General features: G+C 42.1%; 2 protein-coding genes and 2 long non-coding RNA genes across 11 annotated transcripts; 2 read left to right on the plus strand and 2 right to left on the minus strand.

The window, feature by feature from the left end:
- Positions 1 to 35,158: 35,158 nt before the first annotated feature.
- LOC131492156 (uncharacterized) lies at positions 35,159 to 36,373 on the minus strand. Its single transcript, XR_009251900.1, has 2 exons — positions 36,294 to 36,373; positions 35,159 to 35,434 (listed from the first exon to the last, which is right to left on the minus strand). It is a non-coding gene; the product is annotated as an uncharacterized LOC131492156 (long non-coding RNA).
- Positions 36,374 to 36,729: 356 nt separating this feature from the next.
- RIC1 (RIC1 homolog, RAB6A GEF complex partner 1) lies at positions 36,730 to 184,143 on the plus strand. 4 transcript variants are annotated; one of them, XR_009251896.1, is made up of 27 exons: positions 36,730 to 37,126; positions 78,580 to 78,687; positions 108,301 to 108,380; positions 127,215 to 127,322; positions 133,237 to 133,379; positions 133,678 to 133,814; positions 138,149 to 138,240; positions 143,374 to 143,462; positions 150,197 to 150,341; positions 151,003 to 151,051; positions 152,620 to 152,772; positions 154,431 to 154,634; positions 159,758 to 159,796; positions 160,136 to 160,246; positions 161,254 to 161,343; positions 162,605 to 162,765; positions 163,735 to 163,873; positions 170,088 to 170,204; positions 170,929 to 171,657; positions 173,665 to 173,823; positions 173,912 to 174,048; positions 175,672 to 175,958; positions 177,157 to 177,345; positions 179,580 to 179,757; positions 179,903 to 180,091; positions 181,521 to 181,919; positions 182,577 to 184,143. XR_009251896.1 is itself a non-coding variant. In XM_058695853.1 (26 exons), the coding sequence occupies exons 1-26, from the start codon at positions 36,983 to 36,985 to the stop codon at positions 181,807 to 181,809; spliced, it is 4,266 nt and encodes a 1,421-aa protein (XP_058551836.1). In that variant the 5' UTR covers positions 36,730 to 36,982; the 3' UTR covers positions 181,810 to 184,143. The 4 variants fall into 4 exon arrangements, 3 of the variants coding, with proteins under 3 accessions (XP_058551836.1, XP_058551838.1, XP_058551839.1); XM_058695853.1 differs by having other exon boundaries at positions 181,521 to 184,143; XM_058695855.1 differs by having other exon boundaries at positions 133,681 to 133,814; positions 181,521 to 184,143.
- A 2,312-nt stretch (positions 184,144 to 186,455) lies between these two features.
- ERMP1 (endoplasmic reticulum metallopeptidase 1) lies at positions 186,456 to 233,021 on the minus strand. 3 transcript variants are annotated; one of them, XM_058695859.1, is made up of 15 exons: positions 232,833 to 233,021; positions 229,722 to 230,023; positions 225,110 to 225,237; positions 224,403 to 224,508; positions 212,474 to 212,620; positions 211,668 to 211,760; positions 209,714 to 209,926; positions 208,660 to 208,880; positions 205,570 to 205,744; positions 205,010 to 205,200; positions 200,929 to 201,081; positions 198,558 to 198,760; positions 197,718 to 197,833; positions 189,303 to 189,466; positions 186,456 to 189,187 (listed from the first exon to the last, which is right to left on the minus strand). In XM_058695859.1, the coding sequence occupies exons 1-15, from the start codon at positions 232,850 to 232,852 to the stop codon at positions 189,023 to 189,025; spliced, it is 2,397 nt and encodes a 798-aa protein (XP_058551842.1). In that variant the 5' UTR covers positions 232,853 to 233,021; the 3' UTR covers positions 186,456 to 189,022. The 3 variants fall into 3 exon arrangements, with proteins under 3 accessions (XP_058551842.1, XP_058551840.1, XP_058551841.1); XM_058695857.1 differs by lacking the exon at positions 232,833 to 233,021 and adding an exon at positions 231,383 to 231,795; XM_058695858.1 differs by lacking the exons at positions 224,403 to 224,508; positions 225,110 to 225,237; positions 232,833 to 233,021 and adding an exon at positions 231,383 to 231,796.
- On the plus strand, positions 194,134 to 205,141 carry LOC131492155 (uncharacterized). 3 transcript variants are annotated; one of them, XR_009251897.1, is made up of 3 exons: positions 194,134 to 195,752; positions 199,648 to 202,716; positions 202,833 to 205,141. It is a non-coding gene; the product is annotated as an uncharacterized LOC131492155 (long non-coding RNA). The 3 variants fall into 3 exon arrangements; XR_009251899.1 differs by having other exon boundaries at positions 199,648 to 199,797; positions 202,464 to 205,141; XR_009251898.1 differs by having other exon boundaries at positions 202,464 to 205,141.
- Positions 233,022 to 288,358: the final 55,337 nt, after the last annotated feature.

Raw genomic sequence — 288,358 nt, forward strand, 5'->3', positions numbered from 1 at the left:
CTACTCAGACTTTAACGTGCACATGCACCACTGGGGGGGCTTTTTTATATCATTAGTGAAGTATACTTGACATACAATATTATATTACTTTCAGGGGTACCACACGGTGGTTTGACATTTGTATAAGTTGCAAATGGTCTCCTTCCGTAGTGTAGTTACCATCTGTCACCATCCAAAGTTGATACAGTGTTATTAACTCTATGCCCCAGGCTATACATTATATCCCCAAGACTTATGAATTTCATAACTGGAAGTTTGTACTGTTTGATACATTTCACCCATTTTGCCCCACCAAAACCCCCCTCCTTCCGACACCATGCAACCTGTTCTCTGTGTCTGTGAGTCTGAGTTTGGTTTGGTTTGGCTTATCATGTTTTCAAAGTTACATATAAAAGTGAAATCATGTGGTATTTGTCTTTCTATGTCTGACTTATGACTACATCTATCCATGTTGTCCTAAATGACAAGATTTCATTCTTTTTATGGCTGAGTAATATTCGTGTGGGGGGGGTGTACATATGCACCTTCTTTATCCATTCATCTATCTATGGACCCTTACATTGTTTCTGTATCTTGGCCATTGTAAATAATGCTGCAATGAACATAAGGGGGCACATATCTTTTTGAATTAGTGTTTCTGCTTTCTTCTGATAGATACCCAGAAGTGGAATTGCTGGGTCATATGGTAGTTCTATTTTTAATTTTTTTGAGGAAATTCAATATTGCTTTCCATAGGGGCTGCACCGATTTACCCACCAACAGTGTAGGAGGGTTCCTTTTTCTCCACATCCTCACCAACCCTTGTTATTTCTTGTATTTTTTATTTTAGCCATTCTGATAGATGTAAAATGATATCTCATTGTGGTTTTGATTTGCATTTCCCTGATGTTGAGCATCTTTTCATGTGCCTGCTGGCCATCTGTATGTCTGCTTTAGAAAAATGCCTATTCAGATGCTCTGCCCCCCCCCTTTTTTTTAATCAGGTTGTGTGGGTTTTTGCTATTGATTTGTATGAGTTCTTTATATACTTTAGATATCAACCTCTTATTGGATATACGTTGAGCGAATATTTTCTCCCATTCAGTAGGTTGCCTTTTTGTTTTATTGATGGTTTCCCTCAACGTACAGGAGCTTTTTAGATTGATGCAGTCACATTTGTTTATTTTTGCTTTTTTTGTCTTTCCATTGGAGTCAGATCCAAAAAAAAAAAAAATCAGTAAGATCAATGTCATGGAGCTTACAGTCTAAGTTTTCCAGTTTCATTCTTTTGAACGTAGCTGTTTAGTTTTCCCAACACTATTTATTGAAGAGACTCTACTTTTCCTAGTGTATATTCTTGCCTCCTTTGTCATAAATTAATTGCCATACATGCATGGGCTTACTTCTGGGTTCTCTATTCTGTTCCATTGATCTATGTGTCTGTTCTCATGCCAGTACCACATTGTGTTGATTATTATAGCTTTGTAGTATAGTTTGAAATCCAGGAGTGTGATACCTCTGACTGTGTTGTTCTTTCTCAATATTGATTTGGCTATTCAGGGGTTTTTTGTGGTTCCACACATATTTTGGAATCATTCCTTCTAGTTCTGGGAAAAATGATATCAGAATTTTGATAGGGATTGCATTCAATCTCTCGGTTGCTTTGGGTAGTATGCACGTTTTCACAGTATTAATTCTTCCAGTCTATGACCGTGGAATATCTTTCCGTTAGTGTCTTCCTCAACTTCGTTCATGACCGTCTTCTAGTTTTCAGTGTACAAGTCTTTCACGTCCTTGGTTAAATTGAGTGCTAGATATTTTAATCTTTTTGATGCAATTTTGAGATTGTTTTCTTGATTTCTCTTTTATTTTGTTATTAGTGTATAGAGACACAATAATTTTTATTATTAATTTTGTATTCTGCAACTTTACTGAACTCGTCTTACTAGTTCTGACATTTTTGTTGTTGTTGTTAGAGTCTCTAGGCTTTTGTATATATAGCATCATGTCGTCTGCAAATAGCAACAGTTTTACTTCTTCCTTTCCAATTTGGATGCCTTTTATTTCTTTTTTTTGCCTAACTGATGTATCTAGGACTTCCAATACTATGCTGAATAAAAGTGAGGATGGCAGGCATCCTTGTCTTGTTCCTGATCTTAGGGGAAAAGCTTTCTTTCAGCCTTTCACTATTGAGTATGATGCTACCTGTGGGTTTGTCATATAAAGCCTTCGTTATGTTGAGCTACCAACGAAAAACATTTGTTGAATGTTTTTAATCCCAAGTGGATGTTGAATTTTGCCAAGGACACTTTCTGCATCTACTAAGATTACCATAGGATTTTTATATTTGATTTTGTTAATGTGGTGTATCATGTCCATTGGTTTGCAAATGCTGAAACATCTCTGCATCCCTGGAGTAAATCCCACTTGATCATGGTGTAGAATCCTTTTAATGTATTGTTGAATTCTATTTTGTTGAGGATTTTGCACCTATGTTCATCAGCTGTCTTGTAATTTTCTTTCTTTTTTATTTTTTGTGGTGTCCTTGTCTGTTTTTGATGTCAGGGCAATGCTGGCCTCATAAAATGAGTTTAAGAGCATTCCCTCCCCTGCAGTTTTTTGGATGATCTTGAGAAGGGTAGGTATTAAATGTTCTTTGAATATTTGGTAGAATTCACCAGTGAAGCTGTCTTGTCCTGGACTTTTGTGTGATCACTGATTCAATCTCCTTTCTAGTAATCAGTCTCTTCAAATTTTCTACTTCTTCCTAATTCAGTCTTGAAAGATTGTATGTTTCTAGAAATTTATCCCTTCTAGGCTGTCCAATGTGTTGATGTATAATTGTTCATAGAAGTCTATTGTAATCCTTTATATTTCTGTGGTATCAGTTGTAACTCCTTTTTCATTTCTGATTTTACTTGAGCCCTCTCTCTCTCTTCTCTTGGTTAGTCTAGCTAAAGACTTTTGTCAAGTTTATCTTTTCAAAGCACCAGCTCTTAATTTGCTGATCTATTATCTTTTTAGTCTCTATTGCATTGATTTCCACTCTGATCTTTACTATTCCCTTCCTTCTACTAACTTTGGATTTCATTTGTTCTTCTTTTTCTAGTTCCTTTAAGTATAAAGTTAGATTGTTTGTTTGAGATTTTTCTTGTTTCTTGAGATAAGTCTGTATTGCAGTGAACTTCCCTCTTAGAAACTATTTTGCTGTATCCCATAGATTTTAGTATGTCATTTTTCTGTTTTCATTTATCTCTGGGTATTTTTTAATTTCTCCTTTGATTTCTTTGATTTCTCCAATGCTTGTTCATTAGCGTGTTGTTTAATCTCCTTGTATTTGTGACTTTTCCAGTTTTCTTCTTGTAATTGATTTCTACTTTCAAATCATTGTGGTCAGAAAAGATGCTTGATATGATTTCGATCGTCTGGAATCTATTGAGATTTGTTTTGTTTTGCTGAACAGGTCATCGATCCTGGAGATGGTATTGTGTGTACTTAAGAATGTGAATTCTGCTGCTTTTGGATGGAATGTTCTTGATCCCTCCCTGTTGTATGTCCCCACACCGGGGATGGTATTTTTTCGCCAAGACCATATTCTGTCCCTCCATCCATTTTGATGTTGTCCTTTTATCCTTTGTTGTGCGGAGAAGTCACCTAGTTTTCACACCATTTTCAGAGGGAAAAGAGGGGAGCACAGGATCTTCCTATGCAGCCATCTTGAAACCCTCCTTCTCTAAGAGCTTGTTAAAATGCAGTTCCTGATTCAGTAGGTCTTGGGTGGGACCCAGGATTCCACACTTCTAACAATTTGTCTGGTGATGCCAAAGCTACCCTAAGGGGAACCAGGCTTTGAGTAGCAAGGACCTAGAGTTTAGGTCCTAGATCATTGCTCTAAGTGTCTTCCAGCTTCAATACTTATCAAGCCATCTCCACACCCATGCACCTGCTGGACACTCTGGACATCATCAATGACTTGCGGAGCCCCAGATACAGCATGCTCTTCAAACCTGTTTGGCTTTGTACATCTCTCTGCCCTTCACCCCCCTTCACTGGATGAGCTCCTTCATGTCTCAGCTCACATGTAACATCTTCCATGGAACCCTCCCAATTCCCCAACCTCCCAGGCATTCAGGTCCTCTCTCCTCTGTGCTCATCACACATAATATGCTATTTACATTTCCTGATCTGTACCCTAAGGTTTCTCAGGTTATGCCCTACACAAGGGTCCTTAACCAAGGAGGCAAGAGGAGGCTGAAGTCCATTCTGTTCTCCACTTATTATTCCTGAGCACTGGCACAGAGCTGCTCCCGCCAGGAGGAAAGGGTGACTTTTTCCAAATCACATAAAGGGGCCATAGGGGCTGATTGTCTTTTCTACCAGGCGCAGGATCTCATTCATGTTTCCATTTCTATCTCCTAGCCCAGTGCCTGTCACTGCACTGTATTGAGTGAAATGTTTGTTGAGAGATGAGAGCAAGAAATGAAGGGCTACCACAGAGAGGAATGTGCAGACGGTAATTTCATTTGGTTCTAATGGTAAATCAACTAAACTATGAGCAACAGATCTGGGATTTGTGGGCACCTGGGTGGCTCAGTCCATTAAGCATCTAATTTTGGCTCAGGTCATGATCTCACAATTCGTGAGTTCGGGTCCCACATCGGGTGAGCTTGAGGCCCGCATTGGGTGAGCTCAAGGCCCGTATCAGGTAAAACACAAACCCTGCTTTGGGTGAGCCCCGCTTCTCTCTCTCTCTCTCTCTCCCTCTCTCTCTCTCTCTCTCTCTCCCTCTCCCTCTCTCCCCCACCTCTCTCTCTGTCTGCCCCTCATAAGATTCCCTCTCTCTCTCTCTGCCCCTCACTCACTTGCTCCCTCCCTCCCTCCCCCCCCTTTTGAGAGAGAGAGAGAGAGAGAGAGAGAGAGAGAGAGAGAGAGAGATCTGGGATTTGCTCACATGCTGCTAGAAAGGCCAGGTCCTCAAAGCCCCCATTTTACTATAAGGATTATAATAAGTATTAGTGAAAAGAGATGTAAAGGCCACTGTAGAAAGCTTATCAGAATGAGCAAAGAAATAGGCTGCCCACAGTCAGTGCCCAATTGCCATGTCTTTTCAGATCTAGGGGAAGATGAGGGGGACTCTGAAGATATCATTTGGTCATGAGCTTTAGAGGTTATTGAAAGCAGCGGTTTCTACAGCAGAAAGAACATCCTGGGAACAAGAAGAGTTGATGGCAAAACTATGAATTCACCTAGGGGGCTCAACTCAGAAACCAAGCAGAATGTGCTAGATTGTGAATGTGAGGCTCCCCTGATAGCTAAGGGCCTGGTTTTTGTGGACAAAGGCCTGGCCCAGACGAAGGGGCCTCTCCGTGCAGTCTTGTAGGTGGGGCTCGTGTGATATGGTGTGTGAGAGCTCCTCAGTTGTTTCCCTGTGAGTGTGGCTTTGACAAGACTGTAAGCTTCCTGGAGTTGGGGCTCAGCCTCAGACACCCTCTCTCTTCCTGGGATTGTGAGACGCCCTGGGAAATGAGATAGGTGCTGGATTTGCAGGGAGTTTACAGCTGCCATTGATGATAAAATAAACAACCGAGGTTCTAACAATCCTCAGCCAGCATATCCAGAATTTCACCCTGCAACTCTAAAAGAGATTCCTCTGAGCAACATACCAATACCCTGCAGAAACCCAACCTGGACTCTGCCTTCTTACAGCATCTTCTTCTCGTTAAAGGCGGTTTCTGAACATGTAAGCGTGGTTTTGCAGTAAGGGGAACTGAGAGTCTTGAGAGCTGCATGTTATCATGTGACTTCAGGACAAAATGTTATTCAAAATAAAACCTAAATAAATTACACACACACACACACACACACGCACACACACACACAGAAGGGAAAGTAGGGTAAGATATCTAAATCCCCATTTATCTCTTACCAGAATTTAATCCTGGATCTCCTTGCCTCCAGCTAGTGTGGCAAACAATCAGAAAGTGCATGGGCAGCATTTTGGGCCATAATTTTTCACCTAAGGGACTTTCTGGTCTTGTTATCTAGGATGAACTTAATGATCAGATGATGTGTAATCACGCCCAAAATAAAAGAGATATGGTCTTTCTGATATATCACCATCATGAGACTTAACACTGATAACTGCCTAAGAATCTACTGGCTGTACTTGAGGCAAGAATTGAATAAAAACAAAGTTTCCTCGTTTTAAGGCAATAAAAAATGCTGACTTCATGTACTTATTCCCTGTGTCATTTCTAGAAGGAACGCAGACTAGTTAATGTCTCTTTTTTTCCCTAAAAAAGTCAGCCAGGTTGCATATGTTGTTATTTAAAAAATTACATGTCATTTTGCAAAAATTTGGAAATCATAAAAGAGTTCAAAAAGGAAAGGTCCCTCCAAATGCCACCAACCAGCACAATCTTCCTAGTATCCTACTATAGCTTTTCAAAAGCCATAGAGAAAATCAGTGTATGAAAAGCTATGTTCATATATTCATTAAGTGAATCAGATGCAGGCTATGTTCTTAACTCTGAGGACGGGGGGAATTGTGTAAGTGCAATAATCCGGAAGTGTTAAATGTGAAATTCAAACATTAAGACAGCATGTGACCGTTGATCGTTACACTGTCACTGAATGACAGTGCAAATTTCCTGATCTGTAACGTGACTTTTTGTTCTAAAACAGATTAGAAAGGTTTGGACACATTTGTGTACTGTCTCTACATTTTGGATGAAAGCAGAAAGCACCTTCTTAGATACTAAGATATCTTTTAAGGTTGACACAGGTGCGTGCACACACACACACACACACACACATAGAAGGAAGGAAGAAAGGAAGGAAGGAAGGAAGGAAGGAAGGAAGGAAGGAAGGAAGGAAGGAAGGAAGGAAGGAAGGAAAAGAAAGAAGAAAAGGGGGAAAAAAAGAAAAAGAAAAGAGAAAAAAGAAAAATCCATTCAGGAAAATAGAGAAACCATACACATTATTTATCAGGCAATTCACATGTATCCTTTTGAAAAAAAGATTAACTCTGGATATTTTGTTACTTCTAAGACATTTCTTCTAGCATCCATAGCATTTTTCCTTCTTACTTACCTCTTCTTTCTCAGCTTCTTTACCTGGTTCTCAAAAGAAATCTGAAGTGATCTATCTCCTTTGGATGCCTCATAGTAGGCTGCTAAATTTCTTGCTCTGTGATTTGCAATTGCCTTGAAGCTGAGTACTGAAACTGCAAACTTCAAACTTTGATTTAAGCACCAGATATGTTTGAGTAGGTGTGTGTGGATGAGACAACACAAAACCTTGAGATAGCAGAGCTGGGATGGAGGTTCAACATCATCCCCCACATTTTACAGATATGGAGACTGAGCCCCATGGGGGCTCGAGGCACATTCATGAGAACACAACTCATTTGTGACTTTAAAAATACGTATTTCCTGAAGGCATCTGGGTGGCTCCGTCGGTTAAGCGTCTGACTTCGGCTCAGGTCACGATCTCACAGTTTGTGGGTTCAAGCCCCACATCGTGCTCTTTGCTGTTAGCATAGAGCCTGCTTCAGATTCTGTGTCCCCCCGCCCCTGTCTCTTTGCCCCTCCCCCACTCACACTCTCTGTCTCAAAATAAATAAGTATAGTGTATATATATATATATATATATATATATATATATATACATACATACACACATAAATGTAAACATATATATTATATAAATATTTATATATAATTTGTATAACTATATATATAATTTGTATAATATATATATATGTATATATACACACACAGCCTTTTGGGCTTATTTTATTTTACAAAAGAAAAGAACAGAAATTATTTTGCCTCTCTGGCCTTCTAGAAACGGCGCATGGAATAAGGCTCGTGACGTGAAGTCGTCACTTGATTGTCTTGCACAGAGGAAATCTCAGTTACCACCTCAACCCCAAAATGGCTCATTCTAGGGCCCTAGGGTCTATCCAGTGCAGTGAAAATGGAGGAGAGGCCAGACGTTGGTCTCTTAGCTGTGGTGCCACTTACTCCCCATCGCTGGCTGGTCCTTGGGCATCTGTTGGGCTCTATTACCCTTGGCAGGGTGCAGGTAGGCCCCCACACAGGTTCTCTCTTGATCCCAGGTCTGCCACAAGGGATTCTTGCCACTGCTTTTGGGGTCCCAGTGCTCAGGGCAGGCCAGCACAGACATCCCCTTGCACTGGAGCCCTGTGTGAAAGTGCAGGCAGATCCCCAACTCTTACAGAGCCTGCCACAGGCCTGTTGCCCCCAGCTCCCTATTCATGCCAGTCTCGTCCATTCTCCCTCCTCCTTAGGGCCAGGCCACCTCTTTTCCTCTTCACCTCCCATCTCCAGTTCTTATCATCCCAGAGACTTTCTAAAGCAAGGGCAAAAATATGACCCTGAGGCTAGGAAGCCCTGAGCCCCAAGACAGAAAGCCTAGGTTTCTGCTCTTCCTTTCATGGGAGGCTAGAGCAGAAAACAACATCCCCGTTATCCTCAACCAGTTATCTGTGTTATTTTAGATAACCAGTGATTGGAAGTAAACTTTGAAACCCCTTTCTCTTTTAGGATCCATTTCAGGTCCCCAGTTCCCTAATATTTTGCCCATCTTTCTTCATCCACATCTGCTTTTTTTTTTTTTTTTGTAATGTTTATTTATTTTTGAGAGAGAGAGAGACAGAGTACAAGCGGGGGAGGGGCAGAGAGAGAGACACACACATAGAATCCGAAGCAGGCTCAAGGCTCTGAGCTGTCAGCACAGAGCCTGATGTGGGGCTCGAATTCACAAACCATGAGTTCATGACCTGAGCTGAAGTTGGAAGTTCAACCGACTGAGCCACCCAGGCACTCCCACACCAGCTCTTAAGAAGTGATCTGGTCATCTCAGGTAATCTCATATCCTCATGTGCTTAATGTCTGACTTTCTCCAGATTATAACTTTCATGAATTAAGGATTAGAACTAGGTTAGGGTTAGGGTTAGTGGCGCATAGAAATAATAACAGTCTAATTTAAGGTTGGTCTCAGAGGAGATAGAGAGAGAGACGGCTGGGAATGAAGTTGAAATATTAAGAAAAAATTTAGAGGGCTTGCTAACAAATTTGCCATGAAGGATGCGAAAGGCAGTAGTCAAGATGAATCTGAGATTTTTTTTTTAATTGACTCATTCAAATGTGCTGTGGGACATCAAGAGGAAGACGGGGGCTGGTTTATTGGTAAAGGGTGGTGGACAGTGGAGGGCTCGTGAACAGTGAGTCTGGTTTGGAAACTGTAAGATACTCGGGGAGGTTGTCCAGAAGGCAGATAGACTTGTTTTAAGTCAATGTGAGCAGGAAAATCAAAACGAAATTGCGAAGTGGGCAAAGTTATCTTTAGAAACCCCTTTCTCTTTTAGGATCCATTTCAGGTCCCCAGTTCCCTAATATTTATTTATCCACAATCTTTCTTTATCCACATCTGCTCTTAAGAAGCAATCTGAGCAGCACCTGGGTGGCTCAATCGATTAAGTATCCGACTTTGGCTCAGGTATTGATCTCATGGTTCGTGGGTTCAAGCCCCTCGTCAGGCTCTGTGCTAACAGCTCAGAGCCGGGAGCCTGCTTAGGATTCTGTGTCTCCCTCTCTCTCTGACCCTCCTCCACTCGTGCTCTGTCTCACTCTGTCTCTGAAAAATAAATAAATGTAAAAAAAAAAAAAGCAGCAATCTGATCATCTCGGGTGATCTCAGTTTTGAAGGTGACCTATTGATGAGACACAATGAGTTAGCTCTCTCATGTTGTACTTGAACGCTAATAACACCACTCATAGAACCAGTGCTCACATAGCTCTTTCTGTGTGCCAGGCGCTGCTCCAAATACTGAATGTTTTTCCCAGCACCATGAGGCAGGAAGTATTTTATAAGTGAGAAAACAGACATTGGGAGGCTGAGTTGTTCAAGGTCACGCAGCCAGTTAGCAATGTAGCAGGAAACATCCCCTGGATGGGGGCTCTAGAATCCGTTCTTGTAACCACTCTCCTGGGAATGAAAGCATAAGGGTTGAAATATGTAGTAAATTGGGGGGTGAGGTGAGGGGACACTAAGCAAAGTTCCGATTCCATTGTGCAAATTCACTGCGGTCTCATCCTGCTAACTAGTGAGTGTGATGATATGGACTCTGCCCAGAATTAACCTTGGGCAATTCACTTAATCTCTTTCTGTTTCATTTTCCTCATACATAAAAGAAGGAGAAATGACCCATATACAAGTTTATTCCTTATAGCAATGCTTGTAATAGCAAATAGCTGGAAACAACCTAAATATCTCTTGATAGGAAACTGGATAAAAAAAAATGATTGTACACCCATAAAATTGAATATAAAGCAGTCATAAAAAAGGAGGTGAGGTAGATCTCTATGTACTGCTATAGAGTGATTTCTAGAATAGATTGTTTTACACACACACAGACCATAGTACACAGCTGGGTATATAAAATGCCACAATTTGAACAAATAGGGGTGATAGGAATATATATATATATATATATATATATATATATATATATATATATATATATCTTTATATTTGTATAGGCAAATATACAGGAAACCTATAGAATTAGCTGCTTCAGGAGCACTGGATAGATAGCCAAGAGAGACATCAGGAGGGAACCTTTACCAGTTAGGAAAGCCAGCAGGAAATACACAGCGTACTCAACAGGTGTAATCAAAAGGGGTTTAACAAAGAATGATCTACAAAGGTGTGACAGGGCTAAGGCACCCAACAGAGAATGTGATGTGCCCACCCTTGGGCCAGCTACAGAGGGGAACAATTACCATGCCTAGGCCCCAAGGGACAACAGGAGTAAGTGGTCACCTGAACCCAGAGAGAGAAAAATAAAACATGAAGCGAGATGTGGCGCCTGGGTGGCTCAGTCGTTTAAGCTTCTGGCTTAAGCTCAGGTCATGATCTCACGGTTGGTGGTTTCCAGCCCTGCGCTGGGCTCTGTGCTGATGGCTCAGAGCCTGGAGCCTGCTTCGGATTCCGTGTCTCCCTCTCTCTCTGCCCCTCCCCTACTCATGCTCTGTCTCCCTCTCTCTCTCTTTCTCTCTCTCTCTCTAAAATAAAGAAACATTAAAAAAAAAAAAAAAGAAAAAACATGAAGCGAGGATTAGAGAAGGTTTCTAAGCCTCTCCCTTTCAAACGCTACTTAGTTCTTTGAAATCACAACCTATAGCCCCATCTAGTGGCAAAGCGATGCCTCACTGTCCTCAGCACAGTCTCATTTTAGGGGAATTCTATCGTGAGCCAGGCTCTGGGCTCCAACAACACTGGCGTGCGTGAGCCGTTTTCACTGTGAATTATACCCACTTGGTGAATGATCTTATCCCCTAAAGGTGGAGAATAATCATTTTGAGACACAGAATAGTTGTTGTGTTTCCCTCTAAAGAGATAGTGGGAATTCACTTAAATTCAGTTTTGCACTAAGTAGTTATGATATTGTCCTGCATTTCAAATCATTACATAAACTTAGAGGTAAGCAGCACACGATCTAAGACTGTCAATCTTCTATAAGCCCACGTTTCAGCTTTGCCACCATCCTGCTCATATGTCCTTACTGCAGTGAATCTCCTAGTCTTAGCAAGCTCCTACTGGAGATTCTAACTTAATTGGGCGGAGATGAGACTCAGGCATTGATTTTTGGGTTTAGTTTTGGTTTTAAGATCCACAGCGGTTGGGGTGCCTGGGTGGCGCAGTCGGTTAAGCATCCGACTTCAGCCAGGTCACGATCTCGCGGTCCGTGAGTTCGAGCCCCGCGTCGGGCTCTGGGCTGATGGCTCGGAGCCTGGAGCCTGTTTCCGATTCTGTGTCTCCCTCTCTCTCTGCCCCTCCCCCGTTCATGCTCTGTCTCTCTCTGTCCCAAAAATAAATAAAAAACGTTGAGAAAAAAAAAAAAGATCCACAGCGGTTTTGGGGCGCCTGGGTGGCTCAGTTGGTTGAGTGCCCTACCCTTGGTTTCGGCTCAGGTCATGCATGATCTCCAAGCTTCATGGGTTCGAGTCCCACATCGGACTATGCACTGGCAGCACGAAGGCTGCTTGGGATTTTCTCTCTTTGTCCCTCTTGCTCTCTGCCCCTCCCCCACTTGCTCTGTCTCTCTCAAAATAAATAAACTTAAAAAAAACAAAGATCCCCAGTGGTTGTAATGGGCACACAGGGCTGGAAGTCCCTGCTTCCTCCTCTGAACTCCCAAAGATTTTTAAAACAACTTTTGTGATCTTTTTTCCTTAATAGAAAAATTAATGCGATGACAGTATTCTTTTTGCTCATCAGATTGACAATAAGCAAACCGTCTGGTGTTTCTGCGAGGAAAATGAGCACTCAATTATATGATGAGAATATAAATTGGTGCACCGGCTTTAGGAACAATGTGGCAACATGTGTCAAAATGCATTCTGTTTGAGCCAGTGATTCGATTCCTAGGGATTCATCCTATGCACCTAATCATACATAGGGATAAAAATGCCTGTGAAGGAACCCTCAGTGCAACATTGTACACACAGCAGAAGATGGAAAGTAACTGCAATGTGTCCTGAGAGAGGACTGGTAAAGCAGTTACAGAACACCTATGCAGTGTTATCTTGAGCAGTCAGAAAAAAAGAGGTATATCTATAGAGACGCAGAAGAACCGTTCTAAGGTGTACCATTAAATAGGAAAAAAGATCCAATCCAACGTTATAGAATGCTCACATTGTGCCTCTTTACAAAACAAGACATATGTCTTGATCTATGCTTGCAAATGCATTGAGTATCTTTACAAGGACACACAAGCACCTGTTAAGAATGACTGCCTGCCTGTAGGAAAGCATACTACACCCGATGGGTGTGGGTCAGCCACATAACAAAAGATAATTTTGTAAAATTCCCCACATGTTTGAAAATAATTGGAACACACTTATAAATAACTCATGTGTCAAAGAACAAAGGATCATAGAAATGTAAAAACACTAAAAACTGAATGATAATGAAAATACTACCTACCGTGTCCTGTAGGATATAGCTAAAGTTGTCCTTGGAAGGAAGTTTATTAATTTAAATGCTAATTGTAGAAAAGAAGAAAGTTGAGAGTTAGTTAGCTATGTGTTCAACTTAAGAAATTACGAAAAGACCAATAGGGGAAAAAAAAAGTAGAAGGAAGTACATAGTAAAGACAAAAATAGAAGTTCATGCAAAAAGTTGACAAAGATGCGGGGCACCTGGGTGGCTCGGTCAGTTGAGCGTCTGACTTTGGCTGAGATCATGATCTCATGGTTTGTGGGTTCGAACCCCACATCACGCTCTGCGCTGACAGCTCAGAGCCTAGAGCCTGCTCTGGATTCTGAGTCTCCGTCTCTGCCCCTCCCCCTTGTGCTCTGTCTCTGTCTTCTCAAAAATAAATAAATGTTTAAAAAAGTAAACAAAGATGCAAAAGAGAGACTTAATATGGGGCGCCTGGGTGGCGCAGTCGGTTAAGCGTCCGACTTCAGCCAGGTCACGATCTCGCGGTCCGTGAGTTCGAGCCCCGCGTCAGGCTCTGGGCTGATGGCTCGGAGCCTGGAGCCTGTTTCCGATTCTGTGTCTCCCTCTCTCTCTGCCCCTCCCCCGTTCATGCTCTGTCTCTCTCTGTCCCAAAAATAAATAAAAAAAAAAAAAAAAAAAAAACAAAACAAAAAAAAAAAAACAAAAGAGAGACTTAATAAAGTACAAATTCTGTCTTATAGGGAAATCTCTGCTGAGATGGAACAAGAAAAAAAAGAGAGAAAGAACAAGCAACACTGGGGTGGAAGGCACATAACCGAAAATAAGGCAGACATTTTTTTAATTGTGTGCATTGAGGTCAAACATTTGAAAATTTAAGTGAAATGGACAAATTCCTAAAAATATATAACATCAAAACTTACTCAAAAATAGAGAACCCAGGGGCGCCTGGGTGGCGCAGTCGGTTGAGCGTCCGACTTCAGCCAGGTCACGATCTCGCGGTCCGTGAGTTCGAGCCCCGCGTCCGGCCCTGGGCTGATGGCTCAGAGCCTGGAGCCTGTTTCCGATTCTGTGTCTCCCTCTCTCTCTGCCCCTCCCCCGTTCATGCTCTGTCTCTCTCTGTCCAAAAATAAATAAAAAAAAAAACGTTGAAGAAAAAAAAAAAAAATAGAGAACCCAAATTGCCTTTTAGCTATTGAAGAAGCATAATCAATATTTTAAGGTCTTCCCAAAAAGGAAATATTAAGTTCACATGTTTTCACGGATGACGTACAACAGGTTTTTAAGGAAGATATCACTCCAATCGTTAAAACTGTCTCAACAGAAAAAGAGGGAATACGACACAGCTAATTTTCTGAGATTAATGTAACCTTGGTGTCAAGATTAAGCAAGGACAGTACAATAAAGAAACATCAGGGACCAATCCCAACCAAAAGCATAGCTATAAAATTCAAATAAAATGCCAATAAAACAAACCAAGGAGTTTATTTTAAAAGCACAATACATCATAAACACGCTGGGTTTTTTTTTTCAGAAATGAAAGGGTAGTTAAACACTAGAGAATATACAGTTATAATTCAGTAATTAACAAATTAAAGGGGAAAAACACACAGTCATCTCAAAAGATGCAACAAACGATACTAATGTTGAAAAAAAGAGAAGCAGCCCCTAAAAAATCAGGAAGAAGATAAAGAAGCCCATTTGCTTCTGTTCAGGATTATACTGGATTTCCTAACAAGTGCAGTCAGACAGGAAAGAGAAGTAACAAAACTCAAAGATGGGAGAAGGCATGGGGTGCCTGGGTGGCTCAGCCAGCTGGGTGTCCGACTTCTGCTCAGGCCATGATCTCACAGTTCATGGGTTTGAGCCCCGCATCAGGCCATGTGCCAACAGCGTGGAACCTGCTTTACATTCTCTGTCTCCCTTTCTCTCTGCCCCTCCCCGCCCACGTTCTCTCTCTCTCTCTCTCTCTCTCTCTCTCTCTGTCTCTCTCAAAAATAAACATTAAAAATAATTAATGGGAAAAGGCAGTAAAAGGTAGATGTATTGGAGTAATCTTTATTTATAAAGATATAATTGTCTACATAGGAAGTCCCAAAGGATCTAAAGGCAAATGATTGGAAATAACAGAGCTCAGTACATGGTTGAAGAGAAGACCAATACACTCAATCATATATAATTTCTTTTTTTATTTAATTTATTTTTTAAAAGTAAACTCTAGGGGCGCCTGGGTGGCGCAGTCGGTTAAGCGTCCGACTTCAGCCAGGTCACGATCTCGCCGTCCGTGAGCTCGAGCCCCGCGTCGCGCTCTGGGCTGATGGCTCGGAGCCTGGAGCCTGTTTCCGATTCTGTGTCTCCGTCTCTCTCTGCCCCTCCCCCGTTCATGCTCTGTCTCTCTCTGTCCCAAAAATAAATAAAAAATGTTGAAAAAAAAAAATTAAAAAAAAAAAAAAAAAAAGTAAACTCTACTCCCAACGTGGGGATTGAACTCATGACCCCAAGATCAAGAGCCTCATGCTTTACCGATGGAGCCAGCCAGGCACCCCTCAGATATTATTTCTAAACATTGGCAACAAACAGAGATATAATTTTGGGGAAAAACACAGTTTGCAATAAGAATAAAAAAAATTAGCTACATCTAACGAGTCAGTGGTATAAGACCTGCATGGAATAAATTCTAAAACCCTATTCAAATAACATCAGAGAAGACCTTTTACAGAAATAAATGGTGGGGCACCTGGGTGGCTCAGTTGGTTAAGCATCTGACCCTTGATTTTGGCTCAAGTCATGACCCCAGGGGTGTGGGATCGAGCCCACATTGGGCTCTGTGCTGAGTGAGTGTGGAACCTACTTAAGATTCTCTCTCTGCCTCTCCCTCTCTCTCTCTGCACCTCCCCTGCTTGCACGCATGGTCTCTCTCTCTCTCTCTCAAATAAATAAATAAATGGTAAAGGGTCTTCAATAGGAAGAACTCTGTCAGTCCTCCCCATTCTGATCTATAGATTCAATGTAATTTAATTCCAAATCCTAATGGTTTCCTCCTCAAACTGATAAGCTGATTCTAAAACTCGTATAGATGAACAAAGATCAAAATATAAAATAACAACGACTCTTAGAGAAGAATAAGGTAGAAAGACTCACCCTATCAGATTTTAAGACATCCAAAATTAAGGATTTCATTTCTTCAAAAGACCCCACAAAAGAATCTGTAGACAAGCCACAAACCAATAGCCGATATTTGCAACATGTATAATAGTGGTGTGCCAATCAATGTTTAAAAGCTAGCTGTCCATGATTTGTAGGGTTGGATGATGTCCGTGGAGCAGATAATCCCATCAAGGCCACTTTCAAGCTGCCAATGTGATGTCACGAAATACAGAGTGAGGAAGAGATGGAAATGCACAAAATTGCTCTTGGCCAAACCAGCTCCAGCACACCGGTGCATCTGACCCTAAAGCACTTGTTCCCATCATATATAAAGAACTCCCTCTGTATATCAATAATTAAACATCCCACAATGCACAGAACATGGGTAAAACTCATGGGTCGTCATTTTGCCGAAGAGGAAATATAGGGAATAGAAACATAAAATTATATTCTCCCCCCTCACTAACAATTCTATAAATGTTAATTAAGATGACAGTCAGAAACCATATTATACTCTCCAGATGGGCTAAAATTAAGAAATACTACTCCACAAAGTCATTGCGAAGACTTGTATCAAGGGCAGCTCCTAAGCAATGCCGGTGTGAGTATATAAATTGGCACAAATGCTCTAAAATGGAACTTGGCATTATCTCATAAAGTCGAACATTCGAATACCCAACAATCCAGCGATATGCACTCTTAGGTACCTACCGTAGGGGAATTCTTGCCCAAGTGCACCAGGAGGCACAGACCTGAGTGTCGACAGTGGCACTTTTTGTAACAGTAAAAAATAAGAACAAAAACATTCTAACCCAAATGTATCAGTCCAGGTTTGTTCAAACCAGCTGAGCCACTATAGAAAGAAACACTGTAATGGGTTTATTAGAGGGATTTGATTGTATGCAGTATAAAAGCTGGTTGCACGGTCTATGCGAGGCTGTCATTCTGTGTTTCTTGCTGGAGCTAAAATCCCCGGAATGGGTAGTGGGGATGTGAGCGGGGGAAGCCAGGACAAACTGGAAGCCCCAAGGACACACCGGAATCTGCATTCGTCTGTCACCACTTCCACACCTTTAGTGTGTTCATCACGGAGTTAAACACGCACCTGACCCAAGAGTTGGAGAACCTGAAGCAGGTCCTAAAGGAGTGGGAGAGGCTATGGGTCTGCACAGACCTCCTCAGTGTAGAAATATGGCTGCTTCTTCACCTGCACCTTTTGTTTTGGGCGCGCGATGTCTCTTGTCTTTTCATGTGACACGTCTAAGAGGCTTAGAGAAGTGAAGTAACTTGTAACTGAGAAACCCATATATACATACACATACATTTATTTAATTCCAGTATATTCATACGTTATATTAGTTTTAGGTGCACAATATACTGATTCAGCAATTCTATACATTACTCAGTGCTCATCACGATAATTGTACTCCTTTTTTAAAAAGTTTATTTAGGGGCGCCTGGGTGGCTCAGTCGGTTAAGCATCCGACTTCAGCTCAGGTCATGATCTCATAGTCAGTGAGTTCCAGCCCCGCGTCGGGCTCTGTGCTGACAGATCGGAGCCTGGAGCCTGTTTCCGATTCTGTGTCTCCCTCTCTCTCTGCCCCTCCCCTGCTCATGCTCTGTCTCTCTCTGTCTCAAAAATAAATTAAAAAAAAAAAAAGTTAAAAAATAATAAAAAGTTTATTTATTTTGAGGTGGGGGGAAGGACAGAGAGAGAGGAAGAAAGAGAAAGAATCCCAAGCACACTCCATGCTATCAGCACAGAGCCCCACACGGGGCTCAAACTCCTGAACTGCAAGATCATGACCTAAAGTAAAATCAAGAGTTGGACACTTAACCAACTGAGCCACCCAGACACCCCATGATAATTCTTTTAATCCCCATCACCTATTTCACCCATCCCCTTACCCACCTCCCCACTGGCAACCATCAGTTCTCTACAGTTAAGAATCTGTTTTTTGGTTTGTCTCTTTTGTTTGTTTGTTTGTTGTTTGTTTCACAAATTCCACGAGTGAAATCATGTGATATTTGTCTTTCTCTGACTGACTTCACTTAGTTTCATACCCTGTAGCTCCATCCATGTTGTTGTAAATGGCAAGATTTCATTCTTTTTATGGCTGAGTAATATTCCACTCTATACATATGCCACATCTTCTTTATCCATTCATCAGTCCATGGATACTTGGGTTGCTTCCATAATTTGGTTGTAAATAATACTTCAGTAAACATAGGGGTGCATATATCTTTCTGAATTAGTGTTTTGTATTCTTTGGATAAATACCCAAGAGTTGAATTACTGGATCAGATGGGAATTCTATTTGTAATTTTTTAAGGTTTGTGTTAATGTTTCTTCATTTACTTTTTTAAAAGAGAGAGAGAGAGAGAGAGCAAGCAGGGGAGGGGCAGAGAGAGAGAGGGAGAGAGAGAATCCCAAGCAGGCTCTGCAACTGATGTGGGGCTTGAGCTCACGAACTGTGAGATCATGACCTGAGCTGAAATCAAGAGTCGTATGCTTAATCGGCTGAGCCACCCAGGTCCCCCTATTTGTAATTTTTAAAAGAAACCTCCATATTATTTTCTACAGTGGCTACACCAGTTAGCATTCCCATTAACAGGGCAAGAGGGTTCCCCTTTCACCACCTCCTCGCCGACACCTGTTTCTTGTGTTGTTGATTTTAGCCATCCTGACAGTTGTAAAGTGATACATCATTATGGTTTTGATTTGCATTTCCCTGATGCTAAGTGATGTTGAACATCTTTTCATGTGTCTCTTGGCCATCTGGATGTCTTCTTTGGAGAAATGTCTGTTCATGTCTTCTGCCCCTTTATCTATTTTGTATTCTGCCTCCTTATCAGATATGTCATTTGTAAATATCTTCTCCCATTCCATAGGCTGCCTTTTATTGTGTTGATGGTTTCCTTTGCTGTGCAGAAGCTTTTTATTTTGGTGTAGCCCCAATGGTTTATTTTTGCTTTTATTTCCCCTGCCTCAGGAGACGTATCTAGAAAAATGTTGATTTTGTCAATGTCAGAGAAATTACTGCCCATGCTGTCTTCTAGGATTTTTATGATTTCAGGTCTCTCACTTAGATCTTTAATTTATTTTGAGTTAATTTTTGTGTATGGTGTATAAAAGAGGCCAGTTTCATTCTTCTGCAAGTAGCTGTCCAGTTTGCCCAACACCATTTGTAGAAGAGGCTTTTTCCCATTGCATATTCTTGACTCTTTTGTTGAAAATCAATTGAACATATAATTGTGGGTTTGATTCTGGGTTCTCTATCCTGTTCCATTGATCTATGTGTCTATTTTTGTGCCAGTACCATACTGTTTTGATTACTACAGCTTTGTAGTATGTCTTGAAATCTGGGATTGTGATACCTCCAGTTTTGTTTTTCTTTTTCAAGATTGCTTTGCCTATTTGAGATTCTCTTGTGGTTCCATAGAAACTTTAGAATTGTCCATTTTGTTACAGTTCTGTGAAAAATGCTGTTGATATTTTAATAGGAATTGCATTAAATCTGTAGGTTGCTTTGGGGAGCACGGACGTTTTAATATTTCTTCTCCCCATCCATGAGCACGGAATATCTTTCCATTTGTTTGTGTCATCTTTGATTTCTTTCATCAATGTTTTATAGTTTTCAGAGTGCAGTCCTTGGTTTATTCCTAGCTATTTTCTTCTTTTTGGTGCAATTATGGATGGGACTGTTTTCTTAATTTTTTTTTCTGCTACTTCATGATTAGCATATAGAAATGCAACAGATTTCTGTATTTTGATTTTGTATCCTGCAACCTTACTGAATTTGTTTATCAGTTCTAGTAATTTTCTGGAAGCCTATTTTTAAGAAATATCCTTATGCATCTGAAACTCTTTTCTAAAAATTTTTAAATGTTTATTTATTTTTAAGAGAGAGAGAGAGACACAGAGTGTGAGCAGGGGAGGGGCAGAGAGAGAGGGAGGCACAGAATCTGAAGCAGGCTCCAGGCTCTGAGCTGTCAGCATAGAGCCTGACGCAGGGCTCAAACCCATGAACTGATCATGACCTGAGCTGAAGTTGGATGCTTAATTGACTGAGCCACCCAGGCATCCCCTGAAACTCCAAAAGAGTACATGTCAGTGTTTTGGATTGGGGTACATACTGTTCCTCCTCTCCAAGGGACATTCCTGACCCATGGACTTGTGCCTCTTGCCTCTGATGATACCATTATGCAGGCTTAGGTCGATTTGCAATAACAGATCTACTTACATAATTATTCACCAAAGGAAATTACTCATTCTACTGCAAATAGATGTGATCTCAGGACTGATTTCCTCCTGGATCTTTATAATATAATCTTAACTAAATCTGAGCGCTGCATCTAAATGTTCATTTTATTTAAATATGAATTACTGGCTTTGAGCTGTGGCCAAGTTCTCAATGCTCTATCCAAATCTGGCATCATATTATCCATGGGTTCTCTGTGACTACTAATCTAAGGGGAACAAAAACACTCTTTGGTGGAAGAGGATAGTAAATTCCTAACCTTCATTTCTCTCTTCTTAACTACTCATCTAGGAGGCAGTTTAAATCCACTGCTAAAACACAGCATTACAATTCAAATTATTTTGGGGCTCCTGGCTGGCTCAGCCACTGCAGCATGTGACTCTTGATCTTGGGGTCGCGAGTTCAAGCCCCACATTGGGTGTGGAGCCTACATTAAGAAAAACAAAAGAATTAAAAGTATTTAAGAGAATAAGTCCTTGTCAATGCATTTATTGTGGGCAATAGTAATAAAACAGAGTTCCAGTACTGGGGGAGTGTTTGGATAATCTCCTCAAGAATATTACAGCAACGTATAATTTGATGCAAATTTTTCTTCCTCTGTCTTTAAAATCATTGGGCTGAGAGTAATTAATTAGAGTTGAATGCAACTTTATATTAGGTGTTTTCCCATAGTTTTATATTTTGAATAACAGATACTTTATTTTATAATTAATGTAGTTTTAAACAGGGCCATTCCCATATGCGTCTACACATGTTTACAAACACACACACACACACACACACACACATATATATATATATATATATATATATATATATATATATATTTATTTTTGCAAGAGACAGACAGAGCGCAAGTGGGGGATGGGCAGACAGAGAGAGAGAGAGAGAGAGAGAGAGAGAGAGACACAGAATCCGAAGCAGGCTCCAGGCTCTGAGCTGTCAGCACAGAGTCCGACGCGGGGCTCTAACTCACAAACTGTGAGATTGTGACCTGAGCTGAAGCTGGACACTTAACACTTAACAGACTGAGCCACCCAGGTGCTCCCATTCATATATATATATATATATATATATATATATATATATATATTCTTTTTAATACATTTTATGTTCAGGTTTTTGTGTGTGTGTGAAAGAGAGAGAGAGAGAATGCGCACGAGCGGGCAAGAAGGGAAGGGGTAGAGAGAGAGGGTGAGAGAGAATCCCAAGCAAGTTCAATGCTGTCAGTGCAGAGCCCAATATGGGGCTCGATCGCATGACCTTAAGATCATGACCTGAGTTGAAATCAAGAATCAGACGATTAACCAATTGAGCTGCCCAGGTGCCCCTATAAACACTTATATTTTAATGAAAGGAGACATGAATAACAAATACTTTAGTTTAAATCATTTCAGTGACTGAAAATCTAGTTTCCTAAAGTGGATTGGAAGGTAATGATTCAAAGTTGCAATTTTTTCTCTGCCAAACGATTTGTCAGTTGAGTTCTCCTGCTGACATTAAAATATAATTTAATTCACCAAAACGTAATTCATAGTCTGCTTTTCTAGGAATGTGTTTTTTACGAAGTGAGATATATTGATATTTCTTTCATTTCTTTTAAGTCACCTCTATTCTTTTTTGGTATTTTATTTTGACTACTAATAAGATAGTTTACAACAGGGATGCCTGCATGGCTCAGTGGGTTAAGTGTCTGACCTTGGCTCAGGTCACGATCTCACGGTTCATGAGTTCGAGCCCTGCTTCCAGCTCACTGCTGTCAGCACAGAGCCGCCTTCAGATCCTCTGTCCCCCTCTATCTCTGCCTCTCCCCCGCTCACGTTCCCTCTCTCTCAAAAATAAATACACTTTTAAAAAAAGACAGTTTACAATAAAATGCCCCCACAACCTACATATTTATAAATCTACCTATTGGGTTATATTCTAATACGGTTATTATTCAGAGACCTCGAAAGAGAGACAGGCAAACTTCCTTTTGCAAAGAGGAAAACACTACCAATCAACTGAGCTGAGATAATTTCACATACAGACAATAATAGGCTGCTATGACCTTTTCCTTCTTTTACTCCTTTTTTTTTTAAGTTTATTTATTTATTTTGAGAAAGACAGACAGAGGCGGTGCGAGTGGGAGGGGCAGAGGGATAGAGAGAGAATCCCAAGCAGGCTCGTACTGCCAGCGCAGAGCCCGATGGGGGGCTTGAACCCACAAAGCACTGAGATCAAGACCTGAGCTGAAGCAAAGAGTCAGATGCTTCGCAGACTGAGCCACCCAAGTGCCCCTCCTTTCACTCTTTTGGGTCTAGACCTGAGGGGTTAAGGTGTCTGGATATGTGCCCCTGGCCTGTGGGTACCTGCCACAAACTGGGTTTTCGGGGAAGCAGACTCTGAGACAGACATTAGGGTACAGGAAGTTTATTGGGAAGTGCTCTTGGAATCAAACCAGCTGACTGCTCTGGCTTAGGCCCGTATTAGGGGAGAGAACAATGCCTCCCCCCCCCCCCAGGCTAAGGGGAAGATGAATCTAGAGGGTTTACAGCCCAGCTGTTCTCCACATCAACATTCTCCTTCCAGTGCCAACTTTGGAAGAAATGTTTATTCTAATTCAGGCAGGCAATACTTTTTTAAATCAAGGATCTGTAAATACTCATTGCGGAACACTTTCTGAGATTTGTAATTTCAATTATAATCTTCATGATCAATGAGCGATTTAGAATAATACAGCATTGTACTGAAAGGAGCTTGCTAGATATTTATTTCAGTGTCTTAAGAATTAAAAAATTAGTGTTTTCTGCCTTTTAGAAAATGTAAGGTTTTTTTCCTCAAAATTTGCTTTTCTCTTGTCTTTACGTGGCCTCCTAGGGCTCTCCTTGGCCTTCTACACCTGTTCTTGCTGTCAGTTAGGTAGAGATGTTTAGCAAGAAAGAAAAATCTGAGCGGGACCCACCCAGCTTTTATATCCTGCATGGCTGAACTTTAATGAAAGTTTGAGCTTTTCCAAAAGTCTGGTCTCCACTGACTGGGGAGGAAAAACAGTTGGAAAAAAAAAATGCTTTGAGCATGTGAACCATGTAATTTCATTTGAGCTAAGGAATTCCAAAAATACTTGCTTATTGAAAGGGCAGTTATGTTTTTGTGTTGGAACTTGTTTTGGAGAATAAGAAATACCAGCTCTTCCCTCCCTTACTTTTTCTCATAAACATAAAAAAAAAATTACAGACTGGGTGTCTGGGTAGGAAAATAGTGCAGAGAGTGTAAGGTGGACCACAAAAGAGACCTTGCTTGGGACATCTATCCACTCTTCTGTGACCTATTGAGCCCCCTCAGCTTGAAACCACCCTCTCCCCACTCTGATGGTAATTCAGGGCTCCATCTGGCCACATCTCCAAGATTACAGTAGTTGGAGTGATACCCAGACATTTTGTCAGTTCTTCTCACTGATGCCAATGTAAAGGCTGTGCCAGCAGAGAGACAGAAACTTCTGGGTCCCTGCTGGGCAACCTGGTCAAACAGAACATTTTTAAAAGATTTTTTTAATGTTTACTTTTATACTATTAAAAACTATTGTTAATGTTTATTTATTTTTGAGAGAGAGAGAGAGGGAGAGAGAGGGAGAGAAAATGAACAGGGGAGGGGCAGAGAGAGAGGGAGACAGAAGATCCAAAGCAGGTTCCACGCTGTCAGTGTAGAGCCCCGTGTGGGGCTCAAACTCACGAACTATGAGACCCTGACCTGAGCCTAAGTCAGACCCTTAACCGGGTGAGTCACGCAGGTGCCCAAAGCAGAACATTTTTAGGTCGTGTCTGACAATTGATCTCCGTGAGGCGATCAGGTGTTAATAAAAATATTCACAACTAGCATTTGGGGGAATATGTACTAATTGTCAATCACAATATTGGGGACTTTTACACGAGTGACACAATTCAATCCCTACAACACTCTTTTGTGGAGTTTGGAAGTTTAGAGAGGTTAAGAACCCAGATTTTGGGGGCACCTGGGTGGCTCAGTCGGTTAAGTCTCTGACTGCAGTTCAGGTCACGATCTCGCGATTCGTGGGTTCGAGCCCTGCATTGGACTCTGTGCTGACAGCTCAAAGCCTGAGCCTGCTTTATATTCTGTGTCTACCTGTCTCTCTGCCCCTCCCATGCTCACATTTTCTCTCTCTCTCTCACTCTCTCTCAAAAATAAACATTCAAAAAATTAAAAACAAAAACAAAAAAAGAACCCAGATTTTGAAAACAATCAGTCTGTCTCCAGAGCCTTTGTTCCTTTTCCCTCGTCTGTGCGCCCCGGCTTTTGACAATGGGTTTCACTGTGCTTGATTAGAATCTTAGGCACCAGTGTAGCAGATGCTGTTGGTGCTCTGACCATGTCTCCTTGGGGCTTCAGCAACCGCCAGCAGGTGCACCACCTTGCAATGGCTTTTTCTAGTGGCCAGAGATCCAACCATGAGCGTGGAAGCCCAGTGTGTGGAGATTTAACACCTCCCAGGAGCAGCCCCTCTCTGATGACGGATAAGAGTTGGTGTATAACTCTCTCGCTCCCTCACTTCCCAGGTAGAATACCTCAGAGGCACGGGTCCCACACTGGTTCCCAGAATTCCTCAGAGGGACTGAGCACCTGTTACCCACGGTGCTGCCAACAAGCTTGGAAACACTCCTTTTGTTGGCCGTCTTCCCTACCATGTCTTACTTTCCCTGCTGGAATTTCCCGACATCACCACCCAAAAAACTATTTGTGTGTGTATTTATGTCTCAGAGTCAGCTTCTGGGGGAACCAGCACGAAGACAAAGAATAAAGGTGAGTCTATGAAGGAACAGAACCCAGGTAGAAAAGGTGCTGCATGGTTGGAAAGAGAAAGGTGACAGTGTCTTTGCGAGACAGAGAGGAAGACTTTGGAGGATTACTGGACGTTGACACACTGGATGGTTGCTTGACTGCTCAGTTGGGTGGACCTCCTTTCAGAAGTTCTCTTTTGCTCCATTCTTTCTTACCTTATATTTGTCCAAAGTGTAATGAAAAGTCAGAGAACCCAAGAAATGCTATTGTTGATAACTGGAATAATAAAACAAGATAGAAATGCCCACATGTTCGAAAAGAACGCTGAGAATGTAATCATAGGAAACGAATAAGGAAATTGTTAGTATGCTTTCATGATGAAAAAGCTTAGAAATGTCCATTTTTTAAAAATTTATGTATTTATTTTGAGGGGGGGAGGGGCATGGAGAGAGGGGAAAGAGAATCCCAAGTAACCTCTGCGCTGTCAGCGCAGAGCCCAACGAGGGCTCGAACCCATGAACCGTGAGATCATGACCTGAGCTGAAATCAAAAGTCCAACAACTCAGCCCCAAGACTGAGCCACCCCGGTAACCCAGAAATGTCCACTATTTTTATCAAGTCTATAGATTAGGAGAATGACGATGATAGTCAACATTGTAATAACGTTGTTTGGTGACAGATGGGGAGTATACTCATCATGGTGAGTGTAGTATAATGTACAGAACTGTTGAATCACTGCATTGTACACCTGAAACTAATATAACATTGTATGTCAACTATACCTCAGTTATACAATGTTTTTAATAGAGGATGATTAAGCCTTAAGTAAATGTTTCTTCTAGTGAATACTTTAGCCACAAGAGGGAACTATGTGAGCAAAAATTGGATATTTTGAGATAATCTCTAGAGGACCTCAACACCCATGCCCATCCCTGGAGTCTTGAAGCATCCCAATGTCTGCCACATTTTAGCCAAATAGTGTTTTGCCCATAGACCTGGGCTACAGAGCTGAATAACTCCTCTGTGCCTTTTAAGAGACATTAACAGGTAAACTGGTTTTTATCCACCACATCATGGGAAGAGGTGGCCTTTGCAGCAAAGTGTGCACAGGCAATGGCCAACTTCCTTTCCTAATCCATACACTAGGCTCATCTACTGATCTACACCCCTGTACTTCCCCCACCTGTTAGGGCAAAAACATGGAAGGAGCTCTCGCCATCCTTGTCCATTTTCTTCTTTGCTATTGAAGAATCCTGAGATGACCAACAAGGAGGTTGCTTGGGGCCTTGGAAGTGTAGGTGGAGAGGAGTCGCTTATACCCTGTTTTCCCTTCTCAGAGTCCTGCAGAAGGAGATCCTCACATGCTGGGAAGCAGCAGGAAGTGCCACACAAGGCAAGAGCACAGCTACCTTTGGAGGAGAGTAAGACCCCGCGGTGCATTATGCTGGGCATTTTTAGGGAGTGACTTGGGAAGGGAGAGAGACTTCCGTTGGTGAATCAAATGTGGAACTGAGGTGGGTGGGTTAATGTTGTTAAAATTCTATCCAGTTATTAAACGGTTAATTCCTGGTTCATGTATTGCCTCTGACATCATACCTGGACGATGTGATTCCTTCCTCTCTCTCTTCCCTCCACTGCTGATTTTCAAGAGTCCCCACGACCCTTTGGATAAATTCTTGTCTTCATTATTGCTTAAGCTACAAAGGATGCTGTCCTCCAGGTGAACGTGAAAATGCTAATTTCACTCAGTTTCTTAGCAATTTTTCTTTCTTTTCTTTTTTTTAAGTTTATTTATTTATTTTGAGTGGGGGGGGGCAGGGGGAGAGAAAATCCCAAGCAGGCTCCACACTGGCAGCATGGAGCCTGATGTGGGGCTCAAATCCACAAACCGTGAGATCATGACCTGAGCCAAAACCAAGAGTCGAGTGCTCAATTGACTGAGCCACCCAGGTGCCTCAGCAGAATAATTTTTCTGCATGAAGCGTTGAGCCAGAAAAAAAAATATTCTTAGGAATTAAAAAAAAATTTAATTAGCAAGTCAGCCGAACATAAATTACTACGTATATTTAGTTAGTGAGAAAATAAGTCTGTGGAAAGAGACAATATAGTGAAATTGATAAGCTCAAGTTTGGCCTCCACTGCTTCCCAAGTCTGTGAACCTTGAGTCTCTCTAGAAGCCTCAGTTTTTTCGTCTGTGAAACAGGGATACTATCTATCTCATACGATTGTTAAGAGGATAAAAATTAATTAACGCAGAGTGCTTCGAGCAGTCTCTAGCACACAATAAGGGCTGAATAAATAATGGTTACTGTTATTTGTGAGACAGAAGCCATCATTAGGAAGGTCTCCTTTGTTCTAAGGCATGGAGTACTCTGAACTCTCGGTTTCTAGCATTAAAAAAAGTGAAAATCTGAGTAGATAGGTACTAGAACTGTCTTCATTCTATGGATGGGGCACAGTTACGGGGGGCTCAGTGGGCCAGCAATGCAGCACGAAAGTGAGCGGGATGAGCCACACAGTCCATCAGCACGGTGGGCTCGACTCACTCCTGATGGTTGCTACTGAATGACCTCCGGTCACGCCAACCACAGCCTTCATTTGCTTTCACTGGCAGGGTTGCTACGTCCTTCAGACAGCTCTTTCCATCAGGAAATCAAGAAAACTCCAGCTTGCCGGAGGAGGGATTGGAGGAGGGATCGTGCTTCCATCAACCAGGAATCCAGTGTACCTTCTGACTTATTTCCGTGCGGGGAGGACAACGGGCAGGTGCGGTTCGGAAACTCTAGCACATGTATAAAGAGAGTATAAAAGGGGGGCACTTTAGCTATTTTACTCCTGATCAACTCTTTGTCAGCCTTATTAAAATGCATGAGAATCACCAGGGTATTTGTTAAAAATGCTAACTCTTGGCCTGGGATTTGGCCAAGGAATCCACATTTAAATTCTCCAGGTGATTTTGATGCAGTCAATGAGCAGACCACACTTTGTGAAAACTGATCTCAATAACAAATGAACATTCTTTAAAAAAACCCCACTTATTATTCTTCTGGTTATGAGAGAAAAAAAATTAGAAAATGCTTATAATACAAAAGAAAATAGAACCCAGTCATAATGATACTTTCTACAGATGACTATCACAAATATTTGACAGCTGTCCCTCTAAGTTCTCCTTTTAAAAACATGCAGCTGCTCCTCCTCTTTCAAATACTTATAATCAAGTGTATTGAATATTCAGTTTCATAGATGTGTTCCTTTTATATTAATTCTTCAATCATTTTATAAATGACTTCTGTGTTTGAAATATGTATAAAATTACTCTATGAAATCCACTTATATTCCTGTTGGGTCTAGAAACTGGACTGGATGCTATTTAAAGCCTACTCTATGATGCCATACTTGTAAGAGTCGTGCCATTCTTCGAGCGTAAGGATTAACCACGTTCAAACTTGATGGAGAATCCAAAACTACATCCTCCAAAATTTCAAAGCTCAAGAGCAAATCTTCGAGTTTAAGTGCAGACATTCTAATGTGATATAGTATCAAAGGTAATGATAGCATTTCTTTGGAGATGATGTACAAACGGCCAACAATTACGTGAAAGGATGTTCGATATCCCTCATCATCAGAGAAGTGCAAGTCAAAACCACAATGAGATGTTACCTCACACCCATGAAAATGGATGGCTTTCCACCTGTGTGAGGCATTTGAAGTAGTCAAATTCACAGAAACAGAAAGTAGAATGGTGCTCATAAGGGGAAGGGGAAAAAGAGAAGTTACAGTTTAATGAATACATTTCACTTTTGCAAGATGAAAACGTTCTGGTGACGTGTTTTGCAATTATGAATGTATTTAAGCTAGTAAACTTCATGCTTCAAAATGGTTAACATGGTGGATTTTATGTTATGTGTTTACCACGATAAAATAACATAAACCATACAGAAAGATAATAAAAATGACAGTGTTGCCCTTTTATAACATTTTGGACTGTTACAAAACAATGATATCTTATAGTCAATGGTAAGGTTCAGTTCGATAAAACATCGTCATGGAACCTGCTAATTTCTAGAATCATACTCACTTGGCGTTTATAATTCTTTTTTTTTTTAATAGAAAGGAACTTAAAAAAATTTTTTTAAATGCTTATCCAAGAGAGAGAAAGAAAGAGAAACAGGGAGAAAGAACAGGGGAGGGGCAGAGAGAGTGAGGGACAGAAGATCTGAAGCAGGCTCTGTGCTGACAGCAGAGAGCCCGATGTGGGGCCTGAACTCATGAACCGTGAGATCATGACCTGAGCTGAAGCCAGACAGATAACTGACTAGCCATCCAGGTGCTCCGGGGGTTATAATTCTTGAAACTGTCAGATTAAACCTAATGGAAAATATAAGAATAATGGATGAGAATAGGCCAGGAGTCAAAATTATTAGATACTAGAATGGTGTGTTACAATTGGGCATTACATTTGACTCGAATCTCCCTGATAAACATGAAAGATAAAGGGCTAACACAATGAATGTGAATTTTTGCCCAAATTAATGAAGACGTATTTGTCTAAATAGAGAGGGAGAAGGAGAAGGAGAAGGAGAAGGAGAAGGAGAAGGAGAAGGAGAGAGAGAGAGAGGAGAGAGAGGTCTAATTAGAATGATGGTAAACTCTATTTTCTCATGTTAAACAATGTCTGTTTCCAACTCCTCTTGCTATTTTAATAGAGAATGCACACAGAAAATTCAGCTATGGCATTTTTTATACTGGAAAACTCTTTGAGACATAGTCAAACAGAACAATTGTTATTGTTGGCTAATTTAAGTGAAATTAGGTCTGTCTCCAACAATTTTTTTTTAATTTATATATAAAGAAAACACATTTCCCTGAGATCAGGAACATGACAGGGATGTCCACTCTCACCGCTGTTGTTTAACATAGTGTTGGAAGTTCTAGCATCAGCCATCAGACAACAAAAGGAAATCAAAGGCATCAAAATTGGCAAAGATGAATTCAAGCTTTCACTTTTTGCAGATGACATGATATTATACATGGAAAATCCAATAGACTCCACCAAAAGTCTGCTAGAATGGATATATGAATTCAGCAAAGTTGCAGGATACAAAATCAATGTACAGAAATCAGTTGCATTCTTATGCACTAATAATGAAGCAACAGAAAGACAAATAAAGAAACTGATCCCATTCACAATTGCACCAAGAGGCATAAAATACCTAGGGATAAATCTAGCCAAAGATGTAAAAGATCTGTATGCTGAAAACTATAGAAAGCTTATGAAGGAAATTGAAGAAGATATAAAGAAATGGAAAAACATTCTGTGCTCATGGATTGGAAGAATAAATATTGTCAAAATGTCAATACTACCCAAAGCTATCTACACATTCAATGCAATCCCAATCAAAATTGCACCAGCATTCTTCTCAAAACTAGGACAAGCAATCCTAAAATTCATATGGAACCACAAAAGGCCCCGAATAGCCAAAGTAATTTTGAAGAAGAAGACCAAAGCAGGAAGTATCACAATCCCAGACTTTAACCTCTACTACAAAGCTGTAATCATCAAGACAGCATGGTATTGGCATAAAAACAGACACATAGACCAATGGAATAGAATAGAAACCCCAGAACTAGACCCACAAACGTATGGCCAACTCATCTTTGACAAAGCAGGAAAGAACATCCAATGGAAAAAAGACAGTCTCTAACAAATGGTGCTGGGAGAACTGGACAGAAACATGCAGAAGATTGAAACTAGACCACTCTCTCACACCATTCACAAAAATAAACTCAAAATGGATAAAGGACCTGAATGTGAGACAGGAAACCATCAAAACCCTAGAGGAGAAAGCAGAAAAACACCTCTCTGACCTCAGCCATAGCAATTTCTTACTTGACACATCCCCAAAGGCAAGGGAATTGAAAGCAAAAATGAACTATTGGGACCTCATGAAGATAAAAAGCTTATGCACAGCAAAGGAAACAATCAACAAAACTAAAAGGCAACCAACGGAATGGGAAAAGATATTTGCAAAAGACATATCGGACAAAGGGCTAGTATCCAAAATCTATAAAGAGCTCACCAAACTCCACACCTGAAAAACAAATAACCCAGTGAAGAAATGGGCAGAAAACATGAATAGACACTTCTCTAAAGAAGACATCCGGATGGCCAACCGGCACATGAAAAGATGCTCAACGTCGCTCCTCATCAGAGAAATACAAATCAAAACCACACTCAGATATCACCTCACGCCAGAGTGGGCAAAATGAACAAATCAGGAGACTATAGATGCTGGAGAGGATGTGGAGAAATGGGAACCCTCTTGCACTGTTGGTGGGAATGCAAACTGGTGCAGCCACTCTGGAAAACAGTGTGGAGGTTCCTCAAAAAATTAAAAACAGACCTACCCTATGACCCAGCAATAGCACTGCTAGGAATTTACCCAAGGGATACAGGAGTACTGATGCATAGGGGCACTTGTACCCCAATGTTTATAGCAGCACTCTCAACAATAGCCAAATTATGGAAAGAGCCTAAATGTCCATCAACTGATGAATGGATAAAGAAATTGTGGTTTATATACACAATGGAGTACTACGTGGCAATGAGAAAGAATGAAATATGGCCCTCCGTAGCAACGTGGATGGAAATGGAGAGTGTCATGCTAAGTGAAACAAGCCATACAGAGAAAGACAGATACCATATGGTTTCACTCTTATGTGGATTCTGAGAAACTTAACAGAAACCCATGGGGGAGGGGAAGGAAAAAAAAAGAGGTTAGAGTGGGAGAGAGCCAAAGCATAAGAGACTCTTAAAAACTGAGAACAAACTGAGGGTTGATGGGGGGTGGGAGGATGGGGAGGGTGGGTGATGGGTATTGAGGAGGGCACCTTTTGGGATGAGCACTGGGTGTTGTATGGAAACCAATTTGACAATAAATTTCATATATTGAAAAAAAAAAAGAAAACACAAAGCTAAGGACAAGAATAGTGACTCTCTTCCCATTTTGCTGGATTAGGAAACATAGGCTCTCTCTCTTTATTTTCTAGTTTGCGTTCATGCTTCAGCCCAGACTTGTTTACAACCACGAAGGCCTTTTAATAATAAGCCATCCTGCCTTTATGGTTAATGAAATGATTCCAAGTAATAGTCACCACTGTTGGGAGGATAGGGGACAAAGTAGACTGGTTAGTCACATGTGACCAAAGTTACTGAGATGCTCTTTTTAATTTAAATGTTTATACTTTTTATGACTGCAAATTTCATCTGTATGGAGAAGGAGAGCAAACACCTCAATGAGTTCCCAGTTACCCATCACTTAGTTTCAAAGATGATTGGCTCACGGCCAACCTTGTTTCATGTATATTTGCACCTTCTCCACTCACCCCCAGGCTACTGAGAAGCCAACTCCTGACACCATTATCATTTCTGCTCAGATACTCATTACCAATCTTCCGAACAGGGTAAGTGATAATCAAGAGTCCGGCCCAGAAGCAAATACATCAGCTGTCCATAATGAAAGCGTAATAAAGGATGAATGTTAAAAGCATATGCACGAGTCAGCAACTAAAGCAGCATCCTCTTCAGGGAACATTTGCGTAGGCTCTCACAGAGGTCACCAAACATGGGGAGCGGTGCATTCACAATCACAATCCAGTCCTGGTGCTGTGCCATCGTCACAAAGTCTGTGAATGTGAGCAGTACACAGGGCCTTTCATCCTGACCCTCCTCTTGCTAGTCTCAGGACTGCACCTGAGGAGCCACTACATTGCTCCCTTTGATCTGCCAAGCATTTCAGGCCCTAGTGAAAGCTGGACATTGAGGGCCATCGTCCATCATTAGCAATGTAAACTGTTTCACACAACTTTTTTTTCTCGCTACAAAAGTAACATGTTCACGATAGACAATGTAGAAAATACCAAAAAAGCCCAAAAGAGAACATAAGCAGCACCTGTAATCAGGGGGTAAACACCAATGTTTTAGTGCAGGTCTTCATTTTTTTTTTTTTTTCCTTTGGCCCACATACGCTCCCTCCCACCCCCACCCCAATGAACATGGGATATTTTACATTCTGTCTTAATCTGCTTTCAGTACTGGATAATATATACTAAACATACTTCTATATGATTAAATATTCTTACCACACTTTTTTTTATTTTTACAAAATATTCCATTCTAAGAGAGAACTGTGATTAATGTCTTTTTGGGGACACTTAGTGACACCTTTGTGGGGACACTTAGTGACACCTTTGTGGGGTACGTTCTTAAAACTAAACTGTATACATACCAGTGTTTATTTCCTTGGAAAGTAACCATTGGATAGAAATAGTTGGGGGCAAGAGTATGCATAATTTAAGGATCTTTCCATTTTTTTAATTAAAAATTTTTTTTGTTTTATTAACTTATTTTGAGACAGAAAGAGAGCAGGGGAGGGGCAGAGAGAGAGAGGGAGAGAGAAAATCCCAAGCAGGCTCTGCGCTGTCAGCACAGAGCCCGATGCAGGGCTCGAATCCATGAATCGCTAGATTGTGACCTGAGTTGAAATCAAGAGTCAGATGATTTACCGACTGAGTCACGCAGGTGCCCCAAGATCTCTCCATTTTTAAATGTAATTCCAACTACACTTAATTTTTTTTAAGTTTATTTATTTTGAGAAAGATACAGAAAGCAAGCAGGGGAGGGGCAGAGAGAAAGGGAGACAGAATCCCAGGCAGGCTCCACACTGTCCGTGCAGAGCCTGGTGCAGGGCTTGAACCCACAAGCCATGAGAGCATGCCTTGAGCCAACATCGAGAGTTGGACACTTACCAACTAAGCCACCCAAGTGCCCACCAAATATACTTTAGAAAAACTGCACCACATTATAGTCCCAACAGTTTATAAATGTACTTCTGTTTCTGTGCACCCTTACCCACGTTATTTCTTGCAATAAAAACAAATCTGTTTGAAAAGATGCACCTGTTAATTTTCATTTATCAGCTTAGTCTTCGCTCAGAATACAGTTCAGTAAGTTTGACTGGAGAGTGATGTTGGGAGGCTACAAGAAGGAAGATCCATGGCATGGAACTGCTTGTGTATTTTACAAAGTAAACTTAGAATATGATATTTGAAAGTTGGAAAATCCAGCCCATAAGGTTTCTATCACGATGTGGAACTCTCATGTAAGGGACTGTGGGGAGTCAGACATATCATCCCACCCTCCAGCTCCTCACTGCCTTCAACCACCACCACGATTCAATTCAATCCGGTCTCAAGATTGAGTGGGTCTACAGAAGGAAGGGTTCTTTTCAGGCCATGTGACTTTGGGATCCTCCACCAGTCTGGTCCTGTTTCCTCACTAAGAAAGTAAGAATAAACATCACACCAGTATTACCCACCTTGAAGATTTGCTGTGGAACTAAATCAAGTCATATATTTGAAAATGTTTTGTAAACCTTAAATATACAGAAGAGTGTAGCCAGGGAATTAGATTCTAAAGTTAGCAAGTAAAGTTAAAACCGAGTGCACGCTCTGCCTGTGTCAAAAATAGACATTAAAAAGTTAAAAAAGAAAAGGGGGGGGCGCTGTGTGGGTGCCTCAGTCCGTTAAGTGTCCGACTTCAGCTCAGGTCATGATCTCATGGTTGGTGGGTTTGAGCCCCATGTCGGACTCTGTGCTGATAGCTCAGAGCCTGGGGCCTGCTTCAGATTCTGTGTGTGTGTGTGTGTGTGTGTGTGTGTGTGTGTGTGTGTGTCTGCCCCTCCCCCACTCACGCTCTGTCTCTCTGAAAAATAAATAAACATTAAAAACTTTAAAAAAACAGAGTGCAAGAAAATTACTTGGAAGTTGGTGCTCTCACTTAGAAGGCACAGAACAAAGACCTCTGAAGGGGAGCTAGGACGAATACATTCTCAGTAAAATTGCCCGTGTAACTGCTGCACTGTAACCTATTTTCATTTTCTCTCTTTCTCTGCCAAGTGCATAACCGAATACAAGTCAGATGAAAGTATGATGCAACTGTATTATTCTTCTACAGTTTTATTTTGGTAAGTCAAGAAACTTCTCTGGGTCCCTTTGTCCAATGGTGTAGTTCAGCGGGATCAGGGTTTCATCCAATTTTCATTTGACACATATTTTCAGAGTTTACTATTCCTGGTGTGTGCCAGGCTGCTGTGCTGGACGTGGGGGTGGGGGTGGGGGGACGCCAGGAAGGAGACACAGTCTGACCACAAGAGGCCAGTGAGTGGTGCGGCAGTTTCAACTGTGATTTGAGGAATCCTGGGTTCTTTGATCACCTTCTGGGGAATGCAGTGAATGTTTAAAAAAATTATGTAAAAGTTACATATTTTGTTACGAATACCAGCTACAATGCTACATCTGATACGCATTAAGTTACTTTGTTTCCTCCTTTGCTGTTTGTTACTTTTTCATGCAACATTTGTTTTAAACCTGGGTTAACGTATTTTTTTAATTTAAAAAATGTGGAAAAATGAAAAGTGAACAAAAGGGGCAGACAATGAGAAGAAGTCTTTCATTTTGGAACCCCCCCACCCTTCGCCTTCTCTACACACACTCCATCCCCATTGACGCCGTCCTCCTATTCAGAGGTAACCACTGGGTCAGTACTCAAAAAGAAACAGTTGTTAAGGTGATCCCTGGGGTCCAAAAGTTAAACATCCAACTAGAGAGACTCTAAGGCCCGTCCCAGATCTAAAATTATGTCCAATTCTTTTGTGGCATATACTCTACCGAAGGGTGCAAAAAAAGAGACAGCCTTGCCTTGTCTAACATTGTGGTTGGTAAAGGGATAGATGAATACAAATTGAATTCTTAATTACACGCTAGATTTGGAAACCCGAAGGAAAGAGGACGCGGCTCAGGCACTTTCAAGGCGGGTGGTTTATTCACGGATCGAATAAAGGCCCCCTCTAGGCTGTAAACCCCATGAGGGCAGGAACTCCACCGCCAGCTTTCACTGCAGAGCCTGGCACGCAACAGCGGCTCACTAGGCCAAGGACCCCACGGCCCAGCACGGGGAACGGTTGGGGTGGGTGGGCTGGCCAGCAGGGAAGGTCACGTGACTATCGCGGCCCTGCAAATCTCCCCCCCCCACCTTTTCCCCGAGTTGCAGCGCCAGGCCCGGCCCACAAGCCTCACCAATCCGCGAAGGGAGTCAAATTTGGCTTAAGGCCGGGCGAGAGGCGTGTTCCGCGATTCGAGTCACCCCGCAACTGGGTTCTCGCCCCGTTCGGCCCACTTTTCCCTGAGTCTCAGGCGGTAGTCCCGCCCACCCGGCCCCAACAACGTGGTGCACATTGCAAGTGGGAGGTGCAGAGGGGGCCAGAAGGGGGCAGAGGCGCATGCGTGTTGACGCAGCGCGGCGGCCGCTCGTGAAGATAGGGGCGGAGCTTCAGAAAGAAGAGCGACGGCGGGGCGGGGGAAGTAGGGAGAAGTCTCCAAGGCGCGTGCGCGCGGCAAGCCTTCCCCGGCCCGACCCACGCGGCGCGGCGTGGTGACGCCCGTGCGGCCCGAGGAAGGGGTGGGGCCGGGCCGGGGCGGGCCTCCGCGCTCCTCCCGCCCCCTCTCCATCCCGACTCTCCCTCCCCCTACCTCCCCCACACTGGGCCCCGTCAGCCCAAGGGTTCCTTCGTCGCTTAGCTTCGCGTCGGCCCGGCCCGGCCCGGCCCGGCCCGGCCAGCGGGCAGATGCTCCGAGCTGCCGCTGCCGACGCCGCCGACTCGGCCGGTGGCGGTGTGGGAGGCGGGCGTCCGGCCCCGGGCCGCTGAGTGTGACGGACGGGGCCGGGGGCCGCCGGGCGCCGCGGCGTCGGCGGCTCCGCGCGGACCATGTATTTCCTGAGCGGCTGGCCCAAGAGGCTGCTGTGCCCTCTGGGGAGCCCGGCCGAGGCGCCTATCCACGTTCAGTCCGACCCCCAGAGGACTTTCTTCGCCGTGCTGGCCCCGGTCCGCCTCAGCATCTGGTACAGCCGCGTAAGTAGAGCCGCCCGCCGCCTCTCGCCGCCCCCTCCCCGGCGTCCCGGCGCGGTCCCGCCCTCAACTTCCACCCGGCGTCCCGCGCCCCTGCCCCTCGGCGCCGGGCCCGTTCGGCCGGGGCTCGGGGGGCAGAGGCGGCGGCGGCGGCGGCCGCCGAAAATCCGTGCGCCTCCCCGCGTCGGACCGGCGGCCGCGCGCCGCGCAGACCCCGCGCGCTCCCTTGGCCGAGCCCGGACTTGCCCTCCGCTCCCTTCCCCCATTCCCCGAGGAGCAAATCTGTTTAAACTTTCCGCAAATAGCAGTCTGGGCGCCGTGCGCTCCCGGCCCGCCCCTGCTTTCAAGGCCGTGGTTCTGGAGTCAGGGAGAGCCTGTTGGGCTTCACCCAGTGCCAGACTTGGCAGGCCTGTGAGAACTTTCTTCTAGCAGCCACAGCCAGGATTCCTTCGTTTTTGACCGAAGGTCTGCTCGTCCCACGCGTCGCTTCACCCCAGCATCTCCTCCCCGCCTCGCTGCTGCCCGGGACTCTCGGTAGAGAATTGCAGGGGGAGGTTGGCAGGAGCGGAAGTTGAACTCCGCTGTGCCCGCGCTGCGCCCGGGCATTTAACACCTGGAAGTCATGAGGTTTGGGAAAAGCATGAAACTGAGTTCTGTGTGTGCTTTCTGCGAGCCCTGTTTTTTTTTTTTTTTTTTTTTTCCTCCTCGTTCTCGTGTCACTACTGAGTAGGTAAGAGAAAAGAACTTCACCGAACTTAAGTGGTGGGTGGGCTGCTCCCTTTTTTCCGCGAACGCTGCTCTTAGGTCAGGCTCTAAAAGCTACAGAAGGGGGGGAAAAAAAAGTTTGTTGGTGGTGGTTTGTCCCCCAAAGAGGGCAGTACTTACCGACGTCAGAGTGCAGTTTGTGTCTTTTGATAGCTGACTTGACCGCGTGGAAATAGGTTATGACCTTGGTTGTATTAGATCCGTGTGGCGTTACTGGCTTTAGTTTACTTAAAACCCTCAGATGTCTGGCTGGCCGTGTGAATACTTGAAAAGTCCTGTCTACTCTCACGGCCCTGGTGAAAGTGATGATGGGACTTAGGTGTTTCCGGTAGCTTCTTTATAGGACTGTCATAGTTAGGCTGTAAGGCGAAACTGTTCGCCGTTGAGTTGGGGCCCATGTACGTTGTAAGTAAATATCAAAACCAAAGAGGTGGTTATGTAACCGGCAGCGTGACTCTTGTGTCTGGTGCTTGATGTCCTTTTTGAATATGGGCATTGTATATCATTTGGTGTTTAAATGAGATGCTACCTCACTTACAGTGTGTATGCCAGTGGAGTAATTTTTATTTGCTTGTGTGTATATAATCCTCTTGAAAGTTCATGCAGAAGAAATAATTAGAACTTGAATTTTAACTCGTCTTCCGAATTTGGAATGAATTTCACCTTGATGGAACAGCCTCAACTTTAACTGTCCCTGAAAGGGTAGACTTAAGTTTAGACAGTACCCAACTTACTACGAGGGATGAATGGACCCGAAGCCTGCAGGTTACTTCATTGCTCTGTGAAAGAAACAAAAATGTGCGTCAGTTTTCTTAGGAATATTAAGAACATCTGTTAGGGCGCCTGAGTGGCTCGTCAGTTGAGCGTCGGACTTCGGCTGGGGTCATGATCTCGCCGTTCGTGAGCCCCACGTCTTGCTCTCTTCTGTCAGCACAGAGACCCCTTCAGATCCTCTGCCCCCCACTCTTTGCCTCTCCCCCGCTTGTGCTCTCTCAAAAATAAATAAAAAAAGAAAACTAATACCTGCTTTTTTTGCCTTTCGAGTTAGCCACTATGTAAAATAGGCAGTCATGGAATTTAAAGCTGCTGGTGACTCCTACCTTTAACCTTCCATCCTACGCATAGCTGCTTTCTTACGGAAGTCCTGGGGTCACTACCAATAAGATCCCGTGTGTGGGGTTAGGGCATATGAGGTGAAATGAGATGCCTGAGTGGAGGCTGCGTGTTACTGTAGGTCCAGGAATGGTTAGTCTCCATCTCTGGCACCAGCTTCATCCCTTGAAGAGTCACGTATTGGATCAGATGCTCTGAAGGTCTGTGACTAGATGGCTGGGTTAATGGGGAGCTGGTGCCAGACTCCTGCTTTCAGTCTCCTCCTCTTGGAATATGCCTTTTTTCACTGTCTGAAAGCTTTTTTTTTTTCGCTTTGTTTTTTTAATTTCTAGACTTACTGAAACTGTGTAAGTTAAAATCAATTTAGGTTAACAAATTTCTTTTAAAAGTGAAAACACCTCTAGCTAAATTGAGGAACTGTCAGTACTCAATTTAGAATGAATTGGTTTAAAATGTTTGCATGAGGGGCGCCAGAGTGGCTCAATCGGTTAGGCTTCCGACTTCGGCCCAGGTCATGATCTCATCACAGTTGTGAGTTCGAGCCCCGTGTCGGGCTCTGTGCTGACAGCTCAGAGCCTGGAGCTTGCTTCTTATTCTCTGTCTCTCCACAACGCCCCCCCCCCCCCCCCCCCCCCCGTCTATCTCTCTGCTCACGCTCTCTCTTTCTCTCAAGAGTAAATAAACATTAAAAAAATTTTAAAAAAGTAAAACGTGTGCTTGAAAACATGAGAGCTTTGATATTGGAAAGCTCCTGTACATACATGTAACTTTAGAGAATAAAGTGAACACTGAAGATGGAAATGTGGGGTTGAGGTCTTAAAAGCTGCTTGAGGGCATTTGAGATAGGGAGACATGCACAGAGAGATCAGGATATATAACATGATTTGCTTATTTGAAATTTTGTTAGGCCTCTCTTAGTCACTTAGGAGGGATGCATTTTTGAAAAGAGAAGACTAGCCTGTGGAAAGTATCCGTGCATTTAAAAGCCTAAGCTCTGTGTGTGTGTTTAATGTCCAAAAAGAGTTGCTATGTTTAAAATATTGTTTAGTCATGAGACTATGGAAACATTAAATAAAATTCCTAAGAATAACTTGTGTACATTTTATGGGTCTTCTAGTGAACTTTTTTGTACCTGCTGTAGTTACTATTATGTACTCTAAGCGTCTGTTTGTAATATCAGTGTCAGCCAGACCTCTTTAAAATTCTTTCCTAACTCCAAATTTGAGAAATAAGTGCTGTTTGGTTGTTTATGAACAAAAGACTTTCTTCAAATACTCGCTTTGCTTTTTTATTTCATTTTTAGTGTGAAGGTATAACTTGTTTCATTGTAACATGTTGATACAAATTTGTTTTCTCTACTTTGTGATTCTACTTAGGAGTTCTAAAAACTGCTCAAGAGTTTGCAACAGGGGTCATCCATAGATTTTGCAACCCAAAAAAGGGTGCTCACAAAAACAGTTTAGTACGTGTGTGTTAGGTTGGGGTGGCAGAGGTATGATCGATGGAGCAGTTGATGATGTATTTCTGCTAAGGGCATTGAAAAAGGACTAGTTTCGGGGCGCCTGGATGGCTCAGTCGGTCATGATCTCACGGTTTGTGAGTTCGAGCCCCGCGTCGGGCTCTGTGCTGACGGCTCGGAGCCTGGAGCCTGTTTCAGATTCTGTGTCTCTCTCTCTCTCTGCTCCTCCCCTGTTCATGCTCTGTCTCTCTCTGTCTCAAAAATAAATAAACGTTAAAAAAAATTAAAAAAAGAAAAAGGACTGGTTCAGCTTTGGGATTGAAGCTGCTGTTTAAACCGTGTTATGATTTATGACTGACAGGGTGTTTTGTGAGATTGTGTTTTGAACTGTGCTAGAGGGCCTCGAATGATTCCTCTAATGCACTGCTTAACTCTGAATACGAAAGTCTACATACATGAACCACAGAATGATACCTTAGAATGCTGTAATTTTAAGTTAGTTTTATGTCAATTTTGGGGTCATTATTTTATATATGTAAATTACCTTTGGAAGTATTTTTGAGCACCTTGTGTGAAAGATAGCATTAATAGGCAGTATAGGAAACGGATGAAGGGGTATGTTATACGTAACAAAACACTCCATGCAAAGGCGTTAATATGTTAAATGTGTTAATAAAAATGAAAATTTTGTGATTTATTGCTGTGAAGTTTGCTAAAAAAAAAAAAACTGAAATAGATACTTACTTGGCTTATGAAATAAAATGTGTGTCTTTGAGTAACCCTGACTACAACCTTATGTTCTTGTTGGTGTATGCTAATAAGAGAGAACAAGGAGATGTTTAAAGAAGCCAAGTTGTAGGATTAGGTATATGGTTAACTGTGGACCTCAGGAGGGCCATTTAGTTTGTACCTATATTTTCCCACTCTCCCATTTCATACCTTGTCAACTCTGTTCTATCACTGATTGCCTCCAGAGAGCTTTTTTTTTTTTTAATTGAAAAAAAATTTTTTTAATTCATTTTTGAGAGAGCTTGTGAGTGGTGGAGAGGCAGAGAGAGGGGGAGAGAGAATCCCAAGCAGGCTCCTCACTGTCAGCGCAGAGCCCGATGCCTGGGTTTGATCTCACAAGTGGGATCCTGACCTGAGCCGAAACCAAGAGTCAGATGCTTAACAGACTGAGCCACCCGGGCGCCCCTGGAGAGCCTTTCTCACAAACTCACTGCTTGGAAGTCTTTTAGGGTTCACTGTTGGTTACAGAATGAAGTTCAAACTCTTAGTTTGTTATCAGAGACACTCCCCTCTTAGAATGATCACTTGCCCCATCTCTGCCTATCAGAATATTATCCATCCTTTAGCTTCTGTTGAAATTCTGCTTTCTCTGAGTCATTCTTTATTTACCATAACAAGATGTGTTCATTTTTTTGATGAACTAATGTTTGCAAGTTTTTGCACATGTTTTATTTATCCATTTAGATAATAAGTTTCTGGAGGGCAGAAATGATCTTTTGTACTATACATAATGCCTGTACAAAACATATGCTTAATAAGTATTTTTATTTTTTAAATGTTTACTTATTTGAGAGAGAACTAGTCGGGGAGGAGCAGAGGAAGAGGGAGAGACAATCCCAAGCAGCGTCTTGTCTGTCAGGGCAGAAGCCTGACGCAGGGCTCGAACTCACAAACCATAAGATCATGACCTGAGCTGAAATCAAGAGTTGGACACTTAACCAACTGAGCCACCCAGGTGCCCCTAATAAGTATTTTGAAACTAAGTTGATGAATGTAGGGTATCCTATGCATAGCACAGAATGTTTTAAAGGTTTAATAAGTGGAAGATTTAAAAATGTTGACATGTAGTTTAAAAAAAAATGGTAGTATTAAATTACAAGTTAAATTTAGAAAAAGTTATTTTAGATAGGGTTATTTAGGTGAAAGTGAATTAAATACTTTATTATACACAGTTTGGTTATATTAGAAAAGTAGTACTTGTTATTCACAGTAGCCAAGATATGAAAACAACCTAAGTCAACCTAAGTGTCTGTCAGTGGATGAATGGATAAAGAAGATGTGATATATATACACAATGGAATGTTACTCAGCCACCAGAAAGAAAGATAATCTTGCCATTTGCAACAACATGGATGGACCTTGAAGGCATTGTCCTAAGTAAGTTAACCAAAGGCAGATACTGTATGATGGCACTTACGTATGGAATCTGAAAAAGCTGAATGCATAGAAAGAAACAGACTAGAATGGTGGTTACCAGAGGTTAGGAGGTGTGGAAAAAGGGGAGTTGTTCAAAGAGTGCAAACTTCCAGATGTCAGGTGAATACGTTCTGGGGATTTAATGTAATGACAATAGTTCGTAATACTGCATTATATACCTGAAAGTTGCTGAGATAGTGGATCTTCAGTGTTCTCACTATGAGAAAAGTGCTAACTATGTGATGCAGGTGTTGGCTAACACTACGGTGGTAATCATTTTGTGAGATATAAGTGTATCAAACAGCCTGTACATCTTAAACTTATGCAGTGTTGTATGTCAGTTATATCTCAGTAAAGCTAGGGGAAAAAGGAAGAAGTGGTATGTGGTAAAGGGTCCTCTGTAATTTACCAAAACGTAAACTATTGTGCGGTCTCTTAACCAATTGAACTGGTTCCCAGTCTGTGTTTATATTGGAAGTGACCTGTGGAAAGGAAAGTCCCATAAAACAGTAGTATAAACATTTAAATAAGGACATTTCACCCATCTTCGGATGCTTGTTAAGCATTGATTTGATGCATATGACAGGGAAACATTCATTCTGAGTTTGTGGACTAGGTGCTTTACATCATAGGAAGCAGCGTTTCTTGAATTTAGGTCCTTCACATGCCTAATTCATGATTTTTGCCCTGTCCTTATAGTACTTCTCCAATCTAACTTTTAATTCTCTTTTAAAGTAATTTGTATCTTTACTATAAATGGAAAGCCAGCACCACTTGGATAAATACAGTGTTACTGTATGAGGGAATAGAATGAAAACGATGTTATGAAAATTTAGGTTCCTGCCAAAGGCTCTTGCCCTTTTCTTAAAAGGAGGAGTTAGCAGCTACGCGAGAGGTGTTTAGAAGTAAACCAGCACAGGACAGGGGCACCTGGGTGGCTCAGTCCTTTAAGCATCTGAGTTGGGCTTAGGTCATGATCTCACTGTCAGAACCTGGAGTCTGCTTCAGTTTCTGTGTCTCCCCCTCTCTCTGCCCCTCGCCTGCTCACACTCTGTCTCTTTCTCAAAAATAAACAAACACACAAAAAAAGATCAGTAGCACCTGTCACAGATATCCTCTTTAAATCAAAAGGATTGAAGAAAAGTTGGAAAAATTATTTTCTTACACTGTGATTAAAAAAGTGTCACCTATATGGGAAATACTGCATTAAAGCATTCTGTTTACTGCTAAATATGCAATTTATCAAATTAGATATCATATATAGATATCATATTAGAGTGAATAAACTTAAAATTTAAAAGTATTTAAGACCAGTCTAGAATTCACACTTGCCACAAAGTGACAGTTACTTAATTAAAAATATTTTATTTGCTAGCAAGCGTCGGTTGGAATCAAGGTATCTTAGGTTTCTTTTAAGTTCATTCTAATTGTTTCATTTTGAGTTGCTATCCCAAACCCGTCTCCCCAAGTGATTTGCCTTAGATCCATAATAAAGCATACATAAGTTTACATGTGAAAATTTGAATATTATTGTAGGTGTACAGTAGAATTTGCTGTGGTTTAATTTTCTAACAGCTTTATTGAGATGTATGAAAGCATTGTAAAGGTACAGTGACTTTTAGTAAATTTATAGACTTGTGAAACGTCATCACAATCTAGTTTTAGGACATTTACAGCAACCCCAAGAAGTATTATGCCCATTTGCATTTAACTTGTGTTCATATTCCAGCCCCAGGGAACCATTGGCCTTTTTGGCCCTGTAGATTTGACTTTTGAAAGTTTCATGTGAAGGAAACCATACAACATGCAGTCTCTTGTGTCTGGCTGTTACTTAGCATAATGTTTTTGTGGTACTCCTTTTTATAGCCAAATATTATTCCATTGTGTGGCTTATACCACATTTTATTTTATTTTTTTTCAACGTTTTTTAATTTATTTTTGGGACAGAGAGAGACAGAGCATGAACGGGGGAGGGGCAGAGAGAGAGAGGGAGACACAGAATCGGAAACAGGCTCCAGGCTCCGAGCCATCAGCCCAGAGCCTGACGCGGGGCTCGAACTCACGGACTGCGAGATCGTGACCTGGCTGAAGTCGGACGCTTAACCGACTGCGCCACCCAGGCGCCCCTTATACCACATTTTAAAAATCCATTTACAGCTAATGGATATTTGGTTGTTTCTGTTTCATTATGGATAATGCTGCTATAAACAACTGTATGCATATCTTTGCAAGGATGCGTATTATCATTTCTTATAGGGAGATAGGAATGGAACTGCTAGGTCATCTGGTACGTTGATGTTTAGCTTTTTAGGAAACTGCCAAACTGTTCCACAGTAGCGTTAAGTAGCATTTTACATCATCCCCACTAGCAAAGCATGAAGGTTTCTGTTTCTTCACATCCTTCTCAACACTTGGTTATTGTAATTCCTTTTTATTACCGCTATTTTAGTGGGTTTGTAGTGGTATCTCATTGTGACTTTAATTTGTACTTTCCTAATGACTGACAGTGTTTAGCATCTTTTCATGTGCTTATTAGCCATTTGTATACCATGTTTGGTGAAATATCTATTCAAACCCTTTGCCCTCCTTTTTTTAAATTAAGAAAAAAATTTTTTTAATGTTCATTTATTATTGAGACACAGAGTGTGAGCAGGGGAGGGGCAGAGAGAGAGGGAGACACAGAATCTGAAGCAGCCTCCAGGCTCTGAGCTGTCAGCACAGAGCCTGATGCAGGGGCTGGAGCATACAAACAGGGAGATCATGACCTGAGCCGAAGTCAGATGCTTAACCCACTGAGCCACCCAGGCACCCTGCCCTCCTTTTTTTTTTTTTTTAATTGGAATGTTTTACCTAACAACCTTGAGTTGTAAGGGTTCCTTATATAATTTGGATTTTCAGTTTCTTAGTGGTGTCTTTTGGAGAATAAAAGCTTAATTTTGATGAAGTCTAGTTTGTTTTTCTTTTTTTTCTTCTGTGAATCATGCTTTTTGTATCTTGAAAAACCTTTGGCCAATCCAAGGTCACAGCATCTTATGTTTCCTTTTTTTTTTTTTTTTTTTTAAATTTTTTTTTCAACGTTTTTAATTTATTTTTGGGACAGAGAGAGACAGAGCATGAACGGGGGAGGGGCAGAGAGAGAGGGAGACACAGAATCGGAAACAGGCTCCAGGCTCCGAGCCATCAGCCCAGAGCCTGACGCGGGGCTCGAACTCACGGACCGCGAGATCGTGACCTGGCTGAAGTCGGACGCTTAACCGACTGCGCCACCCAGGTGCCCCTTATGTTTCCTTTTATAAGTTTTATAATTTGACCTCTTATATGTAAGTCTGTTACCAATTTTGAGTTGATTTTTTGTAAAGACCAAAGTGTTTTTTTGTTTTGTTTTGTTTTTTTAAACATACATATCCGGTTGTCTTAGCACAATTTGTTCGAAAAACTCTTCACTGTTGAATTGCATTGGCACCTTTGTCAAACATCAGTTGACTATAACAGTAAGGGGTGACTTCTGTATTTTCTGTTGTTTTCATTCATTGATATGTCTATTATGCAAGCATCACACTGAAGCTTTATAGCAAATTTAGAAATTGGGTGGTAAAAGCCCTACTTTGTTTTCAAAATTATTTTGCCTATTCTAGATCCTTTGCATTTCTGTATAAATTTTAGGATTATCTTGTCAATTTCTAAAAAAAAAAAAAAAAAAAGAAAAAGAAAAAGAAAAAAACCCATAAAAACGAAACACAAAAAACAAACCAAAACAAAGACCAGGATTTTCAGGGGATTGCACTAAGTTTGTAGATCAACAGAGAGAATTGCCATCTCATTGGTATAGTATATTCCAGTCTATGAACATGCAGTGTCTTTCTATTTATTTAGGTTTTAAAAATGTTCTCTTAGCAGCGTTTTGTAGTTTTCAGTGTACAGGTGTTTCACTTTTGTTAAATTTATTCCTACGTATTTTTATTTATGTTTTAAGATGCTCTCATAAATGTAATTGTTAATTTCATTTTCAGATTATTACAAGTATATAGATGTAAAATTGATTTTTGTATATTGCTGTTTTGCAACCTTGCCAAAACTTGTTTTATTCTCATAGTTTTTTATAGTTAGAAACAATAAATTCAGCAAAATTGAAAGACACAAAATCAACATGCAAAAATCAGTTGCATTTCTATGCTATAACAATGAATATCCAAAAGTGAAATTGAGAAAACCATTTTATTTACAATGGTATCAAAAAAATTAAATAATTAGAATTAAACTTAACTGAGGAGGCAAAAGTCTTATATGCTGAAAACTACAAAACCATTGCTGAAAAAAATTAGAGATGCAAATAATGAAAAGACATCCCATGTTCACGGATTAAGATACCAGTACTACCCACAGCAATCTACAGCTTTAGTGCAAACCCAATGGTATTTTTTTTTTTTTCAGAAATAGAAAAATCCATCCTAAAATTAAGATGGAATCTTAAGTGATTCTCCTCATTGGTCTAGGTAAAATTTTAGCAATTTCGTAGATCTTTTCAGTGAGCCAACTTCTGGTTTTACCGATCTTTTATTGGTCTGTTAATTTTGTGTTTCCTGTTTTTTTATTTGTGCACTGATTTTTAAATTATTTTCTTTGGGTTTGGTGTTGTAGGTTCTCTGGGTTTGGACAAATGTATATTTGCAAATATCTGTGATTGTAATGTCATGCAGAATGTTTTCCTTGTCCTAAAAATCCCTGTACTCTACCTATTCATCTCCCCTCCACCCCATAGCATTTGATGTGCATCAAATTTTGTTCTCAATTCAGTTCTTAAAATTTAATCATTTCTAAAATTAAATAATTTCTTTGGATCATGGATTATTTAGAAGTTTGTGGTTTAATTTCCAAATATTTAAGGATTTCGCATACTCTTTGTTATTGGTTCTAAATTCCATTGTGGTTGAGGACTCTACTTTGAATAATTTTACTCCTTTAAGATTATTATGGGTTACTATATGCTTTGTGTTAGAACATGTTTGATGTGTACTTGTAAAGAATATGTATTCTGTTACTGGCAGAGAGTTCTGTAAATGGTAGGTTAAATTGGTTGACATGGTTCAAGTCTTCTGTATCCTTGTTAATGTTCAGTCTAGCAGTATCAGTTATTGAGAGTAGAGATTGAAATCTCCAACTCTGGTTGAATTGTTTTCTCTTTCAATGCTTTTGATTTTTGCTCATGTATTTTTGGGCTGTGTTGCTTAGGTTTGTATACATTTATAATGGTCATATTTGTCTTTTGCATTGATGTGCACGCACGTGTGTGTGTTTGTTTAAATCATGAGTTCTCTCCCCACTAATGTTTGTTTTCATAGAGTGTATTTTACTGTATATTAATATTGCCACTACAGTTCTCTTATGGTTTACCACTTGTGTGACATACTGTTTGCTACCCTTTTACGTGCACAAAATAATTACATCTTTGAATCTGAAGTATGTCTTGTATGGACAACATATATTTAGATTTTGCTTTTTTGTTGTTATTTCCCAAATCTAATCTGATAATCCCTGCCATTTGATTGGAGTGTTTAGTCCAGCTACATATAATTATTGATATGGTTGGATTTATATCATTTTGGTGTTCTGTTTAATATGTCCTTTGTTACTCCTTTTTTTTTTTTTTTTTTTAAGTTTATTTATTTATTTTGAGAGAGAGGGAGGATCCCAAGCAGGGTCTCGATCTCACGAACCATATGAACTGAGCCAATGTCAAGAGTCAGATGATTACCTGAGCCACCCTTGGCCTCTGATTTCTTAACTATACATTTTTGAATTATTTTACTAACAGTTTCTCTAGTGATTACAATGTGTATCTTCTTATAGTATATTTGGGGTTACTACTGATATAATTCTGATAAAATACAGCAGTTTTTTCAGCCTCTTTTTTTATTCTCATGCCTTTAAAATTTTTTATTTTATTTTTTTTTATGAAGTTTATTGTCAAATTGGTTTCCATACAGCACCCAGTGCTCATCCCAAAAGGTGCCCTCCTCAATACCCATCACCCACCCTCCCTTCCCTCCCACCCCCCATCAACCCTCAGTTTGTTCTCAGTTATTAAGAGTCTCTTATGCTTTGGCTCTCTTCCACTCTAACCTCTTTTTTTTTTTTTTTTCCTTCCCTTCCCCCATGGGTTTCTGTTAAGTTTCTCAGAATCCACATAAGAGTGAAACCATATGGTATCTGTCTTTCTCTGTATGGCTTATTTCACTTAGCCTAACACTCTCCATTTCCATCCACGTTGCTACAAAAGGCCATATTTCATTCTTTCTCATTGCCATGTAGTACTCCATTGTGTATATAAACCACAGTTTCTTTATCCATTCATCAGTTGATGGACATTTGGGCTCTTTCCATAATTTGGCTATTGTTGAGAGTGCTGCTATAAACATTGAGGTACAAGTGCCCCTATGCATCAGCACTCCTGTATCCCTTGGGTAAATTCCTAGCAGGGCTACCGTGGGCCATAGGGTAGGTCTATTTTTAATTTTTTTGAGGAACCTCCACACTGTTTTTCCAGAGCGGCTGCACCAGTTTGCATTCCCACCAACAGTGCAAGAGGGTTCCCGTTTCTCCACATCCTCTCCAGCATCTATAGTCTCCTGATTTGTTCATTTTGGCCACTCTGACTGGCGTGAGGTGATATCTGAGTGTGGTTTTGATTTGTATTTCCCTGATAAGGAGCAACGTTGAGCATCTTTTCATGTGCCTGTTGGCCATCCTAAAAATTTTTTTGAGTATAGTTGACGTTACATTAGTTTCCGGTGTACAACACAGAGATTCAACATTTCTATACAGTATCCTTTGCTCACCCCAGGTGTAGCTACCATAAAACCCTATTATAATATCATCGATTCTATTCCCTATGCTGTACCTTTTATCCTTGTGACTTACCTATAACTGGATTGACTTTCATTTTTTTAATGTAGAATGTGCATAACAAATTTACCTTTTTAATAATTTTTAAATGTATAGCTCTTTGGCTTTTTAAAATTTATTTTGAGAGAGAGTGTGCACACAGGCATGCACTGGACAGGGGCAGACAGAATCCCAAGCAGGCTCTGCACTGTCAGTGCAGAGCCCGATGCAGGGCTCGAACTCACCAACCATGAGATCATGCTGTGAGCTGAAGTTGGATGCTTAACCAGCTGAGCCACCCAGGTACCCCTAGTTCTGTGGCTTTAAGTGCATTCACATTGTTATGCAACCATCACCATCCATTTCCAGAACATTTTTCATCTTCCCAAATTGAAACTCCATACCCAGTAAACAATAATCCCCAATTCTGCCTTGTTGCCTTGCTTGGCAGCCTCCATTCTATTTCCCGTCTCTGTGAATACTACTCTCGTGGAAACAAAATATTTGTCCTTTAGTGATAAACTTATTTCACTTGGCATGTTCTCAGGATTCTCTTATGTTATAGTATGTACCAAAATTTGCTGCTTTTTTTAGGCTGATAAGTACTCCAGTGTGTGTATATATAATATTTTGTTTATTCATTCATTGGTGGACACTTGGGTTGCTTCCATTTTTTGGCTGTTTTGAGTAATGCTGCTGGAACATTGGTGTTCAGGCCCCAGTTTTTGGATCTTTTGTGTATATACCCCAAAGTGGAATATGTGGATCATATGGTAATTCTGTGTTTAATTTTTTGAGAGGTTGCCATACCATTTTTTCACAATGGCTGCATCATTTCACAGTCCCACCAGCAATGCACAAGGGTTTCAGTTTCTCCACATTTTCACCAACACTTGTTCTTTTCTGTTCTTTTGTTTATAGCCATCCTGATAGGTGCAAAATGATACCTTATTGTGGTTTTGATTTCCATTTATGTAATAGCAAGGGATGTTGAGTATATTGTCAAATTCAGTGTCTTAAAGTTTTTATTTTGGGTTTTCTTCAAAGAGTTTTATAGTTTTGCCTCTTATTTTTAGGTCTGTACTCCATTTTGAGTTTGTGTATATGATGTAAGATAGGGGTATTTTACTTTTTCATGTGGATATCCAGTTTTCCCAGTGCTTTTGGTTGGAAAAGGCTATTTTCCTCTACTGAGTGTTTTTGGCATCCTTATAAAAAAAATCTTTTAACAATGCATACATACAAGAGTTTATTCCTGGGCTCTTTTGTATTCTCTTGTTGTATATGTCAGTCTTTACGCCAGTATGGTACTATGTTTTGGTTTCCATAGTTTTGTAGTAAGTTTTGAATCAGAAAGCATGAGACCTCCAACTTTGCTCTTTTTCAAGATTGTTTTGACTATTTGGGTTCCTTGAGATTCCGTATTAATTTTAAGAAGAATTTTCATATTTCTGCCCCCAGAGTGGTATTGAGATTTTGATAGGGTTCGTGTTGAATCTGTAGATTGTCTTCAATAATATGGACTTCTTAATATCATTTTGTAATCCAGGAACACAGGTCTTTTTCATTTTATCTGCATCTTCTTTAATTTATTTCAGCAACATGGTTTTCAATGTATGTGTTTCACTTCATTGGTTAAGCTTAATCCTAAGTACGCTATATTCTTTTTGATGCTACTGTAGTTGGAATTGTTTTCTTAATTTTATTTTTGGGAGTTCATTATTACATAGAGATGCAACTGATTTTTGTGTATTGATGTTGTACCTTCAAATTTTCTGAGTTTATTCCTGCAAACAGTTTTGTGTGAATTCTGTAGGGTTTTCCACATATAAAATCATGTTATTTGAGAACAGAGATAATTTTTTTATTCTTTAGCAATTTGAATCCCTTTTATTCTTTTGCTATCTGCTCTGATTAGGACTTCCAATACTGTTTTGAACGGAAGTGGTAAAAGTGAGCATCTTTATCTTGTTCCTGACCTTAGAAGAAAAGATTTTTGGTTTCTCGCTGTGAGTATGATACTGGCTGTAGATTTTTCATACGTGGCTTTTGTTAGGTTGAGGTAATTTTCTTCTGTTTGTAGTTTTTTTGAGTGTTCTGATAATGAAAATCTGTTGAGTTTTGTCAAGTGCTTTTTCTGAGTCCATGGAAATGGTCTTGTGTTTTTCTTAATGTGGTATATTACTTTGATTTTCATGTGTTGATCCATCTTTGCATTCCAGGACTAAATCCCATTGGTTATAGTTTATAATTCCTGTAATATGCTATTGGATTTGGTTTGCTAGTGTTTTGTTGAGGATTTTTACGTCTGTATTCTTTAGGAATATTGCCTTGTATGTAATTTTCTTGTAGTGTTTTTGTCTTTAGCATCAGGGTAGTATTGTCTCATAGAATAAGTTAGTAAATGTTGCCTTGCCAATTGATTTGGAAGAGTTTAATAAGAAAGTTGGTGTTAACTTTCCTTTAAATGTTGGTAGAATCCACTAGCCATATGGTCTTGAGCTTTTCTTTGTTAGGCTTTCAATTGCTGATTCAGGCTTCTTATAAATTTATTCAGATTTCTATTTTTTTTTATGATTCAGTCTTGGTTCGTTGTGCATTTTTAAGAATATGTTCATTTCACCTAGGTTATCCAACTTGTCAGCATACCTTTGTTGATAGTGTCTTTTCTTTCATTTCTGAGTTTAGTTATTTGAGTCTTTTTTTTTCTTAGCCTAGGTAAGGTTTCACAATTTTGTCGATCATTTTGAAGACCCAACTCTTGGTTTCTTTGATTTTCTGTTTTTCTATTCTTCATTTTATTTCTCTCCAATCTTTATTATTTACTTCCTCCTTCCAGCTTTGGATTAAATTGTTTTCTGTTTTTGTTTTTTGTATTTCCATAAGATGTAAAGTAAGATTGATTTGAGACCTTTTTCTTTCTTCATATAACCATTTACAGTAGTACATTTCCCACATTGCATTGCTTTTGTTGCATCCCATACATTTTGGTTATGTTTTCATTTATTTCAAGGTATTTTCTGATTTCCCTTGTGATGTTTTTTTTCCTTTCCCATTGGTGGTTTAAGAATGTGTTGCTTTATTTCCACATATTTGTGAGTTTCCAGTTTTCTTTTGGCTGGTGATCTTTAGTTTCCTTCCATTGTGATCAGAAAAAATACTTTTGATTGTTTCCATCTTTATAAGTTTAGTAAGACTTGTTTTGTGGCCTGATCTGTAGTCTGTCTTGGAGAACAGTCCATGTGCATGCGACAAAAATGCATATTTTTCTGTTGTGTGGAGTGATCTGTATGTCTTTTAGGTCCTGTTAGTTTATAGTGTTGTTCAAGTTCTCAACTTCTCTCAAGTTGTTACCTTATTAATTTTCTGTCTGGTTGTTCTCTTCTCCATCCCATTCTTTGAGGTATTGTTGTGTAGTATGTTTTTATAAACTTGACCCTTGAACAGAACAGGAACCGGGGACACTGACTCCCTGTGCAGTCACAAATCCATGTATACTTTTGATCCCTCTCCCTCCCCTTAACCCTAGTAGCTTACTATTGATGGGAAGTCTTACTGATAACAGTTAACACGTATTTTATAGGTTATGTGTATTATATATTGTATTCTTACAATAAGATAAGCTAGAGGAAAAATGTGTAGAAAATTACAAGGAAGAAAAGATGCATTACTGTATTTACTGAAAAAAGTCTTCATATAAGTAGACCTACACAGTTCAAACCTGTATTATTTAAGGTTCAGTTGTATTTTTTAACACTATTGCTTTATAAAGCCTAATTTTTATTTATTTAAAAAATTTTTTTTTTTTAACATTTATTTATTTTTGAGACAGAGACAGAACATGAACAGGGGAGGGTCAGAGAGAGGGAGACACAGAATCTGAAACAGGCTTCAGGTTCTGAGCTGTCAGCACAGAACCCTACGCGGGGCTCGAACTCACAGACCATGAGATCATGACCCGAGCCGAAGTTGGCCGCTTAACCGACTGAGCCACCCAGGCGCCCCTATAAAGCGTAATTTTTAAAAATTTATTTAATTTTGAGAGCAAGAGTGCAAGCAGGAGAGGGCCAGAGAGAGGGAGACACAGAAACTGAAGCAGGCTGCAGGCTCCAGGCTCCAGGCTCCGAGCTGTCAGCACAGAGCCTGACGCAGGGCTCGAACTCATGAACTGTGAGATCATGACCTGAGCTGAAGTCGGATGCTTAACCGACTGAGCCACCCAGGCATCCCAAAGCCTGGTATTTTTTAGAGAAATTAAAAAGAAAAAAAGATAAAAATGTATATTTCTATTTACTTAATGTATTTAGCATGTCTTTTGATCTGTTATCTGTGTTGGCTCTTTTGGATTTGAGTTACCATCTGTGTCAGTAGTTCCCCCCCACCCCGCCCCAAACCACCACCTGGTTCAGTGATGCTGGAAGGCTCACAGTATTCACCATGTAGTCCTACATGCCTATAATTTGTTACAGCAAAAGGATACAGAGCAAATTTGCCAAAGGTGAAAGTCCTATCGGGGATAATCTCCAGGAACGAGGTGCAAGCTTTCAATAGTCCTTTTTCAGTGTAGTCCTATAAGATGTGCTTATTACTTCCGGCATCAAATTGTGACAACATACGTGCAGTGTGTTCTTTCTACCTTTCTACCTACTCTAGCACATACCCTGAAGGAAAACAGGTGTTTCAGCATAAGACAAGTGTTTTGTACAGTGTAGGCACATTTAGCCAGAATCAGTTAAGCGGTGGTAGGAGCCCTCCCCAAATCCAAATTTTCAGATGCCAGCCAAGGATCAGCTTTAGAGACAGGGCTTTTTTGTATAGCAGTCTTAGGCTTGTTAACTTTATTCCGCATGCCATTTGATATCCCCCCCCCCCCCCCCCCAGGGATATCTTTTAGTATTTTTGTAAGGCAGGTTTGCTAGCAGCACATTTTTCAATCTCTGTTTATCTAGAAATGTCTTTGCTTTGCCTGCAGTTTTGAAGAATAATTTTGCTGTATATGGAATTCATGGCTTACAGGTTTTTTTCTGTTTGTTTCAGCATTTAAGTATTTCATTTCATTGCCTTCTGGCCTCCATTGTTCCTGATGAGAAGTGAGCGATTAGTCCTATTTCTGTCTTCTTGTTTGTGATCATTTTACTTTTGTTTTTTCAACATTTTCTTACTGGCTTTCAGTAGTTTGTGGTGTATGTACATAGGTACACGTGTAGTCATTTATCCCCGTTAGGTTTTGTCGAGCATTGTGAATCTGGGGCTTAGTGTCTTTCATCAGACTTGGGGCATTTGCAGCCATTATTTCTTCAATTTTTTTTTTTATCATTTGTATCATTTCCTGGAATTTTCCATTATATATACATTGCTGCACTAGATGTCCCACAGCTCTCTGATGCTCTTTTCAAGCAAAAAACTTTTTTCTGTTTTTTTAGACTTGATAATTTTATTGAACTATTTTTATGTTTTCTTAAAATTTTTCTGACATCTCGAATCTGAGTATGTATATATGTATATATAATTAAGTTTTCATTTCGGTTATTGTACTTTTAAATTCTAGAATTTCTGGAATTGGTTCTTTTTATTGCATTTATTTCTTTATTGAGAATCCACACATATTGAGGTGTTACATCTTCCTTTATTTTTTTAAAATATATTTATCATTACTGTTTTGAATTTTTTTGTGTGCTACTCTAGACCCACTCAGGAGTAGTTTCTCTTTCCATCAGACTGGGTCAGACTTTTCAAGTCTTTGTATTTTGTGTGTTTTCTAATTTTTTGCTTATAATTGGCTATTTCAATTTTTTTTTTAATGTTTACTTATTTTTGAGAGAGAGAGACAGAGAGCGAGTTGGAGGTGGGGAGCAGAGAGAGAGGGAGACAGAATCTGAAGCAGGCTTCAGGCTCAGAGCTGTCAGCCCAGAGCCTGGATGTGGGGCTCAAACTCAAGAACTGTGAGATCATGACCTGAGCTGAAGTCGGACGCTTAACCAACTGAGTCACCCAGGCGCCCCTATAATTGCCTATTTTAGAGAATTTATGTTTCCTCAGGGTCTTTGTTGCTAATTTTTTGTTTTAGTGTTGTTTTTTAGTAACTTGCCCCACTTAAATCTGCAGAATTTATCTCCCCTGCACTCTGCAGCGACTAACCTCTCTGCTTTATTTTTTTATTTTTATTTTTATCATGGCTTTTTAGGGGTTGTCCCTTTTTGCATAAAACATCTTGAGCCAGTAAGACAACTCTGTTCTCTGTTGATTGATCTGTATGTGTGTTGGGAAGTGCCTGCAAAGTTCAGGATGTTTTTGTGTCTGTCCTAGCTTTGACTTCCTGCTGGACCTTTCTGTGACTTCCTGGGGAACAGCCTCCCAGTGAGCCAGTGATATGTGGGGAGCTCTGCCTTTCTTTGCTCTTATCTGTGCATATATACACAGACTTTCTGTTAGGCATGAGTGTAGAGCTTGGGTCCTTCAGGGTTGTTCCTCTTCATAAGGAAGGAAAACTGTTTCACAACCAAAGATGTGTGGTGGACTTTCTTCCCCCTCTCTGGGGATTCCCCTGTTAAATTTCAGGCTGGCTGAAGGATGTGCGGCATCCTGTGAGCTAGCAGCGCCGTGAGCTCTCCAAGGAATTTGCTACATATACCGACTGCGCTGCAGGGGGTGTTGCCCTCTGCTCCATATCAAGGCAGTCAGCCTCCTGCGGCCTGGGGGCACTACCGCCTACCAGGAAGGCTTTGGGGAGAGAATGGAACAGTCCTGGAAAGACATCACCTGTTTCCATTGTTCTTACCTGACGTTCAGTGGTTTTTCATGAATAAATGTTCCTTAAATTTGTGTTTGCCTTTCCCAAATATTTGAAGCGGTTGTTTCGACAGTTGTATGGTTGTTTTGGGGGGAGAAGATTTGTCAGTCTCTTAACTCTGCCCTTGTTGCAAGTCCTTGTGTTTTCACTTTGGCTAGACATTTTTTTTTTTTTTTTTTTGTCTTAATGGGGTAAAACTGATCAGAGGCTATTTGTGTCATAGTTTTCAGACATACATTTAGAAAAAATAAGTCTTTAGTTTTCCTTTGCAGATGTAATTGCTGATGTGATTGTGCGGTCTTCTTGCCATTTGGGAGACTGAGCTGTTTGGTTCCTGTGTGTGTGTGTGTGTGTGTGTGTGTGTCTGTCTGTCTGTCTGTCTGTCTGTCTCCCTCCACAGGGACGATGGTAAGGAGAGAATATATTTCAGTCTGGTTACTTGCAGTACAGTACTGAGTAGTTTTTAGGTCCCACTTGTTTGCCATTGCCATGACTGTAGTACCTCACTCACCATCCAGATCCACTGCTGTCACTTCTGCTGCCATCGTCATCAGTAGAACAGGTTTTTGAAGCACAGAGGTGATAACATTTTTGTTCATTTTTGCTCAGTCTCAGTCACATGAAATATAAGTCACATTGACCTTAAACTAAAAGAGAAGAAACTAAAAAGTATTGAGTATATATTGTATGTCAGTCTTTAAATTTTCTGTATGTACTTGTAACCCTTAACAGTAACTTCAGGAGATTGGTCTTAATTAATTCTCTTTTCCAAATAGGAAGAGTGAGCCTCAAATAAAGTAATTTTGTGATCTAAGGAAAATTACTTAATAAGTGGCAGAGCGGATTCAAACCCACACTTGATGGCAAAGCTTATTGTTTGGAGATTGTTTCATACGGCTTCTTCTAAAACTTGAAACAGTCTGTAGGAAAGATATCTTAGCAGAAGCTGACTTAAAGATTCAGACAATTCTGTTAAGATTGAAAGATTGTTTAGTAAGTGCCTACTAGGCGATATGATATATAAAGCTTTGAGCCTTCATTATTGATATCATGGTGTGTTGTTGAGGTTGGTTTGTCTTCTGACTTGGAGTTGACACTTAAATATATGCTAGGAAATAGAGATAAATTATAGAGATTACTTTCAGCTCTGTATCAAATTTGTGTATAGAAATTTCCACTTCTATTTATGTCCAGTTGGGTACATACATTGTACTTAATTGAAATGCTTCTCTAGAGTGACCGATACTGGTTTCTTTATTTAATTCATGAAATTTAAATGTTGTTAGCTTCTTTAAAATAATCAGACACTCTTATTTTCTTTATAAAGTCTTATACAAATCTTTTTTTAATGTTTATTTTTGAGAGAGAGGGGTGGGCAGGGAGAGAGAGGGAGACACAGTATCCAAAACAAGCTCCAAGTTCTGAACTGTCATTATGGAACCCAACGTGGGGCTCAGACTCGGGAATGGCAAGATCATGACCTGAGCTGAAGTTGGACTCTTAACCAACCGAGCCACCCAGATGCCGCAAGTTTTATAAAAATCTTAAAGCATGCAGAATACCTGGGCACTTCCCACATGGAGTTAACAATTGTCAACATTTTGCATTATTTATTTGCGTGTGTGTGTGTATGTTTGTGGGAACTATTTGAAAGTTTCAGACATCAAGACATGTCACTGGTACTTAAATACTAAAGTGTTCACTTTCTAAAAATGACATTCACATATGTAGCCATGCTATGAAAATTAATAATTCTTCCTATTTTCTAGTATGGAGTTTGATATGAAATTTCCCCTAATATTCATTCCTCAAATTACTTGCATACCTCATTCATTCATTCATTCATTCATTCATTTTTAATGTTTATTTTTAGAGAGAGAGGGCACATGTAAGCAGGGAAAGGGCAGAGAGAGAAGGAGAGAGAGAATCCAAAGCAGGCTCCACACTGTCAGTGTAGTGTGTGACACGAGGCTTGAACTCAGGAAACTGAGATCATGACCTGAGCTGAAATCAAGAGTAGGTCGCTTAACCGACTGAGCCACCCAGGCACCCACCCCCTTTTCTTATTTTAAAAGAAGGAATTACAGTTGACCCTTGATCAACACAGATTTGAACTGCGTGGGTCTGCTTATCTGCAGATTTTTTTTGATAAATACACTACAGTGCTGTAAATGTGTTTTCTTTGCAGTTTTCTTGATAGCGTTTTATGTTCCTTAGCTTACTTTATTGTAAGAATACAGTATATAATATATACGATATACAGGTTGTGTGCTAATCAACTGTTTATGTTAATCAGTAAGACTTCTAGTCAACAGTAGTTTGTTAGTGAGTACGTGTTTGGAGAGTCAAAAGTTCTGTGTGGATTTTCAACTGCTGTGGATTTTCAACCCAGCCCTGCTGTGTCCAGGGGTCAGCTGTATGCAAGGTTCGTGCATCCCATTGGATTGTTATATCTCTTTAGTCACTTAGCCTAGAACAGTCTTCCCTCTCTGTCTCATTTTCAGATACATAGATTTATTTTTAGTAGGTTAGACCACTTTCCTTGCAGATAACCTCTGCACTCTGGATTTGTCTAATTGTTAATGTTTTCCTGAATCCTCTACATTTCTTGTAAACTAGAAGTTATGTTTAAAGGCTTGATTCAAGTTTCACATACCTAGTGTGAATACTTTATGGATGATGTATTCATGAAATTAACTTTAAAGGTGTTTTCATTCAAGAGCACTTGTTAATTGAGGTAATTTTCCACAGGATAAAAGAATAGTAACAGGGTGGGAGAGACAGCAGCCTAAATTCAGGAGCTTGGAAATGGGAATCATATGTTTCTCAAATATTATTTATTTTATATAGGAGAGAAAGAAGACAGCCAGTTTATCATCTTTTACTTGTATGTGAGGTCGATCATCTCAGTTTAATGGCAAGAGCATTGGTGTTGAAGTTGAGACACAGGCTGCAGTTATTAGCTGTTACCCTGAAGGAAGATCACATTCTGAAAATGGAGGTATTTGGAAGCTTGAAATTAATTACTCATCATTACTGACATAGTATCAGTAGAAGACACTGCAGGTTACTGCCAGAAGTGCCCTGTACTTACTTTGAACAGTATCTAGTGGATTGTCAACAATTAAACAGAAAATCTTTTGTGAAAATCGTCTTAAGATCTATTAGTAATTTTTCCTGCCTTTGTAAACAGCTCTCCGTATACTTTAATGATGGCTTATTTATTTCTTTTGGACTTCTGTTTTTTAGGTAAAATTTATGTATAGTGAAACTGACAGGTGTATTTCCTTATATAACCACTATTCCAGTCAAGATTGAGAACATGTTCATTACTGCACAAAGTCCCCTGTGCACATTAGTATGTCTGCTACCCTTCTCTCCTCACAGGTGTTTGGTGGTTTGCCTTGGTCTAAGCTGTATACTGCCACAGGGTTGGGCAGATCTTGTTGTCATTGCCTGAGCTATAGCAGGGACATACTGGTGTCTTCAGTAGGAATTTTGCATAAATTATCTCAAGGAAGTAGTTGGGAGTTTTGTGCAGCAGTGTTTTTAATATTCCGAGATATTAAAATAAGGAAACAGCAACAAATAATATTTATAGTGCTTATTGAGTGCCAGGCACTCTGCCAAATGCTGTGCTATTAATCTTTGCAGTGGTGAGATTCAAGGAGATAGGTACTATTACATTTATTTTAAAGATGCAGAAACTGAAGCACAGGAGAAATTAAATAGTTTGTCCAAGCTTATAAAACTAGTAAGTGGCTGAGCCAGTTTTTGAACCTTGCATTTAGACATGAGAGCCTATATCGTTAGCCACCATGTTGTATTCCTTGTTAGGATATGTGGGCTGAATAGACTTTTTTTGAGCTGGCCGGCGAACCTAATCACCACGTATAATGAGTTTTCCTGTAGAAACACAAGAACTCCAGTAAACAACTTAACATTTCAGCTACTGAAACAGAATCTTTTTATGTTTATTTATTTTGAGAAGGAGAGTGAGTGAGTGAGCGAGCATGATCAGGGAAGGGGCAGAGAGAGAGAATCCCAGGCAGGCTCCACGCTGTTAGTGCAGAGCCTGACTCAGGGCTCCGTCCCATGAACTGTGAGATCATGACCTGAGCTGAAATCAAGAGCCAGACGCTTAACCAACTGAGCCACCCAGGTGCCTCTTTAAAAGTTGGTGACCCCAGTTTAAAAAAAAAAAAGGGGGCGGGCAATGGATTTGAATAGGTATTTCTCTAAAGACGATTTACAGATGGCCAATAAACTCATGAAAGGATACTCAACAGGATTTAGTCATTAGGGAAAAATGTTAATCAAAAGCACAAGGTACCACTTCACACCCACTAAAATGGCTACAATAAAAAAGACAGTAACAATTGTTGGTAAGGATGTAGAGAAATTAGAACCTTCATCATGAACTGCTGGTAAGAAGACAAAATGGTGGTGCTCCTGGGCGAAATTTTGATAGTTCCTCAAAAAGTTAAACATGGAGTTACCATATGACCAAACATTTCCAAGTAATTGTGTTCAAACAGAAAATTATTCCAACACAAATGAACCTCATCTCATCACCACGCTTATCACAAGACCTGAAAGGTGGAAACAACCCAAGTGTCTATCAGCAGATGAATGGATAAACACAAGTGGTATGTCCACACAAGGGAAGATCATTCAGTCATAAAAGGGATGCAGTACCAGTACATGCTACAGTGTGGATTAACCCCAGCATACTGTGTGAAGTGAAATAAGCCAGACATGAAAAGCCACATACTGATGGATTTTGCTTCTATGAAATCTCCAGAATAGGCAAATACATAGAGTTAGAAAGTAGATTATTGGTTGCTTAGAGCTGGGAGAAGGAGAAAATGAAGAATGACTGCTAATAGGCAGAATTTCTTACTGGAATGATTTTTTAAAATGCTCTGGAATAGTGATGATGATTGAACAATTCTGTATATGTACTCGAAACCAGTAAAGTATACACTGTGAAAAGTAAACAGACTTAAATAATGGTGATGACATGTAGCTTATCACACATACTGTATATCTAAAACTACTTGAGGGGCACCTGCGTGGCTCCGTTGGTTAAGCCTCCGACTCCGGCCCAGGTCATGATCTCACAGTTTGTGAGTTTGAGCCCCACGTCGGGCTCTGTGCTGACAGCCCAGAGCCTGGAGCCTGCTTCGGAATCTGTGTCGCCTTCTCTGTCTGCCCCTCCCCTGCTCATGTTTTGTCTCTCCCTTTCTCTCTCTTTCTTTCTTTCTTTCTTTCTTTCTTTCTTTCTTTCTTTCTTTCTTTCTTTCTTTCTTTCTCTCCCCCCCCCCCAAAAGTAAGTACAGATTAAAAATAAATAAATAAATAAACAAACAAACAAATAAATAAATAAATAAAACTACTTGAAAAGCATGGAATAGAATTACCTGAAGGCTGGTATAAGGAATTCTTGGTACTGTGTGATAACCTAGGGCAAAGATGAATTGCTTAATCAAATAAGCTTGGGAGGCATTACATACTGAATGCTATTAAAGATGTACAGGGTACATCAGCCATTAAAAATTTGCTAAAACTCTATAGTGAAGAAACTTGTTGAACTTTAATACAGCATTTTTCAAACAATTGGTCTCCAGCCCTTTAAATAATCACCAGTTCTGCAGACCCTATGTCAGTATATCCAGTATGGAAACCAGTAGCCACAGGTTATTACGGTTTTTAACTTATTAAGAATTAAGTAAAATAGGGGTGCCTATTTGGAATGTTGGACTCTTGATTTTGGCTCAGGTAATGATTCCATGGTCGTGGGATTGAGCCCCATGTTGGGCCCTCTCCCTCTCTCCCCCTTTGCCCCCTCCCTCCTCCTCCCCCTCCCTCCTCCTCCCCCTCCATCTTCCTCCCCCTCCCTCCTCCTCCCCCTCCCTCCTCCTCCCCCCTCTCCTCCCCCCTCACGCCCCTCCTCCCCCCTCCCTTCTTCTCTCCCCTCCCTCTCCCCCTCCTTCTCCTCACCCTTCCTCCTCACCTCTCCTCCCCCTCCTTCTCCCCCCTCCTCCCCCTCTCCTCCTCCCCCCTCTCCTCCTCCCCCCTCTCCTCCTCACCCTCCCTCCTCCCCCCTCCTCCCCCCTCCTCCCCCCTCCTCCTCCCCCCCCTCCTCCCCCCTCTCCTCCTCCCCCTCCCTCCTCGCCCTCCCTCCTCCCCCTCCTCTCCCCCTCTCCTCCTCCCCCCTCCTCCTCCCCCCTCCTCCTCCCCCCCTCCTCCTCCCCCCTCCTCCTCCCCCCCTCCTCCTCCCCCCTCTCCTCCTCCCCCCTCTCTTCCCCCCTCTCCTTCTCCCCCCTCTCCTTCTCCCCCCCTCCTCCTCCCCCCTCTCCTTCTCCCCCCTCTCCTCCTCCCCCCTCTCCTCCTCCCCCCTCTCTTCCCCCCTCTCCTTCTCCCCCCTCTCCTTCTCCCCCCCTCCTCCTCCCCCCTCTCCTCCCCCTCTCCTCCCCCCTCTCCTCCTCCCCCCTCTCCTCCTCCCCCCCTCCTCCTCCCCCCTCTCCTCCTCCCCTCCTCTCCTCCTCCCCTCCTCTCCTCCTCCCCTCCTCTCCTCCTCCCCTCCTCTCCTCCTCCCCTCCTCTCCTCCTCCCCCCCTCTCCTCCCCCCCTCCTTCTCCCCCCTCTCCTTCTCCCCCCTCTCCTTCTCCCCTCCTCCTCCCCCCCTCCTCCCCCCTCCTCCTCCTCTCCTCCTCCCCCCCTTCTCCCCCTCTCCTTCCCCCCCTCCTTCCCCCCTCTCCTTTCCCCCCTCCTTCTCCCCCCTCCTTCTCCCCCCTCCTTCTCCCCCCTCCTTCTTCCCCCTCCTTCTCCCCCCTCCTTCTCCCCCCTCCTTCTCCCCCCTCTCCTTCCCCCCCTCCTCCCCCCTCTCTTCCCCCCCTCCTCCCCCTCTCCTCCCTCCCTCCTTCTCCCCCCCTCCCCTCCCCCCTCCTCCCCCCTCCCCTCCCCCCTCCTCCTCCCCCCTCTCCTCCTCCCCCCCTCCTCCCCCCCTCCTCCCCTCCCCTGCTCCTCTATCCTGCTTGTGCTTTCTCTCTCTCAAGAAAAAAAGAAGTAAAATAAAATGTTACACTAATCGTATTTCAAGTGCTGAGTGGTTATGTGTGAGTAGTGTGTACTATATTGGATAGGGTAGATAAAAACATTTCTTTCAGGGTGCCTGGGTGGCTTAGCCAGCCTAGCTTCCGACTCTTGGTTTCTGCACAGGTCATGATCTCACAGTTTGTGAATTCAAGCCCTGTGTTGGGCTCTGTGCTGACAGTGTGGAGCCTGCTTAGGATTTCTCTGCCCCTCCGCAGCTTGCTTTCTCTCAAAAAATAAATAAGCATAAAAAAATTAAAACCACGTTTCTCTCATTGCAGATACTGTACTAATGCTGTGAGATCATACAGTATGACCTACAGTCATAGGTTGTTTTTATTTGCTTTTAGTACCCCACTTCTCAATTATTATGGAACATTTACAAAGAATGTTATGGGTTGAATCATGTTCCCCCAAAACGATGTGTTGAAATCCTATCCCTCAGTACCAGAATGTGACTTTATTTGGAAATCGGTCTTTTTAAATTTTTTAAATTAAAAAAAAATTTTTTAAGTTAGTTTATTTTGAGAGAGAAAGACAGCAGGGGAGGGCAGAGAGAGAGGGAGAGAGAAAATCCCAAGCAGGTTCTGTGCTGTCAGCACAGAGCCTGACGCAGGGCTCAATCTCACGAACTGAGATCCTGACCTGAGCGGAAAGCAAGAGTCGGACACTTAACCCAGAAATCAGGTCTTTATAGAGTGATCATGTTAAAATGAGGTTGTTAGGGTAGGCCCTAATCTGATATGACACCATCCTTATAAAAGGGGGATATTTGAACACGAAATAGACCTGCACACAGGGAAGGCTGTGTGAAGACACACAGGGAGATTGGCCATGTGCCTGGAGTGATGGACCTACAAGCCAAGTCGCAAACATGGGTAGGAGAGGTGAGGAAGGACTTTCCTCTCTAGCTGTCAAAGCCCTGCTGACACCTTGATTCAAGTTTCTGTTGTTTTAAGCCACCCGGTTTTTGGTATTTGTAACAGCAACCCTAGGAAACTAACACAGAGAACTTCCTAAATAGTTACATAATCTCTAATGAACTAATTTTGAAAACAGTGTCCTATAAAATTTAAAAGATAAGTCTGGAGTCTTTTACAGATATGTATTCGCTGGTACAGCTATGATCATTAATCTTTAAAAATTAACCAAAAGTTCTGGAAAGCCTGTGAACATCACAGATTTGCAATTCTGTCAAGAACATAAATGTACCATACTTCTCTTAGTTTAATAGCAACAGTGCTGGTTGTATTTGTCAAGTTTTAAATTTACACTGTGCATTGAATTGGACTTTGTATGGACAGAGATCCCCCTCCCCTCAACGTTTCTGATTTTGGAATTAATTTTCTTTTTAATCAGAAAAAATTCATAAATTATTTTTCTAATTTCAGCGGTTTTTATTAACAGGAAGATAAATCAGTTGTGGTATATTCAGTACAAAAGTGAATGAATTACAGAGGAGCAGGGATATAATCACAAAATTGAAGATAGTGATTAGATCTTGGAGAGTTACAGGTGCATGTAATTAGGCAAGGAAACTCAGGGCCTTCAAATTACGGATAGTGAATCATTTAGCTGGATGATGGGTTTGTCAGTGTTCATTTTATCCTTTATACATTATATATGCTTTATATTAGGTATTAAAATCAGTTTGAAATCAGCAGTCTGTGGAAAGAACTATTTGAAGTAGTGGATTACTGAGAATTTATACATTTATTCTTCATGGATACTCAAGGAATATAAAACAGACTATTAGTTGTTATAACACAATTATTAAGAATCTGTTTTAATAGCATGAAATTTTACACAAAAAAATTCATGCATAAAATTGGGACCCCTGGGTGCCTGGGTGGCTTAGTCTGTTAAGTGTCCGACTCTTGATCTCAGCCCAGGTCTTGTTCTCTGGGTGGTGAGTTCAAGTCCTGTGCTGGGCATGAAGCCTACTTAAAAAAAACACACACACACACACACACACACACACAAAACCTCTGGACCCTGTTTTCTGTATTGTCATGGGTTATAAGGAAGTACCTAGTAGACTTCTTTATGAATACATGTATTTAGAAACAAGCAGTGCCATTAGGACTAAAATTGCTGCCTAGATTTTCTTTTTTTTAATAAAGCAAATAGTTAGGGGACCTTTAAACCTGTTGGTTTCTGCTGTTTACAGAGTTAAAGTAGTACTTACTAACATACTCTGTGCAAAATGTCAGTCACCAGAGGAGAGGGGAGACTTAAGACCAATTTGTTATCTGCTTCATACAGAAACTTAGTTTGGGGCGCCTGGGTGGCTCAGTCGGTGAAGAATCGACTTTGACTCATGATCTCATGGTTTGTGGGTTTGAGCCCCAAGTCAGGCTCTGTGCTGGCAGCTCAGAGCCTGGAGCCTGCTTCAGGTTCTGTGTCTCCTCTCTCTGCCCCTCCCTGACTCGCACTCTCTCAAAAATAAACAAACATTAAAAACAATTTAAAAAACAAAAAAAAAGTAGTTTGATAAGCCATTTTAATATAGGTGCAAGCAGAGTAAAAACCTCAGGTTTAGTATGTGATCTGACTCCCAAATTAGAGAAGTACTCATTTTTAGAAATTTGAACAGCTTATAAAATCTATATTGAAATACTAAGAAATAAAAAATTAGTAAATGCTAAAACATACTATGATTTTAAGTTAGTGATTAAATATTATCTCTGTTCAACTCTAACTTTTACATTTATTAAATCCGTTGGCAATTATCATTGCTGATTATAACAATCAAAACCTTCTTTAAAATCTCATTTTCTGATTGAGTTGGTTAATGTCTCCTTTGTCGCCAGCATTAAAAAAAAATCTTTCACATAAACAGGTCAAAGATACCAAAATCATTAAAAATAAATACAGGGAAACCGTTCATTCTAACTTGTATCTTTTTTTTTTTTTTTTTTTTAACGTTTATTTATTTTTGAGACAGAGAGAGACAGAACATGAACGGGGGAGGGCAGAGAGAGAGTGAGACACAGAATCTGAAACAGGCTCCAGGCTCTGAGCTGTCAGCACAGAGCCTGATGCGGGGCTTGAACTCACGGACCGCAAGATGATGACCTGAGCCGAAGTTGGACGCTCAACCGACTGAGCCACCCAGGCGCCCCTCTAACTTGTATCTTAATGTGTATGTATTTTAGATGCTAAACAAACTACAACCAGTTTTTCTTTTTTTCTTTTCTGCATAGTTTAGGCTTCTTTTCTAGGCTTTTGCAATCGATTGTAAATAGGTATCCCTAATTATGTTTTTTTCCCCTTAATCCGTTTTTAAAAAGACCATCCAAGATAACTTGTTTCCAACTTTTTAAAAAACTCTTTGAGATATAATTGACGTGATATAAATTGCACATTTACAGTGTAAATTTGATCAGACTTGACCTGTATACGTTACCATAGGCAAACATTCTCCAGAGTCATGATAATGAACATACCCTTCACCCTCAGCTGTTTCCTCTTACCTCTTTGTAATAGCTTCCCACCGCCCTTCATCTCCAGGCATTCACTCATCTGCTTGCTTTCTCTTGCTATAGATTGGGTCACCTTTTCTAAAGTTTGATATAAATGGAATCGTACAGTAAGTACGTACTTGTTTTTGCTGTTCTTGTGTGGCTTTCATTTAGCATAATTATAAGGAAGAATTTAACGTTGGTACAGTATTAACTAAAATACAGATGTCATTGAAATTTTCCTTCATTTTTCTGCTGGTGTTCTCTTTCTGTTCTAGACTTCTGTATGTCACGTTGCACGTGATTGTTATTCTCAGTCTCTTCATTCGGTAATATTTCCTAAGTTTTTTCTTGTCCTTTATGACCTCTTGATCTTTTTGAAGAGTACTGATCAGTTATTTAATAGAATCTAACCATTTGGGTTTATTTTCTCATGAATAGGATGAACTTACGTATTTTTGGAAAAAATGCCAGAAAAAATGGGTCCTCAGTGTATCATATCGGAGTTCATAATGTTCACATATGTTATTATTGGTGATATTTTACCTTGATCACTTGGTTAGTTGGTGTCTGCCAGATTTCTCCACTGTGAAAAGTTACTGTCTTTTGTAGTTAAAAAGCAACTTGGGGGACATCTGTGTATATCCTGTTTTTTCCTGATACTTGCTTACTGATTTTAGCATCCATCACTGGATCTTGCCTGCAACTGTTATTATGCAGTGTTTACCTAAGGGTATTTCTCAGTGTCCTTTTAACTTGTACATTTAATAATTGGAATTCTAATGTAGGGAAGAACAATCCCTTTGCTTTCATTTAGTTATTTATCTCTATATGGTTTCATAGATACTTGTGTGTTAAAATCCGGTACTGTAATTACTTTGTTTGAATTTTTTGCCGCCTTTAAAAAGTTCGTGGTTTACTTAATTTTAAAACTTATTTGTATGTCCCGGGAACAAGTCATTGATACAGAAATGTGATTTGCAAATTTTTTTCTAGTCTGTGGTAATTTTTTAAATTATATTTTTAGCAATATCTTTTGAAGAGAAACATTTTTTGTAAGGACCAATTTATCAATTTTATTATTTTTATTTTGTGAATCATAATTTTTAAATTTTATTTAAGTAGTTACTTACTTCAAGGCCACAGAAGATTTTCTCCTGTATTCCTCAACTTTTATTGATCAAGTTTTATGTAAGTTTCTAATGCCTCATGAGTTAATCTTTTTATATGGCACAAAGTATGGATTGGCATTCTTTTCTTCATGTGGCTTTTTCGGCACCATTTGTTGAACTGATCCTCCCCTCAGTGAATTGACTTTGCATCTTCTATTTCCCTTCTCTGTTTCTGGACTCTGTTTCAATGATTCTCTTTCGCTGATCTGTTTGTTTTGATGCTAATACCACAGTCTTGATTACTGTGACTTTATAATAGATCTTCAATTCAGGTAGCATAAGTTCTCTGTGTTATTTTTAAAAGTTGATTTGCTATTCTAATTTCTTTTTCAGACTCAGGCATCACTTCTAGATTGTTAAATTTCTAGTGGTTTCCCCAATGACATTTCTTCTCTTCATCCATTGTAAATACTATCCAAGGTACTTTTGGTTTTGATTTTGAAACAGTTTAAAAACTTTATTGATAAGGGTTCAGATTCCACACTACAACTTATTTTTAAGAAACTATGCATTGTAGGGGTGCCTGGGTGGCTCAGTCATTTAAGTGTCTGACTCTTGATTTTGGCTCAGGTCATGATCTTGCAGTTTGATTGAGTCCCACATTGGGCTCTACACTGACAGCGTGGAGCCTGCTTGGGATCCTCTCTTTTCCTCTCTCCGCCTCTCTCCTGCTCGTGCTCACTCGTGTGTGTACGCGTGCTCTTTCTTTAAATAAATAAACAAACTTAAAATATTTTTTTAAATGTATAAAAAATAATAATAATAAAAGAAACTACCCCTTGTCAAGTTTTGGTGTAATATCAAAGAATATTTACGATTATTTAAAAAGTGCAACTATAAATGTGTAAGATTGCATTTTTTTGCATACTCGAATTAAAACAACATGTCACGACAGACAGAAGTAGCTGGGAGAATGAATCCAGCTGGATGTAGTCTATTATACTAGACTTTAAAGAGCTTGGTAAAATAGTACCAGTGTTTATCTTTTTGATTTAGAAATAAAATTATTCAAAAATATGATTATGTTAATATGCAAATGTTATCTTACTGTGATGCAAGCACTTGAGATCTTCCCTTTATAAATTTTAAGTGCATAATGCAGTGTTGTTAGCTATGGGTACGGTGTTGTACAGCAGATCTCTATAACTTACTCAGCTTGCTTAACTGAAACTTTATGTCCTTGATTGGCAACTCCCCATTTTCCTCTCCTCAGCTTCCTGCAGCCACCATTTCTGTTTGGCACTATGAATTTAACTAGTTTAGATACCCCATATAACTGGAATCATGTATTCTTTGTCCTTCTGTGACTATCTTCTTCCACTTAGTAAATGTCCTCAAGAGTCATACATGTTGTTGCATGTTGTAGAATTCCCTTCTTTTTAAAAAAAAGCTGAATAATATTTGTTACATGGATATGCCACATTTTCTTTATTCATTCATCAGACAATGACATTTGGGTTGTTTCCATATCTTAGTTCTTTTGATAAATACTGAGGAGCAGGATTGCTGGAGCAGATGATAGTTGTATTTTTAATTTTTTGAGGAACCTCTGTTTGCCATATTGGCTGCACCATGTTACATTTCCCTCATCAGTGTGCCAGGGGTTCCATTTTCCCCACATCCTTGCCAACACTTGGTGTTTTGCTTTTGTTTTGATAATGGCCTTCCTGATAGGTGTGAAGATATATCTTACACAATGGTTTTGATTTCCATTTCCCTGATGGTGATTAGTGACATTGAACATCATTTTATACCTGTCACTCATTTGTATGTCTTCCTTGGATAAACGCCTATTATTCAAGTCTTTAAATCAGGTATTGCTTTTTTTTGCTATTGAGTTATAGGAGTTCCTTCCATATTTTGGAAATTAACCCATTGTCAGATATATGGTTTGCAGATACTTTCTCCCCATTCTGTAGGTTGCCTTTCTACTTTGTCGATGCTTCCTTTGTAGAAGATTTTTAGTTTGATGTAGCCCCACTTGGCTATTTTGCCTTTTTGTTGCATATTCTTTTATTTCTATATCCATGAAATCATTGCCAAGGCCAGTGTCATTAAGCTTTTCTCTGATTCTAGGAGTTTTATAGTTTCAGGAGGGAACTTTAAGTCTTTAATCTATTTTGAATTGATTTTTGTGTATGGTATTAGATAAAGGTCCAATTTTGTGCATGTGGCTATTTAGTTTTTCCAGCACCAGTTGTTAATGAGACTGTACTTTTTCCATTGTGTATACCTAGAGCCCCCCAACGCTCCCCCACTTTTTTTTTTTTTTTTTTTTTAAAGGGGCACCTGGATAGCTCAGTGGTTAAATGTCCAACTTCGGCTCAGGTCATGATCTCGCAGTTTGTGGGTTTGAGCCCTGAGTAGGGTCTATGCTGACAGCTCTGGTGGAGCCTGGAGCCTGCTTCGGATTCTTTGTGTCTCCATCTCTATGCTTCTCCCCCACTCTTGCACTGTCAGCACAGAGCCTGATTCTGGGCTCCATTTCACAAACCCTGAGATCATGACCTGAGTCAAAATCAAGAGTCAGATGCTTAATGGACTGAGCCACCCAGGGGCCCCTCTACTTAGACCCCTTGTGAAAGACCCCTTGACCTGTTCGTGGGGATTTATTTCTAGCCTGTCTACTCTGTTTCAGTGGCCTATGTTTGTCTTTTTTTTAAACGTTTATTCTTGAGAGACAGAGTGTGAGCGGGGGAGGGGCAGAGAGAGAGGGAGACACAGAATCCAAAGCAGGCTCCAGACTCTGAGCTGTCAGCACAGAGACCTACCTTTGGCTTGACTTCATGAACTGCAAGATCATGACCTTAGCTGAAGTTGGATGCCCAAACGACTGAGCTGCCCAGGCGCCCCCATTGCCCTGTATTTGTCTTTATGCCAGTACCTTACTGTTTGATTAATGTAGTTTTGTAGTATATTTAGAAATCAAGAAGTGTGATGCCACTGGCTTGGTTCTTTCTCATGATTGATTTGGCTATTTGGTTCCATGTGAATTTTAGAGTTTTTTGTGATTCCATATGAAGTTTAGAATTTTTTTCTAGTTCAGTAAAAAGTACTATTCTGACTTTGATAGGGATTGCATTGATTTGGAGATTGCTTTAGGTATCAGAGACATTTTAACATTTAACAATAAATAAGATTGTTTTCCTAATTTCTGTTTTCAGATAGCTCATAGAAATTGATTCTTGTATGTTGATATTGTATCCTAAAACTTGACTGAATTCTTTTATTAGCTATTAGTTTATTTTTTTTAAGTTTATTTAATTTTTTTGAGAGAGAGAGAGAGGGAGAGGGAACATGTGCATGCACACACGCATAAGCAGGGGGTGAGTGCTGAGCCCAACATGGGGCTCAGTCCTACAAAGCATGAGATCATGACCCCAGCTGAAACCAAGAGTAGGATGCTTAACTGACTGAGCCACCCAGGCGTCCTGCTATTAGTTTCTTTTTAAGGGAATCTTTAGTGTTTTCTATATATAAGATGATATTGTTTGCATAGAGAGTTTTACTTCTTCCCTTCTGATGTGGATGTTTTTTATTTATCTTGCCTAATTCCTCTGGCTACGACTTCTAGTACTATGTTGAATAGAGGTGGTAAGAGTAGGCATCCTGGACGTGTTCCTGATCTCAGAGGAGAATCTTCCAATTTTTCACTGTTCAGTATGATTTAGTTATAGATCTTAAATGGCCTTATTAATGTTTGAGGCACTTTGCATTTTTATTTGTAGTTTACAAGTTTTTCTTCTGGAAGAGTGTTGGATTTTGTCACATACTTATTCACTTATTGAGATGATTTTGTGGGTTTTTTATCCTTTATTCTTACAATGCAGTGTATCACATTAATTGATTTTTATATGTTGACCCATCCTTGCATCCCAAGAATAAGTCAAACTTGCTTGTGGTGTATAATTTTTTTTTTTTTTTACTATGCTGTTGAATTCACTTTTCAAGTATTTCACTGAGTATTTTTGCATCTGTATTCAGAGATAGTGACTTAGGATTTTTTTTTTTTTTTCCCCAGTAGTGCCTTCATCTGGTATTTTGTATCAGTTTGAAAGTGTTCTTGCTGATTCAGTAGTTTGAGAAGAATTGGATTTAATTTTTCGTTAAATGTTTGGCAGAATTTGACCGTGAAGCCATCTGGTCCTGGACTTTTCTTTGTTGGGAGGTTGCATACTAGTTGCAGGTCTGTTCAGCTTTTCTGGTTCTTCATGATTCAGTCGTGATAGGTTGTATCTTTCTAGGAATTTTCCCACTTTGTCTATATTGTCCACAGCTGGCATACAGTTTGTAGTTATCTTTGTGATCTTTTGTATGTTTGTGTTATCAGTTGTAATGTCTCCTTTTTTATTTCTTTGAGTTGATTTCGAGCTTTTTTTTTTTTTTTTTACCTTAGTCTAGCTGAAGATTTGTCAATTTTATCTTCAGAAAACTTACTTTCTCCTCTTTTCACTGTTCTCTATTTCACTTATTTCTGCTCTAATCTTTATTATTTTCTTTCTTCTGTAGATTTTGGACTTAGTTTGTTCTTCTAGATCCTTGAGGTATTTAAAATTAGGTTGATTTTAGATCTTCTGTTTTAAGGTAGACATTTATTGCTTATAAACTTCTTAGTACTGCTTTTGCTGTATCCCATAAGTTTTGTTATGTTGTGTTTTAGGTTTTGTTTCTATATATATACACTTTTTAAATTTTTTAATGTTCGTTTATTTTTGAGAGAGAAACAGAGCATGAGCAGGGGAGGGGCAGAGAGAAAGGGAGACAGAATCTGAAGCAGGCTCCAGGCACTGAGCTGTCAACACAGAGCCCGACATGCAGCTCAAATGCACAAACCATGAGATCATGACCTGAACTGAAGTTGGACGCTTATCCAACTAAGCCACCCAGGTGATGCCCCTCAAAATATTTTCTAATTTCCTTTTTGATTTCTTCTTTGACCCATTTGTTGTTTAAGAGTGTGTTTATCCCCCTCCCCCCCCCCTTTTTTTTTTTGCTATTTAGTTTCATTCCATTGTGGTCAGAGAAGATAGTTGGTATGATTTCAAGACCTAACGGGATCTGTTCTGGTGAATGTTCTGTGTACACTTAAGAAGAATGTGTATTCTGCTATTTGCAGAAAGCTCTGTATGTATGTCTTAGCTTCATTTGATCTGTAGTGTTGTTCAAGTCTTCAGTTTCTTCATAGATTTTGTCTCAGTGTTCTATTACTGAAAGTGAGATATTGAAGTACCCTACTATTTTATTGCTGTTTACTTCCTTATTCACTTTTGCAAATATTTGCTTTATTTAGATGCTCTGGTGTTACACCTAATATACTACTCTGTGTGTGTGTTTATGTGTGTGTGTGTGTGTGTGTGTATGTGTTTATTTATAATTATTAGGTATTTCTGGTGAATTTATTCTTTTATCATTGTACAGTGTCTTTTTCCCCTTTTGACACTGACTTAAAGTCAGTTTTGTCTGATGTAAGCTATAGTCTCCTGTGCTCTCTTTAAGCTTACCATTTGCATGGAGTATCTTTTTCTATCCTGTCACTTTCAGCTTATGTATGTGCTTAAATCTAAAGTGATTTCTGGTAAGGAGGTCTAGTGGTGTTGAACTACCTCAGCTTTTGTTTGTTTAGGAAAAATATTGTCTTCATTTTTTTTTTTTAATGTTTGAGAGAGAGAGTGTGCACATGGGGGGGGGGGAAGAGAGAGAGAGAGAGAGAGAGAGAGAGAGAGAGAAAGAGAAAGAGAAAGAATATCCCAAGAAGACTCCATGCTGTCAGCACAAAACCTGACGTGCGTCTCAATCCCATGAACTGTGAGATCATGACCCAAGCCGAAACCAAGAGTTGGACACTTAACCATTTGAGATATTGAAGCAGGCTCCTGTGTCCTTGATTTTTGAAGGACACTATTGCTGGATATAGTATTCTTACTTGGCAGCTTTTTTCTCTCAGCTTTTTGAGTATATCATCCCACATTCTTCTGGCCTGCAAGATTTCTGCTGAGAAACCCACTGATAGTCTAATGGGGATTCTTATACATGACAGGTTGCCTTTTTATTGTGCTTTCAAAATTCTCACTGCTTTTACTTTTGACAGTTTGATTGTAATTTTTCTCCTTGTGTATTTCTTTGAGTTCCTCTTCTTTGGGTTTCTTTGGGCTTCCTGGATCTGTGTGTCCATTTCCTTCCTCAGATTTGGGAATTTTTCAGACATTGTTTTCTTGAATAAACTTTCAGGTAATTTTTCTTTCTTTTCTCCTGCTGTGCATATATTGGTCTGTTTTTAGTGTCCCATAAGTTCCTGAAGCTTTCTGCATTCTTTTTCATTTTTTTCCTTATTGGTCTTGTGATTGAATGATTTCCAGTGACCTTTATTAGAATTTGCTGATCCTTTCTTCTGCTTGATTGAGTTTTACGTTGAGCCCCTCTCATGAATTTTTATTTCAGTTATTTTCTTCAACTTCATGATTTCTGTTTGATACTTTTGTATATTTTCTGTCTCTTGTTGCAGTCCTCAGTTGGCTCATTTGTTGTTGTTCCAGTCTCAGTGAGCATCTTTATGATGGTTATTTTTAATTATTTTTCTGGTAAATCATAGAGCTGTGTTTCATTAGGGTCTCTGTCTGGAGGTTTATCTTCTTTCCTTTGTTTGGAACACATTAACTTGTTTCTTCATCTTCCTTGACTCTCTGTGTTGGTGTGTGTGCATTAGACAAAACAGTCACCTCTCCCAGTCTTCGTGGAATGGTCTCATATATTCAAAGACTGCCGTCCCCCCCAGTCCACCCTGGCCAGAGATTCTGGTGGCCTCTCAAACCTTCATGCTAGTCCAACATGCTTCTTTTGTTTTCTGTGCTTCCCAAGTGTCTAGGGTATGCTGAATCCCCTCAGTGCACTGTAACAAATGGACTGAAGCCATTCCCCAGTCATTCTTCAGAAAAGTTGGATTGCTGTAAGCTCCATCCAGCTGTTTCTGTCCATAGGGAGAAGGTGGAAGTTGTTTTTTTGGTTGTTGTTGTTTGTTTCTTTCGTTTTGTTTTTTCATCCACTTGCTCCTTGCTGAGTCAGGGGAAGGGCTGTGGCAACTCCCGGACCAAACTCTCTGTTCTCCTGACCTCCCTGGTGGCTAGATTATGCCAGGTTTCATCACGGCCTCAAGACAGACCCTCTTCCCTCCCTTTGGACAGCCCCCAGAAAAGTTGGGGCACTGGACTTGAGGACTCTTTCCCTTCCCAAGAAGAAGCTGGAGGTGGAGGGTTTATCCTGTGTTGCGGGTTGGTGTTCTGGTGGGTGTAGGGGTTTGGGCATCCCAAATCTCCCTACCAGTTTTGATGAGTCTGATTCTGTATTTATCTAGCCTTCAGGTGCCTTTCAGTTACTTTCTAGATTTCTTGCCATAGGGAATTTTTGTTTGAATTTTTTGCTGAATTTATGTGTTTGTGGGGTGAAGGAGAGTCCAGGGTTTCCTACTCTCTCATCTTGCTGATGTCACTTCTCCCAAGGTACTGATTTTTAACTTTTATTTGATACTTGAAGTACAAACAACTGATGTCTAACAGTTTTAATGTATTTGGAATATTGCTAGCTTCTTGGAAACATTTGTATTTTGCTTTTAGGGATGAAAAAAGGGTTTTAAGGGAATGGCACATGTACCACTATGTTCCAAAGGCTAAAGTAAAAGAAGCTAGCTATAAAAACTGTATTCTAGTTAGTAAATTTATTTACTGTAGGAAAATACTTAGCAGTTCCAAACTACTCTAGTATACAGTAGAATTTAACAAAGAACTAAATTAATTGAATGAGATGATGACTAGAAAAAAGTTAAAAGTAAGGGAGAAGGGTAGAACTAACCACATTGTGCTTCATTGCACTCCTATGTTTCTGTCTACAAATATATACATATGTGTATACAGAAAAAAATAGACATAACATGTTTATTCATATATAGGTTAGTATAGGTATGTATGTTACCTACTGTGTTTGCTGTGAGGACGTAGAAGCAATGATATGCCACTAACAACAAGCATCTTGTTTCCAGATCTTGCTTTTTAAATATTATTCTCTAATAAAAATGGAACAGGTGTCCCTGGAAAGATGGCTGCTTCTAGGACAACAGCAGGAAAAGTATAAGATGACCCTCTGAGGCTTCTTATACTACTGGAAAGTGATATCCTGTTTTCTAGCACCATTTGATGAAAAGACCATGTGTTCTCCTTTGTATTTCCTTTGCCCCTTCGTTGAATGTCACTTGACTGTATTTATGTGAATGTATATCTGGTGCTTTCTATTCTGTTCTATTGAACAGAATATTTTCCATTCTTTGTTTAGTACCGCATTGTCTTATTATTGTATCTTTATAGTAAGTCTTGGGGTAGCATCAAGTCCTTCAGCTTAGTTCTTCTCCTTCAGTATTGAGTTGACCATTCTGGTCTTTTGCTTGTCCATGTAAACTTTAGAGTCAGCCTGTTGATGTCTTTAAAATAACTTGCTGTGATTTTGATTTTGATTTTGATTTTGATTGTATTGAATCTGTAGTTCAAGTTGTGAAGGACTAACATCTTGACAATATTGGATCTTCCCAACCATGAACTTGGAATATCCCTCCATTTATTTAGTTCTTTTAAAAATCTGTTCATCAGAATTTCGTAGTTTTCCTCACATAGGTTGTATACGTATTCTATTAGATTTGTGCCTAAATAAATTTTTTTGGTTGCTAATACAAATGCTATTTTGTTTCTAATTTTGAATTCCACTTGTTCATTGCTGTTGTATGAAAAAGCAATTGATGTGTATATGACTATTGTATTCTTTAACCGTACTAATAATTATTATTTCTGTGTTATTTGTTGTTGGTTCTTTTGGATTTCTATATAGGCAGTCATGTCATATATAAAGAAAGTTGTACTTTCCCCCCCCCCCCCCACCCCAACCTGTGTATCTTTTATTTCCTTTTATTGTCTTACTACATTAGTAAGGACTTCCATTGTGACTTTGAGAAAGAGTGTGAGAGGAAGGTGCCTTTACTTTGTTCTGGATTTTAGTAGGAAAGCTTGTAGTTTCTTACCAGTGAGTATGACATTAGTTATAGGTTCTTTGTAGGTATTCTTTGTCAGATTGAAGAAGTTCCCCTAGTCTTAGTTTACTGAGAGTTTTTATCATGAGCGGGTCCTGGATTTTCTCAAGTTCTTTTCCTGAATTTATTGGTACATTCATGTGTTTTTTCTTCTTTAGCCTGTAGATAGGCAATAGATTACATTAAAAAAAAATAGATTACATTAATTGGTTTTTGCATTTGTTTTGAAAAATATTTAATGTTTATTTCTGAGACACACACACACACACACACACACACACACACACAGAATCTGTAGCAGGCTCCAGGCTCTGAGCTGTCAGCACAGAGCCTGACGTGGGGCTCGAACTCACAGACTGCAAGATCATGACCTGAGCCGAAGTTGGACACTTAACTGACTGAGCCACCCAGGCGCCCAGTTTTTGCATTTTTTAAAATGTTTATTTATTTTGAGGGAGGGAGGGAAAGAGAGCACTCATGAACAGGGGAGAGGCAGAAAGAGAGGGAGAGAGAGAATCCCAAGCAGGCTCTGTGATGTCAGCATGGAGCCCAACAAGGGGCTTAATCTCATGACTGTGAGATAATGATCTGAGCTGAAATCCAGAGGTGGGTGCTTACCCGACTGAGCCACCTAGTTGCCCTGATTTTTGCATATTGATCCAGTCTCGCATACCTGGAATAAATCTCACTTGGTTATAGTGTGTAATTCTCATTTAAAAAAAATGTTTTTCAATATTTATTTATGTTTGAGAGAGACAGAGCGTGAGTGGGGGAGGGGAAGAGAGAGAGGGAGACACAGAATCTGAGGCAGGCTCCAGGCTCTGAGCTGTCAGCACAGACTCCGACATGGGCCTCCACCTCAGGAACCATGAGATCATGACCTGAGCCAAAGTCGAATGCTTAACCGGCTGAGCCACCCAGATGCACCATTGTGTATAATTCTTTTTAAACACTGTTAGATTAGATTTGCGAATGTTTTGCTGATAATTTTTCAGCTGTGTTCATGAGAGATATTGGTCTGCTGTTTTGCATTATTGTAATATTTTTGTTTGGTTTAGTTATTCGGCCAATTCTGACCTTATAGAGTTAGGAAGTATTCTCTGTGCTTCTGTCTTCTGGAATAGATTGTAGAGAATTTGTGTAATTTCCTAAATGTTTGATAGAATTAACCAGTGAACCCATCTGGGCCTGTTTCTTTTTGTTTTTGAAGGTGATTAGTAATCAACTCAATAACTTAAATGTGTGTAGTCCTTTTCAGATTGTCTTTCTTTTGGTTCTTTTTAGTTGATTTATTTGGGCTAATTAGGGCTGATGACTTAATGTTATCTTTTATACACATTTAGAGTTACTAAAGTATTTTCACAGTGCTCCATGATAAATTATCTTAAATTTGTTTTGTATGTATTTTTATGGGATAATAATAAAATAAATCTCTTTCCTTCCAGCCTAGTGTGTTAATTGTAACCTACAAGGAACCTGAAAAATCATCTTCTCAGTTTGGATTCTACAAACAAGCTGAATGGAGGCCAGATAGTACCATGATAGCTGTGTCAGTAAGTAGAATTTTCAACTTCAATAGTGTTTTTTATGAAATCATTACATTGCATTTAAATTTGATTCTTTTAGATGACTTCCATTTCAGTCTTTCCCACCCATTAGCATTTATCTTCTGTGATAGGAATTGCTATCCCGATTCTTCTATTCAGGGTACTCTTACATATCTTTTTGTGATTCTTCTGCTTCCTCCCTTCCCTAAATTAAGCCTCCCTATTGGCCTCCCTATTTCCTGAGACACAACTATGTGGAAATTAGGACAGCTTGTTACCCTAAGTAGTCTCTAAGTGTTCAGCTGAAAGTAAGGCCTGCACACCTTATTCTTTTGTCTTTAGTCTTCTTACTTTCCTGTTTTGTCCTGGAAGTTTAATCCAAAATTTTAAAACTTTCATCTCTATTCACACAGTACTCCCAAATTTATGTTTTAAAGGCCTGTCCTCCATCTTTAAGGATGCCTCACAAAGATGATAACCTTTATGTTTTTATGTCAAACTAAATTTTCATATCCATTTCGATCTATTTTTGCATTTCTCCTCTGTTCGATTAGTGTGCTTTGATCTGGTTGATTTTACCCTTTCAATCTATGTTTTGTCATTGTCATCTCTTGGACTGTCATTATGACCTAATCTGAATTAGCCATCATATATATATATATGGTTAATCTTTATTGAGCATCTCCTATGTAAATACTGTGATAACCATTATATGTGGATCATCTCATTTAATTTTAAATCAACAGTTTGAAGTAGATACTGTTATTCTTCATAGTAAATGAAGTTATATTGAAGATGTGATTTTTTTTTTTTTTTTTTTTTTTACTTTTTATTTATTTATTTTGAAAGGGAGCACTTGCACGCAAGCAGGGGAAGGGCACAGAGATAGAGGGAGAGAGTGAATCCAGCACAGAGCCCAATATAGGATTCTGTCTCATGAACCATGAGATCATGACCTGAGTCAAAATCAAGAGTTAGATGCTTAACCGACTAAGCCACTGAGTCACCACTTAGGAATTAAGTGTTATATAGATGGTGTATATCAGAAAGAAGGGATTAAATTAGGTATTTAGATTCTATTTACAGGCATAACTTCTGGTGTACTTTGCTTTATTGTGCTTTGCAGATACTGCATTTTTACAAATTGATTATTTGGCAATTTTGGTAATTATCACGATATTTCAAACTTTTTCATTATTATGTTTGTTATAGTGATTTGTGATCAGTGATCTTTTTGTTACTATTGAGGGTCGTTTTGGGTGCCATAAACAGTGTGCATATGAGATGGCAGACTTAATAAGTGTTGGGTGTGTGCTCACTGCTCTGGTGGCCTGTTCTTTCCCTGTCTGATCCGTCTCCGTGGGCCTCCCTATATGAGAGACACAACTATATGGAAATTAGGACCGCTTGTTACCCTACAGTAGTCTCTAAGTATTCAGCTGAAAGTAAGGGCTGCACACCTTTCACTTTCAGTTGAAAGCTAGAAACGATTAAAACTTAGTGAGGGAAGCATGTTGAAAGCTGAGACTTCTTACACTAAACAGCCAAGTTGTGGAAGCGAAGGAAAAGCTCCCGAAGGAAATTGAAAGCGCTACTCCGGTGAACACACAACGGATAAGAAGACCAAGGAGCTTTCTTGCTGACGCGGAGAACGTTTTAGTGGGCTGGACAGAAGATGAAACCGGCTGCAGCCTTCCCTCCGGAGGAGCCTAAGCCAGAGCGAGGCCCTGACTCTTCAGTCCCGTGAAGGCTGACAGAGGTGAGGAGTCTGCAGAGGACGAGTCCGAAGCGAGCGGAGGTGGTTTCGGGAGGTCTGAGGAAGGAGGCCGTCGCCCCGACGTGGAAGTGCGGGGAGGGGCACATCGGCTTACTGCTTGGCGCGCTGAGTGTTTTCGGCCCGCGGTTGAGGCCTGCTCAGAGATAGAAACGACTCCTTTCAAAATATTGTCACTTATTGACTGCGTGTCTGATTGCACAAGAGTTCTGATGCAGTTGGACAGTGAGATTAATGTTGTCTCGTGTCTGTTGACAAAACATCCATTCTGCAGATCAGAGAGTCATTCTGACTTTCAAATCTTACTGTTAAAGAAAAACGTTTCTTAAGGCTCTAGCTGCCATAGATAGTGGTTCCTCTGATGGATCTGGGAAAAGTAAATTGAAAACCTTCCGGGAAGGAGTCACTGTCCTAGATGCCACGGGGAACATTCATGATTCATGGGGAAAGCTCCAAATACCAGCATTATTAAGAATTTGGAAGAGGTCGATTCCAGTCTTTCCGGATGACGTGGAGGGGTTCGAGACTTGAGGGAAGGAAATAGATGCAGCAGGGGAACTAGGATCGGAAGTGGGGCCTGATGATGGGACAGAACTGCTGTCATGTCATAAAATGTGAGCAGGTGAGGAGTTGCTGTTCATGGATGAGCAAAGAAGGTGGTTTTCTGAGATGGAATCTACTCCTGGTGAGGATGCCGTGAAGACCGTTGAAATGACCATGAAGGATCTAGAATATCTCATCAGCCAGGTTGATGGAGCAGCAGCAGCAGAGTTTGGGAGGATTGACTCCGATTTTGAAAGAAGTTCTGTGGGCAAAATGCTATCAAACAGCACTGTATGCTGCAGAGAGAGTTTCGTGAAAGGAAGAGTCAGTTGATGCAGCAAATTCTGTTGTTTTATTTTAAGAACTTGCCACAGCCATCCTGACTTTCCGCAGCCACCACCCTGTCCAGTCAGCAGCCATCCCCAGCAAAAAGATTTCTAGCTGCTGAAAGCTCAGATGATAGTTGGCATTGTTTTTAACAGTCAAGTATTTTTAAATGAAGATATGTACACTGTATTTTTAAACATAATGCTATTGCAGGCCTAAATAACCACAGTGTGGAGTAAATGTAACTTTTATATGCTCTGGAATACCAAAAAATTCTTCTGAGTTGGCTTTATTGTGAAATTCACTTTACTGAGGTGTTCTGGAACTGTAGCTGCACTGTCTCAGAGGTATGCCTCTATTCTTCTGCATTAACTTCTGTCTCTGCTTTCTGTCCTTTTTTTTTTTTTTTTTTAAATTTATTTATTTTTGGGACAGAGAGAGACAGAGCATGAACAGGGGAGGGGCAGAGAGAGAGGGAGACACAGACTCGGAAACAGGCTCCAGGCTCCGAGCCGTCAGCCCAGAGCCTGACGCGGGGCTCGAACTCACGGACCGCGAGATCGTGACCTGGCTGAAGTCAGACGCTTAACCGACTGCGCCACCCAGGCGCCCCCTGTCCTTTTTTTAGTCTGCTATATAATGCTGACCAGGTTAATCATTGGAAAATGGTCCACATGATCAAAATATTAAATAGTTCCTTCTACAGACTACCAGCTACCTACCAAATCTACCTCCTGCCTATGTTTGTAAGAACAGTGAATTAAGAGTAGTTCAGGGGCGCCTGGGTGGCGCAGTCGGTTAAGCGGCCGACTTCAGCCAGGTCACGATCTCGCGTCTGTGAGTTCGAGCCCCGCGTCGGGCTCTGTGCTGACAGCTCGGAGCCTGGAGCCTGTTTCCAATTCTGTGTCTCCCTCTCTCTCTGCCCCTCCCCCGTTCATGCTCTGTGTCTCTCTGTCCCAAAAATAAATAAAAAACATTGAAAAAAAAAAAAATTAAAAAAAAAAAAAAAAAAAAAAGAGTAGTTCAACATATTTCAATTATTTTAAAAAGTCAGAAAAAACATATATATATGTTTTTTAATTATTTTTTATAATTTGTTTTTTATTTTTTACTTTTTTAATAAAAATTAAAAATGAATTAATAGATAAGGATTATTTATTTATTTATTTTTAATATGAAATTTATTGTCAAATTGGTTTCCATACAACACCCAGTGTTCATCCCAACAGGTGCCCTCCTCAATGCCCATCACCCACCTTCCCCACCCTCCCACCCCCCATCAACCCTCAGTTTGTTCTCAGTCTTTAAGAGTCTTATAGTTTGGCTCCCTCCCTCTTTTTTTTTTTTCCCCTTCCCCTCCCCCATGGTCTTATAATTTATTGTTAAGTTAGCTAACATACAGCGTATACACGGTGCTCTTGGCTTTGGGAGTAGATTTGCATGATTCATCACTTACATATAATACCCAGTGCTCGTCCTAACAAGTGCCCTCCTCAGTATTTCCCCCTCTCCCCCACCCCCCATCAACCCTCAGTTTGTTCTCTATATTTAAGAGTCTCTTATGGTTTGCCTCCCTCTCTGTAACTATTTTTTTTTCCCTCTGCTTCCCCCATGCTTCTCTGTTAAGTTTCTCAAATTCCACATAGGAGTGAAAACATAGGATACCTTCTTTCTCTGATTTCGCTTAGCATAATACCCTGCAGTTCCATCCATGTTGTTGCAAATGGCCAGATTTCATTCTTTTTCATTGCCAAGTAGTATTCCATTGTGTATATAAACCACAATTTCTTTATCCATTCATCAGTTGATGGACATTTAGGCTCTTTCCATAATTTGGCTATTGTGGATAGGGCTGTTGTAAACATTGGGGTACATGCGCCTCTATGAATCAGCACTTCTGTATCCTTTGCATAAGTACCTAGTAGTGCAATTGCTGGGTCATAGGGTAATTTTATTTTTAATTTTTTGAGGAACCTCCACACTGTTTTCCAGAGTAGCTGCATCAGTTTGCATTCCTGCCAACGTGCAAGAGGGTTACCCTCAGAAGTAATATTTTTGACAACTGAAAATTGTATGAATTTTATTTTTTATTTTTTAAATTGAGGTTTAATTAGCATACAATGTTATATTTTCTGGTGCACAGAGTAATTCGATTCCACACATATATTCTCAGTGCTCACCAGGATACATGTACTTTTCATCCTCTTTATCTATTTCACCCATCCTCCCTGCACACCTTCTCTGTGGCAGCCACTAGTTCTCTGTATATGAGTCTGTTTTTGGGGTGCCTGGGTGGCCCAGTCAATTAAGTGACCGACTTTGGCTCAGGTCATGATCTCATGGTTCGTGGGTTCGAGCCCTGTGCCAGACTCTGTGCTGACACTTGCTCCGAGCCTGGAACTTGCTTTGAATTCTGTGTCTTTCTCTTCCTGCTCCTCCTCTGCTTGTGCTGTCACTCCCTCACTCTGTCTTTCAAAAATAAATAAATGTAAAAAAAAAAAAAAGTCTTTTTTTGTCTCTTTTTTTTTTATTCATTTGTTTTGCTTCTTAAATTGTCCATATTAGTGAAGTCATAGGGTATTTATCTTTCTCTGACTTACTTAGCATAATTCATTCTAATTCCATCCATATTATGTATGGCAAATGGTAAGATTTCAGTCATTTTTATGGCTAATATTCCTTTGCACTTATATATGTATATACATAAATATGTGTATGTACACAGACACACCATATTTTCTTTAGACTTTCGTCTTGGGATGGATACTTGGGTTGCTTCCATAATTTGGCTATTATAAATAATGATTCAGTAAGCATAGGGGTGCATGTATCTTTTCAAATGAGTGTTTCCGTAATCTTCGGGTAAATACACAAAAGTGGAATTACTGGATTAGATGGGAATTCTGTTTTTAATTTTTAAAGGAATGTCACACTGTTTTCCACAGTGGCTGCGTCAGTTTGCATTCCCACCAACAGTGCATGATGGTTCCTTTTTCTCTACATCCTCACTAACAGTTACTTCTTGTGTTTTTGTTTGTTTTGCCTATTTTTGTTTTTACTGGAGGCTCAGGTGGCACATGACAGTTCACAAAATGGCTTCAGGGTAGGGGCTTTTTGTTTTTGATTCTAGCCATTCTCACAGGTATAAAGTGTCTCCTTATGGTTTTGATTAGCTTTTCCCTGATGATTACTCATGTTGAGTATCTTTTCATGTGTCTGTTTCATCTGTATGTCTTCTTTGGAAAATGTCTGTGCAAGTCCTCTACCCAGTTTTGATTGGATTACTTAGAGTTTTGAATTGGGTTGTAGAAGTTGAGGGGTTTTTTCTTTTTTAACGTTAGAGTTGTAGGAGTTCTTACGTATTTTGGATAATAACTCCTTATCAGATCGATCATTTGTAGAAATCTTCTCCCATTCAGTAGGTTTCCTTTTTGTTTTGCTGATGATTTGCTTCCCTTTGCCAAAAACTTTTTGTTTTGGTTTAGTCTCTATAGTTTAATTTTAACTTTTATTTCCCTTGTCAGAGGAGATAATCTGGAAAAATGGTTATTTGGCCAAAGTCAGAGAAATTACTGCCTATGTTTTTTTCCTAGACATTTTATGATCTCAGGTCTCATGTTTAGTCTTTAATCCATTTTGAGTTTGTTTTTTATGTTTTAAAAGTAGTATTCTTCTCTGTGTAGCTCTCCATCATCATTTGTCTTTTTCTCCATTGTGTATTTTCACCTCCTTTTTTACTAAATTGACCATATCATTATTGGTTTATTTCTGGCCTCTTTATACTGTTCTGTTGATCTATGTGTCTGTGGGCCAGTACTGTACTATTTTGATTATTGCAGCTTCATTGTATATCTTGAAGTCTGGGATTGTGACCTCTCCATCTTTATTCCTCACTTTCAAGTTTGCTTTGGCTATTCATGGTCCTTTGCAGTTTCATACAAATTGTAGGATTATTTTTCCTAGCTTGGTAAAAACAGCTTGTTGATATTTTGATAGGTATTGCGTTAAATCTGTAGATTGCTTTGGGCAGTATGGGCATTTTAACAGCATTGTTTCTTCCAACCCATGAGCATGGAATATCTTTCCGTTTGTGTCATCTTCAATTTCTTTCATCAGTGTTTCATAGTTTTCATAGTCCAGGCCTTTCACCTCCTTGGTTAAGTTTAATCTTAGGTATTTTATTCTTTTTAGTGCAATTGTAAATGGGTTGTTTTCTTCTTTTTCTGCTACTATATTGTTAATGTAGAGATATGATACAAATTTCTGAATATTAATTTAGCATCATGTGACTTTACTGAATTCATTTATCTGTTGTTTTGTAGTATTTTGGTAGTCTTGAGGGTTTTCTGTATATGGTATGTCATCTGCAAAAAGTCAAAGTTTTACTTTACTATTTTGGGTTTTCTTTTTCTTTCTTTCTTTTTTTTTTTTTTTTTGTCTGATTGGTATGGCTAGGTCTTTGACCACTATGTTGAATAAAAGTGGTGAGAGCGGACATTTTTGTCTAGTTCCTAATCTTAAAAGAAAAGTTCCATTTTTCCCAATTGCAAATGATGTTAACTGTGGATTTTTCATTTAAGGTCTTTATTATGTTGAGGTATGTTTGCTCTAAAATTTTTTTGTTGAGAGTTTTTATTATGAATGTATGTGGTACGTTGTCATATGCTTTTTCTCTGTCTTTTGAAATGATCATATGATTTTTATCTTTTTTCTTGTTAATGTGATGTATCACATTAATTGATTTGGGCATATTGAACCACCTTTGCTTCCCTGGAGTAAATCCCACTTGATGGTGATGATTTTTTTTTTTTTTTTAATTTAAAGAAATTCCCTCTATCATTTCTTGTTGTATTCAGTTGACCAGTATTTTGTTGAAGATTTTTGCATCTATGTTTATCAGAGATAGTGGCCTGTAATTTTCTTTCTTTGTAATGTCTTTATGTAGTTTTAGTATCAGGGTAATGCTGCTGTTAAAGAGTAAGTTTGGAGGCTTTCTTTCCCCTTCTGTTTTTTTGGACTAGTTTGAAAAGAATATTAACTCTTGTGTAACTGCTTGGTAGAGTTTACCTGTGAAGCTTTCTGGTCCTGGACTTTTGTTTTTGGGAGGTTTTTTTTTTTTTTTTTTTTTTTTTTACTGGTTCATTTTCTTTGCTAGTAATTGATAATGTTCAGATTTTCAGTGTTGTCCTCATTTAGTTTGTAAGGGTTTTATGTTTCTAGGAATGTATCCATTTCCTTTAGGTTGTCCAAGTTGTTAGCATGTAATTTCTTTTATATTCTCTTGTATCAGTCTTTTGTATTTCTATGGTATCAGTTATTTCTCCTTCTTCATCTGATTTTAGTTATTTGAGTTCTCTCTCTTGTTTTGATGAGTCTGGCTAAAGGTTTATCAATTTGTTTATTTTTCTAGAGAACCAGGAAACCAGCTTCTGGTTTCATTGACCTGTCTATTGGATTTTTTTAGTCTCTCTCATTTATTTCTGCTCTAGTTTTTATTATTTCCTTCTAATGGCTTTGGGTTTTATTTGTTCTTTCCCTGTCTCCTATACATAAAGTTAGTTTGAGATTTTTGTCTCTTGAGGTAGTCTGGTATTGCTATAATCTTCCCTCTTAAAACAGCTTTTGCTGCATCCCAGAGATTTTGGACTATTTATCTTAAATTTCATTTGTTTCCATGTATGTTTTGATTTTCTGTTTGATTTCTTCATTGACCCATTCAGTGTATAGTACGTTGGTATTTAGCGTCCATGTATTTGTGTGCTTTCTAGGTTTTTTCTTGTGATTGATTTCTAGTTTCGTTCCCTTGTGGTCAGAAAGGTGCATGATATGATTTCAGCCTTTTTTTAATTTACTGAAATTTGTGGCTTAATGGGTGATCTGTTCTGGGGAATGTGCCTCATGTGCATGAAAAGAATGTGTAATCTGTTGTTTTTGGATGGGACATTTTGAATATATTTGTTAGGTTCCTATGGTCCAATGTGTTATTCAAAGCCATTATTTTTTTGTTGGTTTTTCTATTGGGGTGTTCTATCTGCTGATGTAAGTGGGGTGTTAGAGTCCCTTGCTATTATATTACTATCAATTTCTTCTTTTATGTCTATTCGTAGTTGCTTTATGTATTTAGGTGCCTCCCACATTGGATGCATAAACAGTTACAATTGTTATATACTATTGTTGGATTCTTCCCTTTATCATTGTGTAGTGCCTTTTGTCTCCTGTTAGAGTCTTTGTTTTAATGTCTGTTTTCTCGGATATATAATTATTGGTACCCTACCTTTCTTTTCACTTCTGTTTGCATGTAACTGTTTTTCCATCCTTCCCTTCGAATATGCATGTGTCTTTAGGTCTGAAGGGAGTTGTCTTTAGGCAGCATAGAGATGGGTCTTGTTTTTTTTTATCCATCTAATCAATCAGTAGCTTAAAAAAAATTCTTTTTTGAGTGTGACTCCTAGTTCATTTATTGTATGTTTAATTATTTTTGAGAGAGAGAGAGAGAGAGCAAGTAGAGGAAGGGCAGAGAAAAAGGGGGACTGAGGATCCAAAGCAGGTTCCATGCTGACAGGAGAGAGAGCCTGATGCAGGACTGGAACGCCTGAACCATGAAATCATGACTGAGCCAAAGTCGGTGCTTAACTGACTGAGCCACCCTGGCGCCCCTCAACCAGTATCCTTTGATGAGAGCATTATTCCATTTACATTTAAAATCATTATCAGGGAGCCAGAGTGGCTCAGTGGGTTAAGCGTCAGACTCTTGATTTTGTTTCACGTTGTGATCTCACAGTATGTGAGTTTGAGCCCCACATTGGGCTCTGTGCTGACAGTGCAGAACCTGCTTGGGATTCTCTTTCCCTCTCTCTCTGCCCGTCCTCTGCGCGCTCGTGCGCGCGCTCTCTCTCTCAATAAATAAATAAGTAGATAGATAAATAGATAAATAAATAGGTAAATAGATAAATAAAATAAATTATCAATAGATATGTACTTACTGCCATTTGTTACTTGTTTTATGGTTGTTTTATTGTTCTTTTCTGTTTTTCTCTTGCTCTCTTGTGGTTTGATGTCTTTCTTTAATGATATGCTTTGCTTCCTTTCTCTTTATTTTTGTGTGTGCCTGTTACAGGTTTTTGATTTGTAGTTACCATTAGATTCAGATGTAGCATCTTGTCCATATGATAGTCTGTATTAAGTTGATAGTCACTTAAGTTTGAACCCATTCTTTTTTTTTAAGCTTATTTTTATTTTTTGCAAGAGAGAGAGCAAGCAGGTTAGGGGCAGAGAGAGAGGGAGACAGAATCCCAAGCACTAACAGCGCAGAGCCCAGTGCGGGGCTCGAACTCTTGAACCGTGAGATCATGATCTGAGCTGAAGTTGGATGCTCAACCGACTGAGCCACGCAGGTGCCCCTCCATCTCCTTCTCTTGAAGTAGTGGCCTGCAGAAGAAAAGACCTCGTGGCGCCCTGTAGCACAGCGTCCCCTGTTGATCAGAACCAGGCATTTCATAGGTGTTTCCTCTGTGGGGTGGCATGCTGTCATGGCCGGGCCGTGTGTGCCTGCAGTCCAGTCTCCCGCGGTGGCCCACGCTGCCCGTTGTAGGTGCCCTGGACGGTTTGGTCCCTGTGCTGTTAAAGGGCTGTTCTGGGGCTGCCGTGGGCTTGTTGGGTGGTGCCAGCAGTCAGACCAGATACCTGTCCTCAGCCCGTCTGCTGGATCTTCAGTTGCACCAAACTTCGGGGTGCTCTCCCTGCCTTGCCCCGCAGAGGCTTTCCTTTGTGGGCAAGGCCTGAAGTCAAACAGATGTCTGCCCCAACGCGTCTGCTGGGGCTGTAGTCCCACCGGTGTGTGTGGTTATTTCCCCCTCTCTCTTGAGCAGGCATCACTTCAGAGTGGTGCTGATCCCTGCTGGACCGTGTGCGGGCATGTCTGGGCAGGAGCTGTAGTGGGTTGGTTGGGCCTGGGTGAGTAGGTAGGTAGAGAGGTAGAGTGTGTTCAGGCTGATTACTCCAAGTGGCAGGTTATCTGAGCTGGGGGGGGGGGGGGGGGGCGGAATAGAGAAGTGGTGTCCACCAGCTCTTTTGTTCTTGGACGCGTCTCCTAAAGATCCCTGACCCTTCAGCACAGGTTCTGAGATTAGTAAATACATGTGCCTCTGTCCATTTCAAGCTCTTTTCAAACTGTTGTTTCTGTGCTGTATATCCTTGAACTTGTTTGTTAGGCTGGCTCTTTAAGGCCAGGGTCTCAGTCTCCTGTTGCCCTCCGCTTTTTCCAGAGCTAAGTCAGCCACTTTTTAAAGTACCTGGAGTTAAGCCCTGCTGGTTTCCAAACCAGGTGTTATAGGCACTCCTCTTCCTCGAGCAGGTCTTCTTTGCCTAAGGTTCATGGTGTGAGGTCTGCTTCTCTTCCTTCTCCATACTTGTGGGGTGTCTCCCATTTGTGGTTACTCTCCCCAGGAGTTTGGTTCCCAATGTAGTCTCTGCCCCTCCTACACTTTTTGATGTGTCCTGTCTATGATTAGCTGTGGAAAATCTGTTTTCCCAGTATTCAGGTGGTTTTCTGAGTTACTTGCACTAATGTGGCTGTTATCTAGGTGTATCTTCCATTATTGATAATGAATTTTAAATTTCATTGTCCATAAGTATTGCTGGAATATGAAAATGCTAATTTATTCACATAATTTCTATGGCTGCTTTCAGGCTGCAATAGCTGAGTCAAGTAGTCCTGACAGCTACCATATGTGACACTTCATCTCTTTTTTGCTCAGTGCACACTGTAAATGACAGTAACACTTATAAATCACGTGTTTCAAGTGCCACATGTTGCCATACAGTGACATTTTGTGTAATTTTTATTACTAGTGCATACCTATCATGTCAAAAGAAGAAAAGATGAGAATAGGTTTTGAATATCATGCTTTTAAAATACATTGGAGTGGGAGTGCCTGGATGGCTCATTGGGTTAAGCGTCCGATTTTGACTCAGGTCATGATCTCATGGTTTGTGGGTTTGAGTACCGCGTTGGGCTCCGTGCTGACAGCTCAGAGCCTGGGGCCTGCTTCAGATTCTATGTCTCCCTCTCTCTCTGTAACCTTGCCTGCTCACGCTCTGTCTCTCTCTCTCTCTCTCTCTCTCTCTCAAAAATAAATAAATATTTAAAAAAATTAAAATACATTGGAGTGTGGATTAATTTACTGGATTAGATGGAAAATTATTGTCTTAATTATGCAGTGACCCTATAGCAAAGCCAAAAAAATACAATCAAAGTTGACATTATCCAACTTAGTATTTATCATAGCATTCCCAACTCATTGAAATTAATAGAAAAATTAGAAAATTTAAGACCATATCTTCACAAAAATAAAAAATGAAAATGAAGGTACAGCCAAAGTAAGTTTAGCTCTTTTTTTTTTTAATTTTTATTTTTTTTAATGTTTTTTATTTTTGAGAGAGACAGCGCGTAAGCAGGGGAGGGGCAGAGAGAGAGGGAGACACAGAATCTGAGGCAGGCTCCAGGCTCTGAGCTGTCAGCACAAAACCTGATATGTAGCTTTTTTTTTGGTTTGATTTTTAATTTTTTTTTAATGTTTTTACTTATTTTTGAAGGAGAGAGAGAGCATGAGTGGGGGAGGAGCAGAGAGAGAGGGAGACACAGAATCTGAAACAGGCTCCAGGCTCTAAGCTATCAGCACAGAGCCTGTGTAGCTGTTTTTTGATGAACTGAGAAATGTAACAGTCCGGCTCAGTGTATTTGAGCAGTCAGTGTAGAGTGTGAAATGATTAAGAATTAATCCCTGTGAATAACATGTATGGGAGAACTTTAGGTGAAAAAGTTTTTATGAAGTTGCAAAAACACCAATCAGTACAACATGAAGTGGAGTCCACTAAGGTGTGTTTTAATTGATAGCGACAAAAATACACCTGAAGCGGTAAAAGGCTTAGTTGGGCAGTTTATAAAACTAGCACACATGGAAGTGTTTAATGCCTGTAACCATTTTAAGTTTTTAGAAATAGAAGCTGGAATTCGTCACTTGCCAAACTCCATGGGTCTTTGATGTCTGAGCAGTCAGTGGTAAAGGTTTATTGTGAATTTTTTTTACATTGGGCTGAGATTGAAAAATTTTGAACTTGAAGAACCACCTTAACCACTGAATGAAGAACCACTTAGACCCTGAATGATTTGGTAGATAATTTTTGCTGTAGACTTAGTAATGTTTCCACATGAATTCAGTCACATCTACAAAACAATGCTTGTATGTGAAATTTACCTATGGTCAAGTCATTTTGGTGACAACTAATGTTATTTGAATCACAATGGCAGGCTGCTTTTTTGTGTTTCCACTGCTGTCAAAAGTTACAAAGTAAGACCTGTTTTTCCAACAAAAATTAGCAGTAGGTATGTTTTCTGAGCTCATCCTGAGTTCTAATAGCATATTGCAGAACTTGATGCAGTTGTAAAGGAGATGTCCACATTTCATAATCCATTTAATTGTGCAAATGAAGAATGCTTTCGCCCTACCTTCAATTGAAAATGACTAGTCTACCATGTATTGACATGTTCAATGGCAAACATCAGAGGAGTCTGGCAGACTTGTGTACTTACCTCCTAGTTGATGACTGACTGTATTCATTAAAATCATGTGCTCATGGATTGATATCACTACTTGTATGAAAAGACATTTCAAATATGAACATGTAAGATCTCATTACAGGACAGCATTAATAGAAGAAACTTTACAATCGATTTTGATGATAGGGAACACTAACTTTAAGCCCCAGTTAAGCAAAAATGTTATCCTCCTAAGAAAAATTCCATTCTCTTTAGTGGAAAATTGGTGCTCACTCTTCATTACTGTTATATTTAGAATTTTTAAATAGTAAAATTTATGATCATTTTTCTCTCTGCATTAATTACCCTTTTTATATTTGTGTACGTATGATACTTTAACATCTTGAGGCCTTGCTGACCCTGGGAGGATTCTCCCTCCCAAGGCCAGGCAATTTCTAGAGAATCTTAAGGATTCACCTGTTTAGTATGCTTTTGACTTGCAGACCAACCAGTCCATAGCCAGTACCCCCTGACATCTTTATGGAGCTCTTATACTCTGGGCCACTATTCCCCTGCCCTACTTATGCTGGACCCAGGAAGAGATAACTAGAGACAGCCCCTACATCCAAGTAAAGAGAAAATAGTCTATTAGCTTTATTTTTAGAGCAGAAATAATTTCATGTTAGTTTATTAACTTTTTGCATTTTACCAAGTACTAAGAAAACAGAGAAGTTAGAAGAAATTATTCCTGTCTTCAGTTTGGAGAATAAAATGCATATATAGAAGAGAAGGTAAAACAATTATTTTTTTGGCTATTGAGAATCCAGTTTTTATTTCATGTATTTATTGTAGTCTTTTATTTTTTTTAAAGACTTTATTTTTAATTACTCTCTGCACCCAACACAGGGCTTGAACTCAGAATTGCAAGGTCAAGAGTCCCATGCTCCACCAGCTGAGCTAGCCACGCACCCCAGCTTACCGTCTTTATCTGCAACTTCGTGGAGATACCATGATGAATGTAATTTTAGCTGTGATAGTATGGTTTGCATTAATTTTATTTATTTATTTATTTATTTTTTGAGAGAGCAAGCAAGCAGGGTGAGGGGAGAGGGAGAGAATCTCAAGCAGGCTCCACGCCCGGCACAGAGCCTGACAAGGGGCTCAATCCCATGGCCATGAGATCATGACCTGAGCCGAAATCAAGAGTGTGACGCTTAACCTGCTGAGCCCCCGAGGTGCCCCTGGCTTGTATTAAGTATACTGAGTAAACACTGACCTGATCCAAGTGATTTAAGTTATCATCTCCATTTTTATAATTTAGAACATAAATTAATGTTTTAGCTTAGGAATTTTAAAATACATATAGGATCGTAAGTGGAGTTTATGAAAAATAAATGTTCTGTTTCAGAGTATTTTTAGGTTCATAGCAAAAGTGAGGGGAAGGTAGAGAGATTTCCTTTATACTTCCTTCCCCAGCACATGCACAACTCTCCCCATTATCGACATCCCCCACCAGGGTGGTACATTTTTTTTTTTCCAACGTTTTTTTGTTTTTTTTTTTTGTTTTGTTTTTTTTGTTTTTTTTTTGGGACAGAGCGAGACAGAGCATGAACGGGGGAGGGGCAGAGAGAGAGGGAGACACAGAATCGGAAACAGGCTCCAGGCTCCGAGCCATCAGCCCGGAGCCTGACGTGGGGCTCGAACTCACGGACCGCGAGATCGTGACCTGGCTGAAGTCGGATGCTTAACCGACTGTGCCACCCAGGCGCCCCAGGGTGGTACATTTCTTATGATTGGTGAACTTACATTCATACATCATCATCACCTAGAGTCCATAGTGTACATTTATGGTACATTCTTGGTATTGTATGTTCTGTGAGTTTGGACAAACACATAATGATGTATATCTGCCAGTGTATCTACAGGGTAGTTTCAGTGCTTCAGAAATCTCTCCTCCACCTATGATCCCTTTTCCTGTAACCCTTTGCAAGTAGTGATCTCTTTGATTGTCTTCCCAATTTTGCCTTTTGCAGAATGTCCTGTAATTGGAATCCTATGGTATATTGTTTTTTTCAGATTGGTTTCTTTCACTTAGTAATATGCATTTAAGGTTTCTTCATGTCTTTTCCTGGCTTGATAACTTATCTCTGTAGCACTGAGTAATATGTCCTTGTTTGGATATATCACAGTTTTTGTATCCATTCACTTACTGAAGAACATCTTAGTTGCATCCAGGTTTTGGCAGTTATGAATAAAACTGCTATAAACATCTGTCTGCAGGTTTCTATATGGATTTATGTTTTCAGCTCCTTTGGGTAAATACCAAAAAGTGTGATTGCTGGACTGCATGGTAGAAGTATGTGTAGTTTTGAAAGAAACTGACAGACTGCCTTACATGGTGAGTGTTCTCTTTTGTGTTCCTGTCTACAGTGAATGAGAGTTCCTGTTGGTCCGTATCTTCATTGGGTGGTGGTAATGTTTTGGATTTTGGCTATTCTAATAGGCGTATGGTGGTACCTCATTGTTTTAATTTGCATTTTCCTGATGACATACGATGCGGGGCATCTTTTCGAATGCTTATTTGTCATCTGTATGTTTTTTTTTGTTGTTTTTTGTTTTTCAACGTTTTTTATTTATTTTTGGGACAGAGAGAGACAGAGCATGAACGGGGGAGGGGCAGAGAGAGAGGGAGACACAGAATCGGAAACAGGCTCCAGGCTCCGAGCCATCAGCCCAGAGCCCGACGCGGGGCTCGAACTCACGGACCGCGAGATCGTGACCTGGCTGAAGTCGGACGCTTAACCGACTGCGCCACCCAGGCGCCCCTCATCTGTATGTTTTTGATGATGTGTCTGTTAAGGTGTTTGGCCCATTTTTGTTTTTTTAAGTGGGCTTCATGCCCAGTGTGGAACCCAGTGTGGAGCTTGAACTCATGACTCTTAAAGACCTGAGCTGAGACCAGGAGTCACTGGATGCTTAACTGACTGAGCCACCCAGGCACCCCGTGAACTTTTTGAGTAGTTTGTTTACTTTGAATAACAGTCCTTTCTGACAAATGTCTTGTGCAAATACTTTGTCCCAGTTTGCAGCTTGTGTTTTAATTCTTCTGACAGGTCTTCTGGTAGAGCATACATTTTTAACGTTAATGAAATCCATCTTATCTCTTCTTTTGTATCATGCCTTTGGTGTTGTATCTAAACATTATTGCCAAACCCAAGTTCATCTAGATTTTCTCTTATGTTATCTTTTAGGAGTTTTGTGGCTTTAAGAATTAGATTTTTTTTAAGTTTTAACTTTTAAGTTGTAAGGGTGATACATGCTTGATGAAAAAAGCCTAAGAAACACAAAATAATAATTCTACCATTCAGAGATAATTACTACATTTTACTTACGTCTTTGTATCTTTTTTATGGATATTTGCAAATAGTCTTACATTTAATAGCATTTAGAATTTGAAAGTTAATTGAAGTTTATTTATTTTTAAATACAAAGTGATATCACTATAAGTGACTGCTAATGTCATTTGTTGATGGGGGGCATATTTGATAAATCTGTGAGTTTAATAAATAGAGGATTATCTAAAACATTATACAAAGCTATCATACAGTTTTGTAATCTGCTTTTTTGATATATCATTATATCATGAACTCTGTCTCACTTCAGCATGCCTCTGTAACTTGATTATAACTTCAGATGAGTGGATTTTTAAGTTGATCAATAAGTTTAAGACTTTTCATATTTTTCTCCAAAATTTTGACCTTAATTTACACATTACTTTGCAGTTTTTTTTTTTTTTTTCCACTTAGAATATTACAACTGTCCTTCCAGAGGAATATATATACTTCTGGCTTACTAAGTTTGGTATTTGTGTAATACTTCATAGTGTGGAAGTTTCTTATTTACTTTGTTAAACTCTTTTTGATGGATTTTTGGCAAGTACAGACAGTGCTACAGTAATTTTATACATATATCCTTTTTGTATTGGTACATTTATTTCTTTAGGGCAGTTTCCCCTAAGTAGTATTATTGCCGGGTCAAAGAATATAGCTTTATTCTTTTTAATAAATGTTGCCAAATTATTTTTCACCAAAATTGTATCAGTTCCAGAGTTCCTCGTAAGTGTTCATAAGATTTCTTTTTTCCTGCATTTATGTCTAAATTAGATTGATGAAAAATGGTCTTGTTGGTTTCACTTGTTTCCTTGATAGTGAGGTTCAGCATCTTTTCATGTATGAATTGGCCCTTTGCAGTTCTGTTTCTGCAGGTTGCCTGTGTTTGTCCAGTTTTCAAACCTAGAATATTCCATGTCTGTTTGCTTGTTCTCTTCACTCTAGCTCCAGTGCCGAAAGCATTTTCGGGACATGGTAGGTATTCACATATTAAACGAAGTAAATAATATCTGAACATTCTATTCTGAGCCATAGTAAAGGATCTCCTATCTAGGTGTAGGATTCTTAGATTTGGGATTCTTTTTTTCTAGCCATGTAATACTGTTCCAGGGCCTTCTGGTTTCTAGTGTCACTGGTGAGAAGTCTAGTGCTAATCTATTCTCTCTCCTTTGTAGGCAACTGATCTTTTTCTCTGTATGATTTTTCTCTTTATGATTGAAATTCAGTTGTTTCTGCTTGTTACCTGTAGATATAGATCCTTTTTCATTAAACCATCTCCCTCTCTCCCCCCTGCTCAGTTGTTTCTGCTTTGTTACCTGTAGATATAGATCCTTTTTCATTAAACCATCTCCCTCTCTCCCCCCTGCTCACCCCCATATTAAACCCGAATCTTAGCTCTAGTATTTCTACAGCTAGGGAAGTTTTCTTTGTTCTTCAAGTCTCTTATCTTCCAATAATGATTTTTATCTCTTTATGTTTTGTGTCGTGGAATTGTTTCCATTTGATCTTCTGGAATAAAAGGTTTAGCTTCCATAAAGGTTATTTTTTATTATTTGTTCTTTACGTTCTAATGGTATCTCCTGAAAGTCCTTAATTTTTTCTTATTATAATTTGCTTGCATTCTTGTCTCTCATCTGTGTGGCGCATCAGTAGGATCCATATATTTTAGCTGTTTCATTTGTTACTGAGCCTCCAGTAGAAATGGTACTTTTGTTGTCTTTCATTAGTTACCCACAGAGGTGAGGCTTTCATGTGGGTCTCTAAGAATGCAGACCAGCAGATAGATGGTCGCTAAAATGGCAGTTGGCAGAGGCAGACAAGCTTATAAGCTCTTGTGCTCTGTTGAGGCTTAGGATGAGTCTCCTCTACTCTCAGGAGGTTTCTCTGAGTGGAAGGGCCCTAAGCTAAAAGCTTCTCCAGACCAGGAGGTGTGGGACCAGTTCGATTCACCACTGCAGCCACTACTGTAAGTCTACTGAAGTCAGAGTTGCATGGACAGCCCTGTCAATGTCTATTTCCAGGAGCAGTCACATTCATTCAGCCTTTTTCAGAGGGGGTTCTGCTTTTTAAGTTACTTAGAGAACTTTGAAATCCTGGATCTTGGCCCAGTGCCTCGAGGAGTGGCAAAGCAAAACTTTCCCTTTGTTTGGTCCCTTACCACATATTCTATCCCATGAGAATTCAAGAGATCTTGATGACTCAGATAGTCTCCACACTCATCCAGCACACGTTTTGGCAATTGTCTTCTGAGAAGAGGAGGAGAGATTAGGAATGTGGGCCCAGTTTTTCCATTTTAACAGAATCCGAAAGCTACCTTTTTAAAGTTCTTATTTATTTATTTTGAGAGAGAGCACGAGTAGGGAGGGGTGGGAGCTTGGAGAGGATCCCAAGCAGGCTCCTTGCCATCAACACGGAGCCTGATGTGGGGCTCAAACTCATGAACTCGGAGATAATGACATGAGCTGAAACCAAGAGTTGGACGCTTAACTACCTGAGCCACTCAGGCGCCCCTGGAAGCTAACTTAAACCATATCTACCTGGTGTCCAATTTTTTGATTGCCTCTGCCTGCAAAAGAGGTTATTTTTAATTTTCATTTCTGACATTGTAGTGTAGACTGAAATACATGGAAAGAACCATTAGTCATATGGTACTAGTTGAGAAAGGCCACGGATACTTTTGTGATCTGTTCAGTAAGGCATTCACTCTTTGCAAATAACCATATGTACTAAAAGATAATCTATCAAGGTGCATTTAAAAGTAATATTAAGAGGTGCCTGGGTGGTTCAGTTGGTTGAGTATCCAACTCTTGATTTTAGCTCAGGTCATGATATCACAGTTCGTGGAATCAAGTTCTGCTTTGGGCTCCTTGCTGACATCATGGAGCCTGCTTGGGATTTTCTCTTTCTCTCTCTCTCTCTCTCTCTGCCCCTCCCCCACTTATACACGCGTGTTCTCTCTCTCTCTCAAAATAAACTTAAAAATAATGTTAAGGAATTGTATACTGTCATACAATGGGTATTGAGTAAGTGAACTTTCTAGGTAACCAGACTTTGGATTCTGAAGCTTTAGTAATTTTGATGGTCCTTTTCCTTGAATGCATTATACATTTTATTAGCTTCTTACATGAAATGCATTGATTATAAATTAACTATTGAAGATTCAGAGTTATGGTAGCAAATTTTGGGGATATCTAGTGTGGGCTATGCACTGTTGTGTCTTATGTCTCTTAAAATCAATTCTTCATCACAGTGCACTAAAGGTAGATAATATTTTTTCCCATCATAAATCTGAACAAACTAGGAGAGATGAAGTAACCTGCCCAAGATTACAGAGATACATCCTATATCTAAGATCATATTTCTGGTAATGGAATTCTAAGCCATGAGGCCTGGTTCTAGAGTTCTAGAGTCTTAATAATTTTGCTTTACTGCCTTTCACTATTAGCATGATTGTTTAATCCTACTAGCTATTGTGGAATGAAGCTGAATCTAGGAGATACTTTGAAACTTACTTTTATAAAATGTCATTGATAGAATGTGTAGGGAAGGATATGCAACTGTATGGTCTAGAGCAATACAACATAATTCTCTCTCTGCAAATTAAGTCAGGGCCAAAGCAGCCACCCTGTGTATTTTTCTTACTGCCTGACCTTCCCTACTCAAGTTTTGTCATCGTGTGCTCTCACTCATCAGTTACTACAACATTCTATTTCTGTATCATCATCTCTACCATAGTCACCTCCTTATCAACTGGTACCTTGAAAAGAAATCTCACTGGCTTTTTCAATGGGCTGTGGGAAAGAAAATCCTTTACCATTTTAAGAATTGCTCTATAGTGATTTTTGGGAGAGTATTTTCTCTCTCAAAAGTAGAATACCATTTTTGTTGACATGGTACCTGGCCATAATTATCCCTCAGATTTTCCTCAGTTTTAGGCTATTAATAGATGGCCAGGTGTAGGGAGCATTGAAATCAATTTTAAGTACTGTCTCATCTTTGGGACTCTGACAGATAGGAGCACCAGTGTATTTAAGCATATGTGTAAATATTTCTATTGCAACTTAAAATAAGAAAAAACACTGGAGTCCTTTGAGTCTGCATTCCCATCCAGTCACCAAGATGGTGCTGAGTCCTGTCTTTAGTTTGCTGCCATGATTTTCTCTTTATTCTCATTGCCATGACCTTAGTACAGGTCTTTTTGTATCTTGTCTAGATTGCCTAGAGCTTAAAACTTCTAGCTATTCTTTTTTCTCCACTTAAAGTGCATCCTGATTATGTATAGCTACTTCCAAATCAAGGCTTTTATATTATTTTCAAACTGTTCAGTGGCTTCCCGTTGCATTCAAAATGTGTTCCAAACTGTTTAGCCTAGTACTCAGGATCTACTGTGATCTGGCCCCAGCCTGCCGTTCCAAACTGTTTTCCACTGCTACTTGCAGTGTTATTCCCCTTCATACCCAGCTCAATGGATGTATAGCGTGTATGTTAGGATGTATGTTAGTATGTAGTATGTATTATGTTAGTGTAACATGAGTTAGAATCTACTTATTTGTGAATAAGAGAAAAATAACTTAACTTAGAATTCCTTGTTTTATTTTGATTTCTTTTTCCCTTCCACCATGTTAATACATTGAGTACCCAAATAACAGCTGAAAACACAGTATTCTGAGATAGAGCATATTGCCGAGGAGCACAGGCCTGCACGTAGTACCTACTTGCCTCATTTTTTCCTTTCATGCTGGTGTGACCAGACTCTGGTTTGGAAGCGATTGTGGTGCAGCTCTGCTGGATATCTTTGAAATTTGCTCTCAACTCCATAACTTGATATTCTTAGCCTTTCCTTAAACCACACTATTTTTGTTCGGATTATTATTCTTATGTAATATTTTTTGAATCATTATCTCAGACCTTAATGCTTTAAAACAACCATTTATTTACTTGTGTTCTGTGACTTGCTCTTTATTTAGTCAAGAAGTTCTCCTGGTTTCCCCTGGGGTCACTGATAGGCTACCACAGCACTTACCTGGCCGCTCTGTGGTGCCTAATGGTCCAAATGTTTCTGTCCCTATCTGGACTGGAAATGTCCACCTCGATTTCCTTTGTGATCTCTTATTCTCCAGGAGGCTACATGAAGCTTTTTATGTGATGGTGGAAGCTTTTCCAGAGAGCAAAAGTTTCTGCTACAAATCCAACCATCACTTTCTTTTTCCTAGATAGCTTTATTGAGGTACAGTTTACCTACAGTAAATGCGCGTTTGAAGTGTACAATTTGATAAATTTTGAAACCATCACTAAATTAAGATAGTGAACAGATCATCATTCCTACAAGTTTCCTTGTACCTTTTTGTAATTCCCTCCTAATGCTGTGATCCACCTTCCTTCAACTCCTGATTTGCTCTGTAGAAAAGCCACATTGGTTTGACTGACCATTCATCTCTTGATGGGCATTTGAGTTGTTTTCAGTTTTTGACTATTACAGGCAACGCTCTTAGGAACATTCATGTATGTACAAATACCTTTATGGGCATGTATTTCCTTTTATCTTGGGTCAGTACTGAGTGGAACGGCTAAATAATGAAGTAGGTGAATGTTTAACTTTCTAAGGAAATGTCACACTTTTTTTGAAGTTGTATCGTTTTATGTTCTTACCAGCAGCGTGTATGAGAGTTCTCATTCCCCTTTGCCAGCCTATGGTATGGTATGATTTTTTAGTAGTAGCCATTCTCACGGACGTGCATTATAAGTTTAATTTGTATCTCTCTAACGAAAAATGATATTGAACATCTCTTTATTGGCCTTGTATGTCTTCTTTGGTAAAGTGTGTATTCAGATCAATTGCTCATTTTATTGATTTGGTTCTTTGCTTTTTTTATTGTCAGAGTCCTAGAGTTCTTAATGCATTTTGGGTACACATCCTGTAGTACATATATACTGTATAAAGAATTTCTCTCTTAACAGTGTTTTTTGAATGAAGTACTTAATTTTGATGAAGTCCAGCTTATCAGTTTTGTATTTTATGCTTCATATCTTGTTTTTATATCTTCTTCTAGAGGTTTTATTATTTAGGTTTTAGATTTAATAACTGTGATGTATTTTGAGTTAATTTTTGTACGTGGTGCAACATATGAATCCAAGTTGAATTTTTGCAGTTTGTTGAAAAGGTTCTTGCTTCTATACTACCTTTCTTTGCATCTTTTTCAAAAATAAGTTGCCCACATATATCTGTGTTTTTGTCTGTATTTGCTCCTATCCTGTGATATGTTTATTTGCCTGCCCTTATATTAATTCAGCATCATTTTGATTACTTCAGGTTTGTAGTAATTTTTGAAGTCAGTGTTAATTTTCCAACTTTGTTCTTTGTTTTCAAAGTTGCTTTCACCATTGTAGGACCTTCTGTTTCCATATGAATTTTAGAATAACCTTGTCAGTTTTGATGAAAGTGCCTGCTGAGATTTTGATTGAGATTGCATTGAATCTGTGGACCCATTTGGACAGAGTTCTCGTCATAGCACTAGTGAATCTTTTGACCTACAAACAAGATAAATCTCTTCATTTATTTAGATATTTTTAACTTCAGTGTTTTGTTAGTGTACAGCTGTTTCACATCTTTGGTAGATTTTTTTCTTGAGTATTTCATACTTTTGATCCTATTGAGAAAACATGTTAATTTTCTGGTTCTTTACATATATAGAAATGCAGTTGATTTTTGTATATTGATCTTGTGTATTCCAGTCATGTTCAACTTACTCTGGTTCATTTTTGGTACATTCCATCAGATTTTTCTACCTAGATGATGATGTCAAAGGACAGTTTTCCCTTTTCCTTTCTAATTTAGATACCTTTTATTTCTTTTGCTTGCCTGATTTTACTGATTAGATTGTACATTACAGTGTTGAACAGAAGAAAAACATTCAGTCTTTCACTATTAAGAATGATATTATAGGTATTTTGCAGATCTCCTTTATCAAGTTGTGGAAGTTTTCCCTTTCTTGCTAATTTTCTGACAGTTTTTAATCAGGATGCTTTGTAGGATGTTTAATGCTTTTTCTGCATTTGAGACTCTTATTTTTCTTTTTTGGTTTATTAATATGGTAAAATACATTTGATGATTTTTTTCAATGTTAGATCAACCTTGCATTTCTGAATAAACCTCATTTACTTACGATGTATTTTCCTGATAATATATTGCTAGATTTAATGTGCTAAAATTTTGTTTAGAAGTTTTACATCTATGTTAATAAGAGGTGCTGGTCACTAGATTATTTTCTTATAATGTCTTTAGTTTTGGGATGAGGGTGATGCTGGCCTCATAAAATGAGATGAGAAGTGTCCCTCTTTGGTTTCCTAGAAGATTTTGTGTTGAATTGTTATTTCTTAAATATTTGAGTGATACCATCTGAGCCTAGAAAGGATTTTAGTTAAAATTTAAGTTTCTTGAATACACAGTAGGCTTATGCAAGGTGCTTGTGTTGGCAGTTTGTGTCTTTCTAGGAAGTTGTCTATTCGGTAAAATAGACATACAGTTGTAAATTTTTTGTTACAGTTTTTCATTGTGCTCCATCATTATTTTAATACCTCTAGAATCTGTAGTGATGTCACCTCTCTCATTTCTGATAGTGGTTATCTTTTTTTTGCCCCATGACCAATATGACTAGAGGTGTATAAGTGTTAATGATCTTATTTTTTCTTAATGTTTATTTCTTTTGAAAGAGAGCAAGTCGGGGTCGGGTGGAGAGAATGTTTAAGCAGGTTCTGCGCTGTCAGCAGAGAGCCCAAAGTGGGGCTCAGTCCCATGACTGTGAGATCATGACCTGAGACAAAATCAAGAGTCAGACGCTTAACTGACTGAGCCACCCAGGCACCCCTAATGATCTTATTTTTAAAAAACACCAAATTTGGTTTCATTGAGTTTATTTTTGTTTTCTATTTCATTGATTTCCACTCTGATCTCTATTATTTGCTTTTTTTTTTTTTAAGTTGAATTTCATTTGCTCATCTGTTTCTAGTTTAGGCAAAGGCTGATGTCACTGATTTGTGATTTTTCTTTTTTTCTAATACAGCTTTTCAAAGCTCTAAAATTTCCCCTTAAGTACTGTTATGGCAACATCCCATAAATTTTAGTATACTGTATTTTTTAAGTTTCCTTTTTTATGTGTTTGATCTATGAATTATTTAGTTTCAAAATGTTAGAGAGTTTTCCAGAAATCTGTTAGAAATTTCTAATTTAATTCTACTGAGGTCAAGGAACATCTGTTGTGCATATTTGGTTTTTGCATATGGTAAAACCACAACATAGATTGGTCTTGTTCTTGTTGAAAATGGAGTTACTTTTTGAAGAAGTGTAACTGAAACAAATAAAATTTGGATTAAATAAATGCAGCTGCTTTTTCTGACTTCTACCCGTACCCTTGGGGACTCTGTTTACTTGTAGATTAGGCCACTTGAAGTTGTCCCACAGTTCACCAGTGCTCTTTCAGTTTTATTTTGGGTTTGTTTGTGTTTCATTTGGATAATCTTTACTGCTCTGCTTTTATGATCAGTGAATTTTTCTTGCGAGTTAGTCATATCCAGTATATTTTTAGCCTCATATTTTAGTTTTTATCTCACATATGGTTCCTGTATTCATATCCAGTATATTTTTAGTCTCATGTTTTATTTTTTATCTCTCAAATATGGTTTCTATATTCCCTAGCCATTTGAACGTGTGGAATATAGTTATAACTGTTTTGATGCCCTTCTACTAATTCTCACATTTAATTGAATTCTGGATCATTCTTGATTGGTTGTTTTTTCTTCTCATTGTGTCTCTTGTTTTTCTGCTGATCTGCATATGTGGTAATCTTTGATTGGATCGTCAGACTTTGATTTTTTACTTTGTTATGTGCTGGATATTTTTGTGGTCCTATAAATCAAGTTTTGGTCTGGGATGAAGTATTGATTACTTGGAGACAGTATATGTCCGTGTCTTATTTTATGCTTCGTAATGCGGGTTTTGAACAGTGCTCAATCTAAAGGTAATTATCCCCTACTACTAAGGGAATACCTTCCTAGGATTGCCACAGGAATACCTGAGGACCACATCCCTGAGTGTTCCAGTCAATTCCCTGTGAATTACGAGTTCTTCGGTCTGTGAATTACGTTCTTCCCTGTGAATTATGAGTTCTTCAGTCTGTGGGACAGGCACTGTTCTCAGGACTGTTTGAGCACCACACACATTTTCTTTACTGACTAATCCTTTTGGTTGTGTTCTCTCCTACCTCGAGTAGTTTCCTCACATGCATGTGTGTGGTACTCTTGGATTTTGTCTGTGCACAGCTCTCTCCTGTCTGGTACTCTTCTGTATACATTGTTTGCCTCGTTCCTCTCGGGCTCTCAGCTTCATTCCTCAAGTCAGGGAGTCTGCCAGGCTCTGCCTTAGTCCCTCTTCTCACTGCTGTGCCCTGGAAACTTTCCCAAGGGAGTAAGCTGGGGCAATTACAGGACTCCTATCAGTTTTTCATCTCTCAGGGATCCCTGGCCTTCATTGCTTCATGTTGGTGTTTCAAAAACCATTCTTCTATTTTGTCCAGGTTTTTGTTTTGTTTTCAGATGAGAGCATAAATTGGCTTCAGTTTAAACCATCCTGGTTGGAAGCAGAAGACTTTTTTTTTTTTTAAATTAGTGCTCTGTTATAAAAGTGTAGTAGTAAGTATGTATTAGGGATAATTTTTGATGACTTCATGTCAAAAGAGTCGTCACCGATTTTTGAGTGTGTGTGATTGATATATATAGCTGTTTTTAATCATTTCCCATTTAAATAGATTCATGTGTCTGAATGTATAGAGTCTGAAAGATTATACAGAAATGTTAGGTAATTATTCTTTGTGGTAGGATTTGGGTGATTAATTATATGTATTTGAACATGTATAATTAATATAAAAACAGTAAACAGTGTTTACAAACCAGTGTAAAGAATTGAAAAGTGCTACTCTGTTAGTTCAGCCTTATTTGAACCCTAACATGACAGATGTTGGGATAGAAGATACATCTCTAAAATCATCAAATCCTTATCTCTTAATTATCATAGAAATCTTTGTGATGCATCATTGGAGCTAGATGCATGAATCTGTCCTATTCTTCATGATAAAAATGGTATGTCCTAAGGAGGAATTGCATAATGACTTGAATTCTGAAGCATGTGGTGAATTCATGTCCAATAGAGGCATTGGATAGTAGAGGAAGGTATTGGAATCGCTTCCTGCAGGTGAAGCATTAGTTGCATCTAACAGTTGATTTGTATCATGATGCAGTTGGATTTAAAATATAAAATTACTTTTATTTATGTCATGCAGTCATAAAATAATTTTTAAAATATTTTTAATTGTAAGTAGCAAGGGGAAATTTCCCAAATGCCAGACAAAGCAAAATACAAACAAGCAATTAATAATGGTGATGGCATCAACCACACTGCCACCTCCAGATTTCACACTCTTCTCTTAAACTGTGGAATTATCTGAGGTTGTTTGCAGAGCTTTTTAAATCTCCATTTACAGTTTGCAATTGAAAAAAGAAGATGATACTTCTTTGACTGAATGTTCATACTGACTGAATTTTTGATGCATTGTTAATATCCTTTGCAATTGTTTCCAGTTCTTTTAAGTGGTGTTATTAGAGACAAGTCTATTCCATTCGCCACTTAAGTAGTGACTTCTTTTCTTTTATCCTCTTGATAGCCTTTATTCTTATGTATCTGTGACCCTTATTCCTGGGTATACTAAAGAAAGAGACTTGAGGACTTGCCATTCAAGTTGCCTACAAAAATTGTTTGGCCTCTGTAATGACAACCACAGAATCCAGTAGTGTGCCTTGGAGAAAGAAGAAAAAAAAAAAAAGATATGGGATGATACCAGGAAAGAGAACTCCGAGTTTCTTTATTTTGTCTTTTCATTTTCTTAGAAAAAATTAGTTCGCGCATCGTGTGTGTGTGTGTGTGTGTGTGTGTGTGTGTGAGAGAGAGAGAGAGACAGAGAGAGAGAGAGAGACAGAGACAGAGAGAAAGAAACGTGTGCGTGTGTAGAGTGAAAGAGAATGTGTATCTGTACTGTAAGTAGATATTGGGACTGTTGCCTATAGATTAAGCAGTTGTAGTATGCTCATTGGCAGTATTTTGAAGGTGGGAAGAGAAAGGCCATCATAATACTGCATAATAACAGATTGGGTATAGTTTACAATGAAGATGCTACTTTTTAAGGATGATCATTTATTACCAGAACTTTTTAGATTGTTCAAAGCAGAACTTGTTCAAAGGAAGACTGTTAAAGAAAAGGTCAGTGAGATCTGGAACTATATAGCATTTAATATACATGCGAAGCTATAGATACTTAGTAAGATTGATACAGAATACTAGAAGAGTAAATCAAGCCATTTATAATTTCATCTAGTATATCACATGTATAAAATTTTCTAAATGCTGTTGCAAATGATGCTATATTTTCCCTGGCATTATAGTCTCCTAAGCACTTGTTAAAATTCCAAGTATATTATTAGCATTTGATATTCTGAAATGTTGAACTTCTGACCTTGAGTGACTGATACTCCAGACAGCATTTGCATGTTATTCATCTCAGTGCTAGACCCAAATTATTTTACTTTTCTAGCCCATATAAGGTAGTAGTAGAGCTGACAAATTTTAAAGAATTACTGATCTGTGTGGGGGTTATGATGTCTGATGTAGTTTGATTTGAATCTGTTTTCCTTTGATCCCATATTCTGCACATTTGAAGGATGTAAAATTGCCCATGAGGAACTAGGATGATCTCAGCCTCTTTTCTTTTGTGTCCCAATATATTGAACTCTAGAGTTTTGGTATATATTATGAAATAGGAAAGTTCATAGCTTAAAAATAAAACAGAACACATTGCTGAAGAAATTGTTTTTCCTCTGGTGTTCCTTTAAGTGAAGAACAGAAGCAAGTACTGGAAAAAAATTTGAAAACTTGGATAATTTTTTTTTTTTTCAGTTTTTTTTGTTCTACTTTGGGTAAAAGCCCACCTGCTTCTAAAATGATAAAGAGTTCAATATTGGGGCGCCTGGGTGGTTGAGTCAGTTAAGCATCCAACTTCAGCTCAGGTCATGATCTCACCATTCGTGAGTTCGAGCCTCGCATTGGGCTCTGTGCTAATGGCTCAGAGCCTGGAGCCTGCTTCGGATTCTGTGTCTCCCTCTCTCTCTGCTCCTCCCCCACTCATGCTGTGTCTCTCTCTCGCTGTCTCTCCTTCAAAGATAAATAAAAATATATATAAAAAAAAAAAAAGTTCAGTATTAGCATGTAGTAGTTGGGTCCAAGCAGTTGCCACTTTTCTCAGGCCTGAAAATGTTTGGTTAGAAACAGTATATTTGTACACTTAAATGTGTAGTGGTTGTTTGAGCTTCACAATTCACAGATGTGTGCCATAATCAGACAATGTTTTAATACAATTTATATTTTAATACCGTTTTCTTAACTTAGAAAAATTAACTGATCTTCAAATTTGGAAACTGAAGATTTGCTCTGTTTTTCTTCTGTGTCTTGGTATATTTTATAGCAAATCGGAAGCCAGTCGATTGATTTTGAAATAGGTAAATATGTCATTTTGAAGTTATGTTGTGTAAACTTTGAGTTGAGTGAAGGATTTTCTACTGTTATTTGGTGACATTGTTGCTTTAAAAATTAGAAAAATTAGTTGCCATGTTGCTGAGTTCAAAAAGGTCTGTATATTTTGCAAAATAATCATCTGCTATTGAATAGTATAATTTAATTTTAGAGTATTAATGTCTGCAACATAGTATGAACTGTTGATTTCAGTGACATCTATGAAATATTAAAATATAAAAACTCTTCATGGGTTACGTTAAACAAGATGGGTTGTATTAAAGTCTTTTTGTTTTAATTGGATAGTTAGACTATAGCTCTTCAGAAGAGGGTTCCCAAGAGTGAAGTGTTTTCAAAGTAAGAATATATAAAAATGAAATATAAGGTTTTAGTCATAGCCTTACCCTTTAATTCATGGCAAATAAAATTTATCTTTCAGACTGCATATGGCTACATCTTGTTTTTTCATATTACATCTACAAGAGGGGACAAGTACCTTTATGAACCAGTGTATCCCAAGTAAGTCTGTTGTCTTTCATTCTTTTAACAATTGACTTGCATACTTTATATTCATAAAAAACATCCCAGTTTTGCATTGTCTGAAGTGAATAAAATAAAGCCAAGTCAGTATTTTAAAAATAGTATGTCAAAAATTGCCAGGTCTCCTCTAACTATCATTACTTGAATAAAGAATTCTGTAACTAAGTAATTAGTTACTTGGGAATCTTGGGTGAATGTACTGTATCTCTTCTTGGACATTCAGGATCACTACTAATATAGTCTAGCATTCTCCAGGTCTTGTTAGGGGGGAGCTAAAACATCAGGAGGGAAAGAAATGAAATGTCAATATAAGTTACTGACACTCCTGTAGTGTTTTATACATGCAGAGAAAAAAAGTGTACCCCAAGCAGGGGTTACCTCTTGGTTAGAACTTGATCTTTAAGCCATGTTGTTGTGTATGTTTTGCATTTTTTTTCCTTAACATTTTTGCTTTACTTTTGGAATAAAAGAACATTTTATTGAAAGAACTTTTGAAATAAAAGAACATCTTAATTTTAAAGCAAAAGATCAAACCATTAAAGCTGGATGAATATATAAGTGAATACTTACCACTCTTCTAGATGGTAGGAGATGGCCAGAATTTATTAGGTATATAAGAAATTAGACAGAAAATACATTTTAATGTATGAAAGTTTAAATTTCTCAAAATTAACAGGAAAAAAACAACAGCGTTAAAAGTAACAAACTGGAGGAAGTTTTTTCAGTAAATAGGGCCGAGGCTTTCTATCTTTATATTTTCATAAAATATTATAGTTTATGTAATTTTATGTATAAAAATGTATCTTATATTTTAAGGAGACAAATTGCTAAGAAACCCAAAGATTTCAAAAGATAAATAGGTAAAAGTAATAAGAGGAAATATAACTAACAAACACAAAAGAAACTTGTGTTAATTAGCAGCTCAAACTAAATACTAGTAACTCAAAACATTAAAAACAAATCTTTTAGAAACATACAGTTTTAATATGTAAAGATAGTTTTTGGTTTTTTAAAAATTACTGCTCTGCCAGTAGAGGAATAGTAAAATGTGTTCTTAGAAGCTTCTGATAGTAGATCTACGCAAAAGTGTGATAATAGAGTTTTGGTGTGGAAGGTAACTGTGGTACATTCTTCTCAAATAATATATAATCATTAAATGTAATATTTCAAAACATTTATAAACTTGGGAACCTGATCATATTACGCTGAGTAGAGAAACGAGTCACATAAAATTATACATGTAATGTGACTGCAACTTTGCAAAACAAAACAAAAAGTATCTTAAAAAAAGCTAGAGCAATATATGTGTATAGTAATTGCTCCTAAATGGTAGAACTTTAGTGAGTTTTCAGCTTCTTTCAGCTTTTGAATTTTCCAAGAGTTTTGATTTACGTACAGTATATTCATTATGGTTTAAAAGTGTCAATGTATTTGAAAAATGTATAAACAAGGCAAGATTTTATTTAAAAAATTGTGTTATGAAAGTTGGTCAATACTGGTTAAAATTCTTGAGAATACACTTTGGGAGATGGAAATGTAGGCCATGTAGAATGTAACTCAGATCCCTTTAGCATAGATTTTAAGGAACTATCTATGTTTCTGATTCCATAAGCCATCTATTTTTGTACTATTGTATTAGTTGAGGTGTAAGTTGACTTTTGGAAATCTTTTTGTAAAGTACAGAAATTCTTTAAATGATGGAATTTAATTTGATTTTTTCAATAAAAAATTTTAATGCAAAAACTCTTTTGGTATATAAATTGTGCTGCTGTTTAACGTGTTATGGATATTTTGATAGGATGTATTTAGAAATTTTAAATGCAGTTTTATGGGTAATATAAAACTTACTTTTTCATTCTAAGTGATAATTCTGTGAGCCTTTTGAAGAACTGTTGTAATTAGTGTCTTTAATTTCATTTACTTGTGCATTTTGAACTAGCACATTTAAACCCATTTTCTTGCTTGATGTAGACATGCTCCTATAATTACTTGATTTATACTAGTATAGATGGGCAGGGTAGGGAGATAACATCTGTCGACACAATGAAAAATACCATTTCCATTATTTCAAGTCACTACCACGATTTCATATGTTTACAGTGATTTGGAATAGTGTTTTGAGACTCCCTTTTCGTGTTGCAGAGAATTTAAAAAGAGTTGCTTACCTTCTGATTTTAAGACTGTAGAGGACGCCCCTTAACTGAGTAGTAGTTCTGATAGTGCGTGAACTTTGCTGCATTTGACAGTATATAGGCTAGAGGACTAAACAAAATACATTGTGTGTTTTAAAAGTGTGGGCTTTCTTCCACTGTCTTGACGATCATGGGTTTCACTCTGTGGCTCGGGAAAGTGTGTCCTGCCCTAGTGGCATGAGGAGTGCATTGCCTTCGTCAAAGGGCGAGGTTTTGGCGTCCTGTAGACCTGGTATTGGGCGTCCACTCCTTCTCTTTTCAGCTGTGCAGCTTCTGTCAAATTACTTAATACCTCCCAAACCGGAGTTTCCTCATCTGTACAGTGAGACAACCGTAGTGATTATTTCATAGGATTACATGAGATCATGTGTATTAAGTGCTCATGTAACTGCCTAGTTTGTGGGAAAATTAATAAAGGACAGCTGCTGCTGTTAATACTATTTTTAAATACTTTTTCCTTCACCAAATTTTTACTGTGTTTCTAATATTTTAAGTGATTCTGTCCGAATAAATATATAAAAAGTGATTTAATGTGTAAATCATATTTTATATGTATATGTTAAGTGATTTTTAGTTTTTTAATATTTGACTTGATAATGTACTTGTTTCCCAGTTTAACTTCTAGTAATTGCTATATAAAATCCAACAAAATATCTTATAGGGAAACAGTTTTGCAGAGCAAATTAGAATCTCCTTGTATATTTTAGTGCCAGGCTACTGTACCCTGGTTAGTTTCTTAGATTTCCTGTAGAACCTATTTATAAAATGGGAATAAGAATATTTGTTTCTTCAGTTTGTTTGGAGGAATATAGGAGTTCATGTTTTTAAAACTTGGAAAGTGATTCATACATGGATTTGAGGAGAGTTTAAAAAAAATGTTTAGTTTCGACAGTGTATCATCATCGCCATCTGTGCCATTGTAAGCTCTGTCAAGACAGTATTCGAAGCACTTTTTCTAACTAATTTAATCCTTGTAACAACCCTGTTGAGGTAGTTAGGTACAGTTACCGCAGCACAGAGAGGCTAAGTAACTGACCAGTCGATAGTCACTAGTAAGTGGCATGGCCATGATTCAGACGTAAGTGTTTAGCTTATAGGGTATTACTCTTTTTTTTTTTTTTTTTTTAGTTTATTTATTGACACTGTTGGGGGAGGGCAGAGAAAAACCCAAGCAGGCTCTGCACTGTCAGTGTGGAGCCCAACGCGGGGCTAGAATCCACAAATGCATGAGATTATGACCTGAGCCAAAAATGAAGTCAGATGCTGGACCGACTGAGCCACCCAGGTGCCCCAATTGTATATTACTCTTAACGACCAATACTTTACTGCCTCAACCTTATTTATGCCCATCTAGTCATCTGTTAGTTTGGGGTTTATTTGAGGAGTAGGGAGTCAAAAATAGGACAAAGGATCTGGAGTGATTTATATGTAATAGTTCTTAAGAATAGAGGCAGTGTGGGGCACCTGGGTGGCTCAGTTGGTTAAGCATCCAACTTCGGCTCAGGTCATGATCTCACAGTCTGTGAGTTTGAGCCCTGCATCGGGCTCAGTGCTGATAGCTCAGAGCCTGGAGCCTGCTTTGGATTCTGTGTCTCCCTCTCTGACCCTCCCCCGATCACGCTCTGTCTCTCTCTGTCTCAAAAATAAACATTAAAAAAAATTAAAAAAAAAAAAAAAAAGAATAGAGGCAGTGTAATTGAGGCCAGTAGTTGTATTCTGTTCGGTTATGGAAACACTGTTATCCCTTGTTTCTCTTCTGTAAATTTTATGAGTTCATCACATGAGTTTTTCTAGAGTATCTCCGCTTCTCTGTATTGTGTGACAGCATCTTGACCTTAGACTGCATGTCTTTTTCCATTATGCTCCAGCTGAGAACAGGTCAGATATCCCCATCATCTTTTGTAGTTTCCACCTAGTGTGTCCAGCATCCTTCCTGTCGATGTTGGGAGTCCACTTTCAACAGTGGTGGCATCCTTATCAAATGACTCTTTATCCTCAGAGGTCATTAATTTCTTTGATTAATAAGTTTCACCTCTTATATCTTTTGTGCCTTTGTACATTTCATTCTGTATTAAAATGTCCTTTCATGTGAGCTATACAGACCAGTGGATGGACTTGTCCACTAAAGGTCATCTTGGCTTTTTCTTTCATGTCTTGGAACTGGCACTGAAAGTAATGGAAGAAACTGTGCCAGGGAGAAATCAGAAATAACTTGTGTTTCGCTGGAGTCAATGTGTTCACTTGTTTATGTTTAAATATGAGTTTAGTAGATCTTAAAACTGTGAATCATATTTAATTTTATCATAATGAAAATCATTTAAATATGTCATCATAATGTATACTTTGTTGAGAGTAGAGATTTTTTTCTTTTATTCTGTCTTTCCACTCTGTCAACCTTTTTTGTCAGAGACCAGCCTTCCTGAGGACAAAGTTTTATTAAAAAAAAAAAAAAAAAAAAAAAAAAAATATATATATATATATATATATATATATATATATATATTCTAAAATTCAGTAAATTTAATTATATTTTTTTTAAATTTTTTTTTTTAACGTTTTTTTATTTTTGAGACAGAGAGAGACCGAGCATGAACGGGGGAGGGTCAGAGAGAGGGAGACACAGAATCTGAAACAGGCTCCAGGCTCGAGCTGTCAGCACAGAGCCCGATGCGGGGCTTGAACTTACGGACCGCGAGATCGTGACCTGAGCCGAAGTCGGCCGCTTAACTGACTGAGCCACCCAGGCGCCCCAGTAAATTTAATTATATTAAAGCTATACGGATTATCTTCACCGGAAAAAACCTCCAAAACAACTATTAAAACTCAACCTCTCGTTTCCTTTTCCTCACCCCCAACATAGTTTATCAGATTTCAGACTTTTTACCAGCTGACTTAAAGAAGTAGTGTCAGGTGGGAAGCAAGTAGGGAATAGCTCTTTAAAGTTCTCATTTTCTTTCTTTTAAAAAAAATTTTTTTTAAGTTTATTTTTGAGAGCGTGAGCGGGGGAGGGGCAGAGAGAGAGAGGGAGACACAGAATTCGAAGGGGGCTCCAGGCTCCAAGCTGTCAGCACAGAGACCCATGTGGGGCTCGAACTCATGAACTCTGAGCTCAGGACCTGAGCCAAAGTCGGATGCTTAACTGACCGAGCCATCCAGGTGCCCCGAGGTTCGCATTTTCTAATTTAAACATGACCTGCTCTTTCAAAAATCCTGTAACATTTAAGGGACAGAAATTTTAGTGAAATTACATCACATTTAGAAGAGAAAAGGTCTGGATTACAGATGTGAAAAGTTTCCCCCAACATTTTACTAATAAAATTTTAGTGTTTTCTGGAAAATAAACTTTATCTGCTTTTTTCCCTTAAGGTTTTATAGAATTAGAGTATTCTTTCTAACAGTGTACCTTGTTCTAAATTAATTTTGTAAACTTGAAAAGTATGTTAGTTATCCTAATATTTTTTATTCCCTTTGATCTTCTCAAAATATTACATGTGTCATTTGATTTCAGTATGTATATATTCTGTAAATGTACATATGTATTGAACTTTATATATTTTATGTGTTAGCTTACATCATAACTGCATGAACACTTATAACATTGATGGCGATGTAACTGTATAAATTCTGGGCACTGAAAACTACTCCCCTGTTGGCCACACCTACCTTTAGTCCACTGAAATCCCAATTCCTATGTAATGTCTGTTCATTCGCTATTTTCTTGGTGCGCCTCCCTGACTATGTGTTTTACTTATCAAAACTGTATCACCTTGTTTAGAAGCTCAAGTCAAACATAATATCATATAAAGCTTTTCTCTCAACTCTCCTGTCCTCCCTCATACCCAAGAAATAGCTGATCCCTCATGTACAGTCCCATCATGCTTAAAAAAAAAAACAACAAAAAACAATGAAAAGTGAAATTGTGAACCTTGTCTGCTTCTTTTTAGTTTCCATTCCCAGTTTACCCTGCAGTTATAGCTTTATATCTCCCGAGTAAATAAATACCTGGGAGTAGAATTGCTGGGTCGTATCACATGTCTGTTGATTTTAGATCAGATGATGGAAACTGTGCAACATTATCGAGTGTCTGAGTTTTCTTTTCCTTAAGGAATGTTGAGATTTTGTGTTTTGAGTGGCTGTTAAATTGTAGATCACCTTGAACTTTTTGAAGTCTGTTTGTATGATTTTAGGGTGGGTTCAACCTTTACTGTAGGCTAGCTGAGCCCTTCTGAGCTCTCTATTGAATGATCTGGTCCTAAACAAGGTGTATTCTCCCTGGGTGGTCAGAACTGGAATGTCTCCCAGCCCTGTATGAACTTTACAGCTTAAAACCCTGCCAGTTATTCTTTGGCGGGTTTGTGGGGTCTCACCATATATGTACACACAGCTTAGTATTCATGCAGACTCCAGGGGAACCTGGAAGGTTTCTAGAGCTCTTTCTCTGTATCTTCTGCCTCTGATACTCCTCCACAAATGGTCACTTATAGTTTCCTGAACTTTAATCTTTTTTTCCTCAACGTACTGAGAGTGCCAAACTATGTTTGGGTTCTCCCGTCCTACATGGTAGTCTGAAAAGTGACTTCTATCAGAAAACTTTGTTTTTCTTCAGTCAGGATCACAGTCCTGTGCTGCCCATTCACAAGTGTCTGACTATAGTTGTTGCATAAATTTTGGCCAGGGTTTTGCCCATCAGTCAGCTTGAACAGTTTTCCATCTTTTTTCACTGGAGTGTGTTTTAGCACATCCAAGATAATCATTATTTCACCCAGAAATACTTTCATTGTTGATACTCTAGTAAACAATTGTGTTGACTACAAATGATCAAGTACGAGGCATGGAGTTTGAGAAAAGAAACCTTTCTGGGCCTTTCTGTAACTAATTGGAGAACCAAAGCCTCTTGGTGCCAGAATTCACCACCTAGAATTGCCAGAAGTCCCTAGATTAAGCATAGCACATTCCAGAATCATTTTAAGATACAAAAAATCTGAGTTGCTAAGGAAGTAGGTCTTACAAGTTCTCATCATAAATTGATGGTTGTTAACTAATGTTGTGGTAATCATTTTATTATCTATCTATCTATCTATCTATCTATCTATATCTATATATATCTATATCTATATCAAATCATGTTTTATCGCTTAATATCATAGTGTTCTATGCCAGTTATACCTTACTAAAATCAGAGGAAAAAAGATTTGAAAATCTGGAATGAGATCTTCATTATCATTATCAAACATTTATTATATGCCTCCTATTTGTATAGGGTGCTAAGGAGGGATAAGCTAGCTGCTCATGAAGAGAGAACTGTTTAAAGGTAATGGTGATAAAAAGCAGATGCCAAGTGAACGAATGATTCCCCAAAGTGGTACTAGCAGCTAGGGGAATGTGCTAGGTTGTCAGGGGAAGTTTTGCTTGCAGGACTCGAGCTATATTTGTGAGGAAAGCCCAGACTTAGGTTAGTTACCTTGACAGGAGAAATAGTGCATGATCAGCTGTACTCCTGAAGTTCCTGTCCATCCTCTCCACCTCCCAGATCCATTCGGTTATCTACCACATTAGTATTTTCTTCAGCTGGCCTTGAATGTATTTGAGATGTCCTACACAGCAGAGGCTGTTGCAATAAATGCCTGCTGAATTTAATTGTGTGGTGGCAGTTTTCTGTGTCACCTTGTTTAGCCCTCCAAAGCACAGTTGACATAAATTAGAGGCAATTTTTTTTCTTTTACGACATCCTTTGTAATTTTTATGACCTATTTCTGAGTACTGTAGTTTGAGTTTTGATTTTTGTCAGTTTGATGGGAATCTGCTTCCTCAAGGCTGTGGGAAGTTTGATTAATAGTTGACCTACCCTATGGAAGTTTTATTGCCCCGTGGGGGCTGCTTGTTGACAAGAATGCCTTACATTCATTAGAATGGAGAGCTGAGAAACTGTACTTTTAATTAATGAAAAATATGTTAGTAAAACAAAACTCTGGAATGGGCTTGATTTCATTTTTCCTACTTTTTTAAATGATACTGGACTTGATGTTACTACTTGAGCTAAAGATACAGCAGTTGAGAGATGTAGAGAAGAGAATCCATTTTAAATTAGAGATACCTGGGTTGTATCTAGTCTCTCCTTTTCACAGTCACTTTAGAAAAGCTGCTTTTCAAGTCCCTTTTTATGCTTTTGTGTGTATAAAATGAGAAAAACAAGTGAGCGTGTTCTTTTTTTTTAAAAAAAAATTTTTTTTTCAACGTTTTTTATTTATTTTTGGACAGAGAGAGACACAGCATGAACGGGGGAGGGGCAGAGAGAGAGAGGGAGACACAGAATCGGAAACAGGCTCCAGGCTCCGAGCCGTCAGCCCAGAGCCCGACGCGGGGCTCGAACTCACGGACCGCGAGATCGTGACCTGGCTGAAGTCGGACGCTTAACCGACTGCGCCACCCAGGCGCCCCGTGAGCGTGTTCTTAATAAGTTGCTGTTGTTATTGTTATCTAGGCTTCTGAATTATTAAACATAATCTGCCTCTACTGGATATTATGTCCAGAGAAGTAGGGGATTTAAGTTCACTAAATATGTGGATTCTCTTGTAATCTGTTTTATTTCTCCAAATCCAGTAGTGATGTCCCCACCTTAACTTCTGATTTTAGTAATAAGTCATCTTTTTTTCTTAGTTTTTTTCAACTTTATTAGTTTCTGAAGAACTGATTTGCTTTCATTGATTTTTTTTTTTCCTCTGTTCTCTATTTTGCTCATATCCAGTCTTTATTATCTCCTTCTTTCTGTTGGTTTTGAGTTTAGTTTGCTCCTTTTTCTAGTTTCTTAAGGTGTAAAATTAGGTTATAGATTTGAGATCTTTCTTCCTATTCAGTGTAAGCATTTTAGCTGTAAATCTTCCTATAAGCACTGCATTTACTTTATCCCATGATGTTGTGTCTTCATTTTCCTCAGTCTCAAAGTATTTTCTAATTTCCCTTTGGGTTTTCTCTGACCTGTTGGTTAAGTGATGTTTAATTTCCACATTTGTGAATTTTCTAGTTTGCCTTTTATGATTGACGTCTAATTTTACTAAATTGTAGTGAGATAAGATACTTTGTATGATTTCAGTCTTTTGAAATTCACTGAGATATTTTTCTGTCCAGATAGATGTTCTGTCCTGGAGAATGTTCCTGTGCATTTGAGAAAGAACATGTATTGTGCTGCTGCTGGGTGGAGTATTCGTATTTATTTTAGGTCTAAATGGTGTATAGTGTTTAGATTCTTTCTTTCCCTTCTGAACTTCTGTCTGGTTCTCTCAGTGACGGAAGTAGGATATTGAAATTCCCAGCTGTTATGATAGAATTGTTTCTCCCTTCAGTTTGGCCAGTATTTGCTTCATATATTTGTGGTGTATCTGTAATTGTGGTACTCTTCTGGCTGAATTGACCCTTTTATTACATGTACAGATCTTCCTTGACCTAAATGGGATTTTACCCCAGTAAATCCATTGCAAATTGAAAATATTAAGTTGGAAATGCATTTAGTTTACCAAACATCAAAGTTTAGCTCATCCTACCTTAAATGTGCTCAGAACACTTACATGAGCCTACAGTTGGGCAAAATCATGTAACAGAGAGCATATTTTATAATAAAGTGTTGAATAGCTCATGTAATTTATCGAATACTGTACTGAAAGTGAAAAGCAGAATGGTTGTACAGGTACAGGATATTTTTTTTAAAGTTTATTTATTTTGAGAGAGAGAGAGCACAAGTGGAAAGGAACAGAGAGAGAGGGAAGGAGAGAATCCCAAGCAGGCTGCTTACTCAGGCAGGAATTGATCTCACAACTGCAAGATTATGACCTGAGCCAAAATCCAGAGTCTGTTGCTTAACTGACTGAGCCACCCAGGTTCCCCAGGTACAGAATTTTTGTAAGTGTATCAGTTGTTTACCCTTGGGATCTCCTGGCTGATTGGGAGCTGTGCTTCCTGCCTCTGTCCAACATCACAAGATTATCATACTGTATCTCTAGCCTGGAGAAAGATCAGATTTGAAGTAAGGTTTCTACTGAATGCGTAGCACTTTCACATCATTGTAAAGTTGGAAAAACGTTAAGTCATTTTAAGTTGAGAATTGTCTGTAATGTCCTTCGTCTTCTTATTAACACCTTGCTGTGTTTAATTGCTGGTTGTATGGAAGATCTCTTTCCATCCTTTCAGGGTCTTTGGATCTAAAGTAAGTCTCTTATAGAAAACTTTGAAATGGAATCATATTCTTAAAAAATCCATTCTGACAGTGTTTGCCTTTAATTGGAGTGTTTAATTGAGTGATATTTAAAGTGATTACTGATAAAGAAGGACTTCTGCCATTTCGCTGTTAGTTTTCTGTGTGGCATATCTTTTTGTCCCTCAGTTCTTCCATTAACACCTTCTTTTGTGTTTGACTTTTTGTGATGTACCATTCTGATTCCTTTCTCATTTCATTTTCTGTATGTTATTTTCTTAGTGGTTGCCTTGAGGAGTGCATTTTAACATCTTATACTCACAACAACCTGAATGCATTAAAAAACAATTGAGCTTCAATAGTATATAAAAAGTATGTTCCTGTACATATCTGTCCCTCCCTTTTTATGTTCTTATTGTGACACATTACATCCTCATACATTGTGTGCCCAACACATAGCTTTATAATGACTATTTCAGGCATTAGTCTTTTAAATCACGTAGGTAAAAAGGTGGATTTTTGAACCAAAAATATAGCACTGCTGGCTTTATATTTACTTGTGTAGCTACCTTTATCATTTTTCTTTTATTTCTTTGTAAGACTGGATTATTCTCTATTGTCTTTCTGTTTCTTCACAAAGGACTCCTTTTAGGGGTTCTGGTAGTTAAGGTCTACTTGCAACAGATTCTCTCAACTTTCATTGATTTGGAAATCTCTTAATTTCTCCTTTATTTTTGAAGGATAATTTTTCTGGGTATAGAATTCTTGGTTGACGTTTTTTCTTTCGGCACTTGAGATATGTCATCCCACTGCCTCTGGCCTCCATGGTTTTTGATGAGAAATTGGCTGCTAATCTTACTGAGGATCCCTTGTTGTATATGATATGTCACTTTTCCTGCAGCTCTCAAGACTCTGTCTTTCGGTAGTTTGAATATAATGTATCATGGTATGAATCTTTTAAAATTCTATTTGGAATTTTCTGACCTTAAGTGGATGGTTAGATTTATGTCTTTATCAGATTAGGGACATTTTCAACCATTATTTGTTATTTTTTCTGCTTCCTTCTCTTGCCTTGCCTTTGGGACTCTTCACTGTACATGTTGTTATGCATGGTAGAGTTCCACAAGTCTCTTAAACTGTGCTCCTTTTTCTTTGTTCTTTTTTCTTTCTCCTTCTCAGACTATACATTTAATAAAGTCACATATGAACAATGATCATAGACTATTAATTTGCTGCGTTTTAGTGGACCGCAGTCTATTAGTTATTTGATGTAGTATACTCTATGCATTGACATAGGCCATGTCCCTGTGGTAGAGGATAAAATAGCATTGCGTACCAATTTTGGCACTTAAAGTGTCTGCCTAGAAGTGCACTAGTAACTCCCCCTTGTGGTTTACAGGCCAGAGTCAATCACATGACCATACCTATTTTAAGTGCCCAGGAATGAAGAATAGAATATTTCCCAGTAGCTTGAATGCCATCCAGGAATGTGTACAATGCAGTTGTACCTGTCTCTGACAAGCCTCTATTACTAAGCAGAGATGACAATTCTCAGTATGCTTTTATTATCTCCTTTTAAAAAAGGCTATGATAAAGCTGTCTGAAAAGACATTTCTGCTGCCACTGTCCCAAGTCCTTCCTTGTGTCCTTTTCTTTTTTAATTTTTTTACTGTTTATTTATTTTTGAGAGAGAGGCAGAGTGCAAATAGGGGAGGGGCAGAGAGAGAGGGAGACACAGAATCCGAAGCAGGCTCCAAGCTGTCAGCACAGAGCCTCACGTGGGACTCGAACCCACAAACCACAAGATCATGACCTGAGCCGAAGTCAGATGCTTAACTGATTGAGCCACCAGATGCCCCATTCCTTGTGTACTCTTACTGACAGCCTCCTAATTAATCTACAGATTCCACTCCCTCTCCCCACTCCATCCGCAGTCCATTCTTGAGCATCCATTCTCATATTTTTTTCTGCAAAGGTTTTTGTTAGTCTCCTTAATTCTCTAGTAGTTGTCAGTGTCCTAGGATCTGGAATTGAAGCCACAGGCTCACTCCTTTACTTACCAGCTCTGTGACCATGAGCAAAAGCTTTAGTTTCTTTTCTGGAAAAAGGGGGAAAATGATGCCTGTCTCAAAGGATTATTAACATGTGGCATTTGAGATAATGTGTGCAGAACATTTTGTACACTCATGCATAGTAAATGCTCGATTTATTGCTATTTTTCCTGACATTCAGTGCTCTATATCATCTAGTGGTATTGTTCCAGCTTCATCTTCTTTTTTTTTTTTTTTTTTTTAAATTTTTTTTCAACATTTTTTATTTATTTTTGGGACAGAGAGAGACAGAGCATGAACGGGGGAGGGGCAGAGAGAGAGGGAGACACAGAATCGGAAACAGGCTCCAGGCTCCGAGCCATCAGCCCAGAGCCCGACGCGGGGCTCGAACTCACGGACCGCGAGATCGTGACCTGGCTGAAGTCAGACGCTTAACCGACTGCGCCACCCAGGCGCCCCTCCAGCTTCATCTTCTATGATTCCCTTCCAAAAGTCTGATACTGTACACTCAAATTATTGTTGAACTACAAGTAATAGTATTTTTTATCAGAAATTTAGTTTTTTTATTAATATAATTTTTAACACTTTTTACTTAATTTTGAAGAACATATAGAAACTTCTGTGTGAAATATATCTCTAATTTTATAATGGCAGTCATTGAGGACTCAGGATTTGCTTAAATTTGCTTTAAAGTTCTTATAATACTTCAGCTCTCTAATGAATGAGAGTATTTGCATAAAGGAAAATAGAGGGCTTCCAGTTTGAAGACGGTAGTAAGGTTTTTTTCAACCTTTCTTTTGCAAGTAACCAACAAAAGAACAAGTTGAAGTGCAGTTTTTGTCTTTAATGACAGTTAGAGGCATCTTTAACCCTTGAGCTAACGATTGGATGAGAAAGAATAAATGACTAAGGAAGAATATGAAACCCAAGAGCCTAAGGTTAGTTAATAATACTGATAAGAAGCAGCTTGTTTGAGTCCCATAAATACAGAGAACAAACTAATGGTTACCAAATGGGGGTGGTGTTGAGGGGATAGGCAAAATGGGGCAAGGGGAGTGGCGGGAACAGGCTTCCAGTTATGGAATGAGTAAGTCACGGAGATAAAACTTAGAGCCTGGGAATATAGTAAGTGGCATTGTGATAGCATCGTATGGTGACAGATGGCAGTCACACTTGGGGTGTGCATGGCATAATACATAGACCTACTGAATCACTCTTGTACACCTGAAACTAATGAAACATTGTGTATCAACTAAACTTCAATCTAAAAAAAAATAGAAGAAAAAAGAAGAAAAAGAAAACCAACTTGTTTGATCTTCAAAACCGTGGAAAGACCCAGGAATTAGATGTAGTAGTACCATAGAATATAGGAGTGAACCAGGGGCCATAAACAGGGGGGTTGTTTTAAAAAATTGAATCAGGAGTGAGGAATTTTATGTTTCCGCATCACAAGTGACAGGAAGTATATTGTCTGATAAGCCAGAGGGATTCCAGACACAGAGTAGGGCAAGGGTGAGCTGCTAAACCAAAGATGGGGATTAAACGAAAGTTGTCACACTGAACATTAGGATGGCGAGCCTTTGTCCCCTGCTTGGCTCTAGACTTCGAGCTTCTATGCTTGACACCCCAGGCGGCCTTGAGGGATCCTTCCTGGGAAAATTAAATCACTCCAGAAAGATGACCGAAAAGGCCCTGATATTTGAAGATCTCAACAAAAATGCCAGCTGGCCTCTACCAGTTGAAAAGCCCAACTTGAACACACAGAACTTGTAATCAGAGCTGGTAATTTTTCTTGTTAACCTGTTGAACACATAATGGACACACCTAGGAATTGTTAGGCATCTTAGAGCTTCCAGTGTAAAAGAGAGAGACACAACAGAAAAAAGGAAACTAAAAGGAAATAGACAATAGGGAACAAAAACGCTTTGAGGAAATGAAAATTCGCAACCTCAGACAGGTGTAATCTAATTAAAAGAAGAAAACTGGTGTGCAAGAACAAAGGGGAGGTGGGCGACAGTGTTTCTGGGATGAAATTTCAAAAGCAGAAATTTCAAATTCAATGAAGCTTTGGAAGAAACGGTTGAGGAGCTCTCCAGGTGAGAGGGGAAGTAAGGAGAATTAGAGGTTCATATGAGGTCCAGTATCTAATCTTGTAGGAGCTCCAGAAAGAGAAGACAGAAGTGGGAATCTTATTAGTATGTTAAGGAAACAAAACATGTAAATTTCCCAGACCTAAACTAAAGACTGTTTGTTAGTAGCTTGTTTGGTGCAAACAATGATAAGTCCACATACTTGTTAAAAAAGTACACTGTTCTCAAATTTTATAACTCCCTGGAAATCAAAGGAAGGACACTCCTAAGAACTTCCTGATGGGGAAAAACAGATCAAAAATAGTCTTTGAACAAGAATGTCATTGAACTTGACAACCACACATTAGAGTCTAAAAAACATTGGCAGAAAGCCTTTAAAATGCTGAAAGAAAGAAATCCATTTGAGCTCTTGTTAAGGAATTTGTCAGTATAACAGTCTAATGGTAAACTCTGAACCCATCTCCCACATTCACAAGTTATCATTATCTCTCAGGTTATCATACTTATGTATGCTTTGAGTATTTTGGAGCATATTTCAGATACTGTGTCATTTCAACCTCAAATAGTTTTATCAGCAACAAGTAGACATTTTAAAGAAACAATGCTGTAATACTATTATATCTAACAAAATTAGTAATTTATTAATATCAGTCTCCATTTTAATGCAGAGCTATCTTTTTAGGAATCTGTTCAAACCAGGATCTATTGCATTTGGTGGATATGTGTTGTTTGTACTTTTTACCTGCCTACTGGTGTATGCACTTACTAATTTTGTTCCCTGCATCTGTTATTTTGATAGGGATCACAAAATTGTGATTAAAAAAATTTTTTTTTAATGTTTATTTATGTTTGAGAGAGATAGTGCACAAGCGTGGGAGCGACAGAGAGAGAGGGAGACACAGAATCTGAAGCAGGCTCCAGGCTCTGAGCTGTCAGCACAGAGCCCGGTGTGGGGCTAGAATCATGACCCATGAGATCATGACCTGAGCCGAAGTCGGATGCTTAACCAACTGAGCCACCCAGACACACCCCCAAAATTGTGATTTTTAAAAAACTCTACCATTTGTGCTGCATTCTGTAGCTGTTATTATATAAAGAAAAACTTTATTTCATTATCTATTTGATGTTTACCCTGAAGTATAGTCTACAAGAAGAAAGAATAGATGGTTGATTCTTTCCCTTTTCTTATAGTAACCAGTTGTGTCCTAAGAACTTCCAGACACAACCAACTAATGAGTGCTTTTCGTCTTGTTGTAAATGCAGGGGTTTTTTACATTTTTGAGTTTTAACCAATTGCAGTCATTCTTTTTGATCAGATTGTCACATCGTTAGCCTGTCAGAGAGCCCGTAAAAATGGTGTTATTTAAATGGCATCCTTGCTTGTCAGATCCAAGGCTCATCTTAGCAATTCTTTGCCCCTGGCTTGGAGTAAGTCAACTCTCCGAAGACCTTTGACTTCTTTCTGTGCAAAATAATATTTTGAAGACTGACTTGATGCTGATTGTTATTGGTTATACTTGCTTTTAGGACTTTTTAGTGCACAGAGATAAAAAGTAAATTTTAGAAAGAGGAAAAGATACTGTGAGTTAATACTGATATTGTTAATTCAAATTAAAGATTAAGATAAAAGTTAAAAGTTTTTAAAAGCTTTAAAATTTTTTAAAGTTTTAAAAGTTACAGTTTCACTTCTCTAGTTTTATGTTTGTATATTTTCTCTTATTGATAATCTTGGTTCCTAATAATGTAAACATAATCACTTACTTGATTTATCCTTTTGTATACAGAGTGACTCCAAAATAATAACCACTATTATTATAACAGTATTATTACTGAATACAATTTGATTTTTGTCCGTAGGAAGTTTCCCATTAAGGATGCACAAACTACTGTGTTTCAAAGTTACTTGAAATAATTCTTATTTGTGCTGCTAGCTTGATGTACAGTTAGGTTCGTTTCTTTTCTGTTTTTAGAGATTGGTTATTGCCGATTTTAATTTTAATTTGGTTTATTACATAAAATATTTTCATGTCCCAAAGTTTAAAAAAATGTGGCATTCTTTACCCTGTATTCTGTCTTCCCCCATAGATAACCATTTTCATTTTAGTTTTGGCTCTTCTTTCATTTTGGAATTTAGCACATGTGTATGAACATTTGTTATTTCCTTCCCTGTCGTATGAATGTAGCAGATTATATACATTGTTGTGCACCTTGATTTTTCTCACTTAACAACAGACCCCGGAGATCGTTCCAAGGAGTCTAGAGAGTTCTTCCACCTTTCCTTTTTTTTTGGGGGGTGGGGGTGGGGGGCTGCATAATATTTTATTCTTGTGATACATATTTTGATTGTAACAGTCTTTTGATGTAATAAATTGCTTTGCATGTGCGTCATCTTGTGTTGCAATATGCAGCCTAAAAATTTCTACCCAAATACCCATTCAAGTGTCAAAGACATATTGGACTTGAGAATTGCTCGGTTCCTCCACATAACACCTTTCCAGGAACCCACAAGAATATGTAACCCCAGTAAGAGGAATAAAAAAAATAAAGGCTCATAGGAAAGAAGCAAAGAAGTCATCAGGATGATGACAAAGGAAATTATCAGGATGATACTTTGCAATAGACTTAGTCACTATAGGGTATTGGGCACCAGGAGAGATGTGGGGCGGGGGGAGGAAATAATAGGTTATTGTGACAGGTTTGACCACATGGAAGACTATATTGAGAGTTATTTTTGTCAAAGCTGTTAAGGAGTCTGAGAAAACTTAGGTATAAGTTTAAAGAAGACCAAGTAAATGAAAGTATGCAGTAAAGTTCACTTCAGGAAAATTAACAAGCTATTTAAGTTAATACTTACATAGAACTGAATACTTCTTGACCCAGAAGTAAAGATTATTTAATCATCGTAATGAAAACATTTTTGTGTACTTAGGAGGATGGGGAAAAATGGAGAATAAGCATGGGAAGTTAGTAGATAATGTCTAAATAATGATGCTGAAGCAGCATGAATGTATTGTGGGAAAACATCCAGGTAATTAGAAGAAGGTAATAGCTAAAAACTGAAGCTGGTTGTGTCCTCACAAAAAAACAAAAACAAAAAAACCCTGTTTTTTCCCCTTTGTCATAAGCTTTCTAGCACTATTGGTTTAAATGGTGTGTATGTAGTACTTTGAAAAATAACTTTAAAACTAGACATATGTGGAGAATGTCTCAGGAGATGCATTATTGTGTGTGTGTGTGTGTGAGTGTGTGTGATTAGTAGTCCAGATAGGAGTTCTGTAAACTAATAACTCATGGTGTCTTTCTTAGTAGCTGTCACAGCAAGCATGTTAATTAAATCTGAACCTGTGTGGTGTAACATTAACCAGTTTAGCCATTCAGACGTACACAAGGAGTCAGATATTCCAGGTCATGGCAGTCACAGACCAGGGTAAAGTACCGCCAAGCTTCTATATGGAAAATAACTTAAAACCAGAAAGCAGAAAAAGTATCAATTTTCACCAAGCCAGGAACCTTAAAAGCTGTTGAATATTAGACTGTTTACACATAATTTTAATAGTGTAGGTGACTGAAGGGGGAGAAATGGCAGGCTCATTGTTGCCAAGGGTAAGTGATAGCTGGTAGCAAGAGAAGAGACAGCTATTAAATCCCAGCACAGGAATTGAGAAAGAATGGTCCCATGCATGCAGAGATAAAGATCCCAGAACTATCGTGGGTTCCTTTTGAGGGGTCGTGTGTGGCGGCTCAATTATGTTGCCATTGATCTAGTCACCTCTCGTGTAGCAGGGAGCTACCAGGTGTAGCCATTTTGCCATTTATTACCAAGTTTTATGGGAAACATTTCCTGTCGCATCCCTGAATTGACCTTAATTCTGATACATAACCCAAAGGACAGAGGAACGAGGATGTTGTGTGGCATAAGGTAAGATGAGGTGAGGATTTGGATCCCTTTGGACATGCAGTAGGTAGAAACGTGTATCTCCCAAACTCGCCCACCTCGGAAAGGGCCATCAGTCATTTTAAAATGTCTATTGGTTCTCTTGAGAATTTGCTTTGTTTTTTTCCTTTAGATTCTTTGCTCTTCTCCCCAACACTAGTTACATTGGTTAAACCCCTTTGTCTAACTGCTTACTCTGCTACAATGGAATTGAAGTCCATTTTTCATTTGAGAACTTCAGGGATTAATGCCTGATTTGTAAGTTTGATTGTGTTTACTCTGATTGGGTATAGATGAGTCACAGAGTGGAGGAGAATTCATATCTTTCTCTTTAATCCTGTATATTTGTATTTTTTTTTAGAGGAAGTCCACAAATGAAGGGGACACCCCATTTTAAGGAAGAACAGTGTGCTCCAGCATTAAATTTAGAAATGAAGAAAATACTGGATTTGCAAGCACCCATCATGAGGTATAGTACCTTGGTTAAATTTAGCATTTTGTGATGACAGTATACAATGTAGTTGATTAATCACATGATCAGTAAGAAAGTTTATTTCATTTTTTTCACTGAGAATAATTTTTTTTTTTAGCTCTAAATGCTTGATTAACCCCTAGATGGTACATTATTATACTTCAGTTATTTATTAAATATATAAAGCCCATAAATTGAGTATACCAACTATAATTTTTTTCAGAAATTTATCTTTTTTGGTAAGATCTAGAATTGTTTGAATGATACAGCATAGTTACTTGATACTGATAAAAATCACAGAAGTTGAGGAAAAGAGAAAGTGGCTTTGTTTCTAATACCTTCTCTTAAGTTTTTGGAAAATATTTATGTACTTGGAAGAAAGTTAAGCTTTCTGATCTAAGTATGAATAAAGGTTTTGTGTTAAGGCCAGAATTACCAAAATGTAAAAAATTATTTTATATCCATTGGCAGAAAATATAAGTGTATGTGTAATTTGGCCTTATTTCCTTAATTCATATTTGACATTCTAGTTGTCTGATGTGTGGGTCTTGTTAAAAGTACATTTTTTAACATAAAGTTTTCACTATAATGGTATTTTTTGTTTCTTTTTTAACAAAGAGTTCTTTTTAACTGAATTCAGAGTTAAAACTGGCCTTCAAGAACCTTTTGCTGTTATTGTGCCCAGACGTATACAATTATGAAATTATAACGGTGATATTCCAGCCTTCTTTGCATCAAAATGGCCAGTAGTCCTTATCTCTAATAAGATTTGCTTTAAAAAACGATAAGAAATATAAGCGAAAGAAGTATTGTAATTCCAAATTCATTTTGTTAGGAGTCATTAAAATCTTCTTGTCAAAATGTCTGCAAATAATTTCTTACGAAAATAAATATTGATAAATTAGATTATGTAAAAGTTAAAAAAAAACTGGGGGGAAAAATCCACCATAAGTATGATCAGAGGAAAACATAAACAATGAAAACAAGGAAATATACTTCCAGTGAATACCACAAAGTCCAATTTTTACAGTATGTGAAGACTTCTTATAGCACGAAAAAGACAGTAGAACAAATGGACACAGAATATAAACAATTTCTTTTTGTTGTCTACATTTCAGTTAATATATTACATAATCTCCTTTAGGAGAGTAAATAAGTGACTTACACATGTGAACAGTTACGTAAAATACTGTTTGGGGGCGGAGATCAGGGATATGAACTTTATACATTGGTGGTGGGAGTGTAAATTTATACAGTATTTATGGAAATTAGTTAAGCAATGTCTATCAAAGTTACATAAGCTCATGGTCTTTGTGCAGCATGTCTATTGTTAGGAATTACTCATACAAATATAGTAATTCATATGACATGCTTACAGGGTTTTTCATTGTTTATAATAGCAAAAGATCAAAAACCACCTAAATGTCAATCAGTAGGGAGCTGGTTAAAAAGCTTTTCTTACCTTCTGCACAGTGGGGACAGTATGCATCTGTAGAAACAATGAGGGCACTCTTTTTTAAAATTTTTTTTTTTTTTCAACGTTTTTTATTTTATTTATTTTTGGGACAGAGAGAGACAGAGCATGAACGGGGGAGGGGCAGAGAGAGAGGGAGACACAGAATCGGAAACAGGCTCCAGGCTCCGAGCCATCAGCCCAGAGCCTGACGCGGGGCTCGAACTCACGGACCGCGAGATCGTGACCTGGCTGAAGTCGGACGCTCAACCGACTGCGCCACCCAGGCGCCCCGAGGGCACTCTTTACTGAAGAAACTTCCCAAATGTGTTGTTGGGTGAAAAAAGCAAGGTGTACTCTATAATAATGCTAATATTTGTTTTTAACGTTTATTTATTTTTGAGAGACAGAGAGCATGAGTGGAGGAGGGGCAGGGAGAGAGGGAGACACTGAATCCCAAGCAGGTTCCAGGCTCCCAGCTATCAGCACAGAGCTCAAAGCAGGGCTCGAACTCACAAAGCACGAGATCATGACCTGAGCCAAACAAAGTCTGATGCTTAACCGACTGAGCCACCCAGGCACCTCAATATTTGTTTTTAAAAGGGAGCTGGTAGTGTTAAAATATGTATTGTTCTTGAAAAATGTATAAGAAACAGTATGAGAACTGACCGGCTAGGCCACAGGTTTGGGAAAAAGACTTTTTACTGTGTAGTCTCATTAAATATTGAATTATATGGACGGTGATATATGAATATATTGAACTATCTAAATGTACGACCAATGTTTTTCAATTCTTCTGAGTCACAGTTCTAATAAAAGGCTATTTTCACCATTAGTTTTGTTAGAATACAGTACAGATACTGGTATACATTAAAAAAATAAAATTGTATGCAAGCGGCTGGCTATTGTCTTGCCGTGTTTAGTCCATCTTTTTATGTATTTTCTTCAGAGAAAAAGAATGTTGTTTTATTCTTGTTATTTGCATCCGTGTGATCCGGGTTACAAAGGATTGAGTTTAAGTTATGATCACCTTGGTCAGAAAGGTACTCTTGACCGCAGATGTTATTTCAGTACGGAGATTCTTTTTAAGAATGTAACTTGCGACGTAAGGAGTTTGGAATGTCTCTGGGTACAAGCTAGATGGACCTGTACAGATACGGCTCTCTACCTATATCCGGCAGCAGACCGTATGGATCATGGGGATGGGATAGAAAAAGAGGCTTTAAAAAAAGAAATCCTGTCATCTTGTACAAGTTTAACTTGTCAGGTGCTAAGTGGTTTTGTTTGTTTTGGTCAGGTGCTAGTTTTCAATACACACTACAAATTTAGGTGATAGGAAATCTCTAAGGTTTATCTTGAAACTTCAGAAAAATAATTGCTTTTCAGAGCAGTATTATTATTAGCACCTGTAATGCATACTTGTTGGAACTGTGATTGGATATCCTATGTGATTTTGCATTGAGGGAGAAGACACAGTATTTGGCCTTGTAACCAACTATCTTCCTGCTCACCACCAAAAATAGAAGTCCTGTGAAATTAGAGATAATAGTTAGAACTTCTGCTTGTAGGCATAATATGGCAAATATGCCATCTTTTAATTTTTGCTTGAAGAAAGAATAGGATTAATGGTAAGAGGATAGAGAATGTTTAGAAGGTGAAAAGTACTGATATGATCTGTAATTAAACCCTTAGTCTGTTTCTAACTAATAGCAGGTAATAAATACTAGTAAATACCACAGTTTATTCCTTATCTTCCTCTATTCCAGGTACTTAGGAAAGCCGTATGTAGTATATAGTATTTAATATTTGTTAGGTATTAAATATATTTACATATTTGAGAATTGGTGATTATGAATGATATATATCCCATTAAGAATATTTGATTAATCAGAAATGCTAATCTATGTTTTAAATGTTTTTTTAATTTAATTTTATTTATTTTGAGAGAGAGAGTGCACACCTGAGTGGGGGAAGGGTGGAGAGGGAGAGAGAGAATCCCAAGCAGGCTCCATGCTCAGCACAGAGCCTGACGCGAGGCTCTGTCCCACAACCCTGGGATCGTGACCTGAGCCAGAAATCAAGAGTCAGACACTTAACCGACTGAACCACCTAGGTGCCCCATCTGCTTTCAAGATGATACTATTCTTCTAAGGTCCTAAATTAAGGGGCAGGGTGGGGAGGGGACGGAGAGGCACCTCGGGCATATCAGTTAGCTGTTAAAAAGCCCAAGAAGTCAATGATTGGAGAGGCTCTCTGAGGACATAACTTAGAGTATATTTATGTATATTTTGTGTGTATTTATACCCAGGAGTGATTTTTCAAAATACTTAAAAACCAGTGCAGCATGAAAAGACCTGTCACAGTGATTATCGGTAAAGAATCCTGATATCCCCTTATTCCAGGAATTAATCTTTAATTGCTAGATCTTTGTAACACTAGCAGTCAGTGGGCACATAGTTGTGTGGTGTGGAGCAAGGCCTGTTTACTAACTTTAGGGAAGTACTCCGTATTTTAACAACTGACCTCAGCCTTTGTTTTAATGAGTTTATTTATTTCAGTTGAATGAGGAGGATCTATCTTTTCCTGTGGATTCTTTGTCATATTTACCATAGTTATTGTAAAGTCATTATCTTTTAATTCCAACATCAGGATTGACCAAGTCTATTTATATTGATTGATTTTTCTCTCGACCCTGGGTCACGTTTTCCTGTCCCCACACATCTGGTCATTTTTGTCCTAGCGCTGGGGATGACAAAGTAGAGATTCTGAATTCTGTTAACTTTGTCAGAAGAGTGCTGAGTTTTGCCTAGTAGGTGGTTAAATTCCTGCAGGGTAACCTTGATTTTGCTCCTAACTGTCATATGCAGTGATTCTTCTAGGGAAATAGGAACAGGGGAGAGGGAGAATATAGTTGGAAAAAACCTAGGCTGACTCCTGCTGAATGAAAATCACTGGTAAGCCAGTGACTACTCCACTAAATTGCTTCTGTTGACATGTAGCAGCAGATGTAAAACCTAAAGTTTTTATTCTCTGCTTATTCCATGCTACATGCAAATGTTGCACTAAAATACAAATTTGAAAGGGAAGAATATATAGTATTTCAAAAAGTGAACTTTCTGTAAACTCAGTTGATTACGAATGTTCTTCTCTTTTTAATATTTTTGTAGTTGGGAAGAAAACAGTTCTTCATTGTCTGAAATTCTTGGTGAATGAGTCCTTGAGCTCAGCTTTTAAAGGATTGAAGGTTTATTTAAGAATTAAAACATTAAAAACATCTCTTCCACCATTATGGATTAAAATATTTCTGAAATATACTCTTCTTAAGTATGAAAAGAATTTTAATAGTATTAATATAATAGGGAGTATATATTATGGACACCACATTTTTAACTTTTTCATTTCTTTCTTAACATTTGCATTTTTTGTAGCATTTGATACTCTTAAGTACTTTTTGCATCCATCTATTCCCTTGGCTTTTTTATATCAATTTCCTCTGGTTCCCCTGGTTCTCTTTCTTCCTCTATGCCAGTGCCTTTGCATTGTTATTCTTGGATTCCCTTTTCCTCTCTCCTTTTCTCCCCTTTTTCCTCCTCCCACAAACATTGCGTGCCATACATAACTAGCACCGCCTTAGGGGCTGGGCACATAATTATTTGCCATTAGGTAAGTAAATGTTAAATCTCTTTGTAAATAGTGTGGAGATCATACTCCGTAATTCTCACTGAAGTCAGCTGAGAGGTCTTCTGAAAGGAGAAACTATTGTTTTCACCCCAGAATCACCAGCACAGAACATGGCACCTGTCGTGGAGCATGGGCTTTATAAATACTTGTATGAATGAACAACATGAGGCTCAACAATACTCAGAACTGTGAGCTCCAGTAAAGTAGCGTCTAGTCAAATGAAGTTCCATAAATTTCAGTTAGTTCAAAGGGAGCAAAGTTAAGAAATACGTTCTTCCGTCACAGTAGCCGTATTTGAGGTATGCAGTCACTACATGTAGCTGCTGCTTACCATGTTTGGTAACACATTCCCATCACTGGGGAAGGTTCTGGTGGCCAGGGCTAGAGGATTATTACCTCTGTACTTTATGGCTCCAGACTGTCAGCCTGTCATAAGTTGTTCTTTTTATGGTTTCTGTGCCTTTGTCCTTTCTTGTCATTTATCGTCTTTCATCTTTGAATTTACTGTTTGGGTATTTCTAGTTTTAACCAAGTTGATCAAGTTCATGACTGTGGCTGCGCATAGTCTTGTATTTCATCCAGAATTTCAGGTTCTAGATTAAATTATACAAAGATGAAGCCACTAGATACCTAAATTGTAGATAAATGACAGTTTTGTAAGTGGTTTCCTGATCCACTGTATATGAACATTCTCCACAGCCATTACATTCATACTCCTTGCTTTCCCAGTGTGCTCTCCTAAAGTTCATTGATTCTAAATTGCTTACTTCCCCATAGTTTGCAGTCCATGCTCGAGGATCTCCTCGTTGCTACTTCTGATGGACTTCTTCATCTTATTCACTGGGAAGGAATGACAAACGGAAGGAAAGCTATTAATCTTTGCACAGTACCCTTTTCAGTAGATCTGCAGTCGTCTAGAGGTAGGTATACTTTCTGCATGGGGTGGAGCCAGGTGTTTATTTTTGATATAATCTGGTTAGATATTTTTATGGATGGGCAGTGATTTTTTTTCCTCTGGAATTAATTATGCAAGGGGGGGGGGAGAGAGAGAGAGAGAGTGAGAGTGCGTGTGTGTAGGAAGGAATAGTTTAATGGTTTGGTGTTGTTAGGTCATTATTTTTGCCCTTTTAACTGTCCCTGTAGGGTTTGCAAAGAGAAATGTGAGGGAGTTATTTACTGTATTTATATTCGTATTTCATGTACTTATGTTTTCATCAGCAGGCTCATTCCTGGGTTTTGCAGATGTGCACATCAGAGACATGGAATACTGTGCCACACTTGATGGATTTGCTGTTGTGTTTAACGATGGTAAAATTGGATTTATTACTCCAGTGTCAAGTAGATTTACTGCAGAGGTATGACTGACCTTGGAGTGTTTATTTTCTCTATTTTGCATTTGCCAGTTTTAGTTTTTGCTCTTAAATCCCACTGCCACCTCCCTTATTTAGTATTTTAGGGTTATGTTAACTAATTTGTAAATCAAAATGATACATGTATTATACTTAAAAATAATACAAGTAGACAAATAACTCTATTAGATGTGCTGAAGAAAAATGATAGTTCCTTCCCTCTTTCTTGCACTCTTCACACTCAATTTCTATTCTCAGAGGCAACGACTTTGTTTTCCTTTACTGGTTATTTTGCAGTTTATCTCCACAGCTCTGAGTATTTAATTTTTAGTTTTTAGCTGGTTTATTGACTCCTTCTGTAGAAAAAGTTCATTTGCTTCTCTGTTCCTACTGCATTCATCTATTCTTCCTGTCTTCCTAATACAGTTATTTTGATTTCAATTAGAGTACTGTTCATTGTTTATATTGTTACTGCTATATAAAACCTGTTAGTACCTGAGCCATGGATGCTGTGATTATTTTTTCTTTCCTGCAGGTTTCCCTCCCACGGGGAATTAATAATTATTCTTTATGTTTATTTACTTTTTATGTACTTACCAGTAACTCAACCCTAGACTGTCTGCCGGTTATGTAAATATCCTCTCAATTCCTTCAGGCACATTAGATGTTCTGTTTGTTTCATCTTCTTTGAAGTGATTTCTCTTGGAACCTTCTGGCTTGCTCCAAACTGGGCTGCTGGCTCACTGTACCTTTAACACAGTTGTATTTTGGGGCTGTCCATCATCCTGAGGATTTCCTTAATGCCTTTATTTGAAAGAGCTCTTTCCATAGTTTATGGTTAATTAATATATGTTTAGTTAATACGTGAATTTGGTTGCAGTGACAGAGACCCAAAATAAAAATTTGGACTCACTGAAATCTGTGGGTTTTGCTGGGTTTGGTTGACCCTTATCTTCATAGGGTGAGCTGACTGGATTGTTTCCTTCCCTCCCCTCTCTGTATCTGGTGCTCATTGGAAGAGAGTCTGCAGTCCTTTCCAGAGAATATGTACCTGGCCGTCCCAATAGTCTTGGATTTAAGTTATAGACGTGTTAAATTAGAGGGTCCATATTCACTTACCCATGTTTTCAGTGTGGTCCAGAAACCACTAGGGTTGTTTTTTGTTTCGTTTTTCTCCAAAGAAAAAAAATCTCCATTTTTCTGTTGGAGTGAAGGTGGGATATTTCTTAGCTGTTGAGTTTGGGAAGGTACTGTGGGACCGCCCAGCTGGTGCTTCTACAGGCTGTGAACCAGTCCCACTGCTTGTGGTTCAGTCTTTCTGAGAAAGCTCAGTCCCCAGGCCTTCTGTGTGCCCTACAGTGTAAATTTAGCTGTTTCTCTAAGTTAAGGATTCTACTCATCCATGTGCTTCCTAGCTTCTAAAACTTAATGATTCTACCTCCTCACCCATTCTTTTTCCTTGCAAGTTTGTGCTTTTTGAAAAAAATCTTTGCTGCTATAAAGTTGGGGATTTAAGAGTCAGAGAAGCTAGATATTCAGTCTGCTCTCTGACTGAAAAAGATTTTAAGTTCTCAAGGGCATATTATTTTCTACAATGTCAGCTTTAATATTCCTAAAACTGTTTTCCACTATCATCTTTACTCAAATAATGAAGTACTAAACAGTACATTTGTGGTAACATGTCAATACATAAGAACAAAAATAAGCTTTTGGAGAATAATTTTTTTACAAGGTATATTTGTAAATGATGTTTGGGATTTAAATGTTTTTTATTGAAAACAAAAATCCCAGAACTGAAAAAGTAACTCATTTCTGATGATCAGCTTTTACTAATTTTCTTAGTATTTGGTTAAAGAAAATTTTCCAGTAAATTAAGAAGAATTTAAAAAATAATGAAAAGCAGATGGACATTATTAAATAAGTTAGAAAATACAAATTACAGGAAAAGAATACATATGTGTATTACTGGTAATTAGGAAATACACTGATGACATGTTTATGTTAGGCATTATTTAAGTGCTTTGTAAAAATTGTTTGACGTTTTTTGATGCATTTAACAGATGTCTTAAAATATGTCAGATTATGTCACTCCTCTGCTCAGAACCCTTCAGTAGGTTTAGATAATTAGGACAAAACCTGCCGAAGACAACTAGAAAAGCTGGAGGAAAAATACTTTTAAATGTGCCTGAGACTGTAAAGATTGATCGGGTGACGGAGGCATAGGCCCAGTGAGCTAAGCCTGGTGTTTGAGGCTATGGTGAGCGTGAACAGCAGGGCTGTGTGTGGTGATGTGGATGGGTCTCACAGACACTCTGAGTGAAAGCAGCTAGGCACAAAGGAATGTGTGCTATGATTTTATTTTACGTAAAATTAAAGGAAAATAAAAACATAGGCCATTCTAAATTAGAGTTTGTATGGATGCATGTTCTTAAATAGCATTGGTCTAAAGAAAAAGAAGGAAGGGATTACCATTTAAGTCTGGATACCGGTAACTTTTGTAGTAGTGTGTGAGGGGATATTGATTGGGAGGGTCGCTGTTGGATTTTTAGATACTGGTAATTCTTGGCCTGACTGCTAGCTAATTCCACAAGTGTTTACTTTATGATATTATTGAGATGTACAATTTTGGTTTTGTGTATTCTTCTCTAATATAATTTGTAATGGAAAAGGTAAAAAAAAAAAATTAAAGACCCCCCCAGTGACTCCCCATATATAAGGGAGAAAACACCCAAAAAGTTTTTGTAGTGGCTTTCAAAGCCCTATAAATCTGGTCTCCTTTTACACCTGTTACCTCGTCTATTACTTCTCCTTACCCCATTCTACTCCATCTGCTTAGGCTTGTTTCATGTTCTTTGAACATGCCAGAAATGCCACTATGATAGGGCCTTTGTACCTGGTATATATCTCCTTCAGTACTTTCCTCAAAATGTACCTTCATGGGAAAAACTGTTTAATATTATATCCTTTTCCTATACTCCCTGTAATTGCTTCACTATTTTTTTCTATAGCATTTACCAACCTCCAATATACTATACAATTTTTTTAACTCGACAGCTTCCTAACATATAAGGCAGGGATACAGACACGGGTTTTGGTGTATTTGAATACCTGCCATATCCTTAGCACCTAGAGCAGTGCTTGGTGAAGAGTGCTGGAAAATATTTGTTAGAGAAATCAATGAATTAATTTCAGTCTAAGTGGTGGTCCGCAGAAATAATGCTCAGTGCTATCTTTACACTTTTTTTGTCATCTAAAATAGTTTGTAGTTTTATTATTAAAATTGAAAAATAAAATTCCTATGAAAAAGAAAGCACATAATGCCGTGTTTAAATAGTGGATTATATAGCTCGTTTGGGAATTAAATAAAATTTATAGTGTTCTGTTTTACACAGAGCTATAATTATGTTACATTTTCTAATGTTTACTGTTGGGATCATCCAGAAATAAGTGCTATATTGTAGTGTGCTGGGGTTTTTTGTGCTTACTAAACTAATAGTCACGGTGACCTTAGCCTTAGAATTTATAATCTAAGACATCCTTGATTTGACAAATAAAAACAGACAATGGAGCTGGATCTATTGTTTCTATATTCAAAGTAAATAAAATAGCATTTAAGCTTAATAATTTATTCATTAATTGAATGCTTAACTTGTTGAATGCTAGCCATTGTATTAAGTAATTTACGTAGATGTATGTTCTCATTTAATCCTCAAAACACTCTAAGAGATAAGTAACTTACAGATGAGAAAACTGAGGCTTGGAAAGGTCAGATGATCATCTCAGCAAGCGAACAGTAGACCTGAGATGTTGGGTCAGACTGCCAGGTACCATGCTGTTAGCCACACCAGGTGATGTGCCACACTGTAAACCAAAGGGATAGTAGAGAATAGTGGGCACTAGAAAATCACTAATTCCTTCTAAAGGTTAGACCAAATAAATTTACTCTTTGCCCCCAAGGGAGAAGTTAAACACTATGTGCTGAGTGGTGAGGCTGATAGTAGGGAGCCAGTTAGACTCAGTTTCTGCTGTAAGAGGTTGACTTTCTAACAGGAAAGTCATCTTCTTTTAGTTTGGGTTTGCAGATTGTCCATTTTTTTAGTGTTTTATGAGTAGATAAGCTAGCACTGGACTGAGATCAAATGGGAATATTTATTGAACTATTGAATGAAGTTGATACTTTAAGGGAGAAAATTCAGATGGTAGTCCTGATGGGATATTTTCCTGTGAAACCAGATCAAGCCAAGCCTTAGGGAACTGTATGTTTACTGAAGGAGAATTATACTGATTACAGTATATTTGGACAGCACTTTTAAAACCTTCATTATTTTTCTTTATTACAGCAGCTCCATGGAGTTTGGCCACAAGATGTTGTTGACGGAACTTGTGTAGCAGTAAATAACAAGTACCGACTCATGGCGTTTGGTTGTGCAAGGTAATTGATAGAGTCCTCTTCATTTTAAGAGTTGTTGGCAAAAATAATGGGTCTTTAAATTTTTTTTAATATATATTTCAAAGCATAAAATGTTCTGCATGCACTTGTAAACCTCGTCATGCCTATCATAGTTTAGCAATCAGCTGTAATATAAAATCTGGAGGTATTTTATTAGATTGAAGTAAACAAATCTAAAGAGCAGATTTCAGATATTGAATGTTTTAATTTGTAAAGATGAGCTTTTCTCCAGTGGTAGGAAATTGAGTTATAAGTTAAGAAGATTAAATCAGCCAGAATTTAATTTTGTTCTTGATTGTTTAAAAGAGGATCAAGAAGATATTTTTCTTTTTTTTAAATAACCCTTTCTTTTTAAGACATCAGTGTTGATGTTGCCTTTGAATTTGTGGATGTGACTTAGTTAATGAGCACATTTACAGCTCATACATGATACCAGTTTCTTGTTTTAATTCCAATAATGTAGGTTTTAGGCATTAAAACCTACATTAATTAATACAAATTAATACAGATACAAATTTAATACAAAATTAAATACAGATTATTCATTCAACAAGTGTCTGTGTGTCTCCCATGCACGAGGCACAATGCTAAGCACTTGAGATCTGTTGGAAAACACTAAGGTACCTGACTTTCTCAAACTTATATTTTAGCTCAAGTAAAAAGCTTATATTAGATACTTACTTAATAAGTAATACTTTACAATATGTGTAGTGCTTTTTTAGCCTTTTTTTTAACTTCAGATTGAAGTTTAGTGGGTCTGTAGAACATACATCTGGTATTATCTCTAGCTACATCAAGTTGAGTATCACAGTATTTTTCTTGAGTGTAAATAATACACATTATAAATCATCACCTTCTTTACACTCTCAATCTGTAAAGTGGTGAGTTCTCAACACTGCTTCTCATTGAAGAGATAAATGTAGAATAAAAGTAAATTTAGCTTAGTTTAAGAAGGAAAAGTACTTTTTTTTTTTTTCCATACTCATGGATTTGATTTGGTCACATTTTGTTTAGAATTTTTAAATCTGTTTATTAGTACATTTTGCCTGTAATTTTTCCTTTCCTTTCCTGATTAACCAAGGTTATGCTTATGTTATAAAACAAGTTGAGGACTGGTTCCCCTCTTTCTCTGTTTATCTTTGAATGTTTGCTTGAATTTGTCAATGAAGCTATTTGAGCCTACAATGTTTTTTGTGGGAATTTTTTGGATTACTGATTTAATCCAGTTTTAAAAGTAGATTTAAGAAGGTTTAGAGTTTCTACGTATTCCTGTCACTTTGGCAAGTTCTGTTTTTCTGGGAATTGGTTTTGTTCATATCCCTGTCCCAACTTACTGGCTTAAGGTTCATAATAACCTTTTTTACATATTGTAAAATAAAAACATACTTGTAGGAGAGTGCATAATCCAAACATTCAGTTTTGCAAATATAATTGTAATGCAAACACCCATCTGTTCACAACTGGGTCAAGAAATAGTTTTGCAAGGTGGGAAGTCCCACCCTGTGACTTCCTAAATCATAACTCCCATCTCCTCCCCAACACACTTAAAAGTAACCAGTTTTTTGTCTTTCGTGATGATCATTTCCTTAGGCTTTATAGCTTCCCACCCATGCATGCGTTCCCAAAGAGCGTAATTTAGTTTTACCTGGTTTTGAACTTTATAGGAATAGAATCATATTCTATGTGTTGGGTCTTGCTTCTTTCAGTCCTCTTTGTGAAATTCATCCATGCTGTTTGCCAGTGGCTGAAATCATTTTTGATTGATTTATAGTGTTCTAGTGTATGAATGTATCCTAATTTATCTGATTTGCTGTTAATGGACATTTACATTGTTTCTTGGTTTCCAAAAAAGAGAGGACATTTTCTTATATAAAATCAATATTTTTGTCATGAGAAAATTATGAGAATTTATAATTTAAAATTAATGATAAATCCCAGATAAGAACTAATATTCAGTTCATCTTCAAATTAACCCATTTGTCACCAGAATTTCTTCTGTGGCTCCTTATTTTCACCAGAGTCAATCAGTATTTAGTTATTATTTCCCTTTAGTCGCCTTTTGCCTGTAACAACCCATACACTGTTTTTATGTTCATGACATTAACTTTTTTAAGAGTCCAGGCTGGTTGTTTATAGAATGTCCTATATTCTAAATGTGTCTCATTGTTTCCTCATAATGGCATTCATTTAGTTCCTTTAAACCTATAATGCTTGAAACTTTGAAGCCAGTGCTGTCAGATGATAAGAGGGCTGGCGCATCAGCACGGACGGGGTGGTGGCTAGCTTGCCTCCATATTGGCCGCAGTCAGGGCTAGCGCTGGTGGCTCTGCCGCGGCCCGGTGTTAGGATCCACGAGAGGATCCCCTCACCAGGGTCATGGAGGTGGAATCTCATCCTTCAGCCTTCCAGTCATCTTACTTTTCCACCAGTTGGGAGAGCACCAGCCTCTTTCTTTCTTTCTTTCTTTCTTTCTTTCTTTCTTTCTTTCTTTCTTTCTTTCTTTCTTTCTTTCTTTCTTTCTTTCTTTCTTTCTTTCTTTCTTTCTTCCTTCCTTCCTTCCTTCCTTCCTTCCTTCCTTCCTTCCTTCCTTCCTTCCTTCCTTCCTTCCTTCCTTCCTTCCTTCCTCTCTCTTTCTTTCTTTCGTGTGATCATGGGTTGGGGTTGAAAGTTTTGTGATTGTAGCTGTGTGACATAATAGTGGCTTCTAGCTCTGACCCTCCAGTCCTAACACTAGTCCAGGACTGAACACTAAACTGTAGCTGGTATCCTTTAAGTTGTGTAAGAAGCTAACTTTTAGGATGTCAGCTTGCAGGGGATCAGTCTTACAGCCTTACTCTTACCTTTATGTTTAAAGGTTTGACTAGATGCTGGCTAAACATTGTCATATGTGATGTCGTGTACTTACTGTGGCACCATGGAGCAGTAACGTTAAGTTGTCCCAGTATTAATGATACTAAATTTGGTCACTTGTGTAAGAGCTGTATCTCTATTATAGAGGTATCGTTTTTGCTTGGAGGTCAGTGAGTAGTGTCTTACACATGAAAAAATCTCTCTCTTATAATGGTTTAATGAGAAATGGAAATACAAATAATTTAAACAATAGAGGCTTTATAGAATACATAAAAAGGTCAGTTGTCATTCTGTAAGTGTTGGCTTAACACCAGTTTCTTGTAGAAATATTTGGACTCTCCTCACTGACTTGTTAGAGCTCAGCAACCCAAAGTTACCACATGATAGTTTCAGATGCAAAGCAAAAAGAAGTAAACACCTGCTAGCTACCTAATGCTATCTTTCAGCAAAGCGTCTAATTGGGCAGGTAGTCTGGAAAGATACCTATTTGCAGACATTTGACTTCTGACTAAGATGGAATAACAGATCAGATTTTCTCTCCCATATGGAGGGAAAAACGGACAAAAATATGAAACATGGCAGTATGAATTTGAGACATCGAGCACCAGTGGACACTGATCCCTGAAAGATGAGAAACAAATAAGAAAACTCTATAAATGCCTCAGCTTTAATTGCTTTGCATATCCAGGCTGCAGCCTGAGGCCAAGGCAGATCCTGGCAGATTCCCTGAGTTGAATTATGAGGAAGTGAGAATCTGGAGAGACCAGAGCAGCTAAGACTCAGGACAGACAGGCATAGGTGACAGAGTGGCACAAAGAGGGAACTCCAGAGAGCTGGAGAGGGTCTCTTTTGAGTATTAAATATGGAAAATAGAAAAAAGATCCACATCAGACATTGCTGAAGTAAATAATAATAAACGTAAAAACACAGCAAGAGAAATGATCCAAAATGAAACAGAAAAAGAGATTTAAAAACACAGCATCAGGGGTGACTGGGTGGCCCAGTCGGTTAAGCATCCGTCTTCGGCTCAGGTCATGATCTCACGGTTCGTGGGTTCGAGGCCCGCATCGGGCTCTGTGCTGACAGCTCAGAGCCTGGAGCCTGTTTCAGATTCTGTCTCCCTCTCTCTCTCTGCCCCTCCCCACTCATGCTTTGTCTCAAAAATAAACATTAAAGAAAAACAAAAACACACAGCATCAATGAGCTGTGGGTAACTCCAAGCGACCTGTTGCAGCAGGTATTTTATTGCGTCCCAGTCCTAATCCTTGGGAAGAGTTGACCTGGCTGGATATGGATCAGAACTGCTGTGGAAACCATCTGACTTGTACCACAAAAGAGCATGCATAAGTGCCAGAACATTCTGGCAGTCATGTACCTGTGTCGTCCTAATTTGTGCAAAAGCAGCCTTAGATTTAATAGTATTTTAAAACCAACATTTGTGTTAAATTTTTGATCTGAAAATAGTTTCATAAGCAAAAATGGTATTGTTTTATGATGATTATAGGTCAGTCTTGAAATGTAGCTTAGAAATAATATACAAAGTTTTAGCTTTGGTTTCTGGCCCTTCATAAATTTGATCCTTGTAAAGATTTCATAAATGAAATCATTATGTATACCATGTACATAAAAGAACATACATCGTGTGTGTAGATACAAAAAAATGATATAGTACATAAAAATAATAAAATAAAAATCTGTATAAATTGCTGTCAGCATGAGGAATAGCACATTTCGAGGACCAGTAGGTCCCGTTTCTTCCTCTTCTTTAATACCCCCCTTCTCTACCAGTAGAGTGTGTGTGTCCATTAACTTTTTGTTGCATTTTTACCACAGATGTGTGTGCTGTGTTTTGAATGTTTTTCACTGTATAGAAACAGAATTATACCAACACGTATGTGTCAGCTATCTATTTTAACGCATGTCAGTGCTGTGTGCTATACTCTTCTATGAGAATACTCCAGTGTATGCTTCTTTTCTCTTGCTGGACATTCAGACTGTTTCCATTTCTTTGCCTTTATACACAATGCTGTCGTGAACATTGAGCATGCCTCTTGATAACATGGACAAGGATATTTCTGGGCTATGTTTAGAGGGAAAATTTACTGGGTTACAAATACACATTTCAGATTTATGAGACTGCAAATTATTTACAAAATGGTTTTAGTCTGGTTTACACTCTTACCAGCAGAACATAATCATTCCATAGTAATGCTTTCTATATTTGTATTTATCTTTTTTCATTAAAAGCTTGCTTATTTTTCACAGTGGTTCTGTACAGGTCTATACAATAGATAACACCACTGGAGCTATGCTGCTGTCTCATAAACTAGAGCTAACAGCAAAGCAATATCCTGGTGAGTCCTTTTTATTTCCCTTCTTATTTTTAGTTTTTAACGTGCAGGTAATGGTATGTGTAGCGATTGCAAATTTAAATAATGCATGCTATCGTTCAGATAGTGCGAAACCGTATAACAGTTGCTGTGTGGCTCAGGGACTTCCGTGTAGCTAGGGAGGCTCCTAAGGGTACTTTACCCTGTATAATCCTTCTCTGGACTTTGCTCTAGTCTCTTACCTGATTTCATTGCCTTTGTTGTTTTATGCCTTCCAATTCAATGTATTCATTCAGCAGATACCGATTGAATACCCACTGTAGGCCAGACAGTGTTCTAAATGGTAGATACACTGCAGTAAATACAACAGTCTCTTTCTGAACCCCTTGTGGAGCCTGTAGGATTAAGTCTAAAGTCTTTGTCATTGGAAATACTTTGGACTGAACCCAACAGAAAACCCAACTTACTGTGGCTTAAATAAGATTTATTTTCTCTAATAGGAAGAAACCCAAAGTTTAGCTGCTTCTGGCCTTCATCTGGCCTTTCCTCCGTGGTCGCATGCAGCTTCTGAGCTCCTGACATTACTGCTGCGTTTGATTCAAGGAGAAAGGAGGAAACGGCATATTTGTTTTTTGATCAGGAAAGCGAAAGCTTTCTTAGGAGCATTTTCCTCTCCTACCTGCTCCAGCTGTCTTCTCTTCACATCTAATTGGCTATAATTAGGGGTGCCTGGGCAGCTCAGTCGGCTGAGCATCCCACTTCTGATCAGGTTATGGTCTCAGTTCGTGGGTTCAAGCCCCACATCGGGCTCTGTGCCGACAGCTCAGAGCCTGGAGCCTGCTTCAGATTCTATGTCTCCCTCTCTGCCTGCCCCTCCCCGGCTTACACTCAGTCTCTCTCTCCCTCAAAAATAAATAAACATTAAAAAAGTTTTTTGTTTAATCGGCTATAATTATGTCACATTAGCTACCTTAGGATTTTCCAAGCCTTTAGGCAGAAGTGGGCAATGGAGAGCTTGAGTATGGAAACAGATATTTGATTAACTACTCATCAGTATCTACCCCATATGCGGCATGTAAGGTCTTCTGCCAAATACTTCTGGCATTATTTCTTGGTTTCCTCCGCCCTTTGTGTCTCCATAATTTTACCACAGTAACTCTATGTTAAAAGAAATACCGAAAGTTCTGTTTATAAAGTCGTTAGGTCTAAACCCTAGTGGCATTTTCAAAAAATAATACTCATAAATGGAAAGAAAAATAGTATTTTATTATTCTTCAACACTGTTTTTGGGGTGCCTGGGTGGTTCATTCAGTTAAATATCTGACTCTTGATTTTGTCCTAGGTCTTGATCTCACGGTTCATGAAATTGAGCCCCTCGTCGGGCTCTGCACTGACAACATGGAGCCTGCTTGGGATTCTCTCTCTCTCCCTCTCTCTCTCTGCCTCCCCCACTTGTGTGTGCATGCTTGCTCTCGCTCGTCCTTGCTCTCTCTCTCTCAAAAATAAATCTTAAAAAATCACTGATTTTTACCAATAGGATGTCTGTGCCTATTGGACACTATACAATTTCTCAAACCTTGGAATGAGATCGGGTATGTTCACCCATAATTCCTGTTTCACATTGATTTTCACATGACACTTTTTCTGCAGCAACTCCTAAAAAGCCATCTTCACCAAGAGGTAACATCATCAAAGTAAATGTAGCACAATCTAATGTTGCAGCTGTGAACTACCTGGATCTAATAGTTCACATCATGTACAACAGATCCTGTGTATAGCACTGTATTTTCTCTGGAAGATGATCTCATGTAACCCCCTGTGAGTTTTCTGCAGTGCTCTGGAGTACTGGGGTACCCTGCCCATAGACTAGCAACTGCAGGCTTCCACTTTACCAAACTACCTACAGATTCTTGAGAGTCAGTCAGCCTTTGTCTCATATTGTTCTCTGTACCTGAAATGTCCCATATTTCTCTATGGAGGGAATATATTGGTCTTTCAAGATACAGCTCAAGTGAAATTTCTTTCTGAACTAGATACAATACCATTCCCTCTTGTGCCCCGATATAGTTTGCATATCACATCTTGTTATTGATAATGCTTTATTGAACTTATTAGTGTACGGGTCTTTGTTTCTACTAGGCTCAGTGTAGAAGTGTAAGATATATCTGTCTCTTTGCACCACGCTAGTTCAGTTTATTGAGAGGCACATAGTTAACAAATGTGATGAACAAAGCAATATGTTTTTAAGCCAGTCTCCTTTGCAGGATTGTATTTAACGGGCAGTAGAATCTCATGACTACATGTCTCATGATTTGATACTGTGCTCCCATTAGTAATTGGGAGCCTTTTTCCAAACCGTGTTCTGTTCCTCTCCCAGATTTAGATATGCTCCCATGTTAAGAATAATTGTTATATAACTGTACAAACTTCTCTGATGTTTGGATCAGAAAAAAAAGTCAAAAAAAATTGAGGCACCCATCTAAATGTAATCTAATAATAAAAATCTGATTAGCCTCAAGGAGGAAGCTAAGGTATCTGATGTCAAAATCTCAGGAAACATTAAAATATGTAACTGTTAATGTTGACTTAGTGCTACCCACATGTATATCAATATTTTTGCCCATCATTTCTTACAAGATCTCATACCTTCAATTTGAGACCATTTTCTGTCTGTAGTACATCCTTTGGAATTTCCTTAAAAACTTTGTGATGATAAACCCAATTTTTTCTTTTGCCTGAAAATGTATTTTGCCCTTGTAATTTAATTATGGTTTAATTTGTTACACAGTTTTGGATTGACAGTTACTGTGTCTATGTACATTGAAGTTCGAGTACCATTTGGTTTCACTGTTGCTATTAGGAAGTCTCTGGTCCAGTTGTAGTTCCTTTTCAGGAGATTGGCTTTTTTCCCTGTAGATACTTTTAAGATTTTCTCTTTGTCTCTGAGGTGGTTTCACTGTGATTGGGAAGGTGAAGAATTTTCTAAATTTTTTTCATTTTTTTTTTAAATCTTGCTTGAGATTCAGGCGTGCTGGATCTGAGGATTCAACTGTTCTGGAAACCACTATCTCTGTAAATACTGCCTCTTTAATCTCTTTTTCTGGGAATTTAATCAGACTTACATTGCACTTTTTTTTTTTTTTTTACATGTTTCTTAACCTGCCTTTTAATATTTTTCATTTCTTTTTTTGTTTCTCTGGATTGTATTCTAGAAAAATTTTCCATACCTATCTTTGAGTGCAGTAATTCTCTTTTCATTTATGCTTAATAGTCTACTTAATGTGTCTACTTTAAATATTGTCTTTTTTATTTCCAGAGGGTTTACTTAGCTCTTTTCTAATCTGTATGCATTCTGCCCCTGGTTTCAATGTTCTCTTATTTCTTTAGATAATTAAAAAAAAAAAAAAAATGGTTTTTGTATTCTTTGTTAATCTCAGTATCTGAAACCTTTCTGAGTTTGTTTCTACTGCCTTAGTTCTTTGGGCTCTTACTAGTTTGTTTATATATTTTAGGATTTTTGATTGAGAGCTGGTTAATTTTCTTCAAACCTAATTGTTTGAATGCTTTGCGACCTAAATTGAATTTGAGTTTTTGCAGAGAGGATTTGTATGTGTTCATGGCCGATTACCTGGGAGTACTACATCAGTCTGGAACCCTTAGCATTATATTCTCTGTTTGAAATTTTTCTGGACCCATTCAAGTTGCACAAATTATACATCAGAGGACTGACTTGTGATTGCAGATTCTCAGAGGAAGAATTTTTATTTTCCGCTCACGGACAAACGTGAAAGTGTCCCTTGCTGTTTCTTTACCTTCCACATGGTAGCTTCTCTTTCTTCCTTGTACTGGGAATGTCGCCCCTGCGGCCCCTCCCATCATGTAGATATCTTCTCTTAGATGCCCTGCCTTGGCCAGGCTCTAAGCTTTATCTCCTGTCCCCCATATGCTTTGAGTCATCAGAAGTGGAAGTCAGGGTCTTTTGGGTTTGGCGGAAAAATTCAGGGCAAAATGACTTGATACACTCACCTCCCAGTATTTTCAGTTGTTTTGAGGTGTTTACTCTATTTAATTTTGTAGTTGTTTCAGTGTGGAGAGTCATTTAAGGTGTCTAATATGCTATACTGTCAGAAATAGAAATTTGCTCTGTAACTTGTTATCTTTCTTATCAGATAGCCTTTAAAGGCTTGCATGTATTTTTTTCTCTAAAGACAGATTTACAGCCTGCAAGAGCAGGGTGATGTGTATTTTGATTGTGGTTTCTGGCCCTTTTACCTCTGTATCCTTTTTATCCATACTTAAGTTTTCCTGCCCAGTAGCTTCCAGCCGCGTGTGGCCGTTTTTATTAAAAAATTAAAATTGGGGGCACCTGGATGGCTCAGTCAGTTGAGTGTCTGACTTGGGCTCAGGTCATGATCTTGGAGTTTGTGAGTTTCAGCCCCTCATCGGGCTCGCTGCTGTCAGTGCAGAGCCTGCTTCGGATCCTCTGTGTCTCTCTCTTTCTCTCTGCCCCTCCCCCTCTTACATCCTCTCTCTCTTTCTCAAAAATAAATATTTTTAAAAATCTTGATAAAAATTAAAATTTAAAAAATTAATTTAAAAATTTAAAGAAAAAAATCTATTTCTTCAGTTGCACTGTCACATTTAAACGTTCAGTAGCCACCTGTAGCGAGAGGCTACATGTTAGACCAAGAAAATATGAACATTTCCATCACTGCAGGAAGTGCTCCTGCCTGCTTCCGTAGGACAACACTGTATTGAGTTCTTCGATTTTTCTGTTTTCTCAGGTGCTTTTAATGCAGTCTCTCCCGTTGGTTACCTACAGACTTGAATTAAATAACCTTAGGCTATAAACCTGCTTAAGTAAGACTTTGGGAGACTGGACCCTCCTGCATCTTGAGCAGAGACCAGCTTCCTTATTTCCTTCCGGCTCCAGTGGCTGAGGTTCACAAGCTATAGCTTCAGGGGTCAGTTCTGACTCTCAGACTGATGCTGGCCTCTGACCCCTTCTTTGTCTTTCTATAGGATGGGAACCCCAACCCTCTCATCATTGCTGGTCTCATTCCATCCTTCTCTGTATTTTCAACCTTTCTCCCCGCCCTGCTTCTGACCCTTTCCTCTTACCCCAGGTACTAACCAGTCTCTTTTTAGGGTTTCTCTTTTCTTTTGGCTTCTGCGGCTGACTCTTTTTTGGAAGTTTAACTCTGTAACAGAATGTCTCTGGATTACTTTCTTAATATTTCTCTCAATATGCAGATTATCATGATCTATGTTCATTGTAGGTTACCAGCTAGATAAATTTCCTGTAATCCTGCCACCTGAAGATTAGGCAGCCACCATTAATGTATTGTTCTAGGTCTCTGCAGCTAGATTTTAGTATTTGTATGATTAATATGTGTATAATGCTTGGAAAATAGGTATGCCTATTATATGCATATGTGTATATATTTTAAGTGGGGTAATAGGAATACTGTTCATAACCTATCCTTTTCAGTCAACATTAACATCCTTTTATGATTGTAAATACTCCTATTTTTTCTCTTGCACATGGAATTGCTTTCATTTAGTAAACTTCAGTTTGGTTCTTCTTGGTTTGGTTTTAAACTTCTCCCCTGTTGTAAAGTATGCTAATAAGATGTTTCTTCTGTATATTCCCATTTATTTTTCATCTGCACAAGTAACATGGTTATTCATTATGGTGGGGATTGCTAATGTGAGGATTCAAATACAGGCAGAAGGGCATCCTCTATGTTAACCAAGCCTCTTCTCTATAGGCTAAAATCTGTATGCCCTGCCCCCCCACCCCCCTTGGTAGCAGATCTACCCTGTTTTATAGCAAAAATGCGTTAATGCTGCAAATGAAAAGAATTTTAATTTTAAAATGATACTATAGCTGGTTTTGGATTGCTGATGGGAAACACTAGCATGTTTCATTTAACTACAGTAAGGAAACTTGGACTTTACTGCGCAGTGAAATTATATATTGGATTGAAAGAACAATTATTAGTTAAGATATCAACACCTGGAGTACTCAAGCCAGAATTTACCTACCTAATCCTAATACAAGATTAAACCTCAATTTATTTTAACTCGGATACCTCTGATACTGCCAGTGGATCATGAAGATAGTGGTACAGCGTTATTTTACATCTTTTTTTTTTTTTTTTTTTTTAAATTTTTTTTCAACGTTTTTTATTTATTTTTGGACAGCGAGAGACAGAGCATGAACGGGGGAGGGGCAGAGAGAGAGGGAGACACAGAATCGGAAACAGGCTCCAGGCTCCGAGCCATCAGCCCAGAGCCTGACGCGGGGCTCGAACTCACGGACCGCGAGATCGTGACCTGGCTGAAGTCGGACGCTTAACCGACTGCGCCACCCAGGCGCCCCATACATCTTAAAACACCTTATACTTTGCAGAGTACTTTGACCTTCAGTTTTGAATTGTTCAAGGGAAATACTGCCTCCATTTTACAGGAACTGAATTGCCCAAAGCCAAAGACTTGTAAAACTACACAGTTGTAGTTATTCAAGCTAATAGTGGCCCCAGACGGCTCTCCCCTCTTTTAAAGTATGTGGTGCTTAAGTTCTGCTTGGATCAGGTCAAGGCTACTGGCCTTACTTATTTTAAGTGACCTTAAATGAGTAGGATTTGTCTCATTATTTGAAACAGACATGTCTTTCTGTTCATTTCAACTTGGAAAAATTACTGAGTGTTTCTGAAGGAATCTTTCATTTTTAACTTTTCACAATTTCTTAACAGATATTTGGAACAAAACAGGAGCTGTTAAATTGGTCAGATGGTCTCCTGACAATAGTGTTGTAATAGTGACCTGGGAAAATGGAGGCCTATCTTTATGGAGTGTGTTTGGAGCCCAGCTGATTTGTACACTCGGAGGAGACTTTGCGTGAGTCAAAGACAAGTTTTAGATAAAGCAACTCCAGAAGATACACACACACAGAAATGTTGTGTCACGCAGCTACCTTTCTTCCATATTTGACTCTTAACCCCAAAACAGTATGTAAGGTTCAGAATTAATTTGTCACAACGTACTGATTGTCCAAACATCTATTCTTTTAAAACTCATTGTTCATTCAGTAAAAATGCATTTGTTTGTTGAACCCCTATTGTGTATGTGGTAGCATGTTGGGTTCCAGGATAAATCCGTTCTGGTTTTGCCTTCAGGTATCTAATGATCTTCTAAGAGCAGTAAGCCATGGACATAAGTAACTAGTAGGAAATGGAAATCACTATCCTTTTGGGTAGATGTAGGTTAACCCAGTGGGTTATCTCTGCCCGCACCATATGATACTTTTTGAACCTTAGTCCTGACAAAATGAATACACCTTCACAAATTGCCTGACCCTGTCATGAAGTTACTCAGGACCTGAAAGGTTGTGTCCCGGTGATATACCTTGGTGTATTAACCAGCACTCTAATATTTCACGCATTATTATGTATTTCTATTTTAAAGGAACAAAATACAAAATAAATTTTAGTTTTAAAAAAACTAAAGCCAAATATTATATGTAATAGAAGACTCTTTTTGAGTTTCTGTTCTGTTTCAGTTACAGGTCTGATGGTACCAAAAAAGATCCCCTTAAGATCAACTCTATGGTGAGTACTGTCTATAAAATATTACTGTAGTGTGAAAAACTTGGATTTTTCTAATTCCTTTTTTTCCCTCCTCTTGGCCTTATAAAATTACAAAGCTGTTTTAATCTCAGCAGGCTCTTCTTGGACAGTTCTCACTTTGTAAAAGTATTTTTTAAAATCAGGCTGCCCGATTTTAAATACTTGGTTTTGCTTACATATGTCTAGCAAGCCCCTGTCATCTTTGTGAACGTAGTGATATTCAAAGGCTTTTGCCTTTCCAAAGCCTCCATTCCTATGTGACTCACTAGCACCCACTTCTCATGGCCTCTTTTCTTCTAACATGAAGTGAAATGCTCATTGGGTGGTTTTCCTGTAGGATTTGGACATTTTTTGAACATATTTTTAAAACTTTCCGCAGATGTCTGTCAAGAGCATCAAAGTCCCTGTTGTAACAATATTTTTATTCACTACATATTTTCAAGAGTTTCCATAGAAAGCAGTGGGGTGTAACTCTTATCTTTACATAAGCACATTTTGTGATGTAGCCCTTCTGGGCACCATCTTTGGGAAATTAGTGGCTATGAGGCATATTCACTGCCTTTCTCTCTCACTCCACAGAGGAAGGCATTTTTGATTTCGGGCTTCTTGAAAAGTTAAAACTACCATGGTTGCCTTGAGTAGTGGTTCCCGGTCTTTTACCATCAAGGACCCCATTTGCTGTCTCTCTCCACTCCATATTTTAAAATAGTTTTTGAACAAATGATTTCGGTGACTGCCCATCAGTGCTTCCGAATGGCATGCACCAGCCAGTGTTTAGCCTCACTAAATTGATATTTTAATCACACACTAGGAATCTAAGCATTTTAGTTAGCTGTTCAGCTCTTAACTGTGGAAGAGGAAAACTTCTACTAAGCTTTTGAAATTAAGCAACAATGTATTGTCCCCCTAGTATTTTCTTGACCGTGTAGATTGCGATTCACTAATCTCCAAAACAAAAAACTAAAAAACTATCTTGGGATATAGTTACAGAATATTAAAATTGACTGGGCCTGAGGAGTTTATTTGAACCTTCTCCTTTTATAGAGGAAGAAACTTATACCCTGAGAAAACCAAGTATCTTGGCCAAGGTCATACAGCAGAATGGCCCCTAGGCTGTAATGGGAAGCTTCCTATCCAGTGTTGCTTGCTCTGTACAAGATGCGTCTGTTTTGGGTGCTTCTTTCTCAAGTTTCAGCTGGGTCACATGGATCTTGCTCTGCCAGGAATTTCTTTGTATTTGAGAAGCAGCTAAGTTATTGGAGAAGTTATAAAGAGCAGTAGGCATTTCTCAGGATTTGGAGCTAAGATTGGTATCCAGTGTTTTCAGTCTTCCAGGTAGAGAGCAGCAGTGGTGGTTTCCACTGGAGAGAGCCAAGATGTAGCAGGTGTGGGTAGGATTCCTGTCTGTGTTGTTTCTCATAGTTTTTCCAACCTTTGGAAGTCATTACTAATGCTGTTATTGGTTATTTCAGGATTTGGACATTTAAAGTTAAGAAAGGATAAGAAACTTTTTATTGTCTTGATTTTTCTTCCCCCTTCTTCTCTCCAAGAGCTGGGGTGCAGAAGGCTATCACCTCTGGGTAATCAGCGGATTTGGTGCTCAAAGTACTGAAATTGAGTCTGACTCCAAGAGTATAGTTAAACAGCCTGGCATTCTGCTATTTCAGTTTATCAAGAGTGTACTCACTGTAAACCCTTGTATGGTAAGTTTTTTCAGTTAAAACAGTTTATTTTAGTGGCTTTCAAAGTAGACTATCAAGATTCTTCTTCTGAAATTGGTGTATTATCTTCTTCAGTATATAGTTTTTGTGATTCTTATGTTTCTTTTTAATAACTTACACAAAAATTTTACTTCTGAGCAGCTTTTGTTTTTTGATTTTTTAAAAATAGGATCATAAGCAATTTGAGGGAAAGCAATGTGTGCAGATTTACTTGAGTAACGTAATTTAGTCTTTATTTGACTAGAAATTCCCAAAGTGTGCTCCATAAGGCACAGTTTTTAAGAAATAGCAATAGCAGTTAGAATAAGGGAAAGTCTGTCATCATGTAAGTGAAATAAAGACTTAAAACTACAGAGATTTCTTATTGTAGGCTCTCAATGTGAAATGTGCATCATGAAAATCCCAGAGTCGGTGTACGAAAAAGAATGTTTCCCAAGCCAATTTAACTATGAATTTTCAAGAACACTTTGAAGAAAATATGCCTAGAAACCTGCTTTGGGAAACACTGCCCCAAATTATAATATGAACTCCTCATGTCTTATTAATCTGAAATAACTTATTCTATATTGTTAATGTATAATAATAGTATATGTTACATGTTAGAAGTGCATACGTTGGTATCTGCCACTAATGGATTTTTAAACATTCGGTACAACCAGTTTCTAAACGAAATTTACAATTATAGTACATTGAGAAAGAATATGACAGTAGTCTGGATCTGAGATTTCATTACTGTAGTTGCAGAACAAAGATCCCCAGAAAAACAGGAACAGAGTAATTCTTCCTCCCCCCCCCCCCCCATCCCAATTTATAATTTAAAGGCAAATTTTTGAGTTTTCTGTGAAGACCACATCTGGACTGCCATGGAAAGCTGAGAGGCTGAGGTGCTGTTCTGTCTGATGGAGTATTCAGTGAATAGTAGGCCCACATTTGAGAGTACTGGCCTTCTGATGGAAAACCAGGGCATAATCACCAAGAGTAGAAATTACCTTATTTGTCTAAATATTGTCAGAACCCAGCACAGTCCTTGGCACTAACCAAGCATTTACGCAAGTGATTATTGAATTAATTGTTCTGAACCAGGACCACAGACTTGGGCTACTCTTCCCTTGGGCTACAACCGTTCAGCATCCAGTTATCCCCATTCGTAATCACCTTCTTCTTGCCATATGGGCACATGGTGAACATATACCCACAAACTGTTTGACCAGATACATTTTCTTGCCACCATTCATGAGATATTTTATGTGAAACTTGTTTGTATATAATGAGTAGTTCACTTTTCATTTGGAAAATCCCTCCTAGCATTGCCATTTTGGAGCAGTAATAAAGGACACTACCGTGTAGCAGTTGTAAACCAGGTCATATTCTGGAGTCTACATAATAAAACAGACTGTAGCACAGATTTTGTTTACACTGGGAAGTAATCATGAAACTGTTACCTGTTCCCTTTGAATATAACAGTGCATGAGATCATTACGTAGTTGTGTCCTCAGTGAATAAAATCTGCATTGAGAAACATGGCACATTTCCTAGGATAAGACTAAATCAATGTATTAACGTGTTTTCCTTTACCTGATACAGAGGTGTTTTTATTGGCTTTCCTCCTTTACCCTCTTCTTCCCTTCTCCCTCATCCAGAGTAACCAGGAGCAAGTGCTGCTTCAGGGGGAGGATCGATTGTACTTGAACTGTGGGGAGGCCTCACAAACCCAGCACGCCAGGGGTTCCTCGGTGCACCCTGAGCATAAGGCTGCTGGGGCCAAAAGCCCCTTTGCAGATAGCGGTGTAGAGTCTCAGGGTTTAAGCACTTTGCTTGGACATCGGCATTGGCATGTGGTGCAGGTAAGTCTTCAGTTACTGTTGGCTGTTGACGTGGTCCTTGCTAAGGTAGCACCTGGAGCAGAGTTAAATTTCTTCTGTTCCTTTGGAAAATTGAGAAGCTTTTTAACCTTTTTGACTGTCACATCTCTCTTCTGCTTTTCTGTCTTGTCGTCTTCTTTTCTTGCCACTGATGTAGCGTGGTCCCCACTGTGTTGAGCCCACGAGCAGCTAACAGTTCCCCAGACTGCAGATGTGTGCTTTGCCCTCTGAAGGATCAAAACTTTATACAGCTGTCAGCCTTTTAATTTTCTTTTTTGGTGTAAATTCAGCTCTGCAGATTTGCATAGGCAAAAGTGTAGTGATTTCATGGAAGGGGACAGTGTCCATTAGGACCCTGTGCAGCTGACCTGTAGTCCTGATGAATACATGTCTGGGTTAACTGCCTGACTTTGAACCCAAATTGCAGACTTCCATTCACACTCTAGAACCTTATTATCAATAATAGTATTATTACATAAATCTTGTTCCAAATTACTTATTCTGGTATAACTTTTAAATTAGCAGTTTCTTTGAATAATTCTGATAAACTGGGATTTAACATGGAAATTAATTCTGAATTTTGACACCAAATAAAATTAATTTTAGTAAATCAACAAGTTGGAGTCTCTTGAAAGAAACTTGCTACACAATTTTGTAAGTCCCGAATGTTTTCTTTCCCCTTCTGATACCAAAGTGTCTTCAGTACATCAACAGTGACTCTTGGATTAGCTTCCTTTAGTCAGGTGCTATTTCCACAGTTCTTTGCGATCCTTCTCCATTCTGTACTTTTACTCTCGTAGCTTGTTCAGTTACTCTCGTGGTATTTTCAGTTGACTTTGAGTGGAGATAATGAGAGACAGAAGAGTGGTCATTGTATGAGGCGTTGAAGGAATGTCTCCTGCACTAGCCTGTGGTACACACGAAAAGAGAATGTGTTTAACTTACATTAATAAATTCATAAAATCAAACAGTGTGTGTACCATTTTATAATTAGTAACAATTATAAAATAAAACTGCATCAGCTACTTCCTTGACTAAAATTTTCCACTGCTCCCTTCTCTCTTATAGCCATTTCTCTGCTATTTTCATTTCCCCATACTTTGAACTATTCATTCTACACTGACCTAGCATCAATGCCAGTTCTGCCTAGCCAGGTCTGTGTTGCCAGAGAGCCAAGTAGAGCAGAGGATCAAAGAAGGTAGGTCTGGAACTCAAAAATCCGTCAGGCAATAAATAACAAAAATTGAATTTCCTTCCAGCTCAAAAATTCAGTGATTCTGTGATTCTTAGCTGTCTATGAATTATCCCATATTAGTGGCACATACACTGATTTTACCACTTTAGACAAAGTAGGTACTAGGAAGATTCTTTTGTCATTTTGTTAGCCATCTAAAATATTCAGAAAGATGGACTTTAGCTTTACCCAGTTCTTGGTTTTTTTTTTTTTTTTTTTTTTTTTACTTAAAACTAATAAAAATAATGTCAGAGTTCTAGTCACAAAAACAATTAAGTTGTAATAGACTCATAGAATTTTTAGAGCTGGAAGGACCTTAGAGATTGTGTAGTCCAACTGGATTTTATACATGAAGAAACTGAGGCTCAGAGAAGTTAGGTGACTTGCCCAAGGTCACACAGCAGAGTAGTGTCAGACTTAAACTTACCATAATACAAAATTAAAGTAACAATCTAACTTATTTGAACACCTCTAGGTATTAAATGTTGAATCATATACTGTTGACCTTGAACCAAGATCTAGAATGTGTCTGTTTGGCAGTGTTTCGTTATGATTTGCCCTGAACTTTGTTGGCTGGCCCTCTAGCCAGATGAGTCAGTGCAGCATATGGAGGGACTTTGGTGTGGCAGTTTATGGTGTTCATATAACGTAATGCTTTACCTCCCGGGCTTTTAGCCATGAGTAATGATTCCCTGAAGAAAATGGGTACCTGTTTAATTCCCTCTCCCACATACGCTCTTCTCTGGAATAAGTGCCCACAGCCTCTATCAAAGTGACGTTGTTTATGTGATTTATACTTTGTATTCTTCTTAGCTTAGAGGTCATCAAATGAGCTCCAAGTAATTCTGTCTCTCTGTCTGTTCCTCGTCTAGACCGCTGGACTTGTTGCTTATTTAGGCCTTCTACCTTGTACTTGTTGGTCTCCTGATCAGAAGATTCAGTGTTAAATATGCTTTTCCTTTCACTTAACACACGTGCACACTTGCCAGCAGTTCGGTTAGTGGCTGGTGGTAGGGATGGTGCTTTTCTTGTGTGTGTGTTTTTTTTTTAAATGTAGTTTTCCTGTCTACGGATTTTAAAAACTTTGAAAGTTGTTGGTTGACAAATGGAGCACAAATAGTGTGAAATTAAACGACAACAGCATCCTTGTGCTTTTAGGGTACATTCCTTCTTGGACTGCCATTTATTTTTACACCCAGTACGTTGTGTGATACAAACATTCTTTTCTGAAAGGCGCATGAATCGTTACCATCCACTGTTCTGAAATGGTGGTTTCATAGTTAACCTGGCTAATGACTCTTTGGACAAAAATAGGCTTCACAAAATATGCTAGGGATATCAACAGAGAGGATTTTATTTTTTTATTTTATTTTATTTTTCAATATATGAAGATTGTTGTCAAATTGGTTTCCATACAACACCCAGTGCTCATCCCAACAGGTGCCCTCCTCAGTACCCATCACCCACCCACCCCCCCCCGCCACCCCCCATCAACCCTCAGTTTGTTCTCAGTTTTTAAGAGTCTCTTATGCTTTGGCAGAGAGGATTTTAAAAGCTGTTTCATTTATACATGATTTACTCTGCTTTCTAGAATGTGGATCAGATGTACTGGGTGTGGTGTTAGGCCCGAGCACACCTGCCAAGAGGGTGGTGCTCTCAGTCTCTCCGGCTACAGACAGAAGCAGTGTAAGCAGGAGATAGATAGGTGTTAGCAAAATGACTTTAAGGGGGAAAAAGGTAGATATAGGTTTTTGGGGAGACTGAGGAAAATCCTAAGGTATTAAGAATAGAGATTCTGTCCCTCAGCACTCAGTCTCCCAGTGACGTGGAGTGACCTTTGTGCCCTGAGTCTGCTGTCCTGGCCTGAATTCTTCATGACTCATTGGCTTCCTTCTCCCTTACTTCTGCCATTTCCTGTTCTGAGTATTGGGGGCAGAGCTCAAAGTTCGGGGGACACAGAGATCAGTAAATGGAACCTACTGGGGAAAATGAAAGTTTTTGTTCTCCTTTCATAGCATCTTCAGACACACAACTGCATCAGAAATAAAGCTTCGTTTTCAACTTACACTTTGAGCTTTGAAAATAAACCATTTGTGGTTTGTCGCACCTCAAACATTTTTAGAGGTGAAAAGAATACATTTTTTTCTTGTAGAGATACCCATCAGAGTGTGGATCATTCGATAAAACTTAACCTTGGTTCCTACGTTAGAACCCTTCGAGTTGGAATCGACTGCGTCAGGGAGATTCCGCCTCACCCTCCCCCCACCCACGTTTATCAATACTTGGGAAACACATAAGGTTCAGTGGAAGTGGGGTTCTCTTCAAGTGTTCTGGGTAGCTGGCTCCATTGTCCTCTAGGCACAACCTTCTTCAAGTGACTTGATTTTTTTCATCCACAAACAATTCACTTACCACCTCCCACAAAACTACTTTGAACTCTTCTCTCACCACCCGATCATGACTTCAGGTTACTGTGCTTCTGAACTGATGTCATCCATCATAGGGAGCTTTATTAACTGGCCTGAATGATGCAGTTTATCTGTCAAGAGACACGTTAAGCCTTTTTCAGGCATATAGCATGACAGTGTTATCTTTGATTCTGCAAGGTAGGCTTCCACAGACCAACCCGGGGGCTGAGAACTTCCTGACGTACCAAAAGCTATTAATTTATTTGGATTTTAGGTTGACCTACTAGATAATAAATGAAGTCTAACAAATAGTTTTATAAATAAATTTTAAGACCGATATTTTCAGCATACTGTTTTTACTTGATTTTTGTTTTGTTTTCACATTATGTAGAAAAATCTTATTAGATTTGATTGTATTGTACTGGCTTTTAAATTTGGCTTTCTTTTTAAAAATATATAATGCTTTTTCTTTGAGTACAATGAAAATGAATTTGAATAAATTGAGGTTCTTCTAGGAACAGAAGAATCTTCCCTTGTTCTTTCTTTCTGTTAAGTTTCACCCCACACTCACCACATGCTCATGAAAACTGCTTAATCAGTTGGCTAGTAGAGAGATCAGTCTCACTAAAGGTGGAATTTACTTAGTTTACATTGATACCTCAAGAATCTTTTAAGTTTAAAATTCTTACTAGAGTAATACAAAGACACCATGCACAGAGATGTAAGACTGACAACCTGGAAAGGTATGTTTAGTACCAGAATTGCAGATTAAGAGTTAGTATGTGTAATCAAGAGTTCTTACAGGTGAATAGGTTACATACCCTAGTAAAAAACAGTAGCCTGTATGTACTTCTATGGGTGTATGGATGTTTGTTTTGAGATAAAAACCGACCAGTGGTTATCCCTGGAGCAATGATGGAACAGAATTTCGTTTTGTACTTTGTATATTTTTATATTGTTTAAGTTTTATAAGCAGTATTTTGCTGTTTTAATCAGAAAATATAAAAATAATAAAAAAAAATAGCTCCATTAAAAAGCAAAACAATCTCTTGCAGAGGCTCTCATTTTATCAGATAGGGTTGTTTGGGGATGATGCCAGTCAGCAACTCAAGACAGTTCATCTCCCAGTTGTTGGTTGTCCTCATGACTGGTTCTCTAAAAGTTTTTTTGTCAGTCTGTATTTATTGCGTGTTCAATATTTAAAATAAAAACGGTGTAGAGAAAAAGCAGTGTAGGGTAGGAAAGCCTCATGTCTAGAAACTCATAATGAAATGGTTAAGGCAGGAGATGTGAAATATGGACTGGTATTCAAATGGTAAATTCCAAGTACTCTGCTAGTAATACCTGTTATTTGGTAACACTAGACATCGTACAGGAAAATGAATTTCATATTGTGACGTTAATTGCTTTAAGTTTAAATACATTTTGGAAGTCTTACCAAACTGATGTATTATTTTCTGTAGATTTCCAACACCTATCTAGAGAGCAATTGGCCTATACGGGTGAGTTATTTGTTATTTTCTTGGTGTTAACTTTTATTGGATAGCGTTTGCTGCAAGAGGCATTCTGGGAATTCAGCCTTTTCGGTGGGTGCATTGATAAAAGTAACATTTTAATACTTGATCCTTTGTACATTATTAGCGTATTAACATCTATAATTTGGTCAAATGTAACTTGCGTGTAAATATTCAGATTTTTATATTTAGCATTTTACATTTAATTCACTTAGCAAACATTTATTAGTAGTCTGTTTGCCTGACACAATAATGCTAAGCTCTTTATACTTAATAAAGTATATAGGTTTGCAAAGAAGAGTTCTTAATTTTTTTTTTTTAAATTAGTTTTCAGCTATTGATAAGCTTGGACAGAATATTGCTGTGGTTGGCAAGTTTGGTTTTGCACATTACTCTTTACTCACCAAAAAATGGAAACTTTTTGGAAACATTACCCAGGTTAGTCTTTTTGAAATTAAAAACTGATGTCTCAGACTCTAAGAACTGTAAAGTAAGCCACTGTTAATAAAAACTCAAATCAATCAAATCAGATAAAAAATTTAGTTAATAAAAAAATGATGTTGATGTTGGATTACATGTAAGAGTCATTTCTAATAAAGTACTTGATATTTGGTAAAGGATTTGTATGGAGATGGTTTTTAACTTGAGGATTTACTCTTCCATTACATCTTGGGATCACCAGCTATGATCAGAATAAATATCCACAAAATTTGAGATCGTTTCGTGCTTGTCAGTGTGTGATGTAAAGATGTGGGTAGCATAGGGGCGCCTGGGTGGCTCAGGTCACGATCTCGCGGTCTGTGAGTTCGAGCCCCGTGTCGGGCTCTGTGCTGACAGCTCGGAGCCTGGAGCCTATTTCAGATTCTGTGTCTCCCTCTCTCTGCCCCTCCCCTGTTCATGCTCTGTCTCTCTCTGTCTCAAAAATAAATAAACGTTAAAAAAAAATTAAAAAAAAAAAAAAAGATGTGGGTAGCATAGAAAGATGGGCAGTTGGATTTCGCACGAATCAAGTAGGAAAAGACGACCTGTTAAGTAGGTGCCTGCAGTGCACTTGAAGGGGCTTCCTGAACCCTTGTCACCTCACTGATCTTCGTAACTCAGGACACTGATATCACTCACCATTTTATAAAAGAAAAACTAAGATTTGGAGTCAAGCAGGTGATAAATGATAAAGCCAGAATTTAACCAAAGTCTGTTGACTATTCAGGGGAGTAATGATGCTGCATGGTACCCAGTTATTTACAGAAATGTTTGTATATTCAGAATAGGACATGAATCATTATTATTAAAGGCCCCAGAGTAATACTTCATGGGGGGGATAGAGAATAGAGCAGAAATAATTTGAGCTTTCATTGTCTGCGTAGGAATATTTTATAAGTGTGTTACTTGTTGTAACTTCTGGCAGCATACATAAAGGTAAATAGTGTTTTTGATTATCTTTTAAGGAGCAAAATATGATTGTGACTGGTGGCTTAGCCTGGTGGAATGATTTTGTTGTCCTGGCATGTTATAACATAAGTGACCATCAAGAAGAGGTAGGGTTTTGTTTCTTTCAGAAATAATAGATTTTTATATTTTAAAGATGTTAATAAGCACTATTTGGTTTAATATTAAAATAATTTTTGGAAAATGAACAAATCATTTTATTCTTAAGAATTTGGCATTTTTAGGGGCATGATCTCACGGTTTGTGAGTTTGAGCCCCATGTCGGGCTCTGTGCTGACAGCTCAGAGCTTGGAGCCTGCTTCGGATTCTGTGTCTCCCTCTCTCTGTGCTCCTCTCCCACTGACACACACACACACACACACACACACACACACACGCTTTCTCTCTCTCAAATGTAAATAAACATTAAATAAAAAAAAAATTTGGCATTTTTAGGTAATGAGACTTTCATTACGGGTTACTACTTTAAAAACATTTTTAAAGGGTCACCAGGGTGGCTCAGTTGGTTGAGCATCTGACTTTGGCTCAGGTCATGATCTCACAGTTCATGAGTTTGAGCTGTCTGCAGTTAGCACAGAGCCTGCTTCGGATCCTCCGTCTGCCGCCCCCCTCCCCTCCACCCCTTCCCCCACTTGCACGCATACACACACTCTCAAAGATAAATATTTAAAAAAATTTTTTTAAAAATTTTTAAAGGGATAATTCAAACTTCTGAGATAACTTTTTCTAAGGATTTTTAGCTGTTAGACATTCTCTGTGAAGTTTATAAAAAGAATTATTCAAAGCTGAGAAGTTTATAAGGATGGCTATAATTTATTGATTTGTATGTTTATATTTTTAGAAACTGCCGGTCTACTTATATCAGGTCTAGATATTCAGGTCTTTAAAAGGGAGTGCCTGGGTGGCTCAGTCAGTTGAGCGGCTGACTCAGTTTCGTCTCAGGTCAGGGCCTCATGATTTGTGAGTTTGAGTCCTCATGTTGGGCTCTGCGCTGACAGTGCAGAGCCTGCTTGGGATTCTCTCTCTCCACCCCCTCTGCCCCTCCCCAGCTCATGCACAGGCTCACACGCTTTCTGTCTCTCTCTCTCTCTCTCTCTCTCTCTCTATCTCAAAATAAATAAGCTTAAAAAAAAAAGTACCTTATACATTCCCTGTTTTAATCACTTCATCTTTTGGCTATTTGTAAATGAGCCTACCCTGTGAAAATATAAACATTATTAATGCTCACATTAGTCTTTAAATTTCTCTTACTTGAAAAGAAGTCAGACAAAACACAGATGTCTAAAGTATTTAGTCATCTGTGGTTTAGGTATCTTGTTTTTACAGTTTTTCTCTTTTTGTGTTCTTCAGCTCAGAGTTTATTTGCGAACATCAAATCTGGACAATGCCTTTGCTCACATCACCAAAGCACAAGCAGAAACATTACTGCTCAGTGTCTTCCGGGACATGGTAATAGTATTTAGAGCCGACTGTTCAATATGCCTTTACAGTATTGAAAGAAAATCTGATGGGTAAGTATATAGCATGTGACAAGTCACTTTTTGCTTTTGTGTATTATGTTTCCTCTGTAGTTTTTATTTTCTTAAAAGTTATTCTAATTTTGCATTTCGTTTCCTTTGTTGTAGAAGTTAAAAAAGTAAGAAATGCCATGCTTAGTGATGTTCATGTGGTTATTTTTTAGCCACCTAAGTAAATAAAAGAGGCTGCACTAGCTTCTTCAGCTGATCTTACTGGATTTATTTGGGAAAAAAAAAAAAAAAAAAAAGGAAAATCTAGTTTGGGATGGGGTAACTTCGATACAAGGTTTTTTTCACAGCCTTGAAAACAAGTGGTTACCAGCGATCCGAAAGTTCTAGACACTTGGGGAAATTTAACACCGGCTTCAAGCCTTAGGAAGAGTGTCCTTTGCCAACTCACATAATTTCCCCCGAGCTAGATGGCTGTAGACTGTAGCGGGAAATGCTGTGCGTCCCTGTTGCTGTTGTGTGTTGCCTGTATTCTTCTGGGTATATGGTTGGCTTGCAGCACTTAGACCCCACCTCTTGAGTTTTATTTTAATCTTGTGATGTGTATTTGTTTCTTTTTTAAAATAGTCGTGAAGTGTGTATTTGCTGAAATAGCTTAGTGATTGAGGAATATTGTAAAGATAAGAATTAAGAAATTTTACTAGCCTCAGATAGAACCCGTATCTTTTCTCAACTAACTAAGCTATTCCTATTTTTGTTTCCTAGTTTCCTTTCCTAATTTTCCGAGGTCTTTTTCTCCTTCTTTCCTTTCTTTCTCCCTCATTTCCGTATGTATTTTTTGTATATGTCAACCTCACCAGTCTACTGCTTAAAGGATATTTGGGGAGGAGGGAATGAGAAGGAGAAGGCATTTGGATCATCCATAAGCATGAAATCTGTTAATAGTGGACAAGAAAGGAAAACAAAAAACTCGTTAGCCTTCATGTTGAGGTGTATTTTTCTCTTTTTTTGCAGTCCCACCACTACAGCTGGTATTCAGGTTCTTCAAGAAGTCTCCATGTCGCGCTACATTCCTCACCCTTTCCTCGTGGTGTCTGTCACTCTGACATCAGTGAGCACAGAGAATGGGATCACCCTGAAAATGCCACAGCAGGTACCGTTCCCTTATCAGAGCTTTCTAGAGTTTCATCTCGGTTTATAGCATTTCAAGGTGATACCAGCAACTATTTATTTGTTTAGCAAATGAATGTTAAGTGTCTAACATGTCCTTCTATGGAGATACTGGGTTATAGTGGCAAACTAAACAAACTGGGCTTTTGTTCAGACAATACAGAAGTAATTGTGTACATAATTAATTACAGTTGTGATACACATACCAGAAAGTAGTATAGGTCACCCTAAGAGTATATAACAAAAACACGGAATAGTCTAGATAGAGATTTCTGTACCATTTAAATTGAAACCCAAAGGGTGAGTGGTAGTTATCTAAGAGTAGGAATTTCAGGTCAGTGAGAAGAGTAGTGCAGAGGCCCATAGGTAGGAGAGAAGATTACACATTCAGGGAATTGGAAGAACTTCAGAGTGAGTGGACTTTATCTTAAAGTCTGGCTTTATTAGGAAGTCTATAAAGTATCTTAAGCTGGATATTATTAGATCTAAGCTTTGTAATGTTCAGTCTAGCCATAAGAAGGAGAATGAACCAGAGTGGGACCAAACTGGGTATAGGGAGAGAAGCTGAGAGGCCCTTATAACGATCTAAGTGGAGGGTGCTAGTGACCCAAACTTGCCAGTGAAAAAGAAGATGGAAAGAAGTGGAATGAACATAAAATACAAACACTGCATGATTAGTCAACTGTAAGGAAAGAGAAAACATAATGCCTTAGTTTGTGATTAAACCAACATTTTAAACTTCCTATTCCAAGTTTCCTTCTTCTTAAAAACTTTTTTAATGTTTGTTTATTTTTGAGAGAGAGAGAGACAGAGTACTAGTGAGGGATGGGCAGAGAGAGAGGGAGACACAGAATCCGAAGCAGGCTCCAGGCTCTGAGCTGTCAGCACAGAGCCCGACGCGGGGCCTGAACTCACGGACCGCGAGATCATGACCTGAGCCGAAGTTGGACCCTTAACCGACTGAGCCACCCTGGTGCCCCCAAGGTTCCTTCTGTTACACAAATGGTTTCCAAAGTTCATGTCAATGTGGAACTCATTTTCAAAGGGAAACTCTATGTAGATTTATTTGTCATCTCTGTCTTCTTAGTCTTTTATTTCCCTTCATCTCCTTTAAAATCTAGATCCCATTTCCTCTGCAAACTATATTTCATGATAGCCAGAGAGTCATAGTTATAAGGAAAAGTTCTATTTTACAGAAGAATCGAAGCTGAAAGATGTGAAAGTAAGGTAAGAATTATACAATCACCATTTTGAAGCCCCCGTGGGAATAACTGATTTAGACAGTGATCAGGTGAAAGGTTGATGGGGTGTTTCACAATGAGGAGATGAGGTGGCCGTATCTAAGTCTTATTAATCCACATTAGCATGACTACAAGTGGGAGAACCAGGTGTAGTATGCTTCCCCGGGGTGATGCAACATTAGTTCACATGAAGAATTCTACCTGAATTCTGAGCTAAGCTTCTAGAGTCCAGTTCCATTCATAGGAAATACAGGAATAGAGGTTTAGTTTATCACCACAAGGAAGCAGAATGTAGAACATTCTATAGGAATGTGGGGGAACAAAGTAAGGGGATACTCTTCTAAAGAATTATTTACAGCTGTAACAATCAAATGCAGTGCTAAGTTCATTTGTATCCTGATTCGAACTGGCTATAAAAAGACACTGTTGGGGCACCTGGGTGGCTAAGTTAAGGGTTCAACTTTGGCTCAGGTCATGATCTCATAGTTCGTGGGTTCAAGCCCCGCGTCGGACTCTGTGCTGACAGCTCAGAGCATGGAGCCTGCTTTGGATTCTGTGTCTTCCTCTCTCTGCCCCTCCCCTGCTTGCTTGCACGCATGCTTCTCTCTCTCTCTCTCTCTCTCTCTCTCTCTCTCTCTCTCTCTCTCTCTCTCTCTCTCTCTCTCTCTCTCTCTCTCAAAAATAAACATAAAAAAATTTGTTTTAAAAAGACACTATAAAGCAATTAGAGATACTTGATACCCACTCAGGTGACAGTAAGGAATACCTGTAGATTTTATTAGATGTGGTGCTGGCATTATGATTATCTAGACAAATATCCAAGTACTTTGGAGATGCATAGTATAGGGGTAAAACAGCATATCTTCCTTTAAAATACTTTGGCATAATAAATGAAAAAAAAGGATGGATGGAGCAAATGTGGCAAATCTTGAATAACTGAATTTAGGTGATGGGAATCTTGGGGTTCGTTGTACTATTCTCTATACTTTTGATCACATTTGAAGTTTTCGTATGAAGGAAGATAAAGGGACTCCTCGTAGTTCCCAGATACAGTATGCAGTAAGTGGCACCAGCAATACTGGGTACCACATTTAAGAAGACGTTTCCAACAGACACATGAAAAGACGCTCAACATCATTCATCATCAGGAAATTACAGAACCACAGTGAGCTATCACCTCCCACCTGTCAGAAGGGCTAAAACAAAAAACACAAGAAACAATGTGTGTTGACAAAGATGTAGAGAAAAGGGAACCTTCATGTGCTGTTGTTGGGAATGCAAACTGGTGCAGCCACTGTTAGAGGCAGTACAGAGGTTCCTTAAAAAGTTAAAAATAGAACTACCCTATGGTCCAGTAATCACACTACTGGGTATTTACCCCCAAAAATACAAAAAACACTAAGTCAGAGGAATATGTGTAGCCCCATATTTATTGCAGCATTATTTACAATAGCCAAACTGTGGAAGTATCCACTGATAGATGAATGGTAAAGAAGATGTGATATATACTATGGAATATTACTCAGCCATAAATGAAATCTTACCATTTGCAAAAACATGGATGGATCTAGAGAATATAATACTAAGTGAAATAAGTCAGGGAAAGACAAAAACCATTTGATTTCACTCATATGTGGAATTTAAGAAACAAAACAAATGAGCCGAGGAAAAAGAAACCAAGAAACACTCTTTAAAAAAAAAAAAATTTTTTTTTAAAAAATGTTTATTCATTTTTGAGAGACAGAGAAAGGCAGAGCATGAGCAGGGAAGGGGCAGAGGCAGGGAGACACAGAATCTGAAGCAGGCTCCAGGCTCAGAGCTCTCAGCACAGAACCCGACACAGGGCCTGAACTCACAAACTGCGAGATCATGACCTGAGCCGAAGTCAGACGCTCGACCGACTGAGCCATGTAGGCACCCCCCCAAGAAGCAGACTCTTAACCGTAGAGAACAAACCTGATGGTCACCAGAAGGGAGATAGGTGGGGGATTGGTGAAATACACGACAGGGATTAAGGAGTGCACTTGTGATGAACACCTGGTGATGTATGAAAATGTTGAATTGGCTATACTGTACACCTGAAACTAATATAACACTATGTTAATTGGAATTTAAAAAGTTAACAAAGAGGGCCTTTCACAAAGGGAAGAGATCTAATGTGGTAAAGAGCAGATTAAGAAGTTGAAATGTAGTGGGAAATAGACTGATTACTCCTTGCACAGAGGGAAGACCAAGATTGCTACAGCAAGGCATGTCTTGATTCAGTATTAGAGATTAAAGAAACCCCAACAACGAAAACTGTTTAAAAACAGTGAGATGGCCTCCCTTATGAGAGGGGCTCCTTGTCTCTGAAGCTCCTAAGAAGAATCATCTGCCAGAGAGTTTTTAGGGTAAGGGATGGTATATTTGATTCTTTCAAATTTGGCATTTGGGAGATACATGTAGTCCCTGCTTTTATGTTAAGTTTCTGAAAAGCTTATTAAAATTGCTTGAAAGTGCTATTGCAGTCATCTGTTCTTACATATTGTAGCATAGAAAATGTTGAATGCATGGACGCGAATGAAGTTAAGAGAAATGGTTGCATTTGTTTAGTGAGGTAATGTAAAATGTAGTGAAATTTGCCCATTTTAACACTCCACAATGGTCATTGTGAACATTAGTCGTGTTGTGGTGAATTGTAGTAGGTCCTCCTAAGAAGTGTTACGGAGTTTCTGTGCCAGTCCCTGGGCCCACTGTTCTGATTCTTGGGACTGCGTCTTCATTTTTCTTCGTCCTCTGCGGTCAGGCTCTTACAGTTGCCACGCATCTTTTAATCTCCATTTTTCCTTCTCCTACCTCCATGTTATATGTTGTTTCTCATGTGTTATGGAAAGATAATCCAGTTTTTAGTTTTCATGTTTTTCTGTGCTAAATTGAGAGCCACAACTTCTTTCCACGTAAAGTTCTCAGTCTTTGAAGCACTTGTTTGGAGATCCTTTTTATTTTTTTAATTTCTACTTTTTTGTAAATTAATAGCATTTCTTTTCTTTTAAGTGTTTTATTTTTATTTTTGAGAGAGAGAGCAGGGGAGGGGCAGGGAGAGAGAGGGAGACAGAATCTGAAGCAGGCTCCAGCTTCTGAGCTGTCAGCGGAGCCCGATGTGGGGCTGGAACCCATGAATAGTGTAGCAAGATCATGACCTGAGCCGAAGTCGGATGCTTAACCGGCTGAACCAGTTGAATTATGCGTCCCAATAACAGTTCTTATTACATTTATTTTCTACCTGGACACAGTCTGAAGAAAAAGTGAATGACAAAACCCATGAGTCTCCTGGACCGTCTTGCCATTTCTTATACACAGTCCCTGTAGTGTCGGAAAGCCAGTACAAAAGCGTTTGGAGTAACTGCTTTGCAATAGCATACGTAGGGTGTCTGTGCTGTTTTTCTGACTGGACCCTAAATAATAACGACAGCTGAAATTCATCCTGCCAACAGGCCTCAACTCAAGCTGGGATGCAATCCCACCCGTTCCTTCCTAAAATTCTTCCCTTCTCTGGTTTGTGTCACGCTGTGCTCCTCGGTGGCCTTCTGGCCACCGGATGCTTTCCAGTCCTGCATCCTTCTCTTGAGGAAGCTCGTCCGCTTCCTTCACTTCACCAGCTCACTGTGGTTCTGGCATATGCTGCTCTGAACTCAGTTCCTCTCTCACCGCACCTTTACTTGCAAGCCTTCAGGTTCTTTCACGTTTATTTAATGAGCGAGGAAATTAAACCGTTCAATTTTCCCTTCCTTATTACCTTCTCCTTGTAACTTGTCAGTGGTACCTGGCACCTCCCCTAGGTGCGAGAGCCTGAAATCCTCTTTGATTCAGTTCTCTCTTTTCCTGCCTTTCATATCTGTGGTGTCTGTGAGTTTTTTTGTTTTTTTTGTTTTTTTTTGACGGGGGGGGGGGGGGGGTTGGTAAATCAAAATACTAAAATGCTCTTCCTCTTTACAAGTGAAAACATCTTGATATCTGAGATTTCGCTGTAAAACAATGCTTTTCAACCTTCAGCCAGGTGAGAGGGTTTTTAATCGGGAGTCCTACTTTAGGATTTGATTGAAATTTTCCATAATGAAAAGGCAGACTGTTTCATTCACTCCTGAAGTTAACACCCATGATGTCTGCCAGTACCTCAGAATTTTTTTAAGTTTATTTTGAAAGAGGGAATATGAGCAGGGGAGGGGCAGAGAGAGAGGGAGAGAGCGAGAATCCCAAGCAGGCTCTGCACTGTCAGCACGGAGCCTGACATAGGGCTTGAACCCACAAACTGTGAGATCATGACCTGAGTCGAAATCAAGAGTCATACGCTTAACCGACTGAGCTGCCCAGGTGCCCCTGGATAATGGATAACTCAGAATTTTTAATAACTCTCTTACTTAAGAATCATAAGTAGTGGCTTATTTTCTGCCTTCTTTTTTAAACCTGGCTTTCCAAGCCCTCCTTGAAGGTCTCTTTTATGTTTTTCCCATAATATTCCTAATCTAGTCAGATTGTTCTCATTTTCCCAAAAGAAATGTTCTGTCTCGGTGTCATTCACGTGATGTTCTTCATCTGGAGAACTAGCCCCTTCCCTTTCTCCCAGGTGTCCTCCTCACCCTTCAAGCCCGTTTCACCCTGTAAGCCTTCTGTGGCTGTGCCAGCGAGGTCACTGAAAGGTCTCTCACATTTATGAACTTGTGAAATTCTCCTCATTTTATCAGGATAATTCAGCTCTGCCCTCAGTTTTACATTCATTTGTACTGTTCCTGAGTTGCAGTGTGGTCAGTTATGGCCTGGCCAGAAAGCAGCCTGTTCTCCACATTGCCCAGCAGAACTGCTGTGCACGGTACACACTCCGTAAACACTGTTGGTGGTTTCACCTGTAAACCATATAGATTGGGGGGGTGGGGGATGCTGCAGACCTACGGATTAGCATGAGTTCAGTTTTTCTTTCAGGCTCGTGATGCAGAGAGCATTATGCTAAATCTCGCAGGACAGCTCATCATGATGCAGAGGGACAGATCGGGGCCTCAGATCCGGGAGAAGGACAGTCACCCTAACCAAAGGAAGCTTGTGAGTAAAATACAAGTCATTTAGAACATTAAGGATGAAGGGATAAAATAACTTAGGAGGGGAGTATTGTCTGTGACTTGGAAACTGGAAGACGTGTAATATCAGCCTTTAAGTTTCTAGGTAGAAGCCTGTTTGCGAAGGGTAAATAAGAACGTTTTGCAGCGATTATATGTTCCATGCTCCAGATGGTAACGCTTAGGCATTGTTATTTGCTAATTCTAATGGGAAAGTCGGATAAATTGATGAAGTTTGTGGGGTCTTTGGGTTTTGTCTTGTTTTTATTTTTTTAATTTTTTTTATTTTTTTTTTTTAATTTTTTTTAACGTTTTATTTATTTTTGAGACAGGGAGAGACAGAGCATGAACAGGGGAGGGTCAGAGAGAGGGAGACACAGAATCTGAAACAGGCTCCAGGCTCTGAGCTGTCAGCACAGAGCCCGACGCGGGGCTCGAACTCACGGACCGCGAGATCGTGACCTGGCTGAAGTCGGACGCTTAACCGACTGCGCCACCCAGGCGCCCCTTGTCTTGTTTTTAGATTTAAATACACATACTTTGGAAGAAAGGAAGGTACCCTCATTAACTCTAATTCTAAATAGAGTCCCCTAATGTTCCCAAAAGAAGTTGTGCTGTCACTTTGAAAGACTTCAGAAACTGGCACCTAGGAACTTCAGAATGTGCAGATTTAACAGGAAGACGATTGATTCTGGTCTTTGCTTTTGCAGCTGCCATTCTGTCCTCCCGTTGTCCTGGCCCAGTCCGTTGAAAATGTCTGGACCACGTGCCGAGCAAATAAACAAAAGCGTCACCTTCTGGAGGCCCTGTGGCTGAGCTGTGGAGGTGCAGGGATGAAAGTTTGGCTCCCTCTCTTCCCCAGGGATCACCGCAAGCCCCATTCCTTCTTGTCCCAGCGGATCATGCTGCCTTTCCACCTCAATATTTACCCCCTGGCTGTTCTGTTTGAAGACGCGTTGGTCCTCGGCGCCGTCAATGACACTTTGCTCTATGATGCTTTGTACACGCGGAACAGCGCTCGGGAGCAGCTGGAGGTGCTCTTCCCTTACTGTGTCGTGGAGAGGACCTCCCAGATCTACCTCCACCACATTCTGCGTCAGCTGCTGGTCAGGAACCTTGGCGAGCAGGCCTTGCTCTTGGCCCAGTCCTGCGCTGCGTTACCTTACTTCCCTCACGTGCTGGAGCTCATGCTCCACGAAGTGCTGGAGGAAGAAGCTACCTCACGGGAACCCATCCCCGACCCTCTGCTTCCCACTGTGGCAAAATTCATCACCGAGTTCCCCCTCTTCCTGCACACGGTTGTTCATTGTGCCAGGAAGACTGAATACGCCCTGTGGAATTACCTTTTTGCAGCCGTTGGAAACCCCAAGGACTTGTTTGAGGAATGCTTGATGGCTCAGGACTTGGACACAGCTGCCTCTTACCTTATTATCTTACAGGTAACACTTCTCTTGTCATAAAGGCACAAGACTTAATGAGCTTAAACTCAGGAGAGAGAAAAAAGAAACACCCTGTGTCGACACCGTGTTTGTGTTAAAGGGACTGACACAGTCTGGTTCTCTGTTCATTTTATATCTTCTTTTTGAAGAACTTAACCTTACCAAATGATGTCAGAAAACTTCTTTGAATTCTTTTTAATGTTTTGATTTTCTTTTTGAGAGACCGCGGCGCAAGCAGAGGAGGGGCAGAGAGAGAGGGGGACATGGAATCTGAAGCAGGCTCCAGGCTCTGAGCTCCTGGCACAGAGCCTGATGCGGGGCTCGAACTCGCAGACCGTGAGGTCGTGACCTGAGCCGAAGTCACACGCTTGACCGACCGAGCCACCCTGGCGCCCCAGCAAACTTTTTTGAATATCATGAAGTAATGCTTCAAGGATTTTTTTTAAGTTTCCTTATTTTGAGAGAGTGCAGGCAGAAGTGGGGCAGAGAGAGAGGGAGAGAGAGAATCCCGAGCTGGATCTGTGCTGCCAGCACAGAGCCCCACTCGGAGCTTGAACCCACAAGTTGTGAGATCACGGCCTGAGCCGAAACCAAGAGCCAGATGCTTAACCAACTGAGCCACCCGGGTGCCCCTGCAAGATTTTTTAAAAATCCTGTCTGTCCACAAGTAGGCCTGAAACCTGTTGAGTTTATGGTATTATTTTGAACGATATTGAATATTAGTAGTAGTGTATACCACATATATATAGTATGATACATACAATAACATCTGTTACATAGGAAACATAATAATAAAGAGTTATCTTTAATATCAGCAGGTTTGGGCCAGTATCGGCTAATTGGAGCTCTTTGAGCCTCCTGCAGGCTCATCGTGTTTCCTCATGTGTGGAATTGCCGAGCGGGACTGTGGCTGCAGTGTGGGTCCTGGCAGAGCACCTGTGTTGGGCTCCCCAGAGCAAGCGGAGAAGACTCGGGCCGGCCACAGCAATTACCCTCGCAGCACATGGTTCTTCTCAAATGAAGGACTTCTTTGAGACTCCTGAAAATCAGTTCCACTGTGTGTTTGACAGAAGGGCTTCGTAGTTGTTGTTCTTATCAGTGTCCTACGCATTTTGACAGGCTGCACTTTCACTGACCTGAGAAACTAATGATAAATTTGTTTTAAACTGTGCCTGGAGCACATTTCTTGTGTGCTTATGTACTTCACGAGCACTGATCGGAACCAGAGGAAACAGTCCAGCGGAAGCTGGATGGCCCTTAAATTCTGTGATTCCTTGGCTAGCCTAAAAAAAGCCACAGAATGTTAAAAAGAGAAACAAAACAGATGCAGCTCTTTTTTGTTTTAGGTCACCCCTTAGACTTTCAGTGACCTCCCGAACAATGGAATTGGAAACTTCTTCTCTCCCAGTTCCAGCATTTTTGTGGGTTGTCAGATAATAATTACAGTCAGATTAGCCTTTCCCTGAAGGCCAAGGTAGGTGGTGAGGTTACACCTGTGAAAGAATTACTGAGGCCCACTGTGCAGCAGAACTACAGACTGTTGCCCAGAGCCACGAGCACTTTTGTCACATCCTCCACAACCTGCCACAAGAGGTGGACCTGAGCTTTTTGGAGTCAGGCAAACCTAGATTTGTATTGTTGCTTTTCAGCTGGTCGTTAAGTTCCCAAACCCTGTTTCCTCATCTGTAAGATAGGAATGGTGTAAGTACTTTGCGGAGTCAGTAGGAACCAGGGAAGAGAGGATGTGGGTCAGGTTTATGTGAGGTATCTGGAATATAGCGGGAGTTTAGAACATCCCTATTTATAGTACACCAGCCGAGTGCTTGCCTCGCTTTTCCCTGCATCGTCCTTTATATTGGTCCCTTTCTTGTTACTGTTAAACATTCCCCTACAGCGTTGTGGCTGCATTCCTTCTCTGGTTCAGAAACGGTGGAGATGAAGAGTTGCTCATACTTCCCAAATAATTTGCCGTACAAAAGGAATGCTTGTCTTTGGTTCTTTTTGTAGAATATGGAAGTTCCGGCAGTAAGTAGGCAACATGCTACCCTTCTGTTCAACACAGCCCTGGAACAAGGCAAGTGGGACCTATGTCGACACATGATTCGATTCCTTAAAGCCATTGGCTCTGGAGAATCTGAGACCCCTCCATCCACACCTACAGCTCAGGTCGGTTGCAGAATTGCACAGCTTCTCTAGACCACACACCTCCATGGCACCTTTCTCTAACTGCACTGCACATCGTGTATGATCACAGGAACCCAGTTCAAGTGGTGGATTTGAGTTCTTCAGGAATCGAAGCATCAGTTTGTCCCAGTCAGCTGAGAATGTTCCTGCTAGTAAATTCAGCTTACAGAAAACACTGAGTATGCCATCCGGCCCTTCTGGGAAAAGGTAAAAGAATAATGAGCTGTCACTGCTGTTAGGGCATTCTGTGGCACATTGCATTTCAGGGCGTTTGTAAATTGGATCTTATGAAAACAACTGTTTGATCCAAATGCAGTTCCTTCTTCCATTTGTGAAAGGCGTGAAGACCACACAGAAGGCCTCCCTTCTTCCTTCTGCCGTATTTCACTTCATTACTTTCTGTACAGTTCTGTTCCTTGTCCTAGAGGAGGTCCTGTGTACCCATTCTGAATGCAGGCAACTTTCCAATTACCCTGATAATAGAGGACCAGAGTAAAAAGGAAGGTAATTAAATCTGCACATAGTCAGAAAGCCTTCTTACAGTCAATACTTTTACCTTTCTTTCCAACTGTACCTCATGCTGAAAAAATAAAAAGTTAGTCCCAATTTACTTGACTCTCCTGTGACTCTTTTGATTGGAGAAGTCATTAAACAGTGGGAGAGCCAAGGGGAAGTGTATCCTGAAGACAGAAACCTACATCACACAGAGATGGGTTACTGTCTCCTGAGAGGTAACTGTGAACTCACACTGAACGTTATAAAATAGAATTTCCTCTGGTTTGTGAGGAGGTGCCTGTGTTCCTTCCTCTGTTGTTCCACATTCTCGGCTCTTTTCTCTTCCCTAGTCTTTTCTTTTATATTGTTTTTATGGTTACTACAGTGCCTGACACGTAGTGAGAACTGGCTGAACATTTTTTATCATATTCTACTACTTTTTCCTATCACGGCCACTTATGCCACCCTTACTCCCAACATATATACACACAGTCATGGGCTATGTCCAAGTAAAAATGCAACCACAGGATACTCTATAAACAGTTGCCAGGTGAACAGCAGCTTGTCAGCCGTACCCTGAACGTAATTACTGGCTAATACATATTAAGTGCTCAGTATGTGCCTGGTTCTAAGCATTTATGTGCGTATGTCTTTTCATCCTTACAACCTGTAAGGGTGGACACTGTTGTTAACACACGTTGTAGAGGTGAAGAAACAGAGGCCCAGACTGTAAACTTGGTTATGTTCACACAACTAACTGAGAGGTAGAGCCCAGATCTGAATCTAGAGTCTTCCAGCGCTGCCTCTCATGAAGATACCACATTGCCCAGTTACCAAACCGATCATCCCACATCAGCCCATGTGAGTAGAACTGCATACAGCCAAGCTGCAAAGTTTTAAACATCGGTTGTATGTTTATGTGTCTGCTTATCTCCCATTCCCCTGGAGAGACTTCATGGCGCCTTGCGTCTCTCTTCTCAGTTTCTTTGGTCTGGTCTCCTTGCCTCTTTTCATTGGTCTCTTCGACTACAGCATTATTTGCTCTCTTTCTTTCCTTCAACCAGTCACCACCCTCCTCCTGGTTTGGCTGTGTCTGTCTCCTCTTTTTCCTATTCCATACTTCATTCTACAAGTATGTTTTAAAAGCCTGCTGTGTTCCACGTACGTTCGGCAGCTTGTATCACGTGGAGAAAAGCCGTGGTCCTTTATCCTCAGTCAGTCACTTAGATCTGGATCCCTTCCCTCCCTCTCCGCATGATCGTTCCTACCGCATAGAACTACGCGGAGCCCTCCGGGGATGGTTTTTCTGCAGGTTTCTCGTCTTCCCACTTACAGATGGAGCAAAGACAGTGACTGTGCTGAGAACATGTACATTGACATGATGCTCTGGAGACACGCCCGGCGTCTCTTAGAAGAAGTTCGGCTGAAGGACCTCGGCTGCTTTGCAGCCCAGCTGGGCTTTGAACTCATCAGTTGGCTGTGCAAGGAGCGCACCCGAGCCGCGCGGGTGGACAACTTTGTGCTGGCCCTGAAGAGACTCCACAAAGACTTCCTGTGGCCACTTCCCATCACCCCAGCCTCTTCTGTCAGCTCTCCTTTCAAGAATGGAAAATACCGAACAGGTAACGCAAGCTCGTGTCACTTGGACAAGAGTTGTATTTCACTGCAAGTATTTGGACATTTTGTTTAGTCGATATTCACGAAGTCTTTTCATTCCTAAACTCAGGAACAGATAAAACCAACTTTTTGCACATCATTGGAACATCCACCATTTGACCAGGGATGTAAATAAAGTAGAACTAGGTCTCTAAGTCTTGTGACCTTGAAGTTTAATTTGTAAATCCAGCCACTGTTAACAGATTATCAACAAGTTGAAAACTGGCTGAATATAACTGCTACCACACTTACCTTACTGTGGGAAGTTATGGAATGGGTTAGTCACGGACCTGAAAAGCCGAATTGTGATTCATCTGGTAGGACGTTCCAGAGAAGTGGTAAAAATGCATCTTTGAGGACTTGGGCTGTTGTCTAATCTAGGGGAAGACAAAGTGGAACTGTTTTGGTGAAAGAAAAATTAAAAGATAATGTATGTTTATTTTTGAGGGAGGGAGAGAAGAAAAAAAGTGCGTGTGCACACGCGCGAGTTGGGGAGGGGCAGAGAGAGACGAGGAGACACAGAATCTGAAGCAGGCTCTAGGCTCTGAGCTGTGAGCACAGAGCCTGAGGTGGGGCTCGAAATCCCCAACTGCGAGATCATGACCTGAGCCGAAGTCAGACGCTTAACTGACTGAGCCACCCAGGTGCCCCCCCACACTTTTTTTTCAATTTTTATTTTATTTTTTTACTGTTTTATTTATTTTTGAGAGAGTGAGTGAGTGCAAGCAGGGGAGGGGCAGAGAGAGAGAGAGAGAGAGAGAGAGATCCAGAATCTGAAGCAGGAGTTCAGGTCTTTTAAAAAAAACTGTTATAAATCATTATTACTCATGAAAATCCAAACAAAAACCTTTTATTAAGGCATTTGGAAACTTCATCTCATTTTAAGAACCAAGGGAAATCACTTAAAAGATGAACAGAATAAATCCTGTTTAGTGCTGGTAAGAGCTGCAGTGAGGGAGACTGTCAGACGGCATTACCTAGTCAATCCGTCCCTTTGGTCCCCGTCCCTGGTTCGTGGGGGTGATGAGTGTAGGACAGTAATTAGCTTTGACCTTTCAGTGTTTGGGAGTAGGGGGGAAGAGAAGCTGAAATAACTCAATTGGAAATGTTACTGCGTGCATCTCGAATTGCCACTTTCTCGTTTTGGGGCCTGCCTTGTGGCAGGAGAGCAGCTGCTGAAGTCTCAGTCAGCGGACCCTTTTCTAAACCTCGAGATGGACGCTGGGGTCTCTACTGTACAACGAAGTCAGAGCTGGCTTGGCAGCATCGGCCCCGCCCACCATGAGATAGACACGGCCTCATCCCATGGACCACAAATGCAAGACGCCTTCCTGTCACCTTTATCTACTAAAGGTACATGTCATTTTAAGTCTCAGCTCTTCACTTTCCTGGGAAGGTTTTTGTGCTTTAGGGCCCCAAATAGAGCCTTACTCCTTCATTATAGGTCCTTGAGGGCCAGTCATGAGAATCTGCTAGAGAGGGGATAGTTACTAGAACAAGGCCCACTGGCCTTAACTATCCTTTGCTGTATTTTAGATGGATAACGCAGGTAAACTGTCATTCCAGGTCAGCGCTGATAACATGAAACTTGGCACTTGATTTTGATGAAACAAACACTAAGCTTGAACTTGAACTAAGCAGACTGTTACGCTCATGTAAGGAATACCATTCTTGTCATAAGTAGCCATGGGTCATACAGAATTGTAGTCAGTTGTCTTCTCATTTTTATTTTACTGATAAAATTTGTGGAAATTTTCTTGTTCTCTTGTGAGTGTTAATGTAATAGCCTCAATTTTTCCTCCTAGTCTTCAGAGCCTAATAATCTGGCCCTTCACCAGAAACTGAGTGCGGGCATCCATACTGGGGGAGTAGAAAGTTGAAGAAGTTTTAAAATGACTCACGTTGTTGGGTTTAGAGTAACAGGGGTGTGTGAGTAGGAGGTGGTCTGAGTGTTGGCGGTTTTCTTAATGGCCAAGCGCTTGCCCGGTGTTGGATTTTCAGTCTGTCCTCACTGTTTCATGAACCTGCTTTCGTGGAGAAGCTTGTGGCTGCCGTTCCTTTTGTTTAAATTGTGGAAGATACACACAGTATGTTCCGTCTCCACCGTTTTCATGTGTAAACTTCAGTAGCGTCGGGTACATTCACACGGTCGTGCAGCCAACCTCCAGAGCTCGCTCGCGCTTCCTGGCTAACACGTGTCCCCTCCCCGGTGCTGGCAGCAACCACTGTGGTGTCTCTAGGAATCTGACTACTTTAGATGCCTCTCGTGAGTGGAATCGTACAGTTTCTGTCTTTCTGTGACTCAGGCTTAGTGCACTTTGACATTCTGAGTTCACCCCTGTGGCAGCGTGTGTATACCAACACACCCTGTTTATCCATCCATCTACCCTGTGCTGGGCACAGGGCTGCTCTGACTTCATGGTTCCTGTGAACAAGGCCGCAGCAGACGTGAGCGTGCACTGGCTCTTCAAGATATGACTCTCAGTTCTTCTGGGCCAGAGTGGGGTGCCAGGTCACAGGGTTACTACTCTTGAGCTTTTGAGCAACTGTCGACCCGCCAGCATTGACAAAGCATTCCAATTTTTTTGTCTACCAGTGCTTGCTTGCTTGCTTTTTTAAAGCATTCCAATTTCTTGACATCCTTGCCAACGATTTTATTTTCTGGGCCTTTTTTTTTAAATGGGGACATGAGGTGGTGTCACTGCTTTTTTAAGAAAAGTTTTTAAAGAGATCATTTCAAATTTAGAAATTAGAGATAATAGTATAATGGAACCTTTGCCTCCCACTGCCATGTGTCTGTTACCCAGCTTCAGTTATTAATTCATGACCAGATTTGTTTGATCCCTTTCCCTTTCCTGTATTATTGAACCAAATCCAAGACGTGCCATTTTTTTATCTTTGAATATTTCAGTATGTACCTTTAAAAGGAATCTTTAAAAAAACAAACCCATAATGCCATTATCATTCCTCTTACAATTTAACAGTAATTCCTTAAAACCATCAAATGTCTAGTAAGTATTTAAATTCCAGTTGTTTCCTAATGTCATAAATGTTTTTACGGTTAGGACCAAGATCCAGATGAGAGGGTCAGACATTGTGATTAAGTTTTCAACTCTTTAAAAACTGATTGTTCTCTCCCCATCCTTTTTTTTTTTTTTTTTTTTTTTTTAACCCTTTGCAGTATTTTCATTGACGAAACTTGCTTCTGTGGATTTTCTCAAAATGTGGACTCTGGTGATTGCTTCTTCATTGCTCGACCCTCTCCTCTGTATTTTTTGTAAATTAATAATTGTTTCTAAAGACCGATCAGATTCTGGCTCGATTGGTTTTGGAGGCAGGCAAGACTACTTCCCAGGTGGAGGTTGTGTTTCTCTGTGCCTGGGTCTCTCTCTGATGAATTTTTTTTTTTTTTTTTTTTTTTTTTAAATATCTACTACTGTTAACATAACATGGGAATTTTAGCAGTGGATTTAATGTTTGGCTTTGAGAATTCCGAGCAGAAATCCACATGTGAGGAACTGCTAATATTTCAAATTGAACATTTTCTTCATGAAGCTAGTTCGTAACTTTCGGTCCTTTCTCATCAGGTGATGAATGCAGTATTGGTTCAGCCACAGATTTGACGGAAAGTAGCTCCATGGTGGATGGAGACTGGACAATGGTGGATGAAAACTTCTCCACACTCAGTTTAACTCAGTCGGAGCTGGAGCACATCTCCATGGAGTTGGCCAGTAAGGGGCCTCATAAATCCCAGGTCCAGCTTCGGTGAGTTTCTCAGTTTTTCAGAAGCCCAGAACGCCTAGTCAGCGTGTTTGGGCATATAGCGTACAGGGGCTCCGTTCCTGATGACGATTCCTGTCTCCATCTACGGCTTCTCAGTGTCGATCTTTGTGTTTCTTCTCGTGCATAGGTACTTGCTGCACATGTTCATGGAGGCAGGGTGTCTAGACTGGTGCATCGTCATAGGCCTGATTCTCCGAGAATCCTCAGTAATCAGCCAGATCCTGCTGCTCATCCAGTCTTCGGAGGTGGATGGAGAGATGTTACAGAACATAAAGACAGGGCTACATGCGGTAGACCGATGGGCCTCTACGGATTGGTAAGTGTGGGGCTCCTTAGGCTTGTTACCTCTGCTGTCCTGGGGTGGGCCCTGCCCCTTCCGAGTAAGGTTTAGTTCTGTTGCATTTATTTGGAGATTTTTAGGTTGGTAGAAATAAAAGTGCTTTCACACATTCATTTCTGTTCACTTTTTTTTTTTATGTGTATTTATGTTGAGAGACAGAACGCGCCAAGGGAGGGACAGAGAGAGAGGGAGACCCAGAATCCGAAGCAAGCTCCAGGCTCTGAGCTGTCAGCACAGAGCCCGACACGGGGCTCGAACCCACGAACCATGAGATCATGACCTGAGCCGAAGTCGGATGCTTAACCGACTGAGCCACCCAGGTGCCCCTAGTTAATTTTGAGAGGGAGAGAGAGTGCCAGTGGGGGAGGGCCAGGGAGAGGGAGAGACGGAGACTTCAAAGCAGACTCCAGGCTCTGTGCTGACAGCCGGGTGCAGGGCTGGAACCCATGAGCTGTGAGATCATGACCTGAGCTGAAGTCAGACCCTTAACGGACTGAGCCACCCAGGTGCCCCGACACGTTCACTTCTCAAGCGGTTTTCTTTAGTCACCATTCTCTACCCAGCCATGTGTGTGAGTGCAGAGCGGCATGGCACAGGTGGTCTCAGAGTTAGGCTGGAACATGAGATCTGTGGTTCCGTAGAACTGCAGGTAATAACCTCTCAGCATCTGCTGAAAAGAGGAGTGTGTGCATTTAACGGTCCATAGCAGTGACCAGCAAGCCCAAGTTAAGAGTTAGTGGTTAGAAGCTAAGAGCTTTGGCTTCTAGTCCTTTATAACCAGCTAGGTGTGGATTTGGGGTTTCCCTTACTTGGAGCTAGTTTGTTTCTTAGTTGCCAAGTTCACTAAGATTAGATGTACCCTGTGAAGGTTCTTTTTCAAGTCTGAAACTCTGTTGGTCCTTACACTGTGGAATAGGATTTTCTTTTTTAAGTTTGTTTTTTATTTTGAGAGGGAGTGAGCCCAAGTGGGGGAGACAGAGAGTGAGAATGAATCCCAGGCAGGCTTCACGCTGCCAGGACAGAGCCCCATGTGGAGCTTGAACTCCCCAACCGTGAGATCATGACCTGAGCCTAAACCAAGAGTCAGATGCTTAACCCACTGAGCCACCCAGGTGCCCCGTGGAATAGGATTTTTGAATTATGCTACTACTGGAGAATGTTAGTCCTTGCTCCTCGAGCTCAGAGCTGTAAGACACACACACACTAAAGCCTGCCCCCCCCCCCGCCCCCCGTGCTGGCCAGGACACCCAAGGGGGGCGGCATCATTTCCTACCCTGTGCCTCCTCCCCTACACGCAACATCTAGCATTGACCTCAGTTTCAGCATTTAGGAGTTTATCCAGAACATTCCATGGAGCATTTCCAATGTGGCAGTAGAGAGCTAATTTTCTTTTCTGTCTACCTAGTCCTGGATATAAGCCATTCTTAAACATCATTAAGCCACAAGTCCAGAAGTTCAGTGAGCTGACAGAGGAGCAGGTCCAGCCTGAAGCCTTCCAGCCAATAACTACGGGTAAGACTCCTGAACACACTGGGCCCCGGGCAGAGGAAAGCCGGGGCCCCTCGGGCCACGGAAGCCTCCCCCAGGGCGAGGTCGGAGGCAGCGGTCTGGTCGGCAGGAACGAGGAGCACGCAGCCCGAGCAGAGGAGGATGGATCCTTTCAAGACGGGACTTACGACTGTTCTGTGTCCTAACGGCAGCGGCGTGCCATCACCACGGGCAGTGTTAACTTGCAGCAGCACGTGCAGCTGAGGCACCTGGCCTAGCTGGACGACTTAACCAGGGAGAGGACTCAGAGACTCTGGTGAGGTATTACTGAATGCTGACTCTTCCTCTTCTAGGAAACCTGACTCCATAAAAATGTGATATCAAACCCTTTTTCACAAAAGTTTTTAAGCTGCAGTGGAAAGTAATAAAGAGCACTGTACAGTTGTACGTGGGAATATTTTGATTTTATTCGTAAAGAATGGTAGCTCCTAAACCTTGGGATTGTTTTGCCCTAGACGAGCCTACTTTTTCACTACTTAACAGCTTCTTACGTGTTTTCTGGTTCAGCGTGTGTCCAGACTGCTTTTTAAAATTAAATGCTAAGGTGCTTGTGTAGCTCATCAGGTACTTGAGCTACCTGTGTGCCCCTTCGGATGGAGAGCACTGGGCTCCGTCATCGGGCCTCCTGAATGGACACCTGCCACGGCACACCGTGTGGCTGTTGTGACAGGGTCATGCTCCTTGGCCTTTTGTAGCCCATTCAGTCCCAGTCCTGAATTGATGGACGCTGTGTGCCTGCTCTCTTAGCAAGCTTCATTCCTGCCAGTCCGTGTGGGCAGAGGTCTGGGGGGGGGGGGGGGGTTCTTATCAATTATGCTGTTAGATACCACTAAACTATTTTGTATCCGAGAACTGTATCTTTTTGTGAATACTCTTGTGTAAATATACTCAGAGGCACTGTTCATATTTTTAGGGCTTATATTATAATCTGTAAGGTTTTATGCTGGATTCTGCATGGCTATTCTCACTCTTGGAAGAGAGACAAGACTTGCTTTTCTTTCCAAATCTGAGCAGTCTTCAGAGAAGAGAACAGGTTTATCGGCTCGGTCATACAGTAACGGAAACGGTCACACTGATCATGAAATCAAACAGGTTTTGTGCAAATTAATGTAGTTTCTTATTTATTGCTTTTGTAAATTGAATAAAAATGGGACTTTCATGTAAATAGACTGCTGAATCCTGTATTATCACGGCTACTAAAAATTACTATGTGAACAATGCATTCTTCATTGTAACTTTTAAAATATTTTATGTATTTCTAGATAGGACTTAAATGTGAGTTTTCATACATTATGAAAACCTACCTGCATACTCCTGTCCTAATTGCTTCAGACTAAACGCATATCCACGGTATGTAGTTCGGTTACCTTCTGTCAGTATTAATTTAGATAGCTTGTTTGTACTGTGCAATTTGAACAAAGGAATGCAATGTTATTTTTTACAAAAACAAACTTGTTTATTTTTGTAATAACGATGTATTTGATGTGGACCAAATTCATACCACTATGTAAAACAGCCTCCTTTCTCATAGTGCAATTACAGTTTAAAAATAAAACTTGGTCCTCTATCCTGGCTTTTTAAAGTAAATGGCTGGATACAGTTGTCCTGGCCAGGTTTCCTTCGAAGGGAAACTCAAAAGCATTTTGAAATTGTTAGTTCAGAATTCATCAAAGTGTTTTAAATTATTGAGTTTGGTAATTTACTATCATTTACTTTTTACATTACAAGTGCAGTAACGTCACGTCCCCAAACTCCTGAACGGGTGGGATATGTGATTATGGTACCTGCTCTTTCTGGTGCTACTTTATTTAAGCCTTTGTTTTAAACCACCTTTCCTGAATCTTAGGATAGAACAATAATGTTTCCCCTGTGAGTACATGCAGCCCAGCAAGAAACCAACCTGAAATTTCTTCTCCTGTCCTAGTCCATTAGGAGGAGAACTAGCATTATTTTTGTGTTTGGTGTGAATATGCGGTCAATAAAAATGATTCACCGTTGTAAACAGCTGTGATCCTCTCAAATCTCTGAATGTGCTGCTGGGTCCGTCCTGCACTCTTACAAGCAGGGCACCAGTAAGTGAACTGTACTCCTGTGGGGAACACCACCAATGAATCTGGTCTCCTAGACTTGCTTTTCCATGTAATAGGAAATGGACGGCCCTAAGGCGGAACAATTGGGAGGTTTACAGAAATCTTCTCTGGGTAATTTGTAATAGACTTCACTTTTTTTTTTTTTTTAATTCATATTTTTATTTTGCCTTGTTTGGTTCACATGTCAATGTTTAAGCCATAATTTTAACCAATGAATTTCAGTATTCAGTAGAACTATTTGAAGTTTGAATTATTTGCTGATACCAAAACAAGAAGTCATTTGGGTGGGGGTAGAGTCAACGTTTGCTTGTAATTAAAGTTGCTGCTACTTCTGTAATGTGTACTTTTTTTTTTTTTACTTGGTAAAGGGCAATAAAACCATTACACGCACTTGTGTTTATTCATCACTCAGGCTGACAGCAAAATGTGTATTTATTAAAAGCCACGGAAATATTCTTTTCATTACGTAATTTCGCCCCATAGAATTTTCCTTATAACTACAAATCAAGACAGGTTAAAAATTTATATGCAGAATCATTTAGGATAGGAGCATCAAGAGTTGGCAGCATCCTGTATGTCTGACCGCAGAAGTTTGGAAGAGAAATCCATGTTGAGGACATGGAAAACGTCCAAAATGCAGTAAAAAGGACTTCCTCAAACAAAATTGCGTAAACGTAGAGGAGACGGGCCACCTGCCTCTAGTAGGTGGGATTCTGACTTCCCTGTTTTCCTAAATCTTTGTTTCTATCGATTTCCCTCTTCTGAAGACATTTGGTATGTATGCAGCCATAGAATATGTGGCTTTTTCTGTGTGGCTTCTTTCACTTTGCAGGATGTTTTCAAGGTTCATCTTCACATATCAGTGACTTCATCCCTTTTTAAGGCTGAATAGTGTTACACTTCATGCATCTAGTGTATCTGTCCATTCGTCAGTTGAGGTATCTGGGTGGTTACCACTTTGTGACTATCACGAACGATGCTACTGTGAACACTCACATAGAGGTTTCCAAGTGGATGTACGTTTTCAGTTCTCCCTGGGAGTGAAAACGCTTGGTCACATAACCGGTTTTAATGCTCCGAGGAAATCTTAACCATATTCCAGAGTGCCTGTGCCATTTTTTTACATTGCACTGGCAGGGGAGGTGGGTCCCAGTTTCTCCCATCATCACTTGTTGTTGTATCTTTGGTTGTAGCCATCCGAGTTGTGTGGGAAGCGGTGTGTCATTACCCCGTAGGCGTGCATGTTCGTGGTGGCTGGTGGTTCGTCATGTGGCTATTAGCCGATTTCACAGCTGGGTCGCTTATCTTTTTGTTGCTTTGCAAGAGTTCCTCATGCATTCCGGATACTAGACCTTGATCAGATATGACCTGCAAGTATTTTCACATTCTAAAGGCTTACCTTGTCACTTTTGTGACACTGTCCTTTGAAGCATGAAAGTCGTTCATTTTGGTGAAGTCTCAACTTTTTCTTTGGTTGCTTGTGCTTTGGGAAACCACTGCCTGACACAAGGTAATGGAGATCTGTGCCTATGTTTTCTTCTGAGAGTTTTGTTGTTGGTTTGGTTTTTTAAATTTTATTTACAGTTTTACCTCCTACATTTAGATCTTTGACCCATTTTGAGTTAATTTTTTGTGTATGGTATAAAGTGAGGGATCTAACTTGGTTGTCCCAGCACCATTTAAATAAGTTTTTCCCACTGAGTTGCCAAAAATCATTTGACTATAATAAACACATGGGACTTATTTCTGGACAGTCAATTGTATTATATTGATATGTGTTCACACTGTCTTGATTACCACCCCTACTTTGTAGGAAGTTTTGAATATGGGGGCTCTTAAAAGTTTGTTTTTCAAGGCTGTTTGAACTATTATGGGTCGTTGCATTTCCATATGAATTTTAGGATCAGCTTGTCCATTTCTGTGCGCGTGCGCGCACACACACGAGCTGGGATTATGTTCAATTTGTGGATCAATTTGGGAGGACTTTCAATCCACAAACATGGGATTTCCTTCAGCAATGTTTTAGTATCCGGTGTAAAAATCTTGTACTTTTGTTATGCTTATTACCAGGTACTTGACTCTTACTGCTACTGTGAACAGCATTTTCTTGTTACAGAAGTCAGTTGACAGCTGTGTATTGATACATTGCTACATTGCTACAACACTGCTGAATGAATTCATTTATTAAGATCATGTCATCCGTACCTAGAAACAGATTTAATTTGTCCTTTCTAATCTAGATGTCTGCTGCCAAACCGCCCTGGCCGGAGCCTCAGTACACTCAGTGGCGGTAGAGGACATGCTGGTTGTCTTTCATCACACATGATGATGTTAGCAGCGTTTTGTAGACGTGAACTTCCTCACCCTGATAAAGACAGTCGTTTGCTGAGTGTTTTTATCATGAAAAGGTGTTAGGCTTTGTCAAAAAAAATCTTTTTTGCATCCATTGAGGTGATCATATCAATAGAATTAATAAGAACAACTACCACATGGTGTGTGGTACTTTGATTTTCCAGGTGTTAAGCCAACTTTTCATTCCTTGGATAAATCCCACTTGGTCATGGTATAGGGCCACACTGGAAGAAATTTTATTTTTGCAAATCAGTAAGGAAGTAGTAGTATCAAAAAAAAAATCTATACTAATGTACTTCAACGTTACCGAAGACATTTTCCAAATAAAGAGAGTCAGACATACAGAGGCCTAAATGCATTTTGGCTTTATTGGCCCTAAAAGGAGGCAAGGTGTACGATGAGGAAGCATACTGCCATTGTTTCCAAGGGAGTTCACCGAGAAAGCCACATAACTTGCACAGGGAGCTCTGTTGCAGGGAGTGGCCGGGCCCTTTCCTTGGGTGGAGAGGAGAGTGAGCAGTGGGCCACTGGATGAAAGACCATTTCTTCTGCCCGTCCCCACATCCTTCAGCGATTTTCTTGGTATTTCACTGACAAAATATGCTAAGCTAAACATTTCCATGTTGAACTCTCTGCCCACATGACCCCTTAGGGATAACTGTCCTGTCCACGTGAGCCATCTAGGTCTTTTCAAAGGCCCTGTGGACTTGAAATAACCCTTCAATGATGGGGACACAGAAAAACAATAAAGATCTGTTTTTTTCTGTTAAAGATACTAACTAGTTTGTTAAAAAGTTTATTTCAGTAATGTAAGGCAACAATTAATCTCAAGTCAGCGACCAGTGAAAAGAGAAGACAGACATTCTCCCAACAGCTTCCTGAGTTATCAGCTGGCTATGGCCCCTTCAGTGGTAACATCTTAGAAATCCTCTCATGCTCACTTATATCAGCTAAACTGTGGAAACAAATACTTCATGCAACAGTCGCTCATCGGTCAGGCACAAGGTAAATTTTAAGCATTTCTTCAAAATCACAACTCTTCACGTTTTCACTGAATGTACAGTACTGGGCTACTTACATTTAAATTGTACAGGAAAGAATGCGTTGGTTAGAATCTGGAAAGACCCTTTTAGATGAAATGAGTTTTGAATGGTCAGGTACTCAAACAAAACAAGCTCTTTAATCTCAGAGGCCGCTCGCTGACAGACCAGACAGTGTGCTTATGAACAGAGCCACGAGTATCATCTGTACTTAACCATTTCTGGCACTAAAACCATCTGCCCAAATACTAAATGTGCCCTGAGACAAGTGACTTGAAAACCAAAACAAGAGATCCTGTTTACGAAGGAGAATAACCTAAAGGCAAAAAGAGAATCATGATTATTGGCAAAAGGGGGTAACCAGTGTCCTTCTTCAATACGGCATTTTGGTTTTTTCCATGTAATCTAAGATTAACCACAGGGACAGAAAATCCGCCCCTATTTTGAAATCTGGCAGGAGCCAGGTTCTCGCAGCGCTGAGACTAACGCGCAGCTTCGACGAGGCTCGGGAGCCACACACGTGCCAGCCAGCAGTGCCGTGAGGGGGTGCCCAGTCAGGGTGCGGGGAGTCACAGACCAGACTCGGCAGGGGTAGGAGCAGCGTGACCGGGCCTGCGACGCACACGTGGTGTGCTCTGTGCGGGAGGAGCGGAGGGACGCTTTGTTCATTTTACCGGGGCTCTTCTTTAAAATGTCTTTTCGGCCTCTGCTTGCTAATCTCCAGGGAAAAAGGAGAGCTAGCAGAAGTTAGCGCTCGTCTGACCAAATCCCTGCAGTGCCACAGCCACGGAGCCGGGGGGACCCGCCGGCAGCCGCCTTCTAAACGAAAAGTACCTCCGAGTCTTGGGCCTGCCGTGACGCAGGGCCCGAATCCCAGTGGCCAGAGGTTCGGTGGCCTCACTCCGGCGTGGGCCACGGCCCCAAGGCCCAGCAAGGCTGGCTCCGCTGGACAGCCTTCGGGAACTATTCGGACCGACTAAGGACTCCGTGCGTCAATACGATTATGCCCTGAAGCATGAACCTTGGAGAAGAGAAGATTCATAAAATGCCCAGCCTCTCCTCACCTCACTCTCTTCCTGCCACGGCAACTGCGTGCTCTGGGGACGGAACTGAAGACGCGTGACTGCGCACACGATGTCCTGAACCAGAAGAGCCTCCGAAAACCCAGCAGGAACTGCAGCTGCTCTCGGACTGACAAGGTGGAGAGGGGGGAACAGGGTATCCTGGGCCTCGAGAGCAGCCTCAGACAAGCATCAGAACGATGGTCTCGAGTCCCCAGCACGGCACAGCTCCCCACCTTGGGGCCGGGCTGTGCAGCAGGTGGGGAGGAAGCAGAGCTCTGGGCACGGGCCGGGGCCCCCAGAGCCCACTGCCCGTCCCCAGCTCCTGCCGGAACCGCCTTCTGTACCTCTGGTTCCATCGCAGGGGAGTTTACCACTCCGGGGAACGGCATCCGAGCTACCCTCCACAGCTTCGACTGGAAACGTCATTTGTCTAGTGAATAGTGAGCGGGCTCACGGTGCCCTCTACACCTTTCGTGATTCTAAGGGGAGAACTACTGAAGTGGTTGGTTGGCTTTAATCCTTAAGGTCACAGAAAAGGACTTCCATGTGTAGTGGTAGTACCCACATGTGCTTAAGTGCCAGAAAACTGGCGTCTTCAAGTGTCATAAAGGCCATGCGTCACTACCCACAGCGCTAGGTGTGTGGCCCTGAAGAGCGTCTGCCCCCAAGCTCTGAAAAACCACGGACTTAACAATCTGAACACGTGCTCATGAAAAATCACGGACTTACATTACAGATACCCACGTGACACAGGGAGAAAGCATGTCACCGGGGGTATCCCGCCAGGCACGTGCTTTGAGCCCGTCCAGAAGATTAAAACACAAAGAGACTGTACGTGCACACCCAGGCTGAGGGAAACGTCCAGTCTGGGAACTTGTCTTTCAGGGCATCCAGCTGGGAGGACCTCTTCTCTTCACCAGACAGGTGGTGGGCAGCAATGGCCACGGTGACCATTCCTTCAGGCCGTTCTTCCAAGACCTAGCAGAGAACAGTTGGCAGTGCTTTAGTTCTCTGAAGGCAGAATCATCCCGGTTTTTACCACGCACCACCCGGGAGCCTGACGGTGACCGCGGCAGAGCTGGCAAATCCCCACCTGCACTTCTATCCAGAACCGCCATGCAGAGGCCTGGAGCCCGTGGGAGTAAAATACGAAGTAGTCCCCGCCTTTACTGGTGACGGGGGTGCCGTTGCCAAGAGACCACTGAGAAAGCGTTGACCCTTCGTGGGTGCGAATGTAGAATGACATGTGGCTTGGTCCTGAAAGGTAAGAGGAACAGTCGTTAAAAAGGCATCGGGAGAAGCAGTTAATTCACCACCAAGCCAGACTATGAAGGGCACACCTTACGTCACTTTAAAGATTCTCGCTCCAGACCTAAGGGAGGTCTCCCGGCTAGGATGTTCTGCGTGTGTCAACCGGGGTAAGTAATGAGGTATGTCACGAGGCACAGCAGAAAAGGCGCAGAATTTACAATGACAAAACCTGTCATCTAAACATCCAAGAACCTAGCACTCGCGAGGCCTTCAGAAATCCAGAGAATAAGCTTCATTTAACCAAGAGGGAACTTCAAAAACTACAGCAGAAGAACGGACAGTGAAGGTTTTAACCTGTCTGGACGCATTTCGAAGGCAACATCCCAGTGAGGGTGGAAGACCAGTGTCCAGTGGGGGACGTGACCGACACCAGGAGGGAGCCAGGGAAGCTGGGTAAGCAGACACGGAGCCCGCGAGACACTGACACAGACAGTAAAAGGTTCCACAGTTATGTGGTCAAAGGAAAATACACACTTGCCTAAAATGCCAGAAAATATTTTAAAGAGCAAAGATGACCGATCACACAAAAAGGAATATAGCAAAGCACAAAATATTGGAACAAAGTTGAGACCAAATGCATCAGTCATAGAAATAAATGTGAAAAGGGAAAAAAAAAACCCCAGTAACTCGGATTAATCATACACTGTATTCAAAAAACACGAGTTTCAGAAAGGGTAAAAATAAAGGAATAAACAAAGGGGTTTCTGGCTAGCAGTTTTTAAAAAAGACCTCTTTGATACCAGGGGAAAAAAACCAGGATTCAAGACAAAAGCACTAAATGTAAAAAGGCACTTTTTTTTTTTTTTCAATGTTTTTTATTTATTTTTGGGACAGAGAGAGACAGACCATGAACGGGGGAGGGGCAGAGAGAGAGGGAGACACAGAATCGGAAACAGGCTCCAGGCTCCGAGCCATCAGCCCAGAGCCTGACGCGGGGCTCGAACTCACGGCCCGCGAGATCGTGACCTGGCTGAAGTCGGACGCTTAACCGACTGCGCCACCCAGGCGCCCCAAAAAGGCACTTTTTAATACTAAAAGTTTTAATTCACAATGACACAAAATTGTGAATCCTGTGCATTAAGTAACAGCAACCACTTGATGAAGCAAAATACAGGAGATGCAGAAAGATACCTGCGTATATAGGAAGACTACAAATAAGAAACACTCCACTGTCAGTACAAGACATCAGTTGAACAAAAAAAGATCAGTGAAGTAGATTATATGGATATGTATACACATCAAACCTTACAAGCTGGTAACACAGAACGTATCTTCTAAAAGGGTCACAAAATACTCAAAATATTAACTTACACAGGAAAGCATCCATTTCATAACACATATTACAAATAACACTGACCATAATTCAGTAAAACTTAAAATAGCCTTCTACCTGAAAATTAAAAGACTTCTAGGAGAAAAAGGAAATCTGAACAAAAATCACGTTTTTTGTAAACAATGAAAAGCAGTGATAAGAGGAAAATCCATAGCAATAAACATTTTTTTAAAAAATACTACAACAAAGAGAACAGAAAACAAAGAAATATTACAGATGATAAGAAATCAAGAAAGTAGAGACCAGAAATAAACAGACCTAACTTAATTCTAAAAATTAGATTTTTTATTAACAATTCTACTAGCTAACTTGGTTAAGAAAGAGACGGGAAGGGGAGTGGAGCTGAGAAAACACAAGTATACAAAAAGAGTAAGAAAAATAAACAGAAGAAATGTTTAAAATCACACGTGACTACAAGCAGACCTCTATACTATTAAATTTGGAGACCCAAATGAAATGTGGATACTTTTTAAGGAAAACACAGATTACTGTACTCTCTTGTACTGTACAAGAGAGAGATAAATCTTAGATGAATTTCCCAAGAAAAAGTTAGGAAACTACCCCCCACGAAAAAACACCATGCCCAGATGGTTTCAGAGAGGAATTTAAGCCAACTTTTTAGCCAGTTCAAATGCTTCCTAAACTGTTCCGAGGCACTGGAAATTAAGGAAGACTTACCATTTTTATCATGTTTATACATTTATGGGTAACATATAACTAAATCTGATTAAAGAGAACCAAAAAAATAAACAGACACAGACCAGTATCACTCAGGAGTATTAACAGAAAGTATCTAAATTGTAGCAAACAAAATCCAACATCACATTAAGAAAATAAGCCATAACCTAGTGGAATAAACCACGTTAAAAGACCCAAGGAAGAAAAAACCCTAGACAGATGCTTAAAAAAAAAAAAAAAAAAAAGCCTTTTCCAAAATTAAAACCCAATTCCTTATAAAAACATTCAAGAAATGACAGCTGATAAATGCTTGCTTAACAGGATACGAAATATACACCCCAGGCCTAAGGCTAGTCTCTCACACGTTGGGAAACACAAGAGACCTGTGCTCTAAGTAAAACAAGGACGCTGGCTCACTACATCCACAGCTGCTCCACACCATCAGCCACTTAGACACATCAGTTATGGGCCTAGGAACTGGTAAAGAAAGAAAGACTATTTGCAGACGATACGCTGTAGTCAATAAGCTATATACTTGGTCTGTTTTTGTAAGGCTAACAGGCTAAGAATGTTTTTTACGTATTTAAACAGTAGTTAACAAAAAAATCTACATTGGGGAGATATGGCAAAGCCTAAAATAGTATCTGGCCATTTAAAGGTTGGCAATTTCTAGTAAACCTGGAGAACTCTAGAGGAGTGATGATTAACGCAAAAAGTGAAAGATTCAGTGAGGTAGCAAAGATACAAATTTGACCTACAGAAATCAGCTGCCTTTACGCCAACAAATATAACCAGTTAGAGAACATAAAGGTAGAGAAAATTCCAATTATGACAGCCACAAAAACTAGATGAGGAAAATCTTTTAACACTTATGAAAGACAGAAGTAGATATGAACGTGTGAAAAGACATTGCTAGTTCATGGACAGGGTGAAAACATTATGTCAGTTCTCCTTACTTTATAAACTTACTATGATACTCCCCCAAAACACCAATTAGTAATAAATTTTATATTGGTTAGGTTAATACTAAAGTTCATATGGAAAACAAACAAAAATAGCAAGGAAAATAATAAAAAATACAACGGATTTTCACCCTTATGATCATTAAGCTGCAAAGCTTCTATAACTAAAAATATGGTAACTGGTACACAGACCCACACAGTCAATTTTTTTTCTGATTTCTTGACATTTGTAATCACAAAATATAGGGCAGTAGATGTGCAACTTGCCTGCCAGGAACCTAAATTTTACTGGAATTCTCCAAATTGTGCATAAAGGGTAGAGAAACGTTTGGATTTTTCTGTGCTTCCTTTTTACAAGCTGGTGATTAAAAATCAGAAATAATTATTGGCATGAACAAAAAACCGGTTGGTGCAAAATAAACTGATTTCCAATTAAATTTTAAAAGCCCAGAGAACACAAAAGTATCCACCATTGAACGCATCAGCTAAGGCACTGAATGCCCTGCAAGGGCTTCTTTCCATGGTTAACTACCAAGTTTTATTACTTCCCTTCTACCATCTCGTGTCTGTCCTCCAGCTTTCTTTGCATACTAGATTTTCAAGTCCCTTCTGAGTTAAACTGTGCCTTAGCACATAAATTATTTACTTTTTAGTGTAAATAAAATGGTCACAGTCATCAAAAAAATACAAACATGAAACCTACTAGTGGGCAAGGAAGCTCAGTAAAAAGTGGGCAAAAGTTGAGGTATGCAATCCAATTACCTTGGACAAAGATGCCAAAGCAGTTCAACAGGGTAAGGTAAGTCTTTTCAACAGATCATGCTAGAACAACTGGATATCCATTTCAAAAAAAAGAACCTTGGGGGCGCCTGGGTGGCGCAGTCGGTTAAGCGTCCGACTTCAGCCAGGTCACGATCTCGCGGTCCGTGAGTTTGAGCCCCGCGTCAGGCTCTGGGCTGATGGCTCGGAGCCTGGAGCCTGTTTCCGATTCTGTGTCTCCCTCTCTCTCTGCCCCTCCCCCGCTCATGCTCTGTCTCTCTCTGTCCCAAAAATAAAATAAAAAAAAACGTTGAAAAAAAAAAATTTAAAAAAAAATAAAAAAATAAATAAAAAAAAAAAGAACCTTGGCTTCTACCTCACATCATACACAAAAATTATTTCAAAGTATATCACAGGCCTAAATGTAACAGCTAAAGCCATGAAGCTTCTAGAAGGAAACATCAGAATCTATCTTTGTTGACCTCCGGTGGGCAAGAATTCTTTAGAGAGGACATATAAAGTATTAACTGTAAAGAAAAACCTGATAAATTGTAACTCACAAAAATTTAAAACTTGTACACATCAAATGACTCCTTTAAGATAATGAATGGACATGGGGCACCTGGGTGGCTCATTTGGTTAAGCGTACAACTCTTGGTTTCAGCTCAGATCATCACCTCACAGCTTCGTGGGTTTGAGTCCACACTGGGCCTCTGTGCTGGCAGCATGGAGCCTGCTTGGGATTCTCTCTCCCGGCTTCTCCCCCACTCACGCTGGTCTCTGTCTCTCTCAAAATAAATAGACTTTAAGAAAAAAAAATGAATGGACAAGAACATCTAGATAATATATATATATATATATATATATATATATATATATGATAAAGGATTTTGATCTGGAACATAAGCACTCCTATAAATCAGTAAGCCCAAGTTTTAGAAGGGAAGAAGAAATGAAGACACAAAAGCAAGATACCTGAATGGTCAGTAAGCACTTGGAAGCATGTTCCACGTCATGACTTACAGAGAAATGCAAGGGCTACCACTAAATGCCCGCCAGAAATGGTACGATGGAAAGAACAGAAAATACTAGAGTGAATGTGGAACTGGAATTCTCATACACTACTTGTGGGGAATAAAATACTAATACTCAAAAGAACATAGCTCAATCTCAAGAACATTATGCCTAATGACCCAGACCCCGAATGTTACATACTGGATGATTCCATTTATATGCAATTCAAGAATGATACAAGTGAGCAGTAGCAGGAACTTTCAAAAGTGAACTTCCTATGTTCGAGTTCTCCGGAGCTCCGGAGACACAGAACCAATCCTCCACATCAGCAAATCAAATCCAACAATGTGCAAAAAGAATTATATACTACAACCAGGTGGGATTTATTCCATGTATGCAAGATTGATCCAGCTTCTGAAAACCAGTTAATATAATCCATCACAGCAAAAGGCTAATAAAGAAAAATCACATGGTCATATCAGCAAACAGAAACATGTGACAAAACCGAAAATCCATTCACAAAGCTCAGCAAACTAAAAATAGAGGGGAATTTCCTCAACCTGATAAAGGGCCAATTAACATTATGGTAAAAATGTAGACACTTTCCCCCTAAGATCAAGAGCAAGGCAAGGATTCCCACACTTACTACTCCTCTTAGCAGTCTTTTTCAAAATACTAGAAGTCCTAGCTAATGCAGTGAGACGAGAAAAAGCAATAAAAGATCAAAAACAGATTTGGGAAGGAAGAAATAAAACCATCTTTGTTTGCAGATGACATGATCATCTATGTAGAAAATCCCAAAGAATCAACCAAAAATCTCCTGAAACTAATAAACAATGATGGCAGAGTTGCAGGCTACATGGTTACATACCATCAATGAAAACTCGTATTTACATTAGCATCCCCCAAAATGAAATACTGAGGTACAAATCTAACAAAAGTTGTATAGAATCTGTATGAGGAGAACTACAAAATACAGTTCTGATGAAAGAAAATAAACGAGATATAAACAGAGATACTCCACGTCATAGACAGGAAAAAATATTAAGATGTCATTTTTTTTAAGTGTTTATTTATTTATTTTGAGATAGAGGGAAAGCACCAGTGGGGGAAGGGGAGAGAGGGAGAGAGAGAGGGAGAGAGTGAATCCCAAGCAGGCTTTGCACTGTCAGCGCAAAGCCTGACTCGGGGCTCAAACCCATGAACTGTGAGATTGTGACCTGAGCTGAAATCAAGAGTAAGATGCTTAACTGACTGAGCCACTCAGGCCCCCCTAAGATATCATTTTCCCCAACTTGATCTACAGATTTCAATGCGCTTCCATTTAAGAATCCCAGAATGTTATACTGTGGATATGGGCAAACTAATACGTGGAAAGACAGAAGACAAGCAGTGTATCGAAGAAGAACAAAGCGTGACAGGATGGATACCACCCACCTTCAAGACTTGATCAAGACAGCATCGTGATGGCAAAAGACACAAACAGGTAAGAACAGAATAGAAAGCCCAAAAATAGATCCACACATATACAGTCAACTGATTCCTGACAAAGAAACAGGTCAGGTCATTCGGGAGAGATGGGACAGTCTTCAACAGATGGTACTGGAACAACTGGAAATCCGAATGCAAAGCAGGAAAAAAAAAAAAAGTCGAATCCCACACACAGACCTTATAACAAAAACACAAAAAAACACATAACTCGGAATGTATCTATCATAGACCTAAACATAAAACACAAAACTAAACTTGCAGAAGATAACAGAGAAAATCCAGAGACCTTGGGTTTGGCAATGACCTTTAGACATAACACCAAAATCATGACCCATGAAAGAAAAACTGATTATGTTGGACTTAATTACATTTAAAGCCTTACACTCTGTGGAAAACACTGTTAAGAGAATGAAAAGATAACCCAGACCAGGAGAAAATATTTGCACACCACTTACTGATATAAAGGACTTCTATCTACATACACAGAGAACTCTTAAATTTCAATAGAAAAAAGCCAAACAGCCCAATTAATCAACAGACACCTCACCAGAGGACACACACAGATGGCAAATAACCTAAGAAAAGATGCTCAGCCTCACAGGTCATTAGGTAATTGCAAATGGAAACAATAAGATGCCACCACGTTGCTGTCAGAATGGCCAAAGTCCCAAACACAGTACCAAATGCTGGTGACAATGCGGGACAGTACATCCATGCTGGAAGAGCCTGGCAGTTTCTTACAAAGGTAAATCTAGGCTCTACCATATGATCTAGCAACTGCACTCCTAGGTTTTTATCCAAATGAGGTCAGGGGCGCCTGGGTGGCTCAGTTGGTTAAGCGTCCGACTTCAGCTCAGGTCATGATCTCACAGCCCGTGAGTTTGTGCTGACGGCTCAGAGTCTGGAGCCTGTTTCAGATTCTGTGTCTCCCTCTCCCTCTGTTCCTCCCCTACTTGCACGCGTGCACTCTCTCTCAAAAATAAACATTAAAAAAAACAAACAAATGAAGTGAAAACATGTCTGGACAAAAACCTGCAACCAAGATGTTCTGCAGTAGGTAAACAGGTAAACTACGGTACATCCACAATGCCATCCAGCAGTAAAAAGAAATGAGCTATCAAGCCCCTCAAGACAGGAGGGCTGTCTGCTAAATGAAAGAAGCTGTCCTGAAAGGGTGGCAAACCTTATGACCGCCGCTATGAGATAGTCTGGAAAAGGCAGAATAGTAGAAGGCAGTAACATAGATCAGTGGTTGCCAGAGGGGGTGGGGAGGAGAGGGCTGACCGGGGGTGCATGGGACTCTCAGGGCAGGGAATCTACTCCGTCTGATGTGGGGGTACGTGACATCACACATTTGTCAAAACCTACAGAGCTATGCAACACACAGAGTGAACCGAATCCTAATATGAACCAGAGGCTATAATTAACAATGGATCAGTCCTGGCTCCTCCGTTTTAAGAAATAGCCCACACTCTAGTGCAAGGTCTTAAGAAGGGAAGTAGTGGGGGGCGCCTGGGTGGCTCAGTCGGTTGAGCGTCCGACTTCGGCTCAGGTCATGATCTCGCGGTCCGTGAGTTCGAGCCCCGCGTCGGGCTCTGGGCTGACAGCTCAGAGCCTGGAGCCTGCTTCCGATTCTGCGTCTCCCTCTCTCTGCCCCTCCCCCGTTCATGCTCTGTCTCTCTCTGTCCCAAAAATAAATAAACGTGAAAAAAAAAATTAAAGAAAAAAAAGAAGTGGCGGGAGGGGAGCTCTACTTTCTGCTCAATTTTTCTGTGAACCTAAAACTGCTCTAAAAAAAATAAAGTCTAATTTTCCTCAATAAATCATTACTAATCTGCTTGAGGTACCTTTACAAACATTACGTTCTTCCTGAGTTGTGGTTACTATTATTTAAAGAGAGAGTATACACACTTAAGAATTTTAAGAGAAGGAGAGAAGAAAACAGTATCCTATGACTTACCTGTTGCTTCAAACGTCAGCTTTATAGAATCCCAGGGTGTCTGTTCTTTGGACACGAGTCTGAAATGAGCAGGATTTCCTGGAGAAACTTCTGGAGCGGGAAGATACCAGTTTTTCCTATTTGGAAAGGGAGCTTCAATATTTAGGATGCTTAATTAGTTGACAGCTACCTGTAACTCGTGGACATGGTCAAATATATGAATCACATTCTGGGGCATGAAAATAAGCTTGGGGTGCCTGGGTGGCTCAGTCAGTTGTGTCCAACTCTTGACTTCAGCTCAGGTCACAGTCTGTGGGATCAAGCCCCACATCAGGATTCTCCCTCTGCCACTCCCCACTCTTGCTTTCTCTCAAGATAAATAAACTAAAAAAAACCAAAACAACCCGACTCTGATGGATAGGATAAACCATGCTAACTACTCTGAAGGCCCGGGCTATCGGGTAATAAAACTTACCCAAAATTAAGATCAAAGGATCCTAGGTGATATTGATTCCACTACCCATCCTACTCCATCTTATCCAACCCTTGACTACCAAACCGTAAAAGCTTCCCAGGAATGAAAGTTCGCAATTCATAGTTATCTGCTATCTACCAGACCAGTTGAGAGGGCCAGCCTTTCTAACTACTCGGGCTTCCAGAGGAAGGACTTCCTAAATTTGAAAAGGCAACGGTAAACTTCCAAGCTCTCTGTCCCACTAAAGGAGGAGAACTTGTGCAGTGACAGGAAACAGCGTACCTGGCACTTGACCTCTGTTCACCAGCTGCAGTAATGAAGTACTCGCATAGCGACGGGACCTGAGAACTGACCCCCCAACTAAAGCAGCACAGGAGTGAACCCACCTGATCAGAAAGTGCACCGGGAGGTACCACGGGAAACCACAGAGGGGTGCGTTCTCCTCACAGTGAGCTCGGATGCTCTCGTTGATCTCCGGAATATGAGGTGTTATGTGAGACATTCCAGTGTAATCAAACCCATTGATCCAGATCCCAGAGTCCCGTTTGACTACGTTTCCATCCAGGTCATGAAAAGTTCTAGTCATGTGCTGAAAAGAACCGACCGATGAGAATACTACTTGAATCCCCTCCCCCACATCCCCAATCCGGAGGGACAGACAGAGGACATCCACAACAGCAAGAACTGGCGTGGCTGCAGAGTCACAGGGACCAACCCTCACTGCCGCGGGAGGCGTGGGCTGGCACGGCCGCTTCAGGAAACTGCCTGGTGTCCCCTCAACGTGCACGCAATTCCGCTCTGGAACGTGTACTCAGAGAAACTCCTGAAGGTTCAAGAGCTCTGATTCGGCACTGCCCATACCAGCGAATACTGCAAACCACCCCAACACCCACCAATGGCAGAATGGCCAGATAAAGGGGGGTGCCCCCCCCCAGGACTCTCCCCCACCACTGTGACACACAGCAACGTGCAAGCTTCTCACATGCTGCGGGCAAACAGCAGCAAGTCACAAATGCATAGTTAGGCACTGCCTTATCAGAAGTTCACAGAGGCAGATGGCATCTTCTTGTTTAGGGATTCACACATACGCGGTCAAGAAAAAACGTAATGATTAATCCTAAACTTCAAGATCGCGAATGAGTACATCCTAACAGGTGGGGAGGGGGGGAGAACCGGGAGGAAGGGCACACGCGGGTTTTATGAGGTGCTGCTTAATGTTCTTTCTTTCACACTCGACGATCGATATACAGATACACAGTTTCATCATTCCTTACAAATATGTATTTAAGGTTCATTAAAATGTTTTTGAAAACCTATTTCAGAGTGAAAAGACACGGACACTAGAACTGCATTTAGATAAAGGCCACAAACAAATGCATCCTAAAACAAACACACACACACACACACACACACACACACACACACACACACACCCCTTCCCTGTGACCTGAAGCTAATTCCCGTTGTCACCACTAGATGTCAGACTTGGGCCTAACATTTCTATGAAGAGGCGCCAGCTAGAACAGCTTCATTGCGGGAAGAATATCAAACTGGAAGAGAAAGTGCACGGCCCACCGCCAGCTCATAAACGGCTTCGCTGGAATGCAGCCACCCTGGCTCGTTCAGGTACGTCTGCGACCACTGTGCCGTGCCGGGACACGGACTTGTACGGCTGGCAGAGCCTGAAGTATTTATTACCTGGCCCCTCTGGGGAAAAGTCTGCCAACTTCCGGCACTGGGGAAGAAGAAAACCCCAAACAAATGAGAACAGGAGTTTTTAAAAATAAAAATGTAGCTTTTTCTAAATACTACTGATGTAATTATAAAAACGTGGCAAGTCACTGAAGGTACACAATCTGAAAACTAGCTGTTCTTCACTGAAGGTTTTGCAAATTGTAGCCACAGAAAAAAAGCACGTGGCTGTGTCCTCCAGGACGATAAACAAGGAATATTTGGCCCTTTTTCAGTATCTCCTCCCCACTATTTACATTCAAATATTACTATTAACTTATTCAAGTCCCCGAATAGTTACATATATTATCACTTGGCTTTTTTTGGTTTTAAGATTTGTCTTTTAAAGGAAGCTCTACGTCCAACGTGGGGCTCGAACTCTGACCCCAAGACCCAGGAGATGCTCGCTCCACCGGCTGAGACAGCCAGGCGACCCCTGAAGTTGGCTTTTGTTTGCCTCTTGCAACCTCTAAGACAGAACATGACTATACATAAGGCAACTTGGTTCTTTCTCCTGCTTTATAGTACCAACTCTAAAACGTCTGCAGAAAAACCTAAAATCTCAGACAGTTCTAAATCTCGTTCTTAGTCCCTAAGCTATTATACTTTCATTATGACACAGTACCTTCAACGCTACCTAAGAGCACTTTTATTGGCATTTTAAAATATCTTTTCTTTTGCCAGTTGAATTCACACTTTTACTCAGCCTGCAGACAGGTTTACAGTGTGTACTTCTGAGAGCTCATCACCCCACACATCTGCTCTTGTTTTTCTGGGCTGGTGCACTCGCAGCACGTGAACAGTGACAGAACGAGCGGACATTTCCAATTCAGTCTCTTGGGAGAAGGGTCTTGCTGATAAGAGCCTCTTGGTGGTCAGTCTTTCCCTCACTGCCTTACCCAGAGTGGCCGAGTGCAACCAAATAGGTCAACGGCAGGGAAGTCTGTCGGTTTTCCTGTTGACCGGCGCGGCACACACGAGGCTTTCCCCTCCAGAACCACAGCGCTCACGCGAGACTGCGCTCACCTGCAGAAACACCCTCTTTGGCTTCGGACTGGCGGGATGCGAGCTGTATGGGAAAAACGCCCCACTGCAAACGAGGAGAAACGTAACCACACACACCAGAGTTAAACTCAGCATGGTTCTCTTCGTGCTTCTGGCAAGGTAGATGAAGTTAATCTAAAACACAAAACGCAGAAAAGGAAAAATTACCGTCGGCAGAGAGGTGCTTTTAAGCTGCCCTTCACTTGGGAACCGGGGTCACCCGACCAGTCGTGAAGAGCGCTCGTCGGCGTGGCCGGCTCCCCGCAAGTGCCCGCGAGCAGGCTCGACTTCCGGGGGCGGGGGGCTTCCATCATGGGCGGCGGCTGCAGAGACCAGGGCCGCCCCCACCCGCCACGATGGTGCCTGCGACAGGCAACCAGCCAGCGAGAGGGGCAAGGAAACAGTCAGGGTCTCGGTTCGGTCAGCGAAGAACCAGGATGGAGACCCAACGCCGGTCAAACCGTGACCTCGCTGTACCTCTGATCCTCTCGACACCCCTAGTTAACCACTGCACCGTAGACCCCAATTATCTACCAAACATCATGACATCGGGTTTTTATGAAAGAACTGGAGGCGGGATTTTAAGCATGAGCGAGCCCACTTCAACAAAACTCAAGTTCCACTCCCAATGCTTTTGTAATGTGCCAACGTGCCGGCTTCATCTAAATTTGCATTTAGATGTACCTTCAAGACTCTACCCGTGGGCCTGCACATAAGGAAAATCTGTAGCACAAAGTAACACGGTCCCCTTTGGTGCTCGGTAACCAGAGCCAACGCCGTCTAAAACAGCAGATCTGAACTTGGGCAGGAAAAGCAAGTGGCTCCGTCCCAAGGTGGGCATCTAGAACAGCCTATATATGCTTCTACGAGCTTTTTAATGGTAACGAAATCATTGAAATAAAAGATGTCTACAGATCCCTTAGGGGTTCGGAAGGAGCCACACCGATCCAATCCCTGCTCCCCCTTCCACTCACCCTCCAGGCTTGATAAGTAAGACTGAAGAACACGACTGTGAAAAATCAGGCAAACATCCACAACCAGCCATGTCCTCTGCTACATAACGTTAGGTTTTGTACCTACAGTGCACCAGTATCTCATCTGGGGTAACGTCCAGCAAAACAGTACTGGTCTCAGGACTAAGACCTTACATTTTCTTTTTAAGAAAAAAAAATTTTTTTTCATGTTTATTTACTTTTGAGAGAGACATAGACAGAATGCGAGTGGGTTGGGGCAGAGAGAGAGGGAGGCACAGGATCCCAAGCAGGCTCCAGGCTCCGAGTTGTCAGCACAGAGCCCGACGCGGGGCTCAGACTCACGAGCTGTGAGATCATGACCTGAGCCGAAGTTGGACACTCAACCGACTGAGCCACCCAGGTGCCCCAAGACCTTACGTTTTCACACGGCGAGCACAGAAACAAGATAGCACCCAAGGAACTGGGGCTGTTGGGGGGGGGGGGTGGGCAGTGAGTTAGCAAAACACAATCTGTAACCCTGTCTGTCCCTCTCTGTCCTAACAGTCACGGTCCTTTAACATGTGGCTCCTCGGCACAGTGTCAAATACCCTGCCAAGTACTGGTGCAGAGTCTCTCGGGACAAGATACAACCTCCCCACCACATGCTGTGCTTCCTGCCACCTCCACCCAGCTCCCCCACAGCTGTCCTCAAACCTCCATGGAGGCTACAGTCTGCACATCCATTCCCTCTTCTCCAAACCGTGAGGCTCATCTTCTGCCCTGTCCCGCATTTTCTGGACGCGGTTTGGTAATGGGGGTGAGTGAAATGCAGTCCCAGAGCAGAAGAGGAGGAGGGGGGCCTGCGTTTGCATCCCGCTCTCTTAAATTTCACTTTTATTTCTGCCTTAAATGTCCCATCTTCCATCACTCTAGGTTCCGAAATGGGTGCAAAATAAAACGAAGAGAAGCGCGAGAAGGATCTGCGCGGCGTGCGCACGTGCGAGCGGTCTCATTCCTCGTGAGGGTCCCGATGTCACTGAGCACCACCCGGGACACCTGCTGCCCCACCGCAGGCAGGAGAGTGCCTGCTTCCTGGCAAATATACTATAAACCCCCAAGGACTGAAAGGAACGCTTTCTGAAATCTGCATTCCGATTCAGTTCTCCACAATCCGAGGAGCGCAGGCCGGCTCTGCCTCAGCCACTCCGACCGCTACACGTCAACACGGAATCACGACTGACTGATGCCACCAGTGTCCAAGAGCCACGCGGCCACTTCACGTGATGATGAAAACTAAACGAGGTTTTCGGGTATTCCAGCAGGCGTTCTCCTGAGGTTTTCCTAGTAAAATATAACCTAGCAGGTAATATACTTTAATCCTCTCCCTATGCTTGCTAAGATTTCCTTACTTTGGAGGCATTTTCAGTTTCCACAGTGAAGATTTCAGGGTTTACTTTGTCCAGTTCTATGTGGGACAGAACTGAAATGCCCCACATTCTGATCATCTCCTATGAACCTTCATCCACTGGCCCTGATTTAAATACACTGGGGACCCAGTTTCTAACTGAGCTGATTCTGGATCAGAACCTCATCCGCGTATGATGAAACCCCACCAACTCCGTTCACCCTCACAGCAGCAAAACCATCCACTAACACGTACAGAGAATTTAAAGGCTTAATATTAAAACCAAAGGAAGTAGGGGCGCCTGGGTGGCTTAGTCGGTTAAGCGGCCGACTTCAGCTCAGGTCAAGATCTCACGGTCCGTGAGTTCGAGCCCCGCGTCGGGCTCTGGGCTGATGGCTCAGAGCCTGGAGCCTGCCTCCGATTCTGTGTCTCCCTCTCTCTCTGCTCCTCCCCCGTTCATGCTCTGTCTCTCTCTGTCTCAAAAATAAATAAAAAACGTTTAAAAAAAAAAAAAAAAAAAAAAAAACCAAAGGAAGTAAACCCTGCAAACCACAAAGAACAGTTTAGAATTTTCCATCCATCCACCCCCCGAAGATGCCAGTAAGGACTTGATGATTGTATTACAGGCACAATGGCTGGAACGCTCAGACTTCTTTCAGCTGAGCGCAAGCAACAGTGTGCAGAAGAAGCACTCTCCTGGGCTAGATGCACAGGTGCGTGTACAACTCTTTACGGCCTCCTTAAGAGACTTCCGTGGATGGTGCGGGCCACACACGTGGTATTCTTACGTGCTGTCTCTCAATCCTGACCTCCATGAGATGTCCTTTACTGAATCGGTGTGGAAAGGCCCACCATCATCTCCGTGGAGGAAAGCACTACAATAAAGTCACAACTACTCTTCTGTGTAGTCCCTAGCTGCAAATCCTGCAGTGTGCCTATGGGCGTTCAGTAGTTGCTTCCTATCCTTCACAATTCCATTGGAAAGAGCCACAACACAGACGCCTGCCTCCACCAGCGGGGCCAGACCGGAGTCCTGGAGAGTACGGACGCCGTGCCGAGGGCAGAGCTTGCCCAGAGCCCGCTCTAACACAGGGGGGGTCCGCGTGGGGTCTGCCTTCTCTCTGGACAGCTGCAGGGAGGGCAAAGGCAGGACTGTCCCTGTAAGGGCAGAACGCCGACACCAGAATGACAAGGCCTGTGACGCTCTGCATCATATGTGTCCACCACCTGAGGAGAGGGGCTCCGTTACGAACTCTGCGGCCCTAGCAGCCAGGTAGCTGAACGGTAACGGAAAGAGGCTCATCAGAACCAGTCTTCCTCCACCAGCTCTAAAAACACTAATAAAACCACCACGTATTTATTAACCTTTGCCTCTAATTAGGAATTGTTCTAAAAATCCACCACCAAGCAATCTCTACCAGTTCTCACCTGGTGTGCGTTCTCCAAATTCACGTTCAGCTGGTTTGAAGGCTGTGAGGAGAGGTACGACCAGAGGACTCGGGAGGACCAGGACGCAAAACTAAAACCCCATTTCCCATCTTCTTACCACACCAAACTTACTTTCTGCACACACATGACTGTTTCTTTTGCTCAAGTGTTTCCAAGTATAAGCAACACAATTTCACAGAATCGACTGTGGCTAAACTCATCGCATATTCATATAAAACATACAGGAAGAACTATTTTTTAAATGTTTTTTCCTTACAAAATAGGAAGACAGGATCATCGTACAACCAGCCAAAATGGAAGCCAGCACAACGTCAGGTGGGATTTCTGTACCACTCCTCCCAAGGATGGGGGTAAACATCTCGAATACTGCCCAGATGAGGTACAGTGCGTAAAGATAAGGAACAAACATCCCCGAGAGGTACAAGGCAATAAATTTTCCTTGGGCACCTAGGGAAAAAGAGAAAGAAATCACACATCTTTGAAATTCTACAGTGAGACACAGATTTGCATAGCACTGCTGTACCTAACACAGAACATTTCACTCAGGGACGTTAAAATACAAGTAAGAATGAAATGGAACGTAGGTAATACATCAGCATGCATTCATAAATGTGAGAATGGGATGGGGTATAAGGTAGAAAATAAAAATCTGTGTGATCTGAAAATTTAAAAAAAACAAACAAAAAAAACAAAACACAACACAGCAAGAATCTTGAAACCCTAGCCCAAAAGACCAAAAAAAACCAATTCCCGCAAGTCCTGTCTTACTCATCTTAAGGTATTTTCCCATTTGCATAAAAACCCAATATACCCTACCATGCTGCTTAAAGTCTTTGCGCGTGCAAAACTTTGTGAGCAAGGGAAACGCCACCCAGACAGCACTAATAAACGCCGAGCAAAGTCCTTGAGACGTGAGAGCCATAAGGGAAACACAGTGCACAAACAGCGAGATGTCAAAGAACACTTCTCCCAGATACCGGTCGCTGGCATTCTGAAAGAAAGAGAGATATACCAGTAATCTCATCCATGGGCATTCATAAAGATCTAATATTGTGATAAAATCTCCATCCCTCAGAAGAGTTATTTTGTTTTAAAGAGCATTTTAAACTGTAAGTAAACACTACCTCCTGTCATGACATAACGAATTTAAATTGCTGCACAGGAAAGGGGCATTTAGGAAGATGGGGTAAAAACAGTACTCGTGGGGTGTCTGGGTGGCTCAGTCGGTTAAGCTTCCAACTCTTGGCTGGTTTCGGCTCAGGTCATGATCTCACGGTGCGTGGGTTCGAGCCCCGCATTAGGCTCTCTGTTGTCAGCGTGGAGCCTGCTCCGGATCCTTTGTCCCCTTCTCTCCATCCCTCCCCAACTAGCGCTCTCCTTTTCTCCTCTCTCTCTCAAAAATAAACACTTAAAAACAAAACAGAGTATCATTACTCGTATGCAATCTGTGCTTTTCTTCCACTGGGCTAAAAGGAACCTTTGGAAATTTCCTAAAATAGATTTAGGAAGGGCTCTCCTAAAAACATTCACCCCTGTAGGCTTTTCTAGTTTTGCAGCTTCCAAAGGCGAGAAGGGACCTGCAAAGAACAGCGCCACCAGCAGCACGCCTGGAAAACTGCAGGCCCTTCGGGGACCTGGCCCTCTGGGGTTTGGCTGGGTTCCCGTGTCTCTTCCTCCTCTAACTGGTCTTGTGGTGCGGCTCGGCCCCGCCCTGACTTCCTGGTGCCTTCACGTTCAGAAATTTGATCTGTATTTCTGGGCTTTGAAGTCTGAGGAGTCCCGTGCAGCACCCCGAGCTCCTCAGAAAAAAGCTGCCATAAGAACTTCATACCTCTGAACGTCTGCACCAGGGATTCCATTAACATGACCAACAAAGTTACCACTGCAGCGCAAAAACCCCAAAATTGGCACGTGGATTACTTCGAGAGCTCAAGACAGCTTCGGTCACGAGTTTTCAAAACCTGTTCAAGTTCTCTCGACAAACCCGCTCAGAAATGAAAGGCTATCGCTGCTGCACTTAGACGTACAACGCAGCGTGAAGAGGCACAGTCTTCAAAAATAATTCAGAGGAAAATGGCACTTAGGATTCGATCTCAAGCTGACTACCACCCAGATATGTAACTGTACTCAGAGATCAAACAGACGCCCCTCAAGTCTGGCTCCCCTCTCTCACCTCTGATCCCTGCCACCTGCCCACTGCCATATGTCTCTACGCTGTCACAGTCACTCGCGATCCTACTCAGAAAACGTTACTGGCCACCTCACTGATCCTCAGGGTCGTGCTCCGGCTTCACGCTGGCCTGCTCTTGCGGTTACCGTGCCACCGCCTCGTGTTCACCACGCTGAGCTTACTGACCATGACCCAAACGCATCCCGGGCGCTCCCACCTCTGACCGCCATCTGCCGCACTTCCGCTCCTGCTTCAAAACCCAGTTCACACGTCACCACCTCGTTCACAAAGCCTTCCCGACCTCCACAAACCGACTCCTCTCTCCTGGCCCCGTACCGCTCCAGCCGAACAGGCCGTTCTCTCACTTCATCCCAAGGTACTGCGAACAAGGGTCTCCCCCAGCCCCCCAGATGAAGCTGTGAGCTCCTCCAAGAGACCTGTCCTTATGAATCTCTTCCCACCGGGCCGTCGCAGGCGGCCAGGCCCACCAGGCAGCTCTGAGAATATTTGTGAAATGCGACCCGTTTTCCTTTCCATTGTGCTTTCAGCCCCAAAGTTCATGATCAGACAACTGAAATTAGTCCAAGTAAATGGAACTTCACTCATAAGCATTTCTGTCTCTGGCCCCCCTGCCTCATTAACAACGACCCCCACACCCGGGTAACATACCACTGCACTAAGAATAAGCACATGAACTTGAGTCCCATAGCACAATCTCTTGGACACGGAAGCCACAAAGACACAAGCATTAGTTCATCCATAAACAGACGGCTAGCTTCAAAGGGCCTCTTCTGGAGGTTGGCATGGAAGCGGTCCTCAGACCACAGCCCAACATCAACTGAAACGGAGACCAAGGTTCATCCACGGTCTAGCACCAAAGACATCCTTGTGGAAAGACGCTGGATTACCTAACCTTCTGTCTGCATTCTAATCCTAGCAGGGCAAACTGAAAAAACAGGTGCGCATTGGCTGTCTTGAAAATAAATATGGGAGCTAACAGATTTTTCCCTTTAAGTCACTTAGAAACTCTTTAGAAACCATGGGTCACTTTTGCATTGTAGTTTACTGTGAGTCCTGTTACACGGCTGAAACCGTTAACAATATGGGGATATTCTCCCCATCAGCATAGATCATTCTGGAACCCTATCACTCTTCCCTCTTTTTCCCCTAGGAGGTGTCCTCCCCCTGCCACAGCACATCTGCATGCCGTCAGAATCCGCATTAACACACGGGGTGAAAGGGAAAAAAAAAAAAAAAGTGAAGGAGATGGAAGAGAAACTCCGAGTGCAGCTTCAGGGCAACATGCTTCCTGCGTGTCAGTGCCCTGTGTCCGAGGGGCCCAGGCACCAGCGACGAGGAGCACGGCAGCCAGGCCCTCGTGGCGCTCAACCCACGGCCCAGCGGAGGACCGAGCCACTCACAAGAGGAATGGGCGAGCCCGGGGAGGGCTGGGGGACCAAGCGCACGGGGGCACACCGAAGCAGATTCGGCCTTGCTGTCACAACCACCCAAACGCCTCACAGCTTGATAATGGCACCGAAGCCTGCAACAAAACCCTCCAAAGCAGCAGCCTTCCAGAACCGGAACACGGTTCTGGGAGCCAGTGTTCTACGATCACGCGAAGCCATTTCTGACGCCTCCACAGGCCAAATACAATGAATCCCACCGGAGTCTGTCTCCAATCCCTGCAGGCGGCAAAAAAAAAAAAAAAATCAATAAACATGCCTAACACTTACCATGTAATAAAATCTTTTTGCGAGGGTATGGATGAGGATTATTTTGGCTGTGGCCGCGGTTCCATACAGACAGACGGACACGTAGAAGTGGTTATACCACGAGAGAGACCGTCCGATGAGAGAGACGAACACCGCTATAATGAGCACGGTAACCAGGCTGGTGAACCAGCTCACGAGAGTGATGCCGAGCCCGCAGAAGAAGTCCTTCGTGTAGTTACCAGCTGGAGACAGAACACAACGTGGACGTCACCAGCTTTATCAAACCAGTCTCACAAGCAGTAGAGTCAAAAGGGCAAACTCAAAACAAAGCAAAACAAAACATCCAGCATTGTAACTGGAAAGTAGTGAAAAGGCCCTGGGGCGAGGTTTATGACAAACCCGAACAGGGAAGGTTACTGACGAGTCGTACCCATGTAGCGTTTATGGCGAGTCTGCGGGCGCCAAACACCCGGAGACAGAAGTGGCCAGGAGCGGCTCCGACACACTCCTGACCAGGAAAGCAGAGAGCTCTAGCCTTCGCCACCTTTGCGATGCTCTGCGTATGGAAACACCGGCCTGAACGGAAGGCAGAGCTCCCCGTGAAATCGTGCCCGGAAGCTAAGGCCGGAGCGGCAGGGCTGGCGAAGTAACTGGGGCAAACTAGGCTGAACCGCGCCGCCCGCGCGTGTTAGCTCGTCACGGCCCAGACCCGCTTCTACAATGAAACGTTCTAAGGAGAAGGAAACCAACGTAACGGCAAGTGCTGGAGTCAGTGTGCTCACGCCCGGTGCGACGGGTGCACGAGACTTTTCAACGGGAGTTTTCACTCACAGTCAGTGTGTGCAAACCACTTTTCGGTAGCCCCTCTGTGGTGCTTCTGTGTATTAGGTACACAAAAACATCCTGCTGCCCCAAGACCAGAAGTGTAACGGGCACGTCCATCTGACATCCATTTGCGAACGTCTTCCAATATACATCAAATGTTGTTTTTCTTTAAGATTTTAGGCTTCCTGAAAAACTTCACGCAGATTCTTACACCCAGGCCAGTATTGCAGTTTTAGAGAAAAATACTTACTCTTCTGTCTGGGCCGCAACCATTTTTTGCCCAGGTACAACACTGCGGCCGTCACCACCATGTAGTTAATTATGGAGCCGACGCGAGAGGGGTAGGCAATGACAAATAGGCCGAGCACGTCAAAGAAGACCATGTTCCCATGGCGATACTTGGAAGAAGAAGGCAACACATCCGACGTAGCTAGGTATTTAAGAACTGCTAAAATGTTGTCACCTATCAGTAAAGAAAAGAAAGACCACAGAGTTGAATAAGCTACGCGCTGTTTGACAGAATGTGAACGACAACAGTTTCCCACCCTCTCCATCTCCCCCCGGCCACCTTTCTCATGAAATTTCTCAGATGAGGCCCAGGCCTCCGCTCTGTCTCCTCTCCACTCGGAAGCTCGGCCACCTGGCCTTCATCTCTCCTTTGTCCCAGAACTATCCTTTCTCTGCTGTTATCGAACCCAAACACTGCTGCTCATTCTGTTCACTTAACGGGTATCTCACGTAACAGCCACCGCTCTGGTTACCAGAAATTCGGTGCCGACCCAAGAGACAAAAACCCTGTCAGGAGGCCCACAGGCACCGAACAGGGAATCACACGTGCCTTAAGAATAACGAGTGTCGATTCTGTCTCAACTCAATAAAGAGAAGTACGGGCATCCCGTGGAGTCTGAGAGGTTAGGGAGGCCTTTCTGTGTAGACGCTCCTCGTCAAGCGCTTCCGTCCAGGCCGCCACCACGGAAGGACGATGGGAGCGCCCGCCCACACGGACAGATCAAGTCCCGAACGAGAGTCCAGGGGCAGAACCAGACTCCCCAGAGGTGTTCGCTCACCGACAGAGCGGAGGAGTCTGAACTGAACACGGGCAGCGAGAGGCCTTGAACCACCGACTGGCGGCCCCCCTGCCGCTCATCCCACCCCTTCCTCTGCCATCCACTTACACACCACACTACCTTATCGTGGCATTTCTGTCACTGGCTTGTCTGCCTTCAGATATGCTTTCCCCAAAAGCTCAGGCTGAGTCCTCTGTTCCAAAAACCGTTCCCATTCTCCACGCATTTGTGGCTTCCTCCAAGTCCTTCACGCCCACACCCGCGTTCCCAGTTCGGCCGAGCACTCTCCCGCCACAGTGCGATTTCCACCGCGCCGCTTCACAGAGCCCCCGTCTCCATCGGACGGAGTTCACGTCTCCTCCCTCCACGACTGCTCCGGGTCAGGTCACCTCCCCACGTTCCTATTACAGCCGATGGCACGTCCTTCCCCAGCCAGCTGGGCCCTGCACTTCGCAGCCGTCCCTGCTGCTGGCCACCTGACCCGTCCCTTCCTTCTGACCGGGCAGCTCTTCTGCGACTTCCATTCAGACCGCAGTCTGCCACTCTGCTCACCGACGGTCCACACGCGCGCGCGCACACACACACTACTCTCGCTGTGCTCTTGCCCGGAGCATCCTCTTCTACACGGGGCGGGGCCACATCCTACCAACTTGTGAGTTAAGGTTCACAGTCAGCCGCCCCTCCCCTGACTACTCCAGACCTCTCTGAAAGTACGTGGACTCCCTTGCCCTGTGTGGTCCTGACACTCATTCTAGAACCCACTCACCTGCCCTCATACCTGACCTGGACTGATGGAACTTTTCTCCACCTGGGCAAACTGCCCAGACACGTGCCTGTACCTCCTCCGACATATGCCTTCCATTCTGGCTACATGCCCGTTGCTCAGCAATCCTACGTTAACCCTGGGTCCGCTTTCTTTCCAGTGCCTCACCACCACCAATCTTCCGTTCTTAGTTGCTTATCTAGACTTCAAGGCTAAAATTCGGGCCCTCATCTCTAACTGCAAAGCCCCACCCAGCTCACGCACACCACAGGCCGCCTCCCTGAAGCACAGTCCCCGGGGATATTTACAGGTTTGCGGGTCAGCCCTAACATTCCATCTTAACACAGATCACGAGTTTACATTTGAATACCAACCTGCTCTCTGAATGGAATCTGTCAGAATTCTGTCTGCTGTGTCGTACTTGGTGTGATAGATGTATCCGTTCTCAATAAAAGCTAAGTCAATTCCTAAGACACACAGGAAAAAACAAACAAACAAAAAAGCACGTCATTTTACTTTAAAGATCAACCTTTCTTTAGGCCTATTTGTTTAATGTATCAAATTCCAAAAAGACAAAACGTCAAAGCAGTGACATGACTGCTTTGTCACACTTGTGAATGAATACCATATAAATTCTCTTCCAAATTCTTACAGAATCTGTAGCCATGGTACATAATGACCAAGGAAGTACACATGTCGGGGAGACATTGTAAGTCACACGGCAAGGGGTGGCAACACAGAGCTCAGGAGGCCATCGAAACTTCGCCATTTCCAGCCCTGCCGGGCCAAGCCGAACTCTAGATTCCCAGCAGTGGCACAAGCCGCCAGAGGAACTGGCAAAGACAGACCACAGCCAAAGTCAAAGGCCCCTCAAGGAGGTACTGCCACCTGTGGGGAATGAAGTGCTAACCAGCTGCCCGCCTCCCCCGCTCCCCCCGCCCCGTTCTGCCGCAGTGTGGGGCAAGATGACATGTTCTAGAAAAGGCAAGCATTTAAGTAGACCAGGGTTTAAAGGGGAAAAAAAAAAAAAAAAATACCAGGAAATCAGTTTCAGTGAGTCAGAATATACAGTTCTCCCGTAGAAAACATGCTTTCAGAAAAAGCTGTTTACTCACAAACCCGCAAAAAACAAAACTCGCTACTGGTTAATTGCCGTCACACCACAGCCCACGACAAATACCTGGTATGTTCCCAAAATCCCTGTAGATGCGGAAGTCGGTGTCTGAAGGAATGATCCCACTCTGGAAAACCTCCTGGGCCACCACTGACGCAAACGGGTGTTTAGCAGCAGAAACATAGGCCTGGACCAGCCACGGATTTTCAGGACCTACAAGGACAGGCGAGGACTCAGGCAAGGGAACGTGGTCATGTTTTAACACACCCTGCGTTTTAACACGGCCCTGCGGTGGTCTGGGGAGGCAGGTCCAGACTTTGTTTTCGTCTTTTTTTCTGTGTTTTCTAACCCTTCTCTGATAAGCGTATGCAACTTTCACGAGAAATCACCTTTCAGAAAGTAAAATTATTTTTAATTATAAAGTAACTGCACTATGAAAGGTTTAAGTTTAAAAATGAGAACCCACACAACAGTCCATCATTCTACGACAAGTACTGTCGCTTTTCCATCTTCAGTTGTCCTACAAACATCTGGTTGTGTGTACACAGCTGTACTCACAGGGCACGCGCAGTCTGTCCACTGTGCTTTCATTTAACATACTGAACACGTTCTCCTGAGTTGCCAGGTACTACAATTACCATTTTAATAGCTACAACTTTTCTCTGAAAACACCCTAAGTTTTGTATTACTACTGTTTATATTTTTTATCATTATTCATAATTCCGCATAACATCTTTACGCACATACGGCTTTTTCAAATGCGGGAGATTTTTCTTTGGGACGGTGAGATAAACTGTATTATTGCCCACGGCTACTCTCTGCTCCCTCCCACGTGACTCATCACGCCTCCCGCAGAAGGAGCACGTCCACATCCTCACCCTGTTCCCTGCAGGTGCGGCCCTGGAAACCGCTCTGGCCAACAGACTGTGAGTGGAGAAACATGACCCTCAGCCGAGAAGACGCTCAGGGACCATCACACAGTCCCTCCCGCCTGCTGACTTTGGCCAGGAGATCAATATGTCCCTGACAGACGCTTCTCCTTTAGTCTGGGTCCCATAACGAAGGGCACACATGGAACAAAACCACGGAACGTTCGTAAGCACAGTTATTCAGGAACCAAAACGTATTGAACAAGATATAAGCCTTTGCTGTTGTAATCCACTGAGATTCAGGTATTGTTTGTTCCAACAAAATTTAGCAAAAAGTTGACTCTGATAGGCACATCAAGTCATTGTATTTCAGGCAATCTAAGAATATCAAGATGTTTATAACTTTATAAACAAATAATCAAATTGCTTTCCTACTGAAAAAATGATCATAAAAGGTGGAGATGGGGAGGAGTGTAACACTACAAAACCAAATGCCCAGGTGACCCAGATACTCGTCACCAGACACGGATTTTAAAACTATGATGAATATTTTCAGAAACACAGCAAGAATTTTACAAGTGCAATCTATCAAAAAAAAAAAAAAAAAAGGAGTCAAATGGAAACCCTATAAAAACTGAAGTTAAGAATTTTAATAGATGGTTTACTACCAGGTGAAACACAGCGGAAGAAAGGATTATAGAGCAACAGAATTAGGACATAGAAAAAAAAAAAAAAAGGATGGAAAATATAGAAATGTATGTAAGAGACATATGTGGCACAGTTAGTTCCAGAAAAAAGAGGACACAGAATGGAGCAGAAGCAACGTTCTGAAGAAGTAACAGCCCATAATTTTCTAAAAGTCATAGAAAACATCAAACTATGAATTCAAAACGCTCTATAAACCCCAAGCAGGATAAATACAAAGAAAAAAAAATAGACCTAGCATTAAGATCTTTGCTTTTTTCTCTTTTGACACCAGTATTTTCTATTTAAATTCTAGTTAGTTAACATACAACCCAGTGATTCCTCGCTGAGAGACAACACCCAGTACTCATCCCAACGAGTGCCCTGCTTGATGCCCGTCCCCCACCCAACACCGTGCCAGCAACCCTCGGTCTGTTCTCTGTATTTAAGTCTCTTATGGTTTGTCTCCCTCTCTGTTTTTATCTGATGTGCGCTTCCCTTCCCCTGTGTTCATCTGTTTTGTTTCTCACATTCCAAGTATGAGTGAAATCACAGGATATTTGTCTTTCTCTGACTTATTTCGCTTGGCATAATATACTCTAGCTGCATCCACGTTGCTGCTGTGGAAACAGTATGAAAGTTCCTCAAGAAAAAAAAAAAGTTAAAATCAGAACTACCCCACCACCCAGCAAGATCTTTGCTTCCGAATACCATTATCCACTAAAAGGAGGTCTCCTTAGGAAATGGCTAACCCCAGCTCCGGAGCTAGGAAAGTACAAAAGTAGTCGAGCCGGGAGTGAGAAGTGCTCCAAGAAGCACCTCCGAAGGACGCAAGCTGCAGGGGAAGGGGCTACCGCTAGCCTAACTGGAGACAATTCACGCGTTAAGATGGCAGCAACAGAATACATCATCCATAAAATAAAAACACATGAAACATGGAAATGAATACACAAACAAGGGAGAACAGAAAGTCTTCGAGAACTCCAACTAATAGCTACAGACGAAATGATGGAGCCAGAACTCTTAATAGCTGGCTAACATCACGTAGAAATGCTTTGGAGCAAGAATCTCAATGTCTGCCGAAACAGGATCAAAGTCTCACGAGAAACAAGGTAGGTACAGTCTCAGAGGGCCTATCACAAAGGGGAAAGCAGTTAGAAAAACCTGGCAAATACCATCATCAAATGACCAGAAGTTACCATCATCAGTGGCCAGACAGACAGGAGATGCCTCCCGACAGGATGCACGGAGGACACAGATGTGAAAGGAGAAAGGGAAACAGCGGTGAGAAAACCTAGGTGATCAAATCTTACCATGTTAAAACACTATTACTATTACAATTAGATGTTAATAACCAAAGGTATACTATTAAAATACTATGAAGGAGCACCGGGGTGGCTCAGTCAGTTGAGCGCCCGACTTTGACTCAGGTCATGATCTTACGCTTCGTGGGTTCGAGCCCCGCATCAGGCTCTGTGCTGACGGCTCAGAGCTTGGAGCCTGCTTGGATTCCGTGTCTCCCCCACTCCCCGCAACCCTCTCCCGCTCATTCACACATGTGCGTGCTCTCTCTCTCAAAAATAAACGTTAAAAAATTTTTAAATAAAATACTATGAAAACCATATGAAAAACAGGCAAAGCTAAACTAGAAAAGAGAATATCCTGAATAGCAGGACGATAATGCTACTCTGAGGTGAGAGGGCAGGTGCTGTATCTGAGAAGGAGCAGGTGACAGCCACCTGGAGGGTGTGACAGGAGCCGGGCTTCTCACCTGGGGCTCAGAGGTATGCACCTCACCATGACTAAGTTTTACACTTCTGTATTTGTGATGTGTGTGTTATAGAATCACTGTGATATAGCTAATAAAACATGACAATAAAATGCTATTTGATCCTGGATTAGAGCTCTGATTAAAAAAAAAAAAAAAAAACACAAAAATAGGGGTGCCTGGGTGGCTCAGTTGGTGAAGTGTCTCCCGGTTTCAGCTCAAGTCATGCCTGATCTTGGGGTTCATGAGTTCAAGTCCCAAGTCAGGCTCTGCACTGACAGCACAAAGCCCACTTGGTATTCTCTTTCTCTCCCTTTCTTTCTGCCCCTACCTTGATCGTGTTCTCTCTCTCTCAAAATAAATAAACTTTAAAAAAAAAAAATACTAGGTCATTATTGGAAATCATCTACTAAATAACGGTTTTATATTGTCATATTCTATGAACATCATAAATGTACTGTTATGAAGGGACATATCCTTATTCTTTACCTACTGAGATGATTATATTGAGATTATCAATTGAGATGGTTTTTCTCTTTTATTCTGGTAATGTGTGAAATAGATTGATTTTCAAATATTAAACCATTCTCATTTAACCATTCACTAAAGTTGCAGGATATAGAATCTATATACAAAAATCAGTTACATTTCTCTACACTAATGATGAAGTGTGAGAAAGAGAAATTAAGAAAATAAATCCCACTTATAATTGCAACAAAAATAATAATATACCTAGGAATAAACTTAACCAAGGAGGTTAAACACCTGTCCACTGAAAAATTTTAAGACATTAATGAGAGAATATGAAGATTATTTACTTCCACAGATAAATGGAAAGATGATATTCCACGTTCAGGGACTAGAAGAACTAATACTGTTAACATGTCCATAATGCCCAGAACAATATACAGATTCAACGCGATCCCTATCAAAATTCCAATGGCATTTTTCACAGAAATAGAACAATTAAAAATCTGTATGGAAGCACAGAAGACTATGAATAGCCAAGACAATCTTAAGAACAACAATGCTGGAGGCACCACACTTCCTGATTTCTAACGATACTACAAAGCCACAGTAATCAAAACAGTAAGGCACTGGCATAAAAACAGATACACATCAATGGAATAGAAGAGAGAGCCCAGAGATAAACCCACACATACATGTTCAATCGATTTATGTGAAAAGAACCAAGAACATACATATACCGGGAAAGAGCAATCTCTTCAATAAATGGTGTTGCGAAAACTGGACAGCCACACGCAAAAGAATGAAATTGGACCACTCTGACATCATACACAAAAATGAACTCAAGACTGATTAAAGATTTGAACATAAAACCCAAAGCTAGGGGCACCTGGGTAGCTCAATCAGTTAAGCGTCTGACTTCGGCTCAGGTCATGATCTCTGGCTTAGGTCATGTAAAATATGATCTGTGCTGACAGGTTGGAGCCCAAAGCCCACTTCAAATTCCATGTCTCCCTCTCTCTCTCAAAAATAAACATTAAAAAAACAAACAAACAAACAATGCGGGTTTACTAATGTTCTTTGACATTGGTCTTGGCAATGATTTTTTGCATTTCACACCAAAAGCGAAGGCAACAAAAGTTAAATAAATGGAAATATGTCAAGCTAAAAAGCTTCTTCACAGCAAAGGAAACCAACAAAATTAAAAGGCAATCGGCAGAATGGGAGAAAATATTTGCCTATCCTATATCTTGATAAAGGGTAGATATCCAAAATATATAAAGCACTCCTACAACTCAGTGGCAAAAAAAAAAAAAAAAAAAAAAAAAAAATCCAATTAAAACCTGGGCAAAAGATTTGAAGAGATACGTTTCCAAATTAAGACATCCAGATAGCCAATGGGTACACGAAAAGGGGCTCACCATCACTAATCATCAGGGAAACGCAAACTGAAACCACAAGTTATCACTGCACACCTGTTAGAATGGCTTTTACCAAAAAGACAAGAGATAACAAGTGCTGGCAAGGATGTGGAGAAAAGGGAACCCTGTGTGTGCACTGCTGGTGGGAACGTAAACTGGAGCAGCCACTCTGGAAAACAGTGTGGATCCCCACGGACACTGCAGCATTATCTACGATAGGATATGGAAATAACTTAAGTGTCCATCGATGGACGAATGGATAAAGAAAACGTGGAATATGTGTACGACGGAATGGTATTCAGCCACGAAAAAGGGAATCTTGCCATTTGCGACAGGATGGATAGACCTTGAGGGCACTGTACAAAATAAGTCATACAGAAAAATAAATATCATATGATCTCTCTTATATGTGATATCTGAACAAAAACCCAAACTCATAGATACAAGGAACAGACTGACAGCTGCCGGAAGTGGGGGCTGGGGAGTGGCTGAAATGGGTGAAGGTGATGGAAAGGTACAAACTCGAAGTTATGAAGTAAGTGAGTCCTGGGGATGGCACGCACAGCATGCTGACTGGAGCTGCTAGGAGAATAGATCTTAAAAGGTCTCAACACAAGAAAAAAAATTGTAACTATGAAGATGGATGTTAACTAAATTTATTGTGGTGATCACTTTGCAGTATGTGCAAATATTGAATCATTTTGGAAACCTGAAACTTAAGGGGAAAAAACATCTCGCATTCTTGGAATAAGCTCAACTCTGTTGGAAAACATCACGTATACACACATACACATGCACACACACGTTGCTGGATTCAGTTCGCTAATATTTTATTTAGGATTTTCACATCTAGGTATGGCAGTTATCTAGCAAAGCTGAGCAGATGCACACGCGGTGACTCACTAATTCTACTCAGAAGTGAGCATACACGCACACGTGTACCAAAAGACGTTCACAAGAAAGTTCACAACAGCACCATTCCTAAGGGCCAAAACCCACAATCTAACATCACCAGTAGAGCGGACACTCTCGTCACTGGAACAGTATTTAGCAATAAAAAAGAAGTCTGCCACACACAAGACAGATGCATCTTACAGACATGCCGCTGAGTGAAAAAGGAAGCCATACGTAAGGGAAAACCGTGCGCGAGTCCATTTGGAGAAAGTGCAAATACAAGCAAAGTTAAACCTGTTAAGACAGAAGTCAGGATAGCCGTAACCCTGCTGGGAGGAAAGGCTGGGAAAGGTCGCAGGGGAGGCTTCTCGAGTACGGGCAATACTCTTAGTCTTAATGTGGGTTCTGCTCACAGGATTATATTCAGTTTATAAAAACCCCTCAGGCTAAACACGCAGAGCTGCATGCTTTTCTTTCACGATATAAGACAGAGACGCTTAAGATGTTAAGTTCATCTTCTGCATCGTGCCATGAAAAATACTTGCAGGGGCACCCGGGTGGCTCAGTCAAAGTTCTGACTCTGGCTCAGGTCACGATCCCGTGGTTCGTGAGTTCAAGCCCCACGTCAGGCTACGTCCTGGCAGCTCGGAGCCTGGAGCCTGCTCAGATTCTGTGTCTCCCTCTCTCTCTTCTCCAACCCCACTCGTGCTCTGTCTCTGTCTCTCAAAAATGAATAAACGTTAGGAGGAAAAACCTGTAAAAAATGTAAGACCTGTCAGCAGGAAAGAAATTTACAGTTTTAAATATCCACTACCCCGCCTTCACCCGCTTAGAGAGCTCCAGCCCCGCTCCGGCCTCTCACCGATCACCTGCTGAGGCTGCCAGGTCAAGCTCTGCTGTAAAAAGGAAGACAGATGGGCAAGTCAGTCAGCTCCTGGGTGAGACACTCCCCAAAGTACAAACAAGGCAAACGGAGCCCTCAGAGGAGAGATTCCGGAGCGGAGGATTTCACGCGGTGGTGAAGACTCTCGAGGAGCGGGCGCTACCACCACCCCAACTTTACAGATGAGGGACTAAAGCACGGAGCACCGTGTGACTTGTTCGAGGTTGCTCGCCGAGGGCGTGTGCTCCGGGGGGGGTGGTGGGGGGGATCTGAACACGGGTCGTCCGACTAGAGCCTGGGCTGGGCGTGCCGGGAGCCCAGCAGGACAAAGAATTCCACTCCTGAAGGAGTTTGCAATAGATGAGAAGAGAGAAATGAGCAGTGGTCTGGGGGTGAAGGAGGTCAAAGTGGTTTCCCGAAGAAGAGAGGAAAGGCGTGTCGAGTGCAGATGGAAATGATCCGACAGGGAGGGGAAAATGAACGATGGAAGAGGGAAAAATGTGAGGTCACCGTTAATACAAGCAGTCTCCCACGTGTGGACCTGGAAAGGGTTCTCAATTCTTCAGTCTTCTTAAAAGCCAAGAAGACTCCGCAGGACTCAGATCTGTGTGCGTATGTGCACTCACTTCTCCACGATCAAGTCCTACAAGTGGATGTGTGGGACGGAAGCGTCCACACGTGTCTTCAAGCAGTCGCTACGGCCGAAGTGCCCCAAACCGCATCGGTCCACGCTCCCCCCCGGCACTGTACGCAACCACCTGTTTCTCTACATTCATCAGCGCTGGGCAGTAGCCTCCCTGCTTTTTGCAAATCTAAAATTCAAAAAATTCCAAAGAAATCAATAACGTTTTAAAAAGTCTTATTGTTATCTGAATTTACATTTCTTCTGAAATAAAAGCTTCACTACTTACTCGGGCAGTTTCTTTAAAAGTTAAACATTAATTTACCATACGAACCGGGAATTTCAGCCCCGGGCATCCCCCCGTAAGAAAGGAAGATGTAGGTCTTACACAGAGACTTACACACAAATGTTCACAGCAGCATTATCCACGATAGCCTAGAAGTACAATCAATCCAGATGTCCATCAACTGACATATGGATCAACGAGATCCACCAGTCTATACCGTGGGCGTAATTCAGCCATAAAAAAGAACGAAGTACCCCCACGTGCTACAACACGGTTGATCCTTAGAAAATAGCACACGAACTGAAAGAAGGTGGACCGAGAGGGCACGGGGTCTCTCTTTGGGGCAGGAAGGAGATTCTACAATGGACTGCGGCGATGAGCACTCAACTCTGTGCACAGATCTAGAAACCACTGAATCTTCCATAAGTGGGTGAATCGCTGGGTACCTGGGGGAAGTAGAGTCACAGGGCATGGTATTGTTCGCCAGAGAAAAAAGGAGTCTGTGACCCCTTGGCTTCTGGGCTTTCTTCTACTCGAGGTTGGTAGTATCTGAATTTCTCACAGGGCACAGATATTAACTGGTTTAATCTATGCATTTTATAACACCTTCAGAATTACTAAGTCAGCCTTACTGAGTCATGATATAAATCACTAATCTGATAAGCTAAGTCATTCCTTCATGCAGTCTGGCCCTTTAAAAAAAAATTAGGTAGTGGGGCGCCCGGGTGGCGCAGTCGGTGGAGCGTCCGACTTCAGCCAGGTCACGATCTCGAGGTCCGTGAGTTCGAGCCCCGCGTCGGGCTCTGGGCTGACGGCTCGGAGCCTGGAGCCTGTTTCCGATTCTGCGTCTCCCTCTCTCTCTGCCCCTCCCCCGTTCATGCTCTGTCTCTCTCTGTCCCAAAAATAAAAAATAAAAAATAAACCGTTGAAAAAAAATAAAAAAAATTTGGTAGTAATGATTATTCCAGTCTAGTCACTAAAAACCCCGAATGAATCTCTGAGGGGACAATGGAGCACCAGAGAGAATACGTGGGTTTAAGCAAGAAGTTCCCAGGACAGGACCTGTGCCTGTTTAAGGAGCCCAGCGGAACTCCAAATCCTGGAGGCCTTCCCCTCTTCTGGTCAAAGGTGGAGGCGAGGCTGACTCGCTCCGGGCGGCGGCACCCGCCGGTGAGACACAGGGAAAGGCACTGAACGGCAAAGCCCGGAGAGCCGCTGTGTGTGCGCTACAGCCACCAGGATCAGGCCCCAAACCTGGAGGGAAACGCGGCCTAGAAACTCGGAGACGGGAGGGAAATACTCTCTCCAAACCTCCTGCAGGATGCCCCTCCGGAAAACATTACTTTCCAAGTTCGAGGATTTTCTTTCCGCACGAGTGAAGCACGTGAACTGCATGCACAGTCTGTCCTCCAACAATACGGCTCTGAACCGGGCCCACTTATATGCAGATTTTCTTCAATGAACACGTGCAATGCTGTAAATGTATTTTCCCTTATTTTCTTAACCACACTTTCTCTAGCTCGCTTTATTGTGAGAATACACAACACACACAACACAAAGAGCGGGGGTTAACCGACTGTCTGATCGGTTAGGCTTCCGGTCTGCAGGAGACCACACTAGTTAGCTTTCGGGGAGCCCGGAGTTACACGCAGATTTTCAACCACGCAAGGGGTCAGTGCCCCTAACCCCTGTGCGGTTCAAGGTTCGAGCATCAACTGCATACTGCTAACTGGTAACAAGCCTGTTCTTTGCCTATTATTAAAGTAATCATATGCAACGCAAAAAACGCAAACAGTACACAAAACTGTAAGGAGTAGAAGTAAAGCAGTAATGACATTCTGGTTCTAAATTCGTGAAGCAACGGAGAGGTCAAAATTTTCACATTTAGCCCCATCCTCTGCTCCAGTGACACCACCCCTGCTCCACCAGGCGACGCTCCCCAGCCGGCAGGGACTCTGAGGGCAGTTTGTTTGACTCTTTCCAGACAATACAATTATATCTAAAATGCATGCAATTGTGCAGTTTTTATGTAAAACTATCTACATTTACTGAAAAGAACACCGACTATAGGCTAGTCACACCTAGTAAAACTGAGTACTTGATACATGGAAATGAAGGAATTAACTTTGCTCTAGATCTAACCTGCCCTAGGCAGAGGTGTTTTAACCTCTCTGGACTACATACGGATAAAATATATTTTTATACACACGCACAGCATACATTCAGGAACGGTACAGACCAAACCTTAAGACCGGCTGTGATTCAGGTCCCGGGAGTACGGGGCCAGCGTGCTGGGACAACGGCCGAGCGTGTGACACACAGCACACTTCTGGGGGGGGGGGGGGGGGGGGGAAGCATTCGAAGACGCGCTCCTGCCCGTGCAGGGCCCTGACATTTTCGCCGGAGGACAGACGCGACGTCAGCTCTGCTTACGGAATCTTCTCTTGCTGCTTTTTGACCTGGTGGTTGTTACACCAAGTAGTCCTCCTATCCTGACTGAACCCCAGAACTAGAGGGGCCGGGTAAGAGTGTGGCATCTGCTGAGCCCTACGGATACTAAGACCAGCTCCTTCTCAGTAGTCAGCGGAGGCGTGAGAACACACAGGAAGGTCTGAGTCAGAAAGAAAGGAGCGCTTTGCTCCTCATCTCGTGACCTTGAGATTCTCAGAGGTTAGCTGGCCTAAAACATACAACCATTTTAAACAGTGAAAGTCTAAGATAAGTTGGTTGGAGAATATTAGAATACGGTTCTGTTCAGCTTGTATATAAAGACGTACTCGGCACTCAGCGCATCTTAACTGATACCGTGTGTGTAGAGGGCACTAAAAACCGAGTTCTCCATCTGCTTACTCACTTTTCCTGGCCCATCTCAGACCCCTCATTGTAGAACGCCTACCAGATGCTGTCTGTCCAGCTACAATGCACTATCCAAATTCCTAACACAGAGGGGAAATGGCAGGAAACTTCCCAGATCAGATTTTAGGAAGCCCAGAGCTTTGAACTCTGTTAAGAAAGATGACAGGGGCTGGGGCGCCTGGGTGGCTCAGTCGGTTAAGCGTCCGACTTTGGCTAAGGTCATGATCTCGCAGTTTGTGAGTTCAAGCTCTACATCAGGCTTTGTGCTGACACTTCACAGCCTGGAGCCTGCTTCCGATTCTGTGTCTCCCTCTCTCTCTGCCCCTCCCCCTCTCTCTCTGAAATAAAGATTAAAAAAAAAATTTTTTTTAAAGACAAAGAAAATGACAGGGGTGCCTGGGTGGTTCAGTCGGGTTAAGCGTGACTCTTGACTTTGGCTCAGGTCATGATCTCACGTTTGTGAGTTCAAGTCCTGAACTGGGCTCTGTGCTGGCAGCGTGAAGCCTGCTGGGGATTCTTTTTCCCTCTCTCCTCTCTCTCTGCCCCTCCCCTGCGTGCTCTCTCAAAAAAAAAAAAAAAAGATGACAGATGATACTAACTTAATGGATGTTCCCCTTGTAATTTATAATCTTGTTATCCTTTAGAAATTAAAAACATTTCTCTGGCTAAAGTATTACTGAACTCTGTCACATTCAAATTAACTCAAAGATAAATTTAAAGCCCTTTTCCTCATTTCAATTCAGGAAATGACCGTTGTTTAATATTACTTATATCATAATCATCCATAATGGACACAGGTAAGTCCACCGCCTACATGACAATCTGGTTGGTGGTTAAGAACACGGGTCAGGACCACCCAGGTCCAACCCCACTGTGCCTGCTCCCAGCTGTGAAACCCCGGGCCGCCTGAGATGTCTCCTGCCTTGGTTTTCCCATCTGCAAAATGACGGTAACGACCGTACTTCTCCCTCAGGCTGCTTTGAGGATTAAGCGACATGACAAACATACGAGGCTTTGAACACACGTGACATGTGATTAGCGCAGTGTGAGTGTCAGGGGCTGGTCATATCACCTTGTTAAAAACTCCCAACGATGACAAACACAGACTACCTCACGCTCCAAAAAGAACATTCTTTCATTAGGGAAATTCCTTATGTTTGAAGAACTTCCACTTCCACAAATAGGAGAACTGCATTAAAGTACACGAGGCAACTGCATTAAAATGTAAAATACGGCTCACGTACCTGTTTGGAACACAAGCTCTTTCCCTCCCACGCCCGCTGCCTCCAGGTTAATAAATGCACGAATCAGGCTGGCCCAAGGGTGCTGAGTTATGAAACCATGACTGGCCTGAATAAGAAGGAAATAAAACAGATGTAGGTGAAACAATCTTAAATTATCAAAGTCTTTCTTTGGTTTATTTTAAAGACAGAAGGTCTACGTTGATAAGGGGAAGAAGAGGAAAATAATCGTTTTTTTCAAAGGCAGGACCTGAAGACACCGATCTGTGTCTCTACACACACTGGCTGCGTGCAGCTTGCTGAGTGGAAAGTCGCCATCGCCGAAGGCAGCCTGACTTCCGTGAGCGGTGCCAAACAACACCCGCAGTAAGTGTGAGGCCGGGCAAACCAACAGAAGAGAAAGGACAATCCGCATGCTGTGTGCCTGCCTCGAAACCTCTCTGACGCCCCGGGGTCACAGAAAACCTGACATGTTTAATTACGCCATCACAAAGCCCTTGCAGGACTCAAACGCTGACAAGATGACGTGAGTGTGCGAGTACTGAACCCGTGTACACGGCGGCTGCGGGGTTTTTACAGCACCGCCACGGACGGTATTTCTTTTGCACATCGTTTTACGATGCTACTCAAAAGCATGAGCAAAATGCCTAAGTGCGAGCTACTGTCGTCATCGTTGCTCAGGTCTAGTATTGAAGAGAGTAAACTCTCACTTGCAAGACGTTTTCCTCGGCACCATTAAAGAGAAATATGACAGCGTGACGCAGGGCTTCTGAAGACGTCGACAAGACACGGAGCACTTCCAGCATCACTGAGCAGCTCACTGCATCATCGCTGGCACCTTCAAATCAGAAAGAAAGATTTGATTCTCAGACTGAAGGTTGGTTGTTTTACATTTATTTTTTATTTGAGAGAGAGCGTGCCAAGAGCAAGGGGGAGGGACAGAAGGTGAGGGAGAGACAGAATCTTAAGCAGGCTCCATGATCAGCGAGGAGCCCAATGCGGGGCTCAATCCCACGACCCTGGTGTCATGACCTGAGCCGAAATCAAGAGTCGGACCCTCAACCCACTGAGCCACCCGGGAGCCCCACTTCTCAGATTGTAAAACTTTTATGGTGTGAACCGTCATGGCTAGGAACGGTTTTCTCGTCAAGAAAGCACCACGAGGCGCCTGGCTGGCTCAGTTGGTTGAGTGTCAGACTCCAGCTCCAGTCATGACCTCACGGCTGGTGAGCCCAAGCTCCTTATCGGGCTCGTTGCCGTCAGCACAAAGCCTGCTGCAGACCCTCTGTCCCTTTCTCTCCCTTCCCCACTTGCACTCTCTCTCTCTTTCTCAAAAATAAACAAGACGCTTAAAAAAAAAAAAAGAAAGAAAGAAAGAAAGCACAACACTGGCTGCAAGACCACAAGCACATCTGTCACTGCCAGCTGACAAGGGCACTGGCCCGCACCGCCTCACTCCATGACGACGGGGATCCTCATCCGGTCGGCCTGCTGACTGGTCTAGAACCGTCCCCAGCCGAGAGCAGTCACTTGACTCCTATCTGTTGAACCATCAACCAGGCAGGATCTCAGTTAACTGAAAACCCGCATTCCCTCAAGCCCGGGCAATCTGGTCCACCCTTCGTCCTCACTCCACACCCCCTGGGATATTCTCACTTCTGGGGTTCTGGCTTCCTCCATCATCTCCCGCACCACCACGACCTTCCTGCTTCTTTTCCTGCCAGGATCACAAAGCTGCACGTCACTCCACTTTCACAGAGCGGGTGGTCTGGGTGACAGAGCATTTTGTGAAGATTATGTGATGAAGGGGATCATGTGATGAAAAAGTACAGACACGACATCAAATCTAGTAAGACACAGGAGAGGAGACCAATGACCTGAAGAGTCTCCCTGGTCCCCGTGCTGAGAAATCTGCAGAGGACCTCATCAAAGCACTTCACTTCTTCTTGACTCAGACACTTCGTATGTTAATTAAACATGATTATAAAGATGACTTTAATACCCTGATTTTTTAAAAGCACTGTAAGAGGTAGTTAGACTAGACATTTGAGGATATTGGGGAATTCTCGGTAAGTTTTTACTTTTTAGGTGAGATAATTCATGGTGTTACGAGCATGCCCAAAACGAATCCTATCTTTGGGTGGGAGCAGACTGAAATACAGAGGACTGAGTACAGCTGAGATCTGCTTCAAAATTCTCAAGGGTTGCAGAGGGGAAAGAAACCAGACCGGACCTTTGAAGTGGGCTGACAGGTATGCTCAGGTTAAACAATTCTGGTTTTGCACATGTTTGAAACTGTCCATAATAAAAAGTTTAAAGAGTAAGCCAAGTAAATAGACATAGTAATAACCCAGGCAGAAGCATTTCTGGGTGTGCCTATTGGGAGGCAGGGTGCTACAGAATTTAGTGTGGGTTTCCGAGCAAGAAAGACTTGGGCGGTGAGTACTAGCTGTTATTTACTCTACAGTTTCCTCCTGGTCGGTCTGGAGGGCAGGGCCAATGACGTTTATCTGAGGTGTGTCGGGAGGATTACAAGAAAATGTGGTCCAATCCAGTGTTAATCGTTCCTTCTTCTCTTTACAAATTTAAGAAAGGCTCTGCAGCCGGCTAAAATGCTCATTTTGGGGCTGTTCAATTCCAGACCCATTCCTACTCAAGGAGAAACCACTTATCAGCTGTCCTTGTCCTGGTGGTGATCACCAGGTTGCATTTGAATCAAAGTGAACCAAAGTAATAATTATCTAATTACCATCAAGCAGAAAGCATAGGTAGCTCTCAGTAAGAAGTAACACATTCCTACAACCAAGTGAAATTCATGGTTTTTCACTTTGACACTCTGAGTTACTTTAACGTAAACAGCAAACAATAAATTTTTTTTTTTTAACATTTATTTATTTTTGAGACAGAGAGAGAGCATGAACAGGGGAGGGTCAGAGAAAGAGGGAGACACAGAATCCGAAACAGGCTCCAGACTCTGAACCGTCAGCACAGAGCCCGACGCAGGGCACGAACCCATGGACCGCAAGATCATGACCTGAGCCGAAGTCAGATGTTTAACCAACTGAGCCACCCAGGCGCCCCTAAATTCTTTATTCAAAGTGAGAAAGAAATTGAAAGAAATATATATAGGGCTGATTAAAAAGTTAAACTGTCCACTTATCTTCCTTTATTTTAATGGTTCTGGCACCTGAGAACAGGACTAAAGAAGGGTTAAATGCCTTTAAGAAAGCAAAGACAAGTTAGAGGACAGTATCTATAAAGGCTGGGTGGTTTGTCAATATCCCTTTCCACTTAGAATTAACCCTGAAACTGAAACCACCACTAAAATAACTCCACATCTCTTCTACCAACAACCTGGAACCGTGCAGCAAAACCAAGAAGAAACTTAAGGCTTTTCTGTGGGTAACATTACTCCGAATTGGTATCAGTTCCTAAGTTCCAGATACGCTGGTGAGAAGAAAGGGTGTAAAAAAAAAAAAAAAAGTTGAAAAGCACAGTCACAAAATAGACTATCACCTACATCCTTTCAATGGATGAACTAAGTGAAACATGGGGATTCTTTAACAATTTGCAATGAACAGAAATTTCCTTGAGATTGTCGGCTAGGTATTTGTAGACAATTTTAATTAAAAATGGGTTCCAATGACCCACAAAATTGCCATTCTTTCATTCCTGGACTCCATGTATGTGATTTATAACACCTGGCACCATGTTTCTGATACTCGTATACACATCTTTCTTTTATAATGCTCTTAAATAACCCTGGTGTTAATCTGTCCCACCCAAGAATTTAAGCGTTGTAATAGTGGGCGTAGGGGGACACTGATTTTACAGCTTCTCTGAAACAGGCATGAAGGACTACTGGTTTCCCTAGCACACACAAAGGTATTTGTGACTTTATAAAGCAGGTGTCTATACACGGACACTCGAAAAAGCACGTTACCTTCTAAATGCAGTTGGCAAGCTTTCTGATTAAAGAAACCCTGGTGTGAGTCATTTCATCAAGCAAATAAATTCTACCTTCTGTATAACTTTTGTATCTTGTGTTTTATCTTTTATATCTGGATATTCCTTTGAGCCTGCTATGTGTTCGAGCAATCCAGAAATATTACAGTCAAGTAACATTAGGAATTAATCTCCATTTTGCAGATCAGAAATGGAGCAGAGAAGAGGTTAGGTATTTTGCCAAAAGGAACTTAACTATACTCTCCTTCCTTTCAAATGTAGCTCAAATAATTGGATGGCCAGAACCGCAGCCTCTGGTGCCACCTCTGTCTCTGATCAGTGGTGACCAGCTAAGTTTATTCCTGTGACAAAAGACAGGGTTGAACCGGACAGCACCAGACACTATCTCATTTCCTCCATCTCTAAAGTGCCAGGATTCCACTGCAAAATGCTACTATTTTCCATCTGTCCCTACTTCAAATCTAGCTACTGCACACATTTCTCTTGTGAATCTTATTTTAAAAAATGGAACTTCAATTTAGGGAATTCTCCTTCATTCTACGAATGTTTTATCGTGTCAGGCACCGTCCTGAACATCAAGTATTCCATTGTGCCAAAGTATTTTCAGAGCAAGATTTGTGGATCGATGAGCTCTTCTAAGAGTATGGCATCCCCAGTGGGCCCAAATCCTCACTTTCCAGGGCGACAGACTCTGCTAGGGGAGCTGTCCCCGGAAGCCCTCCCTCCCTTGAAGGCGAAACCTATTCCTTCATCCCAAATGCCCACAGCCTCCTACACCATGGAGCTGAGTAAACACTGGATGCGGCAGAACCTAACCCCAGCACTCGGGGACACACTCCTGCACCCTGGCAAGGCAGCTGTGATCTGCTCCCTGTACAGTCACTGGGCTGCTGGCCCTAATGTCCCAAGAAAGAAAGAAAGAGAAAGAAAGAAAGAAAGAGAAAGAAAGAAAGAAAGAAAGAAAGAAAGAAAGAAAGAAAGAAAGAAAGAAAAGGAAAGGAAAGGAAAGGAAAGGAAAGGAAAGGAAAGGAAAGGAAAGGAAAGGAAAGGAAAGGAAAGGAAGGAAAGAAAGAAAGAAAGAAAGAAAGAAAGAAAGAAAGAAAGAAAGAAAGAAAGAAAGAAAGAAAGAAAGAACGGACGCACGCACTTGAGAGAACAGTGAAGGTTTGGATCTTAAACTAAATGATACTATTCTAATTATCTTCAATTCCATCACGATGAAAAACAGGTTTGTCAAAAAAATAATACAACCCCCCCAAAATGGTGCCCTACAACTGCCCAAGCAGCTTGGGGGTTGGTAAGCTCTCTGGGTGTACTCAAGTCCAACTCCAAAATGACTGAAAGTCAGGTACGTACCTGGGGAGTTGGCCACGGAGTCAAAATGACAGTTAGCCAGGACAGCATGCTGGGCCCCATCCCTGGGCTCCAGCTTTACCACGACATTGGTGATGTTGTCATAGTAGCTTGTAAAACCTCCCAAGAAGTCAATGCTAAAGGAGCCGGTGGGCCGTTGGACATCTACTGAAATCCTGTGAAGGCTGCTGCTTTGAACTTCAATCAGTTTAATCTGTTCCAAGAGGTAATGGACGGTCAGAATCTCATTTTCTGGACTTCCTGTAGTCCTGGGGCCAATGGATGTGATGTGTTCAAGATAATCCCTGGAAGGAACCAAAAGAACGATGATGACAAGGCGTGCCAGGCTTGAAATGGATGCTTAACACGAGGCAACTTTTCCTGACCTCCCCTCCATCCCCCCCTCACCCCCGGCAAAAGCCAGTTCTGTGACCTCTCACATACAAAAAAGCTTTTATTATTTCAGGTACTCTGTGAAAAATCCCTTGTAAAGTTCCATCTGTTTATTATGCCTTCTGTGAGTTCCTCCCTTCAGTTTTCCCGATCCGCCCCGCTCCCAAATTCTTCCTATCCCCATATCATCCAATACAAAGACTAGGGACTCGACTCAAAACGTGTGGCTGCTGCAGGCTGGACAGACAGAATCCGGCCTCACTGAGCTTCGCCCTGGAGAGTTACTGATTCTAAGTAGCAGAAGCCAATGAGCAAAGACAAATAAGTCAAGAGGTTAAATAAGCAAAAACAAAAACAAAAACTTCCGATCGATGAGAATGGACTCAGCCCTCTCCACGGTGTGCACACTGAGCCTAATAACAATTCAGGCCCAAGCCAACCCTACCCCTAAAACAAACAAAACAAAACAAAACGTGTTATCTTTTCACTACATTCCAAGTGGGCAAAAAGGGAGTGGGGGAGGTGTGCGCCAGAACGTCTTTAAGAAAATAAGCTTCCAGCACTTTGTATTCCAAAGTTTTTAAAACACCGAGGCTGCTGAAAACTATGCTAGCTTGTGATTTTAGGAGCTTTGACCTTAGGGTTACAATACCTTTAAAGGTCTCTTCTTGAATTTAAAACAAAAGCAAAGAAAACCACCAAATCTTACACACCAGGGGCCCAAGGACACGCTCCAGGAATCTGAGAACCCCCGAAACGGTAGAATTTTGAAGGTGCAGTCCTCCGGAAGCCCCCACGGCTTACAGGGGAGGACCGTGACCCTCCGGAAGTTAAGAGCACCGCGTTATCCCCATTATCACCTCCCCACCCAAACCGAATTTATCAAACGGTCTAGACACACAAATTTCACTCCCCATTTCATACGGAATGCAGGAAGGCGACTAAAAAGTGGAAGTTGCTCCAGAAGACGGGGGACGACTGCCAACCCTCCACGCGCCCGGCAGAACCGAGGCGAACAGGCCGGTGCAATCCGCCCCCCGGGCCACCCCGGACCGCACCGCCGGATCCACAGAGGGCCACGCCAGCTCCGCGACCCGCACGCGGGGACTCCGGCAGAGGGGCGCGCGGGGCCCGCCCCGCCGCACGTGCGGCCGCGCGGCGCCGGCGAGCCCGGGCGGTCCCGCGGGGCGGGCGCACGCAGGTGCGGAGCCCGGGACCCAACCGCCGCCGCGGCGGAGGAGACGCGCGGGCCGGGCGGGAGCGGCGGGTACCTGGCTTGGCGTGCGTCGAAATCCCCGGGGCGCCCGGCGGCCCCGCGCAGCACGAGCTGCTGCAGCGAGAGCTGCACGAGCGCCCGCAGCGCGAGCAGGTAGAGCGCCAGCCCCAGCGCGGCGCGCGCCTCGGACAGTCCGGTCCCCGCGCCCCGGCTCGCGTCGCCCCCCGCGCTCCGCTTCCGCGTCCTCGCGCCGCCGCCGCCGCCCGCGTCCGCCGGCGGCTCCGGCGCCAGGGCCTCCCTCCCGGGCTGGGGCGCGGCCGCCGGGCCGTCCCGGCGCTCCCCGCCGACGCGGTGCCGCCTCACGGCCGCCGACCCCGAAGCCCACTCCATGGCCACGAGCCTTCACCCCCAGCCCCACCGCTCCGGCCCGCGACGGCCCCGGGAGCAGCCGCGGCCGCCGCAGCGCCTCCTAGTGAGCGGACGGAAACTGTAGAGGGCCAAACTTATTCTGATTGGCCCGGCCCGCCGCGACCCAGCCTCTGAGGGCCGAGCGCCGGCGGGCACCGCGGCGGGGCGGCCCCGGGTGGGCGTGCCGGGTGCGCCCGCTCCCGCAGGGCGGCTCTGCCCGGTGGGGGACGGAGGTTCCCAAACGGAAAGCTACCCAGGAACCTGGAAACGTGAAAAAAGCGAGAGGTCGCTTTTCAGAGAATGCACACGGTGGACCGGGCAGGTTCTGAGGACGGGCGCTGGGAAAAGTCAGCTCCTGGCTCTTAAAATCAGAAGTAGGACTGCGCCCCGGAGGCCCAGCCTAACATTTCCACATACGCAATCCAAACACGCATCTTCCTGACCAAGCCGGGCAACCAGCACTGTCACGGTCTCCGTTTAACAGATGAAGAAAAATGACAGCCCTTATTTGCTGAGTATCTGCCCTGAGCCAAGCACTGTGCTTGGCGCTTTCGTACTTGACCTCGTTGGATCCTCCTAAGCATCCTGCTTTATTCCTACTGAATAGCTGAGAAACTTACCGGTAACCAATGAAGAATTTACATCCAGTTCAGTGGGACCCCAAAACAGCATTCTGCTCCGCTGCTGAATATGGGTGGCACTCTGGAAAGGAAGGTTGGGGGAAAGCTCTTCCTCCCTCCATGTCACCAAGAGGCGGAGCCCTGGTTTTCCTGCAGATGCTCCCGACCATCTAGGTTTCTCTCTGCCTGCTGATGCATGGAGCCCCGCCGCCTCAAAGCTGTGTCTCCAGCAGGGAGGTGCCGCAGTTGCAAGACTGTGAGCCTAGAGGCCGCCCGGGAAGGTACATCACCCGGGGTCTGCTCCCGGCCAGGACTCAGGCCCACCAGGAACCCGGTGCTCCTTACTCCCAGCTCTCCAGCCACACAGCCCTCTTTCACTGTCTTTCCGGCTCACCATCTTTCCTTGTACAACAGGATCCTCTCAGGAGTCATTTAAGTTGCCTGGAGCATTCTTCCCTCCCCTCCTTGCCTAGTTACCTTTTATTTGTCCTCCACATCTCAGCTCAAGGGGTACTTCTTCAAGCAGAAATCTAATCTCATGAAGCCAGTTTCCCCTATTTGTAGGATCTCCTGATACCAAATGTGCATGTAAATTATTAAAGATCTTCCTCATGAGACTGTGAGCTCCATGAAGGCAGGAATCAGGTCTGGTTTTGCTCACCGTTTGAATTCCCTCCTCTTAACACAAAGCAGGACGTAAAGTAGTCAATAAATATTTCTCGATTGAGTCATAAAGTGAAATTTCACGACAGCAGCATAATTTTCACTAAGCTCCTTTTTAGCCTATGAGGTCCGTGAGACCAAAGACAATGTCTATATCTTATTCATCACTATGTTCCCAGGGGCTTATCTCTGTACCTAGCCCATGGTTGTCACTCCGCACGTATTTATTCGTTGGGCAAATGAATATGTATTATCTTTTATAAGAACCAGCTTTCTTGCTACTCTCTTTCCAAAAACTTTGGAAGGTAAGACTTCAGGAACAACTCCGTCCACTGTAGCATAATCAAGATGTGGAGCTCACTGGTTCTTAGGGGAAGGGCACATATGTTCCACGGTCTTTTAAGCTTCACTTATTTTATGCTGTCACTTTCTGGGCTGGGTGGGTATCAGAAAACCTAGGGACAGGTTGTACCCCTCAGGAGCTGTGTTAGTGGCTAAATCGTTTGAGGTCTCATTTTCAGAAGGATAACCTATATTTAAGCACCTTTGAGGATGTTCTGTGGGAGGCAGTGTACCAGAGCAGAAGAGCCTGGTTGTTGACCCTGAATTGCGTACCTTTGATAGATACGGCATTATGCAAGTTAAAATCTCAGGATCCTTATCTGTGATAATGGAGATAATGTCTGCCTTAAAGGGTTTCAGTAGGGATTAATCAGTTAACATATGATAGATCCTCACACAAAAGTCTCATTAATATTTTCCAGAGTGTTCCCTCTTTTTTTTTTTCTTTTTTTCATGTTCACTTATTTTTGACACAGAGAGAGGGAGGGGCAGAGAGAGAGGGGGACAGAGGATCCGAAGTGGGCTCTGTGCTGATAGCAGAGAGCCAGACGCAGGGCTTGAACCCACGAACTGTGAGAACCTGACTTGAGCTGAAGTCGGATGCTTAACCAACAGAGCCACCCAGGCGCCCCCCAGAGTGTTCCTTCTTATACAATCCTTTGCAGATTGGATCAAAAGCCATTTTCCTATTGTGATCCTCGTCAAGCCCTAGACGGTGGATGTTATTATAGTTGGGTTCCTGATGGCAGCTTCCTACACTGTATGAACTGTGGTATTCACATTTGAATATTTTTTTTTTTTTTTTTTTTTTTTTTCAACGTTTTTTATTTATTTTTGGGACAGAGAGAGACAGAGCATGAACGGGGGAGGGGCAGAGAGAGAGGGAGACACAGAATCGGAAACAGGCTCCAGGCTCCGAGCCATCAGCTCAGAGCCCGACGCGGGGCTCGAACTCACAGACCGCGAGATCGTGACCTGGCTGAAGTCGGACGCTTAACCGACTGCGCCACCCAGGCGCCCCACACATTTGAATATTTTTAAGCTACCAGTTGCTGGACGTGTAAACTGTCAGATACTGACCAAGGTGAGGAAACAGAAGAACAAAGCAATGTTTCTGCCTTTGCAGAGCTTATGTTCTAGGTGGGAGACAATAAACAAGAGAGTGTGTATTTGTGAGTGAATAAAAGGCCACGTAAAGAAAAATAAAGCAGGGTCACCTGGGTGACTCAGTCGGTTAAGGGTTCGACTTTGGCCCAGGTCATGGTCTTATGGTTTGTGGGTTCAAGCCCCGCGTCGGGCTCTGTGCTGACTGCTCGGAGCCTGGAGCCTGCTTCAGATTCTGTGTCTCCCTCTCTCTCTGCCCCTCCCCTGCTCTGTTTTCTCTCTCTCAAAAATAAATAAATATTAAAAAGAATTTTAAAAAAGAAAGAAAAAGAAAGCTGGTAATTGAGACTGACCTAGGCTGTTTTTTTTAAGTCGGGTGATCAAGGAAGATCTCTCGGAGGAGAAGACATGCACGATAACCTGAATGAAGCAAGGAACGCGGCCATAAAAGCCCGAGGAGAGAATGTTCTGGGCACAGGGAAATGAACCAGGGTGTTCAGAAGCACCGAGTAGGGCATGTGGCTACAGCAGACTGAGCAGGAGGGGTGGTGATGGTGGGGAAGTGGGAAAAGTAGGCCGGGGCCCGCACAGTGAGGGCCTCCTGGGTCACAGCCAGGACTCTGGGGTGGTTTTGAGCCTCGAAGGGCCCTGGCTAAAACTACGAGTTGTAACAGTCCCCGGAGTCTCAGTGCCCTTCGGGGCAGCATGCAGACCACGCCCAGATCACAGAGGCTAATAAAGGACTTTGCTAACGTCTGGCCTTTGAAGTGTTTGAAGCCGATGCTGCGTAGTGGTGTTTGTGTGGGTAGTAAGACCATGAGAATCAAGCACACGCCCCAGCTCCCCCGTGCTCGTGTGAAATTGGTGAGGGTGGAACCAGACGCGAAAGGCTTCGGGGCTCCTTCCGGGGACCTACCGATGGCGGGGGCATTATGCAAGTTGCAGTCTCAGGATCCTCGTCCCACTTGGCAGACAAGTGACAGAGTGGGCGCTGGACCGGCCGACAGGCACCGAGATGTCCCAAGCCCCTTCTGTTTTGCCATCTCTCCGGTATTTCCCAGTGACCTGGCCAAGTTGCGTGAAAGGGCACGCAGGCTGTCAGGGATCCGGTGAAAATGCCAGTGTCCGTCTTCCCCGGAGGTCACCCCAGAGCCCACGGGCCTGCTTCTTTGGAAGAGGGGCTACGGGGGCACGCGGTAAGTTCTGCAGGACTGAGGAGGGCAGGAGGAGGCCCTTTACCTCCTGTTACAGTTACGGTTAAAATCGAGGGAGGTCCCGAGCCAAGACACGAGAATCCAGACCAGCTGCAAAAGGCAAATGGGCTGAGAAAATTGACTCCTTTGGGGGGAAAAAATCAAATTGGAACCTCACACCATATTACACACCAAAAAAAAAAAGTAGAATTCAGAATTAAACCTAAACGTTTTAACTGATAAGAAATATGGTAAACTTAAGTAAGAGTCAAAGCAGACAAGGACCCTTTCACCAAAAAAAAGTAAAAAAAAAGTAAAAGAGAGGCACCTGGGTGCCTTGGGAGTCTCTCCCTCTCTCTCTGCTTCAATCCTGCTTGCGTGTGCTCTAAATAAATTAATTACTTAAAAATAAATAAATAAATAAATAAATAAATAAATAAATGTTAAAAAAAATAGTAAAAGAAATCAGAGGGACTTGAGTACACAAAACTGAACAATCACCAAAAACATGAACAGTCAAATGACAAATCTGAAACATTATATTCAACAAACTCTAAAAACAAGGGGCTAATACATTTTACTCTCATTGTGTCTTGATAGATAAAATATAAATACAAAATTAAATTACATATTTATAACTTATTACAATTTAATAGATATATTTAATGTAGTCATATATTAAAATCAATAAGAAAAATCCCAGTGCCTCAACAGAAAAATATGTAAAGCATTCATCCTTTGTATCAAAGGAACACATATGAAGTGTGGACCATTTAAAAAAAAAAATTTAATGTTTTTTTTATTTTTGAGAGAGAGAGGACAGAGACTGACACGGGGCTCAAACTCACGAACCACGAGATCATGACCTGAGCCAAAGTCAGACACTTAACCGACTGAACCACCCAGGCGCCACAGATCATGTTGAAAAAGTTTTTTTGTTTTGGTTTTAATTACAGTATGTGCTGCTTACCAAAGGTTAATTGATAAGCACCTTTATTTGATGCAGGGGGGATACGTACTGGAATGCCCTTCTAGAAAGCAACTTGGCAAGATGTACCAGGAGCCTTAAAAGAATTCACAACTTTTGATGTAGCACTTTCAGATGGAGGAATTTAGTGAAGAAGTGATTTTTAAAAAACTGCAGAAGAATCCCCACTTATAAAAGTCAAATATGTGATGGCAGCACCTGGCTCGCTCAGTCAATTAAGTGTCCTGACTCTTGATTTCAGCTCAGGTCATGATCTCACGGTTCGTGAGTTCGAGCCCTGGGTCGGGCTCTGCCCTGACAGCATGGAGCCTGCTTGGGATTTTCTTTCTCTCCTTCTCTCTGCCCCTCCCCTGCTGTCTCTCTGTCTCTCTCTCAAAATAAATAAATATTTAAATGAAATACGTAGAAACGATTTCAGCCTATAAAAATAAAGGAAAAGTCAAATAAATTCTAGCCCATCCAGAGTGCGGAACACCACGTAATATTAGATGTAGCATCGGCAAAGTCTATTCAACAATGTGGGAGAAGTGCTCTTGTTATAAATACCAAGGGGAAAAAAAAAGTAAAGATACACTATTGAAAAAAGAATATATTGGATGGATACTAGATATGTGGAAAAAAATACAGCAAAGCAATGACAGCAGTTACCTAGGAGCGGTATTTTCCTTTTTTATTCATTTATCTCACTGCCACCTCCCCTGGGGTGGCCTTGGCATTTATTCCCTGTAAGAGCCTCAGAAGGTGAGGTCAGGCCCCTCAGCCCCGGGGCCTGGTAAGACACTTGAACTCTGGCACCTGGTAATCATTCAGAAGGTAATTAATAAACTGGATTCAGCATGGACGTGATCCAACAGGACCTCAGTGTCAAAACCTCATCTCTGGCCTGTGCTCCTCAAATACATTTCTAAACTAAAACGTTTAGGGTAAAGATCCAGAAGTTAATGTATTGCCACCTCCAATTAAACAATTTCTCGAGAGACCTTTTCACTGAACCTGTCTTTCTCCACATTCGGCCTGTGACACAGGAGCAGACCCGATGTGTGTGCTTCCAAATGGCTTTGGACTTTGAATTTTCTTCTCCGTCCTTCATAGCACATTCCTTGTGTTGGAGGAAAAGAACTCAAGAATCTTAAACGTCTCCAGGGATTTATCTGAGGCGCCTATACCCAGGGCTTTGTTTGCATTTCTCCCTGGGCTGCAGGGGCAGGTGAGCCAGGACAGAGGGGTGTGACTCAGCAGTCTGGAGGGGGAGCTGACTCTGCCTGTCTGTCTACTGAAACATTAGTGAGGGTATGCGCTGCCGGGGCTCGGCCCCTCGAGGAGTGCACCCCCTCTCTTCCAGGGCCCTTTTCCAAGTGGCCACCTCCCTCTTGCCACCCCGAGACCATTTGCAGGTTCTGTCCTGGATCCGTTTCACTTGGCCCGCGAGCCTGTGACCTTGGTCGGGTGCTTACTGGCCAAAAATAGCCTCTGTAAGTCCTTCTCTTCCAACACGCCCAAAGGGGAAGAGGGACAACAAAGGATCTTGGATGACAATGGCAGATCTCTCTCCAAGTGTGGTCTGAGGACCAGGTAACATAAGAATTGCATGGGGACCTGAGGATAAGTCATCTTCCTGTGTCCTACCCACCTACGGCCACCAAATCACTTTGGTCGTGGCTGCCCTACTATCTGCTGTGTGGCCTCAGTGAATCAGTTAACCTTGCTGTGCCTCTGTTTCCCCATCTGAAATGTAGGGCGAACAGGGCTGTTTATGGAGACCCAGTAAGAGCTCAAGATGTGACAGGGGCTTCTCCTACTCTGTGGTTGGGACATTAGCTGTGGGTCATCAGGGAGCTGGGGAGATAACCTCTCTGGGTCTTTGACTGGATTTCCAAACCCTCTCATCACTCCTCTGCAAGTGCCTGAGAGGAAATGAGAGACTTTTTGGCCAACCCTCTTTTATAGCAACCTAAATTAAACTTGTGAGGGGCGCCTGGGTGGCTCAGTCGGCTAAGCGTCCGACTTCGGCTCAGGTCATATTCTTGCAGTTTGTGAGTTTGAGCCCCACTCCGGGCTCTGTTTTTGGAGCCTGGAGCCTGCTTCAGATTTCTGTGTCTCCCTCTCTCTCTGCCCTTGTCCCACCCACCCTCTGCCTCTCTCTCTCTCTCTCTCAAAAATAAATAAACATTAAAAAAAAAAGTTGTGAAACACCATTTGTGACACAAGCCTGAGGGAAACTTGACTTCTACAAATTTGCTAAGTGCATGCTATTACTCTGTTCTCTCCACCCCTTGAAATACATGTGTTCATGTCCCTGCATGTCCAGTCCTGTTCGTTCCTACCCTCTCTGCTGAAAAAAACCTGCTCTCCTCTCTCAAGTCTCAGTCACCCTTGATACACAAGCAATCAATGAGCAGACAACCAGAAGTATCCAGAACAGGTACTCTATTTTTTAAAGTAATGGAAACGTATTCGCAATAGTCAGCCATCAAAAGGAATGAAGTGCTGACCAGGCTACTGTGCAGATAAGCCTCGACCACATTATGCTGAGTGATAGGAGTTTGTCCCCAAAGGTCACACATTGTCTGATTCACATAAAATACCCAGAGCGGGTAAATCCATCCAAGCAGAATGAAGACTGGTGACTACCTCGGACAAGGAGGAGGAGAGAATGAGCTCGATTGCTTCTTGGGCATGGGGCTTCCTTTTGGGGCGACGAAGAGCTTTCAGAACTAGACAAAGCTGGTGGCTTGCGCAAGATTGTGAACGGACTAAATGCCACTAAGCTGTTCACTTCTAAAATGGTTGATTTTGTATGATGTGGATGTCCCCTCAATAAGAGTACTTTGAAATTTCATCCACTATGAATTATTCACAGCTGACTATAGTAAGTAGAATCTAAAAAGTATTTGCTCCACAGGCAGATGGATGCCTGCCCAAATTCAGAGCGACGGTGAAGGGGTTCGCTCCCCCACCACTACTGCCAGAAGATGTGATGACAAGGCTTCAGTAGCCTCTTCCAACAACTCAAATTAGGATGTCTGCTCTCGCTTTTTTTTTTTTTTTTTTTTTACTTTTCTAAGTCTTAAAAAAAAGTGTTTTTTAACGTTTATCCACTTTTGAGAGACAGAGAGACAGAGCACAAGCAGGAGAGGGGCAGAGAGAGACAGAGGGAGACACAGAATCCGAAGCAGGCTCCAGGCTCTGAGCTGTCAGCACAGAGCCCAATACGGGGCTCGAACTCACCAACCGTGAGATCATGGCCTGAGCTGAAGTCGGACAATTAACGGACTGAGCCACTCAGGCGCCCCTCCGTTGTTCGTTTGCTTGTTTTCAAAGAAAATCAGTAAACAGATCTGTGTCACAGATGCTGATGCTTAGCAGAAGGCAAAGGAAAGAGCTTCATTTGTAGCCTCAAGTTTTTAAAACCATTTCCTTCCAGATTCTTCCATGGTTACCCGAAGGAGGCACCCAAATATTCCAGCTGGAGGTAAGGACCCCTTTAAAGGGCCCCTGCAAGCCTGGGAGCCCATAGTGAGAGATTCGGGGTTTAAAACCCAAGCGACAAACAGATTTTGGTTATTCAAATGTGCTGGCGTGTCAGCAAGGCAGTTGTGATTTACTTGGGGTGACAGAGCACTGACACGCTACTTCCTGATACGGCAGATAAGGCAAAATAAAACAGACCAGAGGAGGGCTGTAGGGAGCGGCAAGGACTATGCAACCCCGAGCCCCACCTAAATCAGTCACGGGAAGCGCTGTGGTGTGGAATTTGGGGCTCGGCGTAGCCAGATCTTCTAATTTTTCAAGAAGCAGCAGCAATTCTGGTATTTATGCGAAAACTTCTGCTCTGTTAATTTTTGGAAACTGATTTTAAAAGAGAGGACCAATGCGCCTGCCAAACAAAACAGGTCTGCAAACTGGATCCCACCCGCAGAACTGTCGGTTGGGAACCTCTGAACCCTGGCCTCTAAGCCCTCAATGATGCACCTGCTAAGATAAAAATATTTCCCCGGAGTGAGACTCAGGTTATCCTTGGGGTTCTTATGCCCCGAGCTAGGGGAAAGTGGAAAGTGCTGGAGTGGATCAGCTGTAGCTGGCCAGCCTCCTCTCTCTCTGTTAGGTGGAAGGTGAGCCTTGTCAGATGCTTCCCTCCTTCTGTTCCGTTCCCCGCCCCCGCCCCCACCCCGGTTCTAGCCACCGCTCTGTTTTGCACCGAACCAGGAGTAAGCAGGAGAACGCTTCTTCAAGTTTTGCTGGTGCAGAGCTGGGGGGGGGGGGGGGGGGGCGGGGTTCCCTCTCACCCCCACCCCTACCTTGTAAACACGGTACACTATACAGAGCACACACCGAGCGTGAGACTCTATGTCCCTCCCTCCTGGGTTTTGGACCAAGCCTGGGGCTACGCAGCTGTATTTATTCTTCCAGCGTGTCCCGTGGGGAGGAAGGAAGGGAAGAGCAGAGAGTGAGTGGGCCTAGAAGAAAGCCCACCGCCATGGAAAACACCAGCATTCCTGCTCTGTGGCTGCTATCGGCAGCACAGACTCTTAATGGGAAATGTAATCCGTAAACTATGACGGCATTTCCAAGCGCCGAGACTCAGTCAAATCTTTTTTAATTTTTTTAATTTTTTTTTTTTTTTTTTTTTCAACATTTTTTATTTATTTTTGGGACAGAGAGAGACAGAGCATGAACGGGGGAGGGGCAGAGAGAGAGGGAGACACAGAATCCGAAACAGGCTCCAGGCTCCGAGCCATCAGCCCAGAGCCTGACGCGGGGCTCGAACTCACGGACCGCGAGATCGTGACCTGGCTGAAGTCGGACGCTTAACCGACTGCGCCACCCAGGCGCCCCAAGACTCAGTCAAATCTACAAACTGGTTCTGATGTGAAGGAAAACACCTTCTTAAAATTAGACACGCTGGCCCCGAAAACACTGGCATCCTAAATCTGGAGATTTCCTTCCTGTGGTGTTCTAGCGCTTTCCGCCCGAGCTCAGACGCAGACTCCCAGCAAGAGAGATTAAACTTAATTTTTGTAACAGCTACAGAGAAAGCTCTACAGTCCACCTTACCAAGACCTGACCAGGAGCCACGTGGGTCAGACTAAAAGGAGCTCTTCTAGAAGAAACCTAGGCATGCACGCTCCTTACCCCCGTCTTGTTTACACGTGGGCAGATTTTTTCAGCTTTATCAGCCCTCACAGGAAGCCATAAATAGACTTCCAGTTGACACTTGTGCTTTCTGGTTATGTGAACCCCAGTTCTTCCTTCCAGAGACACCATTCTGGCTGCAGAGATAAAAATCAACAAATACCACATTCTTTCCAACTGGCCTACCATAAATTATGGCTGGTTTGAGCATGTTGGCCTTCTGGTTTACTCCAAAGGGCAAGATGTGCCCCCTGCCTCACCGGGGGTTTAGCTGGGTTTCCTGCTAACAAGAACAGGGGAGAAGTTTCAGCCCACCCGGTTGTTACTCCCCAGGAACAGCGTTGGGCCTTTGAAACTTGAAACCTGAATTTGCTGAGCCCAGAACCTAAAGCGTGGTGTTTTCCTTGTTCCTGTTTTCATCAGGCAGTCTTCAAGTGTTCTCTGCTGTCAGCTTTTGGGTTTTTTAAGCATTGTTTGTTTTTAAACTTGTAAGGCTCCTGATTTGTGATCCATACTAAGAAGTTTCTTAAAACTTTGGGGGAACGGGGAAGAAAGCCAGAAAGCATGAAAGAATAATTTGTTCGAGTTATTTCTCTTTTCTCTTCCTCTCACAAAACTGAATCCCAATTGATCAGGTGGGTTAATGACACCCCTCCTCATCGCTCTCTTTTTTAAAAAAAAATCTTAATGTTTATCAATTTGGAGAAGACAGAGTGTGAGCAGGGGAGGGGCAGAGAGAGAGGGAGACTCAGAATCCGAAGCAGGCTCCAGGCTCTGAGCTGCCAGCACAGAGCCCGATGCGGGGCTCCAACTCATGGACGGTGACCTGAGCCGAAGTCAGACGCTTAACCGACTGAGCCACCCAGGGGCCCCTCTCTCTCCCTCTCTTTGCTTCCGGGTGTCCTTTGTCATTTCTACCACAGGGGAGGGAAGAAACAAAGTCAGATTAGTTCTCTCTGATTATACCAAAGAGATCTGATTATCTCGGCCCCGCCTGGAGCACTGGGGTCAGTTCCTGCCTTTCTGGAAAGCACACCTTGCCAAAGGTTCTTTGGGCACTTGGCTGAGGAAACTTCCTTGAATGAATCTCCCTGCTGGAATGAGCTAGAACCCCAAGGTGGAGGCCTGCAGGTAAAGCGAGGGGGAGTGAGTGGGCCTGAGGAGTTCTGAGGCCGCAAGGGGAAGTTCCAGGAGAAAGGGAATTAGTGAAGCTCTGTTGCTCCCATCTGCACGGTGCCTGGGATAAGGAGAAGGGAAGGGACGGGAAGAAGCCACAGTGAAGGATCAGGCAGGCCTGGCCAGTCAGATGTCAGAGAGCAGGGCTTTCTTTCTTTTTTTTAACGTTTATTCATTTTTGAGAGAGAGAGAGACAGAGCGTGAGCAGGGGAGGGGCGCAGAGAGAGGGAGACACGGAATCCGAAGCAGGCGCCAGGCTCCGAGCCGTCAGCCCAGAGCCCGACACGGGGCTCGAACTCACGGACCGCAAGATCGCGACCTGAGCCGAAGTCGGACGCCCAACCGACTGAGCCACCGGGCGTCCCGAGCAGGGCTTTCTTGAACTTGGCCGTGTACAAGAACAACCCAGGATCTGAGTCTGGAGGAATGGGTGGGAGAGAGTCTGCCTTTGCAGTAGGCTTCCTGATGAGGCTGGCGCTATTTCACCACGCGAGATAACCCCACGTTGTGAAGCTAGAAGGTAGCGTCACCTTGGAGCTAGGAATAGCATAAAGGTGAGGCGAGAGGCAGGGCAGGAGAGAGCCAACAAAGTAGTCTACATCCGCTTCGCCACTAAGGCAGCAGACAGACAGCCTCGTGAGGGAGACGGCCAAGAGGAGATCAGGCTCCCCCAGTGGTGAACAGATCTGGGTTCAAGTCCCGGCCCTGCCACTAATTTGTTATGTGATCTTAAGGAAGTCATTTCATCTGTCACAGCCTCAGTTTCTTCATTCGTAAAAACACGGATAATAAAACTGTCTTTGCCCACTTCCCAGGATTAAAGGAGATAAATGTATCAGGAAGCTCTTTATAGCCATCAAAGCACTTTGCAAATGTAATCTATGATTATATCGATAACACCGAAAATTTTCACCCATGTCTGAGTAATGACCCCATGTAACTATATTTCTCGGACGAGTGGGTGGGTGCTTCCTTCCATGAGGGTGGAGAGCAGAACCTTGTATCTACATCATCATCCTTCAGAGTCTTGCCATGACTGGACGTTCACTCGTCCCTGGCCGGGGACTTTGCTGTCCCTCTGGTCCAACACCATCACCTGACTTGTTTCATTGGAAGACTATTCCTCTCCGAAGGGATGAAGGACTTGGGGCGCCTGGCGGCTCAGTAGGTTGAGTGTCTGACTCTTGATTTCAGCTCAGGTCACGATCTCACTGTTCCCGGGGTAGAGCCGTGCGTTGGGCTCTGAGCTGACAACACAGAGCCTGCTTGGGATGTTCTCTCTCCCTCTCTCTCTCCTCCCTGCTCCAAATCGCTAAGTAAATAAATAAACTTAAAATTTTTCTTTTAATTGAAAGGATGAAGGACGAATTTGTGTCTATGGAAACATCTCTTTTCTATTTGGGACTATCTCGCATTTCACCTACACTTGTGGGCAGAACAGTTGATTTTCCTATTTGACATTAGAACTACAAAGACGCGTTGCAGTTGCCATGCCTTGAAAGCAGGGCCCATTTTCCTTTGAGTCAGCCGGTGCGATATGGTGGCTTCCCCCTCACCCCCACCAGACTCAACACCTCCTCTATGGCACCAATGCACCTGCACGCTGGACGGCCTCCATGACCGCGAACACCCAGGGGACAGCGGGAGGGAGCTCTGGCAAACAGGATTTTGTCTAATTCACTGTTACATCTAGGAAATATGGATTTCTTTCCGCCTGATTCTTATCATTAAAGATCGCTCTCCAATTCATTACCTTAATTAGGGGGATAACATTCCCGAACAATTAAAGTTTTTTGAAGGTTGAGTTTTGCAATATCTGAGTCATCATCCTGAATCTCATCGCTGATTACACGGTAATGCTAAGCCATTGGTGACTGTGGGCAGGAGTTTTTAAACTAAAACCCCAATTTTTCTTCCTTCTCTAATGAATAACATGTACCAGGCAGGCATACCACAAGCTGAGCGAGCATGACCGTATTTAATCCTCAAAAAAAACAGCTAATCAAAACAAAACAAAAACCCATAAAGTGAATTTGTTATTAACCCACTTTTACTGACGCGGAAACTGAGGCTCAGAGAAAAGATGTAATTTACCAAAGGTCACACAGGCTATATAAGTGGCTGGGATGGGATCTGAAGATGTATCTGTGTGGGAGACAGAATAATAGCCCCCAAGGGTGTCCACACCCCAATTCCTGGAGGCCGGGAACATATTACTTGACTTGATTAATGTGACTTTGCAGCTGTGATTAAGGACCCTGAGAAGGGGACACCGCCCTGGATTATCTGTGTGAGCTCGATGTAAACGCAAGGGACCTTGCAAGGAAACGTGGGAAGTGGGAGAAGCGTGACAGGAGCCGAGGTCAGAGAGAGGTGGGGCCGTGAACCAAGGAGGGTAGACGTTCTCTTGGCCCTGGAAAAGGCAGGGAAATGCATTCTTTGCTAGAACCTCCAGAAGGAACACAGCCCAGACGAGCCATTCTAGAGTCTGACCTCCAGAACTGTGAGAGAAGTTTTTTTTTTTTTTTTTTTTTTTAATTTGGGCTGTTTGAAGCCCCTATATTGTGATAATTCTTTTCATCGGCAATAGGAAATACTACACACACCCAAGTGAGCAGCGTGGAAGGGGAAGAAAGCCTCAGAGGCTTTCTCAACGAGTCATGTATGTGTTGGTATTAAATGTTTCTGGTTTTCCATGTAGATTTTTTTTTTTTAATGTTTATTTATTTTTGAGAGAGACAGAGACAGAATGCGAGCGGGTTAGGGGCAGAGAGAGAGGGAGACACAGAATCCAAAGCAGGCTCCGGGCTCCTGAGCTGTCAGCACAGAGCTCGACATGGGGCTCCAACTCACGAGCTGTGAGATCATGACCTGAGCCGAAGTCGGATGCTCAACCAACTGAGCCACCCAGGCGCCCCTCCATGTGGATTTTTTTAATGCTCAGAGCCTGAACTTTTAATCACTGAGCTGAGTGACCTCTCCCGGCCTCCGCCGCACCCCCCGCCCCCGAAATGCCCCTCATTGTTGGAAGGTTGGTTGTAGTCAGAATTCTGGTTTAGCAGGGATTGCTACATGAAGTCTATAAAGTTTATTTGTGATGGAAATTACTGATAAGGCTACTTGAACATCACCCTTGTGAATGGTGTGGACTGGTTTACAGGAGTCACTTTGAGCACAGGTGAAGGTCAGAAAGAGAAGAGGGGCCCGTGGGGCTAATGATGATCAGATGAGGCTATTGTGAGCTGGCAGAGAAAATAAAGGGAGAAGACTTTCTGAGTTTCATTCTTTTCTTGCAACCAGATACTCACAGCCTGGAGGGCGGTGGACAGAGGGGACCCTCAGGATAATCCTGCAGCCCCTTCGGTTCACAGATGAGGAATCCGACCCAAAGAGGAGAGCGGACTTGCCTAAGGGTCACGGCAGGCAAACCCTGGGCTGGGACTCGAGCCCAGACCCCGACTTCAGCTCCAACCCTCGCTCCCCCCGCTGCTCTCACGCTGGCACCTGGTGGGGCTTTGTGTACCCTGATTGGGCATTTCACATAAGGTCATGGCTTGGTCATTGTTTGCAAAGTGGTATTTGCAGACGCGGTCTGAGATCCCCAAGAGGTGTCCACCCTTCGATACATTCTCTGATTATACTCGGCCAATAAACTCATGCTGTTGCAGTAGGTCGGCTCCAGAGCCACAAGTGTTATAAAGATCTGTCATTCTGGGGTGGCACATCTTTGCATACTCGGTTCCTGCAATGTGCCTGCGCCGGCAGTGACAACCTTAACTATCTGCCTGTTGGGTCTCATATAAATCCACCCACATTTTGACAGGAGGTAGAGGAAACTAGGCCAAAGAGCACTCTTCCACCCATGCCCTCAGCTCACACACACAGGCTTGAAATGAACGAACCCAAAGAGCCGGATGCTCATTGTGGGCTTGTGGGTTTCAATCCAGCCCGCTGTAGGTGCAGAGGCAAGCATGTACACACACACACACACACTCACCCCAAACAAACATGCATACCTGGTGGCCACAGACTATTCAATCCTTTTTTTTTTTTAAGTTTGTTTATTTAAGAGAGAGCACAAGCTGGAGAGGGGCAGAGAGAGAGGGTGAGAGAGAGAATCCCAGATAGGTTCTGCGCTGTCAGCACAGAGCCCAACATGGGACTCAATCCCATGAATCATGAGATCATGCTCTGAACCGAAATCAAGAGTCAGATGCTCAATCGACTAAGTCACCCAGGCGCCCTATTTAATCCTTTCTAATCTGCTTTCCCAAATATGAACTCATCCGCAATGTAGCTGAGTACCTACTATGCGCCAAGCACTGATCTAGGTTCTGGGGATACAAAAATTAATAGACCCCAGTTTCTGCCTTGGTGGGGCTCCCCGTCTAGTTGGGGGTCAGTTGGAAATCTTTACAACGACCTGAGAGGTGGAGTAGCTGATGATTTCCATAATCATTTTATCAATGAGGAAGCAAGACCAGAGTGCTAAAGCGCTAGGCCCAAGGTCACACAGTCTACTGTGGTTAGAGCAGAGGAGAGCCCAGCTTTTTCCCCCTTTAAACCTTGTGGACTAGTGCGCATCTGCAGATAAGCTGCATCCGAATTACCTAGGGTTCTTGTTAAAAATAGAGAATTTCCTGGCCTTCTGAACAGGACACTGTGGGGAGATTAGGAAGAAAAGCATGGCTGGGAATTCTGAACGTTTAAAAGCTCCTCGAGTGACTCTGATGTCACTTGGGTTTGTGAACCTCTGAGTATATCCAACCGTCAGTGGGTCTGTACTTGGCTGTGCGTAAGAATTACCTGGAACATTTCACTCATTCATTCATTCACTCATTCATTTGTTTTATTTATTTGGGGGAGTGCGTGAGCAGGGGAGAGGCAGAGAGAGAGAGAGAGAGAGAGAGAGAGAGAGACAGAGAGACAGAGGGCTCAAAGTGGGCTTGCCCTGACAGCAATGAGCCCCATGCGGGGCTTGAACTCACAAACCATGAGATCATGACCTGAGCCAAAGTTGGACACTCAACCAACTGAACCTCCCAGGTGTGTCCCTAGCTGGAGCATTTGAAAAAATTACATGAATTCCTGGGCCTGATCCTGGAGGTCCACATTCAATCTGGGTGGTACCCAGGCAGTTACGTACTGGGGGAAAGCTGCCCACGTGATTCTAATGTGCAGAGCTGGAAATTCATGGCCCTGTAAACAGTAGTAACACATACTATAACCCCAAAACGAGGGTAGCCCTCCAAGTAAGGGCTACCCCATTCTTCCGGCCATGTCCCACCTTGCAGGTTCCCCGGTGGAAATGCAGAGCTTACTGAGAGTGGACAAGACATGAGGTGCCGGGTTAGGTGCCCTGACAACCCCAGGGCTTTAGACGGGGAACCTCATCCATCAATGAGGAAGGAGCCCTGACATCCTCCCCTCATGACTCCAAAGATCTCTCCATGGTCTCTCTTTGAGGCCCCTCAAGAGACCTCTCTCTGCTGTGCTACTATCCAGTGAAGCTTCTGCAGTGTTCGCACTGTATGGACACAGCTAGTCTTACAAATGATTTGCTCTGTTCTTTGTTCTACTGAGGACCTCAGAGCCAAATGTGAGGCTCGCCTTTAGCAATTATACAGCACCTATGGCATGCGGTTGGTATCATCTCACTCCTGGGCCGCCTCTTTATTCCTTCCATGGGTTTTCCGTCACTTGTTTCTGTGTTCATCTAGTTTTCGTTTCAGGCAAATGTTCTCTCAATTTATTCTGCTGTGCAAATGGGTAAATTACACTATCTAAAGGGTTGTTATCAATACGTGCTTTTTCTCTTGGGTCTGAGAGAAAAAGAAAAGAGACTGAGACAGTCAGTCTCATGCCAATGAGACGGAGACAGGAAGCAGGGGCACACAGAAAGTCTGCAGAAGTGAGCCCCCCAGCCCCCACCCAGAGGGTCAAGGGGATGATGTGAACCCTACAGAGCCACGCTCTCCAAGGATGGCAGTAATCTGCTCATGGTCATCTCACGAGGATTTTTTAAAACTTCCTCCTGTAGTCAAACCTGTTAACACTCTTATTCTCAACCAAAACCAGTCCAGTTGTTAAATCAGTGGCTGCAGGAATCACAATGTCAAGGCCTGGCAGTTAGGGTACTAGGTACCGTGACCATGAGTCATTAAAAACAGAAAAGGAAAGAATGCCTCCCTCTCCCTCCTTTTCTTTCTCTCTCTCTCCCTCCCCCCTCCCTCACACACACACTCACACACACACACACACACACACACACACACACGTTATTTCATTTTATTTTTTTTAATTAAAAAAATTTTTTTAATGTTTATTTACTTTTGAGAGAGAGAGACAGAGTACGAGAGGGGGAGGGGGCAGAGAGAGAAGGAGACACAGAATCTGAAGCAGGCTCCAGGCTCCGAGCTGTCAGCACAGAGTCCGGAGCAGGGCTCGAACTCACAGACCATGAGATTGTGACCTGAGTTGAAGTCAGATTCTCAACCGACTGAGCCACCCAGGCGCCCCTTAAAATTTTTTTTATGTTTATTTATTTTTGAGAGAGAGACAGAATGTGAGCGGGGGACGGGCAGAGAGAGACGGAGACAGAATCTGAGGCAGGCTCCAGGCTCTGAGCTGTCAGCACACAGCCCGACTCAGGACCTGAACTCAAGAACAGTGAGATCATGACCTGAGCCAAATTCGGATGCTCAACCCACTGAGCCACCCAGGCACCCCACACTCACATGTTATTTTAAAACAAACAAAACAAAAAACTGAGAGAAAGTGATAATGCTATATCTAAAGTGATTTGCAAAGAAATATTCCTTAACAAGTGGCTTGAAGTAGTCTCTTCACCAAATGGGGAAATTTTTGATTTCATAATGAGTCAGCAAGGCATTTTTGTTGTTAAAAAAAATAAAAGAATCTCATTGCTTCACAGAAATACTTCTTGTTAACCAAAAAGCTCTCATTTCAAAATAAAAACGAAGTCCCAGATCACACATTTACAGAGATTACATTTACCTAAGTGGCAAACATACTCAGGTGTACGACATTAAACTTCTGTGACAAATATCCTTTTTTAAGAAAAATAACCAAGAAAATTATGGAGAATGAAGAACCCTAAGAATAAGCTAGTAGTCACTAAGTTTTTCTTAAGTCTTCATTTTAGATGCTTTTATCTTTAGGACAGGTAAGTACTGGACTCTTAAGGTTTCAAACACTAGAATCTTTGGTTGCTATCATATCTGCAAAGAAGCCAGCCATTTCTTTTAATGCTTATTTATTTTTGAGAAAGAGAAAGAGAGAGAGAGCATGAACAGGGACTGGCAGAGAAAGAGGGAGACACTGAATCTGAAGCAGGCTCCATCCAGGCTCCCAGGTAACAGCACAGAGCCTTACGCGAGGCTCGAACTCACTAACTGCAAGATCATGACCTGAGCCGAAGTCAGACGCTTAACTGACTGAGCCACCCAGGTGCCCCGGAGCCAACCATTTTAAGATTTATTTTTTTTAACATTTGTTTATATTTAAGGGAGAGAGCAAGCATGCACACATGGGAAAGGGGCAGAGAGAGAGAGGGGGACAGAGGATCCTAAGCGGGCTCTGTGCTGACAGCAGAGAGCCCAATGCGGGGCTCCAACCCATGAACCTTGAGATCGTGACCTTAGCCAATGTCTGACACTTAACTGAGTGAGCCATCCAGGTGCCCCGAACCATTTTAACATTTAAATGAACAACTTACAAATCCTGAGGGCATCTATTAATCTATCTAACCTTGTAGTAGATGGTCCTTAAACAGCTGCCTCAAATCTGCATTTTTGAAATAAGGGAGGTTGGGGCACCAGCGTGGTTCAGTCAATTGAGGGTCCAACTCTTGATTTCAGCTCAGATCATCCTCTTGGGGCCCATGGTTGGAGGCCCATGTCAGGCTCCATGCTGTCAGCACGGATCCTGCTTGGGATTCACTCTCTCCCTTTCTCTCTGCCTCTCTCTCTCTCTCAAAATAAATAAACTTTAAAAAATAAATAAAATAAGGGAGATTACAGAAAAATTTAAACAGAAACAGAAGAGGTTCCATTCGTCACATTGGGACATGTTTTCATAAGTGGGATGAAATATTTTCCCCTTTCAAAGCCACAGGGCCATCCCACCCGTCAGCTCCCGCGTCAGAGGGGGGAAAACTTTCTCTGTTCCCAGGTTTGGTCACTAGGACCATGAATTAAACTGATGAAAGACAGATTGACAGGAGAAAAGGTATACAAATTTTATCGATGTTAATACTTTGATGTGCTTCAGAGAAGAGAAGTAAAAACCCAAAGAAGCAGTTAGATGGGGAGCTTATACATACACCTTTTTAACAAAGGGTGATGAAGAGCAGAAAAGTGACCAAAGGAATGGGAGTTTGGGGTATTAGGGGTGATACATTATGTGACGGTGACTGGGGAATATATGGGGGGGAAGATAGAAGGTAAGGGTTATCTTAGTAAAGTCTGTGCAGACTCATCATGGCACCAGCTCTCCTCATCCTTGTACAGGAGGTGAGGTAAATTTATGCAGCCTTCACACAGGGACATACACGCCCTACTTTACGGTGGGGGAGGGCACAATATTCTACATTGCCTTCTGCTCAGAATAATCAATGTGCCAGAACGGCCTATTTGGGTTAGCATAGGTCATCCCCTTCACCGCATCACTTGTCTTCCCTCTTTCCCTTTGGCCGTGCACCGACATGCCTGGACTTGCCGTGCTGAGTTCCCAGGATGGCGACATGTGTCCTGCGAGGAATCATGCTCTGCTAGTTAAGAAACAGCCACCCGGGGCGCCTGGGTGGCGTAGTTGGTTAAGCGTCCGACTTCAGCCAGGTCACGATCTCGCGGTCCATGAGTTCGAGCCCCGCGTCAGGCTCTGGGCTGATGGCTCGGAGCCTGGAGCCTGTTTCCGATTCTGTGTCTCCCTCTCTCTCTGTCCCTCCCCCGTTCATGCTCTGTCTCTCTCTGTCCCAAAAATAAATAAAAAACGTTGAAAAGAAAATTAAAAAAAGAAACAGCCACCCAATGGGGTTTCAAAGCCTTGTTGACCTCAGTTTGTGTGTGTTGGAAATGTGCTTCAGTCTTGAGAAACAAGGGCCGGGAAGCCACGGAAAATGGGAGGTAGAGGCCCTGGCAAGGGTCCCAAACAACTGCTCTGTCTGCTCTCCCCCACCCCTGCACAGTTCTCCAGGAAGTGGTTCTCAGACTAGAATGTACATAAGAACCCACCGGAGGCTGGTTGCAATGCAGATTTCAGGACTCTGCCCAGAACTAAAATCTTTTTTTTTTTAACATTTTTTTTAATGTTTATTTTTGAGAAAGAGAGAGACAGAACATAAGCAGGGAAGGGGCAGAGAGAGAGGGAGACACAGAATCTGAAGCAGGCTCCAGGCTCTGAGCTGTCAGCACAGAGCCCAACATGGGGCTCAAACTCATGAACGGTGAGATCATGACCTGAGCTGAAGTTGGACGCTCAATTGACTGAGCCACCCAGGCGCACCGCCCCCCCCCACCCACCCAGGGCTAGAATCTAATACCCAAAAGTATGTGTTATAGTTACAATGGTTTTTCTCTCAAAAATTACCCCCATTTCTATCAATTGTAACCATACTAAGACTAATCTGTTGGCAAATTAAATCTAGTTTCGATCAAGTCAGCTGGATTATTTGCATCAGTGCAGCAAGAATAGCAATCGATCATACAGGTGCTTTTAAATCTGCTTTGCTGCAAGTTTTCATAAGCAATCTCAGGTTGAAGTTTGAAAACTTTTCCTACATCACTGAGATGATCATATCGTTTTTATCCTAAGTGTGATAGATCATCTTGATTGATTTGCAGATACTGAACCATCCTTTCATCTCGGGAATAAAACACACTTGATTCTGGTGAATGATCCTTTAATGTGTTGTCGAATCCAGTTTGCAAATTGTTTGTTGAGGGGGGATTTTTGCACCTGTGTTCTCTTTTTTTTTTGTAGTGTCTTTGTCTTATTTTGATATCAGGGTAATGCTGGCCTTGTAGAATGAATCTGGAAGTTTTCCTTCCTCTTCAATTGTTTTGAATTACTTTGAGAAAAGGTATTAACTCTTCTTTAAATGTTTGGTTGAATTCACCTGTGAGGCCACCTGGTGCTAGACTTTGGTTTGCTGGGAATTTTTTGATTACTAGTTCAATTTTGTTACTAGTAATCAGTCTGTTCAGGTTTTTCTTTCTTCCTGATTCGGTTTTGGAAAGCTGTGTGTATTTCTAGGAATTTATCCACTACTTCCGGGTTGTCCAAGTGGTTGGCACGTATTTTTTTTTATTAATTTTGTTGGCATGTGCTTTTTGTAGTTATATCCTATAGTCCTTTGTATTTCTGTGGTGTTAGTTGTTACCTCTTCTATTTCTGATTTGAGTCCTCTAAGTTTTTATTCATTGTTTTAGTAATCTCTACACCAAACCTGGGGTTCAAACTCATGACCCCGAGATCAACAGCTGTGTGCTTTTCTCACTAGGCCAGTCAGGTACCCCTCTCTTTTCTCTTGATGAGTGTAGCTAAAGGTTTACCACTTTTGTTTTTCTTTTCAAAGAACCATCTCTTGGTTTTATTGATCTTTCCTATTTTTTTCAGTCTCTGTTTCATTTATTTCCACGCTGATCTTTATGATTTTCTTCCTTCTACTAACTTTGGGCTTTGTGTGTTCTTCTTTGTCTAGCTCTTTAGGTATAAGGTTAGATTGTTTATATAAGATATTTCTTGTTTCTGGAGGTAAGCCTCTATCGCTATAAGCTTCCTTTTAAAATTGTTTTTGCTGTGTCCCAAAGATTTTGGACGATTGTGTTTCCATTTTCATTTGTCTCCATGTATTTTTTTCTTTCCTTTTGGATTTCTTTGTTGACCCATTTGTTGTTTAGCTTCCATGTCTGTGGCTTTTCCATTCTTTCTTTCCTTGCAACTGATTTCTAGTTTCATAACATTGTGGTCGGAAAAGATGCTTGATAGCACTTAAATTTTCTTAAATTTACTGAGACTTGATTCGTGGCCTAACATGTCATCTATTCCAGAGAATTCCATGTATACTCAAAGCGAATGTGTGTTCTAATCTTGGATAGATTGTTCTATATGTATCTGTAAGTCCATCTGCTCTAATACGTCATTCAAGGCCAGTGTTTCCTCATTGATATTCTGTCAATCTATGCACGGATATAAGTGGGGTGTTAAAGTCCCCTATTATTATTGTACTACTGTCAACTTCCCCTTTTACATCTGTTAATATTTGTTGATAATTTATGTATTGAGAAAAATATAGTAAGTTGTGTACTTAGGTGCTCTTATGTTGGATGCATACATATTTACAATTGTTATATAGTCTCTTGTTGGATTGATCCCTTCATCACTGTACACTCATTACTGCCTTTGTCTCTTGTTACAGTCTCTTTTAAAGTCGATTTTGTCTCACAAATATTGCTACCATGGCTTTTCATTTTCTTTCTTTCTTTTTTTTCTTTTTTTTTTTTTTTTGCTTCTATCTGCATGGAATTTCTTTTTCATCCCTTCACTTTCAATCTGCATATTTCTTTAGGTCTGAAGTGAGTCTCTTATAAACAACATATAGGTGGGTCTTTTGTTTACCCATTCAGTCACCCTATGTCTTTTGATTGGAGCATTTAGACCATTTACATTTAAAGTAATCGTTGATAGGTAAGTGCTTACTGTGATTCTCTTAATTTTTGTCTGGTTGGGTTTGTAGTTCTTCTCTGCTCCTTTATTTTTCTCTTGCTCTCTTCCTGTATAATTGATGACTTTCTTTAGTATTTTGCTTAGCTCTCTTTCTCTATTTTTTTGTCTATCTATTATAGGATTTGGGTTTGCGGTTACCAGGCAGTTCATATATAACTTATAGTCACTAAGTTAACTAATTTTTAAAATATAATTTATTTTAATACTTCCGTGTTTTAACATTCTTAATACATTCTTAAACATTCTTTACCAGTGATTGCTTCACTGTATGTTTGCTTTTACTCTTCCTTTCATAATTTTCTTACCTCTTGGTAGCTTTAACTTTTGCTTGTCTGAGACATTCTTTCTCTCTCCTCCAATTCTTATTTTTTAATGTTTATTTATTTATTCTTGAGAGAGAGCACGAGAGCAGGGGTGGGACAGAAAGAGAGGGAGAGAGAACCCCAAGCTGGCTCTGTACTGTCAGCACAGAGCCTGATGTGGGGCTTGATCTCATGAACCATGGAGTCATGACCTGAGCCGAAATCAAGAGTCTGACACTTAACCCACTGAGACACCCAGGCACCCCTCTGTCCTTCAATTCTGAGTGATAATATTCTAGGTAGAGTATACTGGGCTGTAGGTTTTTTCCTTTTAGCACTTTGAATAGATCGTGCTACACCCTCTGGCCTACAAAGTTTCTGCTGAAAAATCAGGTGATAGCCTTATAGGGTCCTTTTGTACATAACCAGCTGCTCTTCTCTTGCTGCTTTCTAAGATTCTCTAACTCTAATTTTGGCATCTCAATTATTATGTATCATGGTGTGGGCCTTCTTGGGTTCACCTTATTTGGGACTCTCTGTGTTTCCTGGACCTGGAGGTCTGTTTCCTTCCCCAGGTCAGGGGGGTTTTCAGCTATTATTTCTTCAAGTAAGTTTTCTTCCCCTTTCTCTCTCTCTTCTCCTTCTGGGATCCCTATATGACCGATGTTAGCAGCCTTGATGTCTCGAGCCTCCTTAACCTATCTCGATTGATTGATTGATTGCTGTTCAGGTGGCCTTAACTTATTGACTGACTGACTGCTGTTCAGACGGGCACTGTCCATGACCCTGTCTTTCACATCGCTGATCTATTCTTCTGCATCCTTTAATCTGCTACTGATTTCTTTTAGGGTATTTTTCACTCCAGTGTTTGCATTCTTCAACTGTGACCGGTTCTTGTTTATGATTTCTATCTCTTTGTGGTAGTTATCACTGAGCTCATCCAGTCCCCTCTCGAGTCTGGTGAGCATCTTTATGACCATTACTCTGAAGACTGCTTATTTGTTTCCTTTAGTTCTTTCTCTCAAGTTTTGTCCTGTTCTTGTTTTGTCTTGTTCCAAGTTTTATTTGATTTTCTGTGTTTCTTTCTATGAATTAGGTGGAACAGCTACTCCTAATCTTGAAGGAATGGCCTTATTTAGGAATGTCCCCTGTGTAGACTGCATGTGCCTGGTAGTTTTGGCTGACTGGCCAGAGCTACAGTGGGTGCAGCCTGGGGGTCCCAGTGTACTCTGTGCCCAGGTCACCTTGGGGGACGGCCACAGCTGAAGGGAGTGTGGGCTGGAGGGTCCCAGGGTACTCTGTAAGGAGACTGCCCTTGTGGAACAGGTAGAGGCAAAGTGGGTGATGAGGTTTTGGGGTGATGGTGGGGTGGTTCGGAGCTAATGGCCAAGAACGAATTCTTGTGATGTCTTTGGTGCAAAAAGGTGATTTTTTTAAAGCATGGGGACAGGAACCGTGGGCAGAAAGAGCTGCACGAGGATTGTGCACAGTGACCGGTTATATACTATGGAGATGGGGAGGCAGAGTCAAATGGGAGGCCTCCAGAGGGACTGTGATGTGCTAAGGAGGACTCTCAGGACACCTGAGGCCTTGCTGTCTTCAAGCTAAGATGGTTTTCCCTCTAGTGAGGCATTAACATCAGGACAGCAGGGGGTTTCTGGAGAAATGTTCTACTCTGTATGTGCCTCAAGTATTTGCCAATGGGCTGCAGGTTATAAGGAAGTTTAATCTTACCTGCTATTTCCTTCTTGCCTTTGTTCCCACATCACTGTGGACGGGAGGGTGACGTTGGGGCTCCAGGAAACTGAGTCTACAGGTTTCTGGATATTAGGCTGTCAGTAAGATTGCTTTTTTCTTGCAATTTACTAAGATATTTGCAAACAGGAGTCTCCTGTCCTGTATGACTGTGATCTCTGTTAGCCATTTGATTTCTTTCCTTTCCTTTGATGCTGGGCAGCCAGGAGTGCCTGGGGAATGTCACACGTATCCCACCCTGGGGGGGAGGGGGGTGTGTGTGCTACCTTGTATTTTGCCCTCAGCCTGCCTGATGCTCCCTCATCATGGGTGAAGCCTGGGAGGTGCTGGGACATTCCATATGGAGGTGCCCTTGTGGGACGGCTAGAGCTAAGGTGGGCATGGGCCTGGAGGTCCCCAGGGCATTCTAAAACTCACCCTGGCAAGTGGTCTGGAAGTAACATGGGTATAGGTCTGGCACATCTCAGGGTGCTTTGGGCCTGTATCACCCTGGCCAGATGGCTCCAGCCATCGGGAGCTGTGATGGGTGCAGTCTGGGCGTGTCTGATGGGTGCTGCACTAGGGCTGCCTTGGTGGGCTAAGCGGGGCTGGGGTCAGCCAGGGAGCCCAGACACGACCACCCTCTGCACTGTCAAGGTGAAGGGGAAGTGTAAACAATGGCGCTGGCCAGCACCTCTGACCCCAAAGAGTATCATTGCAGTTCCTACACCATCTGGCTGACCCTCTAGGATTATTATCATTATATTCCAGTTGCCCTTTTATCTGAAAAAATTTTGTTAATATTTATTTTTGAGGGGAGGGTGCAGAGCGGGGGGAGGACGGAGGATCGAAGCAGGTTCTGTGCTGACAGCAGAGAGCCTGATGCGGGGCTTGAACACACAACCTGTGAGATCATGACCTGAGCTGAAGTCAGACGCTTAACCGACCGAGCCACCGAGGCACGCCTCTAATTCCCCTTTTAAACTGTGGCTTTTTCTCTGTGCCCCAGGGCAGATGAACCAGCTCTTGGTCCCTCAATACTATCCCTCCTCACTGCAGTGCACAGTATTGGGGTGGGGTTCCCATCATTACTAGGTCTCTGTCTCTCCTGTTCTCTATGTGGTCTGTCCATCCTTGGTCACGCATGGGCTGTTCAGGCAGTTCTGCAGCAGGGACTGCTTGCTGTACACGTGGGTCCTGGTTCAGGGTGCCCATGGAGGAGAGAGTTCAGGGTCTTCCCCGTGTCACCATCTTCGACCCTCTCCCCTCTCTCAGAATGAACTTTAACATCCTGTTGAGGCTAAGCCATCAGACTTTGCCTGCAATACCTACCAGTCTGGGTTATTACCTCTCTTCTCAAGGTCCTGGAAAGACCTTGGAGTTCATATTCCTTTTAGGAAATGACCCTCTTTAATCACCTGGTAAGTCTGCAGGGAACCCTGTAAGCATCAGGCCAGTACTTCCAAGTGGATTTATTGGCTCCATAAAGTGAACCTCAGTTCCTAAAAGCTGCCTGGTCAGATCTGAGTCTATAAAGATCCTTCTCCGGTAGGTCATTCTAGTCAAAGCCTTGGTAACCAGTGTTTCCATTTGCGTCCCGTTCCAAGGAGAATAGATTCTCTTTGAACTTACGTAAATAACTACGTTGCCTAGAACGTAAGAATACCCACCGAGGGTTTCTGAATTCTGGAGGGATCACAGTAGGGAGCAAAAGATAAATGTTTCAGTTCTGTTTACAAAGGGGTACTTTACCAAAAGGTTGTACGTCTTAGCTTAAGAGGAAAGGTTTTCTTATATCTGGGACACAAAAGGTGAAGGAGCCATCAATATTGTGAACAAAGTCATAAAAAGTATAATCACCCTCCTCAGTCTATTCAGTCCCACGGAATTAATTTTTGTGGATCTTGATCTTTTGTTAGCAGTTTTGTGAAGGCATCAGTTTCTCCCTGAGAGTTCTGTCAATCGCTACCCAGTCAGTGGTGTGTGAATTTTTAGGGGCCGCAGGGTTCTGTCGCATTTGGATTCCCGGATTCTCAGCCATAGCAAGGTCCCTCTATGACCTGTTGGGAGGGCCAGACCGGGAGCCCCTCGCATGGACTGAGGAGGCAAGGGCCACTTTCACAGAAATAAAGGTGGCTCTGGGACGAGCCCCCAGCCCTGGGTTTGCCTGACACAGAAAGGCCCTTTAACCTCTTCGTACATGAAAAGGACAAAATAGCCCTTGGAGTGCCCAGTCAGAGCATGGGGCCTTGGCAACGGCCAGTGGCCTGTCAAAAAAACTTGATCCTGTGGCTGCAGGATGGCCAGCGTGCCTCAGAGTGCTGGCAGCCACAGTCTTGCTCATGAAGGAGGCAGACAAACTCACACTGGGACAAACACTTAATGTTAAGGTCCCACACGTGGTGATTTCCCTTAAGAGCACCCAAGAATATCATTTCCTCTCCAATTATCAGCTGACACAATACCGAGGCCGTCTCTATGAAAACCCAAGCGTCACTCTCGAGACAGTAAGAACACTAAACCTGGCCACCTTCCTTCCCACGGAGGAGGGAGAACCCGACCATGACTGTTCCGACGTAGCGGATGAAGTCTACGCCAGCCGCCCGGACCTCCAAGACCAGGCTATAACAAGCCCGAAGTTTACCCTGTTCAGCGATGGGAACAGATATTTACAAGAGGGCAGCCGAAGAGAAGAGCAGGATATGCGGTAACTACAACCACTGAAGTTCTGGAAGCCAAGGCCTTGACGGAAGGATGGTCAGCACAATGGGCTGAACTGGATGCCTTAACCTGAGCCCTCATCCTTAGCAAAGGTAAAGGAGTTAACATCTACGCGGATTCCCGGTATGCCTTCACTACTGTGCCTGTACATGGGGCCATCTGTAAAGAAAGAGGCCTCCTTACTGCTGCAGGGAAAACTATCAAAAACAAGGAAGAAATACTACAGCTTCTTGAGGCCATTTGGCTGCCAGGCAAGGTAGCTATCCTACACCGTAAGGGACATCGGAAAGGAGACGACCCCGTAACTCACGGGAATTGCCTGGCTGACAAAACAGCCAGAGTGGCCGCCTGTGGTGACCCAGGCGAAGCTCCTACCTACACTATGACTCTTGCGCCCCAGAGGGAAGCTTCCACGCCCCTGTACACAAGAGAAAAGAAGTTGGACCTCGACAGAAGGGGTCACACTGAGCAAGGCGGGATGGTGGGTCATGCCAAATGGGTACATCTTCGTCCCATCGTCTATGGGAAAACACCTAGTGAAGGAATATCACCAACTCACGCACCTGGGGAAAACTTCACTGGAGGCCCCCCCCCCCCAAAAAGAACTACTTTATCAGCCAGCTGCCAGCATTATGCCGAGCTGTCAGTCAACGATACGGAACGTGTGCCAAAAACAATGCTCCGTCTGCCCCACGGCCCCCGCCTGGCACACAAAGGATGAGGGCCGCCCCTTTCAAAGACTTAGGGTGGACTTTACCGACATACAACCAAATAAAGCATTCAGGTACCTTCTTGTAACAATCTGCACATATTCGGGATGGGTCGAAGCATTCCCGACCAGAATGGAACGAAGTCGCGACGTGGCCAAAGCTCTTCTACGGGAGATTGTGCCTCAGTTTGGTCTACCCTTAACCATACACAGTGACAACGGGCCTGCATTTGTGGCAGACATTACACAAACCCTGACAAAGTCCCCCAACATTACCTGGAAACTGCACGCTGCTTACCGACCCCAGAGCTCAGGGAAAGTAGAACGGATGAATCGCACCCTCAAGGAAACCCTGGCTAAGTTCCACCAAGAGACTAATCTCCCATGGCCAGATTTACTACCGCTGGCCCTCCTGCGTGCCCGATGCATGCCTGGGGCACTAGGATTGTCCCCTTTTAAGTTAGTATATGGGCAACCCGCCCCCGCCCCCGCCATGTTTAGGGAAACTTCCAGGAGACCTACACCAGATTGGAGACAAGGAAATAAGAAAACAGCTCCAGATCTTTGGGGCAATCCTAAACAAGTTACAGAGATACACCATAGAGAGGGCCCCAATTTCCTTAGGGACCCCCAGTCACCCCTTTCTGCCAGGACTCTATGTGGGTCAAAGATTGGAAGAGGGAACCTCTTAGACCACGGTGGACTGGGCCTCATGCTGTTATTCTAACAACTCCTACAGCCCTTACAGTTTCAGGTGTCACCCCATGGGTCCATCACTCCAGAGTTAAGAAGGCCAACTCAGAAGAACCCACAACCTGGCAAAGTGATCCAGATCCAGTCAACCCACTTAAACTGACCCTCAAAAGGGAAACTGGCCCCTGAGACCTCCAGCCCTGCTCCAGCCACACCCTGGAAATGGCAGAAGCCTGAGAAATCAATACGTGAACCTAGCCCAGGGGTTTGGATGCAACTCTGCCAGCCCTTGCCCCTTACTGGTGTCATAGCCCTGATCTTACTTCTTACTGTTGGGCTGACAGAGACTGCACCAACAGGGTGGACATGGGACAAAAGATGCATGCTGGGTCTCACGTACCTCCTCTGCATGGGAGGATTACTAAGTATTGCCTGCATATTATGATAACCTCTCTCACCCTCACAACTGCCGCTTACCCACTTTGCCTCCAGGATTGTTATATGACAATAAGGGGGTCAAGGGCGTTTAGTGCCTTCACCTCCCTCCACAAAGATTGCTACAAGGGAAAAACACCCACTCTTTGTCAGTCACCCGGTGCCCCAAGGACTAAGTATTGGACCGTAGAGATAACCCAAAACGTCAGGAACCCATGTCACAACAAGGGCCTCCAGAGAGGGAAGCGATCTTGCCACACTTACCTTCCTCAATGGGGGATCTCGGACGGGGGAGGGGTGCAAGACAGGGCCCTTCCAAAAGTTATAAAGGATACCCAGGATAGGGTAATACAAGCCATAAAGGCGACCACTCCCCCGGCAGCCTACCAAGGTTTGACCTTTCAGCCCTCAATCAGATGCTTACCAATTCCCCACTCCAGCATTGGGCCAACACTACTCTACAAGTCCTCCATAAAATAGATAATCACACCCAAACCTGCTGGATGTGCTTGCCTCTCAGCAGAGGGCTTACTTAGCCACTCACATCCCTTTGACCTGGGAAGCTCTTGAAAATCTCAAAACCGGGGCGCCTGGGTGGCGCAGTCGGTTAAGCGTCCGACTTCAGCCAGGTCACGATCTCGCGGTCCGTGAGTTCGAGCCCCGCGTCAGGCTCTGGGCTGATGGCTCAGAGCCTGGAGCCTGTTTCCGATTCTGTGTCTCCCTCTCTCTCTGCCCCTCCCCCGTTCATGCTCTGTCTCTCTCTGTCCCAAAAATAAATAAAAAACGTTGAAAAAAAATTAAAAAAAAAAAAAAAAAAAAAAAAAAGAAAATCTCAAAACCAACACCTCTGTCTTAATTGGACCCCTGGCCACTGGGGTCTGTCTCACAAATGCCGACAATCTAATCTCTACAGTCCCTGAAGGTATGAACAGTACCTCTCTATGCAGAAGAAATATAACCTTACAGAGGAATGCAACCCTGTGTTCAACCCCTGGGTGTTCTATCTGTGTTCTAGTTCAGCCTACCAATGCGTAGAGGCCAACTGGACTCAGATATGTTATTCTGTCTTCCTAACCCCAGAGATATCCATGACACTGAAGATCAGCTCCTAACAGCATTTAGCCCCAAGTCCTGGGCTAAACAGGCTGTCCTGCTACCCGTTCTGATAGGAGCAGGAATTGTGACAGGAATAGGAACCGGAATAGGGGGCATAGGTTCATCTTGTTGGACTATACCATGGACTATCTCAAGAGATAAGTGAAGACATGGAACGAGTGGCAGATTCTCTGGTAACCTTACAAAACCAAATGAACTCTCTGGCGGCAGTGACACTCCAAAATAGGTGAGTCCTTGACCTCCTCACTTCAGAAAAAGGAGGGGCTTGCATCTTTCTGGGGGAGGAATGTTGCTATTTTGTAAACCAGTCAGGAATAGTTACAACTAAGGTTAAGGAACTCAAGGAAAGAATTCAACGTAGACAACAGGAAAGTATCAATCAATGGAAAGGACGGGATCTCACAGATTGGGCATCCTGGCTTCCTGCCTGGCTTCCTGGCCGGGTCCCTCCTCTCCAAAATTTTACTTGTATCCATTGGCCCCTGTATACTGAATGCCGTGGTACGTTTTATTGAAAACACTACTGCTCGCCAAACTACAGCACGTATCTTAGCCTTCCGAGAGTACCAACCTGTAAAACCAAAAGGTGATGCCTACTAAAAGTTTTTTTTTTAAGGCATCAAAGGGGGGGAATGTTGGAGAAATGAATAAAGTACTGCGCCAAAGATGGCCAATGGGACTAAAAGAAGCTTGGATCTCTGGCTCAGAGAGCCCTCCTCTGGGTTCTTCTCGCCCTGTTTGCCGCCCAAGCAAAAACCTGCCATAGATATGGAAGCTGACGACTATAAATTACCCTTCCCACTTGCATTCGGCGCTCAGATCTTTGGAGAAACAGTCTCCTCTGAGCCCACCGGTGTTAAATAAATCTCCGATCCACCAAGACCTCCAAGCGCTGCTTGGTTTCTCCACCAGCGTTCCAGCCTGGTTCCATAACGTGTGTGCGGAGTGGTTTAGGCTACCTCTGTAGAGGACCTTGCATAGGACTGCCGGAAGCTGGCAGAGCCTTGTGACAGAGCCCTGGAACACAGAAGGAGCAGCACGGGACAGCACGTGCAAAATTCATTTCCTAGCTTTTAGCATTTGCATGGCTGACCTGGATACTTTGGGCCTAGAGACTAGGCCAGAGTGCGCCCTGCATATCTTGCAGGGAAAGGCAAGTTAAGAGAGGCAGGTGGGGGCCAGCTTTTGAGAGGGAATTGGCATTAGATGCGGATGCTAGCTTTTGTCTTCCTTCTCATTTCTGTTGCTTCATCTTGTCAAGGGAGTCTCTAAAGCTAACCGTTGTATTAATAAGACCATCGAGAATTTGTTTTCTCTCAAACATAGCCATTTTGAAGGGTCCATCCTCTGGCCATTGACAGGTTGGCTCCCATTAATCTCAACAGCCACCGAAACTGATAAGCTCTTTTAAAGAACAGACTCGGAAGTAAATTCCAGGCTTAGGCCATGGATGCAAGGGGGCATCCCTGGAGAGGGCATCTGTGATGCAGCCCCCCATAATCCAGAAGTTTACTCCCCAAAAGAGTCTAAGAAAGCCAAGGCCTTCAATACACAGGCAGTAAGGACAGTGTTTTGAAAACGGGGTCCCCAGTCTACCATGAGTGCACGGCACCTCTAGTTGGGGACCCGCTAATCTGTGGCACCGCTCAAGGGTACTGCAGTAGGACTTTTCCAGCACTAACCATCAACAAGGGTTGGAATGCCAGAGGTCCCTTGTGGGCTGGGACTGCCATGCCAAACTCCCTTGAGAGCTGGCCTGGCCAAAGAGTTTTGCTTGTGGCTGCATGTCTCGGAACTCGGGGCCATAGTCTATGTGGCAAACCACTGAAGTGCATCCCGGGAAGCACACCCTCCAGATGGTGGAGACCAGAGAGAACATTCTCACTGGTCACAAAGCCAAGCTCTTAGTACACAGAACTAGATGAAGGAAACACATCATCTGGGTTTCACACAGGGGACCAACCACAAAATTGGTATAAACAGCCACTGGTCAGAACCGTGAGGCTGGCTTAAACAGCAGGTTTACAGGTCATATGCCCACACTGTTTTCCCCTCGTGGTCATTCGTTTTTATGACAAATACACAAAATTCAAAATGGTGACCATCTCTGGGAGGAAATGGGTGAGTCACAGCAAGAGTACTCCGCCGAATTTACCAGAGTCCACGAAACCCAAAGAACTAGTTCCACACGTTTTTCTCCTATTGATATAAATTTTAAAAGAGAGAGAAAAAGATCTCTCACCGGTCTTGCTTCCATTAGACCTTCAGGCTGACGTGGTAAGGATTCTTACCTTCTGCCAGCTGTTTGTCAGATGTCCCAGGGTCTCTCAGCTGCAGGGGTCTCCAGCTGGTTAAAGTTTATCCCGCTGACAATGCCAACAGTTGGGGAGGACGTTTTCCCTCTACTCTTCAAAGTTCTTCTAGCTGTTCTGAGAATCAAATTGCCCAGAGACAAATTAACAGGAAAGAAAAACCCCCAACTTTAAATATAAGCACAAGGAGGCCCAATATTAAAGCTGAGACCCAAAGAAATGATCCAGGTTGGCAGCATTTATACTTTTTAGACAAACAACAAATCTGTGAGGAACTGATGGGATGAAGAAAACTTTTGTTCAGGAGCTTCAACTGATAAAGAAATCAAAACTGAGTTTTGGGCTGGGGCAATAAATTCGTGAAAATGATAAGGTTTGTTCATATAGCCATTCAGCTCTGAACGTCCTATCTCTAGAGGTTAAAATGTCTGTCTAGGGGCACCTGGGTGGCTCAGTCAGTGATGCGGACAACTCTCAATTTCAGCTCAGGTCATGATCTCACAGTTCATGAGTTCAAGCCCCACATTGGGCTCCGTACTGTCAGTGCGGAGCCTGCTTGGGATTCCCTGTCTCTCCCTCTCTCTCTGCCCTTCCCCCTAGGCTCTGTCTCTTTCTGTCTCAAAATAAATAAATACACTTAAATTTAAAACAAAAAAACAAAAAACAATGTCTGTCTGTACCTCCTGGTATAGGGAGGGCACCTTTCACACGAGACTTATTTCCTGTTTTCTGGAGACAAAGGGGGCACAGGATATTCTTGCACAGGCTGTTCCTTAAGTTTAATTAAAAATAATCACTATGCCAATGTGGTACATTTTACATTGCCCTGCCCTTGGCCCACACATGGGCATGTGTGTAGGTTAGGGTATGAAATTACCCAGATTCCCTGGACCCACAATTGCTCCTCTTCTGTGTCCCGGCCTCTCTTGACACTTGTCCTATTTCAGGTCCGTTGCGGAAGTAACCCGAGGGGTCTGTGCTCATGCAGTACACACGTTGCCAGCCTGTCTAGGCAGCCTGGACACTCCAGGCCTGTGGAACCGGTTCCCACCACCTGCAGAGCCTCCAACGGGGAGGGAGCCTATGCTCAGAAAAATCTTTCAGAGGTGACAGCTTTAAGCTGGCAACACTCAGTCCCCATTTGGACTGATGGAGTTCCTGGCTTCGCTAGCAATCAGGGCTCTCAGGTGTCTCTTCTTGGAGGCCAACACTGGCAAGGCAGTGCCATTTCTTCCAGCTCTGCCTTCATGGGGAATAGGCGCACGTGAGTCGGTTAGGGCTGGAGACGGGCAGATGCACTATACTCCCAACAGCTTGTTCCCACGACCAGGCTTCTGCTGATACTTGTCCTGTAACAGCTCCGTGACTACTCCGAACTACTGACACAAGCATGTACAGAACGTACCCCATCAGCCAACCTTAGGAAACCAGGGCACGGCAGACCTGTGCCGCTCAGGCCGGTTCTCATCTACCTAGACAGCTGCCAGGGTGGAGGGAGCAAAATCTTGCTGAGGTGTTAGCTTCAAACGAGCAAAAAGTCAGCCACCATTTTAACTGGCTATTTGATGGGGTCTTGTGCTTAGTGCTAATCAAGGCTCCCAAGTGTCTTCAGAAAGGGGCTCCAGCAGCTAGCTAGGTGTTGTCCTGGCCAGTCCAGGCTCCTCTGCTATACGTTCAGGGGGAAGATGCATATTCGTGTAGGCTGGGGCTCAGTACTGGCAGATATCTTACACCCCCAAATGCTAGCAACCGTGACCCAGCTTCTCCGGACACTTGTTCTGTTCCAGGGCAGTAGATGCAGATAAAACATTTGACAAAATGCAACAGCTCATCAAGTAATGATTAAAAACCCAGCAATCTAAGAACAGAGGGGGAATTTCCTCAACTTAATAAAGATCATCTATGAAAACGTAAAGCTAACATTATACTTAATGGTGAGAAACGCAACGTTTTCTCACTATGAACAGGAACAAGGCAGGGATGTCCCCTCTTATCACTGCTTTTCAACATCATAATGAGAGACGTCAACATTTTGAAAGACAGAAAATGGATAAGTGATGATAACTGACTTGGTAGAGAGAAAGTCCTAGCTGATATAAAGAGACAAAAAGAAAATCAAATTCTCAGCAAGTTTTTTTTTTTTTTTTTTTGTGGATATCAATAAACAGATTCTAAAGTTTATATGCAGAGGCAAAAGACCCAGAATAGCCAGCTCAATGTTAAGGGAGAAGAACAAAATTAGAGGACAGACACTATGACACTACCCGACTTCAAGATTTACTGTAAAGCTACAGTCGTTGAGACAGTGGGGGTCCTGGTGAAAAAATAGATCAGTGGAATGGAACGGAAAGGCCAGAAAATGACCCACATAAATATAGTTAATTGATCTTTGATAAAGAGGTAAAGACAGCACAACAGAGCGAAGACCTTTCCATAAATGGACCCAGGACAGTAAGATATCCATGTGTAAAAAGTGAATTTGGGCACAGACCCTACACCTTTCACAAAAGTCATTCAAAATGGAACATAGACCTAAATGTAAAACACATAACTGAAGACATACCTCTCTTTATTATGCCTCACATATATTGTCCCCCCCCCCTTTTTTTCCCTACAAATTGAAGGTTTGTGACGATGCTGCATCACCGATGTTATTGGCACCATTTTTTCAATGGCATTTGGTTACTTCACGTCTCTGTCTCATTTTGGTAATTCTCACACCTCTAACTTTCCCGCTGTTATTATATCTGTTACGGCGATCTTTGATCAGTGATCTTTGATGTTACCATTGGAATCGTTTGGGGGCACCATGATAGAAGGCAGTGAATTTAATCAACAGATGTTGTCTGTGTTGTGACTGTTCCATTGGCCCGCTGTTCCCCAGTCTCTTTCTCTCTTCAGGCCTCCCTATTCCCTAAGACGTAACAATACTGAAATTATGGCAGTTAATAACCTTACAATGGCCCATAAATGTTCAACCAAAAGGGAGACTCACATGTCTCTTGCTTTCAGTCAAAAGCTAGAAGCGATGAAGCTTAGTGAGGAAGGGTTGTCGAAAGCCAAGGCAGCCAAAAGCTAGGCCTCTTGCACCAAGCAGTTCGCTAAGCTGTGACTGTAAAAGAAATGTTCTTGAAGGAACGGAGAAGTGCGATGACAGCGAGCACCCGAATGACAAGAAAGTGAAGCTGATATGGAGAACGTCCAGCGGATAAAATGTCAAACCAGCTACAACGTTCCCTTCAGCCAAAGCCTAACCCAGAGCAAGGCCCTAACTCTCTTCAATTCTGTAAAGGCTGAGTGAGGCAAAGAAGAGAAAAATAAGTCTGAGGTCAGCAGAGTTCATGAGGTTTAAGAAAGGAAGCCATTTTCATAACCTGAAAATATAAAGTCAAAGCACCAGGTGCTGATGTAGAAGCTCCAGAAGATCTAGCGGAGATAATTAATGAGGATGGCTGTCTTCAACAACAGAGTCCGAATGTAGATGAAACTGCCTTCTACTTGAAGAAGATGCCATTTAGGACTTCCTTAGCTGGAGAGAAGTCAATGCCTGACTTCAAAGCTTCAAAGGACAGGCAGGCTCTCTTGTCAGGAGCTAATGCAACTGGTGACTTTAAGTTAACGCCAGTGCTCATTTACCATTATAAATACCCTAGGGACTCGTAAGAATTATGCTAAATCTAGGTTTTCTGTGCTCTACAAATGGAACTAGACTGGATGACAGCACACCTGTTTGCAACATGGTTTACTGAATATTTTAAGCCCGCTGTTGAGACCTACTGCTCAGGAAAAAAAAGATTCCTTTCAAAATGTTACTGCTCCTTGGCAGTAACCGGTCACCCAACAACTCTGATGGAGATAGATTCAAGATTAATGTTATTTTCATGCCTACTAACACAACACCCAGTCTGCAGCCCGTGGGTCAAGGAGTTATGGTGGCTGTAGTGTCTCCTTATTTAAGAAATACATTTCAGGGCACCTGAGTGGCTGAGTCGCTTGGGCATCCAATTCTTGAGTTTGGCTCAGATAATGATACCAGAGTCATGGGATCAAGCCCCACATCAGGCTCCATGCTGAGTGTGGACCCTGCCTGAGATTCATTCTCTTCTCTCCCTCCTCCCCCCACCCCTCTCCCCCCGCTCAGGCATGCTCTCTTTCAAAAAAAAAAAAAAAAGGAAAAGAAAAGAAGTCCATTTCATAAAGCTATAGCTGCCACAGAGCGTGATTCCTCTGAGGTGCTTGCACAGAATAAACTGGAGGGGATTCAGCGTTCTTGACGCCATTAGTAACATTTGTGAGTAATGGAGAGAGGTCAAAATATGAACGTTAATGAGAGGGTGGAAAAAGTTGATTCCAATCTTTGTGGACGGCTTCGAGGGGTGCCAGACTTCAGGAGAGGACGGAGAAGCAGAGGTGGTGGAGAGAAGTGGAGCGTGATGATGGGACGGAGCTGCTGCAACGCCGTGGTAAAACTTGAGCAGACGAGGGGTTGCTGCTCATGAATCAGCCAAGAGAGTGGTTTTCTGAGATGGAACCTACCCCTGGTGAAGATACTGTGAAGAGTGTCAAGATGACAGTGAAGGATTTAGGACATCCCATAAATGTAGTGGCAGGGTTTGAGAGGATAGACTCGCGATTTTGAAAAAAGTTCAACAGTGGGTAAAAAGCGTCTGAACAGCATTGCATGCTGCAGAGAAATTATTTGTAAAAAGAAGAGTCCATCGATGTGGTAAACTTCATTTTTGCCTTATGTTAAAGGAATTGCCACCGTCCCCCACACTTTAGCAACCACCACCCTGTTCAGTCCACAGCCATCGACATCACGGCAAGACCCTCCACCAGCAAAAAAATTATAACTCACTGAAAGCTTGAATGATGGTTAGCATTTTTTAACAATGAAGTATTTTTTTAATGAAAACATGTACACTGTTTAGACTCAATGCTATTGCACACTTAATAGAATAAAATAAAGTATAAATAGATCTTCATATACACTGGGAAGCCAGCAATTCATTTGACTATGTTTACCAGACTATTTGCATAAATATTATATATTATGTTATTATTACTTGTTTATTTGAATATTTGAATAAATACTATAAGTGAGAACTTATACCAAGACACAAATGATGAAAATTAGAATTCTGAAAACTGATTCAGACACAGAAACCCGATGGCTATTAAATGTATGGACCAATGGTGGAAAAAATCTGATCCTCCGGGGACAGAGATTGTGCAACTCAGGTCCATTACCATTGATGCTAAAACTTAATCAACACCTTAGAGGATTTTGGAAAATAATGCTAATTTACAAACATCTTTGACTGGGTAGGAGCAAACTGGAGATTAAGATGGCATATACCTACTATATAATCCTTTAAAATACCTCCATGGAAAACATCAGGAGAACCTACTAATAATAAAATTAGGACGATTAATTATGATTTGTGATAGATGACATAGCACTCCATGCAGTGGCAACAGAAAAAATTAAAAAGATTTAAATGCTGTGCCGTCACAGGACAGAACAGCATTATTTACAGTATTCGCAGATGAGAGACACAGAATTGATTGATCAATAAGAACTACTGAGGAAATGAGTCATGATAAATGTTATAAATGAATTCAGTATGGTTGCAGGACACAAAATCAACGTACAGAAATCAATTACACTTCTATACACTGATGAAGCCGCAGCAGAAAGAGAAATTAAGAAAACAACCCTATTTACAATTGCACGAAATAAAAAAATAAAATAAAATACCTAGGAATAAACTCAACCAAAGAGGTGAAAGACCTATACCCTGAACACTATGAAACAGTAGTTAAAGAATATGAAGATGACACAAAGAAATGGAAAGAAATTCCAAGTTCATGGATTAGAAGAACAAATATTGTTAAAATATCTATCCTGCCCAAAGCAATCTACACATTTAATGCAATCCTGATCAAAACACCAACAGCATTTTTCACAGAACTGGAACAGACAATCTTAAAATTTCTACGGACCCACAAAAGACCCCAAACAGCCAAAGCAATCTTGAAAAGGAAAAACCGAACTGGAGGTATCACAATTCCAGATCTCAAGTTATACTACAAAGCTATAGTCATCAAAACAGTATGGTAATGGCACAAATGTAGACACATACATCAATAGAACAGAATGGAAAGCCTAGAAATAAACCCACAATTATATGGTCAATTAATTTTTGACAAAGGAGGCAAGAATATGTGGTGGGGGAAAAATAATCCCCTACTGGGAAATTAGACAGCTACATGCAAAAGAATGAAACAGAACCACTTTCTTACACCAAACACAAAAATAAACTCAAAATAGATTAAGGACCTAAATGTTAGACATGAAACCATAAAAATCCTAGAAGAGAGGACAGGCAGTAATTTCTCTGACATTGGCCATAGCAGCATCTTTCTAGATATGTCTCCTGGGGTAAAAACAAAAGAAAACAAAAAAACTATTGAGACTACACCAAAATAAAAAGCTCTGCGTAGCAAAAGAAACAACCAACAAAACATACTAACGAAAACGTGCTGAGTGGGAGAAGATATTTGCAAATGACATATCTGATAAAGGATTAGTATGCAAAGTATATAAAGAACTTATACAACTCAACGTAAAACCCAAATACTCCAATTTAAAAATGGACAGAAAACATGAACAGACATTTCTTCTAAGAAGACGTACAGATAGCCAACACACACATATGCCAATTGATAGGAGCATTGCATGGACACCTGCACATCACAAAATAGGTTATGCTGGCAAACGCAGTAGGAGAACATGGTTAGAGGCAAGGAACATCTATATCCTTACGAAACCCTTCCACTCTCAAATAAAGAAATGTGAGAATTGCCAAAGATGAAGGTTGAAGGTCATTAGTGAATACTCCAGATTTGGTCAAAACTGACACACTCTCCCAAATTATACAAATTGGTTATAACAAAGTCTCGCCTGTATCAGAGAATAAAATATACGTATGCACCATAGAAGACACATGGTCAGGAATAGGATTCCCCTATCTTTTCCAGAAAAATGATTTAAGAAACCAACACCAGAGCATTAGAAAGCTGTGTTACTTGCTTTGATAGCCCAATCATCATCATCAGATCAGATCAGGGCACCTACTTCATAGGAAAGAGAATACAAGAATGGGCTGAGGAACGAAGCATAATGTGGTTCAATTGAAAGACACAGTGGCTCACTCACACAAAATTCTAGGTTCCTTACTAATGATCTAGATTTGAAAGCTTGGACTAAGGCAATCTGGGAGGCTGCAAGATCTCTAAATCACAGACATAGGAAGGATGGAAAAATTTCTTTGAATAGATGAATAGTGCAGACACCCACAGAGATAATAATGAGCACTAATAATATCCCAGAATCTAAATTAAAGGAAATATATTAATTAAAAACATAGTGATATACATGATACCGGGAAAACTATAGCACCTGACATTAATAAAACCAACTAGGTGACTAAAGGAAGAGGCATATTGAATGAAATTACAGAAAATAATATGACGGCTCCATAAACATTTCAGGCATGAAGAACACCATTTTTTATTATATCGACACTAGGTGCCTTATATTTAGCCTAGCATGATGTGAGACAGTTATGTATGCTTGAGTTGATGTCAACACTAATGGCCATAGTAAGCATCGATTTCCTTGAGTGGCAAGAACAAGAGAGAATTGAAAACTTACAGGACACGATTATTACGCGGCAGGCATGAAACCACTTGTTGGCCATAGCATCCCACCGACTTGTCACTACTGGACCACATTCTCACTGCAGCCGTGGATACTCTTCCAACAGCTCCAAAAATAGCAGTCATGCCACTGTTATGAATTGGAACGCCACCTTTCTGGTCCAAGTGCAACTCCACAGTCTGTGACATCCTCTGCTTCCTCTATGGACCACCATCCTGGTCGCTTATCGCAACAGAGGACTCACCAGCATCACCAACACCCCCAACATCACCGAGACCAGCCCTTCCCCTCCCCTTGGCTATCAGCACCATCTGTGCACTGGGAAACCCTCAACCGACTGAGAAACCAGATACTTAAGGAACCTTCACCTCAACCTCCACAAGGATCAATGAGGCAGATGAAAAACACCCCATATTATGTACTGAATTGGAGGATAAGATTGACCTGGCTACTAACTGATATTGGTATTACAAGCCAGTGTAAAGACAAAGACGAGTAGGTACCGACTTCCATACTTTTCCCGTATCTTACTGAATTGAATGCAGCATTGGACACATGGCAGAGAGTCTGGGAAAATAACCATCATTTAATTCCTGAATTACTTTGTGGGCTGAATTTTATTGTAAAGGAACAAATTATACCTTTAAATATTAATAGGCAAAAAAAAATGACGCTTTACTACATTCCCAGTTTATACTGTAAACAGTATATCCATAATCACTAATGGAGGAGGTTATCTAGAGGATGTGACCACCAGATCACTGGAACCAGACCTGAGTGATCAGAGGCTTCTCACATCCTCCCCTGTCCTTGGAATGTGGGTGCTGCTTGCCTTCCCTGCTCCTGGATGCCACTCCTGGACCATGGCCTGAGACAGTGGTGTGTTGAGACCATCCGGATGGTGTATGTGTCTGAACCTAGGTAAGGCCTCTATCTAAACTTTAAGATGTGGCAGGCCAGTCAGAGATACACTCACCTTTCTTCTACCCAAGACAAACCTAGTATGTAAGTTCCCTGGCTTACTAAACTTGCCACCCTCCAATCTGTAATGGCTGCCTCTTTCTTCAGTCTCTCCCTGCCCGCTGAGTACAGGGACTGGGTTCAGATCATTCCTGGGAAGCTCCCAAGGAACTTGCAACCCAAGATTGGTGAGCCAGAGATGGGACAGAAGAAATGGGCCTTAGGAAAGAGGAATCTGTGGGGGGAAATCCTGAGTTGGTCAGGGACTTCTGTGTGGGAGCGGTGGCCCATAAAGTCACATACTTGTGGACCACCACATGAGTACAGGGACAACTTGAAAATGCCAGCCATTCTAATGCACTTGAAGGAGGAAGTGCAGCAAGTGCATTTCAGCAGAGAAGGCAACTGCATGCCTATGCAGTGGACTCCCTCTCCTGTGGGCAGTTCAACTGCCTACTGATGCCCATTACAGGCTGAGACTTGAGTTAGAAATTTGGAAGGAGAGCTGAGGTTAGGGAAGGATGGGTGTGTCCACTGCTCTGCTGGTTTCAGGACCTGCAAACAAGGTGGGAGAGAGAGCAGGATGATAAACTGGGCTTTTGCATGCAGTTCTGCAAAACTAGAAGGACAAGATCCTCTGACAGTTAAGGCCTGACCCCATGGGACCACACCCAGTTGGGAGACTAAGACATGGAATCCCTGAAAAAGTGAGGAGATTGAAGGGCAAGATGTGGTAACTGACACTGAAGGAGACAAAATGCCTCGTGCCATCCAACCCCTAATACAAAGGAAACCAAAGCACAGCCATGCAACCCCAGCCAGTGGGCACCCTCAAGTTCAGGAACTTTTATGAGAAGAGCATATTGCCACTGAGATGATTAGTTTAGCTGCCAAGTTCCAGTAAAAGGCCAGGAATATCCAGGTGTGGTTAGTGCAGCTATAGGATACGGGGTTTTATGACATTCTTCTAACTGGGCAGGAGGCACAGAAAATGAGAAACATCGCCACACACCCTGCCCTCTGGCAGCACCAGCACTGTGCTGGGGCAGGGGAAGGGGAAGGGGGGAAGGTCTTCACTCACTTACAGATTGGATCATCCTATCCTGCAGGGGGACCTCCCTGGGCAGGTGGGATGCTGGAAATCTATAGAGGAGGTACAGCAAATTCTTAGGGAGTTGGGAATGAGACAGGCATCCTACATTCCTGTCTCTGAAGGCCCCGATTCAGCCACACTGGCTGCAAGAATGAAGGCCAAGATTCTTCAGCTTGCCCACAGCACCTCCTATGGGATACTGGTATCCACACTGAGCCCAGTTGTGGGGCAAGACACTTATGATGTTGGGCAATCCACTGCTTATCTGGGGGAAATAGACAAATCCCAAGAACGGGTTCAGGCTGTGGGAAAGACCTAGGACACAGAGGAAGCTTGGACAACCAAAAGCTCTCCCAGTTGGCTATAAAGCTTCCAATAATACTAACCCACAAATAAATGTGGTTGACCTCATTGCTGCAGGATGCTCCCTTCTCTGGAACAGATACACTGACAACCCAACACTGTGCTGGTTAGCTTGTGGAAAGCTCATATTTTCCCCATCTGCCCTTGCCATCCCTGATGCCTCACCTCTTCCAGGAAAGGCCTCAGGGATACAGTACTATGCAGAGTGGGTGCCTCTCTTCCCCAGGTCTAGGATGCAGGCCAAGACTGCCTCCAGGAGAGGACCACTGGAGTCCATCAGAGGCTCCACGGTGAGCTCGTTATTCCCTGATCCTCCAGAAATAAACAAAGGGTGACAACTCTGGGAGATATTGGAGCTGGATGTATCTTAATACATGGCAGCCCTCAGAAGTTTTCTGGTCCCCTCAGTGCCATTGATGGTAAGGAAGGGCAGACAGTTATGGTCAGGAAGGTCCTCTGACACTCAGATATGGCATCTCCCCACCTCCACTGAGAATGAAAGGTTTATATTTCTCCAAGACCAGAGAACCAGAGACCAGAGAACATGTTGGGCATTGATATCATCCAAGGGTCAAACTCTGTAAACCTCTATTAGTGAATTCTGCCTTTTGGTTCAAATAATCAAACCAGTACTAAGGGAAATAGGAACTGGGAACTGGTAAGCCTACCATATCTGCAGAGAGTGGTGGCTGTTAAATAGTATAAATTGCCTGGGGGCATAAGGATGTAAAAGAAACCGTCCAATAACTGTACTGAGTGGCTATTGTATGCCCTGGCCATAGTAGTCTCAATAGCCTTGTACGGTCATCAAAAAGCCAAATGGCTCATGGCAGATGACAGTGAGTCACAGAGCATTGAATAAGGAAGTGCCCCCAACTCTGTGCAGCTTTGCCCAACATGACACCGTCTTAGATACCTTGCGGAAAGCTCATATTTTCTCCATCTGCCCTTTCCATCCTAGGGCAGACGTTCCTAGGAGTGTACCATGCTGTGGTGAACTTAGTAAATGCTTTTTTCAGCATACCCCTGACCACTCAATCACAAGATCAATTTGCTTTCATGTGGGAGGGGCAACATAGTCCCTTCAAGGGCTTCCTCAAGATTACCCGCACAGCCCCACCACATGTCACGGGATGGCAGCCTGAGACCTGTCCCTATTCTCCTTCCCAACATCAGTGAGTTGGGCCCATTACACTGATGATCTAATGTTAACATGTGAAGATTTTCCTCTGCTGCAGGATACCCTTCAAGCTTTGCTGGAGCATCTATGAGAGTGAGGATGGGCAGTGAACCACATAAAATTCAAGGTCTATGGACTGCAGTAAGGTTTTTGAGAGTTGTCTGGTTAGAGAAGACTGGTGTCCCAGAATCTGTGATTGATGAGGTATAAACCTACCCAGCCTCTACGAAAGTGAACAAGGCATAAGACCTCATCGGGATTTGGGGGCTCTGGAGGACTTATTCCACCCCCTGGCACAATGCTTCTGTTCCTTATACCACCTGGTAAAGAAGGGAACATGTGAACAGGGGAGCAGAGCAGCAAACCACCTGTGAAAAGCTCAACTACAAGTGAAGTAGATTATAGCTCTGGGCATCTCTCAAGCAGGGCTACCATTTGAATTAGATGTGTCTGTGCTCCAGATGATATGGGTTGGCCATGTGACAGAAACAAGAGAATGAGACAGTATCCTTAGGATTTTGGTCTCACCTCTGGAAGGGGACAGAAAGCCAATACGCCTCCAGTGGAGCAACTGCTCCTGGCACAGCGCTTTCCAGGTACAGACTCTCACTCAGGAACAGTTCATAGTGGTGAGGACTTCCCTGCCTGCCGGTGAGTGGGGTGACTATGTTCCATTGACTCATCCCTGCTATGGCTCAAAACCCCACTGTGGCTAAAGGGCACGGCCATTTGCAGAAGAGGAACACCCTGTCCACCAGCCTCCTGTCTCTAGAAACACAGGTACTACTGGGCTGTGTAGGGTATGTAGGTCCTGCAGATATCCCTGCCCCTATTCCTGCTGTCCCAGCAGCCTATAGAGTAGGAGCAGGGAAATTCTGGCTGATGCCTGGTGTACAGGTGGGTCTAGTCTTTGCAATCTACTGCACTGACTGTGGTCACCATTCAGCCCAACACGGACACCATCTGGATGGAAACAGGAGCAAAGCACAACAGCCAGTTCTCTCATGGCTGAACTCAGAGCTGCTTGGCTGGTGATCACTTACGAGCGCCGGACATCAACCCTTTGCAATGACAGTTGGGTTGTTCTAAAGGGATGAACGCTATGGCTTGGACAATGGGAAGCCAAGGGTTGGATGATCATGAATGAGCCCTTGTGGGGTCAAGATATGTGGAAAGATATTTAGGTCCACTGTAAGAGCATGAGGTAGTCCTCCGTTTTTTCATATCCCAACTTGGCACGGACAGCTCCTGGCACCAGAAAGTAGATGTCCTGGCTCACGTATGAGCACTTACAAGTGAGTCTCCGTAGATACAGCAGACTGGGCGCATAGACAGAGTGGCCACCACAGTGCCCAGGTGAGATGCCAGATTGCCCTTAAAGTGCAGTGACTTGGTTAATGAAGTAGCATCATGTCCTGTGTGTTTTAAACAACACCCAAGGCGACAGCCAAGAGTCTGAGATCACCCACTGGTGTTCCTAACCGAGGAGAGATTGGCAAATTGACTGTATTGGCTCCCTCCCTCTGAGTGAGGGCTGCCAATATACCTTGGTTTGTGTGAACACTGCATCTGGCCTAATCCAAGCTTTCCCCTGTTAGCCTGCACACCAGGCTGCTGCCACTAGGGGATTAGAGAAGGAAGCTGAGTACCATGGATGGACACCCTCCCCATATAGACAGTGATGGGAGGAGGGTCACATTTCAAAGGTCATGATGTTCAAGATTGGAGAAAAGGCCATGATAGTGAATGGAGGTTCCATCTCCCTTATAACCGGGTTGGTAGAAAGGAAAACTGGAATATTAAAGCAGCAGATTCAATGACTAATGGTAAAACCACCTTGGCCAGGTGGACTAAAGTACTTCCCAGGCCTTAGTACATTTGAATGACCAACAAGTAGGGCCTGTTGCCTCTAGGTCAAACTGGGGATCCTGCTGAGGCACCCGATACTGTAAAGGAATGGAAATCAAAGGACATGGCCATTGCCCCGGCTCTCCTGGAGGGTCAATGTGCTCTGTGGCTGATAACAGCAATCCCATCACACGTGGGACAGGAATCACGTACTGAAATTTGCAATGGGAAGTACCAACAGATTGGGTGAGTTATTTCACAGGAAACTACTCAATCTCCACGGAGATCCTGCTCTCCTGCTACAGTCGGACCTGCTGAAGTGCATTATCCCTGGAATGGAACATGGACCCTAGAAAGAAGGGAGAAGGTGGGCGTCCCTGTCTTGCATAGCCCACCCCCCATTCCATCTTCTCAGTGCTGCCTCCCCTGGCGAACACGGCTGGAACGCACGACCTGGTCAGAGTCCTAAGGCGGTAGCCACATTAGCATCTACACATCAGGCCACAAGCGCCATTCTTGTAGAAGGGGAAGACTTCCCATATAAGTTCCTACTAAATATCTGTCTGTCAACCTTAGGCTCTCCTGCTCCTGTGGTGTCCAGTCACAAGATGGGCACCTGAAGGAAATACCATTCTACAGGGGGGCTCACTCATATGTCCTACTAGGAAATCAACCCAACTCTTGGGTGTGTGGGCAGGTGCCCTTCCCCAGTCTGCCAGGAGTGCCATGGTGGGTATTGTCTGTCCAGGGAAGGGACTGAAAGGCCCTAAAGCATTACAATGAGCAAGAACAAGTGAGAACTGGCACCCTCGGTTCAACGGATATCACCAATACTGATCCAGAAACCTGGTCTGTTCACACACTATTGATAACACCAGGCACGGGTATTCTTTTTCTATCAAACTATAAAGGCAGCACATCAAAGTGCCGACTGGAAAGGTCCTGGAAAGACTGCCATCAGAACTATGAGTGGCTATGCACAGATATGGGATGGGTTTAGGTGGCTAGCTCCGGGTTAAGGAGATTTGAGCACCTGGGCACCCCTATGTTGGAAACAGAAAAAGAAAAAAAATCACTCTAAACGAAATCCACCCAATTTTACCAGAAACATGGGATGGATAGCACTGGGACCGTGCCACCGCTCTCTCGTGTGAAGGGAGAGTGACTGGTTTGGCACTGACTGGTCACACCATCCAGGTGTTTATTGGGTAGCCCCAAATGGGGCCTAATGGTTTTGGGGGACAAATCTCTGGCCATGGTTTCCACCTGGGTGGCACTATATCCTGGGTTTTCCCTGGGCACAGGGGCGACCTGCCCCGTGGTAACAGTTGACAACCTCCCTCTCCTTGCAGCCAGATGGGCACACTGTCTTTGACTGGTACCATCATTTGGCCACTGTCTTTGTTCCATTGGCTTGGCAGACATTGAAGCATAGCTAGCCCTCACTGAATTCACTCAGTCAGCCTTGAAGGACTGATGAAAAAGCCGATCCTTATCAAACACTGAAATGTCTCTAATGAGAAGAGCTGTTCTCCAAAACACAAGAGCTTTGGGCATCATTACTGCCTCCCAAGGAGGGCTGTGTGCTCATACCTGATGAGTCTGCTAATTAAGTTTATTAAGTCACATGTTTATTAAGTCACATGAGGACACAAGTAAATGCCTGAGCGGTTTGACCATCAGTCTTGGGGATTTAGTGCATTTTAACAAGTTTCCTTGAAATGCGGGTTTTGCTTTCCTTCTCTGCCCCCAAAGGCTACTCCAAGGACATGGCCTTGAGACAGTGAGGTGGTGGTGAGACCATCTGGACGGTCTCCATGACTAAATGCACTTAGGGCTTCTGTATAAATCATAAGATGTGACAGGTGGGTGCGGGGATCTGCTCCTCCTGCTACTGCCCGAGACAAGGCTTGTATGTAAGTTCCCTTGCTTATGAAACCTGCCATCTACCAATCTGGAAAGGCCTGCCTCTTTCCTTGGTCTCTTCCTGCCCTCTGAACAGGGGCTGCCTTCACATTACATCTGGGAAGCTCCCAAGGAGCTTGCAGAACAACAGCCAATGGTCAATCGATCGATCAATCAGTCAACCAATAATCTAATGATTAGGTCATTAACTATAGATCTGTGGACACTATGTCCAGACTTTAACAGAACAGGACACTTGTAATGCATACAGAGGACACATAGGAAACTCAGCACATAACCCATATTATCCTTGATGGTATGTAACAGGCTTCAATCTCATGCCACAGATTTCTGCCCCAAGAATATGGCATTCTCTGTTAATAAACCCCGTCACAATCATATTGGGAGCTACAATAGAGGCTTATGAATTGAAATTTAATAGGCAAGACTTTCTGGATAGATCTAGATTCCCCAGGTATGCGCAGTTTCATCCAACTTCACTGATGACTAATTTGCAAACTATGCCCAGATCACATTAACTAAAATGAAGGAAACCCTTACAGTTCCTTGCTGGACTGGAAGAAGGTTTAATTGGAGGAACAAAGGCAGCCATTTTTTCTCAATTCCAAATCAATCAAACCGAATTAAGCTTTAAATGTTTTGAAACCAGACGATCTCAATTTAACACACTTGTCATGGCAGCTTTGTCATCAGTGGGCACACAGATGGATACAATTAGCAGTACATTACAAACCAGAAGAGAATTTCACATGGAAGTAACCTAACCAGAGCAATGAGAATTCTACATAAAGGAGTTGGAGAAGTCGCTAAAAATAACAAAGTGCCCAAACACGACACGAATGACGTTTCTCCAATTGTAGACTGACAACTGTTGCTGTTCAGATTGGTTGAAACTAATACATAGTGTAAGACGTGGCGGGATAGATAGGATTACAGAACATTTATGATCTCTGGGCAATCCTGGTCCCCTGAGATGCCAGAGAACTCAGCCAGAAGTGAAGTGGATGCCACACATCCTAATGGCCGTGATTCCTTGGGCAACTGTGAAATTAGGCTATTGGCACTTCGAGGAGGAAACAGGATGTTGGGTATCACACTTTCATGGTCTCCCCAATATGAAAAGACGGATGGAGTCTATGGGCCACAGAAGGCCCTTGATGATAGAAGGGAAAACGTGTTCATAAGGATGTGTTGGCAGAATAGAGTGACAATGTCCTTACACCTCTTAGGCTTTTGACTGTACCTATGGTGCGAGTATCTGTGAATATGGCCTCGATGCCTCATCAGTCAGTTATATAGCATATGGGAAATTGGACCAGGGCAGTATGGTCTAAGCCCAGCCTCCCCCTAACCTATGGGTGTCAAGGGAAAAATAAGGACACAACACTACGGGCCGTGTACAACCAGAGCAGGTCATGGATGCAACAATAGAAGGAAATGATATTATTCGAGGCTAGAGAAGATTAAAGGAACTATTAAAATAACCAGAGAAATAGTTTACATTGAACTTCCAAAAATTAATATAAATATAAGTCACATTGCTAGAAAAGTAAAGACAAGTGAAGCAACATTTGGAAGTTAAGGCTAATAAAGTGAAATAATTTTGTAGGAAATGCAAAGAGAACACAGACACATTCCCTAAAAAATTGGCAGCCTTGAACTGTGATGTTGTAGCAGTTGAATATGTGCTTGATAGTCCCCTCCAGGGACTTTAAAAAAATAATTCTGGGGCACCTGGGTGGCTCAGTCGGTTAAGGGTCCAACTTCAGCTCAGGTCACGGTCTCATAGTTCGTGAGTTCGAGCCCCGCATCAGGCTCTGTGCTGACAGCTCAGAGCCTGGAGCCTGCTTGGGATTCTGTGTCTGTCTCTGTCTCTCTCTCTCTCTCTCTCTCTCTCTCTCTCTCTCTCTCTCTGCCCCTCCCCTGCTTGTACTCTTTCTCTCAAAAATAAATAAACATTAAAAAAAATTTAAAAACAAAAAATAATGCTTATGGGGTACCTCAGTGGCTCAGTCAGTCAGTTAAGCATCGACTTCGGCTCAGGTCACGATCTCACAGTTTGTGACTTCAAACCCCACATCGGGCTCTGTGCTGATAGCCTGGAGCCTGCTTCAGATTCTGTGTCTCCCTCTCTCTCTGCCCCTCTCCTGCTTGCGCTCTGTCTCTCTCAAAAATAAACATTAAAAAAAAATAATATTTACTTGAAAACATGCTTGTCAAGGAAGTTAAAATGCCTGGTTTAAGAAATTTAACTTTTGATCGTTTGATGATTAGATATGGTACCACATTAAGGATTCATTATGCTTGTATTGATATTAGGTATACAGTTGCCTAAGCCGGTCATTAACGACGCTGTAAAAGAATGTGCAAAGGAAAAAGATACAAAGTATGATCAAGTGTAATCTCAGGGTGGGCTGGTATTTCTGTGGACTTGGATTTGCACAAGGCATTAGGCCCTAGTGTGAATTAGTGTGGGAGTGACCTGAAATCACAGGGCGGGATTGTGGTGTGTTGATCTGATACGATTTCAAATCCACTTGCTAAGGGCAAATTTCAGAAACGTTTGTTTTTAGGAGTGAAGGCGTTTTGATTTCAGAAGGCAGAAAGTTGTGGCGGGACAGCATTATCCACCTGCGCTCACCTGTAGGACCTCAGTAGCTCAGCTGCCACGGGGCCCCCGGGGGGGCTCGTCAATGAAGACACAAGGGAAGAACTATGATAAGGGGACACTTGGAATACAAACCCTGAGAGTGTTCGGTCTGGCAAAGCTACAATCTGCTGACCTAAAACCTCTCTCCAAAGACCTCGGAACAATGAGCTCCTTCTGAGCGAAAGGAGACCCTTTTACAGGCAGTCGTAAAAGCCATGCAAAGGTCCTTCAGGGGAGCACGGCTCCCCCGTCAACACCGGCACCCGCCTTCCCAAGACACGTGCTCCGGCAACCCCCAACTTTCACTTCGGCTCTGGCAGCTGGAGGCCAGATCTTGGTGGGCAAAGGTGTCTCTCCAAGTGCCGATCCCTATAAAAATCTACCTCAACTGCATTTGAACTTCATTGCTTCCATCTCCCTGTGCCTGGAACGACAGTGGGAGGAATCTAGCGTCGGTTTGGCATATGTTACTTCTTTAGTGGTAAATGAAAAGGCGTTGCCCTGGACGCTACCGGCTGGAGATAACGGCCCGGTGAGCCAGTGTCAAAGACGTTGTTGGCCCAGACAGTCATCAGTCTGAGCACTGCTTGCCCCCCAAAACCAAGCAGACCTCAGGGGGAATATATGCACTTGTGTAGGTCAGGACTTGGATCTAAGCAGATGCAGGTACCCCCAAGAGTCTGCTGCTGACCTCACCCAACGCTGTTCCGCGTCCCCGACTCCTGGGACCCGAGAGGCTCGCACACAGTGTATAACCCGCCGACTCCCCAACCCCCTGCATTGCCTTAAGCACGGAAATACCTTTTGAGGTGGCCACTGACACGGGGGAGGGTCACGTGCACTTCCCATTTCTCTGACGTCCCAGGCTTCTGCAGCGATCAAGGGTCCCCGGTGCCTCTTGTTGAGGACACTACGACCAGCATGCTGGAATCAGCCCTTGCAAGGCTCCCAGATTCCTCAGCTCCGCCTCTGGGGGGAAACGCACATTGTGCAGATTAGCATTTGGAAATAGGTGCTCTCGTACCCTGCTAATCCCCTCTGGTGAACCGGCCGCTCTAGACGTTTGCCCTGGACCCGATCCCTGGCTGCACTTGCCTGTGCAGTGGATGCAGGCTCAGTGAGCACCCTGTCAGCCCACGGCGGGTAGCCGGGCGCCACGCAAGCCTGCAGAGCTTGGGTTGGTCCCGAACCACCCGCGTAGCCTCCAGGCTGGAAGGAACCCTCCACTCAAACATCTGAGATACACCTCTCGACTGGCCAAGCTCAGTCCCCATTTGGAATGGCTGCCTGATGGGTCCCAGGCTTCCCAGTAAACAAGGCTCCCAGGCATCTTAGCGAGGGGAATTCCTGTAGCCCAGCAAGCCACGTCCTGGCAAGGCAGTCCAGACTCCTGCACCTGTGCCTTCGGACAGACCATGCACAGTCACGTAGGGCAGGGCTTGGAAGAAGGTGGGTGCACGGTAACCCCGACGGCCTGCTCTGGAGGCCCAGCTCCTCAAGCCACTTGCCCTGTTCCGAGTCACTGGCTCCATGGACCTCGTAGCTCACCCACGTGCCCCATCAGCCCGCCAGTGGAGGGCGAGCCAGTCCTGAACTGTCCGCCCAGGCAGCAGGCCACTGGAATCAAAACCCCACAAATACCTCCGAGCGGCAGCTTTAAACTGGCGATAACCAGCCCCAGTTTGGACTGGTTGACTGACGAAACCCTGCCTTCTCCAGAACGCGCGGCACCCAGGTGTCTCTTATACGGGGATAACCAGACCCACCTGGCAAGACAGTTCTGTTTCCTCCAGCTCGGGCTTAAAGGGAAACATACCTATTTGTCTCGGTTCAGGCTCGGACACGGGTAGATTTCGCATACCCCCCAACAGCCTGTCCCTGAGACACGGCCACACCCAACATCTGCCCTGTGTCAGGTCCCTGCCTCCCCTGCCCTGGGCACCTGCACACCCTGTCAGCCAGCAGGGGACCTCCAGGCCAGCGGAGGTTCCTATCGGTCCCAAATCACCCCAACAGCCTCCAGGGCGGAAGAAGCCCTCCCTCCAAACACTTTCTCAGGTGGCAGCTTCAAACGGCGACAGGCCCTACTGGGGGTGGCTGCCTGCCCAGTCGGGTCCTAAGTTAGAAATCAAGCCTCCCTTCAGGTGTCTCTTGTGAAGGATACCCTGGTCACACATGTCCCCGCAGGCAAGGCAGTCCAGACTCCTCCAGCTTCACCTTCCAGGGAGAACTGCACGCACTTGTGTCGGATAGGGTTTGGACCACGTCAGGCCTGCTCCCGATATGCGACCTCTCTGCGCAGTTGCCCCGTTCTGAGTCCCTAGCTCCCTGGGCCTGCAAGGACTGTGCATGCTCAGTATGCACCTGCTTAGCCCGTCTCGGGGAGTCCGGGGCTCTCCTGGCCTGTGGCACTCAGGCTGGTCCCGAAGCACTGGGCTAGCCTCCTGGCCAGAGGGATCCCGTGCCTGAGAGTCTATCAGAGGTGACAGCTTGAACGTGGAGACCGGCGGTCCCCATTTGGACGGCTTGCCCGGTGGGGTCTACTGCTTCCCTGGCTATCACGGTTCCCAGAGGTGTTCTGCGTGAGGGTTACCCTTGCCACCCGGCCCCCATCTGGCCCCCACCCGGTGCTGGCTAGGCAGTGGCCTCCAGATCGCCCTTCGGGGAGAAAGTGTGCATTTGGATTAACTAAGGCTTCTCATGAGGCAGATGCCAGGGACCCTCAAATAGCCCTGCTCCTGTGACCCGGCGTCTCCCTCCACACGCCCTGTTCCAGGTGGCTGCTAGGCTGCACCTTGTCAGTCCCCATGTCTCCACTCGGTCATCCAGCAGGATATGTGCCTTTGCGTGGGTCTGGACTGAAACTAGGCAGATGCCCTGTCTCCCCTGGCACCTGCTCCTGTGACTGGGTCCATCACTATAGCTTCCCTGATTTGGATGGCTGGGTCCCCGGCCTTATCTGGCTACATTCTCATGCCTCGTGAGTTGGCCTTGGTGAGCCCGGTCTGGGGAGTGCGGGCCCATCCCCAACCACCTGCATAGCCTCCAGGGTGGAGGGAGCCCACCCACTGAAAATCTTGCTGAGGTGACAGCTTTCCACTGGTGACAGTCACTCACCATTTAGACAGACTGCCTGATGGGGCTAAGTTCCCCCAGCGCTCAAGGCCCCCAGGTGTAACTTTTGGCAGGCTATCCAACAAGCGATCGGCCCCGGCCTGGCAGGACGATGCATTTCTCGGGCTCTTCTCTAAGGGGGAACAGGCCCCATTATGCAGGTAAAGGCTTAGAAAAGGCTGATGTCCGGTACCCACAACGCTTTCCTCCTCCTAACCAGTCTCCTGGACGTTGCCCTGTTCTAAGACCCGGATATCCTGGGCTGCTGTGATCTGGCCTGGGGCTGCAGGGGACTCCCCAGGCCTGTGGACTTATGGACGGAACTCCCCGCACAGCCTCCGGGGTGGAGGGAGCCCACACTCTGAATATCGTTCTGAGGGTTCATTTTACACTAAGGACCGTCAGGCCTCCCTGGCCCCTGGGGACAGGGGTTTCTCCAGCAATCAGGGCTTCCCAGGTTATCTCTTCTTGGGGGGTCCCCCCGAGCATCCCACATGGCCCTTCTGCTCGCGGCTCGCAGGTGTTTCTTTGAAAACCTACGGCTGTGACTGTTCCTCTTTGGCCACTTGTCCTTTTCCACACCCCTAGTCGCCCTGGCTCAGGGCGCCCGATCTATGTACAGACAGCACCCTGTCAGTTGGCGCTGGGCTGCCACGTGCACCCCAAGTCTGTGGAGCCCTCGCTTGACCACAAGCACCCAAGTGGGCTCAGGGTGCTGGGGGCCCACACCCTATTTTTCTGAGGCTCCATTTTAAAGTGGGCATCTTTGATCGGATATGGTAAGCGCTAGAGACACGTGCCGGGTCCTTGGTGTGGTCGGCTGCTGTGGCCCAGCCGCCCGCTACAGCTGCCCTGTGGGCTGGGCTGCCAATGACAACTGACGGCGTATGAGGGCACTAGCACTGGCCTCCCAAGTGAGGTAGCCAGGGGCCCCGAGAGAGGCCTGAGATGGGGACAGTAAGGTCACGGGAGTACGTTCTTGTGTGTACAAGGCGTCTCTTTGATCCCAAGCACTCTGCCCCACAAACAGGCATATTCATCCTGAAGGCAGAGCTGGAGGAAACTGGAATGCTCTGCCGGGGGGGTGGGGGCGGCAGGTGCCTGGCAGGGTTGCCTGGGTATCTTCCGAGGAAACGTGTTTGTGCAACTTGATCCGGGAGAAGCCGAACGCCAGGTCAGGCAGTAGGTTCGCACTGGGGACTGTCACCGACCTGAATGTGCTGCCTCCGAGTGGTTAGCAGGAGGGTGGACTCCACCCACCCTGGGAGCTGCCGTCTTTGGGTGCCTGGCCCACCTGCCCCCAGCCGCCCAGGCTTGGAGGGCCTCCTCTCCAAGGCCTGCTTAAGGAGGGTGTAACATGTAGCCGCAGCTCTGCAGATCAAGGTTTCCAGGAATCTGGAATGTGGCAAAGGTCTGCAGATGCCAGGTCACGGGAGATGGCCCTTGAGACATGAGGCAAGGCTAATAGCAAGCCCAAACTTGTGCAGATGCACGTATGGTCACTGAACACACGCTTGGACTGAAAAGCCACGGCAGGGCAGGGCTGCTGGTTGGCGAGTCCTCCAATTAACAGACGCCTGGGGCCCCCGTTTTGGGAGAAACCCGGGACCCAATCAGACAGCAGGTCAACTGTGGATTGACTATCACAAATATGCCATTTTTGCCTCTGACGGAGGTTGAGGAGAAAGAATTTTTCTCTGCCCTTCGAGGTCGTTCTAGCCGGACGGAGAATCAAACTGACGTGAGACAGGTTAACGGCAGAACATAACATGGGCTTCCATACGTAAGGGGGATCTGCACAGACCTGAAACTTGAAAGGTGGTCAGGCAATAGGAGGTTTCTATGAACGGAGGAGAGGGGAGGGGTCTGAGGATACAAAGGGGAGGAAGACCATTAGCAGGAAGGTGAAACATGTTTGGAAAACCATGGTTGCCCCATTAGGCAGATGAGTGTCTTAGGTGATGCGGAATCACTTAACAGCTCTCTTCCTGGGGCAGCCAGGCAGTTGAGGGGGAAGCAAAGAGTTTTTCCTGAGTCTGCTGGATTTTGATTGCTGGCCACTAGACATATTGTCCAAGTGGCTCCTGTAGGAGCAAGCTGCTCACGGACTTGCCTGTAATTTTTTTTGGGGGGGGGGTGGGCTTCCACCTCCTGGAGTCCTTTGGGGCCATACGTGAGCTCCCCAGGCTTAGGGGGCTCCCGCCTCCCGAGCTGGCTGAAGGAAGGTATACTGGGCACGGGGGAGGCTTCACAATTCAGGGTTTCCAGCTACGTGGAACAGGGCTGGGTCTGCAGATGGCTCTTGGGAGCGTGTCTAATCTCCAACCCTAGCCTGCGTCATCGCGCACGTTCCCTCCGAAGACACAGGAGGAGGATCCTGCGCAGACTGGCCAGGAAGGGCAGAGCTGCTAGCTGGGGAGTCCTCTAGTGAGAGTCACCTGGGTGCCCTCGTTTGGGAGACGCCTGGGACCAGAAGAGGCAGCAGGACCAACCGGGGACTGACTTGCCAATTAGCAGCTGCCGGATCAGAGTGACTTTCAGGGGGTGGGTTTGCACCATCCAAGAGACTCTGCAGCCGTTTGGGTCCATGCCTTAGTCTCCCAGGCCGGGAGGGCCCTGTCTGCCAACGTGTGTGGACTGCACCCACGTGGCAGAGCACTTTAGGGCTGCCAGTGCCCACTGAGAAAAGCAGGTGAAACCAAGAAAAGAAAAGGCCTTTTATTTAGGGCCTCAGAATTATAACTCAGGGAGCACAGATTCCGGCAGCCCTGGAA

This window comes from Neofelis nebulosa, chromosome 12, assembly GCF_028018385.1.
Source record: "Neofelis nebulosa isolate mNeoNeb1 chromosome 12, mNeoNeb1.pri, whole genome shotgun sequence".
NCBI lineage: Eukaryota > Metazoa > Chordata > Mammalia > Carnivora > Felidae > Neofelis > Neofelis nebulosa.

What these genes read in the sequence shown, in the direction of transcription:
- RIC1 (XM_058695853.1), top strand. Translation starts at nt 36,983, where the DNA reads ATGTATTTCCTGAGCGGCTGGCCCAAGAGGCTGCTGTGCCCTCTGGGG. An exon ending in TCACTGTAAACCCTTGTATG is followed by an intron (nt 152,773 to 154,430) that starts GTAAGTTTTTTC and finishes TCCCTCATCCAG; the next exon opens with AGTAACCAGGAGCAAGTGCT. An exon ending in GTCACCTTTATCTACTAAAG is followed by an intron (nt 177,346 to 179,579) that starts GTACATGTCATT and finishes CTTTCTCATCAG; the next exon opens with GTGATGAATGCAGTATTGGT.
- ERMP1 (XM_058695857.1), bottom strand. Translation starts at nt 231,717, where the DNA reads ATGGAGTGGGCTTCGGGGTCGGCGGCCGTGAGGCGGCACCGCGTCGGC. An exon ending in GGATTTTGGGAACATACCAG is followed by an intron (nt 211,761 to 212,473) that starts GTATTTGTCGTG and finishes TGTGTGTCTTAG; the next exon opens with GAATTGACTTAGCTTTTATT. An exon ending in GTTGCGGCCCAGACAGAAGA is followed by an intron (nt 208,881 to 209,713) that starts GTAAGTATTTTT and finishes TTCTGTCTCCAG; the next exon opens with CTGGTAACTACACGAAGGAC.